Here is a 288,358-nt window from a genome sequence, read left to right on the forward strand (position 1 = left end):
TCTATCCTCCCACTTCCTCTCCCTCTAACATTTGTGGGCGTTTCAGGCATTATACTAGCACTATGGACTCACTTGAGTACACCAGTCATCTTCTCTCTTAATGTTTAGCTAAATTAAGTAACCTTGTTGTAGCCGACATGCCAGCTCAGTCAGCTTGCGCCCAAGACACATACTTGTGATGCAGACTCACGTTAGTTTTATTTACTACTGTCTGCATGCGGGGAAGCTGACTTCTACACAATCATCTTATTTTTCTATTATGGGTGGCACTGGCCATACTCTGTTACATCGAGGGCAACTGCTCAATTCAGTTTCACCCTGCCCTGACTATTATACTACAACAAGGCAGATGATATCCGATCCAAATGATAATTGCTTATATATGGGACGGCATGAGGTACTTTGTTTTGATTGATTGTGTAACCATGCTGGCGATAGGCCACCCATGGCAGGCTGACACAGTCAAAAATAAATTAACATAGGTAGGGAGTGGGCCTCGGAGTCGGAGGGAGGCGCTTGATAACAACATACATACACAATATATATGCTGTGTTTGCAAACTACTGTGAGTTAAAGGAGTATTCTGAAAATACAACTTCTTTTCTCCTTGGCTTTGCTACTCTGGCGCTGTTTCTTTTTCTTTTACATTCTTTTCAAAGACTCTTCATCCAGTGACAGTCTCCACCTATGCTATATATGATGAATACCACACAGGCATCCATCCATTCAAAGTAAACATGTCTATCATTCTTCTTAATCTCTCAACAAACCTTAGTTTGTTTCAACAACAACAACATTTTTTTTTAAACCACCACCCATGTGTCCTTCCTTCCTTGCTTGCCTTTGCGTTTGACCCCCCTGAAACACCCCGGGGGATTCTTGCTATCCACCCATACAGTTTCACCCACCCAGGTAGGCATTTTTTCTTTCACCTTCCACCTATCCTTCAACCACCTATGCATCTGATTCCTATCAGCCACCTATGCATGCATCCCACACATCCTTCTCTGCCAGTTATATATATTACATCTTGCCCGTCCTTCCTCCTTCCATCCTTCTTTCCCTTTTCGTTCAACCCATCCATCAAGGTTATCTGATCTGACTCTTACTCTTCTCCATAAAACTTTCACAGCTGAGTTGAAGTCAGATAGAAGAGGCCATTAGTTACTCAACTACTCCCACCGCTAATGCTATTGCTCTAATGCTTTGTAAAGGGTGTCTTCAATTGTTGTTTACAACAACTTAATCTCTCTCAACTTACACAACACTTCTTGCAGCAAGTGTGTAACTATTGTCAATAAGTAAGGAATATAAGTAAAACTTACCACCGTCCGCCACTGCTGCTGGCTCACCCACCCCTGTGGCACCTACTGCATCCACCGCTCCTTCCTGGCTTGCGTCGCCTGCCCCGCCGCTGGCCCCAGCACTGGTGGTCGTGGTCGGTACGCTTAGAAAAAACATTACACCATTTTTAGATGCCATATACTCCTCCCCCTATTTTCACTAACAAGATTGAAAAAAAAGTTAAAATACATACATATACCACATACATAACTACAAATCGGGTACTAGAGTAGAGTAGACACTGCCAGTAGTTGTATGTCCTATCCTATCAAAAATAGTAAAATATCTGGTTGGGCATTTTGTTGATGGGAATTGTCAAAGCCTCTCTAGATTAAGAAGACTAGAAGAGGCCAACCCAAAGGACTTGACTCGGTAGCTAGAGCCATTGGTGAATCTGAGTTTAAATAAAGAATGGCCAACTGGGCAAGCTTAGCTACAGACAGACTAATAATAGTAGTTTTACAGAGTCATAGCAGAGGCAGTTAGAGGCAGAGATAACAAGAATTTAGAAACAGATAGTCTAGATCGAATACGATTTGGTAAGAGATAGAATTAGGAAACGGAAATAATAGTTCAGAAAAAATAAGGTGCAGTTAAAGTTAGGGAAATATAATTATTAAAATTAACAACAGGGCGACTTACAGGGGCCAGCAGCAGAGCCCTCGGTAGAGGAGCGGTCCAGGTCCTGGCGTTGTCCAGCTGCTCCCACCAACTCCGACCCTGTTTTTTTGCCCCTGGGTGCTGTTCATGTAAGATATAAGAAAGAAAGAGACAAACATTGATGATTGGTGTCAAACAAATAAAATATTTTAAAAAACACTCCAAAAACATTTTTGGAAACAACAATTGCAATAAAATTGCCCTATCTAATCTGATCGACTGGCAGTATCGAGGGATTTGCGGACCGTCTAGTTATTATTTATGAACACTAATCCAGTGTTCCATTCCGATTTCAGAATAATACGCCTAAGTACCACCTGACCTTGCCAGCCTATTCAAACAGGCTAATTGTTTACTAAGTCTGCATTTCCATTTATTTTAGTCCTCAAACATGCATAGATGGAGGACATATGCATACATTTTTGCATACACCAAATTGTTGGTTGGTTACTTGCTGCTGATGTTCTGCTAAGCCTTTTACTCCCTCACTAAACAAACTACAAAAGGTTCTACTAAGGACTGGAGTAAGCAGAACTCAACAGCACGTGATGTGACGGAGGATGTGTCACGCAGACCGCTTAAAAATTACCAACTAATACTAAGTAACTAAACTACCTATCCACCACTATCTTAGTGACAGGAGGACAAAGGAAGGACTAGAGTCTCTCTAGCATTACCTAACTTAAGTTCTCTAAAGTAAACTCTTACATAATCAGCCCAAGCGAGAGCAAAGTTGCAAACAACAAGTAAGATTAATAGCGCCGAGCACCTGTGTCTAGAATAATAACAATCACAGAAGATTTTTTTTTTTAAACAAATTTTATTGTGTCAATTTAGCCATCACCATGCAGAGCTCCATAATCCAGAGACGTCTGCCATATCCTTCATACATTTGCATACTGGCAACAGACATTTGTATACTCAAAAACCCTCAACTACCCTTCCCGAATCCCCCCCCAACACCCTGTGATCGCAATTCCTCTACCTAGTCCTACTCTCCCACTTCCATCCATCACGCTCCCCCCCTGCATTGTTCGCACCCCCGCGGTGCCCCCCCCCCATGGCCACTGACTCCCATGTACAGCTACCCCTAAGGGTTGATCTCCCCCTCTACCGGGGGCTCCAGCCAAATTCTCCGGTAATCTGCCCACCGTTTCCAGATCTTATAATGTTTACGTGGGTACCCCCTGGCCACAAAGACGGGCTGCTCTAGCCCCATACAAAAATCCAAACCGTTCTTCCATCTCGTCATGGAAGGGGCTCGTGACGCCTTCCACTCCCTCGCAATATCCCGCTTGGCCAGGGTGAACCCCAACAACATAAGATGTCGTTTGTATATGTTACCCCCTATGATGTGAAGTATAGCCAGCCGCGGCGACGGGGGGAGCTCCCACCCCAGCACTTCCGAGAGGCACGCCAACACTCCCTTCCAAAACTCATCTAAAGATACGCACTGCCATATAGTGTGGAGGAATGTGCCTTCCTCCCTGCCACACCTCAAACACTCCGGGGATGCAATCAGTCCCGCCCGCCACAACCACATTTAGTGAAATACACCCTGTGGAGGTACTTAAATTGAACCAACCGGAGCCTCATGGCTATTGCTGCACCTCGCGGCGCAGCCAGCGCCTCCCTTCAGTCCTCCTCCTCTAGGGCTCCCAATCCCCCGAAGTTTGCTCAACGTGGGGAACTGTGTATAACCAGGGATTGATATATCCTGGAGATCTTTTTATCCGGTAGATCCCCCATGAAGACTTTCGCCTCCAGTGGGCTAAAATCAGGAAGCGACTCCAGTCCCACCAAGTCGGGCGAGAGGGCGTGCCGGAGCTGAAGATATCTAAAAAATTGCTCTCGCGGCATATGGAACTCCCTCTGTAAATCATGAAAAGATTTAAGTGTCGTCCCATTTGTTACATCACCCAGTGTTGAGATACCAATATCGTCCCATCCCTTGAAGCCCTGTTTTGCCGCCAACTGGGGTAGGCGCCCATTATGCCACAGGGGGGTCTCCCGTGTCAGGGTTTGCCACCATCCCATACGGCGCAAAGCCTGCCTCCAGATTTGAAACACTACCTGTGTGACCAGTGGCAGCGCACCTCTCAACGACGCCGAGTATAGGAGTGTATGCAGCATGTGGCGCCCCATAAGCTGCCGTTCCAGCGCATACACCGGATCACCCCTGTCCCCATACCACCATTCATTAAGAACTAACAGATGCGAAGCTTGGTAATATGATAGGATGTCCGAGGTCGCCAGCCCTCCACAATATGTGGACAGGAAGCATGTTCGTAGGGCCACGCGCACTCTACCCCCTTCCCACAAGAATTGCCCTAGCACCGAGTTCACCTGTCTAAACCAACCGGGCTGGATCTTGTATGGGTGGTTCTGTAGCTGGTATAGGAGCCGAAGGAGCGCCACCATCTTAAATATTGCCGATCTCCCATTCAGAGTCAGGGCCATCACAGAAGATTTTTGAACTTAATTTACCGGCAATGTAAGCAGCAGCATTCTTGCTATTCGGAAAAAAAATTATATTCGTAATAACAGTAACACAGTCTAGAGAACACACAATACTACTAGTATTAGCTACTCACCAAGCGCCACGACCTCGACACCTAGCAGGTCCAACAGGTCCTTCTACCGGTCCAAGATGTCTGACCACCGGTGGGTCAGCTCGTTATTGGTGCGCCGGACCCCAGAGGAGTGAAACACTGCCAGCTCACCCTCGCCCACCGGCGGTGACGCTCCTGGGTAGCGTACCCTGAGCCAGGCCTGCCGTCTGCTGCCAAGGTCAAGGGGAGGTGGCACCGCACAAAAAAACAAGGGCGGCCACCTCCGCCTTGCTGAAAAGGGCCTGGGCCTGCACCCCTGCCGGGAGCACTCTGCCGCAAGGCAGGTGGCTCTTTGGTGCAGGCGCTTTGCCCTTGGAGCCGGTACCCATTCCCTTAGCCATGGTTCTGGGGTTGGTGGGGGCACAAAAAAAAAATTAGCAGGAAAAAATGAAGTTAGGGGAAGAAGTAGGAAAGTAAAGAAGGAAGTAATATAAAACAGTAGAAAAGTAAAAAAAACGCAGTAAAAGTAGAAATGAAACGCAAAATATAGACTTAGGGATAGATAATAAATAAAAAAAGTTCAGAAAAAACAGTGTAAAAAACAAAGGATTGAAAAGATTGGAGAGGGATTCAAAAACAGGCCCCAAAACCATTCAAAAGATAGGAAAACAAGATGCTCGCACCCATTGGCGACCGCGTGGTGAAGTTCGCGCAATATTTCCCCCAAACATGTCATCCGCTTTACCAAACGACAAAAACATCTTGCGAGCATACGCGAGCACACGCGAGCATGTGGAAACAAGCAACTCCGCATGCTCGCGTAGCTACACGTAGCGTAGCAGAATCTTTTTGCAACCTCGTGTAGCAGGGTTGCCCAGGGTTAATCGGAACACAGATTTATGCAGAGGTGTGTTCAGCCGCCCCAGGCCTTGTTGGGTTTATGGATGTTGGTGAAGAATGCACGAATGGGAACTGTCACAGTTGTGTACTGGAGGCAGGGTGGAGGTCACATAGAGCAAAGTTAAGAGCAGAAAAATGCCCCGAAACTGGTCCCAAGATGCTTGTTTCTGGTTCAGGGAGGACCTGGCCTGGCTGTTCGGGCTGGACTGTTCCTATGGGGAGCAAGGTCAATACTGATTTGCATTTGGCTGGGTTTAAACTGTAATGGCATGGCGAGCAAAGAAACACTGGATTTAGGCCCAGATCTTTGTACTGGGGTGAATGTCTGACATTGTTTAGCATTCTGTCCATCAATTGTTTTTTCTTTTTACACTTGTCACCCTGAGAGAGACGGGTATGCCTAGACGTGGGTCCCGTGCTCTCCATGCCACTGGAGTCAAGTTAGCCTGGTTGGTGTGGGGTGATACCCCAAAATGGGTCCCAGGATGCTTGTTTCCAGTCCAGGGAGACCAGGCCTGACAGTTCTGGCTGGACTGTTCCTATTGGGAGCAGGGACAATACTGATTTCCATATGGCTGGTTTAAGGCGGAGTGCCAAGGGGATCAAACAATGATGGATTTAGGCCTAGATTTCTATAGTGGGGTGAATGTTTGACATTTTATTCAGCATTCTGTCCATCAATTGTTATTTTTGAATTTGTCACCCCTAGAAGGCGGGTATACTCAGATGTGGGTCCCGTGCTCTTCATGCCACTGGAGTCAAGCTAACCTGGCTGATGTGGGGTTATACCCTAAAGCCGGTCCCAGGACGCTTGTTTCCAATACAGGGAGGATCTGGTTTGGTAGTTCGGGCTGGACTGTTCCCATGGGGAGCAGGGACAAGACTGATATGCATAGGGCTGGGTTTAAACTGGAATGGCATGGGGAGCAAAACAACGATGGACTTGACCTAGCTCTCTGTACTGGGATGAATGTTTGACATTTTTCAGCATTCTATCCATCACTTTTTGTTTTTTTGCATTTCTGTTTGCACTGTCTGAAAGTGGCATTTCTGCACTAGTAGTGTTAAATCCAACTTTACCAGCAAAGCGCATTTATCACTAATATTCCACCCATACCAAACATGATAAAGTACTCCCCTGGGGTCAGGAATTACCACTTAGAAGTGAAAAACAAAATAGGCTGTTTCACTACCAGGACATGTATTGAATACAAGCCCATGTTCTGTACCTTTGTTTACTTTGCAACATGCCCTCTGGCTTGCCAACGGCAGTCGTTAGGGGTGACTTATATGCAATAAAAGGGGGAGTTCAGGACTTGGCAAGTAGTTCTACTTGACAAGTCACAATGACAGTAAACTGCACTTTCAGGCACTGCCATGGCCAGCCTGAGACATGGTTAGGGGGCTACTTACGTGTGCAATACAATCATTGCTGCAGGCCCAATAGTATCATTTAATTTACAGGCCCTAAAGTGCACAAAGTCCTAGAGCCAGCACAAATGGCAACAGAAAATGGAGGGAGGCAGTCAACAAAGTAGAGGTAAGACTCTCCCAAGGCTGTCAGGTCCAACATATGTTCCCCCCCAGCTAGAAGTGAAGAGACCTACCCAACCCTTGGAAGTGCCCTTAACTAAGGAGTAAAGACCTGGAGAGACTGTCACATTGGCGGGGCATTGCCCAAGGCAATGCTCCACTGTAAAGTCCATTCACTGTAGGTAGATAGACCACCTCAAGAGTTTAGGATTCTACCCCTCATCTGCATGCGCCATCTGAGGTTCCTGTGGTTGGTCTGAACTCGGAAGTGAGTCGCAAACAGGTATGGTCTCAACTTCTTCAGGGCCCATATCACAGCAATAGCTTCTCTTTCAATGGCACTTCACCTTTGTTCCCATGGAAGTAGCCTCCTGCTAAGGCTAAGGAAGGCTACGGGTTGGTCTAGGCTCACCTCATTCACTTGTGCTAAGACTGCCTGTATGCCATGCTCTGAAGTGTCTGTCGGCATGATAAACTTCTTGAAGAAATCAGGGGTCCTGAGCACCAGGGCTGTGCACATGGCTTCCTTGAGGGAATCAAAGGCTTTCTGACAAGCCTCTGTCCAAATCACCAGCCTAGGCTGCTTCTTAGATGTCAGCTCAGTTAAGGGGCCTGCAATGTTGCTAAACCCCTTAACAAATCAGCGGTAATAGCCAGTGAGCCCTAGGAATGCTCCCACTTCTGTTTGGGTTTTAGGTAGTTTCTTGACCATGATGATTTCAATCTTGGCCTCTTGCACCTTGCCCCCACCTAGCAGGTGTCCTAACTACACCTTGGAACTCTGACGAACCTGGCACTTACTGGCCTTGATAGTTAGGCCAACCTGCTGCAGGGCCTAAAGCATTTTCTCAAGGTAGTGCAGGCATTCCTCCCAGCTGGAACTGTAGACCACGATGTCCTCGAAGTAGGCAGCGCAGAACGCCTCTTTGTCAGCAAGGACCCTGTTAACCAACTGCTGGAAGGTAGCAGGGGCATTCTTGAATCCGAAGGGCATCAGCCAGAATTGGAAAATGTCACTCTGGGGTTAAGAATTTGGACTTCTCTTTGGCCCCCTCAGTCAAGGTAACCTGCCAGTACCCTGCTGTCAAATTAAAGGTACTCAGGGAAATGGCAGCACCCAACAGGTCAATGAGCTCATCAGCTTGGGGGATGGGGTGTGCGTCAGTTTTGGTGATGGATTGAGTCCTCTGTAGTTCATACAGAACCAGAGTTCTCGCTCAGCACCTGGCAGGGCCACCTTTGGTACCAACACCACAGGGCTGGACAAAGGACTGTCAAAGTACTCAATCACACCTAAGGCTAACATCTTGGAGACTTCCTCCTTGATGCTCGTTCTCACATGGCATGAAAATCTGTAAAGCTTCTTCTTTACATGGAGGCCGTCTCCAGTGTCAATTTTGTTGACGCTCAGGTATGTGAGTCAAGTGGTAAGTGAGAACAGGTGGGCAAACTGCCCCAGCAACTGGTAACTGTCATCTTACTGCTTGAGGGTCAGGGAGGCATAGAGATTGATACCCTCCACTGACCCATCATATTCCTGTGCACAGAAGAGGTCAGGGACAGGTGGACTCTCCTTTTCCATTCCCTCATCTGTCACTAGGAGCATGCTCACTTCAGACCTCCTGAAGAGAGTTGTAGTAAATCACTTCTCTACTATTCTCCACTGTATAGCTCTGTAGAATGTTTCATGACATCATGGAATGCCTGGGTGTCTCTCTGGGCTTACAGTGGCAGTTGGTCAACTCAGGCTGAGCTGTTGGGAGCCTGCTCCTGGTGGGGTTGTCTTTGTACCATCTATCTACTCTTCTTGTCCTGATCATATATGCTAGAACCAAGCCACTAATAAAGGAACATCCTACATCTACAGATGGACTCTGTATCTTCATTTACAACAATCTTTGGCGACGATTTTGAACCTACGTGTGTAGCAAGGAGTAAGGTCAATCAAGGAACTAAAGGACAAGCAGTTAAACACCTTCAGGACTTTCAAAACGTCAATTGAAACTGAGAGGTAACACCCTGGACAGCCCCACCAGTGTCCTGTACCATCTGGACAGCCTGCAACCTGGGCGTTTGTCTTCTAAGGAGTCTGCTGTCACCTTTAAGACTTTAAGAGCGTACAATCTCTCTGACAACAAGCCTGCGGTATTTGAGTCTTCAGTCTGCCTGGAAGTGTTGTGACTTGTCTGCGCTCTCAGTGAATTGCCACCAAAGGGCTATCGAAGTTCAAAGAAAGTCTTATTGTGAGAGCAGCAGTGTATTTTAAAATGGAAGGGAAACTTCTTGGGACAGTCTGAGCATCCTGCAGTGAGCAACTTTTATTCAACTGGTGTGGAAATCGGCAATTACTGTGTTTGTTTGGTAAAGCTGCATGCAGGACAGGCCATTGGTTCAGTGAATGTGTTGGTTTCTTGTACGTTCTGCTTAATTATTTACTGTTGAATGATCTAGCCGCAAGCAACAACAGGACCAGTCTTACTATGCCTCAGTGTCCCTGTGCAAGCCATCTGATCAGTGACTGTTTTCCTAACGCAAAGCAGACCGTTCTGACTGACACCCGTTAAGTTGTGCGTGTCCCTAATTTTGAGGTACCAGAAATTTAGCCGTTCACCGTGCCGAACCAGAGCGCAGTAAAAAGAGGAGAGAGCAACTCATCGGCGTACCTGAGGCAGTCCCTGGCAGTGGCAGTTACTTCGTGGGGAGGTCCGTCGTCTGTGATTCCTTGCCTTGATCTGGTGACATCATAGAATCTTCTCTGGTGACAGTGGAGCCTCGAGGGTACAGCGTTCTACGTTCTTCCTGTTCCGTGTGTCAGACGTCTAAGCGTTGTCCACGTCCTCACGCACATTACGTTGTCACCGCCATCTTGATGGTCGTTATGGTTACTCTTCCGGCATTGTGCTTCGCTTCATCACCATAACTACGAGTCTCGTGGTTTGTTGGAGTTTGCGAACTTTGTACATTTTTGTCGTGGATCTTGGCGCTGGTGGTCAGCACGCACACAGCGATTCACACGCTTGGAAGTACTCACGTTGGTTCAAGGTGGTAGGTGGGGGGGGGAAATTCGTGCTGATGATGTCGTGGGATCTCCTTATGTTCTAGTGGAGAACCGGCGCACTCACAGTGCTACGTCATCAGTATCCAGAATCTGGCCCGAGAAGGATTTTCAGTGTGTCATGGTGCAATGTCACGCAATGTTGAGCAGCTATTTTGGGTATTTTGTTCCCAAGGTTACCGGAACACGTAGTGTAATTTACAGAAAGATAAACCAGATAGAGCAGTTAAACGTGGGGAAAGGAAACAGTGTGTAGTTGCTGCTCTTTTGTTTGAATGCTGTGCTTCGGTAGAATTTTCTAGTAAATCGGAATCGCAACACATTCAACTTAGTGTCAAGCCTGATGTTTATTGTGTATACGCTGCATTCCACCTATAAGGATGTATAGAGACTGTTACAGCGTCAAATCTCTTACAACACTGCCACCATGTGGAGCTTTTAATTATCACAAGTAAAGGGGAAAAATACATCTAAGAGCTCGTTGAACAGGAAAATACATTGTTATTTATTTTAAAAGTATTTGCTGGGTGGTAGGACAGTGGTAGGACAGACAGTACACTCATAATTCAAGTTTCCACGGGAATATGTCTGGAGAGGTTGAAGTTCACATGACATGACTGTAAGTTCGGAACTAGACAGGTATAATACTGTGGAAAAGAACACAGAGCAAGGACAGAGAGTTTAAAACCAGGAATGTCAAGAACAGGAACAGATATTGTTTTGATGCTTATCTTCAAAAGCACATAAATAAGCAAAGTCACTGAAGAAGACCTAAAAGGAGTATCCTCTTGATCCTCTTGATACCGCCAGAATGTCAAAACGCAGGGGATGAAGTATTGAAAAGGAGACTGTTGTAGTGCTGGTGGTGTATTGCGTTTTCAGTCATATTTATACATTTGATTTGGGTGCTGAACTTGAAGAGATTTCATTCAATTCTGTCCGCATGATGAGATATTTCTCAATCACTGCCATGAGTAACGCAATTACACTGGCGGAATGCATGATGTTAATATCCATCTAAAATATTTTGGATGCTATTTTGGTACATTGAGAGCTGGTAATTAGCAAATTTGCTACTTAAAGGTGATGAAAACAAGGAAATGGTTATTGAGAGCCAAACCAGAACCTGGAGGAGACAAAGGTTTCACAACCAGTATCGTGTGGGGACAAAGGTCCCAGAACCGGCCATGGACTTAGTTAAGAGCATGGCAACCAGGACTAAGTGTTCACTCTTTAAAAAAAAAGAAGAAACTTCAAGCTAGAATGGAGTTGTGTGTAGAGACCTGGGGTAATGCTTATACTGATGATTCATGTTCTGTATTTGTGCATATCTTTCTTTTGTGGGGGCACTCAGTTTATAACATAAACATAGCCTCTTCAGTGGGCAATTAATGCTTAGCTGTTTCTAGGCGGTCAGTGCCTCAACTTGTTTTTAGGCTGACGTTTACTCGCTTACTCTCTGTGTACCCTAATTAGGGGAGGTTGTGTGGTTTTCCAGGGCGAATACCCTGTGGTGTACCCTATTTAGGGGAGGTTGTGAAATGTTTTCCAAGGTTAGTACCCTGTGGTGTACTCTATTGAGGTTGTGTAATTTTCCAAGGTGATGTATCTTATTTAGGAGAGGTTGTAGCTTTAGGGGAGGTTGTATGGTTTTCCAGAGCGAATATCCTGTGGTGTACCCTACTTAGGGGAGAGTGTGGGGGGTGGTCAATGCTTCTAATTTAGTTGCAGTTTTCCAGGGTAAGCACCCTGTGGTGTACCCTATTTAGGGGAGGTTGTGAAATATTTTCCAGGGTTAGTACTCTCTGGTGTACCCTATTTAGGGGAGGTTGTGTAATTTTTCCAAGGTGATGTATCCTATTTAGGAGAGGTTGTAGTTTTAAGTTAGGGGTGCTTTACACTCCATATCGGTGAGCACCCTGTGGTCTACCTGTCTAGGTTTACCCTATTTAGGGGAAACTGTGTTGTTTGTGGGTAGTCAGTTGTTTGTGCTCCATTTCAGTTTTTCTTATGTGTTAGGCAGCGTGTGTTACGTTTAGCTCACAAGTGTAGTGGTTCTTTGGGCGGTGTGTGTCCCGATTTGGTGTAGTGGACCTTTGGGCGGTGTGTGTCCCGATTTGGTCTTCGTATGTAGAGTGTACTCATTTCCGAGTTGTGGGGGTAGTCAACGCCTCTAATTTATTTATTCGCCTCTAATTTATTTATTTATTTATTTATTTTTTTTTTTTTTTGTTTCCAACTTTCCATAGTGTTTTTTGGGATAGTTTTTCCAGGGCACTTCTCCCTGTAGTGTACCCTTATTAGGGGAGGTTTTGTTCTTTTCCAGAGTATTTCTTTGGGAAGGTTGTGGGGGTGCCTCTAGTTTTCCAGGGTTAGTACCCTGTGGTGTATTCTTTTTAGGGGGAGTTGTAGTTTGGTTTTCCAGGAAGAGTACTCTGTGTTGTACTCTGTTTAGAGAAGGTTGTGTTTTTTTTCTCCAGGTGTAGTACGCTGTGTCGGGTTTTTGGTGGAGGTTGTTTGGTTAGTTCCCAGGGTTACTGCCCATGGGGCATCTTTTCATGTTGACACTATGCGGTTGAAGTTCACTTACTTGGAACTCGTGGTCAAGTGTTTCAGGTTTGTGGGACTTTGAGTGAGAAGTATTTAGTTCTCTTTCTTTACTCTTAACAAATTTTTATCAGTGTCAGCATGCCTTCTCCCTGGTGTATTGTTGTTTTTGTGGAGGTTGCACTCTTCTGGACTGTATCTTACCTCAGTTGTACCTTTTACCAGGGTGTTTATTTTGTGGGGTACCCGTGTTTGGGGAAGTTGTGGCTGTGACCACTCTCCATTGCATGGGTTTCATTCATCTAAGCCATGCTTCCCTAAGGGAGGGGGATGGGGTGTGTTGTAGTAATGCAATGTTCTGTTGTCTCTATTCACTATTGGATATGTACATCTCATTGTTGTACTTTCATGTTAATGTGATATTTGAAGTGTCTTACATATCTTTTCTTTATTTCTGCTGTTGTTCCCTAAGGAAGGAAGATGTGTAGTAAATCACTTCTCTACTATTCTCCACTGTATAGCTCTGTAGAATGTTTCATGACATCATGGAATGCCTGGGTGTCTCTCTGGGCTTACAGTGGCAGTTGGTCAACTCAGGCTGAGCTGTTGGGAGCCTGCTCCTGGTGGGGTTGTCTTTGTACCATCTATCTACTCTTCTTGTCCTGATCATATATGCTAGAACCAAGCCACTAATAAAGGAACATCCTACATCTACAGATGGACTCTGTATCTTCATTTACAACAAGAGTCTTCAAACTCTTTACATTGAGTACCCTCAGAGGGGTCCGGAGGTCCACCAGGTAGGTGGCCTACCCTTTCTGCTCCTTGATTTCATATAGGCCAATCCAGTCCTGGAGAGCCCGGGGCTCCACTGGCTCCATGACCCATACCTTTTGGACAGGTTGAAATTTCCCAAGTGTAGCCTTCTGGTCGTACCAGAGTTTCATCACAACTTGGCTAGCCTCGAGGCTACTTTTAGCCTACTTCCAGAAGCGGTGCATCTGGTTCCGGAGGTCCAGCATGTAGCTGGCCACATCCAGGGGGAGGGGTTCCTGGTAGCTTGCTCCCACCCCTCCTTGACAATCCTTAGATGTGCCCTGACAGGGTGTCCATAGAGGAGTTCAAAGAGGCTGAGCCCAACTCCTTTTTGTAGCACCTCCCTGTAGGCAAATAGGAGGCATTGCAGGAGAACATCCCACTTACGCCTCATGGGCTCTGGCAGACTTATAGTCATGTCTTTCAAGGTCTTGTTGAAACTCTCAATCAGATCATTGGTTTGGGGGTGATAAGGGGTGGGGAACTTATAAGTCACACCACACTCCTCCCACAGGTGCTCCATGTACGCAGACATGAAGTTTGTGCCTCTGTGAGACAGAACCTCTTTGGGGAGCCCCACATGGATAAAGACCCCCATCAGAGCTCTGGCCACTGCGGGTGCAGTGAGCATCCTCAGAGAGATAGCCTCTGGCTAGCGGGTGGTATGGTCAACCAAGACCAGGATGAACCTGTTGCCCAGAGTGGTCTTGGGGTCCAGAGGTCCAAGTCAATGCACACCCTCTCAAAGGGGGTGCCGATGATGAGGAGTGGGATCAGGGGAGCCTATTGCTTTCACCCCGATTTCCCAATGGCCTGGCAGGTGGGACATGACTTGCAAAATGCATCTGAGGCTCTCTTCATCCGGGGCCAATAAAAGTGGGAGACAAGCCTGGCAAAGGACTTGTCTTCCCCCAAATGTCTTGCCAGTGGGATGTTGTGAGCCAGTCCCAATAGAAAGGCCTGGTAACACTGGGGGACCATCAGCACACATGCTGCCCCAGCCCCAAGAACCTTAGGCTCACTACAAAGAAGATTGTTCCTCCAGTAGATAAGGTGAATCCCAGAGGCATCGCCTACTGCATGGCCTGAGTCTTGTCTCCTCAGACCCTCAAGAGTGGACTAATCTTTCTGCGCTTGCCAGAATTCCTCCCTGGTGGGCTCACCCTTATCCTACCAGCTGGCAAGCGTAAGTAGTTCACCTAGGGTGGCAATGTTCTCTCTGGTTGGCTTGGGGGCCTCCTCCTTCAGATCCCTATCAACCTCCACTGCTAGAATTCCAGGGCCCAGTTTCCTGCACCCCTTGCCCCTCTCCTTCTCGGCTGCTTTGGTCATTGTTCCAGGGTCCAGACTACCCTGATACTTCTAGGGAAGCAATGGCTTGTGTGGTCTTGCAGACCCACTCAGGCAATCCCATCGTTTTTGAGTGAGACCTGAGCTCTACCTTCCTCCAGGTAGTATGCTCCAGGTTTTTGCCTAACAGACAATCTACAGGCATGGCAGGACTCACAGCTACTTTCAGAGAACCGGAGATCCCCCCACTCAAAGGGATTCAGAGCCATCTGTAGATGGCTCTCTCGATTGTCAGCAACTATTGCATTGTGGATGTGTTCGGTAGGACCTGCTTTGCTGACACCAGATGACACTTGACAGTTGTCATACTGGCTCCTGTGTAATGCAGAGCCGCAACCCATTGCCTGTTAATGGTGACCCACTGCCTATACTTTAAAGTATTGGAAGGCAATCGGCCTCTAGGCCCCATTTCTCTATCTGTTCTCTGTCTGTTCCCCAAAATCTTACTGGGACTAACTCCTCTTCTAGTGCCACACTCACCATCCTGGTGTTTGCCCCCCCGAGGGGGAGCCTGTGCCCTCTTGCAACATTTAGAGTCACCATTTATATGCCTATATTTGTAGCACTCTGTGTATTGGGGTACAAACCTCCCTGTCTTATGGTCAAAGAAGCCTTTCCTTTTGTTTGGATTAGATTGAGACTGCTTAGCACTATCCTCTTGGGAACTCTTCAGGGGGCCTTTTAAGAATTCCTTATTTTTATGTTTCCCTCCCCCTTCTTTCTACTGTTGGTAACCTTACCACCTTTGTGGGTGTCCCTCCAGATACCTTTTGGACACTATGCTGCTAGCCCAGAGGTCCGCCTTATCAGCAAGCTTGCTGCCAAATAGGTGCTGGTGCAACCCTGCAAGCAAATACTAAGCATGTGCTCTCTCATGATCAGATTGTACAACTCGACATAATCAATTGCTTTGCAGCCCTTCACCCAGCCATTCAGTGCCTTACTGGAGTAATCCACAAAATCTACCCAGGACTGGTTGGGGAGCTTCTGTCTGTCCCTGAATCTTTGGCGATACTTTTCGGAGTCAGCCCAAATTTGGCAAGTAACATGCTTTTCACGAGAGTGTACCTAGTTTGGTCCCCAATATCTAAAGTTAGAAGTGTGTCCCTCCCCAGTATAGGCATGTGCTTCCACAGAACATCCCCCCCAGTGCTCCTCAGGAACCCTGTGCACCGTCAGCACAATTCCATAAGCAAAAAAACACTGATCAATGTCATCTCCCACCACATAACTGGGCACCAAGTCTTTGAGTATATGAAACTTATTTTCTCCATCAGGTACTATACGCTTTTTGCCGCCATCACTGCTGGAATCAGACTGCCAGGCCTTCCTCTCCAGCTCCTTTAGACTCAGTTAATGAGCCAACAAAGGTTTCTTCTCTGCTACGGCCCTTTAAGCCTCTGCCTTTCTCTCCTCAGCCTCTATCTTTAACTTCACCATCTGCAGCTTGAATTCCCTCTCCTCCCACCTCTCCCTCAACTCCTCTGGGGATAGGCCACAGGAGGAAACACTGCTTCCTGCTCTCCCAGGAGGTTAAAATCCAGGGGTCTCCCCTCATCTATTGTAGGTAGCTCCTCAGAAGAGCCCATCTCAGGCTCCAATGCATCATTCTCTTGGAAGTGGGAATCTGCCCAGGCCCTCAGGACCATTTGGAACTCCACCTTCTTAGTGGCTCCTGGGGCAGGTACCCCCATCTCCTCGCTGAATCTTTTCAACCGACCCACTGTGTAACTTTCCAGCTTGGCCAGTTCGAAATCTCCGGCCTCACTTGTAGAACCAGCCAGAAAAATGATGTGGAGGAGTGATCAAAATGCAAAGCAGGGGGAAAATGAAGAAAATTCCAAATAGTTTAAGATGTGGAAGAGTAGTGTACCCAGAGCTATTGTATGGTACTGCACAAATACAAGTCCTATCCTCACAGCTGATCACCAATGTTAGAAATTGGGTCTCTAGTTGGCAGAGGTATGCATCTTGTCCAAGTAGGGACCACAATCCTAGTCAGAGTAAGTCACAATACAATCCCAAATGATCATGTGCTCACTTCCTGGTAGCTTGGCACAGAGGAAGCAGGATTAACTTAGGAGGCAATGTGTGAAGTATTTGTGCAATAGCTCATACAACAACACAATACATACACCACAAAAAGACTCCACAACAGTTTAGAAAGAGAGAAAATATTTATCTGAGAAAACACAACCAAAACGATCAAAATCAATCAAGTAGAATTTGAGAATTGAATGTTGAAGAAATAAATGCAATCATGCGCTTTGCAGGGCTTCGTGCTGCGTCACGTAGGATTTGGCAGAAACTCAGATGCAGAATCCACTTCTGAGGCCCAGAACTTGGAGGGGGCCACTCAGGCAAGGGTAGAACTCACAGAAGGCAGAGTCCAGCAAAACTGGCAGAACTGCAGGAAGACTTTGTGTCCCTGAGACTTCAAAAACAGGAGACAAGCTAACAAGCCCAAGGAGATCACTTTGGAGGGAAGGCAGAGTTCAGCTCTCCTCTCAGCAGAGTCAGTGAGCAGCAGGCTTCAAGGCAACAAGCAGGAAATCAGTCCTTCCAAAACAACAGTCCAGTTGAGTCATTTGAGCAGTAACGCAGTTCTTCTGACAGACATTCGGTGTAGGTCAAGAAGTGACTGATCTGAGACTGTCCAGAATACAATACTTGTACCCAAATGTGCCTTTAATGTGGGGTAAACTTAAAATAGTGGTTTTGATGAGCACAAGCACACCTTTCAATCCAGTCCTGTCTGCCAGGTTATCTATAGGGATCACCAGCCATGTGTGTGGGGTCAAGTCATTACACCTTGATGTACTGGTGGGAGCCCCTTTCCTCACATCTGCCCAGACCGGCCATCGAAATGCAGAATTATGCAGAGGTGTGTTCAGCCACCCCTGGCCCTCCTGGGTTTATGGCTCTCATGTAAGAATGTACGAATGGGAACTGTCAATCCATCCAGATGTGTATTGGAGGCAGGTTGGAGGTCGAATAGAGCAAAGTTAAGAGCAGAAAAATGCTGACAATCTGTACTAGTAGTGTTAAATCCAACCTTACACAGCAAAGCACATTTATCAATACTATTCCACCCATACAAAACATGATGAAGCTATTCCCCTAGGATCAGAATTTGCCACTTAGAAGCATGTAAGGGAATTCCCAATGCTAGTGTCTGAGGGGAGTAGGCCTCACTGTGATGAAAAATGAAATAGGCTGTTTTTCACTACCAGGACATTTAAAGCATACAAGCACATGTTCTTTACCTGTGCTTACAAAGCACCCTGCCCTCTGGGTTGCCAAGGGTCGTACGTAGGGGGTGACTTATATGTTAAAAAAAAGGGGGTGTTCAGGATTTGGCAGGTAGTTCTTCCTGCCAAGTCACAGTGACAGCTAACTGCATGCTCAGGCCCTGCCATGGCCAGCCTGAGACAGGGTTAGGGGGCTACTTTCATGAGCAATACAGTCAGTGCTGCCGGCCCACTAGTAGCATTTAATTTGCAGGCTCTGTTCACCTGTAGTGTATATTACTAGTTACTTATAAGTAAATTCTATATGCCAATTGGATATGATCCAATGTTACCATATTTTAGGAACAAGGGCACAAGCACTTTAGCATTGATTAGCAGCGCTAAAGTTCAGTGAGTCCTAGAGCCAGCAAAAAAGGGTACAGAAAATGGAGGAAGGTAGGAGAAAAAGTTGGGGGAAGACACTCCCAGTCTGTCAGGTCTAACAGGACCTCATTAAAACCCAGCAAATAGACATTTACGTTCTCACCAAAACCTAGCTTCACCCTTCTGCCTCCCCCAGCATCTCTACAGCCACTTCTGCAAATTACAGTTTGATAAAACTAGATAGGGAGTCTAAAAAAGGGGACAGAGTTGCTATTGCTTTTCATGACCCGGTTAAAGTCACTTCAGTAGACACCCTTTGTGAGGACTGGGTATATCTCTGAATTTATAACTTGGAAACTCTGCCCCCCCCCAGAGATCATGGAAGGGTGCCTTAGTATATCGCCCCCCCCCCGGTCCAAAAAAAGTCTTCAGCCGTACATGGAATGCCTGGTCCTCGACGTACTTGCTTCCAAGCATTTCCTTCTGGTAGGAGATTTCAACATTCACACTGAACTAGTTTCGGATCCAGAAACACAACAATTGACTTGGAGATGAGGAGCTGGATCAGAAAAATAAGTCGCCCCACACACACTTCTGGGTATACCTTAAATCTTATTTTCATAAATGCCCCGAACCTTTAGGTGTATTCCCCCTCTCCCCTAATCTGGTGAGACCATTCCACTATATGCTTTCAGATCCCTATCAAAGGGAAATAGCCTGGTGGGCAGAACAAATCCCTTAAAAAAACACAAGGCAGTGGAAGAAAATCTCCAATTCCTCATTCTCTTGCATCTTTCCAACCCATTACGTCAATAAATCCTCTGACCTCAATAATGCCCTCACAAACTTCCAGGAGACAATTTCTCAGACACTAGACGCAGTCACTCCCCTTAAGCTTAACTGTTTCAACGCCGCCAAGCCACATTCCCATTGGTTTTTGGAAAGAACCAAAACAAGACAAAATTGCCTGTAGGAAACTGGAGAGAAGGTGGCGCACCTCTAAAGCCCTCTTTGACAAAAACACCCATAAATCAGCACTAAATAGCTGTCATAAAAAGCTCAAAGCAGCACGGAAGTTACACATTATCAATTGAAGTGACAATGCCTGGAATTCAGCAAAATAACTATTTACAGTTATAAATTAGTTCATGAGGCCCACGACCTGTACATCTTCCAATCCCACTTCCCAGGAACTATGCCAGGACGGCAGACCATCAGCAAAACTTTCTTTCACAGCTCCTCGCTAACCAATACCTTATTCCCCACCCCCCACCAATCTCTCCATCTCTCTGGAGGACTTCAAACCCATCACATTGGAAAAAGCTCTGGAAATATCGAACAAAATTAAATCAGATCCCCCATCCGACCTCTACCCCCCCACTTTATAGTGACACTTGCTATCGCATTGCTTCCTCACATCACAGCCCTGTTTAACCTTTCTTTATACACTGCGACCATACCTCTCGCTTGGAAAACAGCAAAAGTTATGCCCGTCTTGAAAAAATCCCATGCAAACTCTCTGAAACCCACAAACTATAAACCCGGATCACTTCTCCCCAGTCTAAGCAGAAGCTTTGAAAGCGTAGTAAACAGTGACGGCCCGTGTAGGGCGTTTTACCGGGGCGGTGACGTGGCGCAGAGGAGGGGCAGGGTGGGGGGTTGCAAAATGCGGCATACAGCCCAGTTCAGGTAAGTTACGAAAAAAATTAATAAAACGAACTTCGTTGCGCGCGCTTACCTTTTAAGTCTCGAGTCATGTCAATAGACTAAGAGATACCACAGGGCTCCTGGCTGTGCCCAATGCTTATTATTAATATATATGTTGCCCCCTAGCTCAGGAGGTAAGATCCTGCAGCCTGGATGTCATCTCATATGCATATAATGCGTAATTAATCATCTCTGGACCAGAGTCACATGGTCCCTAAAGGAGGAGTGGTTGGTGCTGACATGCATGAGTGCTGGGAAATGTAGTACTGCCTCCAAATTTCTCTTGGTTCACTCTGGTCAACTGACTTCCTCCCTGAACATAAAAGACAGCTCAATTCAGGGTCGGCCATTATTGGAGGAGTGCAGGGAGCTGAATAGGTGCAATGGAGGAGCTGTCCCTTGGTGTAGTAAGTGCTGGGGGAAACAGAATAATTGAGTCCTCTCTCTAGGAAACAAAGGGTAAACACTGTGTTTGCTATTCTCTTAAAGAGTGTGAGGGCAGGGATCGCCCCAACCCCAGTACCTCATGGAGCCTGATTTTTTAGGAGTGATGTAGGTGTCATAAACAAGACAACATTTTTTTAAATACACTACCGTGTGCATGCTTAACACTACTGGCTATTATAATTAAATTTGATTTACCTTTATGTGTGTTTTTTTATGTGTTTACATATGTCTTGTCTGACATCTGGGAGCAAATTCATGTGTCTGCATGCCCCTTTTGGCACATGATAGTCTAAGTGTGCACAAGCGTGAGACAATTACATGATCAGCAGTGGCATAACACAGGCCCCGGCGGTGTGGGGGGGGGGGCAAGCTCCAGGGGCCCCCTCTGCACAATGCACTGGCCAGAGAGCTCCTGATTGAGGCCTGAGGGGGCCCCTCCACATAAATTGCAGGGGGGGGCCTCAAGTTTTGTTACACCAATGATGATCAGGGGTGTGATTCACCCCTTAACAAAAATGCTTTTGTGATTTTTTTTTATTTTTATTTCAGAGACCACTAGAGGGAAGAGGTCCTATATGGTCTGTATGACTGCATGCTCCATGTTTAGCATACTGGTTAATCCAGCATTAGGAGGTGATATTTAACACAATCTGTAGAAAATCTATGGATTTAGTTGGTCCACAAAAAAGCCTGCTGACCCTGAGTGGAACTTGTAACAGGCTGAAACATGTCAACCTTACTGAGCTATAGATGTTAGGGGTCATTGCACTCATATAACATCCCACTGTTTTTATCCCAGCTAAAGAACCTTATTAATAAATAAGAATAGGATCCTGAAGGCTTTTTTAACTTGCACTTAGGTTTTAGTAAAAGCTAGTCTTACAAACTGCGTTGCGCCCACCCACTCACACTAGGTGCAGTGAGTGGGGATCTGATGATGAAGCATGCCACTAGTGGTACTAGTGGGTGAGGATCATACTAATATATCCATGTGATGCAAGGGGGCGCACCGATTCACCTGTGTGCACATCCCTTTCCACTTTGATATATATTGAGACCAGTTAATTTGACCTCTTTAAACATTAGGAGTTCATCAGTTGTGAGGCTTTCCCTCTTTTGTGTACTGGTAAAGAATCTAGGCATATTAATAGATGATAACCTCACAATGAGATAGCAGGTAGGCCCTATGTGAGAATCTGTTTTGAAATAATGTGCATGTTTAGAAAAGCATTTCATGGGTTAACTCTTCACACCAGAAGAACTCTTACCCAGGCTCTTGTGGTCAGTCACCTGGACTATGCCCTTCAGGTAGCAGCAAATTAATCACTGCTATCAAAACTTCAGGTGGTTCACAACACTGCTGCACGTGTGGTCTGCAAACTTCCCCTGATCATCCTCTGAACCAACTTTAAAATGTCTTCTTTGACTTCCAATCAGGAGGTGCGCAATCTACAAGCTCCGATGCTTGGTACAAAAATTCCTATCGGGCAAGGGCCTGTGTATCTTCTAAACAAACCTAATCCCTATCCCCCCACTAGAAATCTGAGATCAAAAGAAAAGCTATTTCTCTGCTCCCACTGCAGTCGTATAGCCAAATATGTCAGTCGATCTTTCTCCCATCTTGGCCCACATCAGTGGAACAGATTACCTCTACACATCTGTGCTTGTCCCGTTTTCTTTTGTTTCAAAACGTTTCTCATGACCTGGCTCTCTAAAATTTTCTTTAAATCTCCTTCTCTCTATCTACTTGGATTGTGCTCCAGCACCGAGATACCCCTTTGGGGTGATTTGGTGCACTATATTATGTCTATATAACATAGCATATCGTGATTCAAATACAGAGGTAAAATATCAGCCTGCTTTAATCCTTTAAAATGGGTATTTATGTTTAATTTTCTTTCTCTGACTGGAAACTGAGAAGAGTTTTAAAGTGAATCATATGGCAATGTAGGATGTTGTTATTTCCAATACACAACAAAATGTAAATACGTCTAAACAAACTGTAAGTGGTGCAGATCGGAGCTTCCGAATCCCCTCTACTTCCACGGACGGAGTGATCTCACAGTCACACAAGCACACACACATCACACGCTGGTGGGGCCCATTACACCAACATTCATCCTACCACTCTCATCCGTGCCATGTGTAAGGAGAAACACTTTCTGATACCTATCCAATCTGCATGTACTTTGAGGTCAATGGCATCTACTAGTTGCTTATAAATCTAGCAAAACATTTCACACAATATGCAAATAAATTCAATAATCATGACAAGAAATAACCACCCGACACAGAGATTCAAACAGAATGTTCATTTATCTAAAATTGTAGGAAAAGCCAATTAAATGCAAATTTATTTCTCTCATATTTACCTATTCTGTCTAAATGTCAGATCCTAAGTCAGAACCGGTCCTCTGTAGAAGAATTAGAGTTTCCTGCCGTCATGTAGAGTCACCGTCCTCTCCGTCAGCATAGGGACCTCGGATCATCAGTTCGGGAAGAAGTGGCGCTAGACCTCTTTAGTCTACTAATATTTATACCAAAATTACATCACGAAATGTTACAATCCTCATCCGTTTAGCAGGAAAAGATGTCGTCTTGTTACATTAAGACATTTTCTCATGTATTGTAAACTTCAAATTCTGAATAGAAATTATTAGTCCATAGCTAATTCGTTACTTTTACGGATGTCTCTACTGGATACATTTGTATCCAATTGTGGGATCATTACAAGTTCATAAATTGAGTATTTTCGAGATTGTAACAAACTCCATTTCCAGGGGCACTTGGCAGACTTCCTGGACTTGTCATCATGATCATGGCTTTTCAGTTCATCAGAAGTGCAAGGTCACAGGCAGCACGAAGCCTCTTTGCAAAATTTCCATCTACTCGAATGCAGGCTGCGGGTGGTAGCCATTTTCTGGTAGGCCACATTAGTCAACTTAAGTGAAAATAGACATAAAACAGAATTACTGCACGGAAATGATTATACAGTGTTATTCCCCTGCTAATACCCTTATGTGTGTGTATTTATCTAGCCATTTGCGACATCAGAAGCCATTAATGCATATTAATTATAAGCGCAAAACACAATAACATTACATAAGCAACATCGATTTCTGTCAGTTTGCTCACCAACTTAGTTCACTTATTATTTTAGCCATGCAATAGCATTCCCACGTGTAATTCTCTTGTAAATAAGGTTGGTTAGACAAGACTTTGACAAACCTTTAATAATTAATAATTAATCAGTAGTACTTTTAGTTATAACATACGAAAAAATGAAATAGGTATTCGGGTTTAAAGTAAAACCCTGCTCCATCAATCCCCCCTTTGGTGATATCTAATCACCACAAAAATCAAAACCCCAAAAATCAATTTAGTTTCCCCTTTTGGAAGAATTCAAAATATCTTCTTGTTCATTTTTTTTTAACCATTGTTTCCATCTCATCTTCCTTTTTAGTTTCTATATACATGCTTTGTCTTAGCTCTTCTAATTCTATTTCTTGTGGATCTCTTTCTGGTTTCTTTTGTCTCCTTTTAACATTTTCTTTTGTGATTTTCTTTTTATTTCTTCTATATCTACAACACATACATCCTAATCTAAGGATAAATAATGCAACAATTACACAGGTTAATGGAAATAATATCTTACCAAAAATGGTACTACCTATTTTAGCTATACAATTCTTAATAGCAATCATCTTATTAGCCATTCTAGTCCAGATACTTTCAGCTTCCAGTGGTACTAATTCTTCATGCAAATCAGTTATATTTTTGATATAAACCTTTAGATCTTTACTTTCGTCAGGAATGTAAGTGCAACAATGTTGAACTTTCAGCATTTCACAGACTCCACCCTCTTTTGCCAAAAGAATGTCAAGGGCAAGTCGATTTTGCATCGCCATAGCACGCAAAGCAACCATTTCTGTATTAACCAAAAGAAAGCCTCCAGCGGTGCTTGTTGACAAGCGATCCACCACAGTTGACAGCTTCCGAATGTCAAATGCATTTAAAGAAATTCCCACTGCTGGAATTAAAGCTCCAAAAATATCTCCTACAATTTCTGTCCATGTTTCTCTTCTATAGCGTGTTAATAGATTAGTTTGTTCAGCATCATCTACTCTGTCCATGTGAAAAATCTTTGGAAAGACCAGGCCAACATAACATGTACCAAACCAATGGTCAGGCAAATGGTAATAAGCCTTGTTCCCACAAATATAATACACTCCTGGGAAAACTGGATCTTCTCCTCCTCTAAATCGCCATCCGGTTGCAATAAAGAATGTATCATGGCACTCACTAGTCCCTATGAAATAATAATCATACTGGGATCTCTTCCTGGTAATGCACAGTTTACCTTTCTGTGGGGCATCTATAGCCATAGTTGGACTGGCTCCATTTTTCAACTCCTTTTCTTTCTCAATATCCCACATTGTGTCACTCATTTTATGCCCTTCTGCTTTCTTGTGCATGTTCAATCTTCTTCTCTCAACCATATCTAGAAAATTCTTCTCCTCTCCCTTCAAACTGCAAGTTAAATTATTTCTAAAAACATATTCTAAGGTTAATTCTTTGGTTTCTAGAAAAATCTCTCCTAAAGTGTTAGCTTCTTTTGCAGGATTCAGTGCTTTATTCATAGGCAGTTGCCCAAGAATATTATCTACATTAGACATATTATAATCTAATTTCCCTAACTGGTAAAATATACTAATCAACACACTACAGGAAATTCCATACGTAGCCGGAAGATGATGATAAGTCACTCCTTCCGAAACAGAAGCAGGTAATTGCATGCAAACGTAGCAATCCTTTACTTCCATTGTCTTTACGTACTCATACAACAATTTAGAAAAAACATTGCTAGAAAAATCATTAATTGACCTATCCTTATGTATATGTATATTACTAGTTCTAGTTGGTACTATTTTCTGTGAACTTTTCCCTATATTAGTTTTGTTCTCAGTATGACCTTCTAAAGTGTCTATAGTGACTCTAAACGAAATCAGTAGAGCAAGCACGCTCCAAAGCAGCATTAATAAACCTGTACAGCAGCAGCACATCTTGCACCATCTTTTCAGAAAGGTACATCTACTTTTATTATTCTCAGTGTTAGCCATTTTGTTAATTTGACCGTGTCTTTTGACTTAGCCTCTTCTACTCCACTACTGATCTTTAGGGCAGCAAGTACCCAACAGATTATTACAATTTACTAGTTTTAATTTTACTACTTTTCTTTCTTCTCCAGACTTCTCTTGGATCGATTCAATTTGTATTTTCATCACTTTTCACTGTTTCTTCATCATCATCAAACTGTATCAAGTCCTGAACATCCGTCTCTACTCCAATGTCGGACAAGATAACTCTCAGGATTCCCACAGCTTCTTCTTCAGCAACCTCTTTCAGTAAAGCCTCCTCTGGACTTCCTTGGCTGTCCGCCTCTTCTCCTTGTTCAGGCAGTGCCACATACGTCCATTCCGGTGACTTGTACCTCTGGTTTGGTTTCCTTATTCTTTTAGTTCTCTCAGGTATCTTTGTTTCTTCTTCTTTAGTTGGATTTTGACTTGACACTTCGTTCACTTGTTCAGCTTTCGAAGAGTTAACTCGTGTCAGTCTGTACCTCAGTCTCTTTATCTTATTTGGCCAGAGATCACCTTTAGCATTTCTCTTTTGTTTTCCCTCTTTATTGTTTCTTTCTCCAAGCCAAGTTCTCTTTCTCAGAACTCGTCCTCCATGTATCTCATTGTCACTTTCATCAGACTCTGTCTCAGTTGCCTCTTGTTCATTAACAGTTTTCTTTTCCCCAACAACTTCCTTTTCTCCAACAGTCTCTTTTTCCACCAATTGAGATTTCCCTACTTCTGTCCCTCCTCGGGTCTCCGACACGCAATCTTCTTGCTGTCTACTTGTCCCTTCACCTAGCTTGTTGTTGATGTTCCCTACACCTCCTCTGGGTTTTTCCGCAATCTGTCCCTCACTGTCTTTGTCTGTCCCTTTTTCTTCAATATTTATCTCAGGTGGAACTAGTCCAATTTCCCCATGTGATTCAGGTGTCTCTTCTGTTGGAATGTTCTTTTCTTTTCTTTCTTTCTTTTTGTGTTGGTCACTGTCAATTGGAACCTCAGGTAATTCTTCCGAGTCTGAACTTGCTCCTGCAGTTTGCACTGTTCTCTTCAGAACCTCTTCTGGTGGGATGAAAATTTCCCTTGACTCACTTTCCCCACTTTCAGGATTCTTTTTCCTTCTTACTGTCTCACTGTCTGCATCATCACTGGAATCTGATTCTTCAAAGTATTCTTTTCCAGTACCATCTCTTGGATTTGGAACTCTCAGTGTGTGACTTGCATGTATCCAATTTTTCACTCCAGCACACTTCACAGCAGTCGTTGTGGTCAAGATGACTTGTCTTGGCCTTCCCCACCTTGGAACCAGGCAATTCCTTCTTCTGTGAACTTTTATCCTTACTCAGTCCCCTGGGCTCAGATCATGGGCTGGTTTCTTTTCAAGTGTGGTGGCGTCTTCTCCAACCTGGTGAAACACAGAATGAACTGCGTCAGCCAGGCCTTTACAGTAATCCAAAATCATGTCATCAGTTATTGTCATCAACTTGTTGACTGGTACAAATGCATGTCTCATTGCACGTCCCATGATAATTTCATGTGGACTCAAACCTGTCGTTCTGTCTGGAGTAGACCTAATGGTCATCAGGACTAGAGGCAAGACATCGGGCCATTTCATTCCTGTGGCTAAGCACATTTTGCCAATTCTGTTTTTGATGGTACCATTCATTTGTTCAACCACACCAGAAGTCTCTGGTCGGTAAGCACAATGTAGCTTCTGCTGTACACTCAATGCTTCACAAATTAGACCCATGATTTCATTATAAAAATTTCCTCCTCTGTCTGATTCAATGGTTACTGGGAACCCGTACCTTGGGATGAACCCTCTTAACAGTAATTTGGCCACAGTTATCCCATCATTGCTTCTTGTTGGATATGCCTCCACCCACCTGGAGAACAAACAGACCACCACCAGGACATACCTCAATCTGTTGACTGGGGGCATTTCAATGAAGTCTATCTGCATTCTTGTGAAGGGTCCTCCCTCCCTGCCTATTGTTCCTAGGCTCACCACTGTTTTCTTTCCAGGATTGAATTGCTGACATATCAGACATCTATGGCAGAGACTTTCTGCTATCAGTCTGAACTTTGGACTGTACCAGGTTTGCTTAAAGGCTCTTATCATAGCATCCCTCCCCAGGTGTCCTTGGCCATGATACATCCTTGCCATTGTTGATAGCATGCTATTTGGCATGACTGGTCTTCCATCCCTATAGACCCACACATGATCTTTCTCTCTAGGCGCACAACCTGCTTTCACCCAATCTCTCATTTCTTCATCTCCTGCCTCACCCTGTAGCTGTTTTACTTCCTCCCATGTTCCCACTTCATTAGTAAACATTAAGGAACAAGAAGATATTTCTCTCTCTCTTTACTCCGGTTAATGGAATGATTGTTTCTTGCACAGTATTGTGCTATGTCATTAGCAAATTTATTTCCCACAGTAACAAAATCATCACCATGACCATGAGCAGCACATTTTACAACTCCTAGTTCTTTAGGCAGCTGTATCGCCTCTAGCAGTTTTCCAACCACTTCAGCATTCTTTATGGGAGTTCCACTTGAGGTCAGGAAACCTCTTTGTAGCCACAGCTGGCCAAAATCATGGACAACTCCGAAGCCATACTGGCTATCAGTCATCACAGTCACTCTCACACTCCTCCCAATCTTGCAGGCTTTTGTCAGTGCCACCAATTCTGCCACCTGAGCGGATTTAACTCCTTTCAAGGGTGATGCTTCCACAACTTCCGAGACTTTACACACAGCATATGCAGCACTCAACACTCCTTCATCTGTTCTCAGACAAGATCCATCCACAAACAACACATGATCACTTTCAGGCAGTGGCAGATCTCTTATGTCTGGCCTTGGCTTTGTACAGTAATCAAGTACATCCAGGCAGTCATGATCAATGTCATTTCTCACTCCCACACATTCAGCATCAGGCAACAGTGTCGCTGGATTCACATTCACACATCTCTCCAGGCTTACATTGGTTGCACCAAGAATGACTTTCTCATATTTAGTCAGCCGACTATGAGACATGAACTGTGTCCGGCTCCTTGTTAAAAAGATTGCCACATCATGAGGTACAAATACCCTTACTGGATATCCCATTATGATTCCCTCACTTTGTTCCAAACTTTTACAAGTAGCAGCTACTGCTTTCAGGCAACCTGGTAAACCCACAGCTACTGGGTCAAGAGTTGCTGAAAAATAGGCAATTGGCCTCCTCAGACGTCCATGTTTCTGGATTAACACTGAAAGTGCACATCCATTTCTCTCACTACAATGCAGCTCAAATTCCTTTTCATAATCAGGCATTCCTAGGGCAGGAGCTTCACATAGTCTGTCTTTTAACTCTCTGAATGCAGCCATTTCTTCTGGGTTTAGTTCCAATGGGTCTTACACCTCACTTTTGGTCAATTTAATCAATGGTTTGGCAATCAGGGAAAAGTTACTTATCCACTGACGACAGTAACCCACCATTTCCAGGAACATTCTCACCTCTCTTTGTGTCATTGGGGCTCTCATTCCTCTAATGATTTTGATCCTGTCAATGGTCACTTTTCTCAGGCCTTTCTCAATATTGTGTCCCAGATACTAGACTTCTTTCTTACAGAACTGCAATTTGGCTGGAGATACTTTTAATCTTCCATCTGCCAAATGATTCAGTAATGCAATGGTGTCTACTTCACAAGCTTCACGTGTTTTTGATGCCACAAGTAGGTCATCAATATACTGGACCAAGACTGAATTTTCAGGCATTGTCAGACTTTCCAGAGATTTCTTTAGCAATTGATTAAATATTGAAGGGCTCTCTGTATACCCCTGTGGAATTCGGCACCATGCCAAAATCCGCTCTCCAAATCTAAACGAAAATATTGGCTGGCTGTCATGATGCAATGGGATTGAAAAGAAAGCATGACACAAATCAATTACAGTATACCATTCTGCATCATGGGGAATCCGATACAAAATCACTGATGGATTTGGCACAATAGGACAACATGACACAACAATCTTGTTAATTTTTCTCAAATCCTGTACTATTCTGAACTTTCCATTAGGTTTCTTCAGTCCCATTATTGGTGAATTACATGGGCTGCTCAATATTTCTCTTAACTCCCCCTGCTGAATCATCTTTTCAATTTTGGGTGTTATTCCTTCAATTATTTCAGGTGTCAGTCTGTATTGCGGTATGTTTGGGTAAGCCACTCCCTCTTTTACAGTAATCTTTACTGGATCTACATTTCTCATCAGACCCACATCTTCTCCAGTAAAATCCCAAACTGCTGCTTTCACTGTCTGTTTCAATTCTGGGGGTATTGTATCTGGATTAAATATTGCATATGTTCCCAAAGCCTCACATTCCCTGTTATCCATGGTCATTCTGTATAGAACATCCTCATCAGGTGTCTCAAAGGTTAATCCATCTGGAGTACAGAAAATAGTGCAATTCATCTTGCATAGCAGATCCCTGCCTAGCAAATTCACAGGACTTGTGTCACACACCACAAATCGGTGCATGTCTGAAAATTTCCCTATTCTAACCCTTACTGGTTCAGTAAGTAGAGTTTTAATCTGTGTGTTGGACACACCAACCACTTGGATTGCTTCGTCCGAGAGAGGAAGATTCTTTATATCAGCTGACCTGACAGTTGATCTCGTGGCCCCTGTGTCAACTAGAAAAGTGACACTTTCACCATTAATTTTCCCATCTACAAAAGGCCCTGCCTGGTCTATTTCTAGAGTTGCGGCAAGTACGCACTCCTCTTCCTCTCTTCGGCAACGTCAGAAGTCTCCCTCGGAGTCGCTTCCCTCATTTTTCAGCCAGTACTGAGAAACTGCGCTTGCGCGTTTTGGTTTGATTACCTGCTCTTCATCGTAGAATCCCGACTCTTGGCTGTACTTCTGAGATCCTCTTCTCTGTGGCAAGGGTGGTTTTGGCACCTGATTCTGCTGCATATCAGCCTTCTGCTGTTGCCGATGCTGACCACACCCCTCACTCTGCACCTGTGAATTCAATGATGGATTATCATCATTAGTAGACGGTGGATTTTTACACTCGGATTTCCAGTGCCCCAACTTTCCACAGTTGTGGCATGGGAACTTTTTCTTGGCTTCCTCGATGTTCCCCTTTCCTTTTCCTGGACCAAACCTGGGTTTATTTCCTGGGTTATTTGCCTGTTCAACCAACTGAGCATCCTGTCTTTCTGCAACTTTCACCTGTGCCCACATTGCCTTTTCTTTTAGCTTCCTCTGCTTTGCCTCAATCTCATCACTGAAGTATTTTGCATGTCTCAGAATCTCATCAATCTTCTTGCTCTGCCAGTCTACGGTATGCTGCCTTATCATTTCACTGATTTCCGGCCGCAAACCGTACACAAATCTATATACAAAATGGCTCAGGTCCTTGTCACACAGATGTTCATCTCCACTGAACTGTTTGAAAGCTAATATTAATCTTTCATAATATGCATGGACCGATTCCTTCAATTCTTGATGTGTTCGATCTATTTTAACCCAATCGGTTTCCTTGGGAGGTACCTTATTTTTCAAGAAGGCAATAACCTGCTCATACTTCTTCATTACCTCCGGGTCTGGAGCTCCTGTTTTTGGATCGTCGGGTATTCCTTAGTGGGCCAGTCTATGACTATTTTACATTCTGCCCACAGGTCTGCTGGTACAATTATATCAAACAGACTATTCAGGTCAATCCACAGCACTTTTGACAGCTTTACAAATCTGTCGACCTGTCTGTACCACTCAACGGGCTTTTCCCTTAGTCGAGGGAAATCATTTGTAAATGATAAAATATCCTGTCTGGTCCATGGGACATGTACGTACCCACCTCCTGGAATCTCTCTCATGGGGTAAGCTGTCACTGCCTTCTCTTTTTCTTTCAGGGGGAATGCCGAGTAAGTTCTATCTGCCCCATCCTCTCGCTTTCGGTACCATCTGTCTTTCCATCTTTCTACATCTCCCCATTTCTTCAGCAAAGCAATAATTTCCTTAATCTGTCCTGTTCGGCCTGCATTGTTCAGATTCTCAATGTCCTTATCTGTAAAATCCACTCGGTAAGGCTTTTGTAAAGCTTTTACCTTGTCCATGTCAATTCCCAATTCACTGGCTATTCCTTTTAATCTGTCATGTATGTTCTTTGCTCTCCATGTAATACTTTTGCACAGGAAGTGGATCTCCCCTTCCTGATAATTTTTCAGTGTTTCTGTTGGGATTGTTCCTACTATCATCTCTTCCATTTCCATACGTAGCCTAGCTACATCAATTCCCTGTGATTCCTTTTCTTTTCTTTGTAAAGTTTTCAGCCAATCATTCAAATCTTCAGCAGTTATCACAGATTTGTCTGCACCCCCTGGTTCTGTCACTCTTTGCGGTTCTAAAATTGATCCTCTGTTCCCTTCCACACACCCAGAATTCAAACTTGAGTTAGTCTGCACACTCAATTCTCCTCCACATATGGTATGTCTCCACTGATTTTCTCCTGTTCTCCACTGTGTTTCTCTTGCTCTCATTTCTGCCTGCTCCGGAGGAACAATCAATCTATTGCCCACATATGGTACTGTCAAACCATTCTCACCTGTCCTCTGCTTGTCAAAAATTGGCATAACCGGGCCTATTGTCACAGGCACTGTAACTGCCTCAAGATTTTTAGTCAGTTCTCTGATTTTCTCTGTCAGTTCAAAGGTAGTTCTTGCTAGTTCTCTGGTCTTTTCATCCTCAAGTTCATTCTCCTTTTCTATCTCTCTTTCGCTCTCTCTCTCTCTCTCTCTCTCTCTCTCTCTCTCTTTCTCTCTCTCTCTCTCTCTCTCTCTCTCTCTCTTTCTCTCTATCTATCTCTTTTTCTATCTCTCTCTCTTTCCCTTTCCGCCAGAGAACAACTGCTTTTCAACCCAGGGGTGGTACCCTCTGTCTTAATAATCCGCAGGGCGTCTCTCATCGGGGTCACTGCTGTTCCTACCTCTGGTTCTCGTCTATACGGAGGTGGTCTTTTATAGAGCATGTCCTCCAAGACATCATCATCAGACTCGTTTGCCCCATATCTCCTGGGTTCTACATTATGTTCTTTCTCTGTACACTTTCTCCCTCCTGATTCCTCTGCCGTTCTTACAGGATATAATCCCTCGGTCATACTGGCATCACGCCACATTCTCATCCGGTCATGATGGGTTTCTCGATCATACTTTCGCCCAAACATGTACCTGTAGCTACCCCCACCCCTCTGCTTTTCTCGTTCATGCATTTCATCTTCCCATTCAGTCAATGCCTCAAACTGCGTCGGCCTAGGCCGAGGCTCTAGATTCATCATCCATTCCCGTAAGTTCCTCAGTATGGCCAGATTAAATGAGCCATGTTCCGGGAAAGCTAAAACCCCATCTTCCCTTGTATACTTCACCCAGTTATCCAACCAAATACAGGTATGATACCCATACTTTGCAACCATCAAGGATGCCGGGGTTCTTATCGGGGGCAATAACTGTCCTTCCCTGGTCACTATATCTTTATCCTTGTCGAACCAGTTCTTTACTTTACTAAGTAAAGATTTTTTCTTCTTTTCCTCAGCCTGGTAGTACATTTTTCTTATCTCTCCCAAACTACTTGTCTTTTCTACAGCTGTACGATCTCCCGTCCAATTTCAGCGCGACTCACACTAACGCACCAATCCTGGAGCGTCTACGTCACTGACTCAGTCCGCGAATCCCAGCGCGACTCACACCAACGCACCAATCCTGGAGCATCTACGTCACCCTGTATGTCTCCCAATCCTAGCGCGGCGTACACTAGCACACCAATCACCGTGCTTCCACTGTTCTAACCCACTGTCCAATCACAGCGCGGTCTCCCTGACGTCAGCAGTTGCTGCAGTCGCTTCTGCTCCTGTCTCCTGTCCTTCTCGTCTACCCCTCCTTTACAAGACTACTCGGTAGACTTTGTTTCAACTCCTACGAGTCTGTTAGTTACAACATACATACATCTCCATTGTCTGCTTCGCTAGCCACAGAACAGCAAAAGACCTTTCCCACGAGAATTCTGCCTTTCCCGAGAGCAGCGCTTACCTCTGCCCTACTACAGAATCGTTACTTCCGTTGATAAAGCAGCACATCCCTCTACTTTACCCTTCTAACAAACACCAATTAACTGTTTTCTCCGGAATGCTCCTAAGAGTTTCACAATTAACCAGAATGCCTTCTCATTCACGCACTTTCATACCAGAAAATGTAGTTCATTCACACAGAATTCTGTCTTTCCCGAGAACAGCGAACAGTCTGTCCTACTACAGAATTTTATCACACGTTAACAAAGCAGGGCTTACCTCTGCCCTGTCCTTCTAACAAGCTCCGAGAATACCTATTACCTCTCTAGTGGTAAGCTTTAACGGAATGCCATATGGATCCCTGAGACCTAAGACCAGAGCTTCACAGATAACCTTCGCTATCATACACACCGAAAATACGTTTTTAATGGCAACACACGGTGATGCTACCTCATCGAACCCAGACAATGCGACGCGCAACTTCAATTGTCACACGTTTTCCCCTGTCTGCATACAGGGCCAACAATCCCGCCTTTTTCCGAGAGCAACACTCCCTCTGCTCTACTACGGAACTGTCACCGACTCCCTACGTCCCAGAAGCCATTCACAATACATAAAACTCAACACGACTCCAACATATAGTGTTAGTACAAATATCAATCAATAATCAACAAGCCTATATACACGCAATTTCGCCAGACCAAGACAATAGTAAACCATCATTCTGCTACCAAGAAACTGGTGGCTTCTGAATCCCCTCTACTTCCACGGACGGAGTGATCTCACAGTCACACACGCACACACACATCACATGCTGGTGGGGCCCATTACACCAACATTCATCCTACCACTCTTATCCGTGCCATGTATAAGGAGAAACACTTTCTGATACCTATCCAATCTGCATGTACTTTGAGGTCAATGGCATCTACTAGTTGCTTATAAATCTAGCAAAACATTTCACACAATATGCAAATAAATTCAATAATCATGACAAGAAATAACCACCTGACACAGAGATTAAAATTGTAGGAAAAGCCAATTAAATGCAAATTTATTTCTCTCATATTTACCTATTCTGTCTAAATGTCAGATCCTAAGTCAGAACCGGTCCTCTGTAGAAGAATTAGAGTTTCCTGCCGTCATGTAGAGTCACCGTCCTCTCCGTCAGCATAGGGACCTCGGATCATCAGTTCGGGAAGAAGTGGCGCTAGACCTCTCTAGTCTACTAATATTTATACCAAAATTACATCACGAAATGTTACAATCCTCATCCGTTTAGCAGGAAAAGATGTCATCTTGTTACATTAAGAAATTTTCTCATGTATTGTAAACTTCAAATTCTGAATAGAAATTATTAGTCCATAGCTAATTCGTTACTTTTACGGATGTCTCTACTGGATAAATTTGTATCCAATTGTGGGATCATTACAAGTTCATAAATTGAGTATTTTCGAGATTGTAACAAACTCCATTTCCAGGGGCACTTGGCAGACTTCCTGGACTTGTCATCATGATCATGGCTTTTCAGTTCATCAGAAGTGCAAGGTCACAGGCAGCGCGAAGCCTCTTTGCAAAATTTCCATCTACTCGAATGCAGGCTGCGGGTGGTAGCCATTTTCTGGTAGGCCATATTAGTCAACTTAAGTGAAAATAGACATAAAACAGAATTACTGCACGGAAATGATTATACAGTGTTATTCCCCTGCTAATACCCTTATGTGTGTGTATTTATCTAGCCATTTGCGACATCAGAAGCCATTAATGCATATTAATAATAAGCGCAAAACACAATAACATTACATAAGCAACATCGATTTCTGTCACTTTGCTCACCAACTTAGTTCACTTATTATTTTAGCCATGCAATAGCATTCTCACGTGTAATTCTCTTGTTAATAAGGTTGGTTAGACAAGACTTTGACAAACTTTTAATAATTAATAATTAATCAGTAGTACTTTTAGTTATAACATACGAAAAAATGAAATAGGTATTCGGGTTTAAAGTAAAACCCTGCTCCATCATATGCATCCAGCAGTTAAGAAAGAAGAAATGAAAAACTTTTTTTTGTAATTCTGAAGTGTGTTGGACAGAAATATTTTATTAGGATCAAAACAAATCAAGAAACTTGTTGATGCACAAATGATATTCATGGAAACCCAGTCTCCACACATTGTTATTTATGTGCTGTATTGTGTTATCAGTAAAACAGATGTCTGTGCAAATTTAGGGCCAGATGTACGTCTCATTTGATCAGTTGCATATGGCCCTTTGGCCCGTTTGGGAAGGGTAAAATGCTTTTTGGCATGTACTAACCCTATTTTGCGAGTCAGCAACCTAACACCGACTCGAAAATTAGGGTTTGTGAGTCACTATTAGGAAGAGGTGCATCAAGGGCGCTCCTTCCTAATAGTGAGTCGCCCTGGTATGTAGGAAAGTTTTGCAACCGGGAATGCAGTCAAAAAACATTTGCAGTTACCACAAACTTCAAGTTGGTGGTAACCTATTAGGAAATGGGAAGGGGTCGCCAAGGGACCCCTTCCCCTTTGTTAATATAGGCGGCAACATTTTTTGAGAACAGACAGTGGTCCCACAGACCTCTCCCTACTCTTAAAAAATAAAAAGGCAGCTTTTCATTTTTATTTTTGAAATGCATCCCATTTTCCTTGAACGGACTGCATCACAAAAAAAAAATTTATTTAAAAAACAATAGCAGACACGGTGGTCTGCTGACTTCAGCAGGCCACCATCTAAGTGGGTGCAGGCCATTCCCAATGGGTCGCAAAGCATGACCTACCTCATGAATATTAACAAGGTAGGTCTATATGCAACCAACTGGGAACCGCAAAATATGTCTAAGAGACATTTGTACATAGGTGTTCATGATCTCTTAATTGCGAATTGCAAACATTTGCAATTAGGAAATCGAAAACTGACTTTTTTGTACATCTGGCTCTAAGTGACCATTTAAATGAAAAATGTGCTGTCTGTAAATGACAATGCGCTAACACACGATGCTTTAGTTACATTAACATATCGCGAGCCTCATGTCCATTAAAGCTAGGTGGGTCACAAAAGCGTGTTGTTCTAATGTGTCGTGATTCTAAAATGTTTGGGAACCACTGCAATAGACAATGTGCCAATGTTTGTATTTCACAAAGTTAGCCGTCATAGCCTCAGTTCCTTACTAAAAAGAGGTGAGGGGCGGGATGTATTGGTCTTGAGGGTCTGTGAGCACCCAGAGCTGCGTCAGAGCTGGGCATCTGGCTCAAGCAAAGTTAGAGCTTTCCAGGGCTCGCCCACCTTTGCATGTTTAGGTTGAACCTAGGCAGCACGCTGTAATCACTATACAGAGTGTAATCCCACCTGCTGGTTACTATTGGTTCACTCCTGCTTCGCTCTTCTTTGCTGGCTTCTCATTGGTTGGTGCTCCCGTTACATTGCTTCTGTTTTTTGCTCAGGAGCACCTGCCAACTACAGTTTCCTTACGCTTTAGGTGTTTATGTGATCCTTTGGGGACTACTTCTTTTATTTCCTGCTTGTTATACATAGTTGTTGCAAGCATTGCTGTTTTTAAGGGACTATTGCAGTGTGTATGTTAAGTTCATATTTTCACAAGGAACTAGTCTAGCGGAGCGTGCAAAGCACTGAACTGAGGCTGCGAGTGCAAAGTTTTGCCTGTTGCTGAGGTTCTTACATGACCTACATCTCCTGCAATTCTGTGATGCTTGCTTATATTATGCGCGAGGGCTGCAAGGTGTGTTTATTTGAAATGCTGATATGCAGTTGCGCATAATGTTTAAAAAAAGTTCCAAAATCTGAAACATACATTCTAACCCCTCCCACTTGCACTTGTGCCTGGCGCTGCTGTCCTCTACAGCACAGCCACTGCAGCCACCATTCCGGGACGGATGGGTAACGGCTGACTCTGAGCCCTGTTTCCTTTCACCGGGACGCTGTGCACATCGTCTAGCAGGTACGTGCATTTCCTACGGACAGAGTGAGCCCCGCACACATTAGCACTGCTTTACAGAATTCAACAGTGAAGTGCTACTTTAGTTTTCGCGTCTTTCTTTGAATTACATTGGTTTCCCCTGGTGAGGAAGTTCACCATTCCTGGAGGTACTGTAATACCTGGTTGATGCGCATAGTGGAAAACATTTAGGGGCCTATTACAATGTGAGTTGGAAAGCCTCTGACTCACATCCTAGGTTTCTAAGCAAACAGCCTTATTATGATAAAGGATGTCAGGTTTGAAACCGGCTGGTCAGACTGACTGGTTACCGATGGGCTCAAGGAGCTCGCCAGACAGTCGGCAGGCACTCATAATCCCCTATGTATGGCGTTTATGCCGTGGGGATTATCGATTTCCGACAGACCTTTCATGTCGGTCTTTCTGACATGATAATCCTGTCAGAAAGAGACGTTGGAGGCCACTAGCAGGGCACCCATGTGTCCACAGGCTCTGGTTAGGGGCCTCGGGGGCACCTATGGTGCCCTCCTGTAAATCCCTGCACCAAAAGGTGCCTATCATTGGGTGCAGGGATTTACACAGGCTCCCATTTCTCCCTGAGAGCTTGTGCTATGACCGGTTTACAGCCGCGCACAAGCTCCAATTGGGAAATTGGAGTATCCGACCGCAACATGTGCGGTTGCATGGAAATGGCGGTATCGGGACAGCTGACGGAGGTCGCTTGGTCCTGAGACCGCGGTGATGTCAGGCAGACATAAGTCCGCCCGATGTCATAATCAGGCCCTTAACCCCTTCCATGCTCATGACGGAATGGTTCCATCATGAGCATCGGTGTTCCTGTGCTCATGACGGAACCATTCTGTCATGAGGACAGGGGCAGGAAATCCCTCTGCTGTAAACAGCAGAGGAATTTCCCTTTTTATTGACCTCGGGAGGCTGGGGAAGAGCTTCCCCAACCTCCTGAGGTCAATTTACATTTTCTTGCCCTTGCAGGGCGCACTGAAATCATTGCAATGAAAATGAAACTGAAATGAGCCAAGAGGCTCATTTCAGTTTCACTTTGTACATGCTTAGGGGGCTATCTCAGCCCCCTGAGCACGTAGAAAGTCAGGAGAGGTATCGTTAGAAAGGGGTGAATCCCCAGGAGGGCGATCCCCAAGCAGGGATCCACACACTAGACATCAGGGAGGGGGGAGCGGCCCCTTGGGCAAGGGCCTTTGCTCCCCCCCAAAAAATGGCGCATATTCAGTCTTTCTGCCCCCCGGCGGGGGGGCAGGAAGCCCACTTGACACCAGGGATTTAGTTTAGCATATATAATTAGGGTGGGGGCAGCCCCAAAACGGGCATTCCAATGCCCCCACCCCCGCCACCATTACAGCCTTTCTGCCCCCCCGGGAAGGCAGAAAGCCCACTTGACGCCATGGATTTTTTAGTTGCCATATGTTATTAGGGTGGGGGCTGCCCAATATGGGCATGCCAATGCCCCCACCCCTCCCCCCACAAAATTCCAGTCTTTTTGTCCCCCTGGGGGGTAGATGGGGCAGTAGCCCCCCAATATGGCCCCCGGGGGCAGAAAGCCTACTCGAAACCAGGTATTTATTTTATTATGTAAATTAGGGGTGGGGGCTGGCCATTATGGGCACACCAAAGCCCCCAACCCCCCTGCACGATAACAGTTTTTCTGCCCCCCTGGGTGCAGATGGTGGCGGTAGCCCTCAATCTGACCCCCGGGGGGGGCAGAAAACCCACTAGACGCCAGGGTTTTTTTTTAGGATTAATTTGGGGTTAGGAGCTGCCAAAGATGGGCTTGTAAATGCCCCCACCCCTCCCCCCCACAAAATTCCAGTATTTCTGGGGCAGAAAGCACCCTAGACACCAGGGTTTATTTTATTTATAGGCTCGGGGTGGGCTGCCCAGAATGGGCATGCAAATGCCCCCACCCTACCCCCTCAAAGAAAACTAAAGACTTGCTGCCCCTCCAGGAGGAAGATGGGAGCAAAATCCAGGTGACCCCACCTTGCAAAACCAGGTCGTTTTGTGATAGGCAATTTTGTCAATACGTTTTGGGCCCTTGCCTGTCGCGGGTACTTCCTCCTACACGAGCGAGGCACCATTTTTTTCGGGATGCCTGGGGAAGTGCTGGGTGGTAGAAAATTTGTGTCAGCCCGGTGATGCCACAACTTTCCCACACAAAAAGGAGTTTTTTTCAGCTAAATTTGAGGTTTGCAGGGGATTCTGGGTACGAAAACATTGGGGGATCCACGCAAGCCATGCCTCCCTAGAATCCCCGGGGTGTCTAGTTTTCAGAAATATGCGGGTTTGGTAGGTTTCCCTTGATGGCCGACAAGCACGGGACGAAAACCCAGGTGACCCCCCCTTGCAAAACCAGGTCGTTTTATGATAGGCAATTTTGATGTCGCCTCAATATGTTTTGGGCCCTTGCCTGTTGCTGGTACTTGGGCCTCCCACACGAGTAAGGCACGATTATTATCGGGAGACCCGGGGGCACGCTGGGTGGTAGGAAATTTGTATCAGGCCGGTGATGCCATAACTTTCCCACACAAAAATGTGTGAAAAAAGTGATTTTTCAGCTAAATTTGAGGTTTGCAGGGGATTCTGGGTAAGAAAACGTTGGGGGATCCACGCAAGCTATACCTTCCTACAATCCCCTGGGTGCCTAGTTTTCAAAACTGTATAGGTTTGCTAGGGTTCCTTTGGTGCCAGCAGAGCTAGGGTTCAAAAACTACAGCTAGGCACTTTGCAAAAAAAGGGTCATTTTTCACTGTGAAAATGTGGTGTGTCCACCTTGCGTTTCAGACCGTTTCCTGTCGCGGGCACTAGGCCTACCCACACAAGTGAGGTACCATTTTTCTCGGGAGACTTTGCGGAACGCGGGGTGTGTGGAATTTTGTGGATCCACGCAGATTCCAGAACTTTCCACCACAGAAATATGAGGAAAATTGCTTTTCTTTTTACGTTTTAGGTTTGCAAGGGATTCTGGGTAACAGAACCTGGTGAGAACCAGTCAAGTCACCCCATCCTAGATTTCTCTGAGTGTCTAGTTTTAAAAAATGTATAGGTTTGCCAGGTTTCCCCAGGTGCCAGCAGAGCTAGGGTTCAAAAACTACAGCTAGGCACTTTGCAAAAAAAGGGAAATTTTTCACTATGAAAATGTGGTGTGTCCATGTTGAGTTTTGGGCCGTATCCTGTCGCGGGCACTAGGCCTACCCACACAAGTGAAGTACCATTTTTATCGGGAGACTTTGACGAATTTAGAATTGTAGAGCAACTGTTATTACCTATTGACTTTCAGTGCATTTCTGCCTTCCAAATGAAAGACAATGTGTAAAATAGAAGTCATTTTGAAAAATGACCTAGAATTCTCATGCTAGTATGGGTACTCCCGATTTCGGAAATGTGCACATATCTACTGTTTCTAAAACTCTATATTTTGTTCCCATTTCAGAAATACATATGTGTCTTTCATACCAATTTTTCCATGTATACATTTTCCCAAAATAATTGCTATATACCCGTTACATAATAAAAAAACATTGCAAGACGTTGCTCAGTTATTGGCTCTGGGTTCGTCGGGTTCTTGGTGAACCTACAAGTCCTATATATTCTCACAACCAGAAAGGTCTAGCAAATGTAACGGTATATTCCTTTCATACATCTGTCATAATTAGAAGAAGTTACAGGTTAAAACGTTGACACAAATGGCTGTTTTTTTCAACTAATTTTCAATTTTCCCTATATTTAACTGTTAGTTTCTATGAAGAAACCTTGAAGGATCTACACAAATGACCCCTTGCTGAATTCAGAATTGTGTCTACTTTTTCAAAATGTATAGCTCTCTAGAATCCAGTATTGCTTTTATACCCATTTCTACCATTAACTGGAAGGAGGTTGAAAGCACGAAAGTAGCAAAAATAGGCTATGTCCCAGAAAAATGGCAAAACTGTGTAAAAGAAATTCATTTCCCGACAAACGTCTGTTTGACCCTGAAAGCTGGGAAGATGGTGATTTCAGCACCGCAACCCTTTTTTTGATACCATTTGCAGGTAAAAGAAAAAGACGCTTTCATCTGGTTCCCTTTTTTCCAATTTTTCCCCAAAAAACAAAATTTAGCTGTATTTTGGCTAATTTCTGGGTCCCCTCCAGGGCAATCCACAAACCTTGGGTACCTTTTGAATCCCCATGATGTTGGAAAAAAGGGGCGCAAATTAGGTGTGGATACCTTATGTGGTCAAAATGTTACAGGGGCCTAAGCGCGAACTACCCCAACTAGCCCAAAAAAAGCTTACCACAGGGGGGAAAGCCCTAGCAGCGAAGGGGTTAATGTAATACTTATCAGCTGTTTTTCTTTTGCCGTGAGTTTAAATGTGTGTTACAGCATCCTGCTTGCTTAATGTTCCCCGCTCTTCTGCACATGCTTGAGTCTCTGAACACGCTCTTGCTGCATACATACGGTAATCCCCTTACTTTGAAACACAAAGATGAATTTTAAGCACTGCTTCAACAGTGCTACAAAAATGAGAATGCATACCCTCTGCCACCCTACCCTCACCTTGCCTACAGTGTTTGATTTTTTTTTTGTTAAGGCATTTTCGTGGTAACTAATGAAACAAGTGCTGTATCTGCAGTGTTCACCCATAATGTACATGTTACTAGTTAACAGAAAAAAAAACACAGAATCTCTTATATCCACAAGAATGTTTTCTTTATTTGTATATGTTTGGTCACAATGCATGTCATTGGTCCACTCGCAATAAATCCATCTGATCGCATGGATTTATCCGTCTCACCACGGTGTAGGGGCCACCTTCTGAAGATAATGAACCCCACCTCCCTTCCCCTCACCACATTCATCTCACACCGCCCACCTCCTCACAGTATTCACTTCTGATCTGCCACTGGCAGCTGTTCCAGCACCCCCTTCACTTTTCTTCCTATTATTTCCTCTCTTTCTGTCTCTGTCAACTCCTCCTCACTTGTTGTAAACCATGACTTCAACAAACGGCTCTTACCCTCTCTTTTCACGCCTTTCCTTTATTTGTGAACTTGGGAAATGGGTTCCAAAAAAGAGAGAAACACTTTTGTTGCAAATGTCATCTTTTTCTGACATTTTTCTATTCCAAAGTGTAGCCACGGAGAGGAAACAAAAGGTTAAAAATACAATAAATATCACGTGAGATCCAGAAACAATGCAAACAGTTTGACTCGGTCAAAGATAAGCTGAGGCACATGCAGATCACCTACATGCTCCTCTTCCCGGCCAAGCTTAAGGTGATATATCGGGCCAAAACTTTGTGCTTTACTGCACCCGAGGAGGTCTGGCACTGGATAGAGGAACGCCCTATGCTTGGAACCCCTGAGACTCAGCGCCTGCTCAGCGGAAATGCACCGATCCGATGCAGTAATAGACTCCGGGCACAGAAGATGGAATGAAGAGAAAGAGATACAATATAAAGAGGCCACAACAGGACAACATCGTATGACACAAGAGGAGCTCCAGGCCGGACGCTGAGAGCCTCGGACTCAGAAAGCAATTCACGGAGGGACTCGCCACAGGAGCGACAGATGGAGGCGGGAGCGGCTCGGCGGAAGTCGGTGGATGGCACGGATCAAGATATTACCACAGATTCGGAGGGTCAACATCCCCTGATGCGGAACATTACTCTTCTGGAAAATCCAGGAGAGACAGACTTGACAACCGGCGCAGAAACGCAAACGAGACCTGATGATGTAGCCGAATGTTGAGCAGTGCTGGGCACGGTGAACTGGATGGGCAGTAAGCAGACAGAAGGGCGCCCATGCCTCCCCACATGTGCAGTCTTTCTTTTGGTGTATTTGAGCTTAGTTCACTTTATTTCCTTGTGTGTTTCCCTCTGTCCTCCCTCCTTCCCCCCCCATTGTTGTTTACACCTGTTCTTCCCTTCCCTAGGATTCTTGGTTGATTGGTGATTTTCTTTTGGGATTTTCTTTATTGTTTTGAGCTTGGTTAGGTGGGATGTTGTTCTTATTGCAGTGACCAAGATTTTGGTTGTTTGAGGGCGAGAAAAGGGCGAGCAGTCAGCTCATAGGAGGGGGAGGGGGGAGTTTGCGGGCCTAAAGTTTGAGGGGTGGGCGACAGACCTCTCCTGATCCAGATGACAAAGTTGGTCATGTTGACCCGATGGAGAGTCACTCGGTGAGGGGTTTACACTATAGTTTGTTTTGAAAAAGCAGGAATGTATTGGTTGCAGCCACTCAGAGGGGGGAGGAGGAGGGAGACACGGGGCAGAGGGATGACCACGGCACAATGAGATTTAGCACGGATGACAGCTAATCGGACCCCGTACTCTGATTTATCATGGAATGTCAACGGGATGGGGAGTAAGGTCAAACGTGGATTGGTAGCGTCGTTCTGTAAACGGCTAAAGCCGGATGTGATTCTCCAACAAGAAACGCACCTGAGGGGCACAAGATGTAACTTTCTGGGATGTAGACCGTACACCTCCACGGGGGCAAGGGGGGTTGCCAATAAGGAAAAATCCGCCGTTTAGGATAGAGCGCACTTGGAGTGACCCTAATGGAATATATGTGGCAGTACAAGGGCTTTGGGACAGACGACAGATCACCTTTATTAGTGTCTATGCACCCCCCCGGTTACAGAAGCAAACGATGAACAAACTGGCGGCCATTCTTCTCGAAGCCGGTTCCCACACCCACATTATAGGAGGGGATTTTAATGATGTGATGGATCCCACATGGGATCGAACGACAGCCAAACAGGGGGGCCCCAGGGAAACCCCACTCAAAAGGTTCGCAGATACACTGACTTTTACTGACCTGTGGTGCAGACACCACCCCAGACTAAAGCATATTCCTTTTATTCAGGGGCCCACATGGCCTTCTCCAGATTAGACTACATATTCACCCTGGCAGGGGAAGTAGGGGAAATACAAAGGATTGAATAACTTGCAAGTGATCTCTCAGACCTCTCACCGTTATGGCTGACAGTAGGGGCTCGGACACAACACCAAACTAGGGAATGGAAATTGAATTCTTGGGAGTTACAGGACCCACAGGTGGCCCGCGAGATTAAAGTGGACACGGAACTATATTTCCGGGAGAATGTGGGGTCAGTGGATTCCGCTATTGTTTTGTGGGAGGCTTATAAAACTGTCCTCCGGGACAGAGCCCAGAATATTATTGCACACAAGAAACGCAAGGAGAATGAGGAGGTAGCGAGAATTGAAGCCTAGCTCCTGCAGTCTGAATCGCGAGTCAGTACAGGCGATAACCCTGGCCAGCTGAGAGGGCTAAAGCTCCTGCAACAGGAATACCTGGCACTAGCCAAACAGGATGTGCGACATGCAATACAGGCTATGCATAGAAGACTGTATGACGCAAGTGATAAAATGGGTAGACTGCTCGCGTGGCTCAGCAAGAAAGAGCTCGAAAGCAGATGGGTAGCTCTAATGCAGATGGAGGATGGTACGGTCCACGTAACCCCAGATGCAATAGCGCACGCCTTTGCGGGATATTACGAAGCCTTTTATGTGAAACGCCCCCTTGCGGACACTGAGCAGATTCACACATACCTACAATCTATACAGCTCCCTCGATTAGTGTCTAATGAGTCACAAATGCTGGAGGCAAAACTGTCAAAGGAAGAAATTGTAGAAGCTATAGGTCAGATGAAAACCGGGAAGTCTCTGGGTCCTAATGTGCTCCCACCGGAATTTTTCAAGCAACATGGGGCATTTTATAGCACGCATCTCTTGCAGATGTACCTGAAGGCGCGGGAAATGGGTACACTCCCCGAAGATCTGCGGACGGCCACTATTGTGGTGATACCTAAGGAAGGGTGGCCGCCATAGAGCTGTAGTTTGCATCGTCCCATTTCCCTCATAAATATGGAGACTAAGATTTTGGCCAGAATTTTGGCCTATAGACTAACTCGGGTCATTACTGGACTTGTTTATAGGGACCAGTCAGGCTTTATGCCTTAGAGATCGACGAGACTGAATCTCAGACGAGTCTCTAATTGGTTAGAGATGGTGCAATACAGGACTGACCCACATCTAGTAATGTCCCTTGATGCCGAGAAGGCGTTTGATACGGTCCACTGGCTGTTTCTTATAGCCGTTTTGGATAGGCTGGGATTTGGCCTAGAGTTTCAGAGGTGGATAGCACTTTTGTATGAAGGACCATTAGCAAGGGTCAGAGTCAACGGGGCCGCATCTAGGAAGTTCCCAATAGGAAGGGGCACCAGACAGGGTTGCCCTCTTTCCCCGCTGCTTTTCGCAATAGTTCTGGAGCCCCTTGCATGTGTTATTCGAGCGCATCCACACATATCCGGCTTTCGAGTAAACAACAATAATGATCGTGATGAACGCATTTCTCTGTATGCTGATGACATACTGCTATATGTCATGCACCCAGAAATGACGCTCCCCAATATTATGTCGAGCTGTGAGATTATGGCAAGTATGCAAGGTATAGAATTAATTGGGAAAAATCATGTGTTTATCCGGCAGGGCAGGGTTTTGGAAGTACTATTTATCCTAGCCACCTACAGGTCGCACCCAATGGGATCAGATACCTAGGTATCTACATTACGCTGGATAAGCCGCTGGCATTGGAGCTGAACCTCTATACAGTGCTAGGGGAATTACGTGTAGACGCGGATCGATGGGCCTCACTACCTTTGACACTGCTTGGAAGAGCCGCACTTCTTCAAAATGATAATCTTACCGAAATTGTTATATGTCTTACAAAATACTTATCATTCTATCCCAGAAGAGGTGTTCACCAAAATTGACGATATCCTGAGAAAGTTCCTCTGGGGAGGGAAACCCCCTAGGGTGGCCCTGCGGAAGCTACAATGCAACCAATACAGAGGCGGCATTTCCCTGCCGGACCTCCAGGCATACTACTGGGCATCCCATTTGATAGTGGTCAGCGAATGGGCATTCGGAGATAGGGACCACCCCGCATACGCGCTCAAGCCCATGCAGTTCCTCAAAAGGACGTATTCCCATTATGTTTAAGGAGGCTTTGAAATCGCAAAACTGCTGCAGTTCACTCAAACTGTGATACTGGCGTGGAAGAAGGTAGAGAGGCAAATGAAATGGGATGGCAGGGTGTCCAAGGAAACCCCACACTTGGTGGGAACACGAGTCAAGAAATTTGCCAAACTGAAAGGCTTTCAGAAATGGGATTTGGTTGGCATATCTCAGCTCAAAGACATAATATATCGTAAGGAGCTAATGATGTTTTCGGGCCTCCAGAGTGAGTACGAAATGAACAAGACACAATATTTCAAATATCTGCAATTGAGGCATGCTTGGCGGGCACAACGTATCGACATGGAGGGCCTCCCAGAATATGCCCCGCTAGAAGGAAGGCTCCTGATGGACGAAATTGGGGAGAAGACAGTGTCCTGGACTTACAGGACAATCGTGAATAACACACCAGACCCCTTGTGTAAACTGAGATTGCACTGGGAGGCGGACCTGGGGGACATAGACGACCTGGATTGGGAGATGGCTTTGAAGTAGCTATTAGATCTAGACTGCGATTGATTCAACTCAAGTATTTACACAGGATGTACTATGACAGAGCTCGATTGCATAGGATAGGCAGATCGGAGTCACCCACCTGTCTGAAGTGTAAGACCACGGAAGGGACCTTCTTTCACACTGTCTGGGGTTGCACACAGGTACAGTTGTGTTGGGGCGCGCAGTTAAAGGAGCTGGAACTTATATTGCAAGACTCCATATCCCCAGATCCTAAGTTTATGGTGCTGTAGATCTCCCCATAGTGAAGCTGCTGTTGCTCCAGTTGGGTCTGGTAGTAGCTAAAAGAGACCTGGCAAGGGCATGTGGTGCTGCAACTGACCCAACGATAGAAGAATGGTGGAAGGGTATGGACATGTACATGCTGGGGGAGAAAATGGCTTATAAAGCGAGGGGGTGCCCAAAGAATTTCTGGAAAATATGGAAGCTGTTGCTAACTTATTATGGCCTTGCACTCACGGACTCGCAGTAGGATGGGGGGGTGACATGGGGGGAGGGGGTGTGGGAAGGAAGATCTCATTGACAGTAACTTCTTGATGTCATTGATACCTTATGTGCCACTATTGCCGGACTCTGCTATGCTTGTACTGAAAACAGAAATGAGATGTTTTGAATATCTGATGTGGTTTTATAATGTACCTAAGAAAATGCAAATAAATACATTCCCCCCAAAAAAAATACAATACATAAATTAATAAAGCAAGACAAAGACAGAGTGGTCGTAAACAGGCCAGATTGGTACTATTCACACCCACACACATTAGCACCACTTTAAATAGTTTGCCAGTGTAGTGCTGCTTTTGTTTCTAATCTTTATTTGAACAACATTGCTTTCCCCGGGTGGGAAGGGCACCATACCTGGAGGTACTGCAATATTTGGTAGATGCTCAGAGTGAGAAACGTTTAATGTGATCCTCAGCAGCTGTTTTCCTTATTTTACTTTATAAAATGTTTACCGCGACTTTGTTTTTAAGGATGGGATCTTTTTAAACCATACTGCTTACGTTTTGTTAGGATATAAGCAATGGACATTAAAACAGTTCACTTCCAAGCCATGTAGTCATGTCCCTTACCTTTCAGGCACAAACACTCATTAATTTCTGAATAATAAGTGTAAAAGTTTTAGGTTAACTGTGTTGTTCCTGCTTACATTTCACATGCTTTACTTCATCTTACATTTCCTACGAGAGCTTGCTTTTTTCCAGGAGGTTGTTACTTTTTTAGGTCTCGCCTAGTGTTGCAGCGCGAATGCGCTGGCATCGCTTTGCGAGGCATGGAGTATATACTGTAGTGTGGAAGCTTCGTGGAAGCTCCACTCACTCTATGCCGATTGGCTTTTGTCTTAAATGCTGCCTTCCGATTGGTTTGAGGCTTGTTAGTCCCTCCTCATTCATCATTTGTATCCTTCCATGGCTATTGGCCCCTTTACTCCTAGCACTATTTTCTTTTAGGCCTCGTCTAGCATTGCAGCGTGCATGCGCTGCCATCGCTTTGCAAAGCATGCAGTATATACTGTGGTGTGGAAGCTTTGTGGAAGCTCCTCCCACCCTCTGCCCAATGGCTTTTGTCTTAAATGCTGCCTTCCGATAGGTTTGAGGCTTGTTAGTCCCTCCTCATTCTCCATTTGTATCCTTCTATGGCTAATGGCCCCTTTACTCCTAACACTATTTTCATCCCTGTCTCCCCACCCCATCACCCCCTCCCTCAGTCTGTGACTTTTCAACCTTCCCTGCCCCTCCCCCCACTCTCGTTCGAGTTTTCTTGCCTGTCAGCACTTCCGTTTTCATCTTTATTATTGCCACCTTGAAATATGCGCGTTCAAGATGCGTGCTGTACAAAAACTTCTCTTGTTTAATAACTAGTTTTTTAATGTTACTCTAAATATAATAAGACTCTAGGCAACATTTGGGGTATGCATGGCAACTGACGCCTCTTAGTTCACAAATGGCATTGTTGTCGGGCAAGAGAAGCGGCAGTGTTTTAACACATGCTTAAAGCAAGCACTTTTAATAACTTCCTCTCAATTCAGTGCTATAATCTTGTGTACTGAGGTGACGCGCTAAAGAAATGCACTTTTTTGAATTCTGAAGAGACATTATCGCACATTTACATCATGTTTACTGTATGATTAACATGCCGATCATTTTCACGTCTCGCCCACTGGCTCGTATACGCTTGGCTCTTCTCCGGCTGGCTCTACCTGCTAATTAATGTATTGGCTTGCGCACCTCTAACAAAGAGAGATGAATGGATACATGACAGTGAGCACGGTAGATGGTAGAAAAATAGACTGGTGCAGACAAACAGACAAAGTCAGTCTCCAGTGCCTCACATCAGAATCATCACTTTCAATAACCTGGAAATCTGTCGGCAACTACCGCATGCCCCAACCTCATCCCCCTCACCTATTCTTAGCAGAAGCGGCAGATTCTGAGCTGTGCCCTGCTGGTGCAGAGGAGCACGGCAGAGTCTCTAGAAGCGCTAGGATCCCCAGCCTCTCCGGGCGGGCACCTAAGCCTTCCGGGTGCCTTCACACTCAGGAAAAATTAATACATTTTATTCTATGCTTTAGTCGCCTCTCTGTGAGCACTGTCTGGTAGATGAACCTCTGTGTTAATAAACACATTCAAAGAGGTGGTTGCGTACAAACAAACAACAGCCACAATACTGTACGTTTTGAACGTGTAGTTAAATAACTGCTCATCAAGTACCTCATTGGCTGATCATTCCATGGCACTACCAAAACTACATTTGGACACATTTGTTCAACTGTAAAAGACTCCCTTCTATGGGTCATTTAACAACTCGGGGCTTTGGGGTTAGGTAACCTACTTTGGATGCTGTGTAAAAGAGTAAATACAAAAATTAATGCAATGAAACTAAGCAACCAGTACTGTCTAAAACACTGTGAAAACTGACACGCATTCTGGCATTTTGTTTATTTAATGTCGATTTCCTAATAGATTCGAGTAAATTACTCTTAATATCTTAATGAAATCTGCACTCTCTTAACTAATAGCACCGGGCGACCTTTGACAAATAGGCAATGAATACATTTTCATGTACCCCCAAAGCCCCCCTGGCCCCGCCCCGTTGGCAAACTTCATTGCCTCCCAGTGTTTTGGCGATAACCAAGAAGCAGGATAGTGAGTCAAATAGTCCAGAAAATGAAAGAGAAGTCGGGATTCAGATTCACATGCTCCGATCCCGATCGTGTTGTTTAGTCTGTAAGCACTACTTTTATTAATGAGTTTCGCATTATTAAAGCACCACGGTGTGCATGTGTGGCGACACTTCACCCATGAGATACGTGCCAAGCAATTGTTGACACAATCCACACTGCATAATACACACTATAAGACCTGGAGATATCAAGCACTATATCAAAATACATGGGATTGGAAGAGGGGCAATATAAACAATTATTATACCCTCAGAAGTAGTTCATGTCATGAACTATCAATACCAACCCAAGTGCTTCAAAATTTAACATTTAAAACAGCCCGACATGTGCAAAACATTCCAACAAAAGCATAAACCAGAAAAAATGTGTGGAGAATGAGAAAGCATCTCACGTGCGCAACACCAGAGGAGCTGCTGGCTGGTACTCGCCAGTGTGCTCACGAGTTTCTCATCATCGATGACTTTCTCATGAAAATAATGTGAAAAGGAAATGTGTAAGGAGTTGTATGAAAAAAAAATTTTACACCAAGAGAGGTATATTAGGCAGCCCAAAAACCCATCCGAAAAAGAAAAATTCTTAGAAAAAAGACCCGTGTGGTCTTACAGATAAGATTAGGTATGACCCACGTCTATATTTTGACCCGTTTTATTCCACTCTGTGAGTCACCCCAAGGTTAAAAACACGGTCATGTTCAATAACCACATTTATGAATGGCCAACATGTTTCATTGCCAACTTAACTTTGCGGCAAATTCATCAGGGCGTCATGGGACTGCAATCACCTCCCTGGGATAAATCTGTTGAGAAACAGAAATCGCTCGTGAAAGCCAAGGGCCCATATACCAGCTCTCACGGAGTCAATGTATTAAATGAGCACTGTCCGTTGCTCTATTGGTCCTAATGCCCACACACATCCGTTATTTAGTGGTGCTTAGACCGTCATCGTACGGTTGACGAGCTCACTCCGTAACTCATTCCCATACAACTCCTTACACATTTCCTTTTCACATTATTTTCATGAGAAAGTCATCGATGATGAGAAACTCGTGAGCACACTGGCGAGTACCAGCCAGCAGCTCCTCTGGTGTTGCGCACGTGAGATGCTTTCTCATTCTCCACACATTTTTTCTGGTTTATGCTTTTGTTGGAATGTTTTGCACATGTCGGGCTGTTTTAAATGTTAAATTTTGAAGCACTTGGGTTGGTATTGATAGTTCATGACATGAACTACTTCTGAGGGTATAATAATTGTTTATATTGCCCCTCTTCCAATCCCATGTATTTTGATATAGTGTTTGATATCTCCAGGTCTTATAGTGTGTATTATTGATTGAGTGGAGGGTGGCCTGGTTGATTTGCCCCTCTTAAACTCCTTTTTTGAGTATATACAATCCACACTGCGTCTTTTTCAATATATTTATTACGAAGTGTAGGACCTTTCCAAGGGATTTTGCACACTACATACATTCACTCCAAAAATAAAACGTGTAGGTAAAAAAGAAATTGCCATTTGCAACGTCAATAGCTCTAACTCACAAATGCGAGACCTATTTGCATTGCAAATCCTTGTTTTTCCAGGCAGCATATTATTCACCTCCCCTCCCTCATAACCAATTTCCCATTTTCTGGTTCTCCAACGCTGTGAGGTCAAACGAATGGCAACGGCGCTATACAAACATGATTACTCCACTGCATTTTAAAAAAAAAAGGAATAGTAAAAAACATTGTCATTTGCAACGCTAAAAGCTCTAACTTTTACAAATGCGAGCCTATTTAATTGCTAATGCTTGTTTTTAGGTCTCGCTGAGCCAGCGCTTTAGCGCTGCTCTCGCGAGAGCTTTTGTAAAAGGGGGACCTGGAAGTGCAAACTAGTGCTTTTCAGGCCTCCAAATACAGTGCATGTGCGCCGGGCGCGCGCACCATTTGGCAGCCTGAAAGCACTAGTTTTCACTTTCAAATCCCCCGTTTACAAAAGCTCATTTCGCGGCCGCTTTGATGTTCTCAGTAAGCCGCCGCGAAAGTGCTCACCATTTGCCACCCCCTCCCTTATCCCACTTCCTGCTTGTTGTGACTTGCTGCATAAATGATGACGCCAATAACAACGGAGATAACAACAAATCAGCACACGAAGGGGTGGAGCCGATGCGGAGATGCGAACCCAGTCCCCAGGTCAAAAGTTGGCAGTTTTGTTTCTTCCGTACTCCCTTTCAGTATTTGTATAATATTGGGAGGCGCAAACAAATGCTAAACATAACAATAAATACTTCTGTTGTTTGGGTATGACCGTCCCTTGCAGGGTAAATGCAGTCCAGTGCAAAACTCCTGAATAAACCATGAGATAAGGACATAGTGCAATGGTTTGTGGCGTTTCATAGCATACTTTCAGACTGGTGTTTGGTGAGAGGGTTTGATATGTAAAGATATCTCTCTTGTCTTCGGTCAGCCGCTCCTACGATGCGCAGCACACAGGAGTTTCACTCGCAGGCTGCACTGTTTACTGAGCATGATTACAAGGAGACCTCATTAAATCTCTGTTGAGTGAAGAAAGAGGCGCGCCTGTATGCCCCAGATAAAGCTCTTCTTTTCTTGTGACTGATAGCACCACCAAAGGCCTTTCAGCAAGACTCGGGGGCAGCAGGGCGTCCTTTGCAAAAGCTGTAAAACGGTGCAATGTGCTTGAAAGACTTTCCATTCCGTGTACCAAGCAGGCATGTGTTCCCAAATCACACTGCCTAACCCAGTGACAGGAACTGTAGAGCCATCTACTCAATCCCTGGTGTTGTTTCTTTCCTCTCTTTTCTTTCAACTCGTGCTCCATAATCTCAAGGTAACGCTCGCAAATTATAATATAAATAAGAAAGGAAGACACACTCCTTTCACGTGCTGTAAAGTGAAATGAACCAACAATAGTGCTTGACACATAGATTGACAGCTTGAGTCCTGTGTTGTGCACATCAGCGTGACAATGTGGAAAGAAAACACGCTGGCTGGCTCCATAGTCTGCAGAGATCTTACCATGCACAGGAAATGGGCTCTAAACACTGTCAATTGCCCCAAATGACCATGCTCTGCCCAGAAGAGAAACATTTTCATTTCAAACTGATTGGCCCAATACTGCTCTATTCTCTTTAATTCAAAATTGGAAATCGTGCTTGCTTATAATATTGTATGTGTGCAAACACACGAAATAGATATGTTCCTGAAATGCAGGGCATACATAAATGAAATACATTTAATTTTAAGTCGTTCGTTAAGGATAAAAGCATATTTTGGAATTGATTTGCAAGAGTGCCTGTGTCAAACAGGAAGACTTCATTACAAATGGCGGCATTTTCAGAACTTCGCCGAGTACATGACTTGCTAATGATAAGAATGTATTTTTGATCAGTGCTTGAGTTCATGTTTTGTGTTATGGAGCTAACACACACAAATATAGTCAGGCACAAATGAAATGCAAGCATCAAAGTGTTTGTACCTGAAAGTCCGATCGTTTGACTTCAACAGTGCATGTTATGAGTGTCACTTGGCCGTGTGACAGTTTGTGGTTCATGAATCGCAGCAAACAGCTGCGTTAAGAGATATATTGTTTGCATTAAATATTATATTATGTGCAACTACTGATTACAAATATGCAACCATCCTTATGTTTGGTCTGTGTACATATAGCATATTTAGTTTTAAAAGCCACCATATTTTTTGCATTTTACAGTGGCTGTGAGTTGCACATCAAGTAGGGTTTGCCATTCTGCTAACACTGCCCTAGCCCTTCCAGTCTTTACAACTCATAATCCCAGTCTGCATAATTCCAGTACACTCAAACCAACATAATTAATATCCATATAATTCCACTGCACACCATGCCACATTATTCCACTACACACATCCACTCTACACTACAAAATTCCACAACAAACAATTCCAATCCAACCCACATAATTCCCCTCCTCACCACATACATCCACTCTACTCCATAACACATGGGTAAAAGACATTTTCACTTACAATGCCAATAGCTCTAACTCTCGCAAAAGCATGACCAATTGGCATTGCACAAAATAAATTCAACTTCTCAACATGCCACATAATTCCACACCATAAAATACTACTTCACACCATGCCACATAACACCACTCCAAACCATCCCACATAATTCCACACAATACCAAATAATGAAATGCCACACAATTCTACACCATACATCATTACATTCCACAAAATACCACTCATTGCAGCATAATCAAACTCCACATAATAACACCTTACTCAATACAACATAAATGCACCCCACATCTGGGTGCCTCTCCCACTCATCCCTCTCTCTCTTTCTCTCTCTCTCCTACCCCTCTCTCTCGCTCTCTGACACACTTATCCTTTATCTCTCATGTGGTTAACTTCAGGTGTTCAAGCACAAATTCTTTCCCTTGCCTTTTCAAGGTTTCCGTCCCTCAAACCCACGCTCTCCTACACTTCTTGACGTGTCTTCTGCATACACAGGCTCTTTATGCGTTTGTGGCCTGCTCTCCCTTTCTTTCTCTCACACTCCTTCTACTCCTTGTTTCACTAGCTGTTCAAAATACATTAGGAGGGCGGGCATGGAGTCAGAGCGCAGCTTATAAAACGACCCCAGCCTCTACGCCGAAGTGGTTGCTGTTGGATGCCGTGCTCTGCGAGGGGCAGGGCTTTGAACGCCTAGGCGTTTTTTTTCTTCTATTATTTTTAAGTTACAGACTTGAAGCTCTGTTTGCCGGTGATAAGAGCCTCCCATCTAAATTCGGATACCGCTTTCGTGCGCACATTAACTCTTTCCATGGCAGCGGCAGCGCTCTGAGCCCCCCCCCCCCGAAACTTGTACCCCAGAGAGTCCGGCGCAAATTCCAGTCGGCATTTCATCACTTAAAAGACTACATACATCTTGTTGCCCCATAGTAGATGGTGTAACCAGGCGATGGCTGGGCTTCAGTCCATCTCACATCGACCGCCGACACCTCGAGTGCGCTAACTACGCTTGTGAATAACTTGTGTGAACAGTGAGTCTCTCTCACTGCCCGGTCATGGGTCTCCCAGAAGATCACGCACTCGCTCTAAACCCGGATCTCGTGACCGCGAACGGAGCCTGCAGTGAGGGTGCAAAGCATAAAGTCTTCTCCCGCAGCACTTAAATGCCATCCTCTCACACTCACCCATGCATGCTGCTGCATTACACACTGCTGCACGCCGCACACTGCTGCACGCCGCACACTGCTGCACGCCACATACTGCTGCACGCCGCACACTGCTGCATGCCACACACTGCTGCACACTGCTGCATTACTCACTGCTGCATGCTGCACGACACTGCTGCATGCAGCACACTGCTGCACGCCGCACACTGCTGCATGCCGCTGCACGCCACACAGTGCTGCATGCCTCACACTGCTACACGAAACACTGCTGCACGCCTCACCCTGCTGCACGCCTCACACTGCTGCACGCCACACACTGCTGCATGCCGCACAATTCTACACGAAACACTGCTGCACGCCACACACTGCTACACGAAACACTGCTGCACGCCTCACACTGCTGCACGCCGCACACTGCTACACGAAACACTGCTGCACGCCACACACTGCTGCACGCCGCACACTGCTGCACGGCACACACTGCTGCACGCCGCACACTGCTGCACACTGCTGCATTACTCACTGCGGCGTGCTGCATGACACTGCTGCATGCAGCACACTGCTTTTATGCAAGTTTATGCTACTGACATTGTAAATGACAATGCCTTTTATTTGTTTTAAAACCAAAACATAAATAAAAGGCATTGTAATTTTACAATGCCAATAGCTCAAACTCGTATAAATGCGAGACCTAATGCATTGCAAATGCTTGTTATTACAGTTGACTAGCGAGGTAAAAACTATACTGCAATAAGAAAATTAGAGACATGTTTTAAAAAAAAAAATGGCATGCTTCCAAGTTACACGTAGTATAACAGTGAGAAACAGGCTAAATATCTGGAACGTCCCAGTCCTTTAAAAAAGACGGGAGACTAAATACATCGCATTTCGATCACAGTTCTCTGTGGAAAAGGGAGCTGGGCAGGGGCGTGGAGTGTGGAAAAGGGAAGGGAGCTCGGTAGAGGCATGTGACACTTGGAGGAGGAAGTAAGCTTGGCGGGCGGAGCCGGAGATCCAGGGTGCAGCCTCAGCAGGCTACCCTCCGCCCCTATCAGCTGAGGCAAGAGACAGCCTGTGTAATCCTCCCCGCCCTCCCACGGCGTCCGACAGCTAGGAGAGCTCTCTGTCTGAACTCATGAGATTTCCGGTCAGCTGAGCGTGGGACGTGCCTCCCCAAGTGCCGGTAAGTGCGTTAGACCAGCGCCCCGAGAGAGGGCATCTGCGGGTGCCACCCAAAGACTGAGCACTGGGGCTCCGTGGGCTGCCTGGACAGAGAGCGGCGCTGCCAGCCTCTGTCCTGTGACCCTGCGAGTCCAGTGGCGGCTCAGGGGCAGGAGGTTGGGAGCAGTTCTCTCCTGTACGTGGCTTCCGCCACTTTCTGCTCGTCTTTTCTTGTTTGCCTCAATGTAGCGTCTGGAAGCGGAGCGTTTAATATGTTAGTGCATTACGTACTGTTGCTGGCACTGCCGCAGTTTCAGTACTGAGGTTGCACCTCGGATTTTTCAGTGTCCTTGTTTTTTTGAGCTGTTTGTTTTTTAATGCTTTGGTTCCATTACTTATAAAAGGGGGTTTCCGGCTTGTTAATGGCAACTGTTTATTGTGCAGAATCACTCAAGTACGTAGTTGGCCGCCCTGCTTCTTCCGCACCTGGTGATTCATTAGCAGTGAACTTTCACATTCTGTCACACACAGTCGCTCACTAACCATATGCTTCCTGCGAGAGCAGCACCGGTGCCCGGGAGTGCTTTCAATCTACAGCATGTTTACGCTTAACTGGTTGCTGGAGTCCTGTAACAATCGGTGCTGGGGTTGACAGGCAGTGGCAGGCGCGGCGTGTGTATTCATTCTTCCAGTGACCGATAACACCAGCACTTCTCAGGAAGCTGGCTCTACCTTCGCTGGGATAGTGCCAGCACGACTCATGAAGCTTGCGCCACATTCTTGTCAGCCGTCCTTCTGTTTAAGAACCTCTATAAGGCTTTTCTTTATTACATTGGATATTTCATGCGCTGGCAGCTGCCCTGTTGTACATTGTGGATAGCACCGGCACTTTGCAGCAGGTTGGCTTTACTACTGATAAATACCATAGCATCAGAGGACTGAGGGAAAAGCTGAATGAGGAGTCTTTTGGTGAACGAGTGGAGGCCTGGGCGGGCACGAATCGGATACCCTATGTGCTGGTGATTGTCATTGCAGAGGTCTTAAAGTTCATCTATGTTCAATGCACGGCATGACAAATCATTGAGTGATGCCAGTCAGTCAGTCAAAGCTTTTATTTCGGTAAAATACCATAAAAAGACATAAATAATTATGTACAATAAAACATGATTAAATTGACATTGCATAGAGTATAGTCCATCAAAACATTAAAGTTTTTGTAATAAAAAATTACACGGACAATTAAAAACAAAATGTTTCCACGTAAAAACATATTGTTGGAACTATATCCAAGGCCCAAAGTGTTCTCACTACACCACAAGCTTCTATAATAACAGTAATAACAATACTAGAAGCAAGAGAGTTATGTGGCAAATAGCATTTTTTTTGGACCTGGTGAACCACATAGAAAGAAGATATTTAGCCATCGCAAACACTATCAAATGGGTAGTGTCGTACTTCAGGATTCTAAACACCTCCTGATAGTCCCTGAGACCCCTAGACTTGCAGAGCTGGATGATCCACTTCTTCCTTGCCTTGGTATATAAAGGACAGAAAAGAACAACATGCAGCTCTGTTTCACAGATATCAATACATTCAGGGCACGTGCTTAAGGGATCAGATGCATTAGACCATCTATGTGTAAAGGCCCTCAGTGGTAACGAGCCGTGTCTAAACTGAATGTAAAGTTTCTTTGCCATAGGGGGTTGGATAACATCCAAGAAAACTTCAAACTGGGGACTAATCTTAATATCCAGAAAGGTGTCAGTAAGCCTTCCCAGAGAGGAATGCAGTAAAATTTCCTTCCGGTACAATTGTAAAGCCTCCCGCAGTGATTTCTTAGTTAGTGAGCGGCTTGTCTCTTCCGGTGCGGACCATAGGTCCCCCATCCCTATGAGATAACAAAGGTTCTTTACATATGTTAACCAAGGAATTTTTCCCAATTTCCCCCTTGACAGTATATCGCCGAGATCATGCCTATAACTTGCAAGCTCGGGCGTTGACCAGAGTCGTCTCCAGAACAGGAGAGGGCGATTCAGGGCAATCTCTTCGATAGGAACTAAACCTAGATCCCATCTCAAGGGAATTAAGGGGGTACTCACGGGTAGTTTCAGCAGTCGCCTAATAAAAGAATTCTCAATTGAGGATAAGGAAGCAGGAGTACAATATCCCCAGAGTTCAGCGCCGTAAAGCGCACCCCCTCTTGCTTGGGATTTGTAGATTTCCATGGGGGGGCCCAGAGGTTTAGAAGAAGTGTTATTAAAAACCTTCAGGATACCCCCCACTAATTGCGTTCGCTTCAAATTTGCCTTCGCCATGTGAGACCCCCATTTCATTTTGTCATTAAGGGTTACCCCCAAATAATCAAAAGTAGAAACCCTATCCAGCTCAACATCTCCCATCTTGGGGTGGGGACAGTTGGTTGAATTAGAGCTGAAAACCATAAATTTTGTTTTAGATAGGTTCAGTTCCAGATCCCTTTTTTTACAGAAGGAGCAGAAAGCCTCTAATGTACGCTGGATGCCCATGTAAGATTTAGACAACAGGAGCGTATCATCCGCGAACATTAGGGCCGGTATCTTACGCCCCGCCAGGATTGGGGAATCCAGATTGGCGGCGCTCAAGAGATGCTCAATCAACCCATTAATAAAAAGGGAGAAGAGTGTGGGGGCCAGGACACAACCCTGCCTCACACCCTTTTCAACCGGAAATGGCCCTGAAATTTCCCCGCATCTCCCAAATCTCACCCTTGCGTAAGTGCCTTCATGCAGACGTTTGAATAGATGGCAAAGGTAGGGGGGAGCACCCATCTCTAATAATAAAACCCATAGTTTTTCCCTTTGGACCATATCAAATGCGGACCGAAGGTCCACAAAAATCAAGTAAAGATTGCCTGCACCCATACAGACTGTCTTCCAATAAATCAACTGTAGCCTAAACAATTGATCAATGGTAGAAACCTTTGCTCGAAACCCCGCTTGGAGGGAGGTTAGGATTTCATGGTCCTCCATCCAGGTCTGCAGTCTTGTTAAAAGGACTCGGGCAAACAGCTTCTGTAAGACATCGATCAAACTTATGGGGCGATAATTAGCTGGATCCAAAGGGGAAGATTTTTTATGAACGGGTATAATTTCTGCTCCCAACCAGGTATCCGGGATCTCAAGGCCCTGCAGAATGGCATTAAAGTATACCCGAATGTAGGGGGCCCAAATTTTTAATTCGCTTCTATACAGATCACCAGGGATCCTATCGAGCCCCGGAGCTTTCCCTACTGATAGGGTGCTAAGGGCCAACTCTATTTCTGGAAGGGAAAAGGATCGACTCACTGAATCTTCCTGGTCCATTTGATTCATTACAGTGGCATTAGGCTGGATTACCGGGTCAAATCCACCACTAGTGTTACTGAGAGAATAAAGGGGTTTAAAATGCGCAAGCCAAACCTCCTCACTGAGATTGGGAATAATAGCAGGGCTGCTTGCTGCCGTGCCGGTTCGAACAATGTTCCAAAAAGCCCTCGAATCACGATCTGCTAATGCTTGCTTCATATTTTGCCACCTTAGATCCTCCCACTCAGATTTTGCCTCCTTAATCATATTTTTGTAAAAGGCCCTCGCAGCTTGGATACTAGACTGTGTACCCTTTTTTACCTCTTTAATCAGGGCAGTCTTGGCCAGCCTACAAGAACTATTGTACCAATGCTCAGGCCTTGAAACCCTTGGCCTTGGCACACTAGAACTGTAGAAAAAGCCAACCAGGCCACCGAGGAGTTCCTTATGAATATTCTGGAAATCTAGGAGATGATTCTGCAGGATATCCCCATTGGGGCTCAAAAGGTGGGAAACCACCTCCAGGGAGCGAGTGACACTGCTATATAATGCTGCAAGCTTTGTCTCATTGGTCACGACCCTTGCCCACCTAATCCGTCTACCTCCTGCAGCTAGCACCAAGTTCTCACTATTTGATCGTGTTAGGCCCTGTGGGACTACGCTGCCACCAATATTATTTACCAGTTCCAATGACAATAAGTTGTGGTCACTATCGACCCTAGGTATAACAGAAAAAGCAGCTAAATAGCCCCAAAATTCCACATTCACCAGGATATAGTCGAACAATTCCCGGGTCTATTAAAGGTGTATGAACCGGTACATCGGGAAAAAGTCTACCATTGCAAGCCCTCCAGGAATGCGCGATGGCAAGCTTGTTGATCTCGAGGGCTAGTGGGAGAAGACGTTTGGCAGGATAGATGGTAGGGTCTGGAATTTTATAGTTTTCATCCTCATCACAGGTAGGAGAGGGAATCCCAAGGAGGGGTTCAAAGTGACAGTTAAAATCCGCACCTATTAATTTATGAGACGCAGGGGGAAGGGAACGTAATATATCATCTAGAGCACCCAGAATCGACAGACCCAGCTGTACCGGATAGGGACGCAGGTAGACATTTAGTACTACCAGCGAGTATCCGGCAGGAAAGATGAGTGATGCATAAAAATGTGTGTAGCCCCTCGCTATATCCAAGAAAAACAAAAATAAAATTGAACTAAAAAAAAAAATACTACGACTTCTCACCAAGTTTGCGTGACGTGATGTGGTTTTAGGAGTACTTCAAAGCAAGTTTGCTCGACCTTTAGAAGGACATTATTTTTAGTACAACAGGCCCAATCTACGTTTAATGGGACAGTACCAGCACTTCTCAGCGTGCCTGCTGAGTGTTCATCCACAAAATACTACCACTTTGCGCAAGACTGCTTTACTTTGGTGGAGAGTACTTGTACCTCTCAGTAGAGCTGTTACACTTTTAGTGGCTGAGTAGCATAGCACTACCATTGCTCATGGGCCTTGCAAAGATGTTTCGTGTGTGTGTGTGCGCCTGTATGTGTGTGTGTGTGTGTGTGAGAGAGAGTTGGCTAACCTTGTGCCAGATGGTAATTATCTCATGGCTAACATGCCAAGCTTTTTTGATGAGTAGTCGTGCCTTATTCGTGCCTTATCTCTGAATTAAACTTGAAGTTCTGGGCATAATTCGGGGCACATTTTCTCTAGGTAAATGTTGTCCTTCTGCTTTGTTACTTGTTCTCAGGAGAAAGACCACTTTCTTGCAGAAAAAGATTAGTGATTCACTAAGCTTTCTTTCTGTGAATAGGTTAATTAACAAAAACTAAGACAAAAGCGATCAAAGAAAATCATTTGTGTAGAGGGCCTGGATAGTTGGGTAGAATTCAGATCAAATGCAGGAGTAAGACACATCTACTTATATAAAAACCTGACAGTATGTCATTCATAGATATGTGAACCGAGGAAAACGGTGCAGGAAAACTGTCACTTATGGTCAGTCGAAGCAGTATCCAATCGGGGGTGGGGGGGGGGGGGTAATGCTACACTTTACTCTGTCAGGCCCCATTTATATATTAACAGAGGTTGGTGAGACACCTAGAGCTGTGTCTAGACAAAATCCAACAAGCATTGGCATAGCCAATAGGTCTTGCTTTTGGGACATTGATAAGTATTTAGTTATTCAGCACAATATCCTTAGTGCAACAACAACTGTTGCATAGCTAAGCACTTATAAGGTCCCAAAGGCGAGACCTATTAGCTATGCCAATGCCTGTTATACAAGTACACGAGGGCGCAATGGGCATTTGTACCCACTTTGTTACCCCAGGGCACTTTGGTATTATATAAGGGGCCACAAATGCTTGCACAGCCGTTTATCGAATAGCAATAGCGCCGGCTCACATAAAGCACCAGCACTTTCATCAGAGGGTGTTAATCAATTGCATGGGGGCGCGCCTTATTATAGACAAGCATCTAGTATAATGGGGTAACCCAGTGCCCCTCAGAACCTGGGTGTAGAAGAATGTGGAGAATGTTGGTTCTGTCAGGTATAGAATTGTTTTTTGGTTCAGTCAATAAAAAAGCAACAAATAAAAACGTTACTCAAACCTTTCTGTAGTAATCAATAGAAAGGGAAGATAAGAAAAGAAAACACTCTAAAAATGAATATTGAAATTTGTATTGAGGGATAAATCAATATATTCTTTTACATTTTATGGAATAGAAATACCAATAGAAGGCTGTCACAGTTATTGAACACACAAATTGTTTGAACGGCGCAAGTGACAAAAGTGCAAAAAAAGTGATAAATGTGAACAAAATAAATACAGTGCTGTATGGATGGTTAAAAATGGCAATTCAAAGGTCATCCATTCCTATGTACATTAATCTCCGAGCCGCTTGGAATTTAAATTTCTATTTCACGTAGAGCAGAGAGTAGGGTCAGGATTTAGACCAGCACGTCGACTTTTCGACCCAGAAAGTGCGTGATTGGCTGGTAAGCACAGCAGGTCTTCCTCAGGACAAGGGAACACACGGACAGCCTGCACAATTTAAAAAAGGGATAGAATTGGATTGGTGTTTATCATAAGGAAAGTACCAGCGTGGTATGTTGACTGTGGAACTACCTGAATCAAAGAGAGGAAGGTCTTCAGGGTATAATTCACTGTGTGTTGGATTCATTGAAGAAATGGCTGCAGTGAGCTCCTTTATGGTAATGATTCACATCAATAGGGCAGCAAAGGTCGTTAGCTGGCGGGAAAGGGGAGTAAGTGTCAGTATTTAGAAGAGAGTCCATGTATGAACGTGACCAGTGAGACACTCAATACACATTCCAAGTCAGTGACCTCCCAATTTGTAAGGCGTCACTGGTGGACAGGGAAGGACAGGGCTGCAGTATTGCTCCACTTCCTTGCAGTGACTGTGGTTATTGCAACATTGGTAAAAGATGCACGTGCGCCCCCAACTGTGGCTGCTCGCACTGTCATGTCGGTGGTTGGAGGAGGAGGGAATTTCATGGCGGTCTGAATGTGCTGGTCGGCATTCGAGAGTGAAGTGCTGAACACCTGGCACAGGCAGGACAAGTGGAGGGGCCATCTGTTGCAACTTGTGTGAATAGGCTGAATGTGCACGCTCAGCATGGGAGGTAATGTTAACCTCCGGGCTACCATATAGCATCAGAGACGCGAAGGTGCTATTGAAAGCGGTGAAACTAGGGGCGTCATATCGTTTGGTACAGGTGCAAATGGAGACAGGTGCTTGCAAAAGTGCGCCGAATGGCTAAGTGACTGAACCATCGTATTGAGATCAGCAGTGGTGGCAACGAGTTAGACGTGAAGATGCAAGTGGAAATTATGAAAAGTAATTGATAGAAAAGAATGGCGGACTGGCTCAGGAAATGTTAAGAGTCCCTTGGATATGCTGAGTATTGTAGGAAACTAACAAGAATTTATGGTAGTGTGGGGAAGGGCAGCTGAGAAGTAAACAAGGTGCATGTTGACGGGGATAGTGATTGGGGTGTGGCGATAATTCCGCTAGGCTGGACGGTGATGTTCACCTGTGGGAGCTTCATTGGGAATCATACGGTTCGGCTCGGTCAGCCGGGAAGCGCTGGAAGGGAGGCAGATGGTGGCTGCGTGCATGCACGCTCGCGTGGACGCAAGCGCTAGGCCACCAAAAGCGTGCTGTGGCAGCACTTTGAAAACCATAATACTAAATGTCTAGGTGCAGCGCATGTGCTGGCTCAGCGAGACCTAAAAAGGGTTAGTCCTAAGCATTACATTTCGTAAATTTGCATAATTATTTTGCTTGCAGTTTATGCTGCAAATTATACTGTAGGGCAATTACAACTTATATAGATTCCTGGGCATATGCTTGTCAGCCCGTGACTGCTGATTGTCTGTACAGTGGCCAAACCAATGTTATAGAGTTGGGCTAAACTTACTAGGTCACACACATTTTTTCATGGAACATTCTTTCAACAAGAATAAAGCCCTTCCCCAAGATCATTAGGAGTACTAGAAAGTGTTTTGGCTCTTTTTCACTCTCATTCCATCTTCTAAAACTACTTGAGTCAGCCATTGGCTTACAAGGGCAGCAATTGTTAGTAAAGGCATGTAAGATGTATATGACTATCCACATGTATTGTGGGTGGGTGTTCACCACAATAAACATGTCACCGCCGAAGCAAATACTTATTTTATGGCCACTGATCCACATCTCAACCTGCAGGCTAGCCAGCTGGCACATTTAACCAGTAACGCATGCCACCCGTGCCCAAAGAAAAATCCACACATCTTTATCTATGGCCGCTGAGAAACAGACCCTAGAGAATATCCTAGCTCCTTTAACCTTCAAAACAGTTCTGCTTTTATCTGAGCGGCTGTGCAATAGTTTGTCATTTATGTATCAATTTGAAGAAGTGATGTTCACTGTTTCCTCTTTCGTTCGTTGTTGTCATGCAGCAACAAAGTAGTAGTTTGTCAACTCTTGAGCCCTATCGGATTTGGGGCTTTTACCCTGTAGTGGTTAGTGCTGCAAGACAGTCCTTTATGCTGGTGTAAGAATCTGACTTGCTGATTGAATGCTTCTCATTAGTGATCATTTTTCATTAATGGCTGTTAGTGGGAGAGCCACATGGTTGTTTTATGAACTTAGTTTCCACATTTTCTTATCTTTACTATCACACCTTGCACCTTTGTTATTTATGACCCAAGTGTGCATCTGACGGATATGCCAGTTCATTTTTTCTCTATGGTTAATTAGATTTGCCCTTCTTGGGTCTGTTTATAGGCAGCATATTCTGAGAAATTGAATTTTGCTTACACAAGTTGTTGCTATGCTGTATAGTTTTTCTGGATTTGTGATTGGTAGATGGCAAGACAGGTAATGAAACGCGTCACACTGTAAGGTAAGTGTAATGTCAATTAGATGGCTCAAAAATAGCTATGATGGTGCCTGGCGCTGCTGTAATGGTTTGATGTAATGAAGTGCTTGTACATATACATGTTTGTATTTTTTTATGTGTTAATGGAAAAATAACTTCCAGTACAAAGAAATGAAAGAAGACCCAGTGTACGAATGTTTATTAATTAAGCTGGGCTGCAATCAATAACTTGGAAACGGGGATTTGTAGAAAAAAAATCTTTATAAATTACACCAAAGTAGGAAGAGGTTAACGATAGAACCTGAGTAGGGATAATGTTTTAGATCCTAACTCATTAAATCACAGTAATTTATGCTCGAGGAGGCAATCTATTGTAGAGACAGTTATGGTTTGATGTGCCACCCACAACAGTTCCAGAATCAGGAGTCGGTGCGTGAGGCAGGTGCTGGCTGATCCGGGCCACAGTGAGAACAGACCAGCACTTACTCTTTACGATCAGAATTAAAATCGAAAGCAAGGAGCTTAATTGAGTGTTAGTTCCAGTTAAATCCCAGATACCATCAACAGCTTCTAAAATGTCTCTGGCTACTCTCTAAATAAATGGTAAACATAAATATCACCATTGAAGATGTTTTGCTCATAACCAGTCTTAGACGAAGTCTGGTTTTTTTAAATAGACAATATAAATTAAGGTCTTAAAATATTTTGGATTAAAATATACCTCATGTTTAGAGGAAATGAAAGAGATAACTGACAGTGAAATACTTGCGAAATTTGATGACCAAACCAAAAACTGGTCTCTGAAATACATTTCCAGGTGGAGAGACAAAATGTTATCCCGATAATTAACTTGGAGAAGAAATATATAACCTTTAGTAAAAGAGTCAGGGTTGAAACAAACTGATTTCACAATAATCCATTTAATGGGCCAAGAAAGCGAAAACATTATTTAAAGAAGAGGACACTTCCAAGACGGGTCTGATGGCTCAGTGGACTAATGTGTCAACTGCAGGGGCCGGTGTTCAACCTCATGGTCACAGGTTCAAATCCCGGCGGGTCTACTCAGCCTTTCATCCATCTGAGGTCAATTAAAGGAATAAACATCTGCTATTCAGCAGCAAGATGCCTCCGGATGAATGTGTGCTTTACAAATACCCATGTTATGCTTATGTTCCTTGAAGCTTGATGGCTTTGCTGAAATAAAGCATTGGACTGCTAGTGTAATAACACATATTCACTAATAACCTAACACATGAGCTTGCTGTTCATCAGACCCTCCACATACCCACAGGTTGGTGTGGAAGGGCAGCCTGATGCTTGGATTTCATTGGACCCTCAACTGTGAAGACTGTTTATTACCTGCCTCTCCCAAACGGTGGTGAATGATTGTGCTGGTGATGGAGTTGTACTATAGTTAATATGTAGTCATTCTTCAACTGAGTATTAAACTAATCTATTAGTAGTGGCCTGATTTTTCTCTGGTTATGCAATTAGCTGTGTTGTCTATCCGGTTTAGGATACTTGATTTCTTAATGGGCTCCGAGTATTATTTTGCCTGAACCTATGCGATGCCCGACTCGTAAGAGTGTACCACCCCCAAGACTCAGGGGTGCATGAAACTCGCATAATTTGCTGAAGCGTAATTACGCGAAATTACTGAAAAATAATGCGAAAAGACACATAGTTATGCAAAATACTTCTAGCACTCAAACAGGTAAATATTCAACTCGAAAATGTAATTTCAAGTTGATTTCCAGATACTTGCATTCAAAAGAGTGCCTCCCACATTCGAATTAGTAATTTTGTGCTAAAAAATGACCCGAATGTTCAGCTCTGGTTAAAAATCTACCTCAAATGTTTGTTGATCTCCCCCCACACACATTAAAGCGGCGTGCTTTCAAAACATTGCCGTTCATGTTCGAATTTGTAGTTTTGTTTGCAAAAATTAACAGAACGGTCCGCTTGGGTAGAAAAATCCACGTGAAATTCTGTTTGCCTTCAAAAGTTACCTGAACGATTCATCTTTAATTCAAATTTATCGTCGGTATCACGGGTTGTGGCATAATGGCGTTATTTTGCCTAAATTTTGTTACAGGAAATTACGAAACTATACTAATTACTCAAGCATAATAAAAATGTAACCTAGGGCTACGCATGACCTTTTGATAGAACTGTATTTACCCCTTTTTATCTCGTCAAACGTTCATCATTTCCTGAACCCATCATCGTTTGCCTCACAAAGCCTTGCCTGTCTTTAAGAGAAGCACATAAGTCATGATAACGTATCCTGTTTCTTACTCCATCTCTAACCGCCTTCTTAGACCTCTTCCCTTTGAAATCCCCACCATCTTTCCTATGAAACTTTTCTATACATTGGAGAATAACACTATTTTGGTTTCATTCTCCTTATTCCTTCTAAAGATTTCCAAATATTTGCCTTGGAAAACTCTTCAACTATCTGCAATGGGTAAACTTATTTGTACATTGGAGATTTATGTAATTTATGTAATTTGTGTTATTTTATCCTTATTTTGTAAAATAATTTGTAAATGTTATTTTTTCATTCATGTAAGTTGGCCATATGAAAGTCCTAAAGAGCTAAACTATCTTTTACAAAGTACCCACTTAGGATGTCTCTATTTTGTTTCAGAAAGATTGATACCCTTGAAGCAGACTTTATTTGGGCACACACAGGGGAGATGAAAATTTCACTCAAGAAACTTAGCTTGCCCAAAAAATAACGGGGACTTAATATTTAAAAAGTTTATAACTTTTAGACTGCTTTCCTTGCTGAGCAAGGTGTATACTATTTACTTGGACACCTCCAAATGGATTTTTCATTTCTGACTTTTACTGGTAGAGGCAGCTTAAAAATGTGTCAGCCTGTATAACATTATTGCTTTTCTGTGTTCCTTTTTTCGAGGCAAGTTAAATTCTTAAAGCTATTGCTGATGTTCAGTCATGCTTCTTTAATGTTTTGGTACCATAAAAAAGGAGTTAAAATCGTAGGGCCTTCTCTATACTGGCAAGATTTTCAAAGACGCAGATTAGCTCCGATCTATATAATAGCCCTATAGATGTTTCTGAAGTAGAGCATCTCTTTTAATTTTTTTTTTTTTAATTAGAAATGCTGGGAAACTTCAAATGGGACAAACGCAATTCAGATGGCCTCAAGATGTTCCGAAAGCCTGCCGCATTTTAGTTTAGAAACTCTGGAACAGTGAGTCGGCTGCGGCCTACAGAGGAGGGAATACAAACTAAAGGGGATTCTTCTACCCAGCTTTGGGCTATGGCTGTGTGTCCTGTAGTCTGTAACCCCTTTTAACGTGGAACACTTTGATCTCTTGTAGAAACTCTTATTGAAAAGAGCAAGCTATGGCAGGCATCCACTACATTTTGTTTGTGACTGTGGCCTTCTTGGGGACTTTACATCAGATAGGTGAATTGAGAAGTGATTTGGGTGATCCAGCAGACAAGGCACATCCGAATAATATGAGGGGAGCGTACTTGTGGGGTTAATTGACTTTGAACATGACTTATTTGTCAGTTCCACATTATATCCTGAAGAGGCTTATAGTATAAGAGGCAGCTCAAACGGGGTGCAGAGACTCCCTAACACAAGCTAGAGCACTTGCTTGATAATGTTATTGTCCAAAGCTGTGCACTTTTCACATGTTCTATTCCATCTAACGATGCCAAGTGATAGATTCCTACTGTTAGGAAACTCTGCAAATCGACTAAAAAAGACTGCGCTCTAACAAATCAACTTCTGACAGATTCTTTGGGACTGGCGCTGTAGATCACCTGTGCCTAAGGATACATCTGTATCATTGCAGCCCCTTTGGCTGTACTTTGGCTCCAGGGAGTCGCTTCATAAGACTATCAGAAAATTAATTGTGGAATGTAGTAAACTGTTGATCAGTCAGTGATGTTCTATGCTGAGGACGTCTTATTTATTGTAACACAACCCCATAATTCTAATGCAGTGGTACTGCACACAGTGGGTTTAGGGCCAACTAGCCAAAGGCCAAGATGTTTCAGCTGATGTGAAAGTGCACCTCAGCGGGCATTTGGAGTCAAGATAGAATAGTTTTAATTTATTTACCTATGACGCATTTTGTGAAAGAAATATTTGACGAAACCTCCTAGACAAAATTAAAATGCGCCAAGATTGAACACATTACCGCCTTACTGGTAGGCTTATATTTATTAGAATTGTATTTCTGTTCTTGCACAAATTCACAAATCCCCCTACTGTACTCTAAAGCATTGTTTTTAATGTATAGACATCCGAAACATGGCTGGGAATATAATAAGTTAAATTAACAGCCGCACATCTACCGTAGGAATATGGTAGACCCTCAGTTCACAATACATTTACTACTACTGGCCACACAGTTACACTTGTCAGGATTATTTAAAGGTCTCCATGAGAACCTACGGACCCAGTAGGAACACAAGCCTGTGTTCAAAACAGAGGTGAGCGATCTACCTCTCTTACGGCACATCGATAAGACCATCTGCCCACATCGATGACATCTGTAAGAAGTGTATGGGGAAACTACTGTGTAAAATGGGTCCAGTAATATTGTCTCTGTCACTTCAAGATCTGCTCTACCTTCGCACCATATTCGAGGTGGGGCATGGTATGGTATTGCTTTGCTGTGTGTGGTCTTGCAGAGTTAGCAGCCTTATAAGGAATAAAAAAAACGTCATTTAAGTCTTCGCATACCCTGGTACACATGCAGTTTTAATTTAAAATGCAGCTATAGATTCACTGTACGTGGGCTTCAGTTATGAATATGTTATTGAAAGCCCTAACTGGGGTTGCAGAGAAGATGGGAAGCGTCATAACACTGCACAGGACAGTAAAAGAGTTTACCTCTGCAACTCCTGCTCAAGATTAAAGAAGTACAGATTTGCTTAAAAAAATGACACACTCACAAAGAGGAGGATTCTGTAATGTTAATTAATAGTGTGTTCCACGTGCCAAGGATAATCGATTCACTGAGTGCATCTCAGTAACGTAAACTACATTTGATTAATGTGGCATGCACACCACACTGTCACAATGACCTGAAGCACACCCTCTTCTATCCGCGATTATTTATAAGTCAAGTTCATCAGATTCGGCGTGCATACTCTTGTTAGGCGCTCCATTCCTTTAGTGCCTTATGAAATTTCATCAAAAAAGTGACACGCGCATCTGCGTGTCAAAAGAATTGCACAGCCTGATACACATTTGTAGTCCATTGAAACACGTACTCCGTATTTTTTCAAAATTAATCCCATATATTTTCCATTTTAAATGTGTCACTTTTTTGATGCACACCACACTGTCATAGGTGCCCACGTGCAAAAAGTTTGCTCGTTAACGAAATATGGAAATGCCTTCCATTTGTGTGGTGTAGTGGAATGCTATATGGGGAAAAAAAGTGGCCAGGCTCACCAACCGTGGTTTGGTATTCACAACATTTGTGTGTAAAGTGGGAATTGAACAGCTAGCTTTCCTTTTGGTGAAACAGGCAGTTGCTCTAAAATGGATGCCGAGGCAGACCCCTGTAGTTCCCTGTTTGAGGAAGTCCGAGCAGCAGTGCCCGCCAGACGGGCCCACATTCATTGTACCCTGGTAATAGATTGTCTCAGAGATGTAGGTGATATCTGGCATACACAACCCGAACAGTATGGGAACACAGTCATCCGTAAAATACTCCCGACACTGAATAAGATTGACGTATTTTGTTTTTAGAAGGATGATGACTTTCCATGAATGTTTCCGGTAAATACTAATGCACAAGTAAAAACAAGTCAGAAGAAAGCCGTTCCACGAGGGAACTGCTGCTTCGTCCCAAGAATTCACAAGGTGGATCATGTCGAAAGGTGGTTCCCTAGACCGCTGTAATCTAAAGTATGTACCAGATGTATCGGGAACACTCGGGCTGGTTCAGCCGCTCCCAAGGCTTAGAAAATCGGAATTACCTGCTGCAGATTTACTCATTCCGAGTTCAGTGAGAATAAAATGACTCGTGAAGCAGGTAATTGGCATGGTTGGCTTTTGCAGGGATGGGGTTTAAGGCTGGGCGATGCCTCTGCTAAGGACCTTTATTGCTCACGTTCTGAAAGGTGTTATCCAGGTGTAATTGCCCTGACTGTGCATCTCGCTTGCAGGTCAGTCCCATGATTGATGGTTGGGAAAAACTTAAAATTATGGAAAGTCTTACAAGGGCCTGCATCAAACTTGTTGTGAGAGACGTCATTTGACTTGCCTTAAATAAGGTGTCGATACATTGCCATTAAACTTTGGTGTCCTCTCACAGGACATACCTCTCAAGTATTGTGAAAATGGTACTTCAAAAGCATGCACACCGTGATGTCTTTCACGTACTGGACCTTCTTGAGCAACTTTGAGCAATAAAGGGATAGACCAGTTGTACATCCTTCTTTATTATTCCTTTGGCTATTTCAGTCCAGCAACATTGTTCCATCTTATTTTTTTAGTAGATTTGTGCACGGTGTTTTAGGTCGCCTCAGCTTAACTGCTGGGAAATGCAAATCGCGCCTGCCTATGAATACAACTTCCTCTTTTTTATCACATTTGTCATCAACCCAGTACTATTTTAGATATTCATTGTTTTCTGCTGCAGAGGATTCCCTGGCCTTTCAGAAAAGGAAGATAATGTATTAAGTAGAACAGCGTTTTTTCTCAAACATTCTTTATTAGTTTTGCAGATCAAAAACATTGGTCGCTTATTGTTGCCAGGTCTTGGCTGCATACATCTCAAGTGTCCCTTCAATCATCCGATTGCAAGTTCTATGGTGAAACCCCAAATTACATATCAACACATTATCACGTAATTAGTGAATCAAATAAAAATTTGACAAGATTACAGGAGAACATCCCCCCCCCCCCGCTTAACAGTACCCACACGGTATAACCTCATCATGAATCATAACAATTCTAATCTAACAGCCGCTTCCAATATTATACCTTCCAATCAACAAACATCAGCATTACATAGTTGGTGATAGTCCAGTAGCCTGAGAATGTGAGCATGTGCATTCTGTTATCCCATGATCGCCTATCCTACGTGCACCAGATTTGTCTGTGTTTTTGCTGCTATGTGCTATCATGGCGCTGCTCTAGCTCTGGCATGAGCGGCTCAGTATCCTCTTCGCTGGCCGTGACTGGGTCTTTCAGGAATCCCACCAAGTGCTCACATGCCCTGGCCACCTCCAATGCTCTCTCGCTCCCCGTTCTCTTTGCTAATTGCAGTCGCACTATCCCACCACATTCCGCCCATTTGATGAATTCTTTTTTTCATCTAGCTATACCAGGGGCCCCTCTCGCTTTCCTGTGCATCGTGATTTCCCTTTTGACCAGCAGTAAACCCATGTCTATAAACCTGCTAGTGATCTTAGTTTTAGCCGTATGGGGGAACCAATGTAGGACACATGGCCCCAGTGCCAGTCCCAGATCTCTGTCCGTCACTGTGTTCAACAGGGCAACCACCTCAGTCCAGTAACTAGCTATTAGCAGGCACCCCCAGATCATGTGGGGGAAATCCGCTCCCTCTCCTTGACATCTCGGGCATTCATCTATATCCGTATTAAAATATGTTTTGATTTTCGCAGGGGTGAGGTAAGCTCTATGCAAAATATAGAAGTGCACCAGTTGAAAACGAGCATTCCTGGTGCTCTTCTACGCCCACTCCACTATTTTAGCCCAGGCCCTATCCGTTATCACATCTCCCACATCTACCTCCCACTTGCGCTTAAGAACATCCAAAGGAGCCAGCTTCTCCTGCGTCATACGCTTATAGAGGCACTTGACTGCCTTATATTTCCCTGCAATTTATTGGCACCCCAAAGAAGTCATAGGTTCGGTCAGGCCCTCCTTCCAGTGCGCACGGATGGTGGCAGTGAGTGCCACATGCAGCAAAAAGTTGCCCCCTCGCAAGTCAAACCGCTCCTGCAATATATGGAAGAGCAGCATGTTCCCATCCTCGTACAGATCTCCAATAGTGGTTAACTCCTTCTCGTCCCAATCACTCAATTCCCGCCAGGAGCCCCTGTAGGGAAGTGCCTCACACATAGAGAGTGGAATATCAGAAGCATACGGCTCTGCCATACCTGCTTGTTTAAAACTCTGCCTCCAACATTGTTTTGCTGTCTTACGGTCCTCAGGGAGGTCACCAATCCGCCAGGCAGGTCCAGTAGGATTTGTGAGAGCAGTTTCCATTCCGGGGCTCCCCCTCCGGGCCTCGCAGTCTCAACGCCATTTTCTGTGTCAACCACTACAGCGGTGCTGCTAAATAGTAAGTTTCAGAATCAGGAAACGCCCATCCACCCTCTGATCGTGGGCGCATTAATATAGTCAGGACTACCGGGCGCCTCCCAGTGCCCCATAAAAAACCTGTGATCATGGATGTGAGTTGTTTAAAAACCCGTGCCGGAATCCAAATCGGCAGGGTCGCAAAATAGTACAGTAACCGGTGGAGGGCCACCATTTTAAGTAAGGCCACTCGCCCCGCAACCTACAATGGAAGTGAACCCCAAAACTGCCCACCAGTCCTCTTAAATCTCTAACTACATTGCCCTCTAGTAAATCCGGTCGTGCGTGATAGATCAGAACCCCTAAATATGGGAGGCACCTATTTTCCCACCTCACTCCTGCTATATTCTGCGAACCAACCCTATTTCCATCTGTTGGGAACAGTCATGATTTAGGCCAGACACCGCTCTTAGTTCGCGCAGTAGCGCCTTCGCTCCCAGTAACGCTTGCTTTGTGTCTTCTAAGAACATGAGTAGATCGTCTGCATACAAGGCTATATGGTGGGTCTGCCCTTGTACTTGTAAACCCCGGTAGTACCTCCCAGTCATAGCCTTCGTTGTCAGTGGTTCAATGGCCAGTGCAAATAGGAGCGGGGATAATGGGCATCCCTGCCTCGTGCCCCGGCTCACTTCACAAGCTTCAGATATCACCCCGCCTGTCCTAACTCTCGCCGTGGAGAACCGGTAGAGTAACGCCGTCCATGCTATAAATTGTGTCTCCCAACCCAAAACCGGCCATGACATGGAACAGGTACGGCCATTCCAAACTGTCGAATGCCTTTTCTATATCAACGGCAAATACTGCAGCAGTGACTTTTGAGTAAGAGTCCGCTTCGAGTACCTGTAGCAATCGCCGGATATTTAAGGCTGTATTTCGAGCAGTTATAAAGCCGGCTTGATCCCGATGGATTATGGTCTGCATGTGTGGCAATAACCGAGTGGCCAAGATGCGACTTAGTATCTTATAGTCCGTGTTAAGCATGGAGAGCGGGTGATACGCCGCCCTGTCCCATGCCGGCTTACCAGGCTTAAGAAGAGGGATGATAACCGCCTCTCTCGTGGGGACGGGGAGGTGACCCAAGCGTCTCGCCTCATTATATTGTGACACCAGGTGCGGAGCCAGCTGCGCAGAACAGGTTAAATAAAATTCAATCGGGCGGCTGTCTGTCACCGGCGTTTTATTCCGTGCCATATGTTTAATGTCCCACACTTCCCGTAACTCAATATCTCCACCTAACTCCTCCGCCTGTTCATCATCTAGTTGCGGAAACTGTAGCTCGCGCATGAACTCATAGAGGTCTTCCCCCGTTCGGGCCGTCTTGCTCCTGTATAACTCCTAGTAGAAGTCATAGAACAACTTGTTTATGCCCTCTTGAGTAAAACAAGCGTTTCCCCCCCGGTCACCTCGGATCTCCAATACCGGCATTCCTCTACGCAACGGGTTAGCCAACCAGGCCAGTAGAGCACCCAACTTATCTCCCTCGACATGGGTGTGGGTGATATAAGCCTTGTAGTCAAAGCAGCGCAATCGCTCCACCTGTCCTGCCACTGCTTTCCTTGCCTCCTCCAAGCCCGCTTCTTGTCAGGCCTCCCAGGGTGATCTTTCTGTATATCCCGCAGGCGCTGTTCCGCCTCCCCCACTTCCGCTAATAGCACCCTGCGCACTCCCACCATCTCGGCTATACTACAGCCCTGAATCACAGTCTTAAATGCATCCCATACCACTAAGGGCGTGGAGGCGGTCCCCTCGTTATCCCCAAAGTATTGTGTGATAGACGCACCCACCGCTGCGCGAAACACCTGGTCCTCTAACGCCTCCGGGCGCAGTCGTCAAGTTGGTATCCGGGCCCGCGACCATTGCATCCAGAACAAGACGGGGTTATGATCTGATGGCATTCTAGCAAGGTACTCACTACCCTGCACCCCTGCATGTACGTCTGGAGTGCACAACAATGCATCCAGGTGCATGTGAAGGTCATGTAATGCAGAGAAGTAGTAGTAATCACGTTCCCCCGGGTGTTGGGCCCTCCAAATATCCACCAAGCCCCATCAGGTCTGCCAATTATGCTTGGCCTCTGCAACATTTATGAGTGGGGGCATTAGGGAGCGGGTGGTGCGAGCGATCTAAAACCACATCTGAAATACAGTTAAAGTCCCCTCAAAGTAATACTGAGCATGTAAAATAAGGTGCCAACTTCCCAGACAACTGCGAGAAAAAGGTAGGTTGCTCCGTATTGGGAGCATAAATGCTCCCCAGAGCAATGTCACATCCAGCAAGTTTCCCAAGCACCACTACATATCGACCCTACAGGTCTATAAGCTTTTCTCTGCACTGGAAGGGTACCCCTGCCTGCACCCAAATCAATACCCCACGAGCAAAAGCGGAATAGGTTGTGTAAAACAACTGACCATGCCATCGCTGCTGCAATGCCACTCCTTCCTGCGCCTGTAAATGAGTTTCCTGTAAAAATGCAAAATGAACTTCCCTCCGTACCAGATATGCATGCAACGTTTGTCGGCGCCACATAGAATGCATGCCCGCACATTGCATGATAAACACTTCAGATTATTGGTGGACCCTATCAGCCATGTCAGGAATTCAACTCTGGAAGCTGCTCTAACGACATGCCTGGCCCTATTAAACCCCAAAACTAAGTAAAATCCCCAACTCCCCCCTCCCCAGGACAGCTACTCTGGAACTAGTACCCATCCAAACCATAAGGCACACAAATTCCCCTGTCAGCTACAGAGGAGCTGGGGACCGCGGCTGGCTTGGAACCCTCTTCCCCATGCGCATCAGCCCCCTCATAGGTAGGACATCCCTGGCCCAGCACAAGCAAGACCTCATGATCGGTGAGCTAATTCCCCTTTTGTCATCAAACTAACCCCCCCCCCCCCCCCCCAATCAGATAATGCCATCCGCTGTCTGCGGCGTCACCTCGGGCATCCGACCCCCACTTCCCTGCAATGTGTCCGAGTCATTACCCACTGAGTCCCCTGTAGTTCCAGCTTCTTCAGTCGACTTCACAGTCCGATCCTGCGCCAGCGCCACCACTGCTTGTAGTGCCTCTGCTCTCTCCCGGGCCGTCCGAGAAACTGTGGGCTTCTTCTGAGGTCTATTACGGAGAAGTCTGCGGGAGCTCATCAGCCTGTTCGTGTTTCCTTCCTATGAGCCCCCAGGGTTCCCTCCGCTCGGCGTTTCCTTTCTGTAGGACTCTGGCCATTCCCATGCGTCACTAGGGGAGTCAACATAGTGCGTGGTACCATCCAAAACAATACGCAGCCGCGCTGGAAACATCAGGGAGTAGTGTAGACCCTCGTCCCGCAGCGCATTCTTAACTGCCAGATAGGAGGCCCGCTTCCTTTGTACCTCCAGCGTGTAGTCCGGGAACAGCATGACCCTTGCGTTGTCCACTGCAAAGGGCCCACCCATTCTCGCTTTCTGTAACGGCAAATCCCTATCCCGGAAATGGAGTAGGTGAGCCACTACTGGTCTCAGTGGTCGCCCCGGGGCCAGCGGCTTGGCCGGGACTCTGTGTGCTCTTTCAAGGGTATAAAAGGCAGTGAGGCCCTCCGGGGCCACGACAGTTCTGAACCAATTTTCCAGGAAGGCCACGATGTGGCTCCCTTCCAACCCCTCTGGGAGGCCCACCACCCATACATTGTTCCGGCGGTTGCGCCCTTCCGCATCTTCGGATCTGCGCTCCAGTACACCTACTCTCTCCGTCAGGGCCTTCATCTGCTGCATCACTTCTTTGTGCACCGATGCCATGTCTGCTATGGCGGTTTTATTTCTCTTGACCTTCTCCGACAGCTTCTTGTGCTCATCCCACAGTAGGCCAAGTCCCACTGCTACCGTGCTGATATCCTGATGGAGGGTCGCTTTCGTGTCTGCAATCGCCTCAAGTATCTGCGGGAACTGTTGCTGCATCTGGTCATCTTGGACCTCCCGTGAGTGGGAAGCAGGGTCATCGTCGTGTTCTTGGGTGGCACCGGCCAAGCGACCCTTGGTCTTGCCCATGTTAGCAGAGAGCTGCTCCACTCCTTTCCGCTCTCGCTGAATTCCAGCTCTGATCGCGCCGCTGGGGCGCCTCCGCTCCCTTCCTCTTCGTGCCAGCAAAGGGATGAAGCACCATCCACCCCGGGTTCAAAAGGGCCTCACTCCTACCCGCTCGACCAGCACGGTCGTGAAAAAATGGCACCCTCTGCTCTCCGATCCTCTCTCTGGAGAAGCCAGCTGCGCGGGTCTACCAGCCTTCTCCTCAGTCATGCGTGGGAGCCTCAGTTCTCCCACTGTCGTCTGGGGAGTCAGGGCCCACCTCTGCCCACTGGGCTTATCCTCCACTGGACCAGCCTCAGGCAATCCACGTGCTCAACACGCCGTAGATCATGCAGAATCGACCCACCTTTTGTCCAGAATTATCACCACCAGCCTGGCAACCAGTGCTATCATAGTCCCCGAGGGTCCCAATTGCCGTCGAGGTTCTTTTCATGGGGGTATCTCTCATGTCTCCATCCCCACGCACGCGGCTGCGCCCCAGCCATAGGAACAGAGCCCCACCACAGCCACGGGCCTCGATCACTCAGGCGTCTCCCTCAGGTAATTTAGACGAGGGCCTCCACACAGTTCTGCCAGCGCTCACTCTCCTCTGTGGGCCCTTCAGCGTTGCCTCCACGGTGTGCTCTCTCAGTCCCGGTTCACTTGGTGCGCCGCACTGATCTAGCCACCTCCCTCACGGCATCCAACCAGTACGCTGCGTTGGGGCTCTAGGAGGACCCCACAGCCGGCCGTCCACTTCCAGTCCTGGGTAGCCCCCTCGCACACTGCACGCCTCTCAGTCACCTGCTGCCTCACTGCCGGGTGCGCTCTTCGGGCCGGCTTCGTGCCCCCTGGAGTCCGCCGAATCACCGCTATTCCGGCTGGGTCCTGCCGCAGCTCCAGGCCTCCGTCGGTTGTAGATCGGGGCACACTCGCCTCTGAGTTTGTCAGGCCAGGGTGCGGCCGCCCACTCCAATGCCGATGGCACGGCCCTCCTCCGGTCCTCCGATCCAGTGCCCTTATCACTCAAAGTAGTAGTGGGGTGCCGCCAGCCTCAACGTTGTTCAGACCCTGCACCTCAGGGCGACCTCCGCCCGATTCGGGGATCGGGTCCACCTGCGCATTAGCGCCTCGCTCGCCGCCATTTTTGGCCGCCTCTGCCCCTCGGGAAAATTTCTCGGGTGCGGGCTGTGGGTGCGAACCGGCACAGCCTTCGACTGTCAAAGGAAACGTGAATTCAGGTCTGACTCCTGTGGCTTTTAAACCTGCAGTCGAACCTGTCAAAATAACCCTTTTTTACTGGGAAGAGCCCTAATTTTATATATTAAATAAGCCACTCCTAAGAAGCCCACAAGGTAAGGTGTCTAAAATTTAAAAGTGGTACATGTAATAATTTAATGTTGGCATGTACCTACAGTGATTACCAAAAATATATTTGTATTGGGAAGGGCTGTAGATGTCTTATGATAAAAACTAAAGTTAAGAATAAAATCAAAACTCTTATCTCTGGTTCGGAGCAAACTACTAGAATATTTCAAACAATATGTTTAGTACAAATCCTATTCATTGGTGAAGTCTGATTTTTAATAAATATTTAGGAAAAGCAGTTTTAAAAAAAATGTAGATTTTGTCTGCCTGAACTTCTGGTAGGGTAAGTTGTATTAGTCTGCTGACAGATGGTCCTACCAGTGTTCACCTAATGAGGTTTGAAAACTACTCCCACATTACAAACAATGGTTTAGACATTTTTTTGGGGCGGCCTGGTTGTGAGGCATGGTGCTGGGAAGTATAAAGGGAGAACTGGGGAAGATACACATTTTGTCTCCTGGTCACTCTGTAGTCAGTTTTGCACCAGCCTAGTGGGAGAGGAGTGGTCATTTCCCTAAACACATCCCTTGTTGGCACACAGGCCACTGCAAATGAAAGGCGGGGAAGGAAGGCAAACAGGATTTTCTGCAAAAGTGTGAAGGTCTATCACTGGCAACCTTTTCCTCACTGATTAGGGTTTGTCCAGGTGCCGCCCCTGCCTAGTGAATCCTACAAAAGTAGCCCCTCATACACAGCTCATCAGAACACTTTCTGGAACTGTGGAAGATGAGAAATGGACTTGACCTGCTATTTGAGACCTGTGTGGTGAACTGCTCCTAAAGATACAAAAAGACTTGGCAGTGGACTCTAGGGATCAGTTTGCTGGCCTCTGGTGTGGCTCCAAGGACACAACAAGCTGCAAGAGGCCTTTTCCCTGGACTGCCCACATAACCTGTAGCAACTGGACCCTGTTGGTGGCCTCAGATGTAGTGAGTTCTGCCTCTAAGTGCTGTCCTTGGGAACATGGGGGACTTAGGAGTGACCAATTCGAGCTGCTTTAGAAACTGTGAAAAGATGGGACTTCCAAGACCTCCAGAGCTTCAGCGTGATGAACCTAGTGGCAGGTTTTGAGTGAACTTTATTGGATTCTGCTCCAGGATTGTCCTGCTGGAGGATATTGAGATCCATAAAAAAAAAACATCTGAAGGTATAAATCTTGATCGGGCAAAGGCGTGAAAAGTATCTTCCTGATGCAAGGAATTTAGCGGCAACAAAATTAGAATTTCTCCCACTCTGAGCTTTTCCTGTAAAAACCAATAGCTTCAGCTGGGCCTTATCCAGCTGCCGGCTGGCTTCGAGAAGGCTTTGTCAGATGCAGCCAAACATCTTACCCCATAGTAGGATTTTGACTTCCATTTCAGACACTAAGTCAGAAGTCAAAATCTTTGATGGGACAAACCCACTTGGTGTTTCCAAACATGCATTTTTGTGGTTGGCAAAGAGACCCTTCCAGGGGCCGGTTGGGTACTGCAGCGCCAGCCCCAGGGGTAGCTGTCAGAGATGAAGCATGCCTCTGCTTGAGGTGGGTGACGGCTTTTACTCCCAATTAGAAAACATTCTCACCAACCACTTATATTCCCAGGTGCATATATAGTGTTCCACTGAGTTTTGTAAAGCAACAGCATACTCTGAGTTCTGGCCTTAAATTGTGCCTAGATCCTGGACAACTGCAAAAAGTGACTACTGATTGGCACATGTTTTTTTCTTGACACTTCTTGTCTTTCAATATTACCCCTTTTTTGATTTTTGTCATTTTGGTGTCATTTTAATCATTACATTTTTCTCTATTTTTCTAAATTGGTTGTGGGATTTGTGTTTCGACTCTTGACCTGATTTGTATTTTATAAATTGCTAAATACTTTACACATTTTTCTTAAGTTAAGCATGACTGCTCTGTGTAAAGGTACAAGGGGCTTGAGATCAGTTTTGAATTATTGAAACTGTTTACCTTAACAAGTCTATGGCCTTATTCCTTCTGGTGACTTCCCATTCATCCCAATTAATAATCTGCTTTCTTATTTTTACTTATAGGAGCTCTCAGCCAACCAGCTTTATCTGTTGGTAAATACTCCCCACACCCACCCCCATCTCTCAGAGCCCAAGTTTAGTGTGGTTGAAGAGTCGACTATCTTGAAAATGCCCAATATGGGTAGTTCATGCCTCAGGGACCTTTACCCCATTAATTAGGCATACAAGTGGAACTTCCAGGCAGAAAATTTCCTGGACCTGCAGAAGATCAGAAGATGACTGGACCTGGTGGATTTGGTCTTAAAGAACTAGGTCAGAAGGTAAAATCTATGACCAAACGAACCTGGTTGGTGTATCTTACCCATTTTCTATTACAGTCAGCATCAAATTGTGACTGGGTCCTAGTCCAGTGCGAGCTTTGACTATCATTGGTGCTTTTTAGGTCTCGCCTACGCAGCGCGCATGTGCTGCATAGGAGACCTTTAGCCGTCGTACAGCTCTTTTTCCAAGCACATACTCGTGTTTGTGGCGGCATACATCTTGAGGGAGTGCGCAGCGGCGCGCCACAAACACGAGTGTGTGCTTTGAAAAAGAGCAAATAGCTGCTGCTTAGCACGCGCGTGTGCACTCCCCCCACCACTCCCACTTGTTATTGATGCTTGTTGAGGCTCAGGAACTTGCTTGCGCCCCCGCTTGCTCCCTCTCTCCTCCCTCTTCTCTCTTGTGCTCTTCTGATACTGCTGTTCGCTCTGTCTCTTCGGCTGTTGCTGCATCCTCCCACCTGCTTGTTATTTTAAGGCTGCGTGCCTTTTAATGACACACACACTCCACGGTAGATCAAAATTAAATAAACAGGGAGTGGTGTATCTCCCCTTGGAGCATTTCTGCAATTAGTTTCAGTTTAGGAGAGGAGGTAACTGTGTGCTTTTGGAGTTGGCACAATTATTTTTCCCAGCAGCAAACAGCCCTCACAAGTCACTCCCAGCATCAAACAGCCCTGACAAGGTATTCCCAGTAGCAAACAGCCCTCTCAAGTCATTCCTAGCAGCAAACAGCCCTCACAAGTCATTCCCAGCAGCTAGAAAGTAAAGAATGACTGTCACCTTACGCTACCCAATGACCATGTAAATATCTAATTTAGTAGGTGTGTGTGTTTATCTGATGGTCGTCTTCATTGTTAAATGTATCCTCATCGGTTCTGATTAAAGTTTGGTCTCTTTGTAATAGTTTAATCCACCTTTATCCCCCCTACCATCCATCATCCTTACAGTAATTCTGGCTCAAATGATTCGGATGTTAACAAAGTACATTTTATATACTGTCTGGTTCTTAGGACACTTGTAAAATGAATACTTCGGTCCACGTGTGCAGAAAGTTGAATGGGGTTCTTCCTTTTCAGGACTGGAAGGCTCCTACATTGATAAATGTTTGAGTGGCAGGGAGGTGGAGTGGCGCCTTCATGAGCAGGAGCTGAATGTCCACCATAGATGTCACTCCTTCATCGGTGTGCGTAGGCAAGCTCAAGGATTGTACATCTGATGCTGTGTCACGCATATCCTCCAGATTCGATGTTCATCTCTCTTCCACAAATCCTGCATTAATGAACCTTGAGTCGGTAGAAGGGTTAAACCCACAGGAACATTTAGCACTGCACATGATACTCAATTTGAAACATTGAATCCAGTGTCACCCGAGAGCCTACTAAAACCCTTCAACAGCTAAAACACCTAATTTATTGAATTATTTAATTTTCTAATATACTAAGGACTTAGCAGCAGGGACTCGTAAAACTGGAACAATCCGCACATGAGAGCAGCTTGAAGAGGGTGGAGGACCTGGTTAGGCACAAATGTCGGTTCGGGACAGATGCATTTTGAGTCTTTTCAGAAGAAGTGCAAGTAAGGATTATGTCTTAGATCAGTTCCAGAGCCGCTGCTGTGTTCTGTGAAGTGTATTGTATGCAGAACCATTTTGTTAGTGTTAAATATGGGCATGTTTAATAAATTATTGAAAAAGTCAAGAAGTCTGCGTTACTTTCAGAGCACAGGGATGCGTCATATTTACAACAATATGACGGATCCTTGTGCTCTTCCCTGCGCTGGCACACAATTGGCTGCCATGTGCCAACGCAGGCCCCCTTGCACCATGGTGCAAGGGGGCCTACATTGCGGGGAATATTTGGCTGGTATTTTTCTCTGGCAAAGGTGGCAACCCTATTTGGAAGGGTGTGAAGCTTGCAATTCTACTAACCTACAGTACCGCTCTATGCAGAAGGGAAGCTTGCATTCCTAATGTACTAGTGGTACCTGTCACTTGTGAGATAAGGAAGCTTCAACTATTGTTGCCTTTCAGTACCTAGGGGAGCTACCTGACTCCTTGTCCTTGCAGACACTGTTTCCAGTTCTGGCTATTACCCTACATTTAAATTCCATTAGGTGTGTTGGTCTACTTAGTTCAATTAAGTAAACCAACACTAAAAAAACACAAAATGCATTTGATAGTCTTTTAAACGCACAGGCCTGGAAAAGATGTTCATTATAATATGGAGTGAGGTGTCCCTTTTAACAGTACCAGATCTGAAAAATAATGAAATATAATTCTACTGGCTCCAGCTTAGTCCAGAGTATAAATATCTGGGCATCTACCTTGACAGCCAAGGTTCGTTCAAATCCCATCTGCGCTCTTTGAAAATCAAAGGCACCAGCCTGTTTGCCCTCATGACTATTGCACAGAAATGACTGGGTCCAAGTCTAGATCCCCCTACTCCAGGTGATGAAAGCAAAGGTCATTCCTACACTTTCTTACGGAAGCGAAATCACACTGAGCAGCGAGGCCACCACACTGGACAATAACATCACTCAAATTTATAAAGCTGCCCTTCGTTTGCCAAAGACAGCGTCCCTGGTGCAAATAAGGCTTGAGTTCAATGTAGTAAAATAGCGCTGAGCCAGAAGCAGCTAATTTTTAATCTTTTGTCATAGGCTCAGATCTGCTTTGCAAAATTCAATGCGCGGCCTTATTGAGAGACCAATTTAGTCACCTTCTCTTCGCCACTCTCAACTTGAGATAACACCATCTAAACCACACAAGTTTGCATCTGCTGCCAAAACCATTTTCTTATTGACATCAAACTGTTACACAACCACCACTTATCAGTCGGATAAATCTCTTTTTTTTCAATCCGATGACTTGGAGGGAGAGCTATGCTGGCAAAGCACATGAAGAACGCAGAGTAGTGTTCTACAAGTCCAAGAATGAGCACAGCTTATCTTTGTCTTCAATGACCGGCATTAAGATGGATTCGACCAGATCTAATTTCAGGCTTATTCCTCCTGAGATGGTGTGCACCAGGTATGAAACTGTGCCACCCTAAATTTGAAAAATCTCTCTTTTTACTGTAAGACCACTTTTTTCTTAACTTTTTACAAAACAAAGATCAAAACTTCCTCATGTGCTTCTCTGTCCTTCTTAGACATGAAGATATCATCAGAGAAGAACATTTCCCTGTCTACTCCCAACAACACTTTCCTCGTAGACCTCTGGAAGCATGTTTCTACAGATGCCAGCACTAAAGGCATTCTGAAAATGTGATATGCCTTCAGTGGTGCCACAAATGATGACAGAAATCTTATTCTTTTCCTGTAATAGCACCTGATGGTACACTGATACGTTTATATCACTAAATACCTGTGACTCTCTCAGAATTGCCAGTACATCTGAGATGTTGTATAGTGTCTGTCTATCAACCCAAATGTCAAGTTACGAACGGCAAATCATCAAGGTGTTCTTTTCACCGTCATTTAACTCAGTTGTTACTAGAGCCAACCAATCCATAGGCACCATCTCATTGATTAAATTCAATGCTTTTAAACTGCATACCCCCATCCTGCGTGGTTTGAAACATCAGAATTTGCACCTTCCTCGTTTTGTGACCCACTAGTGTTACCCCTTTCTTGTAAGGTATCCTATTTTCAAAGTTGTTCAGAAGTCCTAAGCCTTACTTCATTGAAATTCAAACTTGCATTAAGATCACGTTGGGGGCCTGCATCCTAACAAAGCACCCCCCCTTTTGCCTGCAGTCTCTCTGCTTGTGGGCACTATCTTCATAGGAGAGAATGTGATGCACTCAATCTTGGGTTTCGACATATCCACTTTGATAGATGTCAGCTTTCTGTAAAGCTGTGCCATCACCTCCAAAACCTTTCTCTGAATCTGCAAAAACGTTTACAGGTTTACCCCACGGTGTGTGCCACACTCCCGCATGACCCCCCTTCTTTCAACGCCATCACATTTAAACAGCCGGAACATTAGTAACACGCTAGACGATTAGTTTGGGCTATCTTGTACTTCTTCCACTTGTTGCCCCATACTTTCTTCCGTGTTAGGTCTCGCCTGCAGGCAACGATCTCTTGTGTCTATTTAAAAAAAAGAAAAAGCTCTTAAAAAGGGCCTTTAGCCCAGTCATTACAACCATTTGTTGACATCCTTATCACTCTTCTTTACTGCTTTCTAATTCGGCAGAATATGCGAGGTGTCACTTCCTTTTTCTTGCGAGTGCATAAACTAAATGCAGATTAACTAGTGTCCCTCCACTGCTAGTGTTGTAATTAAGATTCTTTTTTTTTTGATAGTGCAAACCCTACCCAAAGGTATCGTCACTTATATGAGCACCAATTACATTCCACAGCTTCACATTTTTTTTTTTTTTTTAAAGAAAAGGAGATCATGAGATTTACCCAGAATCACAAGATGTTGAGCAGACACTGAGACTAGACACTGGTTCCTCAGCTCCGAGTACAGCAGCTTTCCTTAGCGCCACGTCCTTCTTCCCCCTCCCTTCCAGTATCCTGCATAGGCGAGACCTACTGGCTTTTCTAATCCTTGCTTGCTAATCACATGCATGCATAATATCCGTGTTTACCACATTTCCTGCTTGTTTAACTGAATACAAAACAATTCCTACTGGTGGAAGCTTAAGTACAACTACCAGATCTGTAACATTAAAACATTCTCTCTCCCACACACTTTTTACATTTATGCATTCCATTCTGTTATTTACTTCTTACATCGCAATGTTGTTTCTTTAATGTTGCTACCTGTGCCGCACTGCTATTGGCACATCTCATTTTTTCACCAATTGCTATGGTCTGTTTTTAGGACAAGATTACTTGGTAGCAGTTTTTTTTTTTTACATTTTCCATTGTTGATGCTTTTTACTGCCTGATCATGGATAAAAGTTCTGTTAATTCACCAAACTCTCGCGTGCTGGCAGTGTTGCTTAAGGGTGCTACAAAATTTCCTATTCTCTCAGTTCCTCATTGTTGTGCAAAAATGTTAGTTTCTGCTACAATATTACTAGTTGCCCAGAAAGCCCTTCTATCGTGACTTTTCATACATGTTCTTGGCGTCGTCCTCTCCTCTGCTCACTTCCACTTCCCAGTGCCTTTCAAATATTTTGCCCTCGGTGCCCGCATTGTGAAACTGCCTTGTTTCCTAGCAGGGGATAAATTGTCATCACAAACAGCAACCCGATATGATTGGAACCATTTTTCCCAGTGTCTCCCTTTAGCAGTGGTCGGTCCTCCTGCTTGTGACAGAAATAATGGTATCTGTGACATCTAGCCATAGCCATGATGCCAGAGTCGCTTAGCAGAAAACAGGAAGCTAAAATAATTGTGTAGTCAGGAGGTCAGTTGAATAGTTCAGAACAACAAGTAGTTAAGTTGTGAAGGAGACCCCCACCAGGAGCAGCCTGTCTGCTGCTCGACCCATGTCCAACTCACTTCACCTCTCTGTGTCCCAACATTCCGAGGCTCATCCAAACTCCAACATTCTATTGAGTTCAGAGCACAGGCACTGGCTGAGAAGGTGGTGCAAAATACATTACAATACATATGCAGGATACTACAAATTGTCTAGCAGAACAAATGAAAATAATAACGTAAAAATAGCAAAAAAACGTTTACAGGGTGAAACGTTGTTTACGACGATTATACAGTTCTATTAGTCTTGTGATCCCCTATGCAATACTGTCAAATGAAGTTCTTTTTATTTTTATTGAATTACTACAATTGACCCTCCATACAGGTCTTGACTTGACAAAGACTCTGTACCAAGCAACAAAGTAGATCAGTGTTTTCTCTTTCTGTGAAACTGGTTTCTTGCCATTCAGATCTGGAAGTCTGTGCGATTGACCATGCAGTCGTATAGTGAGTGATTCGTTCTTATGGCCATTGTCGTTAATTGCTGTTTTTGTTTCTTGGAATTTCGAATGCCTGTCATCTCATGGATGTTGATCAGGCCTCTCTTACTTACCTTAAGCCGAGTCGCCTTGCAGGCCCAAACGAAGAGAGCCGCCTTGCCTACACGACCTCTGTGTGAAATGGTCCCATTGCCTACACAAGGGTGACGCTGCTCCCTGTACCGCTGTGTCTCCTGGAGCATTTTGCAGTTTGGCGGTTGGGTCCACGAGGGGAAGGAGTATGGCGGTGTTGTCATCTTCTGCTGCCATTACTGACTATAGAGCACTTTTTCTGCTATTTTCTGAGAGCAGCACACAGAGGATTAAAATCATGTACTCACAGTACCTTCAAGAGGTTTCCCCTCTCTGGCTGGCAGCCACAGATAGGCTTGCCCTGCTGCAGCAATAAGGCACTGGTAGTCTTAGTTTAGCTTGTACCATGCACATACTTGTCTGTTCTCACTACCTGTTAAGTTTTCTTCCTTCACCGAAGAGATGACCTACAGCATCTCTCACTTCTCCTGGTCACCTCACTTGCAGCTGTACCTTCTTCCTCTCATCTTTCTTCCTTGAACTCTCCCCAACATAACCCAAGTCTGTTCCCCCAACACTTCCTGTGCAATCTTGACTTATCTATTTTAGGCATTTCTTCTCACCTCTCCCTTAGAAGCTACACTTTCTCCCTGTCACCTCTCTTCTTGCAACTTTCTGTTGTACCTGTCATTTCTAAAAACTGCATTGCTCATTTGTGCAGCTTACTTCTCCTGCTGTAGCCCCTTCTCTCTCTCTCTCTCTCTCATATCCTCACACCTGCAGCTTTCAACCTCTTCCCTGTGCTGCTGTAGTCCCCCCCCATCTCTCCTGAAGTTTCCACTCACTGCTGCTTCCCCTTCCTCAGAACCCTGCATCTGCATTTTTCTTTCTCGCTTCCACTTCTCCCTCCCATCACTTCCAGCTCCCCTCTCTTCCTGCACGTTTCTTCTCCTTTTCACCTCTCTCACCTACAGCTTCATGTACCCCTTTCTCATCTCCTCTTGAAGCGTGTCAGTATTTCTTATGCTGACCAGAGTTGCCTCAGACCAGACCATAGATGGTAGGCTGCTCTGAGGATGTGCTGGTCCCAGCTGCATATGGAGACTTTCTTTATTCTTGTTATTGTGAGGCTGGCAGACTGTGTTTAACATTGAGACTGGTGTGTTGCTCTTGTTATTAGTATCAAGGGCTGTGTGTCAGTGTGAAGAAAGCCAGGCACGTGCGAGGTGGCGATGAACATGAAAGTCTTCAGAGACGGCGTGGCATGCAAAAAAAAAAAAAAGGGAGCACATGTTAAAAAAACAAAAAAAAAATAGAATGCAGTGGTTAAAGCGTGCCTAATGCGAACAGAGAACACTCTAGTCGGCTACAAGCAAACTTCCAGTACAGATATTAAGCGGTATTTATTTACTTGAATGGAGTCTCCTTACTACCGCCACGAGCCGAGATTTAAAGGTTAAATGGCCAGGTCTAGCGTGGTTACTGTGAGTGTGAGTTCTTGGTAAAGTTGCATGATTTCTGGCAGATTTTTTTGTTTTTCTTACCATTTCACTTGTCTCAGGAAACTGGGAGTAACTTCTAGGGGCTTTGTAAGCAATTTTTTAAGTGTCACTGGTTAAGCTAGCCAGTTAGTTACGCATTTTCTCCTGAGGTCTGTCATAATCTACAAAATGGAATTCAGGCAGGACCACGCAGCCTTTCATCCAGGCTAATCTATTCAATGCAATGTATTTATTTATATTCTTGTTTTTATAACACATGATAGGGAGCCGCTGGTCTTTACAATCATCTGACGCTTTCACACAGTCACCTGAGAGGGGGTCCCAATAATCGTATACATGCAGGTAGAGAGGCGTTTACCTTTCTATATACAATAAAGAAAACCTGAAACGTGATTACAGCAGGAACTTCTTGCAAAATATAATTGTGGGATGGAATGTGAACCTTAAGCCTGAGGATTTAGCACAACAAAGAGGACTGGTTTCAAATGAGCCCCTCAGAATGCAACATGTTGCGGCAGCTAGTTTAAACTCTCTTATCATTGTGTCAGGGGCAGCCCTTCTGTGTATTGTAAAAAGTGTCCCTGTCTTGAATTTCTGGATGGTAGCAACTAAACTCCTTTTTCTGTAAACGAGGCGTTACTTTTATATTCTGCAACCAATCAGGAAAAGTTGGTACCAACATTTAAGGGCGATCTTTTGGAAGAAGTGAACCAAAGTTTAGTGCTGTGAGTATCGTAAACACAAGCGTAAAAAAAAGCATTTTCCGGAAGAAAATTATGATCTCGCACTGTCTTTTTTTGGAACACTATAGATATTTTGTAAAAAAAAAAAGAAAAGTAATGGTAAATTTTACTACTATTTATTGTGTCCTCAAGAAGTCAAATATTCCATTAACTGAAAATCATTTTAGGCACCATTTTGCTGATTGAAATGAGTGCACGCTCCCAATTATAAATGATAAAACATAAAAACACAGCCATATTGCCGTGATAATTCTCTGGAAGCTGTACTTAGAGTATTATAATACAGTTAGGGGTGGGCCGAACTTTCGTAGTTTCACTCTGTGTAATTCCACGGAGTTATATGAAAACTCATCGGTATCCTTTGGAGTTCTGCGAGTGGACGAAATCGTCACATCACACTACTTATGCTGATTTATAGCACTAGGAGCTGCTTATGCGCTGCTAAATCAGTGGGAACCGCACAACCTGGCGCTCCAGAGGGCGCTGCTTTTTTGCTGCTGCTAGAGTAGATTTTCTACTCTTTTGGCAGCTTTTTCACCCCAAATGGCCGTGACCACCCGCGTTGAGAAAATCTTTCCATGTGCCGCCCCAGCACCCAAAAATCATGTTCGGGGATGCCAGTTCTCGCTCGTGCTCGCCAACTTAGCATTGGTGAGCTGTGTGTGAGAAAAAACTCTGCCAAGAAAAAACTCTGCCACACAATGGTTGGCAAATTTTTGTCAGAACTCCACGTTACAATGTGGAGTGGGCAAAACTCTGTGAACTTCGCTGGCGGAGCATAATTTATCGCCAAACCTGAATTACAATGCCATCGATGCTAAACATCGAATAACAAACTTGAACAGACACAAAGATACTGCATTCAATATCAGGTTATTCAGCATTTGTGCACCGTGTTTTCTTGTGGTAAGACAAGGCCCTAAAATGAAGTGAGTCTCCTAAATCCCATCAGAGCTGTGGCCCATCTGTCTGACTGCTATCCCAGCCAGTGCATTCTCATGAAAAATTAAAATGTTCATGCATATTGCTGGCCAACACACAACCCAAAACCATCCATACCACAGGCTGGAAATCTTCTGGTCTGGCAATGCTTAAGTACCCTATAGGCCCGCTCGAACCTGACTTTGAGAATCATCACATTTGCAGTAAACTGTAATGATCAAAGTGCTATCTGAATAAAGACCTGATTTACGAGTACAACTATAGCTATAAAATATTGCACCATGTCTTTAATGAACACAAAAAAACAATTAAAGAAAATGTTGCTCCTCACCTGGGCATCCAGTATTTGCGTGCAGTACTTGTTTCTTGTATTAAGACAGGGCGACATGGTAGTCTTTTCTATTAGCTTCTCAGCTTTAGATGTCGGTTGCCGAGCTTTACTGTCAACCACACGGGCTAGGGCATATCTCAGATGGGTACATGGTTATAATATATTGAGCTTCTGACTTAGCTTTAAGGATCTCCCATCACATGAAATGGTGCCTATAATATAACATACATGATGTATTTGCTCCAACATTTGGCATACAGTGGTAATTAACATTTTTGACATTTGGGGGCACTCACAGGCTATTTAAAAAAACAAAATAGGGTCATAACCTGGGGAATGTCTGGTTTTATTGGCTTGGCTCACCATGAAAGGATTTGAATGTTTATTGAGTATCCTTTCAGCGCCATTGGTATTTACGAACATTTATGTGAAAATTGTGTTTTAAAATTTACTATTTCATTTATTTTCAAATAATTCTCTGGGGAAGCAAAAGTAACATCACACACTTTGACACACCCCTTATGACTTCACTGGAAGTGAGTCAATGACCCTCAACATCGATTAACTTACCGGTAAATTATATTATTGAACTTGAAAGGCCTACAGTAACAGCAGGTTACCATAATAGCAATGGAAAAGTCACTAAAGTAGATAACACTATTTAGGTTTTCACCTATATATAAAGCAGGATGCTGCAGTGTATGCCTGAGGAGACCGCTTCGGTCAGCAACAGTGCATGACATCATGACGCAACCATGTGATGCTCTAGTACACTCACTGTATTTCCAGACGTAGTCTGTAATGGCCAGATATAGAATCCAATGTTAAGTCGCATCATTATATGCTTAGACAAAACTTTCATATGTTCATCCAGAACCTCAGTTTTTACAGACCCAACCACTCTTTGACAAGGTATAGCCTGAAATGCCCTGGTTCAGCCTCATAGAAGCACATATACAGACTCTTCTTCCTCTCAAAATCTGTTTGCACACAGGCTGCCTGGACCCAAGCCATGGATACTATTATTATCAATATTAATAATAATAATACCAAAGCCATGGTTGAAAAGCCTGTTGACTAGTTATGAATGTTTTCTGGATCAGTTTGTGTTTTCAGTGATTTTTGGACAAGTGTAGGTAGTATATCTCTAAAACTATATTTTTGTTTCCCCAAAGCACTCTAAAAAACAAGTTATTATTAATAATAAAAATGCTAGTACCTTGTTTTTTATACAGCTCTTGGCTCCACATTTCTGCAATTTCTAAGTCCTATAAATTACAGATATTAGTATTATCAACTGATGGTAATTACATTTATGCTCAGTTTCTTTAAAATGCCGACTAGCTGTTCCAAAAACCCACTGTGTAGGTCTTCTAGATATATTTTTCATTGTGGCCCCTTTTCAGTGAATGCTTACCCCTTCATTTCAGTTCGAATTAAATTGCTGATTTACCAATCTAAGGGCACCCGCAGCAGTTGCTCTATATTGCATTGAAAAATAAAAACACAGTGCATTGACTTCCATACTTGAGATCTGATCTTTAGCAGCAGCAGTGCTAGTCTGGCAAAGCCGTTTACCTCTTAAAGCAATTCATGCTGTGGTCGGTTCCGCTCACATGTCAGCATATTCGCCATCTTGGGCTCTCGGCACTGGGCGAATGAGTTCACATTGTTTCCAGGGATGCACGCATACATACACTGAGAGACCTATCTCTGTGGCGCCAGCATTTTGATAACTGTTTCCTTACTGAACCTGTGACCTGTCCGCTCATTGCTTTTTGCAATATCGCATTTATGCACTTAACAGCTGCCTGACAGAAAACCGAAAGCTGTGGTAAACCCGAGTCATCTGCTTTAGCTTTGTTCAATGCTTTTTAGGCAAGCAGGCTGCACTACAGAGGAATTGTTTTTGCAGTTTTATGCATCAGAACACTTTACATGAGCAGCAGTTGCATTACAGACGGACACATTCGTTCTAGGCACTTGGAGATTAATTGATTTGCCCAGAATCATAGGATGTTGGAGCCTCCCACCAGATTCAAACCTGGTTCCCCAGCTCCAAAGTCGGTCACTCTAGCCGCTAAGCCACAACCTCTCCTCCTCCTCTCCTTCTTTTTCAGAAATTAAACATCACATGGGATCCCTATAAGTCGGAGGTCGTGGGATTCTGCTAGGTGTAGTAAAGGGCTATGACGCCCATGTACTCCTTAGAGCCAGAATTATTACCTAATGGGATCGAAGGCTAAGCCTCTCACTTTGCATGAGGGAAAGAAAAAAAAGGTTACTTGAGTGTTTTTTATGACTTGGGCAAACTGTGAATGTATATAGAAGGTTTATTTTTGTTGCCCAACATCAAGGGGGGCGAGTGGATATATAATTACACTAATGGTTACCTTTTATATAGGGAAGAATGCCAACTGAATTATTTTGTCGCTCTTAAATGGTTTATAACCACACCATGCATCCAGTTTTATCAACCCGAGTATAATAAAAAATTGAGTACCTGCAAGAATTAAAAATTATTCTTTGCATGTCACAAGTAGCCGTTTGCAGCATCTGCATATAACACCCTAACCTATTTTACAATGCTTGTTGTTTGAGACCTGTGAGCTACGCAGAATCTCTGCAACAAAATGATTTGCCAACTGGGCAGTGTTACATAAGGCACAAACCTGTGACCTACATATTGAACAGAATTTTCTGTAGGAGGCACATTAACCCTACTAAGTTGATTTACAATAATTTGAGCCTGTAACTAGAGGTTACTTGGCGACCTTTCCTGCAAGTGCATTAATCGTATAAGATTACAATCTTAAACTAACTTAAAATTTCCGTAGGGGCACAGTTTGTAAAAAGAAAAATAACGTGCATGCATTGGTCGACCATATACTGACTTTCATGAACTCTTTTGCTTCTCAAGGCTTGCTTGGCTGGGTTCCTATAGTACGCTCCTTCTCGACCTACTATATGGGCACAGCGAAGCCAAGCAGGCTGAATTCATGCTATATAGTATTGTTCCCATTTTCTGATTCCAGTGATTCACATTGGGTTCTCACATATGCTGCTTAATTCTGGTATATAGTTTCCCCGATTTTATACGTGTGGGAACTTAATTGATGAAGGGGAGCCCGCTTCACAGGGGTCCTCTGCCAGCCTGCTATGAGCAATGTAACGCCTTGACATACTGCTAATTTTCAGTGCATAAGGATTTTAAACAAGTTTTCATATTGAGTTTTTTTTTCTCATCACATTGGTTTATGAATCCAGGCAAACATTGTATCGTCCTGATGATAATCCCTAGATTTAAGTGAATCAAAACGTCATCGACTTAATGACTCTTACCCTTCTGACTATATGCAATTGATTAGTGGGTGCAGCAGTCGTTTGTTTTATGGAATTGCGACTTTAATTCTGTAGTTTTCTCACTCACTTTTTTGCCTCTGTGTGTTTTTTTAACAGTTTAAGTGTGCCCCTTAGGACTAACTACCCTTACACTAGACTTTTTATTTCATGTATTAATAAAATGACATTTTAAAAGTTGATTGGACGGTTCCAGGTCATTGAATACATTCCCAGCGCATTATACAGTGTTTCCAGTTTATTTGTTCGAGTACACTGCAGGTCTGTAGGAATGTCAAAGAGACAGAGCTCACGTTTATTTGCGGTTTTTATAGAGCGCGACACTCATCCCATGGGATATCACGGCGCTTTATACCAAAATAAGGACTGCTGATGGCGTATGCTGAGATGTTTAAGCATTGGGGAAGAGATGGGTTTTCAACTTTCTACGAAACTGGAGATAATTTGTAGTATGTCTTAGGTCAGTGGGGAGCTCATTGAGGTTCCACGTTCACACCTTTTGTGATTCTATAAAAAAGGTATTGGCTTAGTACAGATGGGAGAGAGAGTTTTGAGGCAGGGATGTAGAGTCAAGGGAGTGTATGGGGTACAATCCTAATAATTACTTAGTCCGGTCTTGGCCTGGCAGTATCCATGAAATCAGCCGTCTACTTCAACAATGACATCAAGTCAATATTGCTGCTGACCCGGTAAAGGGGGGCAAGCCAGAGCCAAGACATAACAAGTGAAGGATCTGGCTTCGCTTTAAGAGCCTGTGCACAAGCCGAGCAATGAAAGTAGTTGGCATATATATAATGCAATAAACCTCATGCAAAAACTTGATAAAGTTGTTTCAACATTTTAAGAAAGTGTATTCCTTCAACATGTGGAAGCGTTTTACCTTAGTACTTCAGACTTTTAAACTGCTTTGGGAGGCATTTTTTAAAAGAGATTGTTTTAAAATACAAACTTAGAAATATTCATGCCCTGATGACAATGGCACTAGTGAGATTAGTGGCACGTCCGTCCGTTGTTGTGTGTATCCTGTGTTGGTCACCTAGGGATAACATAAAATTAAAGCATTGCTATCCGAGAGGAAGTAGGTTTACTTGTAGAATACAAATTTATTCTAAGTGTCTGTTGAAATATGGCTGTAGGTTTTCCAAATTTCGGACTAGGCAGGTGCCAAGCATTGAATGAATTAAGCCGGCTAGTGGTATATATTGGGCCTTTGGACAAGTTACCTTGTGACCTAAATATAGTTGTTGAGAACATTTCTCCTGAAGTGGAAATTAGTCGCTCAACATTTATGAATCATTTCCAAGAACCTATGAAAGGTTTGGTGAGCGTTTAATTCAAAGACAAATCAAGTGTCCTGGTATTGGCACTTGCGGCCAATGTCTTCAAATCCGCAGTCATTCCGTCAGTTTTTCTCCTTTTATCATTACTTTAGAAAGCCATTGATGTGTCTGCTCATCCTAGATTATAAATTCCTGGTAAAAACTAAGGGACCTTCACTTACTTTCCTAGAGAGCCAGAGCATGCCATATAATGACCGCAGCACTGAATACACTGAAGAGGTTTGAGGAATGTTGTCCCCTGCTTTTTAGTAGCATTCCTCTCAGATGTTCCCATGAGATATTCCTGCTAGTAGCAGAGCACAAGGTGTGACACTTGAAGGTTCCAACCCAACCATATTATTTTCTTTAGACACTAAACACACTATTTTGTATTGCAGGATTAACTTGTAGAGAGAAGTGACTACACAGAGACTTTGGGGCAAATGTATGACTTAAGTTCTAATCTGAATTTAAGGTATTTCCAAAATTTATCGAAAAGATGCTGCACCGGAGTTGCATTCCATTTAAAGTAGACCGTGCATTGATAAGCATCACTAAGCATTGTCGGACTTTAAAAAAAAAAATTAGCCTTTTCATTTGATTACAGCAAACATGTGTTTAACTTTATTGTCCAGAAACAAAAAAGTCCATGGTAAGGACCTACTGCCCAAGACCTCAGATCTACTGATTTCTGGAAATAAATAAAGCTCTACTTCTGGGATTACAGCAGAAACGGTTGATCTCTCTTCACATTTCATCACATATATTTGGGGGGGAAAGTATTTTGTTTCACAAATACATTTCACAACTTTTTGAGGGAACATTAGTGCACTGATGTTAATTAATCGACATTGTATTGGATTATATATCAAAAAGACTAATAACATTCTAAACATGGTCTGCAAATGTTTTCCACACTTACCTAAAAATGACTTTGTTAATGTGTTAGGCAGAGTCAGAAAGTGTGATAAATTGCATTCCTGACATTGTAAAATTTGAAGACAGTTGGATTGCCCGGAGATACAAAACAGAATGCTTATGAAAATATTGACGTGTAACGAGTATATTTTCTCCTTAAGAAAAGCAGTTGGCAGATATTTGCATATCAAAATGATCTTGTTCAATTTAGTTCTTCTTTTTTTAGACCTTAACTGAGATCACCAAAGCATCCAACAGTCATTTACAGCGTATATACAAAGGTTTGAGATTAATACAAATTCAACAAATCTTTAAAAATGAAAGAATGCTGTAGCTGTTTTGCTAATATTGGGGCGACAGCAGAAAGTTATGAGCAGCAAATGATTTAAGATCAAATGTTAAGAAATGATAGTCATTAAAATATACTATTTTGTACACTTGAAACACGGCAAAAACCACATGATTGAAATCATGGATTCCCCTTGCACAGACAGAGTAGATGCTTTCACCATTATGCATGCCCACCTATGTCCCCATTGTAGCCCTTAGTGGGAGACCAGCAGACCGTAACCCAACGCTGGCGATTGTTCAACACTTACTGGGAAGTGAAAAGTCCACCATCAGCTTTGCAAACCCCTTTGCTTCACTGCTGATGGCATGACTCCATGAACAGCAGAGTAATATGTCAAATTTCTAACCCCTAGATAGGGGGATAAAAATCTAACTTGACTCACAGAGATGCATGAGCCTTTTTATGCAAGTTTGTATCAATGCTGGTTAATATGGGAGCAGGGCAGTGAGCCTGCTGTAATCAGAAGTCCCTGTGACTCTGGTCAGTAGCTCATTTGAGCCAATGTGTGCTGAAGCCTCAAAGAGATGACCCACACTCTAATTTGCATGCAGGGTTGGCAAATACAGCACCTATACATATTTCCTGCCACTCCTCTCACCTGATAGTCTAGTTCAGAATTTGGAATTGAAGGCTCAGAAAACAGAACATTACATTTCCAAGGGGCATTCTGCTCCTCACAGATATTTTGATCTGAGTCAAGAAAACAGAGACACATAACCAAACACTAAGATTGTTCTTCTATCTGAAAAGGAGTAAGGTAAGAATCGAGAACTCTAGTCCTCTTGGAAGCCGGTGGAACCTTAAGACTTGTCCTCTGATGCAGTTACAATTAACAGGAAAGACATCAAGAAGGGCCTGGTTGAAAGGAAATGTAACCTATGAGGTAATGTCTGTAGTGATCAATAAAGGGTGCTCCATCTTGAAACGGCCCACATAGCCCAGGAAATCTTAACTTGGTATAGATCATTGCACATATTGTTAAAACAAGGCTACTTCGGAAGAAGAAAGAGTCTTTATGGCACTGATAAAAGGTTTTCAGGTGGTGGTGCAGTCGTGCACAGACTATTTTTATGGCTGCGACACCTGGGGCTAACCTGTTTGATCATCTAGCTAGGTCTCTGGCGGCAATCCAAAAGTAGACGAGTTCCAGCTACCTTGAATAAATCCAGCAGAAAAGCGGTGGCATTTGTTTACTTTGAAGGACAATCCTGAGTATTCAATAGCAACTTCCCTACTAATAGGACAATAGCTACAGTTTAAAGGGCTTGGGGTTTTTGAAGGATGCTCGTATGCATCTGGAACCCTAAGTGTAAAGGACACTTTTTCAGTGTTTTATCTAAAGTTGGAAAGCACCACTCTTCACCAGGAAGCAAAGCACTGTTGTAGTGGGCACATTTTTTGATTTCAATGGTTGACTACTGTGATGGCATCGAGCACGAAATTACCTGGCAAACCTGTTCGCTAAACTCTAGAAAGCCCAAGAATGTGAATGTTAGCCTGGTATGGGGAATGAAAAAAATGGGGGCATATCTTCCTGACTCTGATGTCTCTCTCCATGGGATTCCAGTTAACCGTGTTAATCGTTTACTTTGCAAGATTCTCCTCTATTCTTGCTTACTTTTTATATCCTTTAATATATTAATCTCCCTGTGTTTTTAACCTTTTTGAATTTTTCTCTTTGGTAGCTCCTAATAGTATTATCAGTAATTGAAAAGTGAAAGACAATGAATGTTGGCTAATGTATTTGAAGATTATTAAGCTATATTAACAGAATTGGTAGTGCTTTTTATGCATAACATTTTCCATGTAGTTCTAAAGCCTTAATACTGTATGAAGCTTAAAAAGGCTTACACAGATTCTCGTCTATTTCATGGTCTAAAAAATATTGAACGGGGACTGAATTCTATCTATTTCTGAGTGCAATCATTTGACTACATCTATGTTTCAATTAAAACTTTAAATTCACAGATGGACGGTCACGTTTTGGTCCTGGTGCCAAGTTGGCGAATGCTTCAGCTATGAAGATGGACTATTTCTAACACATGTAAACACTTGAAATCATAGCTGTCAAGTGATCAGTGGTGGAAGGTCCATGCCTCTTCCTTGAGACAATTCTCATTCCAATGCTCACTGCAGATCTGTTTTCAGTCAGTACACAAGACTTTTTTTATAAACCAAGAGCAGTGCTACGAGGAAGAGTAAATGAAGAGTGCCGTATATTAAGAATGCATGTAATTTAATTAAACCCTTACACATGCTAAAGGGACTTAGTAAAACAGGCCTGATTGAATACAACAAAGAAGTGATTTATTTCTTACTATTATTTCGGAGCTTTTAGGGATTGTGTGATGCAATATAAACTTGGCATACTGCACTGTCCTACTTCAATCGACATTGACACCCTGATCATTTCTCTGTGAACACAAATTCTGATGGAGTACCACAGCATTTGTTGGGTAAGGCGCAGTAAAGATGTTGCAACTCAACTGACACCAAATAGACAATGAGAACAAAGCATGGATTGTCCTTATTGCCACTTGGATTCACGATTTGGAAAACTGCAGGTTATTACTAATTTCTAACCTACCAGTTTTGTGTTCTGTTTTTCTAGATCCCCCCTCTTTCGCACCTCTTTAAAAATATATATTTTTGGAACTACTGTGTTGTCAGAGAAGTAAAAAAAAGTGTGCTGTGGAACCAGTGGGCAGATGAATGCCGACACCCAAGTCCCCAAACCTCCACAGAGACTTGAGGGAGGCGCTGGAATGGCAGCCCAGAGTCCGCCATTTCTCCCGCCTTTCTCCGGTCTGTGCAGACAAAATGGCGGCATGCGCATACCAGGCGACACCTCCTCTGTGAATACGGGTCAGAGCAAAACTGTGCTGACAAGCAATTCCATTTATGCTGGTGAGTGGTTTATACAGACCGACTATCAGCGTGGCGTAGGGAGCTGACTTCAGGTGGGGAAGGTTAGGGAAGCCACAAGGTGTGTGGGAGAGACTGGCTCGAAGCCAGCTATTGGTTTTTTAAATATAAGAGTGGGGTTGGGGTTTTCTTAAGGTTGGCGGGACGCCAGGTATAGTTTTTCTTTTATTTGGGAGAGGGACGAATGGTCGGGTAGGGTAGCCAGTCTGCCTGTTAGAGCACAAGGCGGCAGAACACCAGGTACATTATATTTTTATGTTCCATTTGCTGGCATGGCTTCCACAGAGCTTGTCTTCACCTGCACATTTCATACATAGAATTAGCAGCACAGGGGAAGTGGATTTGATGGAATGTACATAATACTGTTATTATGTGATTGAGAAGTTAAGCTGTGCATAAATACAAAGGCAGGAGAAACACAGCTGCCCATATTACAACACTACTTACTCTCTGGTTACAAAAAAGGACCTGGCTGAAATTAAGAAAATGATCTATTGTTGGTTGAATAGTACAAGAAAAAAAAAGACATGCCAGAAATCCCAGTAAAATCAAAATAGTTCAAATTCATTAGTGGGTGCGGACTGGCATGCATTTGATGAGGCGCTATTGGAAAAAGGGGGGGGGGATGGTAAATATTGGAGTTTTGAGGCTCAGTGGAGGTCCGGAAGAGCAAGAATTCTGAACCTTGGTGCATGTTGTGCAGAAAAACAAGTCACATTATGAAAAACTGTGAGATGTACAACCTAAGGTGGACAGGGCCAGCCCTGGCAAAGGATGCCGCATTACTTCCATTTATGGATTGGATGTTGTGTTGGAGAAAAGTTAAAAAAATTAAAATCAACCACTCGTAGGAGCTCAAGTATATGAATTGCAATCATCAAGTGGAGGCAAGTATATAGACCTTATCGTCGCCATTGTTTGGGACGCATAAGTTAAACACATGGCAAAAATCATGGTAACATTTACAGTGTCACAAGATTGCGAACAACAGATTTAATGGTCTGAGAAAAGCACATCTTAAGTTTGAACAATGCAAACTTCCCTGTAAGTTGTGCTGACCACAATATACGATGAACGCAACAGGCAGTGAAATGAACCAAAAGTTCTAGGTGTTCACATAACGGCCTAAATTGGAGAAAAAAAACTGTAGTTTTTTTTTAGTGTTAAAAAGATGACTGGCACACCCCACTGGTTTTCTTGGTAATGCTATGGTTCCCCACCTATATCATATGAAATGGCTGTGTCCTAAAAGTGGACTTGGTGCCCGAATCAAGAGACATGGCTGGAGGAAAGGGAGAAGGCAGCTTAATTTCGACAGACTCCCACAAAGTCTGACAGGCCAACAAGAAATTTTTGTGCCATATAGGCAGGGCCACTGGAATTATGCGATTGTGCGGCTACTGTGTTTTAAGCATAATTATAGATTTGCCACACAATCCATCATCTGCCTCATAATCTGCAGATTTTAACTAAAAAATAGTTTCTAGCTCCAACGGTTCAAACGTTATTAAAAATGCAGCAACACCTGTTGCTGCGCAGTTAAAGGCCCTTCTTTGCAAAGGTGGACCTGTCGTCTTTCAGTTGCTTATTGGTATATTTGGGTGTTAAACTGGTACTAATGAGGTGCAACCAATGCTCAGACAGTGTCACCAAGTTTAAAAATGATGAAATATTGAAGTAATACTAGTAGAAGATGTGCCGTATTGTGTCATATAATTGCCTTTTCTTGCCGCATAATTTGTCCCTCTCCTGCCACATTATCCACAAATATGTGTATTTTATTCAAATGAGGAGAGGGGTCTAGTCTAACAAATATGATTATATGGCATTGACGGAGGGTTGGGTGGCGTTCATATTGTCTTTAGAATAGGTAATTTAAGTGCTACATTTTGGTTTCTGGTACTTGTACATCATGCACCTGCAACTAGTGTGGCATCGTAGCTATCCGTACCTTCCAGAGTGATTATAGGCAGACTTGTATGTTTGGTTGGAGAGGGCTGCGGTTTGTAATTTGTGAGAAGATTTTGATACGTTATAAACTTCCTGCAAAGTGTACTGTCTCTGAACCAATAAGTAAACTCCGACTGCTCAAAAAGATTATGTGAAACAATTGTCTATTTGGCCAGCTTTAAAGACCTGTGGCTATTTTATCTCCATTATTTGTGTACTGTATGCGCATTTTCACTTTGGAGCATCTTCCCACCTACAAGCTCCCATGCACCTAAAGGAGGTCTAGGTGATGCGTTGGTTTGCGTTTAGGGATCAAGGGTAGCCTTCTTGGCATGTCCCATTACTGAATCTCTATCCTCTCCCCGATAGACTAAGGGCTGCAGAATATAAGCATGGTTGAACTCTTAAGGATATGGACCTGAGTTGGAAAAAAACTCATTTGAAGGAGTTATGGAAAGTGAGGAAAGACTTTGGATACCCATTTCCCCTTTAGGAAACTGGTCTACTGAAGACTGGAATGCTGCGCTACATTAGCAGTGTACAAATGTCAAGGTCGGAGAGTAAGGAAAAAGATTCGGGCTGAAATGCATTTAATTTGGTTATGTCGTCATAATTAAGCATCCTTCTGAACAACCGCGCTCTTCCCTGCCTCAGAACAGGTATTGGTGGTTCAGAAATTCTCATGTGCACAAGGGTGGGTTATCAGTTGTAACTGCGTGCAGGAGGTTGTGAAATGTAATCGTGAAGTTGACTTTGACAAAGCAAATATTTCTTCACGTTGCCTCTTCTGCAGGGTGGAAGGGGTGGTTCTTTTTTTTTGTATCAGTAAGGAGTGGCCCAGCACAGAGTGCCTAGTCGTATTACCATATGTGTACCTTCATGTTTAACTGTAAATGATCTCCAGTGGTCAGAATTAGACTACTAATTCTGGTATATTCACGATAACGTAAATCAGTGATCTGCAGTGGAATAGAAATAATATCTTATCCCGAATGCGCGTTGTATAACTTGGGGAACAATTGACAGAAAGGGGAAGATATATATGTGTATATATATATATATATATATATATATATATATATCTTCATATATCTTCAAAAAGGTTGTCCCCCTGCGAGGCTGCACTTGAAGAAACAGGCAGGTCCTGCACTTTGAGGCAGTTTCCTTTATTTCTCTAAAACCGAACATCACTGTGCTCATTCAATTAAACAGCCCTACGCGTTTCAGAGCTCCTGCTCCTTGCTCACGGGCTCCATGCGATGTCTGTAAGCTGGAAATTAGTGGAAACCGAGTCACTTCATTGGTCTTTTTAAACATCCTTCTGGTAGGTTACGCCCTCTGGTGGGTCTCAATCAATGACAGTGTTCTGGGACTCGTAGTTTTTCCACTAAACAATTAAAATCCTCGAGTGGATTCCGCCGACTAAAACATCAGTTTGCTTTGTCAGATACCTGTTTAGTCCCGCTAGCTCAAACACAAACAATTCGTGTGAAGCGGCCGGGAGGCTTGCACTACCACCAAATTAAATGATGGGCTGCTTCACACGAATTGTTTGTGTTTGAGCTAGCGGGACTAAACAGGTATCTGACAAAGCAAACCGGAATCCTGTGCTTGTGGCTCACCTGAGAGCATGATTTATGCAAAGACTGATGTTTTAGTCGGCGGAATCCACTCGAGGATTTTAATTGTTTAGTGGAAAAACTACGAGTCCCAGAACACTGTCATTGATTGAGACCCACCAGAGGGCGTAACCTACCAGAAGGATGTTTAAAAAGACCAATGAAGTGACTCGGTTTCCACTAATTTCCAGCTTACAGACATCGCATGGAGCCCGTGAGCAAGGAGCAGGAGCTCTGAAACGCGTAGGGCTGTTTAATTGAATGAGCACAGTGATGTTCGGTTTTAGAGAAATAAAGGAAACTGCCTCAAAGTGCAGGACCTGCCTGTTTCTTCAAGTGCAGCCTCGCAGGGGGACAACCTTTTTGAAGATATATATATATATATATATATATATATATATATATATATATATATATATATATATATATATTCACTTAAAAAACCATAGGTTTCACACATGTTATAGTTAGCTGGACATTTCCCTCGTAAAAAACCAATGAAATTCCCCCGTTATAGATAGTGCAGGCAACTATAACTCACGCGACCGCAATCCTCTGCTGATGACGTCCGATATTACATCACTGACATATGTGTCTTTCTGAAAAATAAATATTTGTAATATATGTATAGCTAAAGATTAATGGAAGAAGACATGGGTAAATAGGTGTCTAAATACAGTGATGTAATATCTGACATCATAAGCAGAGGATTGCGGTCGCGTGAGTTATAGTTGCCTGCACTAACTATAACGGGGGAATTTCATTGGTTTTTTACGAGGGAAATGTCCAGCTAGCTATAACATGTGTGAAACCTATGTTTTTTTTAAGTGAATTTGTACGGTTTTTTAAATGCTAATTCCTAACTATAACGTGTGTGAAACCTATGGTTTTTTTAAGTGAATTTGTACGTTTTTTTAAATGCTAAGTTATGTATTTATTATTATTTTTTTTTTTTTCAGGTTTTTCTCCGTGCGCGCACGGTGCGCATCGCACACCGTGCACGCGCTTTGTGCATTCGGTGCGCTTCGCGCACCGAACACACACGATGCGTTGTGCGTGCCGTGCGCGTACGGTGCGCGCACCTCGCGGTTTTTCGAAAAAATAAAAAAGTTTTTTTCGCCCTGGGGGGTCCTTCACTGACCCCCTGACAAAGGCTAGGGGCTCAGGAACTGTCCACCCTGTCCCCTTTTCACGTTCTCCACCTTTGATTTTCACTGCCTCAGACTGCGAGAGACAAAATGGCGGCCGACACTTACTTCCTGATTTCGACCGATTCGAATGTTTTCTGACATCTAAAAACCTATCAGAATTGCGCTCGCGCACGGCAGCGTGCGCGTACGGTATGCTTACAGTACACGCACGGTGCGCGCCTATAGATATATATGTACTTTTAACTGCAATTTTCTCAGGAACTACTGAACAGATTGACTCTAGATATCAAAAAGGCACATCCCTGACTTGAGGACTACCTCTATGCCAAATTTCAAGTAATTCTGTTCAGCCGTTCGGGCTGTACCTTGGACTAAAGGTCCCTATGGAGAAATGCATGTTTTGGGACCCCCCTTTTTTCTCAGCCCCCGCTTGACAAATCCCCCCGAGACTTTCAGGGTAGGAGCGGAGCGGAGCGCCCCACCTATTTTGAAAATTTCACGAGGATACATCAATCGGTGCCAAAGTTATTCCAAATAGAATGTTGCGGATTTCCTATGGAAACACGGTCCTAACTATAACTATCTACTGGCGACCGTATTTGCTGTGTACCTACTCCTGGTTAGAGAGATCTCCGGTTTTCCCATGGTAGGTGCAAGTCATTAGATCAGTCCTGCTTTTATTCCTTTACGTTCTGGGATTGTAGCCTAGTATTTTCAATTACAAAAAACACGAACTGAACATATTAATGCCTAGAGTAAATAAATATGCTGACACAGAGACCCTTATTTGTGGCGCACCATGTGAAATTTTCGCTGAAAGAACTGTTTCCTAACATGGATTAGAGAAATGATTTGACTGTCTGTGCCCTCTATTTGTATACTAGATCGTAAGGAAAGCTAATAATTCAGAACATTAGGAAATAATTCAGAACCTTCGGAAAATTATATACATATTTTTTAAGGCTCTCTCTCCAGGAACAATACATTAAATATATGACGAAATAATACGTTTTTCGGAGAGATTAAATATAAGCACTAGCTCATAGGAGATCCTGGGTAGAATTTACAATATTGTGATTGGCAGATAAAGGCTCATAGGTGTCAAGTTTTCCGGGTCCATTTAGGAGGTTTTTGAATTGATAGTGCACTGTTACTTTACCTTGTGTACATTTGACAGAGGAGAAAAAGCCCTTTCGATGCAATGCCTTTACCATGCAGCCTTAACCAAGCAGGTCTTTTTACCTTTCCCACACGTCTTTACCACGGATGTAAGTATTTTCTTTAAATAATACAACTGTTATGTTAATTTAAAAAAAAGAGAGGTTAGGTGTGGGTAGTGGCAAAGGGAAGTAAGGATCATTTTATGGTTTGGGGTGGACAGTGGCAAAGAGAAGTTAGCGTACATTTAGGGTGTAGGGGTAGGTAGATTTGCAGGGAGGAATGGGTAATTTTAGGGTGTAGGGGTGGATAGTGGTATAGGGAGGTAAGTAATTTTAGTGTGTAGTGGTGTTTACTGGTAAGGTTAGCAGTAAATAAAACATAGGGAGGTTTGGGGGTGTTCCTGTCCCCCCAGATATTGATCTGTCTTATCGATCTGAAAATTATATATACTTACCTTACATGTACTTACCATGCATGGTAAAGGCATTCATGCTAAAGGCTGCATGGAATAGACTTGCAGTATTTGCACGTGCCGTAAAGCCATACATTTCTGAGAGAAGGGCATAGAGTGCACCCGCATGTTGGTGCTCCTGAGTACAAGATTTTATTAGGCTGAAGTTGTGCGCTTCCACTAAGTGCTTGAAAAGCACTTTGTGACTTTTTAACTTGTGACAAAGCTTTTACTCAATACACTATGACTGATTTGGTTATGATGACAAGCCAGTGACCATAGCTACAGGCCTGATCTGTTTATTATGAAATGTTAAGATAAAGGCAGTAGATCTAACATATTTATCGTGCAAAGCGTATGTTAACATCAGTCCATTTAATGGTGGATGGTTATTTCTCTAGATCAAGGGTACTCGCAAACATTTGCGCAGGGGCTGCAAAGTACTGTCTGTAGTGTGATCGAGGGCTGCACTGATGACAGCAGGTTGCTGGTAGATGGTCTGGATGGGCCAGGAATTGTGTAAGGAGGTATAAAAATATGTTAAATAAGTGGGCAAGCATTTATTTGCAGGTCAATAAATGCTTGGCCCTTTTCTGAATATGTTTCCTACGCAACTAAATAGCAGCTTGTTCTGCTGTTCACCAGGCAGGCCACATGTAAAGGTCAAGAGGGCTGCAAGGGGCCCCTGGGACGTACTTTGAGTATCACTGCTCTAGATGAAACCTTTCAGGAAACTATTTTGTTACATGGAATTTCACAGAGTACTGTAATAGGCAAGGGGTTTAGTGTTGGGTGCATCTTGTGACAAAATTGTAGATATATATGATTTTTTCAGTTGGAATCCTTATTACAGCCTTTTAGGAGAGACGTGAAATATGCATACATTTAGAACCTACATTTCTCCAAACCTATTGAATAGATTTACACCAATCACATTTCTGGGTAAAAATCTAGCTTTCCCCCAAATTTGGTGTGTTCCCATTCAGCTGTTGTTTCCAGTATTGTGGTCAATTTCCCTATTGAAAATGTCATGGGTCCCCCCACTTGACTGATCACCCCAAAACTTTCCAGGAAGGAGCGGAGGATGAGACTTGTTTTTGGAAACTTTTGTGAAGATTCGTCAAATGGCACCTGCATTCTTAAGACTGTCCTATTGGAATTGCCAGTGCTTGTCTTTTCAGTGTGTGACTTCTAATTGGGCTGGATTGGAACAACAATATGCCTGGACACCAAAATAAAAGTGGCCCCTATTAAAGAATTAGTCAGCTAAAAAACTGACACACATTTGAAAATCAAGGCAGTTTTGAACTTGTGAAGACATGCTGATTTTTGCAAGGTATGGGAAACTGCATTCATTTGTTACTGCTACAGGCAATTTTTGTGGTAATATCAGAGATATCGACAGTAAAAACTGGCCCACAAAGGCCACTGCACCATTAACCAGGCCCACAAATGGCCAAGAAAATGGTCTAGACTCTGGCTTGTCAGACCACTCTTGGGACTGCATTATTGTCTGGTAGGCCAGTCCGACCATGCTTGTGGTCTTTGATTTTATCAGACTGCAAAGCCTCTAAAATCTGGGCAGGATGTGGTATCTAGGTTACCTGTGCCTAGGTAACTAGATACTACATGGTTCTGGAATGTAGGGATGGAACGGGAGCAAGGTGACAGTTGGTGGAATTTTTTGTTACAGCAGGACGCCATACACTTGCTTTCATCAAGCTGCATACTCGCACATTAGTTGTACGCATCCTCTTGTACAATTTAGCAATGATGAATGGGATGAAACGTCTTCACTGAAGAGCAAGCAGAGCGGATGTGAGGAAATCCCTTGGAGCGTCACCACTAACACCAACGCCCCCTCAGTAAAACCCTCATGGGTGCCTTACCATTCTAGCGAGGACGACGATGACACTGAAATACGGGAATTAACACTACCAGTAAGGAAGGACTTTTTCCTCGTCCCGCAGTCTGTAGAAAGTGACCCGGAAACAGTCTGTCCATGGGCCAGGAGGTTGTTGCTGACACCCGATCCGAAGACGCCGGAGACCCAGAGGTTCCTGACGACCGGACTGAGGACTGGTGGATCCCGGAGGTGGTGCTTGAGCCGCCACAACTCCGGAGAGTTGCGGCAGAGAGCGGTACGTAACCTGGGTAGAGGGAAAAACAGTAGAGAGCGGGATAGAGGGAGGCTCATTCTCGCGGGTATGTTTGATATCCCTTTGCCGTCACAAATTGCTTGCTTTACACCCGACCATCCCCACCTGAGTAGAGTGAGAGGAAGAATGAGGCATTACTGGTCACCCCACTGAGAACCGTTGGTCGCCTGTCCCTCCTTCCTTTTTGGTTATCTTCCCCTATGCTTTCCCCCATCTTTCCCTCACCCTTTTGGCCAGTCCCTCACGTGGTGTGGTGGAAGTTGTAAAGGTCAAGTAGGACCTTTGTACTGACCGCTGCCTTTTGCTTTCTTTTGAGAGAGCACGCTGAAACTTAGGGAACTGACCAGACTTCCTCAGAAGCGATGAGGAGCCCTTTTGAAGTCCAGGACCACAGATCCAGAGTGGAACCCGTCCAGCGTGTGACATACTCCTTTTGTCTGTGCTGACTCAACAGGACTCCTTTTCCTTGTTTCCCTCCATCCTGACGTTGCCCTACTGAACTCTGTTTTGGACTAAGTTCTTAATCCCCTATCTGTGTTTCATACCACCAATAAACACCACAGTATTGATCCCAATTGGCCTCCTCGCTTCAGTTTCCGACCTTCCCTCCGACAGTTGGTGTCAGAAGTGGGATCGGAGGAAATGGAGGCCGTAGTGAAAAAGATGGCAGAAGGGCAGGAGCCACTTGAGAAGATTATGGCTCGGTTTCTGGCGACTGCAGAAACCGAGAGGGAAACCCTACACAAGACCCTTACCGGACAGGGCCAAACCCAAGAGACCACCATGGGGAAGCTCGCTGAGGTGCTTGGACAACCCCGGGGTTACACCGCCCCTCCTTCAGTGGTAGTCCAGAAGTATGTACAGGGTGACGATCCAGATTTCTTTCTCTCCGATTTCGAGAGAATGGCACGAGCTGCCCTGTGGCCAGGGGATAGGTGGGGACAGTTTTAGGGGCCCTTCTTACTGGGTACCTCCAAGCAGCCTAACAGGCTGCCTACCCCCTGGGAACCACCCCCTATCCGGACATCAAACGATGTATACTGGAACATATGGGCTTCTATGACGAGACCGATCAGATTAGGCTCCGTCATATCCGAGAAGGACCACAAGAAAACCCCAGAGCCCTATGCTATCGTATAAAAGATGCAGCTGATAGATGGCTTATACCCCTAACGTCCTCCAAGGAGGTTATATTGGGGAAAATATACCTCAAACAGTTCCTCACCTCACTACACCCTCCCATTCAGAGATGGGTACACCAACATGCAGATCTATCCCTGGACAAAGCCGTAGAGGTTGCAGCAGCATATTTCAGGGCCCAAGAGTTACAGAAAGGCAAAGAAGAGGGAACCTGGAAACAGCCCGGTAATCACCCTTTGAGAGCCCCCAGATCAACCCACTACCCCCGAAAATCAGATACCGTTACTGTGGTGCCTAACCTTATGCCACCAATCCCTGGCCAACTGTTCCCTTTGGGCCCCAATGCTTCCATTGTGGTGCATTCAGACATATTGCACGTGTCTGCCCACAAAAGGACGAACCTATGGAGGTTAGATACACTCGAGCCCTGTATTGTGCCCTAGTGGGAGACTCCCATCCATTTCACCGACAGGTGGCCATCAACCGAGAACCTAGAAATGCCCTGGTAGACAAAGGACGCCGCCAGACCCTTATAAGACCTCAAGTTGTCCCCGGGGGACCACCAGTCACTACAGGGATTGTCAATTTTCAGTGCATCCACAGGGATAGTAAGGCCTATCCCATGACTAATGTGGCTGTACAACACCAACCGACCCAAACCCCGGTGAACATGAAAGTGGGTCTCCTTCCTCACCTACCGGAGCCCGTGGTCTTAGGAACCGACTACCCCCACATACATACCCTGCTGCACGACCCCTGGAAGGAAGGGGCTGAGTGGAGAGAAGAGGCTCAGTTTTCCCAAGACCCAGATCCCTTGTTGGAATAAAAGAAAGGACCGAAAAAGCAAACAACAAAGGAGAAGGGAGAAGAAAAACTGGAGTCCCGCCCTTCTGACCCATACCACTCCCTCTCTTTTGGAACATGACAGGAATTTCCCCTCAGCACTGCAAGAGGATAACACCTTACAAGAAGCCTGGAGGCAAGCGACTGAGCAAGAAGACCCTTTCCAAGTAGGTTCGCAATTCTTTACCTGAAATGGACTGTTGTACAGAAAAGGGGGGGGGGGAATACCCTGCCTATCCAGCTACTGGTACCTCTGCCCTTCCGGCCACTTGTTGGGAGGACATTTCGGGGGAGAAAAGACTGAAAAAGCCATACTAGAATGGTTTTACTGGCCAGGCATCTATCAGCAAGTCAGGAAGTACTGTAGTGAGTGTGCAATCTGTCAGGAAACTAGTCGCTACGTCCCACCCCGAGTGCCCCAGAGACCCCTACCCGTGATTGGCGTTCCCTTCTCTAGGGTTGGAATGGACATTATCAGCCCCCTCTCACCCTCCCATAGCGGTTGTCGCTACGTCTAAGTCCTAGTTGACTATGCTATGCAGTTTCTGGAAGCTGTTGCCCTTATACAACCCAACACTACCCAAGTGGCCAAAGCCATGATCAATATCTTTGTACGCGTAGGATTTCCAAAGGAAATACTTACCGATCAGGGTACGCCCTTCACCTCCAAACTCATGAAACGGGTGTGTCAGCAATTAAATATCAAGCAGATCCGCACTGCTGCCTACAACCCCCAGACTGACCGCAAGGTAGAGCGGTATAACGCCACCTTAAAAAGAACCTTGAGAAAGCTGCTCAAACTAGAGGCCTGTAAGTGGGAAGAGATGCTCCCCTTAGCTTAGTTCGCCATAAGGTGTCTACAACAAAAAAGTCAAGGCTATTCCCCGTTCAAACTGGTGTACGGAAGGCCGCCGCGTACCCTTATGGATATGGCAAGAGAGGAGTGGGAAGAGGAAACAGACCGCACAAAACCTCTGTTGGAAAATGTGGCCGGCCTTAAGACACAGCTTAACCAGGTACGAGACATCATACGGGCCAACCTGGAGCACTCTCAGACCGCTCAAAAGAAGCAATATGATAAAACCACCAAAGAACGGTCCTTAAAAGTAGGCGACCAAGTCCTATTATTACTCCCAACCTCTGAGCATAAACTACTGAGCCAATGGCAAGGTCCCTTTAGAGTGAGTGAAAAAGTAACCCCGGTCACTTACAAGATAGAAATGGATCCCTCTGGTAACCCCATCCAGATCTATCACATTAACCTTTTAAAAAAATAGGAACGTCCTGCACCTGTTCTGTTGACAGAGAAGCTAGAATCTCTGGCCGAACAAAGTATAGACACTGAATTGCCTGAATCCCTCAAACAAGAGCTGGAAAGGTGTTACATCCGGTACGAGAGGTGTTCTCCCTGGTGCCAGGCAAAACCACCCTTATGGAGCATGAGATACACACAAAATCTGGGAAAACGGTTCGCTTACGGCCCTACTGGATCCCCGAAGCAAGGAGAGAAGCTGTTGACCAAGAGGTCCTTTAGATGTTGAAACTAGGAATTATCGAGCCCTCCAGGAGTGAGTGGTGTTCACCCATAGTGTTGGTACCCAAAACCGATGGGTCAATATGCTTCTGTATCGACTTTAGGGTGGTGAATAAGATATCTCAATTTGACGCTTATCCCCTCCCTAGAGTCGATGAAATGATAGAAAGACTCGGGAAAGCCCAGTACATCAGCAGTCTGGATCTTTGCAAGAGCTACTGGCAGGTGCCCCTGAGAGCCCAGGACAAAGAGAAGACAGCCTTTTGTACACCTAAGGGATTGTTCCACTTCAGGGTATTGTCCTTTGGGTTGCACGGGGCACCCGCAAACTTTCAGAGGCTCATTAACAAAATGCTACACCCCCATAAACATTACTCAGAAGCTTACCTAGATGACATAATCATGTATAGTGACACTTGGAGAGATCACCTCCATCACCTGACCCAGGTTATTTAGACCCTAAGAGAGGGCGGGTTAACCATCAACCCAGCCAAGAGTCACCTGGCAGCCAAATCCGTGAAGTATTTGGCATACCTATTGGGAGACGGCTGCATCAAACCCCAAGAAGAGAAAGTGGCAGACATCGCCTAAGTCCCCTTTCCCAAAACCCGGAATGACCTTCGCGCCTTTTTAGGCCTACTTGGTTATTATAGGCAGTTCATCCCCTGTTTTTCCCAGATCGCCACCCCCTTGAATGATCTGTTGAAAAAACCCATACAAACAGAAAAGAGTCTGAGAGACCCCACTCCCTCTGCGTTGCATTCTTTCAAACAACTAAAACAACTCATCCCCTCCAAACCCCTTCTCTTAAATCCTGATTATGAGAAACCTTTCATACTACAGACGGGACACCTCCGACAGTGGCATCGGAGCAGTACTGTCCCAAAAAGAACGTCCCATCCGTTTTATTAGCCGCAAAGTGTTCCCAAGAGAAACCTGATAAGCGGTAATTGAAAAAGAAGCTCTAGCCATCAAATGGGCTGTCGAGGCTGTTCGTTATTACCTTAATGGCAGGGACTTCCTCCTCTACACCGATTACGTCCCCCCCTTGAATGGCTATCCCGGAACAAAGGACAGAATCAGAAAATCCTGCGGTGGTTCCTTGCCCTTCAACCCTTCTGGTATACAGTCGACCACCGAAAACGGAAAGACCAGGCCAACGCAGATTTCCTATCTAGATACCCCATGAGCCCTTTTCTTGTAATCAAGAAAGTTAAGGAAGGAGGATGTGAGGAAATCCCCTGGAACGTCACCACTAACCCCGACGCCACCTCGGTAAAACAGTCATGGATGCCTTACCGTTCTAGCGAGGACGACGATGACCCTGAAATCTGGGAATTAACACCACCACTAACAAAGGACTTTTTCCTCGTCCCGCAGCCTGAAGAAAGTGACCCGGAAACAGTCTGTCCATGGAGAGGCAGGGCGGATCAACAAAGTGGCCAATCAGGGATGCAAGGAAGAGGTCCGGGGTGGCAGAAAAGGCCGGAGGAAGGCTTGTCCGGTGTGTCAGCTGCTGGGAATCAGCCGGAGCAGGAGAATGTAGCAGATGCTGGAGAACCAGAGATGAGCCAGGAGGCTGTTGCTGACACCCGATACGGAGACCCGGAGGTTCCTGACTACTGGACTGACGACTGGTGGATCTCGGAGGAGGCGCTTGAGCTGCTGCAACTCAGGGCGTACATAACCTGGGCAGAGGGAAAAACAGCAGGGAGCGGAATAGAGGGAGGCTCGTTTTCGCGGGTATTTTTGATATCCCTTTTCCATCATGAATTGCATGCTTTACACCTGACCATCCCCACCCGAGTAGAGTGAGAGGAAGAACGGGGGCATTACTGGTCACCCCACTGAGAACCATTGGTTGCCTGACCCGCCTTCCTTTTTGGTTATCTTCCCCTATGATTTCCCCAATCTTTCCCTCACCCTTTTGGCCCGTCCTTCACATGGTGTGGTGGAAGTTGTAAGGGTCAAGTAGGACCTGTGTACTGACCGCTACCTTTTGCTTTCTTTTGAGAGCACGCTGGAACTTCGGGAACTGACCAAACTTCCTCAAGCGACGAGTAGCCCTTTCAACGTCCAGGACCACAGATCCAGGGTGGAACCCGTCCAACGTGTGACATACTCCTTTTGCCTGTGCTGACTTAACAGGACTCCTTTTTCTTGTTTCCCTCCATCCTGACGTTGCCCTACTGATCTCTGTTTTGGACTAAGTTCTTAATCTCCTATCTGTGTTTCATACCACCAATAAATGCCACAGTATTGATCCCATACGGCCTCCTCACTTCTGTTTCTGACCGTCTCTTCGACAGCTGAGTAAGGCGCCTTCCCGACGAATGGGCTGTGGAAGAGTTCCTTGGTGGTAAAGCATGACCATCTACTAAGGCGCACTGAAGGACAGCTTCTACTAGGGCTGTGTTGCCAACTTTTGCCAGTGAGGAGATTCCTGGGGGCCATGACCTCAAAGCAAGCATTGGGTCAGTAATTGCTCATGCGCGGCCTGGTACATTACGAGCCTGCATCTCGTAGGTGAGATTATGCATGCGCATTTTGGTATTGACATTGGTGCAGGCATGCACTGTGCATATGGGAAGGCATGGTTTGACTTACCATTGAAGTTCTTGCACCTACTGAGCATTACGCCAAGCTTGCATGATGCTATATTTGTACTCTTCAATTTCGCATCTGGTCTTTGCACCGATGTTAAGCAAGTTTTTCGAAGACCAGCACCAAGTGACAGGAACACCATATTGCCGAAGGGTGGTAGTGCGTTTCTCAGTGATGCGCACACTGAAACATTAAGTAAGAAACTTGCAGGGCATTACCTATCCACGGTGATGTGTACACCATAATTGATTGAAGTTTAATTGATACGTGTTACGGTGGCATGCACACCTGTAGCAGCAATTTATAGTGCACGTCGGCAGTGATTTGCACACCTTGGGCTAATTTACTCTTTAGCAAAGTTTTTGCAACTTTTTTAGTGTGTCTGCAGAGATTTTAATGGTTATCTAATTCATATGGTATATGTATGTGTTATGTGATACACACCTTGGAACAACTTTGTAGTGTATGTTTTGAAGTTAATCAATACACTATACCTTATGAGTACGTTTTAGCTAAGCACAGAATATTCTTGGTACACATTGACAAGTTGACTGATACATAAATTATAGAAATGAGTCTGCAAAATGTTGGCCTCACCCCACCAGTACCATTTTTTCCATGTGCTTTCGACCCACAGATGAAATGGCCAGACTGAAAGGAATATTTTATTAATTAGATCTCTGCCATCAAGGAAGAAAATGACGAAGAATATACTTCCACTAGGAAGTCGTTTTTACTACACAGTCTTGACACTGAGGGTTTACATGTATATGGACAGTTGGAGAAAAACCCAAGACCTGCTGCAAGCTCAGATGTATTTAAGGATGCTCTTGAGGATTTCGATAACCAATTTCAACCTACGGTGTGTGTAGCCATTAACAGATATACTTTTTTTCAAAGAAGACAGTCAAAAGTGGAGTAAAATGTAGCTGCCCTCAAGAAGTTAGTTATATCATGTAAATTTAGTGACTTGCATGACTGTCCCATAAGAGGTCAAATTGTCATGCATTCTAACCACATGGGCATACAAGACACATTGTGGGTGTGTGGTGAGGTGTCACTTAATGAAATTATAGCCATTGTAAAAAAAAGCAGAAATGTCAAAAAGGTGTGCCAAAGCGGCATTGTAAAATGGGAGTAAGTGAGATTAGTGTGTAAAATAACCAATGCCAAGGAGAATGAAAAGAAGATGGAGAAAGAGTTTGTGAAAAGCCCTGCTTGGAAGCAGAAGGATAAGAGTTAGGCCTATAATGAATGACAAGTGGCCTGAATATTTCAAATGTGGTAACAAGGGTCCTATGGCCAGAGATGAAAATTGCCCTGCCAAGAAATCTTAAATGTGCGTATTGTGGGATTGTTGGCCATTTTGCCAAGAGTTACAGCAAACGGAAAAACAAAGGGAACAAAGATTTAATAAAGTGTGTTAGGGATAATGAGAAGGAGCAACAGGAGGGAGAGAATGAATCGTTGAGGGACAAAGACATCCTCTGTATTGAGGATGCAGTGTTGGATGTAAATGTTGTAACCAGAAAGGAGCCTGTGTGTAACATGACACACAGATACTGGCAGACTCGGGGCCGCCGTATACCATTGTGCAGCGCTTGGTATGGATGGGCAAGTTTGCAAATGTTTTAGGTGACCAGTTGAGTCTTACAGATATACACAGATATACACCCTGTTACTTTTACAGGTGAGATGATCCCCATATTTGGGTTTAGAGCTGTTGCACTTGAATTTAAGGGAATGACATCCCAGGGGAAGCTATACGTAGCAGAAAAGGGCCACTCAGTGCTAGGGTGGATAGACCAGGGGGCATTGGGTATTACCCTTGATCCCAACAGCAGCAGCCAAATTTTGCAACTGGGTTTACCTGTTATTCCCTTGGAAAATGAACTTATGAAACAGTTTCCCAGTGTGTTTTCAGGCAAAGTGGGGGAGTTGAAGGGATTTGTGCACAAGATTGTGTTGAAGGAGAGAGCAGTACCTGTAAGCCATAGAGTCAGGAACATAGCTTTAGAAGGCAAAGGAAGTGTAATGCAGGAGTTAGATGCCTTGGAAAGTTAAGAGATTATTGAACCTGTAGAGCGAGTGGAATGGTTGGCCTCCTTAGTTGTGGCTTGGAAACCAGATGGGCACATGAGATTATGTGTTGATCTAAGAGACTTAAACAAGGATATTGTTGTGGACAAATTCTTCTCCCTAGAATTTACAAACTCTTGTCAGACTAAGAGCATCAAGCGGTTTTCGACAATAGAATTAACCTCGGCCTATCACCAGATTCAATTGCATCCATCCTGCAGTAGTTTAACATAATTTGTCACTCCTTTTGGATGTTACAGGTTCAAACACATGCCAATTGGCCTTGCATCTGTAGCTGTAGTGTTTGAAAGTTGATGTACAAATTATTTCAGGGAATCAATGGAGTGACATTTTTCCAGGATGGTATACTGGTGATGTGCCTAGACACATAAGCCAGCACAGTGTTGTTGTCACTAGTCAACTATAATGTGGTACGACAGAATTATTACATTACAAAGAGCTTTAATGTCACATATGAAAATACATATGCAATGTAGCCTTATGGCCTCATAGAACTATAACTCCTCTCCACATCAGTTGGTAGATTTACCAATGTTATGTAACACAATTAAAAGCATTGGCAGCTTATTATGGCGCAGACAGCTACAAATTCTTGTTTCTAAAAACCATACCAGTTGGTTGTTTTTGTAAAGAAAAACACTCAAATAAATTGGACCTTAGCAAGGGAGAAACACATGAGACTGCCACATTTGTTTTTTCTTGCTACTTATTTGTTTGAGTCATTGGTTATGACAATTGATTTTTCTTTTTTTTTCTATAATGCATCTAAGTTTATCAGATTAAGTTTGTGCTATACATTGACACGTTTTGGTGGATGAATAAAGAGACCTTCCTCCGGTATTTTCATATGTGACATTAAAGCACTTCGTAATCTAATACTTCTGTGGTACCACATTATATTGGACTAGTGACAACAGAAGTTTCCAGAAACCCTCGGAGCTGGATACAAATGACTGACTTGATCTTATGTGGCTCACTCAAAAGAGCTGTGTCTCTGGACAAAAGACTTTGCCAGACCGGAACCATCCATAGTGCATCTTCCCTCAACCGAGCTAGTTGCCATGTCACCGACGGTAGGTCAGGGTTATCACATGAAGGCTTGCTCGGCATTTGGGACGTTAAGGAGCCCCTGGCACTGATGATCTCTTCAAACAACACCCCCCCCCCCCCCAAATCAGACGGCCACTATCCTAACTGAATATAACCCTCCCACAAAGTGTACAAAGGGTTTGCGGATTCTCTCTTGGAATGTGGCAGGGATCCACCAAAAGATTTCCAATAATGATTGGTTGAATTTTGTTGAAACCTTTGACAACATATTTTGTCAGGAAACCTGGCCCTATGAACATATTACAATAAATGGGTTCTGGTCATTTTGTTCACCTGCTGTTCCTTCATCTGCTGGCTGGGGGAGGGGGGTCTCCTATTTCTGGTATAAACTGCAGTGGGGAATGTTCAAGTAAAGGAATTGTTTTTTAACTCTCTTTTTTTCAACTGGTGAAGATCTTGTACCCCAGAGAGTTTGACATAATCTTCATAATTTTTTATTATGATTATTTCGGGGCTCAACTTGGGGATTATTGAGGATTTGGAGCAAATTCTGTAGGAGAAAAATGTATTGCAAAGTCACATCTTTAAATACATAAATGTGTAGATGTGTAAAGGTGTAAGTATATGAGTAGTTCTGGGAATCTGTGAATGCCACAGATTAACAGGTGTACTCCTGTATTTAATCGAGGATTCCATTAAAGTCTAAACTATAAGCAAATATACAGTTTTGAGAATTGGGCCACTTATTTTCAGTGCTTGGATTTTTGTAAACCTGGCTGTATTCTGTACTAGCTTGCATTGTCCTGAAAGCCCAGAACTAGAGCATGTTGTTACTATTGTTTAGAAGTCCTTTTGTAGCTCTACCTCGTGTCAATACCCAGGTTTTCAGATTACTGAGAACAACACCTAAAAACTGCGTATTTAGGTATACCTATAGTACTTTTTAATATTGTTTATTGTGCCATGCAAACTGAATTGTCTGCTGGTGCGTGTTATACTAGATGTTATGTTTCTCAAAGTAATGTCATTCATGCTATCTACCTTTCAAAAATGAAAGGGATTGGCAACTAGGCACGATGTGAACCTCCAAATTTTAATTGCACACATCTGTGTCAACCAAATGGAAACTTTTAATGGTTATAGATTGGAATATATTGCTTTGCTTGACAAATTATAATTTGCGGTTTGATATTATGCTCTGTTTAGGTTGGGCCCAGAGACCACGTTGACCAATCCTTATTATTCTAGTATATTGTTCAACTTTTACCCATGTATGGCTTCCACCCTTTGGAGCAATGGATGAGCCTACATCAGCCAGCCATTATCTCTTTTGCACTGTGAGCGATGCTGTTTAGTCTGGTCAAGATCAGCTTTAAACAACTCCATATAACAAGTGCTCCGAACTATGGGCCAAGAATGTATAAAGCCAATGGTAGCTTGTCTTTTCACCAACAAGGAATGCACTTTTTCTGTGACTTGGGTTAAAACTAAAAACTGTTTCAATATCTGATCTAAGTAAACCTGCATGGTAGGAATCACTCATATTATTTTATTAAAATCATAAGTGATGCTTCATTTATTTTTAAATGTAACATTTTGTTGCACACTTATAGCCACCATATTAAGTGAGATGCATGTTTTCATTGATTACTTTCAGGTTATGTGGTACATACTTTGATCAAAATTGTATAACTTTTTTGATGGGGCAATTCAGTGTTGCTCAATTAAAGGTAATAGTTTGAATCTTAGTTCATATGACATTTCATTCTCAATTGTTCATTTTCTATATATTTTGCTTTTAATTTCAAAAACCTAATTTGAATTTTTGTAAAATATTGATTGAAGGTTATCTTTTTTTTTTTTAATTTATGTACCAACTGTGACCTCACTTTAACTTAGACCCTGCTTGTTACATTGTCCTGCAACTACATTAATTCTGCAGGTTTGCTTTTCTAACTCCACTCTAAAGCATTATGGTCTGAAGAGACAAGCGAAAGTTTAGTAAGGTGTGGTAGTGCCCAAAGGTTGAATTTAAAAAAAACAAATTTTCACAGTAATTTCTTTTTTGTCAAACATATTTTAATTAATTTAGTACAAGCATTTTAACATAAATTCATAGATGCTAGATTATAGAAACTACAAAGCACACTACTGTCCAGTACCCTGTCCATCAGCATTTCCCCAAACAATATATATTAGTAAATGCATGTTCAAAACCACCCCTCCCATTTTCCCACTTCCTAAGACACTACTCTACAAGAGTTGGTTTAGGATGTTGTAGCATGAATTCCACTCATATGTCTAAAGATGAACAGCCCTAGCACTCTTAGACCCAGAATGCACTCGGTGCCCAGGAGACCCCCGCAAAAGATAAACTACCATGTGGCTTCCATGTGCTGCTATAATATTCCATAACCTGTGGTACCATAGCTACAGTTAGGGAAAAGGGAACACCACTGCAAGCCTTGCTGCCTTTAGACATAGCCCCAGGGAAAATAAATGTTTGATTGGGCAATCAGAGGCTTCCAGGAGTCTCAAGGAAATGTAACAAGATGATCTGGTTGAATGAGTAAGAGACCCCTAGTAAGCTTGCCAAGGTACCGGTCACCCCCCCCTCCAGATAAATGCAACACAGAGTTTTCACACCATATATGGATATTATCTCCTGTTATCTCTCGTCCTCTCCACCACTTCTGATTTACAGTTGAGCATGTTTGATGCATCCTCTCTGGCATGCAATACCAATTATACCTTACTTTATAGTGCACCTCTCTATTTTGAATAGAAGTAATTCTTTTGTGCATCTTTCTGTGTAGGAGCTATGTTAGGCATGGTACTTTAGGCGGGGCCACTCCCAGATGTTTGCCTTCCTTTGCTGTACCAGTTTTTATTGCCTTTTAGGATTCTGTGTACTTTCCCCCTTCCTAACCAGTGGTAAAGTGTTTATGCTCGCTCCCTTAAACCTGGTAAAATTGGAATACTCCTAATTGGCACATATAATGCACTTCTAAGAAACTAGTAAATTTTACTACATATACCCACGGCCTGTAAATTTCCCTTGGCTGATCCACATTAGATCATGGTTTTTGGACCTAGGACTGAACAGATATTGGTTGAACCAAAGTCTGTTGACTCCCGAGCCAAAACACGAGATCAAATCCCTATTTTGGGAATTCGTTCGAGATCAGGACATTTCAAGCAGTTCCCATGGCAGACTAGCTGTGCAATTCCTCCAGTTCAAAATGACACTCCATTTTGAGACATTTTTAGATGATAGAACCGTTATTGGCAAAGTGTTTATACCTGAAATTTAGATATGGTTTATTTCAATTAAATAGTTTTGTTGCCAAATGGTCAATATGACAACACAAGGAGGGGGAGAGGCCCTATGCACTTTATGTCGAATGGGGGTTGATGAAGATATTCCACATGTTTTGTTTTTTTGCCCTGCATATAGACTAGCCAGAAGGAAATGATTAAAACCAATAGCCTGGCACCTTAGCGTTAGGAAAATGAACGATATGTTGAGAATACTAAAAACTGACCTTTCTCGCCTAATAGTTACAAGGGAAAAGGGAGGACAAAAATTATAAATTATAACTTTTTATAACTGGCTGTCAATCCAAGGCACCAACCTAGAGGTAATGCTGTACAATCTGGCAAGAATAACCATGTCAAAAATCAAAGGGGATTACAGACCCTGGCTAAGGCCAAACATAATTGAAATAGCTATGCCTCCGTGCAAAACTTGAAGCATTTTTAAACTATCGTGCATTGTATTGGTTTACATGTTTTTAGTATTAACTTCATGATTTTAAGAATTGATAGCTCTAGCTTAACATAGGCACTTTATTTTGAAGATTTAAACTTCCCCCAGCTTGGACATAAATCAATTCAAGTTATTGTTCTAGCATAATGGTAGAGTATAAGATTTTGTACTGCTACGCATTTATTGCACATGCATTTTTTAAGAACTTGATACGAGCACAGAACAAATAGTACTTTGCTCCTATTACATTGCACAGGCACTTTTCCAGCAAACAAGACAATAGGATAACCCCCGGACTGTCAATACCAATTGGTGGAACTCATCTAGATTTAAAATGAATTACAATGTAATGGATGTAGATAGAGTTGACAAAGCGAGCAATGGATGAATGTATTTTAAGAAATTTTTATCTGTATATACTGTATTTTATTGCTCTCCTACTTTTACTTTTATGGCCTTATAGGCCGAAATAAAGTACTTTTGATAGTCAAATTAAATGCTACAAGTAGTCTGCGGCACTCATTGTGCCACCCACTAAAGTAGCCCTGTAAAACATGCCTCAGGCCTGCAACTATAGCCTGTAGTGCAGTTTTAAACTACAAAGTCAATCTGGCAAAATATACCTTTTGCCAGGCTTAAATCCTCCTTTTTAATACTTCTAGGTTGTCCCTAAGGTAGGCCCTAAAGGCTCCTAGGGCAGTGTGATTACTATTTAAAGAGTAGGACATGTATACATAGTTTTTCACATGTACTGACAAACTCACAAAGTCATTTTTCACTGTTGTAAGGCTATCTTTCCCCCAGACTTACATTGACTTATCTTATTACACTTAATATAGCTGTATAACCTGCCGTAGCGGGCTATACCAGCCATTATTGGCCTGATCCAGCGTTAAATGCCCATGCTGAAGGCGAGGGCCTTTAACAAGGGATCAGGCCTTTTATGGCCAGCGTAGCCCAGCTATGCCACATGGAGCTATGGCTGTTAGCTGTTGAACATTCACAACAAGAGCTGTGAAAGGGGGCTGAAGTCAGCCACTGGTTCTCCCCTGCTTTTTGTAGTTCAGCCATACAAGGGTGACTCACAAGCTGAGCTGAATTCCCCCTTCTTTCCTTCTGAATCCCTAGTGAACCTGTGCTACAGTCATAGGGAAGGGTGAAGGCTGTGTCCTTCTGCACAGCCTCTGAATTTCACTTTCCTCTGGTTGAAATTTATATTTTGGGAGGCGGGGAAAGAGAAAGGCAGATGCTGTGTATTAGCACATTGAAATGTTGAGAGAAGCAGGCCTATACCAGTTAACACATTGTCTTCAATGGAGCTCTCAATATTCCAATATTTTATTGAGTAATAACTTCAGGATGGGAACTGATGTGCTTCTTCTACTAAAATCAATTGAAATTTGAAATCTACTTTAATAGTTGAGTCCGATTTTAAGTTACTATTATGTAAATGCCACTTTTAGAAGGCTGGCATTTTCTGCCGAAACTAAATGTGCCTTTCTGCAATTGTCTAGGGTCACATGACTGTGAATGGCTTTCCTGTTATTGGTTGTATATTCCTCCCAGATAAGGGGGCAAAATAGGCTTAGGTGTGAGGCGAGTGAGTCTTTATGACTGGTTTGCTGTGGAGGAGCTGTACCCTGTCCCGATTACACTTCAAATGCCACTCCTGCAGCGCAAACAACTCCAGGCCTGCTCTTGTCCTTGTCACCCTAGACAATGTGGAGCAAAGGCCAGGGGACCAGGAAGAACACACCAGAACCAAGTTTGAGAGCAGGCCAGGGAATTCCCCCCTCACAAAGACTGGTTCCAATTAGGAAAGTGACATCTTCAGAACTTCTCATCAGAACACTCCTGGACCAGTGGAAGAATCAGAAGTAGTACTGCCCTGCTGTCTGAAGAAGGAAGACGAGACCTGCTTGCTTTGAACTCCAGCACCACAGGAGCAACTCCAAGGGTCAGGTGTCCGACTTCCTGTCTGAGCTATAGGGACACAGTAAGCTTCCATAGGTCTCCCTGCAACTTCCCAGCTCCAACTGGACCTGCCGGAGTCTTGCTGCTGGTCTCCGCTGGGGTGTTAATCTCCAAGAGGCCCCCCTCAGGTCCTGAACCGTTGGCTGGAATCTGAATGTACTGCTCCTGAATTCAAGGTGAACATAGCAAAGTTTTTGGCTCCTCACAACAGCAAAGTGACCTCCTTGCGCCAAGAAACAACCAACCTCCTATGATGACCCTCAGTGCAAAGCGCCAGCGAGACCTGCACTTTGTGCGCACAGCAACCTATAATGCGAATTGCCAATGCAAAGCTCCAGTGAGACCAACACTTCACAGCGACAGCCCACATTGACTACTGACACAAAGCTCCAATGACGACTTGTTCTTTTGGCCACAACAGCAACTGTTTGCAATGCAAACAGCAGTCCTCACACAGACTTGAGAAGGTAAACTTTCAGTGTAATGCACTTGGTCCCTTTGTCCGACCCGGACTTCATGGTTGCCGGCCTGAACTTACGACTTTACCCCGGTCCTGCGCAAACAGGTCACCTTGAGTGGTGCTGTTGGATTTTTGTCCTTTTGATGTCATCTTAGTTACTAAAATGTGCTCTATTTTTCTAAAGTGGTTTTGGAAATTTCATGTGTTGTGATCTTACTTTAGTGCCGCATTAATATTATACCCATTGCCCCTAAGTTAAACCTGACTGCTTTTGTGCCAAGCTACCGGATGTTTAAACACATGTTTATTTTGTGAGTTTTGTAGGTCACCCTGATGAGAACTTTGTATTATTTGAATGGGGTTTCCACACATCTCCACTAATAACCCGATTTCTTACAGATTCCTGTGGTGCTTTATTGTGGCTGAAATAGCACACTGATTTTCTGAGGCTTGCCCACCTCACCCCCTGTGGCGATGCAAAGATCGTCTTCAAAGGAAAATAACCCTTTATTCTCTTATGATGAAGCGACAATGTTGTTGAAGGGGATTTTTGGACTAATTGTTGCTTCCTTGTTAAGAGCATTCAGCCACCAAAACACAGCTGAACATAGCTCAGGAAGTCCGCTTCTGTAAAGGTGTTGGTCTTTTAGCAGAGTTATCCCCAAACTTTTTGCTTCTTCCTCCTATTTGTTTCCTGACCTGTTGTTGTTGGCTATAGGACTCTTGGCACTTCACCACTGCTGATCAGTGCTAAAGTCCATATGCTCTCTGTGTAAATTGTTGTTAAAACTGGTGCACCCTGATTGGCATATTTGGTTTACTGGTAAGCTTTTAGTAAAGTTCACTGAACTGTGCCAGAACCTGTAAATCAAATGCTACTGGTGTGTGTGACATCTCGGTGTACATGATGTATTCACAGGCGCTCTATTTTTCTTTTCTTTAAAAACCTTCTAAAGGTTGGTCTCTCTCGGCTTAGCATGGCAACCTGAACTACGGTTTCCAACTCTTTCGGAAGCAAGATCCGATCTGAATCGAAATGAAGCAACAAAGCTGTTCTTTTTACACTCACGGAAGCAGCAGGCCTTTAGAAGGTTTTTAAAGAAAAGAAAAATAGATTGCCCGTGAACACAACATCATGTACACCGAGATTTCACTGTGCCCTTTGGTGCCTTGAAGCCTCAGCATTTGAACAGTAGGATCATCACCCCATTGACCATACAATTCTTGACTAATTCAATGCCAACAATCAGTTTCTCAAGACCCAGTCCTAGTCCTGAGGAGAACCCCCCTGCAAGTTGGGGTTCGAAACGCTTTGACTCCAGAGTATGGGTTAACCAACACGGGGCGTGTCTCGAAGAAATCAGTTTGATTTGTTGTTCCCCCCCCTTTAGACAACACCTGTTGTAATTGTGTAACCCTGCTACTCGCGTCACAGGCAGGACAGTAGGCGTAAGCCTTATTGCTAAACAAGACTATGTCCGCCTCATGCTAGTTTGTAAATAAGGACTGCTCATTTGCACTGTTTATGCATGTTTACCTTTGTTTTGACCTTTTCACACTGTGTCTAATCACAAATGTGTTGTTTTAAATTGTTCATGTGCATTTTGTATGTAAATGTTTCACACTCACAATGTGCATCCAAATGATGTGTTGCCCATCTCATGACATGACGTGAATGGTACAAGTTTGTTCTTGGAAAAGTCACAAGCTTGAGTGAAATAAAGAACTTAAACTTTTGAACTGTGTGTCTAAGGTTCTATTTAACTTGGTAGTAACAGTCTACCTGGTCACTCTGTTCGTTTGATAATAACTTTTAGAAAGTAGGCATTTTTCTTGTTTAACCATTCTGCTTGCCTCTGCCTGTTTGTGTATTGACAGTCAGGCTTTGGAGGGACTGGGGATGCGCATTCTCTCAGACAGCAACCGGGGGGGGTGGGGTGATGTGAGTCCTGACTTTTTTTTTATTAAACCAACTTTATTGACCACCATATTTAATTCACAGAAAAATGATAGCCATTACATTGTGGTATTTTTTGTTTTCTTACTGCTAGTACCTGCCAGTCCATGCATAATTATGTGTGCACGCAGGCACAACCAGAAGTTTCTCAATGAAACAAAAACCGCTAGTATGGTGTAGTGGTAGAAAGGCATTATTTGAATAGGTTATCAATATCCATCCTAACGTTGCCCCTTGAAACCACCCTCCCCCACCTTCGTTCTGGCCCGCCCGGTCTAAATACCCATCCTGAGAACTTGTCGGTGTATATATTGCTAGTCAATTCTCCCTACCGTTGTGCCAGTGCCTGTGCCTGGATACCAACGTACAACCATTTAATAAGGTGTCGCCCCTCACCCATATAGTATAGTGTACGAACTAGTTCATGTGGTGGAGGCTCTTGTCGCTGAGGAGCCCAAGTCTTTTTTGCATAGTGTAACACTGCGGCGTGTGTTAAGGAGTCCTGCCTTTCTTGAATGAGTCAGAGCTGAGCTGAATAGACCGTGGCTGAAGTTAGAGTAATGGGAGGAGAATTTCTTGCACCTGAATAGGGTCTGTCTCCCTTGCACAATGCTGTCTCCACCCCCTGTGGTCATACTGCACCAGTGAGGTCAGAACTGGTTTGGACTGGGCTCAGAGACCCTTGCACAAAGAGAACAAAGACATTTTGGGGTATAAGTAGTAGACCTAAAACCCCAGCGGATTAGATTACTTCTGGACTCAAGAGGAACCTTTGCCTAGGAAAAAGCTGGAGAGTCGTGAGGAGGAGTACTGCCCCTTTGCTGTATGGGATTGGCCTACAGTTGCTGTTTTTGCCAAGGAGAGGGCAAAAGCTGGAACTTTGCTTTGAACCTGCTTGAAGCAGAGCTCCCAGGGCCTGTGTGTGCTGGCCTCCTGTTCTGAAGTCCTAGGGACACAAAGACTTCACCCCCAGCTCCCCGAACTCTCTTGCTGAGAGTTCTGACCTGCCAGGAGGTGCCTTTCCCAGTTTTGGACCTCTGGAGGTTGTTCCTGCTGTTGGGAGCTGGAAGAAATGAATGAGAAGCAAGAAGAACTGTTTCTGATGCCGCAAGCAATGCCGCGACCTGCACCGAGGCCTAGGGCACCGCTCGTGAAGTGAACGACGCACCGCCCAGCCTGCACCGCAGCTCCGATGCCTGCCGACGCCTGCAGTTATCGGCCAATAATTGGCGAGGGTGACTCCGCGAACACGCTGACTACACATAGTCACCGAAACTGACGCCTCACCGCCGATGCAACCATCTTCCCCTGTCCTGGACACGACACATCGCCTCCTCTTGGACAAGATTCCTCACCTCCCCCGTGGCAGCCAGTGATCTGGCCTTGATCTCAGCAATGACCCCTCACTTCCACAACGCCGTGCATGGTCATAGACTTTGTTTCCAAGGTACTGTTTATTTGGGGGTATGTTGACTCAATGCAGACGCCGCGCTCTTCACGGTCTGCGCTGTACTTTGGATTTATTGCTGTCACAATGTCGCAATAGCACCAGGTGGAGCTATTTGTTTTCTAAAAGCTTTATTTTTGCAATAACTGTTCTAAAGTCCTATCTTATTACCTGTATGTTGGATTTTTGTTTTGGTCTTGTTGAGTTTAGATATTTTTTTTCTAAACTGGTATGGTGACAATTTGTGGTGTTATCACTGTATTACTGTGTGTTTTAAGTACAAATACTTTACACATTGCCTTTGGGATAAGTCTGTCTGCTCGTGCCAAGCTACCCAGGGGGTGGGCAGGGGTTATCTAAAGTGTGTATCCTCCTTACCCTGACGAGAAGCAAGCGTCCCTATTTGGACAAAGGTATCTACCTATGCCAACTAGAGACCCCCATTTCTAACAAACAGCAAAGTCCCTTTTGCATGTAGAAAAATATTTTATGCTGGCCTTTGGATAAGATCTGAGATTACAAGACCTCTCTTGTTCGTGCTCTTATGCAGACTTTGATTCAGCACTGAGGATATATAAGAATAATTATGGTGCACCAGTGATAAAGAAAGAGTGTGTATTTGTGTTTAGTGGGAGTGGAAATCTAAACATTTAAAAATAAAAGTATTTCAGGCTGCAAGTTTCAAACTATCTGTTTCTTTCAAATGAATTTATGTTCCTAACAAATGTATCTTTACAGTTTGATTTTGCGTGGAATGCACGTCTGAAAACTATGTATATAATTTACCATATTAAGATCAAGAACTGTCCTGTAAAATGCACTATAGACATTATTTGACTTTTTTTTTAATTACAGGTTGCGTGCAGGGTTTCCATTTTGTGTGTATAGTTGTGTGACTAGCTACAGTGTCTCTTACCCCTTTCTTTTATTCCCGTGGATATCTGGGTCTGTGCAATCAGTTATGTGAAGTCTGATGTTTCGAGCCCACTAACATCAAATCCTGTAGGTGCACCGATGTGTAAATTACATTTTTAAATGTGGTGCATTTAGTAAGGATATCTTGTTTGACAAGTAAAATTGACCTTTGGAAATGCAATTCTGGGTCTCAAGATATTGACGTTGATAGTTCTTTCAAATAAACATTTAATATTCTATGACATCTGAAAAGGAAGATAAATTTTCGTATTTCTGACTGCAGACAGTCCGGTAGAATATGCATTGTGGACTATGAATATGCATGTAAATGTAGGACTTTTATGGATTTCCATTGTATGCACGTCTACTTGAGTTTGACCAGCATCAGTGGTTTCAAAAGTTACATTGATCCTACAGTGTTTTTATAATATAAGGCACTTATTGATTGCAGAACATAATCCCTTTATTCGCTTAGTACTTTCTTTTTTTAAATTTGTGCTGTATGCATTCCATTCTACTTGGATGCCTTATTAAATCTTAGATTTAGAGGATAGTATTTCATTATTTACCTTGAAGAAAGCTACTATTCAAGTTATGATATTGCATTGTCTGCGTTAGAAGAAACTGTCAACACATTTTTTGATACGTGATTAACTTCTTGTAGGAAAATTATTGCATTAATGCATTCAATTATTATGCAGGAATTTCTCATTTTAATGTTTATTTTGTACTACTCTACCTGTATTTCAAAAAAATATCTAATTTGTTTCTATTTCATACACATATTTATGTACATTATTTACTTTCTTATACTGGAGTGAAAGGGTACTTTTTCTTCAATTTTGTGGCCAGATTATGCATTTGAATTTTCTTTTATTCACTCCTTCTGAGCAACAAAACTTAAGCTTGAAGAAACAGAAAGCAGAATCACATTGCAACTAAACTAAATCTTCAAACCTACAAATATTCCTTGTCCTCCCTATTCTTTATCTTTTGTTTTCTGCTTTTGAACAGATGAGTATAATTAGATGAGAGAAGATTTGAGGTGTGTGTGCATAGATGGATATTTATGTAATCAGTGAGAGTGCATTGCCCAGTTTATGGGTAGTAGGCTGCTATTAATAAAAACAGAATGATAGTAAGGTAAAATTTGTAAAATAAGCTTTATTAATTTTACATTTAAAACAATCTGTAGGTATATACATTTTAATATGTGAGTTAACCTGTGTATTTTAGTTGATCAAGAAATATTATTTGGTAAATAGACTAAGGTTTGGACATAGACTTATTCATATTTGAAATATTTAAACTGTAACCAAATGCTGACTCACAGTTCAGTTCAGGCTGCGTAAGTCATTTGTCAGTAGGATCCTCTCAGTCCCAACACACTTGTCGATAGGTTAGGGAAAAGGCACCCACTGGCAGCCATATATAGTGAGGTTTATGTTTAAAATATTCTCCTATTGAGGGGATGGTATCAACTTGCAAAATTGCAGGAGTTTTAGGTGAGAGACTCAAAACTGTTCTCATGCACATTAGCCCGAAATTAGGGGATTTGGCAAAAAAAGAAACCTGAGAAGAAGTCAAAGTTCTGTTATTTGGGAAAGGAATGAATAACATTTTAAGTAAATATGTACAGACTTTTGCTAGTCTGTACAAGATACAGTTTTTAATGCATCAGGTATTTTTAGGAAATTGGTTTTTATGGGAAGGCTGTTACTGGATACCAAGATGGTGTAAATTATACAGTGAATCAGGGAGTTCTTAGCTTCTATCCCTAACAGGGTAGAGAAGGAAGAGGTAGAACATTTAGAGGAAGTGGACACGGTGCCAATCCAGGACAAGTTGAGTATGAAGACTATTACTGTTTTTTTCTTAACAAAGGTGGGAGGAAGATTGAGTTTTTTTTCAGGATCAATGGAGAAAGATAAAGGATTCTTGGGTCTTTACAGAAATAGAAGGTTTACCAAATAAATTTCGATTCCGAGCCTCACAAGTTAAAAGAACCAAACAAATGTGTTTTTCAAAATGAATTGGAGGATGTTGTATTAGAGCAGACAGCACAGATGCTAATGAAAGATGCAATAATAAAGGTGAGAGAAGAAAAGAAGGGATTTGTAAGTACTTTGATTCTAGTGGAAAAGGTAGTCAAAGGCTAGAGGGCAGTGATAAATTTGAGGACTTTAAATCAAGTTGTGACATACAGACATTTCAAAATGTAAGGGATTCATCTTCTGAGGGACATGCTTCAGGATTTGGATTTGATGGTGAAAATGGATCTCAAAGATGCCTATTTCATGATTCCAATAACCTTGGTAAGTCAGTGTTATTTACAATGCAATGCAATGCAATGAAGTTCAGTTCTATTGAAAAGGGACAGTGTAACTGCAATAACATCCGTAAACAAATTGGGATGAAGCAGGTCAAAGAGACTGTCTGATTCAGCAATATAAATTTGGGCATTTTGCTTGGAGCCTAAAAATTGGTTTGAAGGCCAAATATTTACCTGGGCTTTACAATGTGATGGCAGATGGAATTCAAGGAATTTGACAGATTTCAGCGATTGGAAATTAAAGGAGGATTGATTTCAGAAAATTCAAAAAGTTATGGGTCCCCTTGGGGTGGATCTCTTTGCATCCAAGTTGATATTCCAGCTGCTATATTACATCAGTCGGGGACCAGATCCTGGTACCATAGCAGCAGACTCATTCATGCAGGATTGGAGCGGGATGGAAGAATACGCTTTCCCACCTTTTTCTATGATACCGAGGGTGTAATTTCAGGTGAGGAGACCGAAGTGTCAAATAGTATTAGTTACCCCATCTTGCAGAATGCAAGCTTGCTTTCCTACAACTTTGTGGATGGCAGTGGGAATTCCTTATTTAATAAAGTCATGCAAAGGACTTTGAAGAGGAGTGGAGAAGGAAGAGCATCCTTTAGTGGACTCTCATGTACTCAGCCTTCTAGTTTGGAGTATTTCAGGAATAGAGGAGAGGTAGATTCTCAGGTCTTTTGGGAATTGCTACAGAACTGCTCAATGAATCATGGGCTCCAGGCACTAGAATGATATGCAGAGGTGCATAGCAGGTGTGGCTATGTTGTAGCATGGCAAGGAATTTGGATCCCGTGGAAACTATTGAAGTTGAAGTGGCAATTTGTTTGGCAGAAGTGTTTGAAGAAGGATTGGCATACAGAGCAGTTAATTTTTATAGATCAGCTGTTGTGGCAGAACATTATTTAAATAAGGGAATGTCAGTCGGTAGAAGTCAATTGATTTTTTTAAGAGACCGCCTATGCCCAAATATCAGTCATTATGGGATGTTGACTTGGTTTTAATGTTATTTTGAAAACTTGCCAAGCAATCGATATTTAGGAGTAAGAGAATTGAGATGGAAATTAGCAACTTTATTGTGTTTAATGTCTTTCAGAAGGGTATCTGATATAGGAGAATTGGAAGTGTCCAATAGATATTTTCACCTAATGGGGTGGTATTTGGAAGAGAACTAAGATGATGTCTGGTTCAGTGTTTTATTCCTTATTTGACAATTCTCAAAATGTGTGTGTGGTGTAGATCAGTTGTTGATTTATTATGAAAACCATTTACAGGTGTTACGAATGCGACAATTGCAAGGTAGGTGAAGAAGGCTGTAATGAGGGAGTCAGGTATACATTTGTCTAAGTTGACACCACATTCTGTCAGTAGTGCCATGGCGAGTAAAGTTTTTAGGTCAAGAGGACAATTAGAGAAAATTCTAAAGGCAGCAGATTGGTCAAATGCTGACACGTTTAGGGTTTTTTATTTTACAGCTATGCTTCAAGCTAGGATTTGAAAATCTTTGGACATGCATAATGCTAGCCTCCTGTGTTGTCATAACATTGATTCTTAAAGGTTAACTGCATAACGAATTGCAATTTTATTAAAGACAAGGAGGCTAGCATTATCCTGCCCTCCTTTCCCGTATGATTTGAAAAGGAGAAAAGGGGTAGGTAAGCTGGATAAGAATGCCTATTTTATGTTTTGATAAGTAAAACGTTTTATTGGGTTTTATTACCTTTAGACATATGAAGTTGAATCAGGATGAGATCAACAAATGGGTGGCATTCTTTTATTAAGGCATTAACAATTGTAGCAGAATAAGAACAAAAACAGGTAGCAACTTGCAGATGCAATACAATTTCAGTATATGAAAGAAATCCATTCTCAGTACCTGCACAAACAATAGACTAGTAGTAAATTGCACTGGCTATTTATAATTCAAATCTCTATTTAATGTTTTGATATAGTAAATGTAAGAAAATGATGCAGATGTACAAAATAGTTAACGGAAGGACAAGGAGACTTGTTTAAGAAACAATTGGATAATGTTGATTTGTAGATCAAAGTTCAAGAGGAGAAGGAAAGTCCATGTAGAAGAGACAAACAAAAGAAGAAGAATATGAAGGAGAATGACTGTTTATGTGAGTGAAGATCTTATTTCATTGTGATGGGGTTCTGTCTCTTGAAGCTTTTAAATGTTGCTGTTCAGAAGGAGTGCATAAAGATGACGCATAATGCTAGCCTCCATATTCTTAATAAAAGTGTGATTATTTATGCAGTTAACCTTTAGGAATAGCCATTCTCCTATTTTTTAGACTGGCTTGACAGCTTAGCTGTCACCAGACATTTATGTCATGAACCTAAAAAAGGGCTGTAAGAAGCACGAACTACCATGAATGGCCTGCATTTTGGAGGCCAGGCGTTCGTGTTTTGATTGGGCAGAAGTTGTTTTCTTCCACAAAAAAAGTGCGAGCCCTACACTCAGCTGTCATCATTTTGTTTATTTTTCCAGCTAATGATCTGGTACCATCAGTGGTACATATGTGACATTATAATGCTATTAAAGTATCTCTGATAACTTGGATAATTTAGGGTGTTTGTTTTTCTTTGGTAGCAGCATTGACCCAACCTACTTAACGAACATTAAAGAAAATATGCTTTTAAAGATGGATTTTTATTCCACTGAGCTAAAACCTCCAGGCAGGTATTTAGTTAAATGCAATTTCACAAATTACCATAGAAAGCAAGAGTTTGGTGTTGATGATTCTCCTAAACAAACTGTGGGGATATTAAATATGCACTACAATAATCCTGGTTAGCCTGCTCTAGGAGAGATAGTAGTTTCCTTTGTCAACTATAATTGTGTATACAATTTTACTTTTATGACTGTATGCCAGACAGATGCCTTGTGGAAAGTTTATGCTTCTTTCAACGGGCTGGAGTTGGTTATGGTGACAAGCCAATTATAAAGACTACATGCCTGATTGTTTATTATGAAGAGTTATGATAAAGGCAGTATGTCTGACATTGATTATATAAAGCATGTGTTAAAGTCGATAGACATTGAAGGGTGGATTGCTATTACTCTGAATTAAAGCTTGCAGATATTTTTTTTTTAGTTATGTGGAATCTCATAGATTATCTTAATAGGTGTTGGCTACCTCGTCTGACAAACTATAGAAGATTTTCACTATGAGAATCCATGTTAAGCCCTGTAAGGAGAGAAAGTGTTTTACTTTACCACCCATCATTTTGTTTACTTTTGCAATGTTATTACGATCTGCCTGGTGGTTGACTTGTGGTAAAACTTAAACTCAGTAGAAGAACTAATTTGCTTACTGTTACAGGCCAGTGATAACGGATATAGGCCTGATTGATTCACTAGGAAATATTTTTCCTGATGCCATAGCTCTGATCTGTTTATTATGAACAGTTATGATAAACACAGCAGGCCTGACATTCTAATTGTGAAAAACCTATGTTAAAGTCAGTTGGGGCAAATTGCTATTTCCCTGTACTAAAGCATTTTTATAGTTCCCTTTTCATCGCTTTGCTTCTCCTCTTTAGTGCTTAACCCCTTTACCGAGGTGGAAATTTCGCCGCGGTGCAGCGGTTTTGAAGAGTGGGCGGGGCCACGTCGGCCAACGGACGTGCGCAGCAAATGTTGTAAATGTTGTAGACTTGTAAAGCGCACAGCTACCCCAGCAATGGGGCGTCCCGGCGCTGTAGACCGCTGGGGAACCCGTCCTGGCTATCCCTGTGAGATGGTCCCTTTCTGGGTATCTCCAAGGTGAAACCAGGCATCCCCGGCGTCTGTGGGGGGCCGTTGTAGAGATGAGGCAAGCTTAATGCCCAGAGTTGCCGAGTGTGTTCCTGGTTAGAGTAGGTACCGAGGCGAGAATTATCGAGTCCGTTTTGACCCTGGTCCACGACCCTGCCGCGTCGGGAATTGAACCCTGGTCCCTGGCGGATTCTCAGCTTACGGGTCTGCCGCCTCTAACTAGTGAGCCACACCTCTCCACTAGCCAGGTAGTGCTCGCGACGGCCGTTGGCTCACAGAAGCAGCGAACGGGTCGCTTACTTGTCACTCATTTCATCTGCAGTGCTCCGCCTTCCACATAGCCACTTCATCTAAACAGGAAGACCTTTATGGAAAGTTGTTGCCCATAGTGGATCATCGTTTTACCATTTACAGTCCAAGATCGCCAACCCACTGGTTCTAAATGTGGTGGCAATGCTTGAATTTTAAAATAACGATAAACTATTTTCAGTACCTTTGCAAGAGGAACACTCTCTGTAGTTTTGTTATTGTAAAAATATGCCTGACATCTTTAAATGGCACTATGTTTTCTTTTTTTCTACTTGTATTCTTGTAATTTAGCTGGCATATGCTGTTGATCTTTTGTGTGTTTTATTGTGGTTGTCTCAGAGTGCAAATCCAAGAATGAGTCAGTGGATCAATGAATTTATACATGAGTGACTGAGTGCAGTGCCTGATCAATGGCCCGAAAGACACTTTCAGTCATAATACAGACCTATTGGCATTGCCAGTGCTTGTTTAACTTCTGTACAATGCAATGTAGAATGTTCTGTTTTCATAAGCTTTTTCTACTCAGGCAGCAGATAACTCACAAATTGGTGAACATTGTGACGGATCCAATAGTTGAGCTTTGAATCAGATCCTCAAATGGGTTTACAGACTATTTATTTCTCATAGTTATTTTGGCGCATAAAACATGAGGTTTTTGGGGGGTTTCTCTTGTCAAAAATCAGTTCGGTTTGTGTTCGTTAATTGCCAATGACCGTGATAAATAAATCAGGCACATCACTGCCTAGTGTTAAAAATCAAGATTACATCTTCTATCTATGCAAAAAAAGGTTTTTATTATCTGACCTACTTTGGTGACCCACTGCTAGGTTTAGTAGTTTTGTGTTAATTCCTTGAGTGCTTTTAGGATAAATAAAAAGGGAACGATGACACAAACGTGTCTTGCCCCTTTGTGTTGTCAAGTCTTCCAGATGTTTCATCACTTAGGCCACATCACACCTTAAGCTTTGTGACGGTAAATGTGTGTAGAATTATGGAACACGCAATATTTTAAAATCTGATCTCTCATTATAAATCATGCCTGTTTCTATTCCACGGGGTTGCTCATGGAACCATTAAGTTAAAGCTAATTGAACATTCCTGTAATAAGTTTATTTATACATTGTCAAGTTGGGGTTAGGCTCAGTTCAGTGATCCTGTCCTCTTGCCCCTGTGGACACCCAAGATTTGCATTTGACTAAACTCCTTTCTCCTGTGGCGTTTAATTAAGTGTAGTAATATCTTCGCTTGAATCTTTCCAAGGTTATCAGTTGGAGCCAATTTTTTTACCCTCTACCTTGATTAAGCCCCACCCTAACCACCTTCCTTTCTCTTTCTATCATAAATCATGGTTATCAGCTTCCAGATGTTCAGAATTTGTTTATACAACAAAATCTTATTAGCCAGATTATTCAGCTTAAGTACTGAACAACTGTGAAGTGTCTTTAAAACTATAACAGTGTGAGTTGGAGGAAAATACTAAAAGACTTTGGGCAGGCTGCACATTTCTATTAAAAGTGGATAGAGCTCTGAAGACCTAAGACTTTAGTGCTAACGTGGGAAATTTTATATGTTGACCATTTAAATGTATGCATTTTTTTGACAAGGTGTATATATATTGCGCAGACAATCTATAGAGTTTCAGTGCTGTCTAGTAAAGAAGGATACAATATAGGCAAGGAGAGTGCTCTAGGAATAGTTATGAATGAGGAAGGGTGAACGGAGAAAGTACTATACAAAAGGAACGTGTTTTTTCCTCGTTTAGCCGAGAGAGGGGCTCAGAGAATAGTTTTTAGGTAGTGGAGAAGAGACACACGATGTGAGTGAGGGAGCCAATGGGCTGGCAATGAGACTTCATTATATATGCACAATTCAAAGTTATTTGCACTATACTAAGCGTATAGCTCCTGGTTTTAGAAGCCTGGTCAAATTTTGCATATGTAAAGGACATGCTTAAAGTTTCATGAAAAATAGATCCTACTCCTAAGGCGCTACAAGACTTTTTTGTGACTTTGTGAAATAATGGAAGACACAAGTACTTTTATACATTTCTGCCATAAATGTGTTCCTGTTGGACGACATCAATGGAGTACCATTCATTTATTTTACCTTCTAACATTTGAAGAGATGTTTGTTCTACGACAATGCATACCCAAGTTTGAATGAAGAAAAGAATAGAATGCACAGAAACTGAAAATGTCTTCTCTTAAATTACATTAGTGTTTACAGATGCCTTTGTCATATGACATCCTCTCCCACTTCTCCTTGTCGTCTATGATTGATACACAGCCGAAGAATATAAAGTTTGCAGTAGTGGTAGAGTCCATAATGATTACATAAACATATGTCTATGGGCATTTAGTCTAATGGAGCTTGCAGTGTATTCAGAGACAATGAAAAGCATTGTAATCCGAACTGTTCGATCATAATTTCACAGCTTTTTAAATTTTGCTGATGGTATCATCCTTACAACTACTTTCTTGCTGCATTTGTGCCTTTTACCTCCAGTTTTTAATTTATTTTCAATACTTCCTGCAATACTTTTAGGATTCCTATTATTTTTGCAAATGTTTTGAACAAACAATATTAAAACATATTTTTATGCTTATTGTTCTGTATTTTTTCACTGTCATGGTAAGGCTGTGCCTGTTGTATATGGGGACTGTATTCTAGAGTTTGGCCCAGCCGGTTATTTACTGTTGCAGTCGTTGTGGGAGGGAAATGTGGTTGCGATAGCAAGCATCTGGTGACTCTTTCCAATTCGGTACTTGTTCGGCACAAATCCAGCTTTGTAATCATCAACTTGCTTCTATGGCAGTCATGGTTTATTCTGGTCATGCCTAACCATTTTCTCTCCGGGCTGAGCGCCACTGATTTGCTTCTTACCACCAGGCTTTCAATAATGGCAGCCATTGCCGTTTCTCCACACCTTGCTTCCTCATTTAGCCTAGCAAAGGCCCAGCTATGATAACCTCCCCCTAAGCTGGTCACCCACATGAGCCTCAATAATGGACACCACACTTTTTTGTCTGGAAGAGTTAAGGCCCCAGTTTTTTTTTTAGGTTAATGCTGAAATTTATCACCAAAGTATCACCATGACTAACGGTGATCAATCCCACACTGTCCGGTCTCATAGCCCTTGCCATAATTACTGATTCCTTAATTTAATTCATGTATCTGGCATCATTCCTGTTCTTCCCTATTGTTAATGAGTGCATGTCTGCGATACCGTCATTGGTGCCAGCCATTACTGCCCTTGTGCTCCTGTTATTGCTCTATCAGGCAGCAACGGAACAATGCAGCATGGATTAGGACACTCCAGAACATAATTTGTCACGAATGATTAGAGTCGAATGTCTTATGTACATTAAAGGGTTCCAGCACCCTACCATTAGTGGGAACTTGACACTGGAAAAATACACGAATAACCTCAAGTGTCTCTGACCTAGGAAAAATGGTATCTTAGCACTAGAGTGCCACTCTGTGCCATAATAATAAGGCAATTTTCAGGCTTTACCTTGGGGAATTGGTGGATCTGACTTTTGCCATTGGGGACCTGTTCTCTTTTTTCCTGTGTGTCTCTGGTGCTCGTATAAACTGGGTACCATTGTTGCACTGGTTAAATGGGGGTTCTAGATAACCCAGCACCCTTGACAGCTTGGAACTCCAGCACCTATGGGCAAAGTACTATCTCTCCTTTGCACCTCGTCACTCCTGACCACTAATGTGGAAGGGTAATGGACTCTATTGGATTGATGTGATGGATCCTTAGGGGAATCTCCATACGTTTTTTTTTTATTGTATTATGATTACATTATTGGGGTTTCAAATAGTGGATCCGAACTGCAGTGGAGTGCTTTACATTGCACAATAGTTTGTTTAGGCATGTGCAGAATGACTGGCATGAAGTGATGTGTACAAATGAGTATACAAAAGCCAACTGCCTAGAAATGTACATGTGGGACCTAAGGGGTGGACTATAGAAATGGTGGAAGGGGGTGTCTAGCAAAAAACATTACGTTTTGCGATGCTTGATTTTGTTAATTGTTCTAGCAGGCAAATGTGTATCAAGTAACAGTTTGTTTGCAACTGAGTTTAAAGCACAAAGTGCAGTGACAAATCACAACTAAATACAAATGTTTTTGCTTGTATGTTTAGGTTGCTGATCACTGCAACAGTACAGTATCTAGTCTAAAACAGTTGATGAACTGAACTACGAACATATTCCTGTCATGGATTATAAACTAGGAGCCTCTGAGGATTCCAACCAAATTTCCCAAAGTATAACTTCTAACATACAGAAGATAAACAAAAACTGTAAGTATGACTTGTCCCAAAGTAGGCTGCATTGCATATGCTAGCTTTTCAGACCTAGTAGTTTCCTTATGTTGTGAACAGTCTATTCTTTTGTATTGTATTTTTATTGCACATTTAATATTCCTTGCAGTGGCTAAAGCTCAATTGAAATGTTTGCCTAGGCTTGATATTAGGATTTATTTCTTAAATTCATGAAGTACTTTTAAGAATTCTCTGGATCAGATAAAAATCTTGCATGATGCATTTCTATAGTAAATTCGCCACACCACACTTTCTGGAAGTCTTTAAAACCTTAACTTTCCACATCACCACTCCTAGGACAATCTTCTAGCAGTCTTGGTTACCATTGCCTTTATTTGGCCAATAGTGGGCATGTTATAAATGTATCCGACATATAAAAGGGAACTGTAATAAAATGTCTTCCAGCTTAAACAATGCTTAACATTTTGTGATAAACATGTTGGCTGCTTTTTGTCGCAGTTTCTGCAGAATTGAATGGATATTCTGGAAATGTCTCACCAAATGATCGACTTACTTGATTCTTTTCAAGAAGAATATGATCAGGTTTCCTGGTCTGCTGAGAGAATTCTGTTGAACAAGGCTGCATTCTTGATGAGAAGGATCTTTTTAATGTAGCATCCTCCCTAGCTCTATAACATGCAAAGGACCATCCACACATGGAGCTCTGTAGTGCACGTCTTTATTCTTCAGGGTACAACCCTTAATTGCACACACTTAGTCATAAACTTTATTAACCACACCCAGACACATCCAACTGATTTCTACATTCTCGTGCGGAGGCCATCGGGGACCAGAAGAGTCCTGCTGTTCATATTCACAAAACACTACATCTCCCCCTTTGTTAAATAAGAAGAACAAATATTACTTATGTACATTATAGTTCCTCAATGAATCGTCGAGGCATTTAAACCACTCTTCCAGATCTTATATTAGGTTAATGAGGCGTAGGAGAGAGGCCTTGCTTGGGTACAGGTGATGTAGAGGCAGGTGTAGAAGTTGGGCTTGCAGGAAATGACTCGATTTGGGCCACTCGGGTCACGCTCAACCACCTCTCAGCCTTCCATACAAATGAAGAGTCAGTCGGACAGTAGAGAATACAAACCAAAGTGATTTATTGGTCATACACTCGAGCGGAGTCCAGTCTGACCAGCCTCATTGGATTGCTGCAGAGGGGACTGGCCTCAGACAACATGGTAAAACATAAAGTACATTTCCAGTACCCGTAAAGACACGCCCACACTATATTTTTCCAGTTGGGAGCTAATGAGCAAAGGAGATACACAAAGATGAGTTCCAATCCTGGGACCGGGCACACATTATCTTGTATTCAGGGTTACTCTGCCTTCCCTCACCGCTCTGAGCAGTGGGAGCAGGTCTATCTAGTCAGAAAGGTATGCACTAATAAAACATTCTATTCATTAGCACCGCAAACTCAGCCTTAAAGTAATACTCGTACAGAGGACACATTGGCAGCTGCTTTCTAGTGAGGCAGACACAAATTGAGACAGAAGTTAGTTTCGATCATAGCTCAAAATGGCGGCTAATACAAAATGGTGCCTCAAATGCTAACTTAATTCGTACAATGGAAAAGACAAATCGACCAAACATTTTCGTTCCAACAGACCCTCCTTTTATCATTTGCTAACATTTTGTTACTGTCTAGAGCAAACAACTCCCTACTGAACGAAAGGATTACCAATTGCAAGCTAATATATAGGTTATCAATACTCAAAGATAATTTCATCTATTGACATGAGATCATGTATATCCTGCATCATCATGGTGGTTGTCTTGGTATCAGATACTAAACATTTCGGTTTGGGTGCTAGAGTCTTTGTACAATGAGAACAGCACGCAGGCAGACAATGTATGCACAGTTGAAAAGTAGGCCAGCAACAATAGCTAAGACAATGAGAATCTTTCAGCCCCAAGACGCGAACAGACCTCAGAACCATTCAGAGAGAGACCAAGAACCATTCTCTTGGTGGATGTCGGATGCAACTTCTGAATGGCAGAGTATACATTAGGGGCGTGGTCAGGTATGTATACCCAGCAACTACTGCCTATGACGCGGCAGGCTCCTCCCCGATCAGCAAGGATGCCGTCTAACACAATCCAGTTTTGTAAAGCAACGAGTCTCGTAGCCTGGAGCGCAGCTGTAATATTAGTTGGAATCCCTGCTGTTGTATTAATGACCCCCTCTACAACTTTGTGAGCCAACAAATATTAAGGCTATTTGACATTGGGCCCCAAAATGGCACGATACCCTTCATGGCATCTGTAAACTGTTCCAAAGTGGTATCTGTCTGATCTTTATCTTCTGTGTTAATAACCCTCCCAACTCGTGGCAGGTGTGTACTCCTACGTTGTAATCGATGGTCCCCATGGTAAGTAAACGGTGCTATATACACTGGGGGAAGAAGGAAAGACCAAAGGGAAGCCAAACATAAGCTTGAGTCCCGCAGTCAAAATAGACATTATGCTGTGGGAGTAAAGGCGGACTACTGTTTGTGCTCCACATATACGTGTAAGTGCAATTGCTCTCTCCTACTTGTACTTCCCCCTATTCCTTGGATACAAAACCCAACTGTTTTATTGACTATTTGTATTGGCATAGCTCTATCCATAGTAATATTACGCGTCTGAAAACATTTGAAGTATTCGGTAGCATTGAACCCCTGGAAGTCTAACATTTCACTTCGAAGCCATGTTGCATTTTTCTCCCGTTCATTAACATTCATACAAGCTGTCAGGCACTATGCATCAGGGGCCCCTTCCTCTCCTGGAGTAAACCCTTGATGAACACGTATATATTCTAACACTGTATAATAATCAGCAGATGTCATATCCATAGTAGAAGAATGAAAATGTATATATACCATAGTAAACAGTTCAAACCACGGCTCGCAGCTTGCTAGATATGAGAATGGCATCAACAGCAGGACATCACTTCTATGTGTAACTGAGGGGAGTAGACCGCAGATCCAACAATTTGTAACTTTGGACGTACCATGGGCCTGATGCAGCATTTGCAAAAATATATTATCTACATATGTTTTGCGATGTTCCCCTTTTTGAGGGACCAGAGTAACAAACGTGTGTTTAGGGGGAATAGGCGTTGTACCAACCAGAGAATGCACTGGGTATTTCTCTTCCAAGAAACATGCTACTCCAAGTACTGTTTCTAAAAATACCACAATTACTGTGCACTATTTTACTCTTCATTTCCCAATTAAGACCAACTAGACTCATTCCGCTCTGAACACACGGCTGCAAATGGCTGTTCTTCCTGAGTAATGGGTCGGCCAAATCTAGATTTATGTAGCTATAGTTACGAATATCTTAAAATGCCATAGGCAGTCTTTTTGGTACGTTTCACACTCACTTCCTACTGCTGCTCACCAAAAGCTGAATAAATAGCTGTTGAGAAAAACGCATACTTTCCAGTGAAGTATTGGCTTGTGTTAGCGCTGAGAAAAAAAGTTTTAAAACGATATTGTTGAAACCGTAGTTCAGAAATGAAAAAATTAAATGCTGGTGTTCTCCGAGTGGGCACTGCAGGCCCTATTTAGGCCTCCTGCAGAGAGAAGTTCGCCACATACTGCTTATATCCTAAAACCAGTTTGGAGCTGCTTCCAACCAATTTATAAAAGGAGAAAATACAGAAGGGAACAAAATGTATATATGTTTAAGTGTAATGCATTACTGAATGGAAAAACTTAAACCGCAAAATCTTATTCTGCTAAAACCTAGACATTATGACTACCAAAATAATTACCTTACTTAAATCTCTTTATAAAAATATAATGACCTTTACCTGGTCTCGTTATCAAGCACGCCCTCCATGTATGCCTGGACTTCAATTACAATAGCACATCAACACTGTCCTAATGTTATTTTTGAGAAGATGATTTATCTGTCTCTAGGGCTTTAGTATACAGGTCGAAATTTGGTTTAGGGAGATGTTTAGGCAAGGTCGGGACCTTGCCACTCTGTATTTGAAATGTGTTTTCACATTTATATTTTGGCATTCTGTTTTTTACAAATTGAACTTGCCATCTTAGTCCTATGCTGCTAAAGCCCACCCTAGGCCTGAGTCGTTGAGAAGCTGAACAGGATGTCTAGGGGAGACGGATTAACAGGCCATGCAGCTCTGAACTAGCCGTTTCTGGTTCACCCACAAGATTGTCAGTTCCCCTTACAACATAAGTGTGTTTCTCACTTAGGAGTATTTTTTGTATACATTTGATACACTTTACTTATAAGTGGCAAATATGAAAATAGTTACAAAAAATTATACAATTAGTGGTGTAGCCCTAGTATTTAGCTGACAGTTGGAACGCAATGTAATCTATTAATCGTTCTTTTTCCATTGACGACACGTGATGACTGTAATGTCATCAAAAATCCCTTTAATGGTATCGACAGTTTTATTCTATAGGAGCTTTTTAGTTATAGTAGGAACACAGACCCTGCGTTCCGCAGCTCAGTTGGGGAAAAAAGCCCTGAAATCGTACCGTGTTCTGCGAATTCTTAAACCCTTCTATTATTGGCTTCAGTAGGAACCTGGCATCATCTTTAACAATGCCTGCATAATTTGCAACACAGGACTTCCTTCATACTTAAAAGATAAACTCCCCACATCTGTATTTCAACGGGAAACAATAGAAACAAAGATGAATCCTAGAGATTCTTGCAGCTAAAAAAATGCAGACCTGCCATAGTAGACGAAAGTAAAAAAATAATTTAAAAAATCAGAGTACCCGCATAGGAGTCAAAAACCCAAAACTGAATAATTAAAAATAAATCATATTATTTTGTTTGTTACTTCTGTCCATGCTTATTAATTTGTGTGTAACATTAGTGAGCATTAGAAATTCATCAACATGTGTTTTTTTTATTTTTATTGCTTGCCTTTTGTTACAGCATCAGAAATACAACGAACAGTAAACCAACTTGGGACTTCCCTGGACACGCCAGAACTCCGGCATCAGCTGTAAGTAATAAAACATGTATATTGATTGTTTTGCATCTATATTACAGCAGACTGCTTGTACTGTTAATTGTTGATAAAGTAATGCTGGACACCTGAAGGGGTGAGAAATGTGGGTGAGAAAGGTGTGTGTGGTTGTTGTACTAGAATTCAAGTCAGAATTTCTGAGGACCAGTCGTAGTTTGTGGAACACAATGTTTTTCCAGGCTTCCTTTTACCTCACGGTTGCACAATTATTAGGCATGAATCAGGGAAGTGGTGCTTAATCCTTCACTGTGGATTGACCATAACTCCAAATACATCCATATAGTCCTGCTGATTAGGTTCTAGAGTAAGAATGTGCTCAAATGAGCAATACCAAAAGCTTTGATTAATGATAAAGGAGTTGAAAGAAAAGCTACTAGTATCCCCCCCGCCCCGCATTGATCTTAGAACCTAAGATATTCATGCAGTCGATGCTGTAAATGAGATAAAACCGCAAGAACGTGTCCCAAATGGTGTAATACCTGCCAGAATCCTCATTGATGTACTGTTGAGGTAACAGCTGAAATAATGCTGAAACAGCAACTGTACAGGGTCCTACATCCTGACTAACAAGGGGCATCGCAGTCAGCATTTGATTGACATCTTGTGCTGCCCAGAAGAACAGAGCAGTAGGACAAAATGGACGTGAATAATAGAAAATACAGATTACACATCTGTAATAAGTGAAACTCTGGGTCTGTAGCTGTAGTTCAAGGAGGCTGCCCTCGAATTGGGAGAATGCTGGATTAAATCTTGAAAGGTATGGTTTTCTTATTGATTTCTAGAAACTGGTACTTCAAGCTTCTATTTAAACTTCTTTCTCGGGTTGTGAAACCCTCCAGTAAATGAAAGAGGTGCGGCAAAACCTAAAGGTCCAGGAAAGCCCTTAGTTTAGAGGCTAACATGCTGGACTTCAGCTTTTATTTGGCAGCCGGAGCAAACCGGTAACTCTAAAGGATTTCAGCATGGAAATTTGCCTACGTAGAAGCCAGCGAAGTCAGCAGGAGCTTTGGTAATATTATGCTACGTACTCATTCTGTAGTACACTTCTCCATGGAAGGAAAAAAGAGAAAAACAACATTCCACGTTTATGACCGATCAGCATCCCGCTACCCTCCCAGTTCTTTTTGCCTCCCTAGAAGTTTGTCTCAAGCACCTACTGGCTTTTCAGTGGCTTTTGCTTTGCAATAAATTCAACATGTAGCAAAGTGGTGAAAAAAACATTTTATACTCCGTGCTCCCCCTTCTGGAATGTCTGGTCTGTATTCCTCCACATAAAACAGGGCATTGTGAAGTTGTTTTGGGAACTAAATAACCACCTACCCCACTTAGCCTATGGCATAAAATTACATTCTTAAAGATGTTTACTTAGAAGCACTTGGCATGACATGTCCTCCTTAACCTATTGACTTGCAGACCCAGAATGATCTTTCGGAAGTGCTTGAACTACCCTTTCTACGGAGCTGGTCCATAATGTCCACTGTATTATTAACAATTTCTCAGTCCCTCAAAAGTGACTTGATGCAGTCTTGCTCCACTGCAAGCATAACTCAGCCAACCAATACATAAATAAATGCAATATAATACTACTTAAGGGCTTTATTGTTTTGGGTGGCAAGTGTTTTGGGAGATACTTGTCATTTTGAGACCCTATAGCACATATGGTTGTCCCAGATCGGATCTGTATTTTGGCAGCATTCCTGAGTTGGTTATAATTTGTTTCAGTGATCATCATTTTGACATGATTGAGCTTATTGCTCAATTTAGTCTATAAGGGTTGTGATTGTGAACTATATGACAAGGTGGACGAGTTGGCAATTACTGCTGTACCATCTTCACGCAGTAGATTGGGGTTAGCTAGGAATATTTCATGCTTTTCATGAACTGGTGTAACGGATGATTTTATTACGTGAAGGTGAATGAGTAGGAGTTTCTCATTCATCATACTTGCTGCAAATGACTAAGTGAGTGCTTGTAAATGCAAGTTTTTTTTATAAAGAGGCTTTGAGTAAGTGCGTTCAGGGAAGTTTGTACAGGGCTTTCTTCTCTTTGTGTAGAAGGGGGTAGACATGAGTTACTCACCTGGGGTCGCAGATACACTGGGGCAGGGAAAGCAGTTGGTACACAACACTGGCAGGAAATAAAGAAGTACATTTAATCCTGTGGAGTTGGAGTGAGGCCACCACAAACCAACCACAATGAGCATTTATGTTCCAAACAGTGTTGATGTTCGACTATCATTCGTGCTGGAGCGGGCGGCGGGATGAGCAGGCGAACCTGATGCCTCAGAAGCTGGGCTGGCACCTTTCTTGTGTAGGGAGAAATACAAGACAATTGTACTAGCGAGGGGATTTGGTGTTCCCATGCTGAGGTTGTTCTGTAAGAGGAACACCCTTACCTAGGATACCCATGCCATGGAAAGAGTGTGTTGAAAGTTGCAAGGTATATGGACACAAGTGTGTGGCCTTTTTTGGTTCTTATTGGCCAGAATTGTGATGCTAGTGCCGAGTACAGCAGTCTTGTCATTGAATATATCGTGGTTTCTCCTCTCGTGTTTGATGGAATCCAGAATTGTAGCCACATAGGGGAAACTAAGCTTTTTTGGAGTTGTATGTGATAAGGAAAGGTGCTCATAATTACATTTTTGACTAGTTTTGAGCTTGCTGTTTATGTACAGAAAGCTACCTGCTACTGGCACTTTTAGTGTTTTCCATCTTTCTTCAGAACCTTTGCCATTGCATTTCTTTATCAGAAGATCACCAGTAATTCACATAGTGGACTGCTCTTACTGATTAATGCCGAGATGTTGGTTTGCACATAAGATATTTGCAAAGCTGAGGTGATGTCTAAAGCCCCTCCTTGTTCATGGATTTCTCGAGCGGTTAATTCAAAGCCAAGGATGTTCGTATCTTCTGCAAAGTCGACCAATCAAAGTTTTTGAAGGGGTGATATGATTAAATATTTTGGTCATCTAGCAACACGGTTTAGTTACAGATAGTGAGCATGTATTGTAAGAGATCAAGGCAAGAGATAATCCTTTTGTTACTTGAATGATTGTTAAAGCATTCAACGCATTTTAGCTGCTCCATTGAATTCTGCAATGAACTTGGTAGGTGTTTTCAGAGTTTGCACACAATTTGCCTAGTTGTATACTGCTGCAGCCCAAATAAATGAATAGATCTTCATATGGGAAGAATTCAGGTTTGTGGACATGTTTCCCTACATTTTGCCAGGGCTTCCTCACTTTAACCGCAGTTTGTCCGCGGTTGTTAATAATCTGCCATTAGACACTTGCTATGTCCTGTTATGTGCCTATATCTAATGCATTCCAGTCATATGTGTGGTCGTGTAGCGCTTTCAGTATCCGGACACCATGTACAATGCTGGGATTTTCTTTGACGACCGGCAAGTGGTTTGTTTATGAGATACTTGGTTGTGTTTTATATTGTCTCGTATTACTCCGACTTGGATGTTTTGGCTTGTGTTTTGCAAAGTTATTGTGCACTGATACGTTGGTTATTGTTGGTTGGCTAGATCCTTTTATGGATCTGCGTGGAACAATATGTATATGGATGTGTGTGCTAAAGGACATTGCATTTTGTTCCATTCTGCTTAGGTGTACAGTTTTCTGGATTCAGGTGAGTAGGGTACGAGACATTTGGCCCAATATGTTGCTTTGGTTGTATATATGCTTGTGTGGTAAGTTTAAGTTGACTTAATGATGGTTGACATGTAGCTTGCTGAGAAGCTGGAGATGTATCATTATGAAGCACATGCTTAGATTAGCCAACTATAAGGAATGAGGACATGATGGTGCAACATGTTTTGTCTGAGTACTGTTGAAGTAGTGCGTTTTCCGGATCATTTGAATAGAAGTGCCATTGGAGGAGCAAATGCTTAGCCTATTCTAGAATTTGGCACCATGCACATGATGGTGCCCCAGGTTATATTTAATGTTTGCTATTGGATTAGTGTAAGTATAGACAGGGCCACTGGAATTATGTCGCAGGAGAGGGTCAAATTATGCAGTAGCACTCAGCAAATGGGGCAAGAATTGGCAAATTATGCAACCTAATGCTTCACATTTTCGTTTAAAGTATAACTTCATTATTTTGCACTTTTTACACTTGCTATCACTGTCTGGGCATTTGATGCATCTCAGTAGTACCAGTTTAATACCTAAATATAGCAATACACAACAGAAAGGTGACCACTCCACCTTTGCATAAGGCCTTCCACTGTGCGGCAACATGTGTTGCTGTGCTTTCATGATCTTTTGAACCGTTTGAGCTAGAAACAAAATTAATTTTTAGTAAAATCTGAAAATATGCAGCTGATTTTGTGGCAAATACTGCAAGCCTATAATTATGAGAAAATCGAGGCGGCCGCAAAATCACATAATTCCAGTGGCACCGAGTATAGATACATCTGGATGTGCTGTTAAGGTAATAACCCCTTACTCCGCTATGCTCATTGTGTATGTAATGTGATGATGCCAGGAATTGCTTATTGTGTTCTTTTGATGTAGTGTGAAGTAGGAGTTAAAAATAATATAGACTTGTTGTCGAGGATGCAAACACTGAACCAAGTGTATGGCTTAGAACCGTCTTGTGCACACGACAAGATGGTACCAGTATTGTTTGTAATAAGTGTTGTTGGTGTGATAATAGATATTCTGCCCCCGGCTATCTCAATGTATGATTGCCCTCTGATAGAGGAGAAAAAGGAAAGGCAATGCAGGCTCTAAAGTCACAAACCTCATGGATCCCACAGATGTGATTGGTTAAGCTCAAGACATTAACAATAAATTGTTTGTCCTACTTTTGATTGCAGTGCATTCAAGATAAGGAACCCTGGAAGGCCCAAAAACCCTTGCCCTCCAAAAGTACTGATTCTCTATAGCTCCTTGTATCACTTATCTTAAGTATTCCATTGGTAAGCTTCTAGGAAGGCTTGTGGTCAAACAGCCAGCATAAACAATGGAAAGTGACAGATATAGAGGTTCTAGAAGAGCAGGAAATTCTGCTGAGGTAATGCATTGAGAGCTGATCTAGGACCCGCGTATACAGCATGTCTAACCAGTCAGCCTTGCCCAAAAAAACCTGAGCCAATGCACAGAATGATTCTATAATGGGTGCCCATGTTCTCGGACCTGGCCACCAGCACTTGCATCCTGCCTGCTCCTTAACTCCCTTCATTGTAACCCATATTCTTGTCACAAGTATCGTAAATCCCTTGCTCTGAAATGGTTCAAACTGGACCCCTATGTGTCATTGCAAGAAGACCAACCATGTGCCTATGTGCAATCCTCTCTGTCATTTCACCCAAACCAGCTGCTATCCCCATCTTCACGTTCCCCTTACCAGCCAGTACCCTATCCTCACCATAGAGCAAGGTCTGTACAGTTTGATCTATAGCAGCACTGTCATAGCCCCTGACACCTACGAGTTTGCGGGATGCATTGATTATGACACCACATATTACATCACCCATGACACATTCAGTGAACTAATTGCTGACATCAGTGATGACATCTCAAATGACACCATTGACATCACTGACATCATCCAATGAGTGGGGCCGTTTGCTATACGCTTCTGACACTAAATGTTATTTAGTGAGCTACATCTAGAGCACATTTTGGATAGCTTCTCAATTGCTAATTGATGTAAACTTTTGCTCAATCCTTGGCTTCCAAGGGTTCTTTCTTGTGGAGGGTGTGGGCCCCCGGTGAAGATTTCTCCAGAGGACAAAGGCTGTGCGTACTAGATCCTTCACCACCTAATAGTGTTTGAGAGTCTGTAAGTAGTGGGCTGTCAGTGAGAACTTGTTCACAGATCGATGGCTGTGCATAGTAGGGGTGAGGCCACCTAATCAGACTTGAAGAGAATGGGGTCTCTGTGAAGAGCTCTGCTGTGGGGAAAGATTGCACATAGTAGGAGTTTGACCACATAATGGGGCCAAGCCTCTAGAGGCAGTGGACTACAGTGTAATTATTTTAAATAAGAACAAATGTTTATATAATGTATGCCTCAAATGATTCTGTGCCATTTAGCACTTACTTCAAAGGCTTACTGGTTTGTGGAGTAAATTGAACAGCAGTATAGAGGACAATGTCATCAGGGATTTTATTTGGCATGTCATCAGTAATGGCATCAATAGTATTTTGATTGATGTAAAATGGGGGGTCATAAGCCATCCAGAGCAGAGGTGCAATGTATAGTTAACTCAGTAAACTACAACTGATGAATTTCATCATATTTTTGACTGGCATTTTCACTTAACTAGAACTTCACTTTAACATTGTTACTACCCTTAATTATGACATCACTTTAACCTTTATTTTTTCCAGTGAATTTGTTTAACGTAAAGTAAAATACTACTAACTTATCTAACTGTATGCAGCAGGCCCTTTGCTATATAAGGAGTGTTAGACCTGCCACCTTGGCGTGGGTCTCCCTTCCATTTTTTGCTGTTGCCTCATGTGATTTTGCTGGTGTTAGATGCTTTGGGCACTGTGCAACTGCTATCCAGTGCCACAGTGCAAGTGCTCGCTATGGTAAATTGATGTATGGATTAGTGATTACACGATTGGCTGATTTGGATTACCTGTCAGACCCAAGTACAGTGCACCAGTAGTGCCCAGGGCTGGTAATCCAAATGCTGCTAGTGGGCTTGCAACACTGGTTGTGCCACCCACAGAAGCAGCCTGTAAAAGTATGTCTCAGGTCTGCCATTGCAGAGCCTGTGTGCAGTCTGGTACTGCCATGAGGACTGGGCAAGTGCACCCACTTGCCAGTCCCTAAACCTTCCCTTTCCTTCATATCAGACACCCCTATGGTAGGCCCAAGGGCAGGGTGCATTGTAAGTAGAAGGTAGGACATGCCTAATAGGGAATTACAGTCATTTTTGTTTTTCACTATTGCAAGGCTCTCTGTTCCCCATAGGCCAGAATGGGCAGTTTGATTATTACAGCTTATAATCCTAACTGACTCAGGGAACATGGTAGAAATTCGAGTTTAGTACGCCTGAACTCAGAATGATAAAATACATATTTTAGTGAAGTTGATTTTAACCTTCTGTGTTTTAAAACACCACTTTTAGAAAGTAGGTGTTTTCTTGTCCAACAATCCAAACCTGCCTCTGCTAGGTTGTGTATTCCTTGTCTGGAGTTTGAGTGACAGGGGCTGGAGAATTCCAGGAGACGGGGTGAGTCAGCAAAGGGCTGAATAGAGAGATCTGCATCTAGATGGGTGGGAGGAGTTGCACCTGGGACCTGAATAGGGCTGTGCCGTCCCTCCACAATGCTGGCTCCACTTCCTGTGGTGCGTCTGATGTCTCTGCCCTGCACTCTGAAAGGAAAGGAGGAGTCTTGTCAACAAATTGCTCCAGGACTGACCAGAACTGGTTTGGACTAGGTAAAGTCCTATCTGCCTTCAGAGAACAAAGAGAAACGGAGTATAAATATTGGGACCCAAATCCAAGAACTTGAGATCACTTTGGGAAACAAGAAGAAACCTTTGCTGAGGAGCGGAACCAGAGAGACTGAGGAGAGACTATCCCTAAGCTGGAGGGATTGGCCTGCAGTGGTTGACTGACTGCCAAAGAGAGGAGAAAAGGAACTTTGTGTACTTTATTCAACTTGTGAAGGATCTCCAAGGGTTTGAGAAAAGAGCTTGCCTCCTGCTGAAGTCTCAGGGACAACAGACTTCACCCACCAGCTCCCCAAGAGTTCTTTGGAAGTGCCTGCTGTTTTGCGAGGCTTTCCAAGGGACTGCGTGTCGCAAGGAGCTGGAAGCGTGACTCACGAGCAAGAAGCGTGTCGCCGCACTGCCGCTGTCGCTTCACAACGAGAAAGCGCCTCGCATCGCCGGAGAAGAGGGTCGATGTCGCATCAGACGCTGCCGCATCACCGCGAAGCGTGTCGAAGGGCCTGTTGCGGCTCACATCATTGCCGGAGCATCCTGCACCATCGGAGAAGAGGATCGATGTTGCAGCAGACGCCTCCGCATCACTGAGAAGCGTGTCACAGGGCCCTTTGCGGTCCGCATCGTGTTGCATCCAGAAAAGACGCCAACTTTGTTTCATTGCACCAGATCTTCATCGCATCATGGCTTTGCATGCCGCATCACCACGGAAGCGCAGTAAGAAACCGACGCATCGCCTGCCCTCGCAGAGAAGAACCGATGCATCCTCTACGTAGCAGTAGGGACCCGACGCATCACCGTTTTTGCGTATAAGGAACAGACGCATCACCTTCCCTGCAACACTTTCGTTGTATTGCGTTACGCATCGGGCTCTATGCACAGTCTTCAAACTGAGCGCACACTGTGCATAGTAGAGTCTTCCCACCTAACGGGTCTTTGATCTCTGGAAGGGGTGGGCTCTGTCAGTCTACACACTGAGTGCAAACTGCTAATAGGGGCTTCCCCACCTAATGAGACTTGTGTCTCTGGGGGGTGTAGGCTCTATGCAGAGTTTACATACTGAATGCAAACTCTGTGTATAAGGGGATCCCACACCTGATGAGACTTGGGTCTCTGGAGGGAGTGGCCTCTCTGCACATACTCTGTACTGAGCACAGACTGTGTGTAGTAAGATCTTGTCCACCTAATTGGGCTTGGGTCTCTGGAGAAAGTGAGCTCTATGCACAGTTTGCCTACTGAGCGATGACTGTGGCCTACACACCCAATTGGGCCTGCATGTCTGAAGGGTGTGGGTACTACTTACAGCCTGTGCACTGACCTAAGACTATGCTTAGCTGGTGCTTTCCCACCTTATTTAGGCTTGTATCTCTTGAAGGAGTGGGCTCCACGCACAGTCTGCATACTAGGACGATTTTTGCCTTGGGACCCCATCCCCGAGGCTTGGCCATATTTCTCTGGGTGCCCCTAGGGCACACAGCTTGCATTGGGACCACGAGGGGAGCGTCAAGGCCCCTGCGGTCCCTGCTGGCTTCCCGCCTCCTGCGGGAGCTGGCATTGTTTTCAGACAGTGAGCTGCTAAACATGCAGCTCCCTGTGTCTGAAAGGAATTTGTCTGTTTCTCGGTTTCCTTGACAGAGGGCAGGGAAACAGACGAATGCTCGGCTTCCAGCAAGCTAGAGCATTTCTCTGCTCTCGCTTGCTGAAAACTGAGTGTTTGCTGTGGCTTGGCAGGAGCCGTTAAAGCTTCCGCCAAGCCACAGCAAACCGCTATATCCTGGGGGTGGGCACCCCGGGACATAGCAGGAGCTGACCCTGGGAGGTGGCAGTCCCCAGGGCCATTATTGGCTCCATGGGGGTGTGTGTGGCCCTTCTCCTTTCAAGTAGATGGGCCAGCCGCCGGGAAGGTGGTGGCCCACGGGGTTGCGGGGGGAGGGGGTTCGAGAGCCCCCCCTTTAATAACCCATGAGCCAGAGGGAGGTGATGGTCCCTGGGGCTTGAGGGTCTGAGGGGGCCGCCCTTTAAGAACTCCTAAGCCCCAAGGAGTGGTGTAATATGCAAGGTCATCAGCTGTGCATTACGGGGGCATAACTTTGCTCAGGTAAATATAACTGCTGAATTTCTATGGTTTTATAAAGTGAAATCGAAACCTATGTCCCTGTAACCTTTGCTTTTTTCAGTGATATGTATGTATGTATGTATAATATAAATCTACACATACATACACAATGTAAAAAACAAAGTTTATAGTTGGGAATGCGGTATTTAGATTTATTACTACAATACAGTTACACTTAAACCTTTGAAATTCCAAAGTTATAGTTATAACTTTTATTTATCTTAAACCTCCTCCCAGAAATGTCGCACACCTATGTACACAGTGTTTTTTAAAATCAGTAGCCACACATCATTAACTATAACTCGGCACTCTACCATGTTCTTATAAATGATTTAATTATAGTTGCCCTAAGTGGTGTTAGGAATGCTATAAGTTAACATGCTATAAGTGTTGTTATATGAAAGGGTGTTAGCAGTACATGGAGAATGCACTTGTTGATTTTGAAACTAAGTAGTTAATTATCTTACAACAATCCAGTTGTACTAAAGTGGATTTATATATCCCTTATCCACAAATAATCTAAATTTGTGAGGTTTGAGGTTGGGTACTTTGGAAGTGAAAATAAATGTGTTTTCTAATCCCACCTTACACCTAATACACTACTGCATTTGTTGAAAGGTTTTTATATACAGTACTGGAGTTCTATCTGAATGTATGTAATAATCAAAACATCCAGTGAATACATTTATAGTTTTCATTTTGTGTGTTTCTCAGAAATAAGTTCCATAAGTATGTCATAATATAGAACGTTATAGTTCAATATACTATCATTGTAGTCATCCATCATGAAACACTGAGGAAAATCCTTTGGATTGTGAAAATGCCCAGTAGATGTTGTGCGTGCCCAACTGTTCAGAAATCTGTCTAAGTAAGATCTAAGCATGCGAAACCGTAAAAGACACCAATGCTTACAGCAGATTTTGTATTTTTTTTATCAAACATGCCACGCCACATAATAAGATATGTACTGAATTATGTAAGTTTGAACCTAAAGACCCTTTGTAGCTTTACAACAGTGGTAACATTAAAACTTAGAATTTAGGCTGCAAAATAAAAATGTAGGCGTCCTGTAATTTCTTCGGGCATCGTGTGCTTAAAAGTAAGAGTATTATAATCACATTCTGCCCAACCTGTGTTGTGAGCGAGTTGAATAATTTCAACAGGTGATCCTAAAGGGAGGGCAGGAATGCTCTGTAAAAGGAGACCGGGAGTCCATCTGGGCAATGTCTTGCCGATAGGGAGCTCACTCAAGGGTGCTGCAGATCAGCAAGAGTGATGGGAGCTTCTAAGAGTTCAATGTGTTGTGGCCCTAAAGTGTCCCATTTACAGACGCTGAGGTCGGAGTCTGAGATTTCAGGGAGCGTCCTCCGCAGTATATAGAGCTTTTTAATAACTATGGAATGCCTCTTGTATCTCTTGTTCATTAGAACCCATTATTGGGTCCCTGGTTCTGTTTTTGGCTAGGTGGGCTTGTGCCTTTTGCTGTTGCAACTTGCGGGCGAGGTGCGCACCAACCTTGCTACCACCCTCATAGACCCATTGCTTCAGGGAGAGGAGGGTCTCTCGGACGTATTTGTCCTGTGGGTCTGGAGCTGGCCCTGCAGCAAGGCCAGTTGCTGTTTGTTGTGCCAGAAGGCAACAGACTGGTCAGGGTGCTCAAGGTTCTTGATTTTGGCAGTCAATCCGGTCTCTACTAGTCAGGCCTCCCTCGCACATGCTATGATGATGGATGTCATGACCCCACTGATGGTGGCTTTGAAGCCCACCCAGAGCGAATGTACCGAGGGTCCCGGGGGGTCATTTATCTCAAAGTAGTCTGTGATCCCCTTCTGAATATCAGCAGCATCAACTGGGTCCCTTAGCAGATGCTGGGGGAAGCACCAACGTATCTGGGCCTGTCCCAGGCCCCCACCTTGGGTCAATATTATTCCCACATGGGCAGGATCGGAGATGGAGATGTCTGAGATGGTGATGGCTTCCAGATCGCGAAGCAGGAAGTGGGTGAGGAAAAGGTCATTTATGCAGGAGTATGAGTATGAGGTGTGGACATGCAAGTAAAAGGATTGATTGTGTGTGTCAGGGTGTCTATAGCGCCATGCAACTACCAACCCCAAATCAGTAAGGACTTGTTTAATTGCGGCAGACATCTCCCTAGAACCCTGAAAAGAGGCACTACTATGATTACGCTCAGGGTCACAGATTGACTTGAAGTCTCCAGTCCGCTACTAAGTCGCCCTCCTCGTTTATGAGCTGCTCCTGGAGGAGGTTTCTAAGGTATACATTTTGTGCCTGGTTGGGGGCATAAACATTGAAGAGGATAATCAGGTGGGTGCCCTGTTGAAAGGTCAGTTTTAGATTGCAGTCTTCCTTGTCTCGCACCGTGCTCAGTACCTTGGTGCAAACGCGTGCCTTGCACATGATTGGCACTCTCGCTGTTTTGGTGGAAGCATGCGCCCAGAGGTGTGTCGAGTATTTCTGTATTTCAGATGGGACATGTGGAAGGAGTCCTCTCGTAGGAGGTGAGACTCCTCAAGGAAAATTACATTAGGATCCAGCAAGAGAAGGGTGCACCATATTTGTAGTCATTTATTAGGTGAGTTCATGCCCCAGGCATTAATAGAAAGCAGTTTAGTGCGTTGGGTAGTAGCAATAGTGCAGGGGAGTAAGCTTGTCTGCCGTTCAAATAGATATGTACACAGAGTTGGTGCAGACCATGAGCCCCAGGTGACCCAGTTGGGGAGCGCTCTCTATCCACTTGAGGGCCATGTGCTGGAGCAAAAGCTTTGACTAGCTGTGGCCAGAATGGTGGGTGGAACGGGGTGCTGGTAAGGTGGTGTCCAGGTGGAAGGGACTGAGAGGGCACTGGAGAAGCCAAAGGGGTGAGGGGGTATCTCCCCCAAGAGGGTATCCAACCTAGAAAAGATAAAAAGCAAATAAAAAAAACACACAATAGGCCAAGAGGGCCTAGCAGCTCCATTTAAGTCCTGAGGCAAGTGGTGTGGAATCGGGCTGGTCTCATTGGAGATGTCACTATCTTAAGGGTTGAATCGAGGGGGTTAGTCAGTCAGAGGTTCTCGCCTGCCCGCTGGATGAGGGTGCATCTCCACCACTGCATCTGTGGGTAGTTGTGTCATTAAGTCCTTCTGGCCCCCCTGGACCACTGCCGCCAGCAGACAATCGGGTCTAAGCCCTTGTTGGGGTAGGGCTACATCAATCAGATGCCCAGATGCCATTTAGTCAAAGGAGCGGCCAGGGAGAGGAATCATTGTGTTGCAAACAGGGAGTTGTATTGGGTGAGGTCCTTGTGTCGGTCTCTGAATGGGAGGCAGTGTTTCCTAAGGCTTCCTGAAAGGCCATGGCTAGGATGGGCTTGATGCCAAGGTTGAGGGGCAAGAGTGGCTCCATTTGCAAAGCCTCTGCCACTTACTCCGATGCGTAGGTTGACATGTGGAAGAGGCTCAGAGTTGCAAGGAGCTTGCAACAGAGGGCACTGGGAAGGGGCCCCTTTCCATGTTTCGGATGTGCTGGATGATCTCGTTTGGATTCCTGAAAGGCGATGTCTTTACAGTGTTTATCTAGTCAGTGAGGCTGCACCATCGACCAGATGGGTCGTGGTGTCTCCCTCTTGGTCGAGTGACGCGTCATCGGGGCTCCAGGCTGCGGGTCGGTCAAAAGCTCCAGGAGCTGCTGTGCGTCTGTCAAGAATCAGAGTAAGTGACTCCTGCCCTCCCACGTGAAGATGATGGCCAATGGGTAGCCCCACTGATAACGAATGTTGAGTTCTCTTAGTTTGTCAGGGATGGGCTGGAAGTCCCTTCTGCAGCACAGGGTGATAGGAGAGAGGTCCTGGAATAGCTTGGTAGTGTGCCCATGGAATATCAGTTTGGCCTTGCTCCTTGACCCCTTCAAGATGGCTTCCTTGTTTGTGAAGAAATGGACCGGTTTCAAGATGTCTGGGACCGAGTCATATCGTCCCGGGGCAGATGCTACTTGGTCTACCCTGTCCAGCATCGGGGGAAAGAGTCTCGTCCTCTCCACAAATCGTCACAGGAGTTCTTCTATAAAGGCCCCAATATCACTGCCCTCTGTCCATCTAGGCGCCCCCCAGATGTGGATGTTGTTAAGTCGACTTAAGTTGCCAAGGTCCTCCTGCTTTGCTTGGAATTCAGTGTGCTGCTCAATCAATTAATCAAACCGCATTTGTATGGCGCAGCACTGTCACCCCTAGGGGTATCTGGGTGCTCTGGGTGCCAGCTCTCCTTTGAAGAAACAGACCTTGAGTTTCCTTCTGAAGTCCGCCAGGGAGGGTGCTGTTCGAAGATGGAGGAGCAGGTTGTTCCAGGTCTTGGCAGCGATATAGGAGAAGGAGCAGCCATTGTTGCAGCTGTTAGAGATGCTGAGGGTGTGCGCAGGGGTCTTATTAGTAGATGGAATTTGAGTTGGTTGTTGATAATGGCCAGTCCTTGATAATTTAAAGTTTTGTAGGCTTGCATGAGCGTCTTGAACTGGCATGAGGTTTCTGAGGTGGAGATGATGTGGGTCTGTTTGGAGAGTTCCAGGACGAGCCTGGCTACAGCATTCTGTATGGTTTGGAGTCTTCCAAGGAGCTGGGTGGAGATGCTGGCCTAGAGTGCGTTGCCATAGCGAGGCAGCTGTTGACGTGGGACTGGGTAACACTCTTTCTGGTGTTGACTGGGATCCATCTGAAGATTCTGCAGAGGGTGTGGAAGCAGGAGGAAGTAACTGCGTTGACTTGTCATTTCATGGTCAGTTAGCTGTCGAGGAGGATGCCTAGTTTGTGCCCAGTGTTCTGTTGGTGTGGGTGTCGGTCCACATTGCACTGGCCAACAGCTGTGGTCCCAAATGGAGGTGTTCTTCCCGAAGATCAGAACTTCTGTCATGTCAGAGTAGAGTTTAAGGCAGTTGTCTCTCATTAAATTTGCTACATTGGTCATGGCGTCATACAAGTTAGTTCTGGTAGTCTTCGGTGAGCGAGATATTCAGCTGAGTGTTCGTCTACGTAGGAAATTATGTTGAGGACATGGGACCTAACGATGTCTGCGAGGGGAGTCATGTATGTGTTGAACAAGGTGGGGCTGAGGGATGATCCTTGGGTATGCCACATATGATGCCTGTGTGTTCGGAAGTGAAGGGAGGCAGCTGGATGCTCTGTGTGCATCCTGTCAGGAAGGAGGCGATCCACTTGAGGGCGTTTTGCTCTATGCCGATGTTGTACAGTCGGTTGATGAGGGTGTGGTGGGATATGGTGTCGAACACAGCAGAGAGGTTGAGGAGCATCAGGGCTACATTTTCTATGTGGGCGAGGAGTGTTCTGATGTTGTCTGTAGCAGTAATCCGCATGATCTCAGTGTTGTGGTTAACACAGAATCCTGATTGGGAGGCGTCCAGTAGGTGGTTTTGTTCCAGGTATTCAGCGACCCGTTCGCTGATGGTCTTCTCAAATACTTTGGCAGGGTAACGGAGCAGCGAGATGGGCCGATAATTTCGAGTTCGCTAGGGTCGGCGGAGGGTTTCTTTAGGAGGGGTCTGACCTCTGCGTGGTTCCCTCTGTCCGGGAAGGCTGCTGTGGTGATGGAGGTGTTAATGATGCTGGTGCACTCCTTGCTGATATTGTTGGTTCAGAGATTGAAGAGATGGTGGGGGCAGTGGGTGCCCTGGTGTGGATGGATGCCATGATGGCCTTGGTGGCCTGACTGGTGAGTGGAGACCAAGGGGGTGATTGTTCGGCTGGTGTGCGCTGGGAAGGCTGTTGAGATTGATTGCAGTGGGTTGGCGATTGAAGTTGTTGTAGATGGTGGCAATCATGCTCTGGAAGTAGCCTGAGAGGGTGCTGCAGAGTTCTTGGGAGGGGTGTATTGTGTTCTCTGTGGTTGATGGGTTGGAGAACCTCTTGACTATTTTGAAGAGATTTTTTGCTTGGTTGGCCGCTATTTCGATGCGGGCTGTGATGGCTGCTCTCTCAGCTTCCTTGATGCGCAAGTGGTAGTTGCACAAGGATGCTTTTTGAGCGGCTCTGTGGGAGTGTTTTTTTTTATGTGCCATAGTTTCTCGGGTCAGTAACAGTTGCACTTGGTAGTTCTGAGCTCTGGGGTTAACCAGCTGGCTTGTGTTGCAGTTTTTTTTTCTGGTTTAGCTGGAGTTACTCTGTCGGCGCATTTGGTGTTCCTAGCAGAGATGTTCTGGACGGCATGGTCGAGATATGATGAAGCTTCGGGTTGGGTGGTGCTGAGGATGTGTGTCCACTGTGCCTCTGTTTGCCCCAGCTGCAATGAAAGGAGTTGTGATCTTGGTGATGGTGTGCTGAGCGTTCGAGATAGTGAAGTAACCAATGGCATTATCTGTCCAGGTGAGTTCTGTGACTTTGCTGAATTAGATTCTGTCACTGGAGGTGAAATGGGGTTGAGTGTGTGTCCAGCTTTGTGCTTGGGTTAGATGACCCGTTGGATGAGGCCGATGTTGTTCAGATTTTCCAGGAGGGTGGTGGAGTTGGCATTGTCAATGTGGAAATTGAGGTCGCCGAGTAGGAAACAGTGGTAGGAGTCGATGGCTAGGGAGACGGTTGGGTTGAAGATGGTGTTGCAGAAAGCCTGTTGAGTTCCAGGCATCTGTATACGAGAATGCCTCTTATCGTGGTGTTGATGTCGGTCTGTAGTTAGAAGTTGAGGTGTTCCATGAGGGGTGTGGGGTTGCCGTTGATGGCGATGCATGTGATGGTTTCCTTGAAGATGATGGCGATGCCCCAATTGTGTTTGGTGGTGCAGTTTTGGTCTATCAACTTGTATCCATCGGGAGTTATGGTGGCAATGTCAGGGTTTGAGGAGGGGCTGAGCCAAGATTCCTTGATGAAGGTGATGTCAGGGTAGGAGGTGGTGATGGTGTTCCAGATATCCGTGGCATGTTTGCAGAGGGAACGGGCATTGAGCAGGATGCATTGGAGTGGTTCCGAGTTTTTCTAGCCTTCTGAGCGGATGTGGTGCAGGATCAAATATGGACAGGTAGTGCTGTGTTGAAGGAGAAGCGGCAGTGGCAGCATGTGTATGGTCCTTCGGTTGGTTGCAGGCAGGACTGCTGCAAATGTTGTTTCAGTGTCTGGGGTCCTGGGTCAAGCTCCTCGGTGGTGTAGCAGCAGGTGGCGAGAGGGCCAGGGGTCCTGGCACTGGGTGCCCTCAAGGCGCACACAGGATTGCCTTTTGTGCACCTGTGGCATGCATGCTGCGCACATCTGCTGCATGGCCGCTCTGTGGCCTCTATTAAGTAGGTCCTGGAAGAGGAACTGGGGAGGTGGAAGCCGGAAGACAGGAGATTGGTGGGGAAACGGCACAGAGATGGAGAAGGATGAGTGACATTAAGTTCTGGAGCACAGGAACTTCGGGGGCTGAGCCCAGGGCACAGGAACCTAGGTGAGGCCGGCAGCAGAGGAGCAGGCAGGCTGACTTTGGGGAAGATGACTGAGGCAGAATCAGCCTGGCATCAAGGAGAAGACACTGGCAGCAGGGGAGCTGGTGAGGACTGCTCAATGGGGCCACGCTGCGGCCTCTATTAACTAGGTCCTGGGAGGGGTGCTGGGGAGGCAGGAAGTGGAAAGATGGGTAAACTGCAGGAAAAACTATGCAGGAACGGCGAGTGGCACTAAGTCCTGGAGCCAGCGACACAGGAACCTTAGGGGCTGAGCGTAGTGCAGAAGAAACTAGGTGAGGCTCGTAACAGGGGAGCAGGCAGGCAGACTTTAGGGAGGCTGCTTGAGGTTGACTGAGGCAGGAGCAGCCAGGTAGCAAGGAGGAACGACTGGCAACTAGGGAGCTGTGAGACCCCGCTCCTCACCAGCTCCTCATTAGCTGTTCCTCCAACTTCCCCACCCTGCACCAGAGCATTTCTTGGCCTTCTGATTGGGCAGCCATGGTGCATTCTAGGTCATCAACACATCCTCCAATCTCATGAACATTGCGTCAAATGTCTGGAATAAAGTATTTCAAGTCTGTTCTCGGGGAACCAATTTCAGAGCAGATTTATTGCAGGAAGCGGTCCATATAGTCCTGAGATATGGGCATTGACCCATTGCCACCGGCGGCATTGGCAGAGGGAGAGTTGAACAGCTCTGTGTCCAGTAGGGGCACTTTTTTCTAAACTGAGGTGACTGGGTTATCCTTTGTAGAGCCAATGGGCATGTCCTTAGCAGACTTATAGCGAGGCATACTAGTAGTCACCCAAGAGGTGTGCAGGAGGGATAGCGTTGGTGTCCGCTCGAAGCTGCTCCAGAGCTCTCCAGGGGTAAGGCGAAGGCCATTCTAATCCTGTGCTCAGTCAATTTAATGCCTCTATAATCTCTGACCCTTTCAGCCAGTTCAGGAAAGGCTGCACCATGAGTTCCCTGTTCCCTGAAGACCAGCTGCATTGGGTACGCAAGTTTCAGGGGGGCTGAGGCCCTCACACCCCAGACTTCTTACATGGGAACGGTCAGCCTTACACCCACTCCACACAGGCAGGGGCCCCAGCTACCGAGATACTGGACCTGACCCTTTCACAAATAACGTGGCATAGCAGGGAGCAAGGACGTCTCTGGTGCTATCACAAGGGTTTTCACTGACCGAGGCTGAAAAGGCCAGGGGGGTCAAATGTTCCTCCTCCATCCTCACTGTGCCCCCTTCACCTTAGTCCTTGTTGCAGTCAGGGGACCCCCAGGGCATCTGGTTCAGGATGTAGTAAGTCCTCCGCTGCCCATGAGCCAATGTAGGGGTGGCACCAAGGCCCTTCACTTGTGTGTGGAACTGTCACCCCCCTGGGTGTTGGGACTCGGTCACAGCTATCACTCACCAGTAGGCACATTGGAGCGCAGGAAGAGGGGTGCTCAGATGTCTGTTGGCCACCGCGGCCCACCGGGCCCTCCTGGTGGGTGGGTCCCCGGTGCTGTGCCGTGACAACACAGACTTGGGCTCTCTGGCTGTAGTACCTATCACAGCCCAGCTGTAACTGGCGATCTGTGATCTCCCTCAGAGGCCCGGCACAGCAGTCTCTTACAGGATCAGGTTAAGGGGGGGCCATCTCTGCCCCGAGCCCCCTCTCTCCTCCTCCCATCAGGAGACCAGCACAGAGAGGCTTGCCAAAATTCCTCACAAGATAGCGGCCTCTCAGGGATTAAGCCAATTTCGGCCGTCCCAGCTCGCCGTAAGGACAGCCGCTGTACCGGGCTCTTGATGTTGAAGTTTAGAGCACAAGTTTCCAATGCAGGCAGAGTCCAGGTGACTGTTCCATACCATAGTCAGCCCAGCCAGTCGCAGCACCCCTGGCACAAGATGGCAGATTTCGTAGCTTGGGTCAAGCTGCTTGCAGTGCTCCGGGCTCCCAGGCTACAGGACTGATCCAGGCCCAGCTGCCAGTGGTGATCAGCAGTCTGTACCAGAGGCCTGGTACAGCAGTTGCTCACTGGATCAGGTGACTTGGCACATCTCTGCCTGCGGCCCCCCTCTCTCCTTGCTTCCATCAGGAGACCAGCACAAAGCGGCCTGCCAAGATCACTTGCAAGATTGCGGCCTCTCTGGGATCGATTCGATTTCAGCAGTTTGTAATCACCCTCAGGACAGCTGTGGGGCTGGACTCTCAATGAGGGTCCACTACAACAGTTTAGGGCACCACTCTCCATGGCAGGCAGGTTCCGGTCAACCTGTCCCACACTGTCGTCCGCCAAGCCGATCGTGGCACCCCTAGCACAAGATGGCAGGTGTCACAACTCTGGTCAGGCTGCTTGCAGTGCGCTGTTTCTGAGACCGCTGTTATAGGGCTCACTGCCCCTCCCCCCCGGTATGCAGGAGTGTGTTGTGCAAGCACCCTGGCTAGTTTTGAGCTGTTTGGGCATGGTTCAGGTGCTTTGATGGTGCTGGAAAACCGGTGGGGGTTCAGAGCCAAGACAAGATGCATCTTACTCCATTCTCTACTAGGCCACGTCCACCATATTAGTTTTTATTACACGAGTTAGAGCAACATATGACATTCCCTCTTTGAACACTGTAAAGCCAATGTTAACTGGTGCATAATTAAAGCTAAGATCCTTGTTATTTGTGCATTGTTATGGCTTAAGCTAAATAAAGAGCAAACTGTTCTTTATATATGTATCTTTGAGAAGGAAGAATCATGCTGCACATCAATAGATCTGTTTTTGCTGTTTAATGTGGTCAAATTTCACCACAATATATACAATTTCTTAGTTTTTCTCCAGAAGTCACAGTTCGCTACCAATCCCTTTGCTCCATTTACTAGTCCTGCTTCTACATTTAAATGTCCACACATTTTCCCATCTTTTGTAATTTTGTAGCTAACGTTTTGGGTATAGCTATGTTCTTTTTCCAGAGGTAGCATTTCATAGTTTAATTGAACACATTTTTTCAACAGTTGGCATTAAACAAACCACAGGTTGTGATGGTCAAAAAAGATAATGCATTACTTCAGCAGGTGAATGAAGGTTAAGAAACAAATTAGCTGGATGTCGTTCCCTTATCATAATCTTGAATTTTTTTGTAACAAAGCTGTTAGACTTGGCATCTTTTAGCGTGTTTCCCCCGAGTTTTTTGCTTTATGTCCTCCCGGTTCTGACTCTGTTTGTGCTGGCTTAGTGTTTCTGCGCACTTTTCTCACTGCTAATCAGTGGTAAAGTGCAAGTGCTCCTGTGGTAAAATGAGTTATGGATTGGTGTTTCCATGATTGGCCTGTTTGATTTATGTGTCCGTTCCAAGTAAATTGCACTGCGTATGCTAGGGCCTGTGAATCAAATCCCGTTGGTGGGCTGCAGCACGGGATTGTGCCACCCACACGAAAGGCCCATAAAAGGTAACTCAGGCCCGCCATTGCGGAGTCTGCGCGCAGTTTGTAACTGCCATGTCGACTTGGCCAGTGCACACACTTGCCAGTCCCTCACCTTCCATTTTCTTACATGTCAGCCAACCTCAAGGTAGGCCCAAGGTACCCCTGTGGGCCGGGTCCAGGATATGTGAAAAGTAGGACATGCCCTGGTGTGTGTGGCATGTCCTGATAGTGAACTACGGCCAATTTCGTTTTTCGCTATTGCAAGGCTACCTGTTCCCCCATAGGACAGAATGGCGAGTCTGTTTATAACATCTTATAAACGTAACTGGCCCGGGGAATTAGGTGGGAAAATAAAGTTTAGTATGCCTGAACTCCGAATCTAAAGATGCATCTTTTAGTGAAGGAGATTTTTACATTCTGTTTGAAAATACCACTTTTAGAAGTAGGAATTTTCTTGCTCAGTCATCCTGTGTGCCTCTGCTGGAATGTGGATTGCCTGTCTGTGCTTTGGATGACAGAAGGCTGGGAAGCAGGAGTGGCTCCAGATAGCCTAGGTGGGTATGGAAAGGGCTGAATAGACTTGGGCTGCAATTGGGGAAGGGAGGAGGAGATTTCCTTGCACCTCAAAGGGCCTGGTCTGCCTCTGACCATGCTGTCTCCACCTCCTGCCAGGAAGTCACACCAGAGAAGGCAGAACTGGTTCTGGCTGGGCACAGACACACTCTGCCAGAAGAGATCATTGATTATGGGATATAAATATTGGGGTCCAGACCCCTGACTTTTAGAATTCTTTTGGACCAAAAAGACTGCCAAGAAGAAGAGCTGGAGAATCTGTGAGGAGGAACTACCACTTTGCTGTGTGCTTTGCTGTGTTAGCCTGCAGTGGCTGCTTCTGTCTTGGGAAGTGAAATGACTGGACTGAACTTTCTGCAATCTACTTTTGTGAGTTGCTCCAAGGGCTTGAAGTAGAGCTTGCCCCCTGTTCACGAAGTCTCAGGAACAGCAAAGACTTCAAGCTCTTCTATCCTCAGCACTGGGGACTGTGTGTTTTGTGCTGCAACAGAAGCAACCCTACAACGTAGAAGACGACGCTGCCTACTCCGTGTACTGAAGGCACCGCATAGGGCATCCCTGCAGAAGCCGCACCGCGACCCTTGTCTCACCGACGACGCCTGCGGATGCTGCCACCGAGCCGCTGCTCGCACCACGACCTGTGAGCACCGCAATCCGCACCGCCTCACTTCACGACGACGCCTTGGTATCCCCTACGACGCCGCTCCACGCCGACATCTATGCCGCTGCTTGCACCATGGTTCGAGGGCACCGCTCGTAAAGTGACACGACGCACTGCCCTCATCCCGCACCGCAGCCTTGGCCTATCGACGCCGGTGCCATTGACTCCCGTTCGTCATCTGACGACAGCGCTTCAGCAATGACGATGACGCTGCTTGCACCACGACCATCCAGCACCGCGACGAGCACTGCATTCACTTCGCACTGCGACCCTGGTCTCACTGACGACGCCATCTGACGCCACCACCAAGCCGCTGCTCGCACCGAGACCTGAGGGCACCGTACTTCGCACCGCAGCACCCAACATCTACCAACGCCAACGCTCCTGACTTCAACAGAGAGGAGTTTGGCCTGCAACGCGTTTGACTTCAAGGGCCCGATGACTCCTGCACCGACTTCCGGAACGGACGTCGGCGGACGCCGTGCTTTCGAAGCTCAACGAGAGGTCGCTGATGCCCTGCATTTCTAAAAGGTACTGTTTGTGGGTCTTCCCGACAGCGTAGCTGGGCTGCGACGCTGCGGTCAGCCAGAACTGTTTGGATTTGTTTGCTTACGACGCCGTGATAGCCCCGGTTGGAGCTATCGACATCAAGAAACTATTTTTCAAGCATATTTTGATAATTGAAGATTTGTAAGTACTGTATTGTGGATTTTTATCGTTTTTGGTCTTGTCTTAAATATATAAAAATATTGGATATGTTTCTAAACTGCTGTGGTGTCCTTTTGTAGTGCTTACACTGTATTACTGTTGGTTATGTGCAAATGCTTTACACACTGCCTTTAAGATGAGCCTGACTGCTCGTGCCAAGCTACCAAGGGGGTGAGCAGGGGTTATTTAAGAGTGGAACTCCCTTATCCTGACCACAGTGGTGGTTTCTGCCCAACTTTGTCACATGCCTTAGCCGACCAAAAATCCCATTTCTAACAAAAGCAAAGGTGAATAACTTTTTTAAAAAACTTGGCATATTCTTCCTTGTTAGCTTACCTCATATTCTGTGTTCGTTCCCTGTATGTGAACTGCATCCAAATGTTGACATTCCCTATACTACTTCTCAAACAATTCCAACTTTGCTCCTGCAAAGGTTTTTTGAAAATTTTGAAAAATTGGTTCACCTTTTACCAATGTAATAAGTCTCCAAAAATAATCACGTTTTTGTCCAAAGAGCACTTCGTAAGACTTTGAGTTCTTCTTGCTTTCACAAATGAAAAACACCAATATCAAATTTGAGACAATGCTCACTTCATCAATGAGCAAAAGTTTTTTTTTTTTTTTATAACTCGAAGTTCTTGGCATGTATCAGTATTTACTTTTAAGTATTCCAAATTGTTACAATGCTCCACAGGAAGTATGATAGACAATGTAAAGTAATTCCTTTGATGTTATATGCTGCTAGGCCAGTAGGAACAGTAACTACACAAGATAAATTTGAGTTGGTAACTTGGTTGGCATAAGTTGCAATTACTTTAAAAAGATAGCTTTTCCCAGTTCCAACTTTCTCGCTTATATATTGTATTGTAGGTTCAAAATGTGTACATTCACTTAATTCATTTTCATGTTGAAGTCCATGATCTACTGACTGTTTTATATCTTTGTTTAATGGCAGTTGTTCAGAATTTAATTGAGATACTAAGTAATCCAAATTCTCCACTATGCTGCAAGTGACATAACTTCCAATTAAATGTAGAAGACATTTACCAGAGTCATATCCAAACTTAGCTGCACCTCTGATCCAGAGAAGCATATGATTGTGCATTGTACCTCTTGCTTGATCTCTGTTGTCTAAAAGAAATCCAGGACTTCTCCAATATGATTTTTCTTTTAGTTGGTTTAGTAATGAAGCATAGTTTGAAATTTGTGGTTGAAATATCTGCAAACATTTTCAGGATTCATAAAACATAATTCAACTGGTGTTTTGCAACGAGTCTCTGAAATATTAGCATTTGCTTCAAGAAGAAATTGATATAAATCACCCCATTTGTACTCTGCACAGCTTCATGTAATAAATCAAGTAGGTGGTCCTTAATTTTTTAGCATACTTTAAAATTTTCTGGTCTCTGAAACCAACATTAATTTATCCCTTGCTGACATGCCATAATGCTGATCAAGTTTTAGTCTAGATGCGCATGTTTGTCATGCACATTTTCAAAAAGAACCTGCTCAGTTATATTTGCATAACATGTGCCACAGCATATGAAGTAACTGAAATTTCACTTTCATATATTAGTGAGAAAATATACGGAATATCTTTCTGAAAGTGTGGATACTATGAATAGCATCTTGTTGGCCAGTACTCCGATGCAGAAATTTGGACTAGGTGATCCTCGTCCACCTTTTCTAATAGGGCAGCGGTTCCCAAGCTTTTCGACCCTTGGTTACCTTGATCTATTGGCTGTTGGACACGGCTCCCCATTAGGTTACTTTTATTTGGCAGATGAGGGGATGTAAGCCCGGTCTCGGGAGTACTTCCATTTGCCTCCCTGAAAGTAATTGGTATGAAGTTATTATAGTCATAGATGTAATCCTATATTATCTACTGCAGAGCTCCATGCAGTGTCAATGACTGATTGGGGGAACACAGGGTTCCCGGAGAAGTGATCTGTTATTGCTTACTAATATTGTGAAAATACCTACCATCGCTTCTTAGCACCCTGCCAACCGATCGCTGATGAGGTCTTCAGCACAGTCTTCATTACCTTCGTCTCATCACGGTCATCCATGCTCTTCTCCACCCCACGGACAAAGTGTCTGCTGACGCTGTTTCTTTTTGTCCTACAAATTACTCCCAAACCAGACAGCAGAAAGCAGTAATCCGCATTTAGATCCATGATACGCCACAACCACGACTGTTTCGCTGCACATTGCACAGCTACAATTTCAAATTGAACTGCAACTAAAGCAGGTACACCAATGGTCAAATGGCTTAACATTACACTTTTTACACGCACAAACCTCACACTCAGACTTCAGCTCACTACGACGCCTGCATGATGGCTTTTTGACTAATTCAACTGATTAAGGGAGAGTACAAAAGACATGCTGAAGGAGGAACACCTCCCTAGAGGAATTATCACGATCAGCTAGTCACCGCTTACTAATACTTGGGTGAGCAAGAGCTAAGCCTTAAGTGTTGCAATTCCGGAAGAGTAAACGGACCAACCCCAGCCCATGGTTGACCAAGAAACAAGGATATTCATTTCAGTCTCAAAATCTGATGGTAAATTACCAAATACCTAAACATTGGCATGCATGTGGCATGACATAAATAAGAAACACAAATAATTTACACACCACCCAGACAGCAGGTACTTCTTTTCTCTTCTGTTAAATTAGATACATTGGTTACTTGCTTAAAATATCTTTAGCCCTGTAGGACATTTAAAGCAAGAATTGTTTGGGATTTTGTAGGGTGGGAAAGCGCTCTATAAAGGCCACAATGCAGTACGTGGTACAACACAGAATGAGTAGCTATTCCAGTATCTGTATTAAATACAGCCCAAGTCATGTTTATTCATGGAAAGAAGGGGGGGGGCAGGTCCGCTGTGCAATGAAGGGGGAGGAGGTATTTTAACATTGCCAGCGACCTGCTTCAGCTTAATAAGGAGCAGCGTAGTTCATTTCATGATTATATGGAAACATGAAAACGGACATAACCATCCTCATGGAAATGTGGCTCTAGGAATCATCCTCGCCATGTCTTGAACTTCTAGTCCCCCCTGACTACAACATCATTAGACTAGACAGACCTCTTAAAAAGGGTGGAGGACTAGCCTGCATACATCGATCTGACCTCACCATCTCAAAGTTTCACTCCAAACCCATGGACTCCTGTGAATACCTTGGGATCTCTGTCAAATCATCAGATAACCACTTCCGCAAACTTCATATCCTCTACCATCCCCCAGGTAAGACCGCAGGATTTACAGACCAACTTATGGAAATCATTACTACAAACTCTTCCCCTCATTCAAACAACATTTTACTCGGCGACTTCAATCTCCACTGGGAAAACCCCCTAGACAAGCAGGTTAACACCCTCAAATCCTTCCTAGAGGATCACTCTTTGATCCAAGCTATCTCAAAGCCCACTCACTCTAAGGGTGCTGCTCTTGACTGGCTCATCTCTAAACAAAATACGATTGACTCTATCCTGATCACCCCACGTGACTGGTCAGACCATCACATCATCACCTTCCATATTTCTTCCACTTCCAAGAAAACTTTCCTGCAGCCAAACAAGCCTAAACAATGGATAAGAAACACAAAAAACCTTGACTGGAACAACCTAGCATCCCATTGTGAGGAAGTTCTCATCCCCCCCAACATGTCAGACGTCAATGACCTCACCGATCATTACAACTTCACGATGACCAAGGTCTTAGACCAAGTTGCTCCACCAAAACTCAAACGTATTCCAAACTAAGACAAAAACCCATGGTTTAACGGAGACCAGAAAGAAGAAAGGCGCGAACTTAGAGCATCAGAACGGAAATGGAGACAACATCCCTCCCCCCTCCATCTTAAACTACTTTGGAAAGCTAGAAACTCCTACAACAAACGTATTCTACAATCTAAAAAAGACTTCTTTAGATCAGAACTAGTCAATGCCAAAAATAGACCTAAGAAACTCTTTGAAATTCTTAAACAACAATGCGACGAAATTGGCTAACACCTCACTATCGACGCCGAAATCACAGCTTAGCATTGAAGAATTCTCCTCATTCTTCACAGCAAAAACAAACTCCCTCTAACTTGAGCTTAACGCGGCAGCAACCAACTCAGCCACCTCAAATAGCATTCAAACCGAAAACGCTGAACAACCTGAGCTATCTTTGCCAAAAAACAGCTCTCACTGGTCCACTTTCAAACTCTACGATATTAATGACATCACCAAAACCTTAGCAACTACTAAACTCAACAACCACTTCAACAACCCAGTCCCCTGAAACTGCCTTCCCCACATCTACCAAGTCATCTCCCCTCTCTGGACCAAAATCGTCAACACATCGCTAGCACAAGGACACCGACCGAACTGCCTAAAAACGGGCCAAGTCACCCATATATTCAAGAAACCGACAGTAAACTCCACCGACCCCAATAATTTCCGACCCACAACCAACATTCCCATGCTAGCCAAGGTCCTGGAAAAATTTGTTCAGCAACAACTGAACCAACACATCATGGACTTCAACCTTCTGAACATCCACCAATCAGGTTTCAGGCCCGGCCATAGCACAGAAACAGCCATTCTGCACATAGTTGATGACGCCCTCCTAGCTCTTGACCGCAACTAAACCTGTCTACTAGTCCTGCTTGACCTTTCGTCAGCCTTCAACACGGTCAATCACGACAAAATTCTAAGAAGACTGGAAAACAGGATGGGTTTATCTGGCACAGTCCTTCAGTGGTTCAAATCCTTCCTGGAAAACAAAAGACAATCGTTCATGGTGAACAAAAATATCTCTCCCTCCTCGCTGAACCTTCTAGGAGTACCACAAGGCTCCACCCTATTCAACCTATATGTCGAATCACTAACTGAACTACTTCAGCAAGCGAACATTGCCTACCATATGTACGCGGACGACACTCAACTTTACATCAAGATCTCCTCCATTGAAGACATATAAACAATGAACCTGGCACTTGAAAAGACCGTCCACTGGCTAACGACCAACTTCCTCAAGCTAAACTCGCAAAAGACAGAAATTCTTCTAATCTTCCCCCCCCCCCCCCAGCCCCTACCCCCCAATAACTCCCTGGAGACAAATAAAAGGACCAAGTTGATGTCACTGCTCTGAATTGCACGCCAACCTTGGTGGACTACACCAAATCACTCGGGATAACACTAGATAAAAACCTTAACATGCAAGCACACATCAACTTGATAGCTAAAAACGCACGTTTTCAGCTTGGTTACCTTTAAAAAAAAAAAGAAACCGTTCATCGAAAACCCGGACCTCAAAACAGCAGTTCAGTCCTTAGTCATCTCAAGGCTGGAATACGGATGCACCACCATCGCGGGGCTTCCCAAAATCTCAACCGCCCCTCTAAAAGCCTGTCTCAACGCCCCAACAAGACTCTTAACAGGATCTAGAAAGTTTTACCACATATCACCACACCTGAAAGCACTCAACGGGCTACCTTATGAAGCTCGAATCCACCTAAAAATGGCATGCATCACTCACAAAGCGCTTCAGCACAATACGCCTCAGTACCTATCCCAAAAACCTTCCCTATCCGGAGGACTCAGACATTCTAGGAGCATCGATAACCTATTCCTGAAACCCTCACGTTTCAGCAAGAAAAAAACATCGGACGAGCATTCACAGGAGCAGCACCAAGAATATGGAACTCATTCCCTCATTACATCAGAAAAATCTCCTCTACTCTTCTGTTCAAAAGAGAAGCAAAATCATTCCTGATGTGCAAATTCCTCCCGTAAACTCCCACAGGAACCACTCCAGCTCTACATCCTTATACCTGTCTCCTTTCCCCCTCCAAGGACAACCTCGCACCAATTACCCATTGCTCAGATTATCTTTGTCGTCTGTGCCCCTCCGCTCTTTGACAAAACATGTTATTATGTACTGCCTTATCTTGATACTTTTTTTTATTCATTCTGTTTATTCTTTGTAAAGCGCTCTAATACCCTACCCTCGGTCTGGTCCGCGCTATAGAAAACTCTAATAAATAAATAAATAAATAAAATATGGTAGCATTACGGTGTGAGAAATGTGTGATAAACAGCAGCCCTGAGGTAACTCCTAAGTATTCAAAGCTGGGCTAGAATCGTTTTATACTAGCAGCGATTCAAATGCCATTTCAGGCACAATTTTAACCGGACCTGAATCTGCATGACTAAAATTCTGATGCTGTGCAAATAGATTTAAATCAAATAAATACATGACTATTTTTGGCTCCACTTCATTATGGTGGCTTTCAGACAAAAGTGCCAAGTACAAAGCTTGGGCGTGATGTTCTTGTAGTTTGTTTCCTACAATTCCCATCTTGAATGCCACCCAGTGAAATGGGTCCAACTGAGAACTGGTGCTGTACGCTGTACAAATGCTCCCAATTCATTAATATAGTCCAGGTAGCATCCAAACCCTGATTACATGCGGTCTATTAGCTAGCTATCTGTAGCCAGACCTTCAAAAGGTCTCATCGATTCCTTCTAAACATGCGGTCCCAGTAAATATTGCATTCATTTGTTTATGTAAACCGATGTTCAAATATTTCCAAGTAATGTTCTTCGTACACTTTATACACTGTCTGCATTTCATTTTCTAGACCTAATTATTGACAAAAGAAAAAGTAAAACAATGTTGACCCTCACAGCCCCCAGCCATTTTGCCAACAATCAAAGACTGGCAATAATCGGTCTCAAACATGCTTTCTACTTGACCCAGAGGGCCTTCTACTAAAGGGGTTATATATAACGAATTGAAACCACTGAAGTTACAGCGTGAAAGTATGGGAGAGTGCAGCAGCTACACCTTGTCATAGAGCCAGTAGATTGTAATTCCCATGATCGACTCTGTGAAGAGATCCCTAAATCCTAAACGCATGGGCGAGTCCAGCCTTCCAGGCCTCTTGAAACTGCTCCTGTGAAAGGGCGAGCTCCATGGTGCCCTCCTGCAAGCCCATAGACCTGCAGCAGCATCATATGTCACTGTCAGAAGTTTGCTGCAGCATATGCTGCGCTGAAGAGACACTTCCGGGTCGCTCTTCGCTGCTTTGAGACAGAAGCAGCTGAGGGTCTTTGAGCATGCACATTTCTAGACTCTCAAGTCTGAAAGTGATGCCCCTCCGCTGTGGTTATGTACCTATTTTCTCCTCCAGCATGTCAGAAAATGCTGGCAGAGAAAGAGACACATAACCCGAGTGGTAGGTCTGAATAGTGTGTAGCTAGGAAGCAAACCGGTTGAGGATCTTAAATTTAAATATATGGCTCCGATTGCTTTAATTTTCTCATAGTTGATGGGTATTTGTTAAATCTATTGCAATGCAGTTTTTTTTTTAAGAACAGATTTTATTAAGCGATTGCATTACAGTTGCTGAGCCCTGACCTCCAGGTACGTCAGCCAGGCGGGTGTATCACAATAACAACATCACAATCCGTTTTGTTTTACTGTTAAACTAAGAACATGCTACTCCTACTTTCAAACCTATACTATCCCCCCACCCTCCTCTCCCCCCCTAACCCCCTGCCCCCTCCTCCCGGTTCCCGCCCCCCCCCCATCGCATGGTCACTGTTTCGGTCCCCCTTCCTATCGCTCGGCCCCCTTCCGTAACGTGGTGTGTTCCTGGCCTGCCCTGTCTCCTCATAATTCCAGCACTGGGTCCTGGTCCACTGGCGGCTCCAACCAAATGCCTCTGACGTCTGCCCACCGCTTCCAGATTTTAAAATGTTTACGCGGGCATCCCAGAGCCACGAAGATCGGTTGCTCCATGCCCATGCAAAAATCAAGTCCCCTTTTCCAGGCTAGCACCGAAGGGGGCCGCGGGTCCTTCCAGGCCTGAGCAATGTCCCTCTTGGCCAGGGTAAGACCCAGTAGCGTCAAATGTCGCTTATAGACATTACCCCCAATTCCCTCCATGACGTGCAGGAGTCCCAACCTCGGCGTGCGAGGGAGCTCCCACCTCAGGACTTCCGACAGGCTATCCCACACCCCCTTCCAGAAGCGAGATAAGGACCCACAGCTCCACACCGTGTGTATAAGTGTCCCCACTTCCGATCCACATCGAAGACAATCTGGGGAGGCGATCAAACCCGCCCGCCACAGCCGCTGTCTAGTATAGTATGTGCGGTGCAGGTACTTAAATTGAATGAGACGCAGCCGCATCGCTATGGCCGCCACCCTAGGAGCCGCTAACGCTTCCCTCCAGTCATCCTCATCTAGGTCTCCCACATCCCTTACCCACGCATCCCGTAATTTCTGTAGCGAGGGGGAGCAATGAAGAACCAGCGACTGGTAAATGCGTGATATTTTTTTGGTTTCCAGGTCGCCCATGAACACTTTCGCCTCCAAGGGGCTGAACTCCGGCACGGACTCCAGACCCTCCAAATACGGGGCGATGGCGTGACGAAATTGCAGGTATCGGAAAAACTGGGTTTGTGGCATGTCATACTCCCGGCTTAATTCCTGGAACGATTTTAGTGTAACTCCCGACAGTACGTCGCCCAGCGTTGATATTCCAATTTTATCCCAACCCGTGAATCCCCGCAGAGCCGCCAGCTCCGGCAAGCGTCCATTGCCCCAGAGGGGAGTCTCCCCAGTTAGGGTATTCCACCATCCCATACGACGCAGGGCCTGCCTCCAAATCCGGAAGACCGTCTGTGTCCCGGGGGGAAGCTCCCCTCGTATCGGCGCCGCGTAGAGTATCGTATGTAGCGAGTGGGGTTCCATGAGACAGCGCTCCCGGGCATAGGCCGGGTCCCTTCTGTCCCCATACCACCACTCGTTAAGGACCAGAAGGTGAGAGGCCTGATAATAGGATAGTATATCCGAGGTCGCCAAACCGCCGCAGTAGGTGGATAAGAAACATGTACGGAGCGCCACCCGGATTGTACCGTCGGCCTGTGGTAAATAATTTAATTACCGGGACTTAATTTGATACAGAAACATAATAAATTAGCTCAGTAAATAAGAGGCAGAATCCGTGGTATTAGAGGTTCGGAATGGGCTTTATTCCAATGGTCGATTATAATCGGTTGCTCCAGGTTCCATCACCGCGAAGGTTCAGGAAGTGAAGTACATACATTATTGATAATTATTCACTTTTATACAATAGGCATTACAGTGAAGCCAATGCAAGAGGCGTAACAATTGATAGCAAAGATAACATTTTACATGCGTAGCTGAAGGAGGCGTAATTGGGTGTAACAAGGAAACGTCATTGGTTGTGATGTCACATATGGGTGGACCTATGAAATAATTTCGCAATGTCAGCAGAAATACTTGGCAGAGATGCGCGTACAGCAGCATGACGTGTGATTGACGTGCAACTAGGGGGTGAAGGGGACTTGACATTTAGCTCTACATGTGGCGACAGAAGTCTGGAGGGTCAAGTCAACCTAATCCCAAATCATATCTAACATCCTATGTTTAAAGAACTATGTTTATCCAAAAGAGAGGTCTCTTAGAGTAGAATCTTATTCTATACTGACTATACTGACTGTTAGTGTGTGTACAAGCGTCTAAGTGTCTACACTAGATGCGAGGGCAGGAATCTTCCATAGTAACAGGGCTATGAATTACTTGCATGAAGACAGAGAAGCCGGGCCTTTGCTCGGTAGCTGGCAGAATGTTTACTTAAACTATTAGACAGGAATGCATTGGGCAGGGATCGGAGCAGATAATTTCGAAGGTGAAATACAGTTCTTGGCAGGCAGCAAGCTGATGTCAGGCATCGTGAGCCGCGCAGGGAATGAGACAAAGTTCATGGTCACAGATGCAGACTCAGACTGGAGCTTCAGAGGCAGAAAGAAGGAAAAGCTTGATGACCGAATCAGGGCCTACTTGCCTGGACTGAAAAATAGCATAAGTGAACCATATAAAGGCGGTGGCCTTTTGTAGTTAGGAATGGAATATCCGGCCCATTCATGGCGGATCTGAAAGAGGACATGTTGACGGTGGACGCACATGTGTTTGCGTCTTCATAACTGGAACTGGAGGAAACATACATGTACTTGTAACATGCACATAGAACCGTTGGGGTCCAAGATAGGGGACATAACTGACCAGGAAAATCCATATTTCCACATTCCCTCCTTGTCCCCTACTTGCCCGTCAAGAGATATCAATCTTCATTAATCCATTGATCTGTTCATATAGCATCATTTGTTCTTCTTTCTTCTTCCGGGATCTTGAACGAAAATCTTGATGTGGAATACACGATGTGGCACACAGACCACAAATCGCTGGTCCACATTGCAGGCATAAGCAGCAACTGAATAGTATGAGAAGGCCGATACCTAGGAAGGATAGAACTCTCCATCCCCAGGCTGATAACACGCTCCAAAACCACCCGGACCAAGTCCAAGTGCCTGGATTCTGGTGTATCTAGCTCACAATCTTATGAAGGCGGGTTATAGCTTTATATACAGATGGCGAATTTTCTGGTATGAATACGCAGCAGCTTGATCCGATGACCCTACAAGCTCCGCCCCTATCGGCCAGGATGACGTCAAGGACAAGACGATTTTGAAGCACAACAATCCGCATAGCAGACTGCTCTTCTGTTAAGTTGCCTAAGGCGGAAATAGTTTCGTTCACTACTGCTTCAAGGGTTCTGGTTAATCTACGTATCAGCTTACTATTAGTAACTGTACCTATATAGGGAAAGAGACCTTTATTGAAATCTGTGTATTTTTCCCATGCTGTTTCAGTGTAATCGACTATTGGGAGATCTCTCCTTACTCTATTATATACTAAATGAGTATTTCTGTGATAATCAGGAGGAGCTAGGAAAACAGGTGGCAAAAGAAATCCAATGTAGCAGGTACCATCCCAATCTAGAGGCAAACGTACATAGGCCGTCCGACCACATATGAAATAGGAATGGCGGGAAGCTCTAAATGTAGACTTGCCTTGATCACTAAATTCTACTACAGTGGTGCATCTACTATGGCCCATATGTATGGAACCATTCTTTCTTACACATAATTCACCTTTTACTGGAAATATTGACATAGCGGGCAAAATTGGAGTAGCTTCGGATTCGACATTTAGGATCATAAGATTAAGCGTGAAATTACCTAATCCATATACTTCATTTTCTAGATCAGTTCCTGTTCTTTTGGGAAGTCCCTCCTTGTTGGGGTGGCAGACTTTAAGTAAAACTAAGTTCAGATTTCCCCATACCCAGTTGTCTTGATAAACTGCAGAATTTGAATCTAAGGAATTAATTAAGCTAAACCATGCTCCACAGGAGCCGTTGTGTGTGAACGGATATGGAAAGAGAGGTAGAATTCCTTTATAATTCTGATAGGGAGGGAGTCGGCCACATATCCAACAATTTGTAGCATTGCTAACCTGATGGGAATGATGTAACCTACTAATAAACGTGTTATTGCGCAGCGCAAATCTATAAGACAACTCAAGCGGAGGTAATTCACTAAAAGAATGTTCAGCAGTAACATTATAAACGTGTCTGAAAATAGGATAATATATATGCAACAATATACTTGCAGTAATTATTAAAAGACTTAAGGACAACAAAATTAATAACGTCACTGTACAATGACTACGCAGTGATTTACAGTACGCCTGTCGTTTCAGCATTTTTCGGGTTCATTCTCTATTCAGGTCCAAGGGATACATGTCAGAGACAATTCAACCGCTTCACCTCGGAGAGGACTTAAACAATCAAATTGCTTGACTGATTGGACCTGAGTTTTAGTTTATAAAGTTCGGAATTATTCTTTTCAACAAAAGGAAGTTTTGAGTCAATGGGTGAAGACACACGAGGTGTGGTATTCACATCCGCTGGTAGTCCTTGGAATTTCTTGATATGACTTGAATGAATCCAGCCTTTCCTGCCCTCGATCTTCACGGCTGTCCTTGTGGTGAGCAAGACCAATTTCGGTGACTTCCACCTAGGATCCAGCTGAGTCTTTCGATCAAAGTTCCTCACTAAAACGAGATCCCCCGGAATTACGTCATGGGGTTTCACCTCAGTGTTGTCAGGAAAAGCTGCAGCTACCTGTGAACGACAAGATTGTAGTGCAGACATCAAGGAGGCCAAATAATCTGTCAGCATATTACAGTCAATATCAGTTATTTTGCGTGGTATAGGTGTCCCCCACATATTTGGTGGTCTGCCGAAGATCACTTCATACGGGGATAGCCCTGTTCGAGAGTGTGCTACCATTCTTGTGTAAAAGAGTGCAACTGGTAACGCTACTACCCAGTCGACACCTTTCTCTCTGCATATTTTAGACAATCTAATTTTCAGGGTCTGATTATGTCTTTCTACGAGACCTGCTGCTTCGGGGTGTCGGACACAGTGGAATTTCCACTGATAGCCTAACAAAAGTGAAACGTGTTTCATTAATTCGGATGAGAACGGCTGGCCGTTATCTGAGTGAACAACACGTGGTAAACCGTATCGTGGGAAGAATTCTCGAACTAACTGTTTGGCAGTAGTCGGGGCCGTGTAATCTGAAACCGGGTATGCCTCCGTCCAACGGGAAAGAGCACAAACAACTACGAGAACATATTTGAATCCTCGACATCGTTCCATCTGGATATAATCCATCTGGAGGACTTCAAAAGGGTGATCAGGAGGCTGAAATCCACCCTGTTCTACGGGAACGCTTTTTCCTGGGTTGAACTGACAACAGATCATACAGGTACGAACTTTTTGTTTGGCTGCTGCTCGTAAATGTTTATTGAACCAAATGTATTGAATGCTATCTAGCATAGCTTTTTCTCCTAGGTGCGCTGGACTATGTACAGTGTTAATTATAACCTGGACCATTGAATCAGGAAGGAACCACACAGACTTTTCCTTCATCAACCATCCTTGATCCGTTTGGATCCCTCCTAATTCAATCCATTTCTTTATTTCGTCTGGTGTAGCATGTGTCTGTATATCAATTACGTCAAGAGTAGGATCTTTAACCGTCATACAATGTGTTGGCGTCGGGACTATTGTCTTTGTCATGTCGGATGTTTGAGTTTGAGCAGTCTGTTTAGCTGTTCTGTCAGCTAAATCATTGCCTTGAGAAATGATATCAGTAACTTTCGTATGTGCTTTGCATTTCATAATCGATATTGCAATGGGTAAATGTATTGCATCTAATAAGGCATGAATGAGGGGTCCGTGCTGAATGTGGGCACCGTGAGAAGTTAAATAACCTCTCTCTCGCCACAGCACGCCGAAGTCATATACAACTCCGAATGCATAACGTGAATCAGTGTATATGTTGACTTTATTTGTGGCTTGAATACAGGCTTGTGTCAGAGCGACGAGCTCTGCTGCTTGAGCGGACAAGGTATTTATGCAATTTGTTTCAATAATTTCAGTGTCTGTTGTGACTGCGTAAGCGGCTACTAACTCTCCTGTACTTGTTCTCATACATGAGCCATCTACATACAACGTCAGGTCTGGGTCTGACAATGGGACATCTGTCAAGTCTTGTCTGGGTTTCGTCGTGATTGTAATAACATCAATACAGTCATGGGCTAGTGGGTCTGTTCCGATTACAGGTAAAAGTGTGGCAGGATTCAATGTGTTACAACGTCTGATTTCTATATGTGGCTGAAACAATGTTAGTTCATACCCTGTAAGTCGTGCTATAGTCAAGTGTTGTGTTTGCGTTCGATTCACAAGAACCTCTACTGCATGTGGTACTTGAACTGTCAATGGATGTCCTAACACTATAGCATCGCTTTGTCTGATTGCTAAAGCTGTCGCTGCCACTGATTTCAGGCACGCAGGCAGAGCCTGAGCTACGGGATCTAATGTACTAGAAAAATAAGCACACGGTTTGTGTGATCCTGCTTGTTCCTGTGTGAGTACTGACAAGGCAGTACCTTCTCGTTCTGTAACAAAGAGTGTAAAATGTTTTCTGTAACATGGTGTTGCTAAAACCGGTGCTTGACATAAGGCTGTCTTTAAGCTTTCAAAAGCTTGTGTATGTTCCTGAGTCCAAGGGAGAACAGTCGATGTGGCTGCCTCCTGTGTTGTCAACTGAATGAGTGGTTTTGCTAGAAATGCATACTGAGGGATCCACTGTCTACAATATGAAGTGAGGCCTATGAAAGCCCGCACCTCCTTTTGTGTCTTGGGTATTGGCATGTTAGCTATTAACTGAATGCGGTCGGGTGTAAGCTGCCTTCCCTCCTTGGACAGCGAGTGACCAAGGTAAATAACTCGCTGGACACAGAATTGCAGCTTAGAAGGGGACACCTTGTGCCCCTTTTTGGCTAGAAATTGTAAAACTATCAGTGATGCTTTCTCACATTCGGGTTCGCTTCTAGCGGTGATCAGCAGATCATCGACATATTGAAGCAAGGCAGTGTTAACTGGCATGTGGATACTGTCGAGTTCTCGTTTCAGTGCTTGGCTATAGATGCTGGGGCTTTCTGTAAATCCTTGAGGTGCGCGTGAGAATTTGAAGCTACGTCCATTTAAACTAAATCCGAACAAATATTGGCTTTCCGGATCTATTGGGACGCTGAAAAAGGCATTTTTGAGATCAATTACAGTAAAGAATGTTGCTTCGGAATCAATAGCTGTCAGTAATGACGAGATATCTGGGACCACAGGGAATTGTGGCACAATGCATTTGTTCAATTTGCGCAAATCAATAACCAATCGATATACTGGCGGGGCCTTCGGATCTGTTCGTTTAAGAATCGGAATTATCGGTGAATTACATACATTGGAGTCTGTTTCTACAACCACTCCTTGGGCAATGAGCTCGTCAATGATTTGTAGTAAAGCCACTACAGCATCTGGTGGTAACTTGTATTGTCGCATTCGTGGTAGTACCACTCCTGCCTTCAGTGTAACTCGATATGGTGTAATATTCATGCAACCAACATCAGTAGGGCCTTGTGCCCATAGATGTGTAGGTAAAGTCTGCAGTCGGGGATCCATGTCTCGAGACACATAGTGACCTTTGAAATCACGTAAAAACAATCTTACTCCTTCCGGAGAACAACATATTATAGCTCCTAGAGCTTTCAGTGTTTTTATACCTAACAAGTTTTCTGGACATGATTTAGTCAGCAATAAATCTGTAGTTCTGGTCAAGGGTCCTATCGTAAGTGGAAGAGGCTGTGATACTTCATTAACAATAGGTTTTCCTGAAAAACCAAGGGAAATATTCTGTGAGCCTGAGAGGGGTGCCCCTGGAACTTCACTACGTTTTATGGTTGTTCGACTTGCCCCTGTATCGAGTAAAAATTTTCTGTCTTGACCTAATAATTCACTATGTACATAAGGTCCTTCTTGGTCTACAGGGACCTCGATAAGGGGTAAGTCGACTTCCCTCTCTAGGCTGGTTCATGCGTATCGTTGATAATCAGGGTAGTCATACTGTGCGGTCTGGTACAGCTGTCGTGTCGTGGTTTGTGTGGCAGCAGCAGGCAACGCTGGTGCGGCTGGCACAAACTGTATAGATTGTTGTGGAGCTGGCATGGCCTGTGCATGCTGCGGTGCTCCTTGTTCATTCTGATCCTGTCTAAGTGGCCGTGGTCTTTCTTTTGTAATACCTGTGGCGATATTACGCTTCAGAACTGGGCAATCGTGTATGTAATGTCCTGGCTGTTTACAATAGTTGCATGTCCCTTTTACAGGTCCTGCTGAATCACCGGAATGTGTCGTACCCTTTTTATGTCCTTCAGCTGGAACTGTCTGGGAGACTAGCATTTTCATTTTCGTGTCTTTCATGCGTCTTTGTTCATGATCTTGTTCCTCTCTAATTCTATTGTGATGATACTGTAACATTTGTAACATTTGTGATGGGGTGTTACCTTGCCAGGTACTCTCGAATTTTAATACTCTATTCTTCACTTGGGGCAAGGAATTTTCAACTAATTTTGTCACAAACAGATGTGGGTATGATTCGCTACTTGCTTTTATGCCACTATTTATACCAAAACATTTTTCAAATCGTGCATAGAAATCACTAGTGTCTTCATCTTGCTTTTGTTTACAGGCTGAAATTGCACCCCAGTCTTCCTTTTTCGTGGTTAATAAGCGTGGCAGTACCTGTACTAGTAAACCTGGTAGTGCTTTAGTTTTGTCCCCAAGCCCCGAACCTGGACCTCGGGCCTTTTCTTCATTTTCTAATGCTGTCCAATCTATCTTTTGGTCTCCCACCTCCCACTCTTTTTCCTTGAGTTTTTCATAAATGCCAGCAGGCATTAATACCTTTAATATTGTCATAATGTCGGGATAGGTATACTCTCCCATGAGTAACATGTCTTTAATTTCTCGGTGGAAACCCGCTGGGTCTTTGTCATGACTGGGTACCACTTTCTTCATTTCTAACAATTCTATTTTCGATATGGGCGTATATACATATACACGTTTAAACTCATTGTCCTCGCCTTTTATTGGGTGTACTTCTCGTAAGGGATTCTGTCTGTCCATGTAATACGTGGTTCTTTCCTTAATGGGCAGTGAGACATGTTCTGGGCATATAAAAAGAATGTACTGCTTTCTTGATTCTAGTATTTCTTTAATTAGCTTAGTACCTGAACCTCTCCATCTATTCGTGAGTAATTCAGTCAATATGTCAGGTAAGGGACCAGGATCTGAATGTTGGCTTTTATATAGTATAAGAAGTTGTTGAATCATATAAATCCCAGCTAAACGCTGTTCATCTGGGGTGAGATTCAAAAATGTGTGTGCTACTGTATCATCATCATACTTTCCGGGACTGTCAACCCAATGAACGGCTGACCTGGCTAATTCTTGTTCATCCATAGAATCGAGAAAATGATAACCCCTTCGTTCTCGCAGTAATTTGTCAGTGGTTTGGAACGAATGCTCGGGGGACCTTATATTTATTATAGGTGTTTGAAAATTCCTGTTATTTTCTAGACATATCGGACGTATCGGGTCAGTAAGACATCTAGTACTATTACAAGATCTTCCTCTACCTACATAGGCTATGGTTTCTGACTGTCCTGTGGGCAGTCCTGATCCTTCCTCCTCCTCATTTTGTTCAAACTGGTCTACCGCTAATCTTTCTTCGTGTAGACGTTCTATTTCTTTACGGATCTTTCTGCACATGGCTATTATACAGTTTTGCTTATCATGTCTCCCTTCTGATATATTCTGGCTCCATCTGGTAAGAATTTGCATTGCTTCCGGGTCTACCCCCGGTCGGTCTTGATTTCTGATCACACAATTTATAAGGAAACGTAACAGTTCCCCCTGTATCTCCACTTTCTGGTATTCCATAGCTCTGTTAATACATTCAGAATCTCGCCCTGTTTGGACAAAATGATATATATTATCTAGATGCATAGTCATTCCTGGTAACTTCCCTAAATACACCGCGGCTCGTCTGATACGTAATGATGCCAGGATCATTTCGTCCTCTTTGCCGGGCACAGGGTCATATCTACAATCTATAAGAAGTTCCTTAAGTGTGCGGGCATTTATGAGTTTGGGGGTACGTGAATGTGCAGATTCTTGAAAAGTAAGTTTATTTATTCTGGGTGGCGTAGAAAAAATATTGGTAGCACCTCCCGTAGCCCCATCTGGGGTATCGGGCGTGAAAGGATTCGTTGAACGCGATACAGCAACTATAGGTGTAGACACAGCTATAGAAGTAGCTGTAGGAACAGATGTAGAACCAGATGTGCTTGCCGGAACTTGTGTCGGAATTTGTTGCTGTAGAGATACAGATACTGGATCTCGGAGTTGAACCTCTCTGGCAAGTGGTCTATGTGGGGCGGAATTAGCGTACTCGGGAGCTGCGTCATCTAAATATGAGGAAAGAAAAACATCTTCTGCGGTTCTAGGATGCCCCTTAGGATGTACTTTTATTGGAAATAATGGGGGTGGCAAGTCTTTTGGTATCCCCGCAGTAGCCTTAGGTAATCCCTCGGCCAGAAGGGGATACATACCCTTCATAAGGGCATGTCTTTGTCTGTCTACTTGTTCTGATTTCACTCGTGCACCTTCTTCAATTAATAGATTTTCTCGGACTTCATTTGAATTCTCTTTACTCTTCTCTTCCTGTCTACGTGCTTTTTCTGTACGTCTATACGATTCTTTACGCCATAATTCAATGGCGTCTTTCTGTGATTGTCTAGCTTTCTTTTTCCATAATTCTTCCTCTACTTTCATGATGCACTCTGCATCCCAGGTCCCAGCTGCGGGCCACCTCTGACTTTCTGGTAATTCCTTAGTGTAGTCTACCAATAAATCAAGAAATAATATAGCGTCTAAGCCGTGTTTATGATACATGAAGTACCCTGGAGTGTCCCTAGGAGGAATAGGAACAGCTTCTTCGAGTACCCCTTTTCTAGTTGTGATCTGTCTTAATTTCGAAAAGAGCGGCATATTGAGAACTGATCTGATACTTGATCTTGAACAAACTTAATACAGTAATCACAATAATGAACAGTCATTCATACCACAATATGCAGAACGTACTAAAAACATTTAACATTTAACATTCCTGAGCAACAATGATGATACGATCTAAGGAAACTTAATTACTGAACATAATACTCGGCATTAACTGAATTATTCTGAATTTATATACTAGATATACTAGATGTACTGCTAAACAGTACAGATACACTGCTAAAACAGTGCAGACCGGATTTGTGTACCCAAACCCGTCTGGACCGGCACAACTTATGTGCACACCAGAACGCCTCCCCAGTAATGGTACTCACCGGGTAGCTCGGAACGGAAGGCCTCGGAACGGAACTGAACTGAACTTGAACCGGACTGGACTCGACTCGAACACTTCGGAAACTGGACTCGACTCGGGACTTCGGAAACTGGTGGGCCTCTGTATACCTCGGATCTTGCTCTCTCAGCTAGGCTCTGGTCGGGATACTTCGCACTTCTCACCGCCTCGTCTGGGTGTTGATCGCAGCCTCAGTCGCCCCCGCTTGACCGGAGGGAGATACAGGAAATCCTGCTGGTACGCGTTGTTGTCCGTCCAGCTGTGGCAGGAGACCGGGCCTGCAACGCACCACCGGCGCGTGAGATGAGAAAGTGTCCCTATTCGGGCGCCATTCTTGTGGTAAATAATTTAATTACCGGGACTTAATTTGATACAGAAACATAATAAATTAGCTCAGTAAATAAGAGGCAGAATCCGTGGTATTAGAGGTTCGGAATGGGCTTTATTCCAATGGTCGATTATAATCGGTTGCTCCAGGTTCCATCACCGCGAAGGTTCAGGAAGTGAAGTACATACATTATTGATAATTATTCACTTTTATACAATAGGCATTACAGTGAAGCCAATGCAAGAGGCGTAACAATTGATAGCAAAGATAACATTTTACATGCGTAGCTGAAGGAGGCGTAATTGGGTGTAACAAGGAAACGTCATTGGTTGTGATGTCACATATGGGTGGACCTATGAAATAATTTCGCAATGTCAGCAGAAATACTTGGCAGAGATGCGCGTACAGCAGCATGACGTGTGATTGACGTGCAACTAGGGGGTGAAGGGGACTTGACATTTAGCTCTACATGTGGCGACAGAAGTCTGGAGGGTCAAGTCAACCTAATCCCAAATCATATCTAACATCCTATGTTTAAAGAACTATGTTTATCCAAAAGAGAGGTCTCTTAGAGTAGAATCTTATTCTATACTGACTATACTGACTGTTAGTGTGTGTACAAGCGTCTAAGTGTCTACACTAGATGCGAGGGCAGGAATCTTCCATAGTAACAGGGCTATGAATTACTTGCATGAAGACAGAGAAGCCGGGCCTTTGCTCGGTAGCTGGCAGAATGTTTACTTAAACTACTAGACAGGAATGCATTGGGCAGGGATCGGAGCAGATAATTTCGAAGGTGAAATACAGTTCTTGGCAGGCAGCAAGCTGATGTCAGGCATCGTGAGCCGCGCAGGGAATGAGACAAAGTTCATGGTCACAGATGCAGACTCAGACTGGAGCTTCAGAGGCAGAAAGAAGGAAAAGCTTGATGACAGAATCAGGGCCTACTTGCCTGGACTGAAAAATAGCATAAGTGAACCATATAAAGGCGGTGGCCTTTTGTAGTTAGGAATGGAATATCCGGCCCATTCATGGCGGATCTGAAAGAGGACATGTTGACGGTGGACGCACATGTGTTTGCGTCTTCATAACTGGAACTGGAGGAAACATACATGTACTTGTAACATGCACATAGAACCGTTGGGGTCCAAGATAGGGGACATAACTGACCAGGAAAATCCATATTTCCACAGGCCCAAAGGAACCGACCCAATACTGAGTCAACCTGCTGAAACAATACGGGTGGAATTGGATAGGGGTGATTCTGCAGTTGGTACAGCAGTCTGGGTAGAGCCACCATCTTAAAGATGGCGGACCTGCCAAATATTGTCAGCGGCATACGAGTCCACATCTGGACATCCGCCTTGACTCGTCTCCAGACCGGCATCACATTCCGTTCCCACGACAGCTCTGGCGCAATCGACAGGAATACTCCCAGATATTTAATCCCGTCCACCGCTATCTGCAGATCAGACGCCCAGGCTCCAGGCACCCCGCGCCCCCCCAACACCCACAGCGTAGACTTGCGTGGGTTCAGATACAGCCCAGAGGTTTCCCCGAAAATTTGCAAGATCCGCATGAGGCGCGGTCCAGACCTATAGCAATGCAGTTTTGGTTAAATATATCTGCTTGCCTGTGGTATGGATGCAGATCTTTTTGTAGTTAACATGCATTTTAGTCCAGTATGTTTAAAGCACTGTACACCCCCCTTTGGCTCACATTTTGACCCCTTCCCTTGCAGTGGTTCCTCAAACTGTGTGTATGGTGTGCATCGGTTCACGGAGCCCCAGGTAAGTTTTGATGGCACACCGTGGTGCCTCAGCACACAGATTGGGAACCGCTGAAATAAGGAATACATTTGAAAAACATCATGGTTCTAGTGGTGTTTCTTACCATACACTAATTGTCTCTCTCCTAGCGCTCCCCATATGATAGAGTTCTAAAGCATCACCCATCATTCCTCCGGAGTGTAGTGGGTGTAGACTATAATGTGAATATATTAGTTCAGCTTGTTTCTTAGTAATCTGTTCAAATTGTCCAGTTCGATTTTCTTTTCCCAATGAGAAGTATGTAGACTAGATGAAGTTAGCTATGTCCAAATCTTTGTAGTATATGATGTTTTTGTGTATTTCTTTTTTAACTTTTTCTGTACTTAATAATTCTTGCCACACTTTTGTCATTTGTAGGTACTCCATTGACTAAAATAAATTAAGGTTCCTCTGATTTGCGTTCTAATCCAAGAGGGGTTATGTTTTTTGTGAAATAGAATAGAATGAAAACAACTTTTCCTTTCAGTGCATGCACTCATTCTTTTGTTTGAATTTTCCAGATTTTGGTTGCATTCTAACAATGGCTTAAAAGGGATGGACTGTTTAAATTAAAATGTTTTCATATAAATTGAGTTGCAGTAGTTAGGATGATATTAGATACTTTTCCAAATTGTTATGAATACCAAATGAAGGCGTCAAGTTTAGTCTAGTTTTCCAAGGCAGTACATGCAGATTAGGTGATGTTCACAGGCATCATATCTTTCTTTGGCAAATGGAGAGTCAAATTTCTCCATGCCAATTTTTCCTCATTTTCTATTTTGTCAAGAAGATCAATCATATTAACTTGCTTCTTATAATGTGCTCTTCAGCAACAAATCCAAATCTGATTAGGTAGTTCTGAAATTGTTTCTTCAATTCAAAGAATATCCATTTTGTAATTGCCCAGGCCCTTTAATGTTTTTTCTGATTCATTCATTTTGAGTGAAGAAAACCCCTGCACAATTACTATTGTGAGAGAGCGCATCAAAGTATTTAGACTGGATGTAATGTGTATTACTTTTGGCGTATGCTGGATGAAAGTGAAGTAGAGCATAAGTTAGCTGTAATTGCAACAATATCATTTTCACAAAGTAGAATGTCTGCACACTTTTTAAAAAATGTTTGAATGACGTGTGATGAGCATCACTCAAGTGATTTCTGAGACAATACAAAGAATTTCCTTGAAGTTTAGAAATGGTCCAAAATGGGCAGCCATATAAAGTTTGCAGTAGCTACATTTTTTAAGTTGTGATAACTTTTAATGCATTCTCAGAGATGTCCTTAGCTTCAGAATAGATGCATCTTAAATATTTCACATAGAAGTGCAATTCCATTCATGTACGGGTTTTGAGTTGTTTTCCTCTCCAAAATCATAGTCAGTATATATGAATTCTTCTGTCTTTTTTGGTCTTTTCTTTTGCCTACTACTTACTCATGTATGACTTCTTAACACTGGCTTTCATGTGTGACTGAAAGGACACAACTATTCTGTTGATAACTCTCTTCACGAACATATGGTTTGGTGCTTGAGGTATGTCTCCAAGTATCTTGGAAAATGTTGCAGACGTTTTGGTGTCAGTTTCATCTTCCATAATTTATATAGTTTATAGGTTGAAATGAAATAGTTCAGGTTTTTGATGTGATTCATTATGAATATAAAGAGTTTTCTTTTCACAACAAATGCCTTTTCCACAATATGTTGAACATATATCAGCTGTGTCAGTTTGGCCGTCTTTTTCTTAAGTAAGGAATAGTTTGAAGCAGATTTTTTAGGACACTTTTATTATAAGGGCTTGTAGTTCTATTCCCAATCTTTTTTCTTTTTGTGAAAGTGTATTTTTTTTCAAGGGCCAGCAATTGTTTTTCTGGAATGGCTAGGTGGGAATAGTGGTTTGTTTGCCTATTGCTTCCTGATAACCTTTTTACTACTAACAACCAGTGAGACAATACTTAGCTAATTGTATTTTTTATATAATTGTCCAGTGACTTTCATTGTCATGTGACGAGAAATGCGTGTTTCACATGTCTTTGTACTACTTGTGAAAATTCATAGGTGCAGACTAGTTAAATTACTGACATGGTTTTGGTAGTATTGTGCTACATTAGTAGCCCAAAATGAATGTAACCAATCATTGTCCTCCTTTTAAAATTGTCAATGTTAAGTACTTTCATACTGGCCAATCATCTAATCCTGTATACCTTTGTTTCATTGGCTGAGTATTCCTCTTTCTTGCATGTCAGTGCAGGAGCAAGATGGTTGGCGTTTGGCTTGTTGGGTACAGCTTCCTTGTTTGGGCTAGGGAACATGCATATAAAGCAGATTTTGAAGCTAATTTGGGTTTAAAAAAAGTAGACGTTACATGGACTATCACATTGCAGGCTTTTTTCTTGCTGAACAATCACATTTCAAGATATGTGTGAATGCAATAGTTCATTCCAAAACATATTACTGTTAAGTTTACAATACTGCTTCAGTGGGAATGTCAACCTCCGTATAGAGCTAAAATTCATACACAGATTCATTTAATCGATGTAATTTACCATTGATGATCGCAAGATCAGACAGGAAACATATTAAATCGGTTCCATGTTATTTAGCTCCATTTCATAAATATTGTATTGCCTCAGTGTTATGTTAAATGGAATCAATTATGTAAAAGCCCAGTACTATTGATGTTTGTATAATCAAAGTATCACTGAGTATTTATCATTTGAAAAAAGATCTTCTTAGAAGTTGAGCTTTGGGGCCATTTCACATTGAATGCAATACACACATAAGTTGCTCCAGTCTGTCGTAATGTTTTCAAAAAAGATAAAAAATAAAAAACTGATTTCATTTTGTGCATGAAAACTACTCAAAGGCAGCCCAGTTACAAAATAAAGGCATATTTTCATATAGTTTACATTATTCTAATATGGTAAATATGCAATCAGTTTTTCCCTGCTATTTAGTCCATCCAGTTCAAAGGGCTCCAGATCAATAATATAGAGAGATTCCAATTTCCTTATTTTTGCCTCCTGATTGAATTGGTTGAAAATCTTTGTCAAAAAGCTCAGCTTAGTCACAACTGAGTTATGATGCGTGAAGAAATGCGTAGCCGCTGCTCAGTGATCATTGTTTTTTATTGCAGTCATGTGCTCTAGTACTATTCTTTTTCACCCGAACACTCGTGCTCCCTAGGAACATATTATGCAGTACACTGTGTAGTCAGTTACAAGCTACATAATTTGTTAATATTACGTAAATATCTCTTCCTATGATCCCCTATTTCTTTCTATTTCAACTACGTTTGCATGTCTTAATATATTGCATACTTAGAATCTCTTCACATCTCACTTTCCTGTGCTCTCTGTCTGTCTAGATATCGGTCTATCTATATTGGACTTGATCCTCTTTTCAAGGTGAACCTCAAACCTTTTTCCTTCACTTTAGGACTCTGCACCTTACCAATGCTAAAGTGTGTGTTCTCTCTCTTTCAATCATTGTAAAATTAGCTTACATACAATACTCCGTCCCTCTGACAAAATGTGTTCATTTGTTTCATCCTTTGTTTGAGTCTTCCCATCTTGTCTATACCTGGAACCCAACAGTCTACTTCTTTTAGGGCTTGAGCTCAAGCCCAACACCCACAGTTGACTTGGCGCCAGATGTATCGTTCTTGAGACACATTCATTTAGGGGTCCTCTGTTCCCTGCTTTGTTGCTCAACAGTCCAGCACTTCGCTACTCCACTTATGTTATGTTATTTTATTTGTATTTCTAAAGTGCAGCGGTTACCCAAGGGTGTCCTGGTACTAGCTACTGCCTTCTGAACAGAGGTTGGAATATACCACCTTACCACGCATGCAATTAAAACGCATGCAATTAAAAGGCGGTCGTTATACCGATCGCGTTGTAGCAACGACTGCCATTACTCCGCAAGTCGGAATGACTTGTTCGGGGGGTGGGTCGCTGGATGTTGGAATAGTATAATTTACTATTCCAACTCCAGTCTGTGCAACCGTAGGGAAGGTGTTGGATTTTAAATTCAACTTCGACTTGACGAGTAATGGCATGCGTTTTTGCAACGTGGTCGTTGTAATGACCGTGGTGTAATTGCATGCGGTGTAAACGATTCTGGTTAAACGATGTTTACCCAAAGGTTGACATGTGAAACCTATATACTGAAAGGCCAGGTTTTCAATCCTTTACAAAACGCCTTTAGATCTGTGGCAGTTCTAATATGGATAGGAACTTCGTTCCAGGCCCTTGCGGCACAGGTGACGGAACTTCTCCCTCCCCAGTTAGCTTTTTTAAAGGAGGGTACTGACAACCTTTCTGCTCCTAATGAGCGGAGGGCTCTTTTGGGGACATGCCACTGAAATCAACGGTTCAGATATTCTGGCCCGGTTTCTTGAAGGGCTTCAAAAACGGTACACAAGGATTTAAAATGAACCTTTTGTATAACTGAGAGCCAGTGCAGCTTTTTGACATCCTTGGAGACAGATACAAATTTTGGTGTGCCGGTAAGGAGTCTGGCTGCCGCATTTTGCAGCAGTTGAAGTCTGTTTAAATGTCGCTTTTGAATGTTCAGGTAGAGGCTGTTGCAATAATCATCCCTTAATAGAATGAGAGATGTTATAACTACGCGTTGACTGTTCTCTGGCAAGAAAGGCAATTATTTTCTTGATCATTCTAAGGAGGTGGAAGCTGGCAGATGCAACCGCATTTATCTGGTCCCCCCAAGTGAGTTTGTCATCAACTATAACTCCCAGATTTTTTGCTTTCCTAGTAGGGTTTGGGAGTGTGCCTAATTCTTCCAGCCACCAATTTGGGGTCCAGAAATTGGCATTATTTCCAAAGAGAATGTCCTTAGTGTTGCCCGAATTCAACTTCAGGCAGTTCTGGGTCATCCACATCTTGACTGAGTTCATAAATTCATGGACCCTCTTACCCCGACTCCTGCTCCTTCAGCAGAGACACCACAATTTGCGTATCATTTGCATGTGAAGTGAGCTGGAACCCGAAGGAATTAATCCGGTCCACCGGGGGGGGGAGACATAAACGGTAAAAAGGGTGTGACTAAGGGAAGACCCCTGTGGTACTCCACAGGGTAAGGAAAAGGTTTAGAGTAGAATTTGTCTGAGACACAATTTGAGTTCTTTCAGGTTTGTGTTACTAGTTTTCTTTGACCTCCTGTTTTTAACTGTACCATTGGCAGCAGACAGAAAATACTTGGGAAGGGCACTTTAGGTTAAAACTTGCTGGAACTTGGGAAAGCTATCCTAAATCTTGTGCAAAACTAGCAGTCTTTTAATCTATGGTCCGGGTAGAACTGTAGTATATTTTGGAATCCAGGTTTCTGAAGGTTCCCCATTATCAATATCAGAAACAATTTAGTGGTATTATGATTATAGGTCGTTGCTTGATGAGGTATACTGTGAGAAAGAAAATGTATCTGATATAAGAACGTCAGTTTCTGGCTCTGCTCAATCAAATTCCACACGATTTCAGAATGGTCTTCAACTAGCTCTCATAACATGTTCCTAAATATATGTCTCTAGCATCAAATAATGAATGCATGTGTTTTTTTTCAGTCAGCAGAAAATACAATTAACAAACAAGCTTGCCAAAGAAACAGAGCGGTATCTAAAAGAGTTTGCATCTCTACCATCAACAAGTGAGCAGGTAAGGATCTTTTAATATAGTGCACAAAAGTGAATATGTTGTTATTCTCCTATGTGTAGAAGATTGACGTTTAAAAGCGATATGAGAATTTTTAGGAGATTGACTAAAATTCATAAAAATGTCTTTATAGCCTTTTGGGTTTTAATAACTGATGACTAATATTCCATTGTTTCCTGTCAGTAACAAGGAAGCTTCTGGTACGTCAGAATTAACTGAATAGCTTTCAGATATTCCACAAGTTAACACCAAACATTTCTTGGGAGACTTTAATTTTAACGTACGCTTTAAAAAAGAAATAGTGTGGAGGACTAGCAGAGACTAAACAATCAATTGTATTATTTAAAAAAATTGCTTTGATTGTGCTGGTAGCACATTGATACATAAATGTCTGATTGTGTTTACCAAAAGTGAAAAGTCTTCTGCTGCTCTTCGGATTGAGAAACCGAGCTTTACATAATTGAGTGTGGTTGTTCTGTCATATTGCCAGGATGACGCTGCCTGAGCTGATGACATCGTGGTTTTCACTGTGGAAGACAGCTAATCAAATTCTCACAATCTTTTAATTTCATGAACAAGAAAATGGTGAAATAAAAATTCTTACAAAAGGAGAGATCTGTTAGTTATTTTTTACGTTATTAATGTGTAGCAGGTTTATCCACCCTCCAGAATTTTGCGTTTTGCTATAAAATTGCAAAATAAGCAGTTTTGTAAGAAGACCAAGCTTTTTTTTTTTTTTACACAAGTGCCAGCGAAATGAGCAAGATTTTATGAATGAGACTGGAGAAAGACGCAGGGAGTTCGTACATTATTGCCGCGAGGTGGCGCCCTAACACAGTCTTAGTTTGGCAGAAAGAAAGGAAGAACATGTGTGCGGGATCTGGCAAAAATGCTCTAGAGAAAGTATTTGTTAACCAGTTGTTTGAAGCCTCCTCTGTAAGAGTGTCTCCTATGCACACCTCGGAGCAACTCAATCTCGATTACACACTTTTGGCACTGTGTAAGAAAAGCATGCCCCTTTATTAGTTGGACTGTTGTTTACTATTTACCTCTAGTGCACGCATTTCTGGGTAAATGACTGCTTGCAGAAGTGTCAAAACACCAAAGGAATATTGAAGGTATCCTCCGAATACTGAAGTTCGGAGATTTGTCCGTCAATTTCGTGTCCTAGTGAGAACCTCCGAAATCCCAATTTGGATGCTGTGCTGTCAGCGTTACCTAAAGCTACACCAGTCATCAAAATGTTAGTGTTGAATGAATGGATGTTGTTTAACTTCACAATTAAAAGTCCATAACCTAGATCCAAGCACGCATCCTTTAGTGTACATTTTATGAGTGCACTGACTGGGACTATCAAATGACCTGCCCTTTAAACAAACTTCCCAAAAGTAAACTCATGTGAAATAACATATCCAGGCCACATTTCCTGTCACGAGAGCCCCCTTAGCGACCAGGGCCGGCTTTAGCGCTGGTGGCGCCCTGTGCGACAATCATTTGTGGCGCCCCCCACACCCCATTACCACCTCCTCGGATTTGCTCATACCACCAGGCAAAAGTGCCCCCTCCTCTCTCCAATCATAAGTTATTACTCAAAACAGCGCCCCCACTGAGGTCAGTGCCCCCTCCACAGGTCAGCACCCAGTGCGGCTGCACCAGTCGCACTGCCCTAAACCGGCCCTGTTAGCGACTGTTTATTGTAAACCTCACTGAGGCATCTTTTAACTACAGCTCTTTTTGGCGTGCTTTGTTGAAGTGTCCCCAGTATCCATGCGCTTGTGTGTAAACAGGGTGACTGAAATATATGGAGCGAAGCAATGATGCTAACCGTTGAGCACGGAATCCTGGAGTTGAGTCCCAGCTCCACAAAAATCGTGTGATCCATGTCAATCTTTCATCATTTGGTACTGTTAAGCTGCCTGTCTGCCAAATGTTGACAAGTTGAGAGTATATGACCACTCTAAGCAAACTTGCATTGAGACCTTAGGCCTGCTAGAAGTGATTCATTTTAAGGTGGTGTACTGTGCACATCATCTCACCTACCTGTAGATGAAATGGTGCGGCCTGAGTGAGGGTCCCAAAGATGCTAGGAAACACAGTCACACACTTCTGTTTCTTGGCCTCTCTTTGAGTAGATGTCCTTAAAGACTGCTGGCAACTGGAGATCAGTACACAAGCACCACAGTGCTCTGCTGGACAAAATCCACTCTTAGGAGGTGGTTGTGATTGGGAGTAGTGAAAGGTGAAAAGGAAGGTTAGAGAGGAATAGATACAAGAAGAGAGAGAGAGGGTACAAAGAGTGAAAAAGAAAAATTGAATATAGAAGCAGACGGGGAAAAACGGGATGCAGCAGAGAAAAGTGAGCATGAAGGAAGCCATATGTGGAAGAGAATGGAAGGTTGTACAAGAATAAAGATTGGGGGCGGGGTTAAGGAATAAGGAAATGTGGGGAATGAGGGAAGGGTGCATGAAGGAATTCCCATTGTATGCAATGAATTTCCTCTGATTATGTGACGTTTGCAACCAACACGCTAAGTATGGTTGTGTGTTACAATACTGCAATATTTAACATGCTCATATAAACTGTGGCAATGCACCTTAGCCCACTGCGATCCCCCGCCCTAGGGCTCCTGAGGAAGAGATTTGGTGTCCTACTGCAGATTGCTCCGATTTGCAACGGCTAGCCTCAAGCCAGCACAATGCCACCAAAAGCAGGATGACTAGCAACCCTGTGTTATTGTGCTTGGCTTTAACCTATGCTAAAGAATGTTGCCACAAAGGAGAATATAGCAAACAAACAGTCCCCGACACTTTAAACATGCCTATTTCAAAGTGGAGTACACTGCTAAAACAGTTTCAATTGAAATAAGGCTGAAAAGGAATGATTCTGTGTAAAATAAAGTGCTGCAATAATGTCGCAAAACGTCTACTTTTGTGCCCCAAAATTTGCAAGTCAATGCCACAATATCCTGGAGGGTCTGGTTTATGTATAACCAGTCCTCAACTGGATGACAGGATATTATGCATAGGTTCATTCTCCAGATAAAACACAGTTACAAACAGGAATCATCTAATAGTAAAATAAAAACAGTATACATATAGGATGAAACTTGGGGATATAGGAACAAAAATATATTAACAGATTCATGGATATCTGGAGTCTAGTAGTATTTTTGAAGATTCCTGTTTCAGTTCAGAGTCCGAGAGACCATATTACAGAAGGAAGTGCTGTTGTACTTGGAAAGTATTTAGTTCCCTTTTAGGTTTCTCCTATAGCGTGCATGCTCTGTCAGCAAAAGCTATATAAAACCAGCTTTAGGAGAGCCTGTCCATTACTTACCACCACTTACCATTGATTGACATCCACATCATGCTCGTTTCCTTGCTTTTGAATGATCACACACCCTGCTTTCTATCAGCTGCTCACCCCCTGATGCGTTCTTCCTGTGGCTTCTGTCCCTGCCATGGAACCTATCAAAGCTTCCTGTCTGTGGCTAGAGTCCTCCTTCTGGCCACGTGCTCTTGAGGTATTTTTTATTTTTATTTGTTGCAGTCTGTAAGAGTACATGTGTTTCCCTCCTCCCATTGTTGTGGTTTGTTTTGCTCCCTCCTGCCCAACTGTCGGGGCTTGCCCTGTCCCCTTCCCACTCTCTTCCCATTGTCTACTGTTCAGGGGCCCCTGTTCGAGCTCCAGGGGGCCCCCTCAACACTTTATCCTTGCCTGACAGCTCCTGAGGAATTCCAGGGGGCGGCACTCCATGACACAGTTCTACACATCTACATATAAATATATCCATTACCTTTCTTTTACTCGAAGTTTCATTTGCTCCATAAATGAAAGAAACAATGTTCTTTGTGATAAACGTCATAGAATGAAGTAGTGGAATCCAACGGCACAGCGCAACCACTGCTCACGTCAGTCACGCCTAAGGTCACCTACGGAAGGCTGGAGCACGCGCTCAGTCCTTGGGGATTGGGAAACAATGGGACTATTCCCTCGGAACACATCATTGGAAAGTTAAACATGGAACTTGGAGGTAGTAAACAGACAATAACTTATGACTGAATCTCTGATCTCACGGAAGGTAGGTAGACGAATCCACGATTTAGAGGTGAGCAATCCAACAAATTACCAGGGCAAGCCAAGACCGAGCCGAGCCAAGGGTCTGGGTGGTTCTTAGAGCCCGTGCACAAGCCTATACTTCTTGACATTATAAATCACATGGAAACACTGTTTGAGACGTACTTATCAAAAGTGATAGTTTTTAACTTGAATTCATAACCATTTCTGCCCCCGCACCCACCCTGGCAACAGTGCTATTAATGAACTAAGAGGCAAGACAGTTTTCACGTTTTTGAAGGTGCTTTCATATGCAATAGTGAAGAAAAAGCAGGTAAAAAGAAATATCTGCCTAAGATCACACAATTTAGTTACAGGGGAAGGCGCATTGAATCCAAGTGTTCTGGTTGCATGCTCTGTCAGCAAAAGCTATATAAAACCAGCTTTAGGAGAGCCTGTCCATTACTTACCACCACTTACCATTGATTGACATCCACATCATGCTCGTTTCCTTGCTTTTGAATGATCACACACCCTGCTTTCTATCAGCTGCTCACCCCCTGATGCGTTCTTCCTGTGGCTTCTGTCCCTGCCATGGAACCTATCAAAGCTTCCTGTCTGTGGCTAGAGTCCTCCTTCTGGCCACGTGCTCTTGAGGTATTTTTTATTTTTATTTGTTGCACTCTGTAAGAGTACATGTGTTTCCCTCCTCCCATTGTTGTGGTTTGTTTTGCTCCCTCCTGCCCAACTGTCGGGGCTTGCCCTGTCCCCTTCCCACTCTCTTCCCATTGTCTACTGTTCAGGGGCCCCTGTTCGAGCTCCAGGGGGCCCCCTCAACACTTTATCCTTGCCTGACAGCTCCTGAGGAATTCCAGGGGGCGGCACTCCATGACACAGTTCTACACATCTACATATAAATATATCCATTACCTTTCTTTTACTCGAAGTTTCATTTGCTCCATAAATGAAAGAAACAATGTTCTTTGTGATAAACGTCATAGAATGAAGTAGTGGAATCCAACGGCACAGCGCAACCACTGCTCACGTCAGTCACGCCTAAGGTCACCTACGGAAGGCTGGAGCACGCGCTCAGTCCTTGGGGATTGGGAAACAATGGGACTATTCCCTCGGAACACATCATTGGAAAGTTAAACATGGAACTTGGAGGTAGTAAACAGACAATAACTTATGACTGAATCTCTGATCTCACGGAAGGTAGGTAGACGAATCCACGATTTAGAGGTGAGCAATCCAACAAATTACCAGGGCAAGCCAAGACCGAGCCGAGCCAAGGGTCTGGGTGGTTCTTAGAGCCCGTGCACAAGCCTATACTTCTTGACATTATAAATCACATGGAAACACTGTTTGAGACGTACTTATCAAAAGTGATAGTTTTTAACTTGAATTCATAACCATTTCTGCCCCTGCACCCACCCTGGCAACAGTGCTATTAATGAACTAAGAGGCAAGACAGTTTTCACGTTTTTGAAGGTGCTTTCATATGCAATAGTGAAGAAAAAGCAGGTAAAAAGAAATATCTGCCTAAGATCACACAATTTAGTTACAGGGGAAGGCGCATTGAATCCAAGTGTTCTGGTTACATTTTGTACAAATCATTCACTGAATGGGTATCGGTTTGTCTCTTCTTTTTATCTCAAATGTTAAGGTTCTGTTTTCACCTCTTTGTCCATAAAGGTAGAGCGAGGGTGGCAGGCAGAAGGCACATGAAGGCTTGGCTGGTTATGGGCTCAAGGTTCCAGTGGGACCTCGAGTTGAGCCAGATCCAGGTTTCAAGCTCGATGCAGGCTCACCCAACTCTATCTCAGCTCACGACATACCTCAGTCTGCACCACTTTAATACTCCTTTTGATTGAAGTAACATGCAGTTTCACACTGTATCAGGTATTACTGTTTCAGTTGTGAAATGTACATTGCATACATTTCACCTTGTAGCTGTAGGGATAGTTTATTCCGACAGAACCCTTGAAGGACGACGAACAGACAAAACAACTTTCCATACTTCATATGAAAACACATTGGAAAGAGAACAATGAAATGATACATTCCATTTAAAAGCATTCATTTACCAACACTAACACGGTGCAGGCAGAGTAACGGGCAACAGTAATGTACGGATGGCTGCCAATTAGAAACCGAGACAAGAAAAGCGGTCACGGTGATGTGTAAATGTCTTAATGTTTTTTTTAAAGATTTAACTGTGTGACGAAGCTTAGACAATTAAGAAATAAAGCAAAATACATACATCCCACCCTCTAGCTCTCTCCCAAGCTATCAATACCCGGGATACCGGTAACTCTGTGTGCAGAGGTGTTAGGGGGTTACGAGTGACTTAAATGGTCCCTTAGAAACTTGCACTGGTAGAATCAGATGGCTCAAGCCCAGGCTTGAGCTGAATGCTTATGGCAGTAAGTAAAGATCATAGTTCTCTGAAAAGCGTGCATTCAGTCAATATTTCTCAGCGAAGCTGCAAAACTGATCATGCACAAAGCTTTCAGTGATGATTTAAATCCATGCATAAAATAGAATTCGAGGGATGCTACAAATGTGGCCATTCAGTCAACATTTCTAAATGACTGTGAAAACATCAGCATGTACTGATTACTACTGGGCGATGGTGCAAATCTGGGTATGCAGTTAGGATTGCTGAGTGATGATGCAACTCTGAGCTCGCATTAAGGATTATTGAGGGATGTGCATATTCAAACATATACTAATAATTAATGAATAATGGGGAAAATCTAATTATGCATAATGATGGTAAGTCTGAACATTATGTGGGAATACTTGGCACAATGGTGTCCTCCTAATGCTTTCTGTGGCATAATGAAAGCAAATCTTAACATACTGTAAGCACTCGTGGCGCAACGATGCCCACTGGGGAAATGAGCCTGCCACCTACAGTCATTGGTTAGCTGGAAATGTCATTCACATATTTGAACGCCCAAAGGACAGTCAATTGGTGGCTGAATTATCTGTCGCCAAAATTGATGGCATGTCATCAGGTATGGGCAAGCTCCAGGAGGCGTAGTACCTCTCCATCTGTACCACCACTGCCCAAACGCACCAGAGGGGGTCCATCCAACAGTGGCACCAGGACCCAGGGACATAAGGGTTACTGCATTCCGATTAGGGCTCTCGTTTACTATACAAATTAGCATTTTCTAGATAACTCTAAAATACGGAGTTCGGTTTTCTAGAAACCTTAGCAGTAAGCAGTGGGGTAACAATAGCCCCTGCAGCCTCCACGGTGTGGGGGGGGGATAAGCTCTAGGGGGCCTCTCCGGCACTGCAAACGAACGGTGGACACCTGGCCTGCAATCTCCTTACTGGGTCCAGAGAGTGGGGGGCCCCACTCCATCTACTCACGTTTCGTTACGCCACTGCTACTGTTACTTGCTCCCTCCCTCCTCCCACCGTCCGTGGTGTAGCTTGCCCCCTCCTTCCTCCAATGGTTTTGCTTTTCCCATCTTGTCGTCCTCCCGCTGTCCATCATTTTTCACACCCTCATCCAGCCCCCTGCCTACCCTGCACTGCATTACTCCTCCAAGCTCTGTTGAGTATTTTGTCAAAGCCAATGGCTGGCAGTCACACTGTCTCAAAGAGAGTTGGCAGTGAGTACCTCGTATTACTTTTGTGGATGCTTCTGGTGAGAAACTGCACCAAGGCTGACCACTCACAGACCTTGGGGCACAATCGGTGTCTGGTTTGCTTGTACGTAATCCCTGACATCTGAATAATTGGTTAGTGACTTACACTCAAATTCATGCATTCAGACTGCTGCACAGGGAAAAGCCTACCCCACTGCGCACACACTTCTAGTGACTTCTCTCTACATATGCATGTATATACACATACATTCACCCCCACCCTCATTGCACAGACACACATACCTCCAGAAAAGGACACAAGAAGGCCACTCCCCCTTCTGTACTCATACAGACATAAGATGTCCCCAAAATGTGTCTCGCATGTCAGCAAAGAGACGACCAGAACAGCAACATTTTACTGTAAACTTTCCGAAAAGGCAATGTACTAGACCTATTTAAGTATTGCTTTCAGTGTGGGTACTTGGTGTTTGTCATGAGGTATGCCACCCTACTCCTGTACAGACTGTCAAACTACCAACTCCCTTGCTGTAAATACATCAGACCCCCACCCAGTGAAAAGATCAGGTTTTGTTATTTTACTGTATTTTATCTGCAGGCTGCTGAAAAGAGACAGTTCAGTAGTTCCCACCATTTCTTTAAAGAAGATGCCATATTTCTCAAAGTTTTAATGTGGTTTATTTAAAGAAATCAAAACTGAGTGGTTATGTTTTTTTGCAGTTTCCAAACTTTTGGAGGGATTTTGTTTTGCTAGGTGAATCTTCTGTCTTACATATGCCATTTTGGCAGATGTTTTTCCCCCTAATTTATCGACTTTCTAGTTTTTTTAGTGAGGATAGTGATACCATATGTGGTCCACTTTATTAACAAACGTCATCTCCTCATTAAGCTCCATAGGGGACCAGCTTTAGTGTCTATTTATTCAGTTTTTGTGGTGCTGTGTCTCAGTACACTGACATGCGTGTTCATTGTCGCTTTTCTCTAGTGGTAATTATGGTAGGGTAAATAATATTTTATTTACAGAGGATCATAATTGAGATTTTTAAAGTCTCTGATCCATTGGGGATTTTTTCTCAGGTGTTATGGGATCATGATTGTAGAGGGACAGAATTTTAAAGGGATGAATCATGGGTCAGGCTAAAGAACAAGGGTTGTACTTTCTATTCTGTTATGATTACACAATCGGAGGCTGAGCTTGCCAGAGAGATGCTGAAGGATGTTACGAGAAGAAACATGGAGAGTTAAGCAACCGCAAAGTCTTTCTCCTTTTGCCAGTGTATCGGTAAGTCTCAAAGGTAGATACTGTTGTTACAGGAGAGTGATCTTTCAGAGATTTAACTCAATGAGATGTTCAATGAAATATGAGGCCTCCTAAGCGGAACGATGCATCTGGTGTAGTTTGTAATGGTTTGGGTTCGTTATCTCGATTTCCCCAAAAGGCACTGAAAGATGGTGAAATGATTGTTTTCACATATTGTACATTCAGTACTGTCTTTGGATTTTTGTGACGCCTCCAGCAGTTTTTCCATTTCCAGTCATAGTGAAGAATAGAATACTCTGGTGGGGCCAACAAGTTAAGTTGTACTTCTGAGTTTCTGGATTAGGTTCTGGGGCTACTGTCTGAATTCCAGCTGTGTTAGTCAGTAGAGGCATTGTGTAAAGTATTTGTTGCACACAAACAGTAATAAAGCAAAAACTCAAGACAAGAAACTCCAAAACCAATTTGAAAAATATACTAGATTTTATTGAATAAAAAGACACCAAAAACGACATAAACCCAATCAATATAACCAAGGCGATGTATTTTTAAAAATTGAATAAAAACATCGTATGAAAAAGAACACCTACCCTGGTTATCTTGTTGCGCCAGACTGGGTCAAAGTCAAACATTCCGGCAGACGGTGATGGAGCGTCGGTCGGATTCAAGGACCAGGTTGGGTCTGGTCCAAGAGTTCCCTTCAGACTTAAAAGAAATTCTGAGAAGGCAAAAACTTCAGCAAGGCACTAAGTGGTGTCCAAAGATGAGATCAACCAAGGTGAAAAAAGTTCAGAAAAGGAAAAGTCAAAATTTCACGTCTAGGGGGTCGTTGTCATAGTCAATGGGGTGCTGCTCAACGTCTGGCCCGCCGAAGATATCTACCTTCGAACATAGACGTTTTTCAGGGGCTTGGATTTCCCCAGCAGGCTGAGGCTGCAGGCTGAACCCAAAGAGGATTTCAGAAGGCCAGATACAGTTGTCTGGCGATCCCACTAAACAGGATTTGTTGATACTGAAAAGAATATAGTGGGAGCTGAGGTGAAGTCAATCCCACCAGCGATGCACCATCAGAAGGTCAACTTGTAGGTAGACCCTTGTTACATGTCTGTTCTAACATTCGAAATGTGTCCAGAAGTCCCAGCTTTAGTGTTAGGCCAGAGAAATACATTCTAATACTAATCCAAGGTTTCAGGACGTGAGAAGCACCACATGGGGATTAGGACTCCTTCCATCTGAAACCAGCAGCAGGGTTCCAGGGCAGGTTCATTTCGAACTGGTAAGCTGGACAGTTGCAGGAAGAAAGACCTCTGGAAGCTTGTTGTGTCCAAGTAGCTCAAACAGGAGGTGTGTAAGTTGACCCTTGGAGTCCTCAGGTCCTGGGTGCAAGGCAAGCGGGTCCCACGTTCCTTCAGGTTCTTCAGACAGTAGGGCAGTCCATCATTTGATCCACACAGATCCAAGAGCTTTTTGAAAGAGGATCTCAATCTGCCACTATCACAAGCAGTTCCAGCCAGTGGTGGAGGCCACACCTTCCCTTTTGTCCTACCCTCAAGCCAATTCGGGTCAGTTCCTTCCCTCCCTTTGGATGAGGGACAGCCTATCTAAAGAGACAAAGAGCAGGCCAACAAGGTGATCGTTTAATCTGTAGGAGACAGGGTAGGCACTCTCTGAAGTTAAGAAGGTACTGGGTACAGTGCCATGCTATCCTTTGAATCTCAGGCAGGGGTTGGGTATAGACCTGAGCCATCCTGCTCTTAATGGGGACACATCTCTCCACTTCTCAACCTGTAAACCGATTTCTATTTACCGCAGTAAAAAAAGAAAACATACCAATAGTTAAAATTTAAGTGTAGGGGTTCTGATAACAAAAGAGTAATAATAACCAGTGACTCTAACACAAACTAGTTGGTGACTGCTCCCACCATCCAATTAACAGCCTGTATGTTTAACTTACTCTTGATTTTTAGTTTCATGCAGGTCAGTGAAGAGGAGGCGCATCTAAAGTGAGGAGGATCAAAGAAGTATTCTGTTTTGAACACATTTTACTGTTGTAGACCACTTTGCTGATGGATTTATTTATTTTATTTAATATTTTGATTTGTAAAGTTTTATATAGAGTGAACATGACCCAAGAGGGTATTGGAGCATTTACAAGTGGTCAAGAAGGAAAAACAGTAAAAAGAAAGAATCAAACCTAGTTCGAAACAGGATGGTTGGGTCCTGAAAAGAGGCAGGAGGTTAACACAGAGTCTGTGATGCCCATTAAATATACATGTACATGATCATAGCAATCCAATACTTTACATTGGTGTTGCAAATGAGGCCTAATGTGTCCAGCTAATAGAGTACATGAACCATAAAGCAAAAATATGTTCATTAGTAGCACTTGGACTTCATTTTAAATTCTACAGTTCAGGAGATCAGCCTGATTTCAGGGAGAAGATGTGATTCTATCTTTTAGAGCCTGTGAAGAGCCTTGCAGCCGAGTTAAGAGAAGCTTTTAGAGGAGCCAAAGTTGCTCTAGGTAAGATGCATAGGGTTGCACTCCCATAGTCCAACCTGGAAATCACTAGGACTTGACCAACTGATCTGAACTCATGGAGGTGGAGAAAGTGTTTTATTTTCCTTATGATGTTCATCTGGAAGTTGGTGGTTGAGACACAAAAGGGGACCCCCGTGCAAAGCACAATAGGTCCTAGGGCAGGGAAAATACAGATTTGAAACAAAACCTAGGCAATTAACTGGTCATGGAACGACCTACAGCAGGCCCATTGATGTATTTATAGACTACAGTGCACTAAACATTTATATAAAATATTTCCATTTTTATTGATATAAATTCAAGTTAAAAACTGTGTCAATCAAAATTGGTTGGACATACATAATTATAAAACAATCAAAATACAGACAAATGTAACATAATTAATTATATTACAATTCAAACATGAAACACAAGACAAATAAACAACATACAATCAATTATTCTAAATAAAATAGCGTGGCTAGATGTTGGATTAGTTCTCAATTTGTCTACGCATGTTCCGGCTTTGAAATGCTTTCTTCAGGACAGCCACAACATTAACCTAAACAAACAATAAAATCCATATATGTAACATAAATGCATACAGATAAGTGCACCGAGTCTAGAGAGTCTGGGTTATCTAAAAAACAAAGAATAAATAGCAAAACATTTTTAGTGATAAACAAAATGCAATTTCTGCGGAAGGACTAATTTTACAACCCCCCCTGAAGGACAAAGAGATTATATTAATGAAACATATCCAAGAGCTGATAAGAGAAATACAGATGATAAAAAGATTACAAACAGACAAATCATGTGGAAGAAATACAAGCCCTTATTACCAGTGGCTAAAAAAAGATTGAATGAGTGAATAGTTGTATGCCAAGAAAGGGGAGAAAAACTGAATATAGCACAGGACCCAAATTTCCAAAGGCTTGAAGGTTTCCGTATAGAGCTAAATACATAACATAAAGAATGAATAAATAGAGCACAACAAGATAGGCAGAAACCACCAATCACAAGTCATGATGACAGTGTAAATAAACCTACTCGGACAGAACACTTACCTAAATTAGTGTAACAGAAAGGAGAGAAGCCCAAACCAAGGATATTAGGACCTGGGGTAAATCAATTAGCTACTGTAAATAAGAATAGAGCGAGTTAAGATCTTAATTATTATGTAGTTTCCAGAATTGGTAGGTTTAGTTCTGGATAGATCTAGTACATGATAGCATCCAATACTTTACATTGGTGTTGCAAATGAGGCCTAATGTGTCCGGCTAATAGAGTACATGAACCATAAAGCAAATATATGTTCATTAGTAGCACTTGGACTTCATTTTAAATTATTCGGTTCTGGAGAGCAGCCTGATTTCAGGGAGAAGATGTGATTGTATCTTTTAGAGCATGTGATGAGCCTTGCAGCCGAGTTAAGAGAAGCTTTTAGAGGAGCCAAAGTTGCTCTACGTAAGATGCAGAGGGTTTCACTCCCATAGTCCAGCCTGGAAATCACTAGGGCTTGACCAACTGATCTGAACTCGTGGAGGTGGAGAACGTGTTTTATTTTCCTTATGATGTTCATCTGGAAGTTGGTTCCTTTAGTGACTGTAGGAAGGTGGATATCTGACTATGGTTACCCCCAATTTTTTTGCCTAGTGTCTAGCTGGCTTTTCGACTTAGTTGGCCTGGGATCCTGCCATTCAGGATCTCAGCCTGCTGCTCTCTCTTTAAAATGGACTCCATGTACCCTAGGTACATAACCAATTGGAATTGGATCACCCTGTGAGCCCCTGTACCAGTGTACACTAGGTACCCAGGGCATTGGTGTATCTAAGGCCTACCAGGGGCTGAAGCATGTATTATGCCACCCCTGGCCTGGCCTAACAATTTGACACAACTGGCTGATCACTCAGCTGGGGTAAGTTGGTGTAACCACCTCTTACTTAGGTGTAGTATACCTATACCTAACCTTAAATGGGACACATGTTAACCTATAAGTCACTCCTATGGCAGGCCTTGACAATCCTGAAGGCAGAGTGCTTGGTTCCATGTGAGATGGTGCTCTGGCATGAGCTGAGCCTGTCTGCAGTGGTCGGAACAACTTCCTTCTACCGTTTCCAGATATCGTCATACCATATACTCTTAAGTGCATTATGAACCTCGCGGTTAAATGCTATCTTTGGTTTGGCTTTATCAAAACATGTCGAGTAAGGTGTCATACGAATTGGAATACTAACCCCTCGCCAATTCTGGCAACGGGGTTAGCATTCCACCCTTCTAGAGGGACACGACATGTACAGTACCTGAAACCCGGGTAAAATCAGACATAGCCTCAGCTCCACAAAATGGATGCTGCCACCACAGACACAAGTGTGCCCTCCTGCTGCTGGGAGTCCTTCCAGCTTGGGAGATGTGGACAAAGGGTTTCCTGCCAGGGGAGGTGCGTGCACCACCCCAGACAGGATTTTGTGTATTGGTCAGGTAGGGCTTGAATGGAATCAGACATGCCTGAGGCTCACAAGGAGCCTCGGTGCATATGCCAGTTCAAACCGGTCCTGGGGCACACCAGCCCCGGACCTGGGGCGAGCTGGACAAAGGATTGGGGGTGTAACCACCCCCCTTCCTGGTCCCACCCTTAGGGAGGGACCTAGCAGGTAGTCCGGCCCCTAGAATCCGCTTAAAGGTAGGAGCTGTGTCCTAAGACTTCAGACATCCTTGAATCAACTTAACTACAAGAAGAAGACGGGAACTTCGACGCTCTGCTGCACAGAGGACAGAAGGAAATCTCCCCTATGGTCAGGGAGTGACCATCTTGCTAACGCAAGCACCAACCAGCTACTCGACGTCTGCTTTGCCGCCGCCTCCCGCCGGAGCCCGACAAGACCTGGACCTCCAGACCTCTCACAGCCCGATCCACAGTCCCTGCAAAGAAGGAACCCGTGGAGGCACCGAGACACGTGGAGCCAGCCATCTTGAAAGACCGACGACAAGCTGCAAGCGCGACAACAGAGGCTCCCCCCAAGTTGTGCTTTGGGTCCTGAGAAGCCCAACATCCGAGCAGCATCTGCACCAAAGGTGAGCCCTCCAGCCTCTCCACGATTTGCGTGGGGCCCCTCTGCACTTTGCATCTCGACGCGCCTGCCCGGTCCCTGGCCCGTTGGCTAGTGGCCATTTTGGCGACGAACCTTGAAAACTACGACGCTGGTCTGGTTGCTCCAGACTGGCCCCTGCTTCCCTCCAAAGGAGCAGCCCCTCTGACCTTGCCTGTCAGAGTAATCAGCTTTCTTCATTCTTCACGACTTCTGCTTTTGCCAAGGCTTGTTTGCTTCCTTCGAGTCGCCGACACCGCCGACAGCGAGAGCCTGCGTGGGACAGCTCGTGAACCGACTCCTGGACGTCGTCGACCTTCAGGGACCACGTGGCTGCGGAGACGAGCTACACCTCATCACCTGTTTGCACCCGACATCGCCTGGTACCTACCTGGTGCCACGCCGGTCACTGGCTAGTGACTGTGAACACTGTCCCCTCTGCTTTCAGGTCTTCTACAACTCCGATCCACTCTTGGATCCACCGCATCTCTTCTGGACCGGCCGCCTGCATCATCTTTGTCATCAGGCTCCATTGAATCGATAGACGAAACCCGACGCACTTCGAGACCTATGCACCCGCTTCCTGTGGGTGAGGTAAAGCTGGCACTCCGGTGCCCAAGTGTAGAGAAACATCTCTAGTGTCTGTGTTTTAAGTCTTAAGTTCGTAGTCCATCCAGAAGACCCTTCTAGCAGTAACTTTTGAACTTTTACGCACCCATTGAAAACCTATGGGAGCCCGCGTGTAACTTTCCTCACTGCACACGCGACCCGTGGACCACCTGGTCACTAACTGAAGTTAGCTCCTTGTAGGCCCAGCAATTCTAGAGGCCCTAGGCCTTTTCCCTTTCCTGTTCGTGGTACTTATACCACTATTTTAGTATATGGTTTGAGCGGCCACCAGGGCCTATCCATATAAAGTGCAACTTCTGTATATTGTAATACTTTCTTGTTTAACGATTTGTGCTCCTGTGCTCATAAAGAGTCTAGGGGATACTTTGAGAAATAAATACATATATATTTTGAATATATATCTGTGTGGTGTCCTTTCATTGGTATAAAGGGGGGTTACATATGGTAAAACAGCTTGCTTAACACGCTTTAACATGTTTAGCCTCAAAGACTGCTTAGCCTACGCTACCACTAGGGCAGCTAGTCCGAAAAGGTTGACTTACAACCACACCATAAGGGTTGCTTGGCATGGTACAAGGTGGTCACTTTAACTAGTGAACAGCATATACCAGGCCAACTTCTCACAGTGACAGTACTGATGTGCTCCTGCATGTGCACGTTATTGCCAAGGGTTATTCCCAGACATCTTGTGGAATCTATAACGTGTAGAAGGCAATTAAGAGAATGCTTTATCCATTCTCCAATATCAGAAGATTGTTTGAGTTGGACGATTAAGAGGAATTCCATTTTTTTAGCATTTAATTTGAAGTGGTTGCATGATAGCCAGTTTTCAGTTTCTTGAAGTATTGTTTTAATGGATCAGATATCTTCTGGGTGAGAGATTTTCAAGTATAATTGGGTGCCGTTGGCATACATGTGATAGTGGATGTTGGATTGCTTCAGAATTTCTGTTAGTGGCTCCATGAACAGGTTAAAGAGCGTTGATCCCTGTAGGACCTCAAGTGTGACCAGTGAAAAATGTAAAAGACTGGTTAACCTTGATTCATTGGAATCTGTTGTGGAGGAATGAGAAGAACCAATTAAGGACGGACCCAGATAGCCCCATCCTATGTTCCAGTAAGTCTAGGCCACTGTCCTGTTTAACCATGTCACAAGCTGAAGATAGGTCACGGACAATTAGGCAGGATTCATTTTGATACAGCATTTTTAGCGCATCATCTACTATGTGCATTAGAGCCGATTTAGTGCTATGTCCTTGTCGCACGCTACATTGGAATTGGTCTAAAAGTTGGAATTGTCCTATGTGGTTGCCTAGTTGGATGTGAACACATTTCTACAGGACCTTTGCCAGGGTTGGAATGTTAGTGATTGGGCGGAAGTTGTTTAGATCTGCCTGATCTGCCATGGGTTTCTTCAAAAAAAGGAGTTACTGTTCCAGACTTTAAGTAGTCTGGGAGGGTACCTTGACGTAATGAGGCATTTACTTTTATGATAAAAAAAAGAAGGCTACTAAAAAGTAAAGCACAAAGAGTGCATGGGATTCACATGACTGGTTAATACACGCACACGTAGCTCAGTTGAGATAGCCCCAGACAGTGGACCAGCACAGTCTTTAAGAAGCTAAAGCGTTCTGGTACTTAAGTAGTATTAATTACTATTTCATTAATCTGATGCTAGTTTCGGTTTAGGACAGCTCCAGAGTATGCTTGTTAAGTCACTGGTGTCCCACTGACTTCTGGGACAGATTTATGCTCAAGATGGATAGATCACCTTAAGTTTTGCAAGTTTAAGATAATACCGATGTACGAAAGCAATTTATTAATGCCTGTATTATCATTTCTATGGCTTCATGACAGACTACGTTTCAGCAATAGAGAATATAGTTGGATAAATGCTGAACTCGTATTCTTACCTGCATGGATACAATGTGATATTAAGACTGGATTGGTGATTGGCATACTGATCTCTTGACACAGGGTTTTATTTTCTCTACACCAGGCTTTTAAGGCCATACTAGGAATGCAAGGTGAAACTTTAATCAATTAAATGCTCAAGTTTTTATTGTAATAACTGGTTTGGATGACAATGATTTAATATTAATATATTGAAATGAATACAATTTTGGCACAGGAGTGAATTTTATTGTCAAATTCACTTGACACAGTGGTCAGTGCATGAATTCTGACCGTTAAACAGAGTACGCAGAATGGTGCTCATAAATAGTTGGTTCCCAACCCTTTAGCTACCATTATGCAAAATCCTTCAGTACCTTCTGTGGTTTCTATCCTCGTATACAATCTCTATTGATTTCCTTCGGGATCTGACCCACTGATTAGTGGTAACCTTCAGATGTTGAATGCTTCTGGTTGCTTGGCATTTGGAGCAAAACATTGACACTTCATTTCTATCAAAATGCTTAAAAAATTCATGTATATTTTCTGAGCTTGTCAGCTGTTAGTTCTGTCATCATTATTGAGATTGGGTGTTATTTTTTGTTACCTCTGTATTTAGCACTATTGCTGCACGCACACAAGCACTCACTGCTATGCTGGCAGTATATCTTCTTTTTGTTAGACGTCAGAGGTTTTGTATCTGATAATATTTTATTCATTTATTTTATAGTCATTGGATGCATTCCTGATCATCCAACATATTTGCTTATCAGATCATTTATTCATTTGTGTATAGTTATTTTATTGCTACTGATGTCACAACACACTAGCGATTTTTTGTTAGCTTTATCAATTAACAAGTCCATATGAACATTTCTCTTGTTGAAAGTATTTAACATACCTCAAAATTCCAATACAATTTTAACATGAGCATGTGTTGACTAACATGGAATTTTTAACATCTGAATTGAAAGTCAATCAATCAATACTTTATTTGGTTTTTAAGAAGAAAACCATAAAATTCAAACAAACGCAGAAAAAAGAATCTCCATCTGATACATAAGACAACAGTGTTATATAACCATCATTGGCCCATATGTGCAGGGATGTTAATCTAGCGCTATGTCAAAAGTGGAGAGTACAAAATATGTATGGACACCATTAAAATAAAATATTGGTGGTAAATATTTTTTCAAGTGCAATGAAAACATCCATCACAGCCCCCTAAAATACAAGATTATAAACAAGGATCGTTTTAAAACCAAATTCACGTTATCACAGTGACAAGTAATTGTCCATAAACGCTAATCACAGTTAGACCTGAGCCTTGTGGCAATCCTTAAAAAGCTAAGAACATGCAATACTGAATAGCTTTGAACGCTGTTGTAAAAAGATAAAATCGGATCTAACCTGCCTAAAACTTGTTTTTTTAAGAATAGGAATAATTAAAGACTTTCTAAGTGCCTTATAAAAGTCACAAAACATTAAAAAGTGCATCATGTCCTGTGGAGATTTTCCATCGCAACCACAAGGTGGGAGGCACTGCCCTCTATATGCACCAAGAGGTTAGGCCACATGATAGTGAAAGAGGTCCAATCGAAATCATGTCAATATAAAACTGTCATAAATACTTTTAAACCAAACGAGATAGGGTTCCGTTGATGACACAGTTTTCAATAAAAGGTACCTACTACGCACACTAATCTCTACTTCTTTTCTGGCCCACATACTGTTTTTTTTTTTTTTTAATTGCCTTCACCCAGATCAAATCCCTACAGCAAATTTCCTCTGGGGGCTCAAATAGGTCTGCCCTACCCAGACTGATGAAACATTATCTGACGTACTTGAGCCAACAGATGCGGTTAGTATGATAAAGGGAAAGACAGCCTCTTAAAATTTCCTTTCTAAGGGTGTTTCTATCCACAGCGATATGGGATGAAAAGCCACATCAGAGAGAAAGGCCAACCCTAGTTCTTCATGCATTACAAAGGATGGGATGCTCTGCGGTAAGCACCGTATCCGTCTCAGGAGGGTATTTTCGACAAGTTGTAATGCACCCTGCTCGGTATAGCCCCAGATCTCACTCCTATAGGTAACCTTCGAGATGCATTTAGCTTTGTAGATCTGCAGGAGTGCCCCAGTCCATCTTCTTTTCAGTCTAGTTGCAAAGTTAAAAACAGCTGCGGTCGCCCTGGCCAAATCCCCTTTCTTTCAACGATCAAAGGGCCAATTCAGAGCCACATCAGACACTACCCCCAGGTAGGCAAAACAAATGTCTTGGGAATCGGCATGGCCCCCATCATGAAAGAATTGGACTTGGCTGGTTTAGGACCCATCTGCATTACAAATGATTTGCTGTAATTAACCAGCGGATCCAGGTCATCCATAGTCTTATTTTGGACCGATTTATTAACATAAGAAAGAATAGCACTCTGGGTCGCAAGCGGTCTATATGAAAACAAGGTATTTACCTGTGAATGATAGTCTACATGAAGGGGCTCCCTTCAAAAGAAGGTAGCCTATAAAACGAATTTTGAGCCCTTGCCTTCTCAATTGGTTGGGCTGGTTCGTTGACTTAAAATACGTAAGATCACTAAATCTCAGATTAAGTTTTGCGATGTCAAAAGTAAAAGTTCTTTATTTCTACATTTTTATTCTGTTATTCAGTGCATTTAAAAAAAAAAATCTAAGCTTTGTTTTTAATCCAGTTCTTCCAAGGATGCTTTGCATCATTCACTACACAATCTATATATTTATGGGTACAACGTTTACATTGCAATTTCGTAATGACGAAATATTTTTTTTAATGTTTAGACCTTATAGACAATGCAGTTACAAGTTACTACCGTGTTAGGATGTGATACTTTAAGTTCAGTTTTACAAGGTTGAAAACACGTGTTTGTGTTCTCCTTTCTTTGTAGCGCCAGAGGAAATTGCTGAAGGACCGCCTTCTGAATGAGCTAACCACAGCACTGACAAACTTTCAGAAGATCCAAAGGCAAGCAGCTGATAAAGAAAAAGACTTGGTGGCCCGGGCTCGCGCGAGCTCACGGGTATCTGTAAGTATTTATCGTAACTTGCAAAGGAAATGTACAGTAATTTTATTCAGTGCACTGTTACCTCATGGGCATCCAGCTTCCCCTTCAGACTTTGGAAATATACTAGGACTTGTAAGCATTTGATCACTTTTCACTGAGATTATGTCTTGCCCTTTGTCCTGGGGTAGAGCTGTCTACATGGCCATTCCACAAAACTCAAATAGAAATCTGTTCATTAGGGTCGCTGGGGCTCAGTCGGTAGCAGTGATGAAATGGTTGCACATTTCATGGTGGGGCAGCCAGTCTTCACCGCAAGTGTGAGTTCTGCAGCCACTGACTTATTTTGCCCCTAGAAAGATAGCAACTGTTCTACTCATCTCACTGTACTTAACATAAAAACTGAAAGCAGGGGCTTAACGACTCCCCTGCAGTCCCCATGGGCCGGGGGGTGAGACGGGGGGGGGGGCAGACCTCTACTGAAGAGAGTGGTCCCCTCAACCTGTCACCTAGAGGGTATGGGTATTGCCTGGGGCCCCCCCTCACCATCCCTGCAGGAAGGGGTGCCCTAAATATTTCTAACACCATCGACTGAAGTAAGGGCCTACTGATGCTTTGTATAGTTTGTAGAAAGAACCTCACACCCTTGGCAATCATAGACATAAGGAATAAGGAGTACCAGATCTTTGATTTCATACTTGTGAACATAGAAGCCAGCCTACCCCAGATCGTTGTACTACCCCGACTAAAGTAGTGCTTGACACGTCCATTCTGCATCAGTGTTGCTATTGAAGGGTGGATAATGTTTCTACCAAGTTCCTGTACTGGTAAACCATCATGTGGTGGTACATAATTGGATCGGTGTGGTGGTGGCCTCTCTACTAAGCACTACACATCCTTGGGAACTATGGTGCACTCCTCATCACAGGTTGTGCTACTCTCCTGTCTGGAAAGGGAACGGCTGCATGCCTTTGTGTGTTTATTCTACATAGGGAAAATGATGGGTAGAATTATTTTATGCATCAGAGTTTATTTGCTGTTTTTTACAATCCTTTTACCCTTACTTTAAAGTTACAACCATATTGAATTTTATTTTATTTTCCAGACGGGTGTGCCTGACGATAACTCCACAGAAGCAGCTCTAGTGTCCTGGCAATCGTTAGTATACCTATTTTTATTTGATACTTTTTCTTATAATTCAGGCCTCTTAATATGTGCCCCAGAGAATGTCCTTGCAATTTTAGTCGCATGATTTGATCTAGGGATTGGTTTACAACTCATTATTTTTTATTTTTTTTTTTTTAAATGGTTCATTAAATTCATTCACATTTTTTTGCATGGCTACACGTTCATTGTTCTTAAGTGGTATTTTCGTCTGGAACTGTACCTTGAAAGTCGAACTTTAAATTTTTATTATTTCCAGTAAATTAGGTGAGATTACACAAGTGCACTTTTGAAAAAGATAAGGCTATGATAAAAGGCTGCCTATGGATACATATTCGTATTTCTTTTGACAGTATAATAAATGTTTTCCATCGAGAGTTTGCTTTTTGAAGTCATATTGACAGTACTCCTAAATGTCCCCGAAACTGTCTTCCCCCAATTTTGTGTGCGCTTCTCTTTTGGCCATTTTTGTGCAGAAAAAGTTTTATCCTGGCAGTCTTTGCTTCTAAGCTCTCACCACCGCCAACTCCCTGCTGAAACACAATAGATTTTTCCTAAATTTGAAGTGAGGTGTTTTGAGGGAGTTATTGCGTCAATGGAATAGGCACATTTTTCTAGAGTAAATAACATAGCAAATATTTTTGATATTACACAGGCAAGTATACAAAATCACGCATCAGTGGTAGGACAGGTCACGTAACTTAGCTGGACTATTTAACTTAGTTATGTCTAGCGCCTCTCTGAAAATGGCCTCTGCTGCGGCTGTTATCTTTGTTACTCTCTGAGCATTTCTTCCCCGTGTTCTTCCGGATACCAATTGATCTCCGATCCTCCCTACCTATCACAGATCTAACCAGTTGTAGTACTGACACATGGATGCTGAAGTGGTTCTAACTCGTCGATCCTCACTGTAATAATATATCTGTTTCAGAAGACTAAAAAACAATTCACACGTTTGATGGAAGGTAACATTGATAGTGCCAACAGCTCTTGTTGGCTTCTAATATTTAACCCATAAATTATTCCAGTAATAAGATATTCTTTCAAGGTTCAAACCCTTTAGTTGAATCTCTGAAAATGTTTAAAATCATTTTTTGGCGGTCTGATGTTCTCATCCATCAAACTCCCATCGTCCCAGGTGTTAGCATTCCGTCTGATAGTATTCTGCATACTTGATAAAGTGCATTTACTTTGAGAGAATGACCTCCTCGATAGGCCTGTGAATACTTTGAATGTAATCTGCTGGTTGTGCATCAGAACCCACTTTCAAAGTTCTGTCAGTAGTTTGGAACAGTACTTCCGATATGCCGTCTTCCACAAGCTTTGCTTCTTTAACCCTGGAACTGGAGATTCTTATACAGCATTTAGTTGCCTGTCATTGAGTCCACTAGACCCAAAACCCAACATCGTAAGCAAATAGCTGTCAAATTAGCCCTTATGGTTTTAGGTCTATTACAGTCTTTAGTTAAATAATATTGTGAAAGTCTTCCTTTCCTTAAGAAGCCCTTATATATGCAGAGTTCTGTTCTATATTCAACCTCATTTATCCTGCAAATTTCGTGGGAGGGCTGTAGCTTCCTTATCTGTAAGGGTTGCCCTAATGATCCCATTAGGAAAAGAGTCATAGATAGGTTTTGAAGAAAAAGTTCAAAAAGAAAATATTAATTTGATGGTTCTGTAATATCCAAAGTGTTTGCATTTACCAGCACTCTGAGGCCGACATCCTACGTGTTTATAACCCTTAACCATTTCTCGCATCAATGACCATTTCATTTAAACCAAGGGCACAGCTGTTTGAAACTTGTGTTGAAAAATCTGAACCTGCTCATTCAGTCTATTTAGTTTTAACATTTTCATCAAGACAATAGATCTACTGTCGTAATAGTAATCAGTAGCTTGGTTGATCTAAATCTCCTAGCCCTAATATTTGTGCCCGAAACTACATGCGCATCAAAGAGATTTCCTAGTGCGCATGCCCTATCGGGGAGCCAACAACGTCAATGATGTCCTAAATATCTAGGACAACATTTCAAGTGCTTCTAACTTCAGTTTCTTTACCTTTTATTCCAAGTGACACACTTCCTAGGTGGCTAATTTTGCCAGTTCTTCCAAACAATAGATTGGGAGTCCTGCATTATTTTTCCAGGACAGAAGAACTTTTTTTCGATACTCCTAAAAACTCCTTGGCCTTGGGACTTTTCAGACAATCATTAGCTTTGTATACTGTTGGTTTGTTAAAACTAATTACCTTTATATTTGAAATTGCCACCCCACCAACCCATAAAAGTGATGAATTTAATGAAAAGGTGTGAAAAAGTACATGTTGAGGTGTTGTATTTATACAAATACTCAGATTATTATTTACAAGTATTGTATTTTTAAGGTGACCTGTAGAGTCACAAAGTTCATTCTTGCTGTTGGCATGAAGCCGTACCTATACGAACTGTCAAGAACTTAAGCCAATATATTGCTTTGTTTTTGTATGGATATTTTTGTGTACTTTTTGGGAACGAAACCACTCTGCATGTCTTGGAAAAGCTGTGTTGTTATAGCCCGTTTGTTTCCCTGCACTACTGTGATTTCCTCCCTTGCACTACTGTGATTTCCTCCTGTGAAGTCGACATTTATGCAAGTCCACTTTGTGTGTCCCATATTTTACAGTACTTTTTGTCATATCATCAGAGTGAACTCCCTACTCAGTGTTGTGGCCTACAGTCTAGTGCCCTTTAAAGCTTGTCTATGGGTCACTGGTTGTGGTAGCGGTGATTAAAAGCCCACATCATTTATCTGCAGTGCCTTACTTCTGTTATGAATGGGATATTAGGAGAAGCTGTGTATGCCATGGATGAGTCATGGGAATTCTCCTTTAACGTGCCATGTGAGATTAGAGGGCAAAAAAAACACTTCCTTTTTTTCTTTTTAAATAAATGACTCTTGTTACTTCTTGCATATCTCTCAATGATATTTTCATGCTGCAAGGGTTTTAAACCAAAGTTGCATTTGTTTATCTTCAGTGAGAGCCAGCCTCAAGCCCAATCACAGTATGAAGACATTACAGAAGATGATCTTCGCCTCATCGAAGAGAGAGAGACCTCTATCAGACAACTTGAGGTACGCCATGAACCTGTAGAATTCTGCAATCTACAGAACAGAAGGGACAATATAGACTTAATCCACCTGTTTCATACCAAGGATCATGTGGACGAGAAGAAAAGAATGCAGACGTGCAAAGGAACATTTAGTAGGATGCTTACAAGAATTAAATATTTAAAGATTTGGTATAGAAACAAAATAAGAATGTGCCTTAATTACGCCTAGATGCCCGCATATGGCAGAGTAATTGGAAAATACTCTTATTTATAATGTAACCAGGTACAAACCCTATTACAGCTTTAATTACAGTCCTATAAAATAAACTGGAAAAATATTGCTGATTATTCCACTCTTCAGTATCATTACTTTAATCTGCCCTTCAAATGTTGTTTGGCTGGGCATTCATTGTCTTATTATTGGACACTTGATTGCCTTTTTGTTAAATTTGACTACTACACTACTGCCAACTTCCTTTTATTAAAGTCTGCGTGTACAAAAACAATGTTTCACCTCTACTGACAAATGATTTATGTTTCGGGTAGACCTGCCTCAGTTCCCATTTATACAATGAGGGTTTAATTGGCTGAAAAACGGTACTTTATGGTACATTAAGATGTAGATTTCAGGTTTATGTGGGAATTGGTTTGTCACGCAGCCAGTGATACCCAGTAGTGGACACCCGTGCATACTTAAGCTATTGTAATGGTGTGATCAATAACTTGCAATTTCTATTGAAGCTTGTCATCCCACCTCCCTGTGGGCAGCAGGTAAAGTTAAACTGTCTCTGGTGTCTGTCTTTGTAACCACAATGGCGTCCTGAACATTCATTCACCTGCCCCACAAACCGGACAGGACACTTCAACACAGTACTCTCCGAGCCCGCCAAGCACATATTGTACAGCAGTTCTTAAAGGCTATACTGTTTGGCCACTCATTGTGAAAGGCAGAAAGGTGACTTTGAAAAAATGTATGAAATTCAGACATTTTGGTGATGCCAAAAAACACTGCATCTTGTACCCTGACAAGCCCAAATTGAGCATTTCTGTTAACCTTAGCTTATCCAAAAACATGTGTGACTTTTCAAAACTGAATGCAGGTTATGGTCTGCTCCCAAGAGTAGGTAGCTTACAACTGGATTCTAAGTGATAGAAAGCTCAGAGTCCTTGGGTGATCTACCTACCTCAGTCTAGCATGTCGCCTGCTACTCCCCATATTAGCAGAGCTTCATACACTGACACCTCTCTGTGGAAGTGTGGAGGAGGTTGTAAAATGGGTGGCTGTGCAAGTGCATGGGGCAAGCACATTTATTCAGGCAAAAGTAGAATTCCCCCTTGTGCCCACCTGATTACAAGCAGCCTGATCATGTGAATAAGAACACAACCTTAATGTACCCATGGTGCACACATGCCCAGCGTGCATATAAACCTCCCTTTTCGCTATCATATACCAACGACAATGCAAACGCTGCTGATTACATCATCACAGCACATACTAACCTCCCCAAAAGAGGAAGGGTGATGGTTTTTGAGAATGAGAGATGGAAGTGGAATTTTGAAGAGTCCATAAGGTGGGCTCTAGAGTGTCTTCTCTGTTAAATGGGGATACATCTAGGAAAGCAGAAGGTGAAGGAGGGAGAGTCCGATGGTTCTCATCATGCAACAACCAGAAAGCCGTAAGGCACTGTGGTGGCACCGCATCCGTTCCACAGTGTAAAACACAAATGATGGTCAGCTTCTGCTGTGCCACCTAAAACCCAGTTAAGAACTGTGACTAATTTGATGGTGTGGACACAGTTCTAGATATCAACTAGCTTTCACGTTGTGGTAGATTGGGTGTTGATTATTGGTTTTCCGCCTCATGCTCTAATGGAGCAGCTGCCACAGAACAAAAGGGCCTTGCCGTGTACCATGTGATGACGGGAGAATTCTGGTGAGGGAAGACTTTCTAATCAAGGTGTGCAGCTTTACACTGAGAGAGGTTGCATAAGCAAGTGTTAAACTAAATAACTTGCGTCTTCTGTGGTCATTAGCAAATGGTTATACCTACTGCAATGCGTGCAGAATAATAATTTCACGAACTGTGGGAAACGATGCAGAGCCATGAGTGAATTTGGTCCCCGTTGAAACTACATAATGGTGATCTTGGAAGAAGTATAAAAAGAATATTCGCTGGAATGGAGTAAACCTATACTTTTACTCTTTTTCAGAGATTTCTGTTTCTTTTTTAAAAAGGAGCTGATTTATTGAAAGACTGGTGGCTGGTACACCTCTGGAACTGCATTTTCTGGGTGCAAATGTTACAGCCTATCAGTCAGGACAATAGCTTGAACCTACTTGCATGGTGGGATCCCAGTCTGTACTCTCTTTGAGCTCGATGATACAGCCAAAATATATTTTTCATTCTGCAAAGATATTACTTGGGTGTAATTTATATATCTGGCCCCCTGTGGTTAACTTTGAATTTTCCACCTGTCTACTGACATATTTGATGTACTGTGTTTTTTTTTAGCAAATTCGGGACTCATAAGGGACTATCTTTCCCATCCAGTAAGTTGTTTATGAACTCCTCCCAGATGCCGGTTATCGTCAGCCTATCCCATTATTATAGGCGCAGTGTAGAGCTGACTGGATTTAGCAGCATCTGTTTGTTATAGTGTTATGGAACAGCTAATCCGACGGAACCCAAGCAATTTAAGGCACGTCATTAGTCTGTTTTTATAACTTCTGCAGTTATAACGACTACTTGTAATTATTTAAAGATCTTGAAAAGGGAAGCATCAACATGTAGCTTCAGGATTTTCTTCCTCATTTAATGTTCTTCTATTGTATTTTTCATAAATTCCATTAGCAGTGCAATTTTCAAAGAATGATTGTCGATCTCCTCTCCTGGCTCAATTGCACCTCCAGATATCAGTACTACGCATTAGCAACTCTTCATAGGTGCTACATAAATGATGATCCTGGTAATGTACCTTTAAAGCTCATTCCTCCTACTTCGGAAAGATAAAAAGTACACAAAATATTGTTGTAACATGAGAAAAAATGACAAAATACCAATGCATTGGAAAGATCACATTTAGGTGTTGAATAAATGCAGCCAAAGAATACAAATTCGTGAGACTTGAGAAATGTCTAACGTACAATACTATTAAGAGAAAATATAGACTTATTTGATACAGGGTCTTATTTTCAGAAATTGGTCTCATAAAGAGTGTGCTTTAGCATTAGATTCCTACTGGGGTTCCTCTCGGAGGCCTCGGGCTCTCTTCCCCAGCGGGAAGGACTACATTGTTTATTGGACATCACCTCTCACTATGCAGCCCATAAGCCTATTAATAAATTCATCCACTTAGAGGGAGGGAGGGTGTGGTGCAGCAGCCAGGGCGGCTGACTCTGGAGCGAGGGGTTCGCAGTTTGATCCCTGGCGACGGTGGCAGCTCAGCTCAGCATCTTGTGACTCTGGATAATACCTCACTTAATCTGCCTGGTGCCCCCCAGTGCTTTGAAACCCTTAAGGGGGGATATATTCGCGCTTTATAAATACAAATTATTATTATCGACTTAGCTTTGGCTCTGGCTAAATGCAGGATCGCCATGAGCAGGAAATCAGCGCACACTCCCTCCACCTGACTGTGGCTGACGGATCTATGGTCTAGCATATTAGCCGAAGATCAGCCATTGAGTAACCGTAGATATGGAAGTTTGGTGTCGGACCCCGCAAAAGTACTTAGAGAGGCTGGAGGCCAAGTCCAGCGACAGCCACACTGAGCACTTGAAGTGCTACACCGGACTCTGGTACACTGGGCTTTCAAAAGATGGAATTACATGCAATCCAGACTGCAGACCCTGTAATAGTAATGACCTACCGGTATGCCACTCCCGTCAACATCCCCACACCAACAAGCGAATAATCATCCTTTCTCTTCTCTCCCCTCCCCCTCACCTGGATAGTTGATTTATGTATTCAATGTATAGACGGAGTTCTACGACCAATCTACAGTCATCACAATCGTTTATAAATCACTGATTGTAACACTCAATTCTGTTTACCTAAACACCTGAGAGCGCATCTCTGTAAATATTATAGAGGGAACTTAAAGATATACTGCTTGACATTGCTACTGTTCTTATACTCCGAACTGATAAAGAAATATTTAAAACAATTAAATAGAGTATGCTTTAGCCACATTAGTGGGGATGTGATTATTTGACCTACATCACAACATAACCAGGCCTTTCTTTTCCTGTTTCTCGTTCCCACCCATTGAGAGTTTTGGAATTCAACCCCTTTTAAGATGCATGTACGCAGGGTTGCTGTCACGGACTTGCCAAGTGGGAAGCAGACGGATCATTGAACAAAATACTTTCCTCCCCTTCTTTCTCCCACTCCCCACTACAACTCCTCTCGTTCTTCTGATCATCCCCTGCCCCATTATATTTCTTGTTTACTGGCTTATAAATATCCTATCTCTTCACCCCTTCACGTTGCCTTCCTCCTCCTTGTTCGCTAATTTACTGTTACAGTGTAATGCGCATCTATACCTTTGGTGATCGTGTACTTTATAAATCTATGAAATATATAAATAAAGATAATTGAAGGGCTGACACAGGGTGCCCGCGAACAATGGGATATGTATGGACAAAAAGGTAAGCTATCTGTATTCAAAATATTATATGAATTCAGCCAATGGAACACCATATCTCCAGTAACTCTCATTACGAGCTAATAAAGAAATTATTGACCTAACAAATGCACAATTGGATTTGATAATGCCACTCTACCGCCCTTAGTAAATGCTTTATATATTTAAGAAGCCACATTTGAATTAAACGGGTGCACCTGGCTCACTTTAAACAATGGATATATGGGGTAATTCAACACAACTGTGGCTGCATATTTGAGTATAAATTATATTAAATCCAACATAACAAATAATTGTTTTTTTTTTCCAGGCAGATATCCTGAACATAAATGAAATATTTAAGGATTTGGGTGCAATGATCCATGAACAAGGGGATATGATAGGTAAGTGTACTATCCTTTTTCGCTTGTAGGTCTAGTTCTACACCCCCTCTCACTCATTTCCGTTACAAAATATTAAAATATGAATCTAGGTTTCTCTCTGCGTCTGCTTCACAGCTGCCTGTTTTGATGCATCGGAGTCCATGTTATCCTGAATCAAATTGAGGAGTTTCCCTCATCTGTCTTGCACCCATGCACTGTTGCAGAGAGGCTTCCATGCAGCTGCCCCCACCCCACCAGCACCCATATCCCCAAGTTAGCATTACTGGGCTATCCCCCCATGCCTCCCATTTTTCTACACCTGGTTTTTCTCTTCAGCTCAGAGGATACTCCAGTGACCTCTGGTTTCGTATTTCTTCAGCAGTGAACACCTCATTCATTTTCTCCTCCATCCTGTCACTGTAACCAATCATTTTGTTTCATGCTGCTGCAATCAGCATGTACTTTGTGTTTTTTCCCCCTCTTAATTTCTAGTCCATGCTTTGTGTCTTCGCACGTTCCAATACACTTGTCCAATGGTGATTTCATACCCCAGTGCAGGAAGAAGGGCAGTATGTGTTGTGTTGAAACAATGCCTCAAAACAATGGATTTTTATAATAGTCACATTGTCACATAAAAAATAAGAAATGAGGATATCAGCTTAGCTTCGCAGACATTAAGACAGCCATTAAAATTGAATTGCATTTATAAAGAGTGTGACTGCCCAAGCAAAACCTAAAATAGCCAGGTCTTCACCTTCTTTTGAAAAATCTCTAGAGAGGTAGAGGTTCTTACACTGAGAGGCGTTCATTCCACAGTTTGGTGTGAGAAGTTGGCCTGGCATATGCTGGTCACTAGTTATAGTGGCGACTTTGCACCAGTCCAATTCGACTCTTATGGTAGATAGGTTTAAGACAACCTTTTAAAGAAAGCTATCCTAGTGGTAGCTGTGGAGAGCAGCCTTCAGGCTAAGTCTCTGAGGAATGTAAAGCAGCTTGTTTTACCTTATAATCTCTTGAATTACCAAATGAAAGGACACCCCACAGGTATATATATCAAATATATATGTATTTATTTCTAGACACACTCTACTAATCTCTTTATGAGATTAGAAGTCAGGAACACATTCAAATATCAACGTTTCACAATAAATTAAGCACAAATATGGCTGGGGCCCTAGGGGCGTACCAGACCATATACTAAAAAAGAGGTTTAGGAAAGTCGACTTGCATAGGGACAAGGCCTAGGGCCTGTAGAATCGCTGGGGCTTCACTAATCCACCCAAGGCAGGTAAGTAAGAGACCCACGGGAGATGCGTGCAGTGTGAGAACACAGCCGCGGGTTCAATGGAGCAAGTCGCGGTTGGATTTTTAAAGTTTTAGGGTACTTCGAGGAAGTCTACAAGCAAGCCACTTACAAGGTAAGTAATTCTAGGGCCAACACACACTAGGGCACCGAAGTGCACGAGTTACCAGTGGTGGCTGGTGTTAAGGGGCGTAGGGGGCGTTGCCCCACCTACCAGCATCGTAGAAAACTACTGGGAGAGAATGAACGCCAGTGGAGCAGTTTAAAGAAGTGCTCACTGCTTGGTGCTCCCCCGTGAAACTTGAAAGTTAATGTTAAACTATGTAAAATAAATACATATATTTTTACTTACTTATACTTTGTCCCGGACCGGAGTCTTCCTGCGCAATGTGCGCATGTGCAAAAGCTGGGCGAGAACTATTCCTCGCCCTCGAGGCACAAGTGAGGAGCGAGGAGGCGGGTGACATCAGCCTTGTGGGAGTGGCTGAAAGTAGCAGCAGTAAATAGGTTTCAAATGGGGCGATAATGAATTGGCCCAGGGCGCGGTCAGTGGAGCGCCATTCAGAGTAATGGGAAGGGACAGGGCTGGCTCACAGTGCACTGAGTGCAGGGGGTGGTAACAATTACAGCACTCCTTTTGCCTCCTTAAATGAGGCTTTCTCATTGGGTAAGGCCGAGGCGACCGGGAGTGGCTATCCATTTAGTTTCAGTTTGGCAGGCAGCTTGGCTCCTATTTCCGGGACGGGTGTGTTTGTTGCTGGAAAAAGGCGCCTGCAGCCTTGTTTTAAACAACACGACGCATGTGCAGGTAAGCTTTTTCCCTTTTTTTGAACTCCCGGACTGGGCAGACCTGCTGGTAAAGTCGTTGCACAGTGGAAGCCTGTGGAAGCGGCTTGGCCTCCCCGGTGTCCAGGGGCCGCACTCGTCGCCGGGCTGACCTCGGGGCTCCATCATAAGCTTGTTCTGTTGGGAGGTGGTGTTCATACGGTGCAGGCAGCTCACTGTAAACTGCCACTTGAAGTGAGAACCTTGTTGAAAATGCGTTTAGAATGCTACTGGACGTGAACTAATGTAGGTACGTTTGAGGTGTGATGTCTCTTTCCTGTCCTATTTTAAAGGCTTTCGAGGGAGACACATTCTGTTTTACATTCCTGTTTAAATTAGCTCATTGGAGCCGTTTTCCGTGATCCTTTGCTTTCCACCCTCTGATAGCCACTCCACTCGTGATGCTGCTGAACACCTTATCACATTTTTTAAATTACGAAGAGCATGTAATACTGACATCATGTGGTTTTCTTTGGCAACTCATTTTACAGTTTTGTCTGAATCAAACAAAACCATCTATGGTTAAAAGAACGCACGTGTTGCTGGTGGCAGACAGGCCCACAATGAAAGTGCATCGACTTAAGGTCTATTGATCTGGTCTGCGATAACTGAAGGCAGCAGGGGTGCTGGAACAATTTTCAGAGTGGGGGTGCTGCCATAAATGCTGTGACTGAAATCATAGGGATTATGTAAAATCCAAAGGTAGCACAAGACAAGTGTCACAAATGCACTACACTCGTTTATCAGGAATGTGGTGGAAAGGGTGTAGTATTTATCTGGTAAGATAATTAAAAGCTTACATGTTGCACTACTATGTGTACACTACAGTCATAGGGGGATATGTTTAGTGCTGTAAGATATGGGGTATTTTGTAATGTATTTGCATATTTCAAGTCTACACCTTCAGAATTGCTTTAGAAACATTCTTGCCCTCTCAAATTTGCTGTAAACTTTGCAAGTCCCTCTCCCCTCGAGTCCCTCCTATGATAGTCGGCTCACTCGCTATCGACATAACACTTATCCTCAACTTTTCCGCATCACCAATTTCAAATGTCACCAGCCGCCCCTGCGAGTTACCTCACCCAGGGAAGCCGGGTGCATAGGTATCTTTTGGTGTTGGGTCGCGTCGCTGTTTTCCATGGAAGCCAAAGAAGATTTGCTGCTTGCGAAGAAGTGTCCGGTGGAATCCAAGGCTGGATTCAAGATGAAGATGACCTGACGGCAGAAGGGACAGTGTTCACAGTCACTTGCCAGTGACCCGGGGCCAGTAAGATGGATGCCCACGGAAGTCGGGTGATTTCAGGTGATCAAGGGTGTTTTGACTCTTCACTCATGAGGACCAGGAGGCATCGATGATGACCAGCAGCTGGATTCGGAGTGTCCCACGACGTCTGCAGCTTACTGAGGTGTCGGCAACCGGATTGGAGCCAACAAGCTTTGGCAACAGCAAGTATCGTGGAAAGTGAATAGAGTCAGCGGTGCAGACCAGCAAGGACTGAGGGACTCACCCAGTACGGGTGAGTGAGAGCAGGCCTGGAGCAACCAGGAGAGTCCTTTGGTTTGAGAAGAAAGTCTTCAGGGGACCCACAAGCCAACTGGCAAGGGATCGCGAAGACGCCTCGTGAGGAAATGCTTCACAGGAGCCCACGGTCTCTTGGGACGGGGTAGGCCTCTGATTTTCGGTGCACAACCTGCTGGAGGCTTGGGCCACAAATGGTCCAATGCACAAGTTCGTAGAACGTCGTGAAGGGGTTGCACTCGACAATAGTGCACGGTACCCGAGTATTGCTGTTCCTAGTCACTCGTGGGGTCCACTCGCCTCAGCTCTGCTGGGGACTCACAATGGCTGTCGAGAAGTCAGGAAATCCACTTCCGGGGCTGCAGGGACTTAGGACTCCGGCGGGAGCGGGAAAGTTTGCGACCGTTGATGCAAAGTTTTGGTGCCTGCCAAGCAGGGGAGTCACTGCTTGACACCAAGGGAGATTCTTCCATCTTCCAAAGGTAGTGGAACGCCGAAGGACCAGGATTCTTCTTGTAAAGCGTCGTCCAGGGATATCTAGTTTGCAATGGCAAGGGTTCCCTATCCTATACTAAAAGAAAGGGAGGGACTAGCTTTATGACCACTCCTCTTGGAGGGTCAGGGTAGGGGGTGGTTACACCCACTTCCCTTTGTCCAGTTTCACGCCAGAGCAGGGACAGGTAGCCCCGGAACCGGTTTGAGCTGGCATATGCACAGAGGAGCCTACTGCTCCCCCAGTGCAGGACTTCAAAGCACTCTAGGAGTGCACCCACCCAGCCCCAATACACTAAATCCTGTCTGGAAGGTGGTGAAACCTCCCTGTGACAGGATGCCTATTGTTGGGCCTCCTCCACTGCGAGTTTCAGTCTGCAGCAGGAGGGCAGCCCAGTGTCTGTGCTGGTGGCATCCATTTTGTGATGCCAGGGCTCTTTCAGATTTAGACCGTGTTTCCACAGTAGGCACATGTCGTCCCCTCTTGAAGGGTGGGATCATACTCCCACACCAGTTACTGGCGTGGGGGTATGATTCCAAGTTGTTTGACACCAAACACGACATGTTTTGATGCAGTCATTCCAAAGTTAGTATTTACCGGTAGGTTATAATGCACTTAAGAGTATATGGTTTAACCGCATCCACAAACAGCCACAGAGAATAGACTCTGCCAGCTGCAGAGGGGCCCTGCTCATGCAGAGGCACCCCCTCACATTGTAAACCAAGCACCCTGCCCTCAGGATTGATAGTGCCTGCCTTAGGGGTGACTGATAGGTTTATATGTGTGTGTAAGGTGAGATATGGGAACCTTTACCTCAGTGAGGAGTGCTAACACTACCTCATTCAGGCTGCAGTAGCAGGCCTGTGGTGTCAGATTTAGTCTGCTTCCCAGGGGTGACATAATACATGCTTCAGCCCCTGGTAGGCCTGTGAAGTACCTATGCCCTTGGTACCATATACTAGGGGCTCATAAGGTACCACAGTATCCAATCACTAGTACATCTAATATGCACACCAAGTCGTTTAGAGAGAACAGAGAGACTGGGGCCCTGATTAGCAGGGACCCAGCCAGACTATAGCCAGAAACCAGTGTTAACATCAGAAAAAAGTGGGGGCAACATAAGTGCAGATCCTACTCTCCTACATTTGGGTTCTAAGTATTTCAAGGAACGTCCCCACTGCCTCGCCAATTTCACCCAAGGGATGACAGCGAGGCCCAAAATGCGAGAATGTCGGAATGGTTTGGAACACATGGGGTTACAAAGCTATTAAGGTACTTGGGTGCATTCTGAGTCATAGCCCTGTACAAAAAGCACAATGCTTTAAACTTGGCCCACTTCTCGATAGTCAGTCAATGAAGCATACACAGACGTATTGAAACTGCGGTGTGCATAGGAGCATGACATAAGAGTCTGCCGGCAGCATTCTGTACAATCTGTAGTCTATTCAGCAGTGACGTCGAGACTCTCCGGTACAAAACATTTCCATAAGCCAAATGTGATGTAGTAAGCATTTGCACGACACTTCCTTGAGCAGAAGCAGAAATAAGCCCAAGGATTTTACACAAACATTAAAAGAGCCCAAAACAATTAGCAGATTATACACATCACAGAAATATACCAAAATAAGAAGATGCTTCAGAGAGAAAAATAGAATTGAAATGTATTACAGCATAGTAAGATATGAATCTGTTATAAAGCTACATTACCATCATGTAGAGATTATTTACATATATTTAACACAAAGACTTAATGCTTCATCTTTTACAGTTTATCTTTATTCAATAGCAGCGTATCTGTCAGTTACATTAGAAAATGAGAGTAATAATTCTGTGCATATATAAAAGACTTAACCCTTGCTGTTTTATAGGTTTCAGATAATACTATTTAAAAGTAGTGTTTAAACCAATAGGTATGACTGTCATGATTCCAGTCTCTATGCGCAGTAAAAGCAAACCTGACCTCAACCATCTATACACCTAATTAATTGACATGTTTTTTTCAAAATCCGGCACTGGAATTGCTTGTCTTCTAAGGTAGCTACAGACAAAAATGATATTTTTCCTCCAGATTCTTCTCATCTCACTGAACTAATTCTATTATCCCATTGTTGATTAGATATATGCATTCATGCAGACTGCTTATGTTTAAGAAAAAAGAGGGGGCATCTTAAGTTGTTTTGAATTTGTGTATCTGTACAGTGTTATTTGGAACACAACAATTAACGGCTGTATCCTGTCACTAGGTTGCATATTAAATCATGAATCTCCTACATTTTTGTTTTCTAAAGATTATCTTTAGTATGGCTAATAAACAGTTAAGTTCTTTCCTAATTGTTTTTAAATGATATGTGGATTAGAAGATATGTCAGTGAGTTGTGTCCATCCCATTTTATTCATATAGAAATGCACTTTGTGTTTCATCAGAATATTGTTTTGTGTCTAAAATAGGAGTTGGTCTTGAGAAATTCTCAGCTGTCATATAACTATTGACTAAAAGAAATGTGTGATAGGCTGCTGCTCAACCTTGAAAAATAATTTTGAGCATTTCAAAATATCTATTTAAGGGAATGATTATATTTCACCACTTTAATTGAATTGAGGTTTTGTTGTTGCATACTAAATTTAATAATATTCAGGTGTGGGGTTATTTAATTGAGTTTCCTTATAAGTCGGCTGACAGATATTTTTTCTCACGTGAGAAAAGCTTGCTGAATCATAAATCAATAGTATTGCCTTTAAGGAAAAGTTCAGATGATCATTTATTTCATTTAAATCTCAATTACAATGATTTTAGGAATTTTTGTTCGTTCCCTGAGCTCACTTAATTTACAGAAATTGGTCTTTTGATTGAAAGGAATTAATAAACAGACCCAAAAGTCTACAGACCATAACTTGAAAGGAGTCATCATAGAATGATTTTGTTATTGGATCTCAATGAAAAGCTGGAAATTTGTGCTGGAGAGTGTTAATTGCTTGGTTCATAGTGGCTGTATGCATGCGTGTGCTTTCTAAAATGGGAATTATATTGATTATTGAGTTTATAAACTATTGGATTATTAATATAACAAAATAAGTGTAGTTTTGAATTACCTTAGTGAGTATACTGATGATTTATTGTTAACCACCAACTCAATGGCACTCATTTCATCGATCTTTTCAAGAAGAAAGACAGGACTTACCTGGTAGTATTCGATCTTGTGACCATGAGCTGAAATATAGATACCGGTAGTGGTTCCATTGGTCCACTGAGCCGCAACACGCAACTGGGGATTCCCACAAAGGGGCAATATTATTTTTTCTCTGGCCAATGGTGAAAAAAGAATTGGAAGACATTTTGGGTATGGATCTCAGCAGTAGTAAAGAGACCATGCCATTTTAAGTAAAAACAAATTTCCCTTCTCCAGCAAATTATATTTTGACTTTCTGTCCAAGGAAGATGTCTGCTACTGTGTTTCTAGGAGGTTTAATATATTTTATATTCAAGGTCATCAAGGTCATCGTATTTCAACCTCATACCTTCTATGTGATTGGCCATATGATTTACAGAACTGGTTCAACTCTAGACTGTTCAGATGCATAACAAATTATTGATATAAATAAGGATATTTTTGAATACTTCAGACTATCATGCAAAGCAGTCTCTTGGATATCCGCATAAACAACTAGGCAAATTGTTCACGCACAGTTGATTATTATAGCATCTTTTAAGGCTGATCAGTGAACTGTTACATTTTGAATCGGAAAACTTTAAATGCTATGTTTAGTCTGTTAATATTTTCACGTATTTAGTCAAACTTCCTGGAATACCCATTAATTATTTTGTCACAATAAGAGTTTGCTCATGACTTAGCTCAAGTTACTCGCAGGTGTTGGAGGGGCCAAGTCTATAGCACAAATTACTCATCGCAGGCATGTGGAGCTCTGATTTGGGTTAAAGCGGGCGCCCCTCATACAGCAGAGGAGGTGGTAGTAGACCCAGTGGGAAGGTACTTCTTTGTGAAAGGCAAACTAAACGGGCAGGAATTGCTTATAGGCTCCGTGTACGCGCCAAATGTAGATCAAGCTACATTTCTACGCAAACTTACTGGCGTGATGGAGTGGCCTCCCTTGGATCATCAGAGGAGACTTTAACGCAGTCCTAGACGTAAGCCTAGATAGATCATATCCACCCCTAACGTGGACGCAGGCAGTCTCTATTGCGTAAACCTTGCAGGAGTGGCTTATGAGCTGGACCCTAATAGACATTTGGCACACGCTTAACCACTGCTCTTCGCATTAGCAATCAAACCGCTCATGGAGGCAGTGCGTGCTGAGATATCTGATGGGGGAAGACACACACACTATATCATTATATGTAGATGACCTCCTGTTGTACTTTAGGGATATTCACAACATCTCACAGAATTTGGCGACTATACTGGAACACTTTGCCTCCATATCAGGCCTGCGAGTGAATGCCGCCATATCCTGCTTGTACACCTTCAGAAAACAATGCGGAGACCCTGGATATGAGCTGGGAGGCAATCGAGTTCGCTGGCATTAAGATACATTTCTATATCTGGGCATCCGTATATATAGGAACCCCAAAGCTCTACAAGACGTTAACCTGGTCAGAGCACTAGCCGCGATCTGCTCCCAGATTATATTCTGGGACACTCTCCCGCTCTCAATTACTGGTAAAGTGGCCATAGTAAAGATGGTGGTCCTTCCCAGGTTTCTCTACTATTTTTTGAACCTCCAATACTATATTCCCCGTCCTTCTTCTGGCCCCCTGAAAAATTAGTAAAAGGCTTCATATTGGGTATCTCCAGGCATCGAGTGACAATCAACAAACTCTATCTGCCTACCGATCAGGGCGGCCTGGCGATCCTGCACCTGGAGCAGTACTACTTGGCGGCCCAAATAGAATGGGTCACCAGATGGTTCGTGGACCACCATATTGGGGACACGGCAACTACACAACCCCCACTGCAGCTGGCACAACTAGCAGCGATATTCCATCCAATCTCCAAAACTAAGCCACTGAACTTGCTCCTTCTAGACATGGCGTAGATGTGCTTCCGCAGAACACTGCACCTTACCCGAGCGACCACACCATACGCTCTGGCTCTGCCCCTAGATGGAACGCCCAGAGACCCTGCGGTAATCACAGCAACTGAACTTAGCAGCTGGCATGCGGCTGGAGTCCGTTACATGGGGACCTATATCGCAAGAGCACGCTAATCACATATACATCGCTGGTGGAAGAAGACGAGTTGCCCCCAGGTCAATTTCTGCTCAACCGCTCTCTACTGGAATCCATCACAGCCAAATGGTGAGACATATCTACTGAGCCAGAAACCCACCTCACCATCCAATACCTGCACGTTATGGGATAGGGTGGGCACCTCATTAATGGTTTGCAGCGTCACTCAGACCTCATGCAGCGGCAGAACTATCGACTCTTCGCCAATGCTGGCAGACAGACCTAGGACGCCAGCTCATGGACAAGGAATGGGTGTCGGTGCCGGTGAGCCCAACCCAGGTCCCCAGAAATGCGCGCTTACGGCAAATACAATTCTATGTCACCCATCGCGCATATCTCACACCTGCGAAGATCAACCAATATTCCAGGCAGCAAGACACAAAGTGCCCCAGATGCATGCACCTAGATGCAGATTTAATACATATGCTGTGGGGATGCCCCACACTGACAGAATACTGGCTGGCAGTGGCTGATGCGCTAACACAAAGCCCCTTCCATTGGCACATATACTTTTTGCACCTATTCCGCAGAAGTCGCAACAACTAGGTTACGTCTAGATTCTTAGACCTGGGATGACAGTAGCAATGATGCTAATTACAAATAGATGGAAATATTCCAACCAACCACACCTCAGAGCTTGGAGACACTCTATGCTCAATTGGTCTAAAGCAGAAAGTACCGCACTTAAGTGTGAGGACACACTAGGGATCCTGAAGACCCCCATGGCTACCAGTTGGGACGCAATTCTAACCACATTGATCTATAGACAAGAGAACACGTCTCCCACCCACGCTTCAACAGGGGATGCATCCCTGGAGTACTCAACATAGAGCAGTGCTCGCAAGCAGAGGGTGGAGTGCAGTGGTCAGACGTAAGACACCAGCCTACTGTGCAAGCGTAATTATGTGCATGCCCCCAACCTTGCTAACAGCGACCGCCAATGCCTACAACACAGACGTCATCACCAATATTACCGCCACCGTATTCCCAAGCGCCAGCCCCCACAGCCCAGACCCCATTCCTGTTAGAGGGTATTTTGTCACAGTTTTGTTATTAGCCCTCCTTCACAGTTATGGAACAAGCTAGACCCGACACGCCCGCAAAGCGCCTACACGACATGTGCTGCATGAGAAGCAATCCAGGCTCCCACTGCAGACACAGATCCAAAGTGCTCAGTTGGGCCTGGTGTAAACTGTTACAGTTGTTAACGTACGGAAGCGATGCAATTGGTAATTCCAGTGAGCATACTAGACGCAGATAGCTGCAAACGTTGTGAACAAAGTAATGTTTTACATTACCACAGGGAAACACACAGCACTGACACATCACGCACTAACGCGTCTAACACATGTTCAACATGAATAAATAACTCACACTCTGTACAAGCAATTGTCATAAGGTCAAGTGTATTAGTTGTAAACAATTGTACTATGCTTTCCCGTTGAAAATGCTCTCTGATGTTGAATTGTAAAAATGCCCAAGGCACCTGACCTACAAGAGATATGGCATGTAAAGAGTGTAAGGAAGCCTCCAGCTGTTTCCATCCTGCCTGTTTGTTATAAGCCAAAAACTCAATAAAAAGATTTAAACAAAAAACAATTAAAAAATGACTTGGCTCAAGTTACAGAAGACAATTGTACATAAACCATATATAGACAATCTAGAAAGAGAGAAGAGGTGAAAGGGCCATGCTTGTCGAAGTCTGTTCCTAAACAAGTGTTTATATACTCCTATGTGATCTACATATTTTTGTTGAGTAGCAGCACATTAAATGCACATGCAATTTAATTTTTAAAGTAAGGATCACACAATGATTTTAATTGAAAATGGACATATGTTTTCATATCTTAGACAGCATAGAGGCCAATGTGGAGAGTTCTGAAGTGCACGTTCAGCAGGCGAACCAACAGCTTGCAAGAGCATCGGAGTATCAGGTAATACCAGTGTGATGAACCCCAGATTCCAGCATTGTTTAATATTTTGTGTGCCTTCCATGCTTTTTCCAAAGTAATGTTTGTGACATTTCATTATTTTTAGCTAGGGTAACCGATAGGATGAGTTTGTGGATCGAGTTAGTACTATGAATAGGTGAGTGTTTTGTAAGCTTGTGTAAGACAGTGTAAGTTATCGAATGCAGTGTGGGGATAAGGTTAGAGTTAATGTTTAGGGGTAGGGTCAGTGCAAAGTAAAGTGTGCCAGAAATGACAATTAACAGTTGCGACCTTATTCAGGAGTGGCAAATAGCCTACATCTCCCTTTCAAGGCGAGCAAATCTAGAATGTATCAATAAATGAGAGGTTTTTAGATCTCATTGTGGACCTAGTGAAAGGGAGATGCCACCTCCTCAATTGAAAGCTTTTGATAAGGCAGAACTACTAGAACTCAGCATGTGCTGCTTGTTAACACAGCTACAAATGAGGAAATCTCACAGACTAATTGTTTGTTTGAAGCAGAGTTCCTAATAAAAAATAAAAATAATATATTAATTGTTGACTTTGAAGGGCCAGCAATTGTAGATATGAGTTAAGGAAACTGCACTGGTTGCCAGTGAAACCGATAAATACCTTTAGGGCTCTCTGTTATTGTTACACAGCGCTTTCCTGCCACGGCCCTTCCTACTTGCAGGATATGATTACTCTTGCAGGATATGATTACTCCCTGTGCTCCAAGCAGAACTCTGAGTTTGACTGCGGCCTAACTTGCCTCCAGTTTAAAGGTTCAGAAAAGCTAGAGTTGGTAGTTGCGCCTTCAGTTACTTGTTTCCCAAAATTTTGGAATTCACTACCTGTGGAACTTCGCCTGGCTCCCTCTGAATTGGTAATCAGAAAAATAACTGAAAACCTAGCGCTTTGGTTTCTGTTAGGCTCCTACTGTTGTGCTCAATTCTTTTCTGTACTCCTATTTCTAGTGCTGAGACACTCCATGTGAAGTAACCGAGCGCTTTATAAATTAGATTATTATATTTTATTATTACTATAATGAGTTCCCCCACTTATATTCAATATTGCGCACTGTTCACAACCCAGCCTAGCTCTCCATTCTTCTATGTGGCAGGAAGAACTGTGAGCTGTGACATGAGCATAGCCGCTAGGAATTGGAGGTGGTATATTCTGGGGCCATGTTTTAAGACTGCTTGAGTGACAGGTGGCCACATGTCATATAGCACACTACATCAGTCATGAAGGATACACAGCAGTTGCACAGGAGTACTTTGCATTGTTGAACTTGATTTTTCTTCCAACACCTATAGGTCACAATTCTAGAATGCCATGGCTGGTCTTACACTCGCAGAATCGGCCCGTTTCCGAACGGGAAAAAGCCTTTTGGGATGTATCATCCCAAAAGGCCTTTGCAAAATAAGGAATCACAAAATTTGCGATTCCCTATTTTGCGAATGCATTCAAGAAATTGCAATTTGCGATTCCTTAAATGAAATGCAGGAAGCAAACCATATTTGCGACCTGGCTTTAAGGAATCGCAAATAACCACCAACTTCAAGTTGGTGGTAATATGCGAATTACATGAAAAATTAACTTTTTTGCATTTTTCAAGGTGCCATGTGGCGTACATACATGCCCTTAGGGCATGTATGTGCGCCACATGTGCACACATGCATATTTCAGGGGTGCAACAGGGTGTCCATTTGGCACCCTTGAAATTGCATGCGCAATTTGCGAGTACCTATTGAGTACTCACAAATTGTGCATGCAATTCCCATTCATTCCTATGGGCCTCTAGGCCCATAGGAATGAATGGGAAGCCATTCCTTATTTGCGACTCTGCAATTTGCGAGTCGCAAATAAGGAATATGTAGGAAACGCACATTTTTTAAGCGAAATCTACATTCACTGCATTTTGCAATTCTGTAATAGCAAATCTGTAAAATTCACTATTATAGAATCGCAAAAGCAATTCTTGATACAGCTGACCCATAGTACTGAGAGTAAATACATCTGTTTGCACAGTTTAAAGGGATGGAAAGATTTGTTTTAAATGTCCAATGTTTTAATGTATACTTTGGTTAGCTTTTATTTAAAGCTGGCAAAAAATTATATAAACTGTAGTTGTCTGTATAGTTATTAGAATTAACCTATAGCCAGGTCACATAGATTCCTCTTGGTAAGTTGCTGAGATAGCTATGTGACTTAAACACCTAAAAATAGACCTTGATTCTGGCAGAGCTTGATTACCTTACTTATATCAATGTTTATATTTATCTGGTAACATAATTGTATGTTGTTTGTTTGCACACAAAGGTATTGGAAAAACATACTTAACAATTGTGTTTTGGATGAAACTGGTGAATAACAGGAAACAAAGGCATTATAACCAAGGTGCTTAATTTGTCCACTATCTCACCTGCTTAGCGAGATTGATGCCTGACATTATCCATATGCTGGACATATAGACAGTTTACTTTATTTCAGTCTCAAAGGCACTCAAATGAAATATGTTTATCATTACACAATATAATTATAGAGCATATTTCATAAGGATTATTAAATTCAGTGTCAAATTTTATTTTTATTTCCATTGAATCTTCATTTGATTAGTCACCTCATAATTTCCTAACAGCTGACAGTTGTACAGTTCCATATATCACCACCTTCTCAGTGCTAAGATCAGTCTGTGTAGAGGCCTATAATGGATTATTAATTGGGGTGGATGGTAGTCTACTGTGAGAAAATGTCTCACAGTAGATTTATCAGTTCTGTTATGATCAGTTCTGTATTAAGTTGACGTTCAAGGAAATCTTGAGCATAGATGTTCGATACTCCACGTGTTTTGTGTGTAATTCAGACAGTGGGAACATTGCAGACATTTGTAGTTATGTCAGATTAAAAAACTGTAGCTATCCTTGTGCATCCTCCGCAATCCTAAAGACAGAAGAGGTTACTTGCATTTATTTCCACATAGATATAGTTCCTTTCTTAGACGTTTGAGTCACTCCAAAGGATGTCGGCACGTATTGACCAAATGGGTTGGATAAAGACACCTAAAGGTGTGTCCTGTTTCAGTGCCCCAACTTTGACTACTTGGAACTTCTACTGAAAAACTACCATCATTACTTTCTCAATCACTGTGAACTATACATTCTCCTGAGATGAAAATTGATACTGTGTATGGGTGTAAATCAATAAACATATTAAATTGTTTTTAAATGTTCTAGGCCTCAATTTAATAGGGTTTGTCGCACATTTTTAAGAGTTATTGCTGCTTGGTCTCGTGAATTGTTGTTTTTCATGATTAATTTGATACATGTTTATATGCTTAATATATTCGCAAAAACTATATTTAAAATACAAATATGAAACCATAAGTAGTTGTATTGTTTGCACAGAAAAGGTCTAATATATATTTTAAAACATTTATTTTCATTTCTTTCAGAGCAAGTCTCGAAAAAAGATTTGTATCCTCATTGTGGTTCTGGTCGTCGTAGCAGTGGTTATAGGAATTATCATCTGGCAAGCCACAAAATGAAAAACTGGAAAATGCCTTTGTGTTGTATCATTTATGGTGAATGACTTCCACAGTCAATGATTGTATATCCATGAGCGAATAACATTGCCATATCTGGCATTCGTACTCCCTTTTGAAGGGCGAATGCCTTTTTTTGTGTTAGTTTTTATGTATTTTAAATTACACTAATATGATTATATAGTAATATTATGTACTGGAATGAATAATAAGATGAGATTAAAAGTCTTCATATTTCGAGACATAAAATATAACATGAATTCTTTGAGCATTGAGTGGTGAAAGAAAAACAACGAAATGGACCAATCGCCATTGCAATTATTGTAAAAGCACATCATTTTAAGTTGGGTAATTTCGAAGCACCCATTAAATCATGCATCTTCATTTTTGGGTGTTGAAGGGTAAATCACAAGACTGAATGAGGAGTATGATTGTGATTGTACGCACCCCTCATTACCAAGTGTATATATCTATTTTATGTGTGTCACTTGTTTAACGTATTTCTCACTGCTTGAAAATGTGCCAATGTACGGGGTGAGGCCAGGTCCTTGAATTATGGGTTTTCATAACATTGACAAATGTGAAATTAACGCACTAATGATGTTGTGTGTTGGTTGACTATATACATATGTATATCCTTGTATGTGCATTCATCATTAGACCATGTATATGTAGTCATTTACGTCGCTGCAGAATTAATCATGAGCCATGTTTCCCTCGATCATATGGTGGAATACATATTTTGCAGTGCCTTCTGCTGCTAAAAAGCAATTTCTTTAACACACACTGTGTGGAAATATCTGGTCTGTCTTGCATTGTGCATTGTCACTTTGACTTAGGTTATTGGTTTACGTGTATCCAAAAATGGCATTTAACAAACATATCAACATAACAAACATATCAAGATAAAATAATGTAGGGCTGTGGTGACATGTCATAACCTTTCGTGGTTGGTTTTCCGTTGAGAAATCACTTTGCATAAAGTGTGCTGTCATTCCAGGGGTGTGAAACATATATTGATATTTCGTTATATTGGCCATAAATGAGCATTCTTTATTATAAATTACACTTTTAACATTATTTAGATACTAGTCTGAAGCACACGGTTTCCAAATAAAGTAAGATATTATTTTTGATTGTGTGGTATTTTTTGTATTTTTCCAAGTATTGGTATAATGTGATGTAATCAGTCACAGTGGAATAATGTGACCTAAAACTTCATTTTTGTCTGTCAAGAATTGTATTAAGGAGCGTAGCTGTTTGTTGTTGGCATTATGTACATCCTTTCAAAGTTTACAGCATCATTATTCATACAGTTTAGGCAATGGCAACCACACTAGATGTCATCAATGTCCTTCCAAATAATTGAGGAGACTCATCCTGTGTCTTACGCCTTCCCACAAAATCTAAAGACATACAATTGATGGACAGAATGGAGAACAAATCAAAACATTCACCCCCAGTCAAGAGATCTGAGCTAAATCCATCATTCTTTTGCTCACCATACCACCCCAGTTTAGACCTGGCCATATGCAAATCAGTCTTGACCCTGTGCCTCATGGGAACAGTCCAGCCCGAACTGCCAAGCCAGTTCGGGTTGGACTGTTCCCATGAGGCACAGGGTCAAGACTGATTTGCATATGGCTGGGTCCAAACTGGAATGGCATGGTGAGCAAAAAAACTATGGATTTAGGCCCAGATCTCTGTACTGGGGTGAATGTATGACATTGTTCTGCATTCTGTCCATCAACAGTTCTTTTTACATTTGTCACCCCGAGTGGGACGGATATGCTCAGACATGAGTCCCGTGCTCTCCATGCCACTGGAATCCAGCTATCCTGGCTGAAGAGGAGTGAAACCCCGAAACCGGTCCTAGGATGCTTGTTTCCAGTCCAGGGAGGACCTGGTCTAGCAGTTCGGGCTGGATTGTTCCCATTGGGCACAGGGCAAGACTGATTTGCGTATGGCTGGGTCCAAACTGGAATGGCATGTTGAGCAAAAAAACGATGGATTTAGGCCCAGATCTCTGTACTGGGGTGAATCTTTTACATTGTTCTGCATTCTGTCCATCAACAGTTCTTTTTGCATTTCCCACAGAATCTAGCAGTCTGCCCTTGCAGGGGTACATTGAGGATGTACAACTCATCGTTCTTAGTTATGCTTTGATTTTGTTGCATGTGCAGTGTTGCGTCAGCCTCTGACTTAATTACTTCCTTCTTACTTTTATTAAGAGTCCAGTATTTCATTCATTCATAAAACTTTATTTCGGTTGTTTCGACCATAAAAGTGCAAACCCAGTTCCAATATTGGGTCTTAACCAATTCTTTACTGTGCAGTAATCTAGGGTCTTTTGTGTCCCATGAGCTCACCCAGTCCTATTTCTGAGAGCAGTGACCTGACCTTGGTAAACCATGCAGTTTTCTTGAAGCGGTCAAGTGTGCAAACTTCATCAAAAGCAGCTGCATATTGGGAGAGCTCGGGGGTTAATTTCAAGTGCAGCCAGAAGAGCAGGGGACGAAGCCTCGCTTTATCCACAATTGAGGGTCTGCCCGTTTCTAACCTTAATGGATGAAGTGGAGTGCTGTGGAGAAGTGAGCATAGGGTTCTCAAGAATTTGTTCTAGGTGACGAGAAGACCTTTCAAATTTCCAAATCCCCAAGATACAGCCCGTACAGTGCAGAGCCCACTACCTTATGGTCATAAATCTGGAGTGGGGCTGCTACTGGTTTGGTCTGGGAGGTCCTATGCCCTTTAATCAGGGCCCCAGTGGTCTGCTTCTGCTGAAGAATCCGCTTCATAATGTGGTGCTTCCAGGCCATTTCCTTAGAGAGAGTTACACCCAGCTAGTCAAAGGTGGCCACTCTCGCGATCCCCCCCCAATAGCTATTTGCCTTTAAATTATTTGTGGGGATTCAACAGTAGGAGTTTAGTCTTCGAGGTGTTGACCTCCAAGCCTCTCATCCCACAAAAGGCCTCGAAGCGGGAGTAGTTGCAGACTGCTGGGGGTCTTCGAGACTATTAGCGTGTCACCCGCAAATAATAAGATTGTTTGCTTTGACACCTCCTAGAGGGGGGCATCATCGGGGACTTCCCCTAAGTGTTGGACCACTCCATTGATGAAGAGTAAAAAGACAGTAGGCGGCAACACGTAGCCCTGTCAGACCCCCCTGTTGACTCTGATCAAGTCTGTCAGTTGCCCTTGGTGATCCCCAGCAAACCCTTGCATAGTTGTCCTCATGTAGACTAACAACCAATGCAAGAATCTCAGGAGGAAGGCCCAGCTCCTGTAGAACGCGCCCTAATTTATGCCTAGGGATGAGCTCGTATGCCGACTTCAGGTTAATATTTGATTTAACCTGAGTTTTTCAGTTCAGCCTCCTTTGTGTGAAAGTCGTTTGTTCCTTGCTGTCCCTAGTTTTGCACACGTCTGTGAAGAAAAAATTAAATATCTGGTGTGCATTGACAAAGAAGTCTGATCCACATATAACAATGTAGTCTAGTGATCTGACAGAAGTAGTAGTAGTAGTAGTGTGTTGGGCAGATGAACAATAAATATCTACTGTGAACTCCCACACTTAGTATATATTTAGTCTTCTCTCAGTCCATGCACTATCAAAGTGTACATGCTGTGCTGCAAAAAATATAGTTCTGAATTATTGCCGCATGTGATAACTAATCCATAAGGCACCTCAGAACTAGACTCCTGTACTTATGTGGCAATTCGCGTGATCCTTTGGAATCTATATTCAGTCACTTAATTACTTTTTTTTTTTTTTTAAATTTTATTTTGAATTTTTAATTTACAATAATACACAACATGACAAGCATACTATACACAGCACAATAAAGTAAAAAAAAGAGAACAGAGAAGAAAACAGACTAGAAAAACAGATCATCAGCCTTCAAACCAGTCCTTGAAAGGGGCCCAGGTTCTAGCCCCGAACTCCCGCCTTTTCCTCCCCCTTAACAAAAAAACCGATGACTCCAAATTATATAGAGCTAACATCCTAGCTCTCCAATTAAAGAAAGTTGGAGCTTCCGAGCGAATCCACTGTGATGTAATGCATAGCCGAATCATTGCCATTGCAAGAAAAATAAAAGCAGCCGTGTATCTAGAGCCCCCAATGGATCCGTTACCATCACAACCCATTATCACAAGTTCAGGGGAAACTTTAAACTGAATCTTTAACATCACATTAATAAATTGCTCAATCTCATGCATAAATATCCCCAATTTAGGACATAGATAAAACATATGCACTACATCCGCAGCCTGAAATCCACATCTAGCGCATCTATCACCCTTCTGCCCCCCCCCCATTTTGCAATCTTAGCAGGTGTATAGTATAGGTCGAACATCGCCATATAACATTGTGTTTGTAAGCTGCCTGAAACTGAAATCCGACTTACTAACTGTAATGTGAGCCTAGTATCAACCCCTGTCTTACCAAATTTCCCATCCCACTTCAAATCCTGCGAATCCAAGTCATCTGGTAGACAGGATAAGAAATACTGATAGATCAAGCCTATTCTGACTTTCTTACGAGCCATTTCTATTATAGTTATATTGCCAAATTTAATAGTGATCTCATTCCGGGGTTTTTCAAGAAAACTTCTAATCTGAAGATACTTAAAAAAATCATGAGTATATAAATTGAACTTCTCCTTAAGAACAGAAAAAGTAGATATTTCCCCACCCAAGCACAAATCCCCAATCACCTGTAATCCATGTAACTGCCATCTTAAAGTAACTTGATCCTGAAAAATTGATGGCAACGTTCCAGCCGCGGAAAAGGGGGAATATGAATTAATATTTGCAATTCAACACCTACGGCGAATCTTCCGCCAAATCATAAATGCCGCATAGATCACTTTAAATCTTGTCTTTTTGAAGTAACTAGGTTCTAGTATCTTTACTAAGATACCTTTAGCGGCATCCCCCAGACCTATTTCATAGATAGTGGGCCTGTTTGCTAAGGGGACATCTGCCCTACCCCCTACTAGAAGAATTCCAAAATGTTGCAGCATAGCTGACCAATAATACATTAGCAAATTTGGGACCGCCCACCCACCACGGGCTCTTGGAAGGCACATCAATTTAGCTGCTCTCCGTGCCCGACGATAGCCCCAAAGAAATCTTGAGCCAGCCCTCTCGGCGCTACTTAAAGACGCTAAAGAAAATTCTAACGGAATAGTTCTAAACAAATATAATAATTTCGGCAGGACTAACATTTTGAGAATATTGCAGCGACCATATAAGGAGAGATGCAAGTGATCCAATCTACCAAGTTTCATGTTAATAGGTTTGACCACTGGGAGCATATTGATATCAGGGATATCTGATAAGGAAGCAGAGATTTTCACCCCAAGATAGGTTGCTTCCGTAGTAATGGGAATGTCTGAGGGACACATAAAAGCAGAATGGAGAATCTGCGTCTTATCGACATTGTGTTTATAACCTGAGATTAAACCAAATTGATCTGCTAAATTTATGATAGTTGTGAAAGCTATGGAAGCATCTCTAGTTAACATGACAATGTCGTCAGCATATGCCAACGTCTTATAATCTGTACCGTTAACAGTAACTGGCAAGATTGTTGAATCTTCTTGAATTTTCATAAGATACGGATCAATATACAGAGCAAAAAGCAACGGCGAACACGGACAGCCTTGCCTTGTACCCCTCCCGATGTTAAATAAAGAAGTTTACAGCCCGGAGATACGAATCGATGCATGTGGGGAAATATACAAGGCTTGCACTGCCTGTATAAATTCGGAGCAAAACCCCTTCCAACAGAGCACTGCCCAGAGAAACCCCCAGGAGACCCTATCGAACGCCTTCTCGGCGTCCAATAGGATCACCCCGAGGGGAGACTCAGTGGCCTGTGCCCAGTCTAACAGTGCGATAACCCGCTTAACATGGTCAGATGTGTCCCTGCCAGGAATAAAGCCATGTTGCCGCAGAAACACTAAGGGGGTAATTACCGCAGCAAGCCTAGTCGCTATAATTTTTGAGTAGATTTTGCTGTCCGTAATAATTAATGAAATAGGACGATAAGATGGCGGATTCTGGGCCGGTTTATCTTTCTTTTGAAAAAGTACAATAGTTGTTTGCCTCCAAGATGCTGGTATGATGCCCCTCTGAGCTTCCCTTAAAACTATTAATAAGTCCTGTTGTATTACTTGAGCAAAGGTCTTATAGAATTCTAACGGAATAGCATCTGGCCCAGAGGCCTTACCATTAGCCAGTGATTTGATAGCCAATTCGACCTCCTCCCAAGCAATGGGGGCTGAGAGAGTTTCATTCTGAACAGTTGTGATTCTAGTGGTATCCAAATCCTGCAAGAAATCTTCAATCATAGAGTCAGCGGGAGCAATGACCGCGTCCTCCTTATATAGCTGAGAATAAAATTTTGTGAAAACATCCAGAACCCCCTCCTGAGTAGTCTGTAGCTGACCTTGTTGATCCAGAACACTAACTATTCTATTTGCAATACTTCTTTGCTGAAGCCGTTTGGCAAGAACTCTGCCACAGTTCTCACCAAATTCAAACATCGTCGCACGATATTGAATATATTTTGCGGCAAGGTCCTTACCAAAAAATTCCAGTACCTTAGATTTAAGCGTTGCCACCAACTGTTGACTTTGGTCACAATTAAGACCTTCCTTAATGTTCTGTATCAAAGCCATCTCAGCAGCCCGTAATTGCTTTAAGCGATCCTTTATCTGAGCCTGAATAAGCTTCCAACGGTAGGCCGCAAAGCTCTTAGTCACTTAATTACTAATGGGGTTTGTATTTGTAATATACTAAGAATAAGGCTTTTAACCTTTGTTCCTGTGAGAAATCCTTAGTTATATATCAACAAAAACAATGGTTCCAGTAAGTCTTTAAACAATACATGGATACAAGCAAGAGTAATTTCACAGAATAGAAAAATGCTATTATACACCCTTGTTGGTAAATGAAATATTAAAGGAACTATGATGGCTTTAGTTTCTTTTCTAGTGTGGCCAACAAACTACGTTAAACATCAATGCATAGAACATCATCACTGGACAGGGGTACAGAGGTGCACTATGCAAGGCATTGTTTGCAAGGACCTAACAATATGCACTGAGTTGTCTTCCTTCTGTGTCTAGGGCCCACTCTCATTGTAACAATAATGCAACTGTTTACTACTACTGGTAAAAACGTGCCACTATGCCAAAACATAAAATGCAGAATGGTAAGACTGCATAATCACAGGCTTTATATACTATCCTCTTTCTTTTCTTCTGTAGAAGAGGTGTTGTATGACCATGTTCTCTTTATTGACAGTTACTCAGTAGATGTACAGTGACATTTCATTTAGATGAGGAATTTTGTTTACCTATATTTGGTTTATTTCTACTTTTTACTTATTTGTTTTGATTTATACTTATTTGTTTTTCGTATATTTTGTATTAGAGATCTGTTAGCAGCAAAGCAGCTAGTGCCATTAAGATGCTGAACGAGAGAGGTGCCTGACTCAGCACGGACAGGAATGGTGGCCCAACTCACAGGCGACTAAAAGCTTGACATTTCTATTCCTGCGAGAACGCTGATAGTGTGACACAGCTTGCTAACAAAGTGGTTGGATGTTTAGGTGTGTCCTCTGATCTGGTTACTGATTTGTCCTTGCACTTTTGTTTCAGTTTGGGCATTTAATTTCATCCAGCGAAATAAAAGTAAGATTTATTATGGAAGTTGTTCCTGGAGCTAGAGTTTGGAGATTTATAATTGGAGTGGTGCAATAGACAGATGACTAGGCCCTAATGAGACCTGTCAAATCGTATCTGGTCCAAGCATCAACACCTCCACCCATGGGTGTTTTTTAATTTAATTATGTTGGAAAAACTATGTGTTACTTAATTCAGTATCCATACAACACTTATTGGATGTATCATCAACTATGGGTTTTTTCAACAGTGTTTGTGGACAATCCTGTATACATGTATATTCACATTTTTGAACACTGTATCTTCTGTACTTGTCACACTGTATATATTGCACCTGGTGAATATCAGATGGGTTATATGATCAGGACTGCAGAGAAAAGTGTCTTAGATTTGATTTATTTCATTGAGTTATAACATTAAATGCAGGTCATGAATTTGGCAAAATCACACATACCTACTGTCTGTCGTATTATTAGCAATACATGTGGGAACATCCTCAATCTATCCCATAGAGCATTATTTTATTTTCGATCACCTAAAACCAGTAACGTTGAAATTTGAAAGACATACATAACAATTCTACATTCCCAAATTTAACAGCAGAAAAATGTTTAGAACATGGGATGATGGGTAAAGCTAGCATGTGGGGAAGATTAGGCAGGCAGATGAAAGTTATCTTTTGCTGTAACTAAGGTTTGAAGAATGATACATGATCCAGAATCGGCATGGTGGTCTCCCCAGCTTGGGCTTTCCATTTTGGGCCTTTAAGGCAGGGGGGGTGGTCACTCTTCCAAACAGTAAGGTAAAGAATTGTAAGGCAGGTTTGCAAGACTGATTGGTGAAGGATTTAGAAAAAAGTAGGACTGTTAAACAGAAAGCTTCTAGGACACACTGTTACCCCCAAACAGTTTCCTGGCAGTTAGTGACTAGTGTCTGAGAAAAGGAGGTTTTTGAATGATAATGAAAAATGAGATGTTCAACAGTGAAGCATAAGGAGTGGTGTGGGGTGTTCCGGTGTCTAGTGGCTATATAGAAGGAATGCCCACATGTGTACAAGCTTTAGAGATGGGTATACACTGGATTACAAGAGAAAGGTTGGAGCATAATGGCCGATTGGCTGTGTATGGAATACGTTTATCCTGCAATTAGGAAGGACCTACCCTGTGTAGAGTGCAGTGACAGATACAGAAAGTCTTGAAAAGAATGCATTTCTGAATTGGCAGCCAGTGAAGAGTATTCAATTGATCAGAGGTGAAAGATCTGGTAGAGGGATTTTACTCTAGACCTGCTGCTGAGTTTTGGACCAGTAGGAGATCCTTCCCGACAGTAGTGGGTTCACCTAGGAGAAAAGAGTTCGAGGAGACTAGTCTCTGGTGATGAGCAACTTGACAACTTGTTGGTGTTGATTGCTTTGAAATAGTGGTAGGACTTTCCTGAAAACTTTGATGAAAAACAGACTAAAAAGACCTGATTTTTCAAAAGCTGGTGAGCCAGTCAAGTAAGACCCCTAAGTTGTGGGCCGAGGAAGTAGGGTTAGGAGTGTGCACAGCTCAGCTGGTCAGCAAGGAGGGTTCCAGATGTTATGGTCATTGTTAAGAATAAGAACCTGCTTTTTTCTCCATTAAACATTAAAGAGTTGACCTTCATCCAAGAGGATACAACAGAATTGCATTCATCCATGGGTGATCTCGCAAACTCCTTCTTGTCTCGTAGTTAGAAGGCGAGAACCACAGCTGCAACTTGCTTCTTTCAGTTTTTCTTTCTGTGCAGTTGGCGTTCAGCAACCATGTCAGTTCAATGACATGAACAATATCTCAGAAGTGTCACACTAATGCTGGTGACGAGTGAGGCAGCTGGCCAAAGTACCATGAAACTCACTCAAGTCATTTCAAAGACTCTTTTAAAGTAAATAATCCTGGGCTTTCTATGGAGTATTCCAGCATGAATCCCCCTTTGGCCATTTTTAACTAATCCCGTCTCAGTGACTGTTTCTGACAATCACGTTCCAGGCTGAAATGGTGAACACTTTATTTAAGGCTGGTAATTCTGAACTGTATCTTGAAATAATTGAAAGTGTCTGCCTCTTCACTGACTATCCTGTTATCTTGTATTTGTAAGTTAACACTTGGCCCATCTTTCAGGGTTTTCCTTCATAAAAGGAGGGTCCAGTGCAATTCAATGTTCAAGCAAGCAAATAAGGAGCTTGTAATGATACCCTTTGGTTAATAGGAAACCAATTACATTTTGGAAGTTGTCCAGACTTATTCTCATGCAATGTGATGCCAAGAGCATATCTGACAGCAGTGTTTCAAAATGCAAGGCCTAAAAAAGGTTTAATTTTTCAACTGTGAGTAAATGGTAGAAGTAAATATATAACCAAACCTAAAATTAGATAGGTTCCACAAATACATCAGAATTTCAATACTTTGGTTCTGGTACGTCCACCATACTCTCTATTGAAAATTAGGCTGGCCTCTCAACATCACAAAAATGGTCATGTAACTGGCCTCTCAAACTTAACAAGAAGCATCACGCATTTTGTCTTTGTCTCTTCTCTTAATGCTTAAACGGTTTTTAGATTTTTCATTTATAGTGTTATGGAATGGAAAGGTAAGCAAACAAAAAGGGAAATAGAAATATTAGCAAGGAACTGAATCTGTTCTTCTTCAGTAAAGCAAATGTTTTCCTTCAAGGTATTAAGTTTTGTATCATATCTTCCATCTTAGCGTATAAAGACGGTTTAGGTAATTTCTGAAAAACAGTAGCGGTACTGACTGTTGATCAGTTTCTTTAATGTATGCTTGGAACTGTGTCCGGTAATAACCATTTTATATGTTGGTATACCATTATTTTTTTCACATTATATAATATTTCTGACGTGTCCACTGGAAATGTCTTTGTTGGGATTTCCCTTTCTTATACTCCTGCCTCACCTTCTTATTCTTTCTTCATCCCACAATCACAACCATCCACACTTTACGGTCACAACAAGGCCAAGTGGGGTAGGATGTCCGATTGTTGGGGAAACCCATCTAGGATGAAATCCTATGTATTTAGATCAAGGCATTTATTTGTTGATTTCATTATTTTCTACAAAAATGCCTTTTCTGTGGCTGACCACTGACTTACATCTGTACTGAAGATATTAATAGATGGTGCATGTAAAGTTTTTCAACTCTTTGCTAGTAGGTTTGCAAATCTGCTTTCATGTGTTTTTTGTTACCACTATTGATACCTTCCCCGCACGCAGACTTCAGGTGAACCAGGCAGACTTCAGGTGAACCAGGCAGCTTTGTTGGGGGTCAATACTTTTTCCAGTATGTACGCTGTATGGGATTGCACCATACTTTGTGAATATAGTGTGGAGACAGAACCCTGAACTCCGAATTTTAATGCACCCCAAAATTTACCTTTAGGTAGCCTGCTTCAGCACCCTTGATTTTGCAATAAGATACATCACCCTCTTTAATATTAACCAACATCAGTTTAGCAAAGTAGAAATAAGTAATCAGGACCACTCAATAACTTAGTTATAGATTAGAGAAAGTTTTATTACAAAATCTCAAACATTAGACAGTACCGAATAAAAGTATGGAGACATAAAAGCAAAGTATATAATCAAAAATCAGAATTGTTCTATGTCCCAGTTAAACAACAAATCATAAAAGAAATAGATACCATCTTTGATGGAAAAGTTAAAGTCTGTGAACAAATGGACGGTGTCAGGAAGCAAAGGAAAGTCTCTCGTCCTCATCCCCAAAACCATGGGGTGTTGTACACAGTTTGAGAATATAGAATAATACAAAACAGTGGTTTCAGCATGACATGATCATAGATAACACTACATTAACAAATTACAAAATCTCAATTTCTAAGGTGATGCATCTAACCCCTTTCTTCGTAAGACTGCAGCATATTCTGCGGTGTTGATGGCTGGAGATGCAGAACATTATGAAATATTTTAAACTATTGAAAAATACACTAATAGTTTGGTGCACGGTGAAACTACATCAGAAGTGTCCTTAGACACTCTGCAACATTTAGGACATTGAAGAAAACTCTATATAATTGTAGGAAAATAACCAGCTACATCAGTGTCCGGTGCTCTGCGAAGACTGCAAAGGCCTTGGGGAGATGACATTCCGACACATTGATTGGGAGGGTAATGAGCAGAAGCAAGATGTACAGTACATCAGAACAGCAGCATTATTCATTAAAATGGAGACTTCATGAAAATATCGGGGAGAGTGGGCAACCCTGCCTGCTAACTCTCTCCGCTCACTATTGTGATTAATACTGATATCCTGTTTTGTCTCCGATTAATACAGAAGTTCTAGCTGTTGTATTATTTGCGGACCAAACTTCATATTTCTCAGGACTGTGGACATATGTGTCCATTCCAGTGGCAGTGAATCGAGAGCTTTTTTGATGTCCCATTCAACAATGGCTGGCATAGTGTCACCCATTGAAATGCTAGGTATAACAAAAAATAGACGTCTTAGGTTGGATGGTAGAGCTATGACCTGGAACTAACTCTTTCTGATCTGGACAACTAATGAAGTTAATACTCGTAATATTGTATTTGAGATAATTTTACCTAAAATCTTATAGTCCAATTTTAAGAGTTAAAGTGATTGTTATGAAGCTGCTTCAAGTGGATCCTTCCCTTGTTGGGGATCATCACTGTAATTTACTCATTTGAGGATGGTTGAATCATTCTATACAGTTAGCAAGATAGACCATAGTTTGGGTGTGATTTTATTATACTATTCTAGTAGTAATTTGTTTGTTTATTTCTACCCATTTCTTTAATAGCATTTTTAATTTCCTGGGCAGAAACAGGTTGTTACAGTTTTTCTTCCTGTTCTTCCAGCAGAGCCTTGATGTGTACTGTTTTAGATAGGTCTCTTCTAAATAAGATGCTGGTTGTGATGACTGATTTTGGGGTATTTTATAATATGTTTTTGATATGCTATTTATTTCTGTGTGGGGATTAAATGTTAATTAACTCTCCTTTGTTGCTTTTCAGTGTTGTTAATTCATGCCTGATTTGTTTTGAAAACAATAGAGATGCTAATCTAATTTATTTATTTGCAGCATATAATATAAACCAGCCCCCTTGGGGTAACCGAGCACTTTACATCAAACCGGTTGGTATAACAAGAGGGGACATATGAGGACAATATACACATCGTCTTACTGGGCAAGAGTTTCATAATACACTGCTTAGAGCTGTACAGAACAGCCTGGCAGGAGTCACAGAATACACAGTTCGTAAATGCAAAATAGGTGTGGGACAATTCTTACAAGGAGGGGTTCTATAGACTATGTCACACAGTTAGGTGTGCTAGATGGGTGGGGTAGCAATGTATACAATATTTTTCTACCTTCACCAAATTTAGAAATGACTTTAATTTTGTGTCCATTTGTTAAGCCAGAGAGCGAGTTGGACATTACCTTTTGCACAGGATTTTCTGAAGGCTGGCTTTAGTATTATTAGAATAGCAACACTGCAAGTTCTTTCTTGAAGGTGACATAAGTAGTTATTTCTTAAGGAATGGGAGCGGAGTTCCAAACTTTGGGCGCACATCAAGAGAAGTATTAGTGGAGGGTGCGTGCATTTTAAAAGAATGGGTTTCGATGCTTAGGGGGCTAGTCCCTTGGGGTGTTGTGGGTCCACCAGATATGACGAGTTTTTGAGAAAAGCAATTAGGAGAGTTTCCATGAAGGGGCTTCTGTACGGTGTAGGCCAGCTTGGTAAAGCATCTGGTTTATCTACCTTTATTTCTATTGGAATGTATTTTATGTTTACATTTCTTTATTGATTTTCAACAAAAAAAAGTTTAGAACCGTACTGTGCGTGTGCATTATTCTATTGTCATTCTTGGAGGCAAAGATGACTCATGAATAAAATACCAAGAACAAAACCAAATAAACTGAATACAATCCAAAAGATCCACCCCCCCGTCTCGGTCCTTATATAGAGCCCGTACGTTAGTCCAATATGAGTATGTAAATATCGATTGTTCTAGAAGCTGTTGGCGCGGGTTCAGCGAGTCATAATAGGCGCAAATGTTTAGGGCAAGTAAGCTCCATGAATTCAGAAGTGAGAAATGTTAGGAAGGGTTTCCAAAGTTCTTGGAATGATGTTCTCTGATGAGCAAGGGACAGGTATCTTCTCCATCCCTAACATGTACCAGAGGCGATGAAGCCAAACAATGTGGGTTGGGATTGTGTTTTCCACCCAGTGTGCTAAGATGTTCTGTAAGACGGCCCTTAATGCCAGGGCAATCTGTCGACCTTTGTGCGATTTAAACGGAAATGTAAGGGCATTGGGCAGCCCTAGTAAGGTGTGTGCCAGAAAGCAAGGGAGCTGAGTGTCAAAGTGGGCGTCAATATCATCTAATACGTGTGTCCAGTATCCATACATTTTAGGGCACTCCCATAAAAGATGAACACGTGTGCCTGGTGAGCCACAGGCTCTCCAGCACATGGGGCTTCGGACAGGGTTGCCGCTATGGAGTCTTTGCGGGATCAGATACCAATAGGTAGTGATTTTTTGGGCGGTCTCTATGCTAGCTACATTGAGCGCTGTGTGGTGAGCCCTGTAACCTATGTCTTCCCACTCTTTGGCCTATAACACTCATCCAAGTTCCTTTTCCAACATCCGTTGGCCCGGAGATTTATCTGCCCTAGGGGGATGCCTGAGCAAGCAGTAAAGCTCCAAAATTAAGCGAGAGTCTGTGTGCTTGATTTGGTGGTAGCCAAAGCGCTCTGGCTCAGGGAGATTCTGTTATGTGTGGAAATCTTCAAATGTCAAATGGCCATTTTTGTCGAAGCAGTGGCCAATGGACCTACGCCCCTCACATGCCCACTGGTTATAAATCTGCGTGGCCATCCCTGGTGTGAATCCTGGATTGTTGACTATGGGGGTTAGCGGCGAGGGGAATGTCTTTAGTGCTCTCGTAGTAGACACCCTATCCCAAGCTCTCAGTGGGGTTTGTGTGATCATCGAAAGATAGAGTTTGGAGGGGCTCATTCCCTTGCGGAGGAAAGGGATCCCCCACAAGGGTTGGCTAGCTATGGCTCTGTCCATGAAAAGCCAGTGCTGGTTGTGACCATTAAACCAAGGCTCTCAAATGCACTGCCAGTAGTACACCTGCAGATTTGGGACTGCCAGGACACCCTCCCTCAGTGTCCTATAGCACAGTTCCCTGTGTAGTCTGGGCCTCTTATCTCGCCATATGACATGCTCGAGGTCCTGCTGCATGGAGCGGATCAGTCCTGGGGGCGGTTCCAACGGGAGAGTCTGAAAAAGGAAGAGAATCTTCGTTAGTATAGTCATGTTAAGCGGCCTGGCCATGATAATGTGTGTGGCCTCCTTCATCGCAAGCATTCTCGTATGTGCTGAAGTAATGCTGTCTAGTTCAGTGAGGTAGTGAGTTGTATGCTTGCGGTGATTTGGATACCTAAGTATGGTATGGCTTCTTGCGACCACTGTAATTGGTAGACTCGCTGCAGTGCTACTACCGTGACTTTAGTAAGAGACAGGTTAAGGGCCTGACCTTTGTGAACGTTGATTTTGAATCCCGCCGCTTGTGAAAAGTGCTCCAGCTCTGCCTTAAAGGGAGGTAGAGAGACCTTGGGGTTTTCCAGGGTTGCCACTACATCATCTGTGTATTAGCTAATCTTGTGCTCTTTCCCTCCAAAAGTCACCCCAGTTATCAGGGGTTTGCTACGGACTTTGTGGGCCATAGGCTCCATGTAAAGAGCAAAGAGAAGCGGGGAAAGGGGGCATCCCTGCCTCGTGCTCGGGGGGGAGTGGGGGGTAGGTGTATAGCCATTCAGTCGGACTGTCACTGTTGTTTTAGTGTAGCTGCTTAGCACCCAACCCAGGAACCTCTCTGGGACACCAAAGTGTCTCAACGTTGCCTGTAAATAGGGCCAGTGTACTCTGCTCCTGCCCTTGTGGGTTAACCACTGATGAGATGCTGGAGGTCTGCCTCTTTGCCCTAAGTCTTTTGGCTAGCAATCTCCCACATCTGTCCGACCCTGAGTAGAAGGTGTGCCTCAGACGCAGCATGGCGTACTCTGCCTTATCTATATCTAGTCCTGCCAGCTGAGCCTGAGCCACCTCAAGCTGTCTCCAGATCCTAGGGGCGCCCGTTTTCTGGTGTATTCGCTCTAGCTCCTGTACTTCTCGTGTTAGTTGGCCTCTTTTTTCTCTACGGTGTTTGTTGTCTGATGTAGCGATAGTGATCAGTTCGTCCCTAATAACTGCCTTCAGGGTGTCCCAAAGGATTGCCATTGGTATTTCTGGGGTGGGGTTCACTACTAGATAGTTTATTGCTCTTATGATTAGCATTGTTTCTCTCTGGTGCCAGGTATGGGGTAGGGGATCAGTATCAGCAAGGGCCAGCGTCCGGCTAATTGCTGAGTGGTCTGATAGTGAGCGAGCTAATATGTCCGCTTGATGCACCAGAGTCATAACTGTTGCAGAGGCAAGAAAGTAATTATCCTGGTGTAGGTTAGGTCTTGTGGGAGTGGGAGTAAAACGTGTGTTCTCTGTCCGTAGGGTGAAAGGTCCTCCAGACATCTGTTAATCCTGCTTCTGCCAGTGTCCGCTTTCCCTCTGTTGCTAGAACCCCTGACTGTCCCTGTCGTTGAGCTGATCTATCCGCGTCATTGTCAAAGGCGAGATTAAGGTCCACCCCCCCATAAGCAGCATCCTGTCTGTTGATTTAGACATCTCGGATATCGCCCTATTTAAAAAACCCTCTTGCCCCTCATTCGGCGCATACACCGAGCCTATGGTAAAAGCATGGGAACCTAGCTGGAAAGTGTAGGCAGTAATCTTCCCTTAATTTCTGTGTGTTTGGGTCCGATCCATCCTGTGAATTTGAGAAAATGAGAATGGCTACCCCCGTTGTTTTTGTGGTATGAGACGAGAAAAGCTGGTGAGGAAATGCCTTTGAACGCCGCCTATGTGTGTCTCCAGGAAGGAGTAGTCACTTGAAGGAGGCATATATGTGCTGCTGTGTTTTCAAGATAGAACAGAATGGCGCATCTTTTAACTGGATTATTAAGGCCTTTTACATTCATGGAGACTTCTTTCAAATGCAGGATCATCTGGTCAATTTACCCGGATAGCAGTGTAGGCCTGGGCCGTGGAGTTAAAGCACTGGAGGTGTTTGTTGTATGATTGGGAGGCTGCCTGAAGCTAGTGTTACTTCTATGGGGGGCTGCATGCCGGAAGTATCATATATGTCTGAGTTGGGAGGAGGATTGTGTAACCCCATAACTACACAACTAACAAATAACAATAACTCGCGATGTCTCTGAAGGTCCTGGGTGTCTCGACCCATGAGCAGGGACGTGAGATGTCCGCAGGACTCATCCCGCCGCCCGTCCCGCCCGGGCCCCGATTGCTGGCAGGGCAGGGGGTCAGGCAAGCAAATCTGGGTCGTCAGTCGAGTCCCCCATGAAGTGCTTCGAAAGTGATGCTCTGTCTCTGTTCCAGGAAGTTGGTATCTTCTTCCAGTGTGGCTAGTACTGCTCTTCTTTCTTTGGCTATTGTTTCCGGGTCTCGGTGAAGGTGAGTTGGTAAACAGCCTGCTTTTTGCCATTTCTGGCTCCTTAGAGATCTATCTTTGTTGTCGGCCGATATGATAGCTTCCTGATTGTCCTCTGTGATATTCAGTCGCTGTCGAGCCTCCTCTTAGGGTGCAAATCTGGTTAATTCCTCTGATCCCAGCGGAATATCAGCCAGAAGGGATGACCCCAGGAATATGGGACTTCGATGGACCGCAGTTGTGCTGTTATCGGTCGTAACCCTCTCTTTTTTTGCAAAGTGGATGCCGCAAGATCGTGATATAAGGTAGGGCAGAAGCCTCAGAATTGGATGGGGTGGTTGTCTCTCGCCTGGAGGAGAGAAGCCTTTCTTTAAGCGGAAAGTCGTGGACTCGTAAGGATGTGTGCTGATGGGGCCGGAGGAGGTCTCTTCAGGCTCGTTCGGTGTGTGCGGTCTAGCTTGACTTTTTGGTCTGGTGGGGCCCCTAGGATTCAGCGAAAGAGTTCTTGCACGAATGAAGCAATATCTTGTCCATCCGCTCCCTGTGGAATACCTCGGATTCGAATGTTGTTCCGTCGGGAGTGGTTTTCCAAATCTTTGGCGTGAGCTTGAAGTTCTATATGCTGATCTCGTAATCGAATGATCTCTCATCGAAGTAGCTCTATCTCTTCATCCTGGAGGAGCCCTGCACCTCCAATGTGTCCACTCTGTCACCCATTGTGTCCAGATCCTTGCGGACATCTCTAATTTCTTGTATGATCTCTTTTTTCATAGTTTGCAGGTCCACTTTTAAGGAGGCAAATAGATTCTCTAGGAAAGAACACGACGGGGGCCTCCGTGTCCCCAGAGTCAGTGTCTGGTAAGGTCTCCGGAGGAGGAGGCTGAGTCTCTGTGCTAGAGGAGGCATCTTGAGGAGGAGATCCTTGACTGAGCGCTCTTTTTTTCCCCTTTGACAGACGCCATCTTTTAAAACGTAGAATTCGTCCCATATGCTGTTTTTTTTTTACCTCTTAACTGCTACTATGTGCGGAGAGAGTTTGCTCGTTGCTTGCGGCACTTTGGGCCCGCCACTCACTGGGAGCCCCTGTACTTGATTCAGTTCGTAGAGACCCGCAGGAAGGAGCCACCCCAGAAGGTTAAGTGTTTTAGGCTCGTCTCTGCTCTTGCCTCTCAGGTTTGTGGTTCAGTGGGGGGACGTCCACGCAAGATTTTGTGTTTTTCAACTCAATAGTGGGGGTAAGGAGCGTGTCTTCTGGTTGCTTCGAAGGGGTCTGGGCCTCGAGGAATGCGAGTAAAAGCCCACTTGTTCTCTGCTTTAGTTGCTGAGTATGTGGCCAGAATCCTCCTGTTGAAGGGGCTAAAATTTGTCTCTTTTACAAAAAGGGTGCAATTGTCTATGGAGAGTACTTGGCTTCAATCAGGTAGGGGCCTCGCTTCTGTCGGCTCCTAGAAGCTCCCGGTCGTGTTTCAGCCCGTCTTCCTTGCGTGTCTCTAAAGGCTGCTCCTCCCGCCGGCCCCACCTCGGGTTTCTCTCGCTTCTCTGGCAGTGCGCAGGGTCCTGCTACTTCCACCCGCTTTTCGCCCAGGGCGCGTGACTAACCTTTTCCCTGCAGCTCCGCGTCAGGCAGGGAGCATCCCTGGGGGTCGATCGCTCCTCGACAGCTGGGCCTTCATTGTGGGTGCCAGTCCGGGTCTCGCTACACCCCAGCTGGCGCTGCCTCTTCGTTTTCTTGCCAGTGCCTCTTAGCTGATAGAAGGGGGGTGGATGCTGCTGCTACTTTCGGCCGCATCTTCCATCCGGTCAGGCCTGCCGGGGGCCCCTTCCCCTGTAGGCCTCGCATCCTGGGACTGGGGTAATGCTACACGCCGGCTCTCGCATACAGGCGAGGAGCCAGGCGCCGGAGTCTGTCCCTGTGCTTGTGACTCACAGCTCTCCGCTTTGGGGGTTACCTGGGGCGTTGATAGTGGGAGCAGGAGTCCAGTTGACCCCGTGCCCACTATAGTGTGCTTAATTAAAGGGGCCATGGCGACAGGACGTAGCGAAGAGCAGGTACGTCCTACTCGGTCGTCATCTTGACCATGCCTCTTGGAATATATTTTGTTGATGTAAGTTGTATAATCGAATTTCCTAAGCTGTGTTAAAGTCAAGGGGTGATCTTGCAGCATTCTGCTAAGATTGTATTCAAGATCGCTACCATGAGGTTCATCAGACTAGTTTTCTAATATCATCTTCAAATTTTCGTAGCTTCAGCGAGAGACTTTCTATGAACCTCTGCATGTTTTATGCTCACTTCACTAATAACCATTAAATGCTTTCCATTTTATGTTGTTATCTTGTACTGTTACTTCGTTTTCTGTAAACTAATGTCCCATGGACTCCTGGATTGTTCTGCATAATGCACCTTTTTTGAGTGTTGCTGTTTGCAACGTCCAAATTGGGATTGCTGCGATGGGTTTGCCCCAGTGCAACATCAGTGAGTGTTTGTGATCAGGCATTGTTCTTCATTGATACTCTACAGTGTTGGAATTTAATAAAAGTCTTGCATTGACCAGTAATGGATTGATTCAAATGTTAAGTTTATGTACAGGAAGGTAATATACATTTTCAGAGAAGTCTGGGTATTGAACCCTCCTATTTTGAACTGGGATAGCCACACGTACATTGCTACTGTATTCAGCACATGCATAGTCATGGGTAATGATGAGAATGACATAGTTGAATTTCCCATCACAGATGATGTTTTATCCTCCAATTTCAGTAAATTGTTACATCACTTTCTGTAATAGTTACAGTAGTAACACATTAGGTGCATATACATTGAACAACAACCAAGTGGACCTATCTTGCATGTCATTCACAATTACATAATACCTTTCTGTGTCTGGTATTATTTAAATGAGTGTCCCTCGAGCATCAGAGGAGAAACATACTGTGTAAATTCTCCCTTTCCATTTTCTTTGCAAATTGGACATTTTCTTTGCAATTTGGATGATTCTGCTTTAGTAACATGTATTTCTTCCTAAAAAGTTAGGAGTGGACCCATCCTCTTTGAGTATGGTAATACATTATAGTGTTTTGTGTGTTCTCTTATTGTTAACATACAAGGTCCTTAGTGTAGGGTTGTGGTTGGTGTATGTGTCTTCAGTAATCCGAGAAACATCATATACCGCCTGTAAAATCTCTAGCATCAGTATCTTGCAAGTAATTACTGTGGCAATGAGGACCTTGAACAGCCCAATCCCTTTTATTATCATGGGGCTTTTGAGGCTATTATGTAGTCATCACCAGGTACAACCCTTATTGTGAGAAGCTGTCCTGGTATATGATGTCCACCAATGTAAGTGGGCACCTTGCACCAGTCCAGACAACCCTTATGGTGATTTAAGAGTTCTCAGGCAACCTTAGAAATCTATCCAAGTGGTAGCTGTTGAGAGCAGCCTTCAGGCTTAGTGTTGAAGGAGTGTAAAGCAGCTTGTTTTACCAGAATGCAATCTTATAGTATAGATTAAATGAAAGGAGAACCACACAGTAGTTATAATAAATAGGCATTTATTATATAACTCTAACTAGTACGTTAGTGTCTCCGACATGGAGAGAGACACAACGCACACAATACTTTAGCAAAGAGATCACAGTAAATAGCACTAATACAGAGTGGGCCCCAGGGGGGGACCAAACCATATACTAAGAAAATGTTATAAGAACCATGACTCGAGTCAGGACAATGTCGAGAGTATGTAGAATTGCTGGAGACCCACAGAACCACCCAAGGTGAGTAGATACGGACCTCACGGATAGCGTGTGCAGTGTGTGAGCACGCCTGCAGGCTCCATACAAGTCTATGTGCAAGTCGCGGTTGGAATTTTAAAGTTTAGAGACCCTTCCTAGTGGACCCTGAAGAAACCCAGTGGAAGACAAAAGGTTGGAGAGCCATCCCTCCCGTGGATACTGAAGTACCCAAGTTACCTATCCCAGGGAAGCCAGGTGCATGGGGTAAAGTGTTGTCAGAAAACGCAGTAAAACCCAATGGAGGGCTTCAGGAAACTGCTGGAAGAGGAGAAAGTGTCCGTGGGAATCCAAACATGGATTCTTGATGAGGAGTACCTGAACACAGGGGGACAGGGTCTGTCACTCAATAGTGACTAGGAAACTTTGAAGACCAATGCCCTCCGATGTCGGGTGCTTCAGGATAGTTGACAGTGACCATAACTCTGCAGCTGTGAGGACCAGGCGACGCTGAGGAAGACCATGACATGGATTCGAGCAGTCCCACAAAGGATGTCGAGAGCTGAGGGGTCGGTGTCCGGCTGGAGAATCAACAAACCTTGGCAAATGTAACACACACAGTAAGTCAAGAAGATGCACGGTTCGGACCAGCAAGGTCCAGAAGACTCACCACAAGAAAGGGAGTCAGGGCCATCCCCGAACAATCAGGGGAGCCCCAGGAAAACAAAGATGACCCTCAACTGGACCCACAGGCCGGAGGCACAGGAGTCGCAAGAGGACCTCGAGCAGCTCACCAAAAGGAGCAGGCCACGGTGCTCACAAGGAGATGTGGCTGAAGATCTTTGTGCAAGAAGTTGCCGGAGGTTGGGGCTACTTGAAGCCCTATGCACTTGATGCTGAGTCACCAACAAGCATATGCACTTGCAAAGGTGCTGGAGCAGGATTTTCTAATGAAAATCTATAGGGTTTTGAAGCTCTGGTTTGTCTATTTGTCATAAGTTAACATTATTAATTATTAATTACTAATTATTTGTTTTGTGTAAGTGTTTTTACTTATCAACATGTATGTATTAACAAGAGAGAACTACACGTGGGAACGCGTATGTGTTGCCTATTAACAATGTGCAGGTTTTATTAAATAAACGTTGCTGAGTGCTGTTTATTTTAAGCACGAAACGCTTTTGAATTAATGCTTTTCTGTGTTGCTAAAGCTAGATAATTATATACACAAGGGTATTAGTGGGGTTAACACTGATTAATCACTATGCTGTGGTAACGTTGTTTTTTGTCTCTTTTAATTAAGATGGTCCATTTTGGCCTAACCAAACATGTCCGCCGTTTGCAGCCTGGCCTCGAGTGAGAATTTGTGATGAGAAGGCCTTGCTGAATATGATCACGAGACGTTTGATCACAGTCCTTGCCTGGTTAAAACTTTCCGTGAGGACAGCAGCAGTTCTGGGCAGGTTTCCAGATGTATTGGACAACCTTGGAGGACAAAGGAGCTGTTAAGAAAGAACTCTGAGCATTGTGTCATCGCTGAGGAAATGTGGTTGCTAAAGGATACTTTTTATTTTTGGTTCCTGTTCTGTCTTTTTATTTTTGTGATTTCCTGAGTGGAGATTTTCCAAATGTAGCGATGCTACATCCTTTCCTGCTCGCTCTGCTCAGCGGTTCGGCGGACGTGTAGAACATTTAATGTTTCTTTAATATTGCAAGTTTCATTATAAGTATACTAGACTAGAGAGGGTCCGTGTCATTGCATTCGAGATTTTGCTTCCTAAACCTTTGTTGGTGAAGATCGATGCTGAGAGGACGGTGACTTGGGAGATTTCTACTGAGAGACTTGTCCTGATGACCCATTCTGACATTTAGCTAGAATAGGTAATTATGAGAAAATGATTTATTCTGATTAATTTCTTTTGACTAATTTTAGAGAAAGAATCATAATTTTAAATACGGTGTTGGTGATTATTTCTTGTCAATTATTGAGTACTCTATTTGATTATTGATGTATAGAATATTTAGATTATGACAATTGCAATAGCTAGGTCTTATCGACCTCGGTGTAGATGTGGGGTTTAGGAGTTTTCTTTCCACAGGTTCAGTGCTGGTGGAGTATTTGAGTGTATGTTAGTGAAATGGGCCCTAGTGTATGGTGAGTGTATGTGCGTGTAACTGTGAAATTACTCTATCCGTGGAAGTAGGGAGATTTTATACACCCCAATCTGCATCAAAGGTACGTGGTGCACAGGGTTTCGGTTAATGCAGTCCCCACAAGGGATTCTGACCTCAAACTTGGTTAGAGGGCAGCTCGGGCCTTGGGAGCCATAGATAACCACCACCTGTATTGTTGAACACTTTGGAGTCCTCAGTGTTGCGGTGCCTATGAATGTAGGGGAGTGACGATTACTTCAGGTGTCCTTGATGCTTCACAGGCCTTGGAAGGTTCCTGTATGATGCACACACACAGACATTGCAGCAGGCTGAGCGGGAGAAGAAGTCAGGCCCAAACGATTCAGCGAAGTCCAGAGTGCCCGGATGATAAAAGTGCAGTGGTTTCATTTCTGAATCTTATCCCATGACAAATCTAGGGACCTACACCCAGGTAAGCCCTTAAGTACCCTCGGGAAAGGGTTGGAACGATTCAGGGGACCCTCCCAGTGTGGGGTTCTGGACAGGGGGGAGGTTACTCCCATGTCCTTTGTCCAGTTTCGTGCAAGAGCGGGAGCCAACGGCTTCAAGGACTGGTTTGAACTAGACCATGCACAGGGACACCAAAGGTGCCCCTCATGCGGACTTTCAGGTGCTAGCAAGCGCAACCACCCAGCCCTAATACACTAAATCGTGTCTGGGAGATGGCCACACCTCCTTGTGACAGGATACCTATTGTTCTGCCTTCCCCTGCTCGAGCTTGGCTCAGCAGCAGGAGGGCAGAAATCTGTCTCTGGTCGGCAGCAACCATTTTGTGCTGTTTGGGACTATAAGGCTGGTAGCGGGAACACAGAGAGCCTAACGGAGGGCCCTTCCAGTGCTTGGAATCATGCCCCCCACGCCGCTTACGGTGTGGGGTATGATTCCAACATGTTTGATACCAAACATGATAGGATTCTCTCATGGGTGGCATAATACATGCTTCAGCCCATGGGAGACCTCTGGGGTACCTACGCCCTGGGTACCTGGATACCATATACTAGGGACTGATAAGTGTACCCCAGTATCCAATCTGGAGTGTACCCAAGTACATAACATAACAGTTTAGGGAGAAAGCAGATAGACGGGGGTCCTGATTAGCAGGATCCCAGTCAGACTAGTCAAAAACAGCATCACTTCAAGCAAAAAGTGGGGGTAACCATAAGAAGCAGATCCTACTTTCCTACACTTATTAATGAGCTGTTTCGTTTTTATAAACTCTGCCTATCACATTATTAAGTTGATATGCAAGCATGGGTTGCCCCACCCATCCTATATTTACAATCCTTTTCTACTACGCTTTTACAAGCCCGTAACAGACATAAAGGTAAAGTGAGAGGGATGGATACAAATTGCAGTAGAATAGGCTTGATTAGCAAATCATTGTTCGTATTTGAGTTAATCACACCATCCAGAAGATAAAACCATGCTATATACATCTTTCATCTATAATTATGTTCAGCATATTTTAGCCTATCTTCAATCTCCCCGTTTTCTTTTGGGTGACAGCGTTAATGTTTACCTTCTTCAATGTCACCTGGACGCACATAATGGAGAACTAATTAATGAATGCTCTTTATACTCTGGTCTATGGTCTATCTTGGTTTATCTTTGCATCCAGGCAGAGAGGTTGAGCATTTTACCTGGTATATTTAAACTGTAATGAGTGACATTTAGAACAATTTAAACCAACACACCAACTTGTAATCTGAAAAATAAACAGCCTCCACAACTCTTTTTTTACTAATGGAATTTATGATTTTTAATGAGATGTCTTTACTGTATACAGAGACGTTTAAAGGCATAGGCCAAGTGAGCAGTAGCCTAGGGCCCCCACATTACAAGGACCCCCCGAAAATGAGAACTTTCTCTCTAGTTCACCTCTGTATATTCTATTTCGTTAACTAATCTTGTTTGCCTACCTTTACTTCTGACTCTCTCTCTACCAGTGTCATCTTGAAGATTTTGGGTACCAGCAAAGACATATTTCAACAAAATCTAACATATAATTTAGTATTATTGGTATCATGTTGGTGTAATTAGCAAGAAGTTGGTAAACAAATGCAAACTTTTTCCAAATGGGGTCCCCCAAAGTAGGTCTTGCCCCGGGCCACCAAAATCCTTAAGATTGCACTGTCCGTATAATTTCAATTGAGTAATACATTATCCCCCAATTGAAAATGCACAAGTATTACATACAAGCATTAAGTTGTATTTATCATATTGGTTAGGTGATATATGCTCTTACACAAATGCCAGCACAAGAATACTGCAGGAAATGCACCAATAACTTCTGTGTAGGTCTCTTCTCTGTTCCAATCACACTAATTCTGCTTTTTTCCACATATTGAATTAGAGCTTCAGGACATTTAAAACAGAAATAATTTCGCATCACCTATGTGAAATACTAGAAGAGACTTACCACCAGTCACAAACTGCTAAAGACATAGACTTATTTTGAATGTGGTACATGCCCTTCCTTGGTGCACCGCTGTTCCTCTGCCTCCTTGGGGACAAGGGAATCCATGAGTTTCTGATGATGGAGTCTCAGCAGGCTGTGCCTTATGAACCTTCTTGGTGGTAGCCAATCTGCTACAGGACTGCTGCAAGGTGTCAGAAGTCCTATCCTTTTTGGAGATGCTTTCCAAAGCTATTTCTTGTTTTTGGTACCGTTATGCAAAGGATGCTAGTCATGAACAGGTTCAACCTGCAGTGAATCCTAAGTTCTGGGAGAAAACTTCCAGCAGGACCCTGTTATTGTATTTCTGTGTTGAAGTGAAAAACATTATTTTGTGATTGTTGCTTCAAAAGAAAAAAAAATGTTGGCCACCCAGCATTACATTTGTTTTTGCTGAAAATTTTCCTGCAATATCAATCCATTAATCCACTTATTTAGGTTCAATGAACCAACAAAGTACACAGTGCAAGACCATATATATACTTTAAACAATATAAATACAGTCTCTGCTCATGACAATATAAATATGTAAAACAATCCTACTATATCAATTGTCAAAAAGCTGCCACAGTGTTCAGACAAAAGCCAAAGGAACAAACACCTTGAAAAAGTCCTTCGGAGTGGGCTTGTTCGGGGTCCGCTAAGTCACCAGGATTATCTGAGTTAAATATCAAATTTATTTAAAAAAATCAATGCATAGATAAAAGGTACAGCAATCAATATACAAAAACCCATTGAATATCCAACTAAAATTCCTAAAACATCACATAAAAACAGTAGCCCTCTGCTTAATGGCAAATTCAATATATATAGCAGAGGAAAAAACATATCTTAATAGTGGGCAAAGTTAGCAGGTAAATGAAAGCAGCTCTTCAGTAGAGAGTGTTGGCCGCCCTGAGGATGGGCAGCAAGTAGCGTTTCCTCAACAACTAGGACAATTTACAGAACAGCATAAAATGTAGGGTAGTTTGGGGGCGATTGATCGTCACAATTACACAAGGGAAGTTGTGAAAAATACGGGCCTTGTAATGTAAAGGCTGCAAGAAAATGCACTGTGCATAACCTAAGTCTAATCAATAAGAATTTGTGATGCATATTTCCCGCCCATACTAAGTATGGCGCAGGACTAACAATCGGACAAATCCCCATATAGGCCTGCACTGTTGGTTTATCTACAGCCCTCCACATTCTATCCTCCAAGCATCCCTCTGAAAACAATTTCTCCAGACTCCTAATAGAGCTGGCAAATGCATTGCTGGCAGAGGAAAACAAGTCCTCCCGTCCCATACTACGACAAATATTCTGAATATACTTCATCCAAAGAATACTCAGACGTGATCGAGTTTTAAGCAGTCCGCAAGCACAGCCCTGTTAAAGGAAGTATGGTTTTTGGTCCAAATTCTGAGCCACAGAAGGATGGGTTGGATTTTGATGAGATTGCTTAATCGCTTATGCAGTCAACCCCTGCCTCAGTGTGGCAGACGAAGGAGCTAGTGCTTTGGGGGGCAGCTAACAATCACTTGATGAAGCCCTTCTCAATTTTTTCGAGCCCGGCATGATCTTTAATGCCCCACACCCCTGCCCCATACGAGGCAATATAACAGCATTTGGCTTTATAGATAGTTGAGAGTTCTTTTATGGGTTTCTGACCATGTTTGTTGGCAAAATTGAGAACGGCCTCCACTGATTTGGAGAAGGCAGCAGCTCTGATGGTCTTAAAGGGTCTTTAGGAGAGACGTGTGTCAAAGGGGATGCCTAGGTAGGAAAAAGTAGGAACAGAGACAACTTTCTTGCTGTTCACTACAAAAGATGCATTGTCCTCCTTCCTTCCCCCAAAAATCATTATGTGAGTCTTATTTTGGTTGACCATAAGATCTAGACTGGCCATAAACTCACAGAAACAGTCCAACAGGCGTTGCAAGCCATTTGCAGTCCTAGCAATTAGGACAGTGTTGGCTGTATAAATGAATGTGGGAATCCTATGATCACTTACACGAGGACAATCTGCTCTGAGGTTTACCAGCTTATCCTCCAGGCTGTTTATATAAATGGAAACGAGGAAAGGAGCCAAGACACAACCCTGGCGTACGCCCTTTGCCCGGCTGTAATCTGGTGTAGTTTCCCCCCAGAGCCATATCTTACACTGGCAGTAACATCATTGTGCATATCTCTAAGGAAATTAAAAATATAAAGATCAACCCCCATGTCAGTCATGATACCCCACAATTTAGACCTATTGACAGAGTCGACGGCAGAACTCCAATTCATAAAAGTCAAATACAACTTGCCACAGTGTATTTGGCAATTAACAGATCTAGATTTAAGGACTGCTCGACTGTGCCTAGACCGGAGCGGAAACCAAATTGAAGATCCAAGAGAATGTTACGCTCCTCGGCCCATAGCTGCAAACAGCCCAACAAAATTCGCCCATAATCGTTGTCGTGGAATTAATTAGTGAAATGAGGCAATAACAGTGGGGATAATTTTTGTAACCCTTTTTAAAAATAGGAACGATAGTCGCATGGGACCAGTTCTTGAGGGGACAGGGGGGCAGCAACTAAGGCGGCATTAAGGACATTTGTCAATAAAAGATCCCACAGTGGGGCATTAGCTTTAAACATATCAGAGGGATGCTTCTCTGGACCAGGAGCACGCCCAACATGGACAGCGCCTGCCATGTTAATGAGGGCACTATCAGTAAAAAGATCCTTTCAAGCTTGTGAGGCTATGTAAAGATGGCTGGTAGTTTGTTTTGTTGGGCTGCTGGATCACTCTGGCATTGGGGCAGACAGCCCATGAAAGGGCTAACTGTCACCATATAGTACTTATTTACTGTCTATTTGTAGTGTGTCATAATGTCATCGTGTGTCATGAGCTCTAATTATTCTTGACCACAGATATCAAAACAATCTTCATGCATAGATTTAGCTTTTCTTCTGCACATTTTTCAAACATACCCACTAATGCTATTCCTTGCAGAGCTCTGAAAAATGAATGTCATTCTCAACATATATATTTTTGTTGCCACTAAAATTGCATAGCTCATCTTCATTAAAGTAAGCACTATAGGATATCTGGATCAACTGATAGCAGTAGCAATATCATCATGATGTTGTGTTCAGTGCTTAAATAGTGTCAAACAATAAAATTAAATGCCAGGGTCCTTGACAGAAGGCCGTTGCAGCTTACACCACCATTTGCCCCTGCCAGCGCTGGCAATGACAGTACCAACACAAGTGCTAACCTCACACCCCTACAGGTGTGACAAAGCAGACAATTCCTGGCCATCCAAAGCTATAAGAATGGCTTTGGCGGTAGGTATTAGACATTTTTTATGTATATTGAAATATAAAGCAACTGTTGTGCTCATCTCAAAATTAGACAAACAGTGCCACCATGTGTTGTACTGTCAGAAGTGCTGGTGTCATTAATTAAGTGCCGTGCTGAGCACTTGAACCTACTGACTCAAATCAAGCACTGACTGTGTCCCACTACCTGAGGTTAGTATGACAAATTATATAGGTATTCAGGCATTTCTAAAACCTAATCTGTGCCAATTAATTTCTTGATAGCATTATTTTATAAGTCCATAATTTAAAAATCAATTTCTGTTATTTCAGGTGAAGGAACCTTTTCAGGTCATATACCCTCAGAATCCCGAAGGGAATTTCAGTAATTGTCTAATAAACTGCGTCAATGTCACATTGAAACCATTTACAATGGCATAACAGTTTCGTTTTAAGTTTACATACTTTTATTGTATTCTGCTGTTCCTTAATTCTTATACTAATTGTTAAAGATTTCATTACAAAATATGTTTACCAAAGTGATAATACATGGTATGCATTATTGTTGGAGTGCTTGCTTAGTCTACATGGGCTAAATAGCTCCATATTCAAATCCGTCCACACCTCTCTCCCAGCATGACATATGAAACCAATGTTCAGTGGAGGCACAGATCAGCCCACCAACAGTTGAAGCAAAATACCAGTTCCTGTGACAGTGTTGAGTTAAATACACAAAATATGATCTGTTGTTTTAAGAGCAAATTATATCCTGAGCTCAGGGACCAGATTTAAAAGGCTAACGCTACATAGATTGTTGAATAGAACTTCTACAGCCTGCTAATCTTTTGATAGCAGAGCCACACAGCACTCTATAAATCAACTATGGTATGGCTTTCACATAGTGATATCCATAGCCATGCAAATTTTGTAAAGCTTTCAAACATTCATTCTTTAGGGAAGCCCACTGTATTTAGCATTCATTTCCAGATGCACTAAAGAGGGTCTTCAATTTCACAACACCTAAAGACCCACTTGTTCAAAATCTAACTAGAATTATCTACTTAGTTCTCCTCCAGTTTTACTCACCTATACCTAAGTTGCCCCTTTTCCTATGCCCCCATGATCTTTCCATTAACTTGCAATTTTTATTTGCATTTGTTACTATCCTATACTCAATATCTTCTTCTATTCCAAACAGCTGCACACTCTTCTAATGCTCTCCACCAATCCTTTCACTTCCATTACTATTGATTCCCTCCCTGTAACCCTTTCCTTCCACATTAACTCCTAAGTTTTGACTCGCCCCTTCTACTTCTGCTAAAGTCAGAAACTTAGTCTACTTTCCCTATCTTCCACCGCACACTCTCTTCTGGATAGAACGTTGTTTTTGTTTACATATTTTTGTCTTCAGTTGCTTCTTGTTTCCTTGAAGGGGTTGCCTAGCGACTGAACATTTGTTTTAATGTAGAGCTCATTGACACTGCCTCAGTATAGTGGCAGTCTAAAAAAACATGATCTAAATGGAAATAAATGTGCGTACGCATATTTGCAAAATAATTATGTCTATTTGTTAGAGAATAATGCTAGACTGTCTGATGATCAAGTTCCTATGCACTGCTCGGTGGAGATTGGTAATTCAGGACCCAAAAGGAACCATATAACCTTCTGGTAGCTTGGCACAAAAACTGTCCGTTTTAACTTAAGACAATGTGTAAAGTACTCACGCAGCAATAAAAAAGTAATAAAGTGAAAATACAACACAATAAAAATCTGAAACTAATTTCGAATAATATGGTACATTTCAATAAATAACATACCATAATTAGAAATATCTAATCAGTAGAACCAGAAAAAACAGTTTTTAAAGTTTTAGGTGACAATAGCTCCAATAAGCACAAATACCCACTCTTAGGTATCTGGTAGTGTTAGATGGGTTAAAGTCACAAGTTCAAACCAACCGTGATGGAGTGAGTGTCGCATACAGAGACCAGGTTAGTCCCACTTAGGAGTTACCTTCTCAAGTTCAATGCAAAGAGTGTTGTGCGCGTTGCCGGGGGCCTCAAAGAGGAAGCTGCTGGTGAAAGGAGTAGGTCAGGCATTGCAGACGGTCCCTGCTGTTGCAAAAGAGTCAGTCGTCGTTGAAGATTCATGCTGGCTGTTGACACAGACTGTCACTGTCAAACTGAATAGCAGATGTCTTTGGAGGCTTGCATTGGCGGTGCCCGTGGTCAGTTGCTGTTGGCACAAAGAGCAGGTTCTGCTTGGATCTTTACATTGACGGTCCTTTGTGGGCCATCAATTCTTGGCGGAAGAGGTCAATTCACGGTCGCAAGGAGCCCAAAACGTCTGTATCTTCACCTTTTCTTCAGAAGGACTTAACTCGGATGCCAGCTAAGGGTCCAGGATGTGAGGGAGGGTGTACCTCTTGGCGACAAGGACTGAGTCCAGCAGAGGCCATCAGCAGGGCACAGGAAGGTTCTGTTGGTGCTGGTCAGGTGAGCAGTTGCAAGGAGGCCTCTCAAAGCTTCCTGTATCCCTATAGCTCAAACAGGAGGTCAGCCAACTGTCCAGTGCAGTCACTCTGGGTATCCTCAATTTCAAGGCAAGCAGGTTCCATGTTCATTCATTGGACAACAGAGCAGTCCTCCTTCAGTTCCAGGAGTGTTCTAATGAGAGGATCTGATGGATTTTCTTAACCTGGTGTCAGCCTTTGTGTGCTGGAATTCCCTAGCCTACCCTTAAAACTGGTTATGGTTAGTTCTTCCCCTTTCCTTGGTCCTGGCTCCAAACTGTGAAGTTTGACCAAGGCAAGCCTGGTGTTGAGTTCCTTTGTGTGTTTCAGGCTGGGCACTTTGAAGAGCAATCAGGGCACAACTCCTCCCCAGCCATCCAGTGAGAAAGACCCCCTCCCCTCACTCTGAGGCCTTCTTTGTTTCCATGTCTGAAAGCAATACACAGCCCACAACCGGAGAGCCATTCACATTCATGTTACCCAGAACACTGACAGAAAGACACAGTTGGTTTGGACAGAAAAATGTAAACTTTCTAAAAGTGACATTTTCAAATTTGTAATTTAAAATCCAATTTCACTATTAAAGGGACTTAAAATAGAATGCATTTGTGTGGGGAAAACATTGCTCTATGTGCTCCCAAATTGAATTTAGCACTTAATAAGTGTAATAAGGCAAACCAGTGTTAGTCAACGGGAGAGATCCCCTTAGAGCAAAGAAAAACAACTTTAGGAGTTTTTCGCTGCCGTTACATGTAAAACCTAAACCCACATTCCCTACTCTTTAACTATCAAGCACCCTGCCTTAGTGGAGCTTAGGACCTAACGGAGGGGTGACTTATACGCATTAAAAAGGAAGGTGTATGCCTGACAGAAGGTTTATTTTGCCAGGTCAAAATGGCAGTGTAAAACTGCAATAATGGCAGCAGTGGCATGCCCAAGACAGGTTTTACAGGGCTACTTTAGTGGATGGGCACAATGTGTGCTGCATCCTACCTGAAGCATTTAGTTTACAGGCCCTGGGTACATTTAGAACCAATAAAGTTTACTAGGGACCTATATGTAAATTAAACATGCCAATTGGGTGTATGCCAATTTTACCATGTTTAGAGGAGTGGGCATGATCACTTTGCCACTGGTTAGCAGGGAGAAAGTGCTAATGCCAACAAATATGAGTTCAGCAAATGTCTTGAGAGAATACCACCCCAAGGATATCCGGTCTAACGTGTGCCCCCCCCGATGAAAGCAGGGAGTACTACCTATCTTCATGGTAATTCTCATTGCTAAGGCTGTAAACCTGGAAAGACCATCAGCATTGGTGTGATTAGTTCTAGTGTGTTGTTCCACTATAAAGTCCATTCCCTGTAGTGTGATGGACTACATCAACATTTTGATATTTTCACCCCTCAAATGCATCATCCATCTGAGGAGACTGAACCCAGAAGTTCCCAAGCCAGGGACCCCAGGTCAGGGTGATCTGTATCTTCAGCTGGAGGGACTTTCCATTGCACCCACCGACTTGGTGACCCAAGTACACAACAGAACCTTTTCCCAGGAACTGACTGGCCTTGATAGTCAGGCCTGCATTTTGCAGGACCTGTAGCACTGCCTGGAGGTGGTGCAGGTTATTGATCCAGCTAGAACTGATGATTGCAATGTCGTCCAAGTAGAGGGCATTGAAATCCTCAAACTCTGCTGTGACCTGGTTGACCATCCTCCGGAAGATGGCAGGGGCATTCCCAAATGGCTTCACTTGAAACTGAAAGCGTCCCTCTTAGGTGGAGAACGCAGACCTCCCCTTAGCCCCTCGATCAAGCCATTGTACAAGTACCCCGATGTTAAGTCAATGGAACTCAGGAACTTGGCAGCCCCCTACGATAAATGAGCTCCTCAGAATGGGGTATGGGCTGAGCATAAGTCTTCATGACTGAGATGAGGCCTCTGTAATCCACACAGAGCCGAAGCTCTGGTGTGGTGTCCAGTGGGACCGCTTTGGGTTCCTGAACCACTTGACTGGACCAAGGGCTTTTGGAATGCTCAATCACCCCTAACTCAAACATCGTGGAACTTTCTTCTTGATTCGAGGTCTCACTTTGCATGTCGGCATGTACATTTTGTTTTTAACAGGTATGCTGTCCCTGATACCAATATCATGGGTACACCAAGTGGTGAGCCCTGGGGACACTAACAGAAGTAAACTGACCCAGCAAGTAGCAGCCGTCTCTCTGTTGCTCTGGGGTCAAGGTAGGGAAGAAGATAGCTTCTTTTACAGTCCTATTGTAGATAGGAGGTCAGGGAAAGGCTCACTCTCTTTCTCCTTACCATCATCTGTCACCAGGAGCATGCTTCTTTCAGACCTATCAAAGTGGGGTTTGAGGTGGTTCACATGTAGGACCCTTAAGAAGTTCCTGGATGTCTTAAGGTTCAAGTTGGTGACCTCCCTCTTCCACTCTTTGACCTCATAGGGCCCGGACCACCAGCCCTTTAAGGCTCATGCTCCACAGGCTCCCTAATCTGCACCTTTTGGCGAGATTGGTACTCCACCAGGGTGGCTTTCTGGTTGTATCAGGCCTTTATCATTTCCTGGCTTGCTTCCAAGGTCTCAGTGGCTTCTTTCCAGAAGCTTTATCTGGGACCTGAGGGCCAACATGTACCATCCTGTGGAGGTTTCCTAGGAGCTTACTCCCATCCCTCCTTGACAAGATTTAGCTATGGAAGCACAGGGTGGCCAAACAAACGTTCAAAGGGAATAAACCTCCCTTTCTTCTGAGGCACCTCCATGTATGCAAAAAGGTGGGGCAAAAGGATGTCCCACTTATGCCTCATAGGATCCTGGCAGGTGCATAATCATGCATTTCATGGTCTTGTTAAACCTTTCCCATTGATCTGGGGGTGGCATGGTGTGGAGAACTTGTAGATTACTCCACAGTCATCCCACATTAACTTCATGTAGGCAGACATGAAGTTGGTACCCCGGTCGGACATGGCCTCCTTTTGGGAAACTCACTCGGATAAAAATTCCCATCAGTGCTCTGGCCACTGCAGATGCAGTAACTGTTCTGAGAGGAATGGCCTCTGGGTACAGGGTGGCATGGTCCACGAAGATCAGGATGAACCTATTGCCTAGGGCAGTCTTGGGGTCCAGGGGCCAAACAATATCTATATCCACCCTCTCACAGGGCAATCCTACTACAGGGAGTGGGAGTAGGGGGGGCTTTTTGCTTTGCCTCTGACTTCCCACAGTCCTGGCAGGTAGGACAGGCCATGCAGAATGCATCTGATGTCATTCTCATCCAGGGCCAATAAAAGTGGGTAACCAACCCTGCAAAGGGTTTGGCACACCTCAGATGTCCTGCCAGGGAAAAGTCATGAGCCAATACTAGTAGGAAGTCCCTGTATCACTGGGGGATGACCAATGAGTAGCTTTTATCATGCTCGGGAACCTTAGGGTTACTATACAGGAAATCATTCTCCCAGTAGTTCAGGTGATCACTAGAGATGTCACCAGCTGCCGGTACCTTGCACTGCTGCTGTAGGCCCTTGAAAGCAGGACACTCCCTCTGCACTTTACAGAAATCTGCCCGTGATGGCTGGCCTTCAGCTTGCCATCTGGCCAACTCAGATAGGTCCCCCAGGGCAGCAATGTCTTCCCCTGCAGGTTCTGGGTTTCACCCTCAGGCTCAGCCTTTTCCCATACAGTTGGAATCTCGGGGGCAGATTTCCCACATCCCCTGTACTTACTCTTTCTGGCAGGTACCTGGGCCATTTTCACAGGTCCTTTTGACTTCCCTTCCGGGTTTGCCATGGACTGTGTGGACAGGCACACCCACTAAGGCGACCTTAACATCTCCAAGCGGGACCTCTTTTGAGATGATGCGATCCATGTCATTCCCAAGCAGGCAATCCACAGTCATGGTTGGACTCGCAGCTACCCTTAAGGAAACTGAGACCCCACCATTAAAAGCGAACTAGAGCCAAGTGATAGTGACTGTCATGGTTATCAGCTGTCCCAACCTGGTGGAATACCTTAGGGATTACCTGCTCTGAGGACACCAGCTAAAATTTAACAGTAGCCATACTGGCTCCTGCAGCTCTCAGATCCTCCACACTACCCATTGATAGTGACCCATTGCTTAAACGTGTTAGTATTGCAAGGCATTTGAGCCTTTGGTACCATCCCTCTGTCACCCAGAGACACTAGGGTAAACTCTGCACTCCCCCGCCCTACACTAACTGGGGCAACCTCCTCCCCAAGCACCACACTTGCAATCCCCAAGGCCTGCCCACAAATTGGAGGCTGCTTCCTTCTCTCACAGATGGAGTCTCCCTTAAAGTGCCCACTACTGTAGCACTCGTGGCACATGGGTGTGAAGTGGCCTAAGGGCTTCTTCACATGAAAACCTTTCTTTTGTTCAGCGGGAATACTTTCCCTTTAAACTATTGTAGGGGCCTTAATAGAAATTGTTATCCCTGTCTCCCTTCTCTTTCTTCCAGTAAGGTCTGTGCACACCCTTTCAGTGATTTCTTTGGTGATTCACCCCTGTACTTTCTTGGATACTCTGTTGAAGATCCAAAGGTCTGCCTCCCTTGCAAGCTCCTTGGTTACAAAGGGCTTAGTATCTATCAGGTGTTGGCACAACTCCATAAAGCAAATACTGCACATCTGCTAGCTTACAATCTGCTTAAACGACCCACCAACATCACTCACATTGCAGCCTCTCACTCAACTATTCAATGCCTTACCAGAGTATTCCACAAAATCAATCTCATACTGTTTAGACATTTTGTGACTGTCTCTGAACCTCAATCTTTACTTCTCTGGTGAGACCACACTTGGTCATAAAGGCTGCTTTTATGGGGGCATAGATCATCTGGTCTGCTACATCTGGGGTTAGCTGGGTATCCCTCCTCAGAGGCATGTGTTTCCATAGACTAGCTCCCCAATCCTCCCCTGGGACTCTATGTATCCAGAGGGCTACTTCTTAGGCTGCAAACCACTTACCAATATCATTCCCCACCACATAACTACTCATTAGGTCTGTATAAATTGTGTCTCCATTGGGCACTGCATTGTACCTTGAGAATTCTTTAGCTATTAGGTCTAGCCCTCAGACTCATGAACCAGAAAGACTTTCTTCTTCTCCAAGGCACTCTTAGCCTTCTTTTTCTCTGCCAAGGCCATCTCTACCTTTTCAGATCCAATTTCCATTCCTCCAAGGCCCCCGTTTGCAGCCACCTGATCTCTGGCGGTTTCTAATTTCACTTTTGCTAGTTACAGCTTGAGCTCACTCTCACCTCTCCTGCCCTCCAGTTCCTCAGGGGACAGGTTGCTGGAAGACACACTGCTCAAGGCAGGGGACCTTGCTCCTGTAGACAGGTTTCCACCTCATCCTGATGCAGTACTGGGCCTGTGACCATGCCATCTCCTTCCTCATCCTCCACATTCACCTCCTCCTCCTCAGGGTCATTACCCTCCCTTATCCTGTTGCAGCATGCTTCCTCCGTACCTCCTTATAGGCACTCAAGGCTATTTGAAATTCTGTGTTTTGGGCCTCGTTCGTCAAGGTTAGCCATCTCCGCTTGCAGAGCTTCCTCAAATCTGCCATCTTGAGGTTATCAATGCTGCCAAGCTCCAACTCCATTTTCTCGAACAGGTATTACAGTTGGGACAAATGGGAGGGGAGGCAGCAATTCAATTTAGAAAAAAAACCAATATAGGTCACTTAATGCTGTACTTTGGTGGCTAGCAGTTGGTCACTGGAGGTTGGAGTGTTGTGCTGTTCTTGCTGTGAGATGGTCTGCTGTGCTGACTGAGGAACAGTTACCCCATTCCCCAGTGCAAGAAACTAGCCCTGCCAGATGTCTTGGGTTCAAAGGCATGTTTGTGCCTTCTTGCTTCACGTATGAGCAAAGACTCTATCACTTCATGTTGCTATATGCTATAAACCGAATTCCTTCTATTGAAGGCTGTGGTCAATTCTCAAGAGGTGCCTGACTAGGGGTGAGCTAGTGTTAAATGAAGCAAAAGACCAGCCAGATCAGATTATAGCACTGTGATATACATGTAGTAAATGTAGTATCTTAAGAACAACCTAATCATTAACTATGTTGTATTGTGGACGAAAGCCAGCTACACATTCTTGTCATGGCGAATAAGAAGCCAGGTGTAAAGCTTTAAGCTTGATAAATACATTACCTTTATAAATAGTGATATGGTGGAAGAAAAATTAAGCACCCATTTGTGACCTTGATGGTATCAATTAGAGAGTTTTTAATATTGTAATTCTTCCCACTCGGGAAGAAAAACTAATGTGGTTTTAGAAAACCCCCCCAGATGTTAGTGTAATTGAAGAAGCTCCACATAATCGATGCAATCAGAGAATGTACCTGGAGGATGCAGCAGATCCTATCCTGAAGCTGACTGTTGTTCTTTTCCTCTCGGATCCATATACTTTAATTATATTTATTTATGGAGTTTTATAAAACATGAACATGACCCATCTGGGTATCCGAGTGCTGTACATATAGCAGACAATTCATACATACAAAACAGTCTAGTGCAGGGAGCAATGCAGACACAAAAACAGATACAGTTAACCACAGCGACTTGGTGGGACCATGTTCCTAAAGGAGTCCACATGTAAATGATCCAGCATGGGGATTAAGTGCATCTAGTGTAGCATACTATTCAACAGAAGCATTTGCATTTCGCTTTTGAAGAATGTAGAGGAGGGATTGCTCTAGTTACTGGAGGAAGTGCATTCCATATTCTTGGGGTAAGACAGGAGAAGGAGCGCTTTTAAGTCTTCTCTTTGTTCAACTTCTGTGGCATCAGCAGTAGGGAGTTAAAGCATGTTGAGGAGTGACTACCCCCAGATAGTTCAAGTTTTTTTGCCAGGTAGACAGGTGTGTTGTAGTGAAGGGCATTATGAGTCATACAAGCTATCTTCAGCTGTATTCTAGCTTCAAATGGGAGCCAATTTTAAATGTTTGAGGTCTGGGGTAAAGTGTTAGAATCTCCTGGATCCAGTGATGAGTCTAGCAGCTGAGTTCAAAGTAGGCTTTGCCCGAAGTGGAATTTTTTCTGTCTCCCGGTTTGCCAATGTGGAAAATCCAATGCTAGACCACATCCCAGCGAGTATTCTCAATGCGGGCATTCGCAGCATGTTGCTACCACTCTCGCTGAGAAACCTATCGCTTTCGTTGAGGAAGCTGCCACTCGAGTAGAACATCTACTTGAGAGGCAGAAAGAAGCTGCGTCCTCTTGCGCTGCACGTGGTACCATTCATGCTGGTTTTAGAGCGTGGGACAAACGCCCAGCGCTAAAAATCAATGCAAGCAGCGCTACTTACCTCACAGACCTCTGCGAAGTCTGCCCAGGCCTAGTTCAATGTGGTACATAGAGGGGCCAGCCTTACTTTCTGACTATCGTCGTGAACTTGATTGATGTATTATTTTCTTTGCAAACTTCATTTTGTGTGTTACCTCTCCATTACAAAAAAAATCTGTGTATGTCGGGTCATTTGGTAGATGACCTATAGAGGTGAGCATCTAGCAAAAATATTTAGTGGAAACTACAAGTGGTGCATATTAGTATCATGTAAGTGCAAAGGGTTGCAGAGCAGTTAACTTGATTCAATGCCCCCAAAATAAAAACACTAGAAATGGTGAATTCTCTGTCCTTTTATTATGCTATTTTGCTATGTATAGCTGATTCCGTTCCATATTTAGAACACATTCTAAGGGGATTTAAAATCCATCAGGTTTGTTGAGGATAAATTAGGCAATGAATTTTCACAAATATGTTTTTACTTTCCTGTAGTGAGACATACTGCATTAGCAGCTGAAGAAGAGTTGTGACTTGCAGGAGTTCAGACGTCTACTAGCATATGGTATAAACCCAATTATGTTACAAAATAAGGATTTATGAGGAAGTAAATAGATTACGCACTTAATTATTTGAAATATATGCTGGTCACAGGACTGAGTGGCTAAGAACTAGCCTAGATAAAAAATTAAAATAGTGGTTACCCAGCGCGCGATTAGGAACATATGTAATCCGGGTAAAAAGAGGTTATTTGGAAGCCATTCAGATCGATTTAGTGTATTACCTGACCGTGTAAAGGAAGATTGCTTGTCATGTTCCTAAAGAATCTGGTATGCATGGGAGGTTGTAAGTGTCTGCTAGGATATTTTGGATGTGAAAGGATTGGATATGGTTTTTGTAGAGCGCGATAGCTACCCACAGGCATCCTAGCGCTTAGCCAAGTACAGGTGTGTGGGCGGGTCAATTTTATCTAGATTGGGTTTTTTCAGGAGGGCTTTGAGTGTTGTCTGCTTCCATTTTAGGGGGACGAGTCCTGAGGAAAAGTGAATTATTGATTAAGTTCAGAATGGTGGGCAGCATGGTAGGGGTGATTGTTCTGAGAAAGTGAGCTGGGGCTGGGTCGCTGGGAGATCCGGACTTTACCTGGAGTAATATGGTTTCCAGGCTGGTGAACTCCAGTGGTGGAAAGTTTTCTAGGGTGGTAACTGGAGGTGGACTGATATCCTTCTGTTCTATTTTGGGATGAGGGGGTGGGGGGAAAGATGAGTAGATTGTGGCAATTTTATTGAAGAAGTAGTCTGCCTGTTCATTGCAGCGAGTTTGAGCAGTGAGTGGATCTGGTGGTTTATCGGGAAGTTTGAGCAGGCTCTTCGCGATTTGATATATTTCCTTGGGTTTGGATGCTGCTTCGTTAATTTTGTTTTCGTAGAAGGTAGCTTGAGCTTTTTTTATGTAATTTTTATAGATTTTTATGGAGGCCCGATAATCATTTTTGCTGATTTGTGAGTAATCAATGCGCCATTTCCGTTCCAATCTTTTGCATTCTTTTGTGCGCAGGTCCTGTGAGTACCAAGGAGCGTTTTTTGGTCTCTGTTTGGGTTTGATATCCTTAAATGGGATAGTAAGATCTAAGGAGGTGGTGATCCAGTTGTTGAAGTTGTCATTATTAATATTCAGATCGGGGTTGTTTACTGGGACAGTAGTGGTTGTCCACAGGTTGGTGTTAAGTTGGGACCATTTGCGGTCCCTGCAAGAGGCGGTGGAAGGTTTAGGACGTGGTCCGGACGGCGCCCAGATAAATGGGATCAGAAAATGGTCCGTCCATGGGAGGGGAATGGATGGACTAACTGTGAGATGGGTACAGTTAGTAAAGATGGGGTCCAGGAGGTGACCTTTATCGTGGGTGGGTTGCAGCACTCGCTGGGAGAGTTCTAGTGCCTCCAGATTGTTGCGTAGTTCGGTGGCAGCCAAATCTAGGGGGTCATCTAGATGCACATTCAGGTCACCTAATAAGGTGTAGTTAGGTGAGGAGCAGACACAATTGGCTACCTCCGGTGCGAGTTGGTTTATAAAGTTAGTCGAAGTGCCCGGTGGCCGATAGATAAGAGTCCCTGAGAAAGTGCATGTGGGGAGAAGTCCAGCGAGAAAGTAAGATGTTCGCAGCTGGATAAGGTAGTTGGAGAAGCGCGGCAGGTATAGCAATTCTTGTAAATAATGGCTATGCCGCCGCCTTTCCCCGATAGACGGTCGACCCGGAGTATTTGGTATCCTGCGGGAAGAGCTTGAATGACATCGGAGTCAGATTCAGGTTGTAGCCAAGTTTCCGTGAGGAAAATGGCATCGGGTTCTTTGTCGGAGATTAACAGAGATATTTCTGCAGCATGTTTGGAGAGAGACCTGCAGTTCAGCAGGAACATAAGGTAAGAGGGAGGGGGTGTTTTTGGGCCACTTTGATACGTGCACTGTGGGCAGCAGAAAAGTTTTGAGGTGGGATTCCAGGACGCAAGGCATTGGTCGTGGATGGGGGCCTCGTAGTTGATGTAGAGTGCTGGACGAGTATTGGAAGGATTTATTTTGGCCAGCGGTCGTGGCCCCTGGTCCCGGTCGGTCGCGGACAGGCGCAGACGGGCTTGCCTTTGGCGCGCCTTCGGCGCCCCGCCGGCGCCGCCGCTGCGCCCGTCCGCTGCGCCTCCCGGGTAGAGTGATCATTTTATAGTGGCGAGGGCGTGAGGGTGGGAGGGGCCTAGCCCTGGTCAATTATCTGGTATTCCTCACCCAAGATGGCGGGCCCGGAAATACTAGTTCGGCAGGTGAGCCGAGACTCAATCAAGTTCTCGAGGGGGGCAGGATCCGCTCTCACTTCAGCGGTAACTGATAGTAAGTGGCGATTTGATTTTAGTATTTTTTAAAAAATTCAGTTTTCTCCAAATAAGCAATCTTTTGGAGCGAGTTTAAAAACCATAGTAGGCTTTTTGATTCAAGCGGCAAAGTTTAAAAACAATGTCCCGGCTTCCGCCTTAGGACCAAAACAACACACCACACTCACTCGTAGTCAGTCTTCGACTTCGAAAACTATATTATTGTGATAGCAACTTGTTCTATTCTGATGTTGCAGGACTCCAGGACCTGCTCTATTTAAATCCATTTCACTTTTTTTATGTGGAGGCCGTGTCTAGTACTAAGGGGTGAGCAGTTGGTGGATAGGCTGTATTGGTAACTTTTGAATAACATTGTGTCTGCTTGGGACTGAATTTAGAATTGCAGTATCGGATGGCGTTAAACTACATTTTAATAATTTGCAAAAGGACCAGAGCATTATTGTCATGAATCTGTATTTAGAACCAGAAAAGCATTTAGAATGGCTTAATCATAAGATTATTTTTACAAGAACGAGATCATTAGCCAAGGTAGTGTTAAACCCGGCAATGCTGTTTGTCATACTTTATAAAATTCAGTTGAGCAAGTGAGAATATGAATGTGGGGAACAGGCTGGAATATGGAATGTGGGCCATAATGGTTCTAGGTAGACTGGTTTGGATTTGGCAGGTGCATAGTTGAAGACAGAAGCATGAAAGATCTAGATGTTACCTTTGTCTGTTCAGAATAAATCTAGTGTATTATGTCTCTGAGGATCTTACCAGCAAAAGCATGTCTTGACACTGGTAATTTTGGGTGGCATCTTTAAAACTAGACTGGTCAACAAATGCGGAAGAGTGTTTAATGATAAGGAGGTCCGATTTAGGAGGGATATATGTTGCATTTTAGAAGCCACGCACGCAGTTGATAGTTTGTGCCGGAGAGGTCAAATGTGTAAAATGGCTCATTGAAATGGGTTAGTTATTAACACGTACATTCCCTAATTTGCAGCACTTCCTGTGTGCTTTACTGTAATCTATCCAACAGTACCCCGGTCTACCTAAATCTAACATGACAGAACGCTTCATCTCCTGGCCATAGCTCTCTGTGCCCACCTGGAAGTGTGGCTATGATAATGGGCAAACCCTCCCTTTTGTCATTCAAAACCAACTCTTACCTACCTCTCGCTGGACACAGGCTGCAAGTGGGTGGCAGCATTCATCGTGCAACCCACAAAAATAGCACTGTGAAACATAGGTGACACAATGAGTACTGCAGCCCACTTGTAGGATTTAATTTACAGGCGCTGGGTACATACTTTGCCATATTCCAGGGACAAGTAAATTGATTATGCCAATTAGGTATATGCGAATTGTACCATGTTTACAAGGGAGAGCACAAGCACTTTACCACTGGTTAGCAAGGGTAAAGTGCGCATAGTCCTTTCACCAACAAAAATAGGTTCCGCAACAGAAGGCATAAAAATCTTGGCCCACCCGGCTGGAAGGGCAAATTTCCAACAATGTGTGGTTAAATGAAGAGAGCTGGACTAACTTCCTTATGCATAGAAATTGACTTCATGAGCACTGGCCTTGTAACGATGAAAGGAAATTGGTTAAACCCCAAAACAGGTGGATAAAATTATGGCATTTATATATATAAATAAATGGTTTACAAACATAATGCTTGGCATAGTATCATAGGCTATGATTGAGATGCTTGGCATAGTATCATAGGCTATGATTGAGAAAAAGGTCCCAAAAGTTTTTTGAATTTTGTGGTAAAGGGGGAGACGGGTGTAAGATATTTTGCACATGTAGGTTTCAGAAAGTGGATGTAGTAAAATAGATAGAATATACGCTATTGAAACAGCCTCTGCTGCTCCCAGTGATGAACATATTTTTATTCCTGGTTTAAAAAATATGTTGGCTAAATTGGTTAGTGTTATTAATTGAATTAAATCTAGTTGTGTAAAAGGGCCTGCTGTGCTGCTAAAAATTGATACTTTGCAGGACACCACAATATGAACACGGGTATCTCCCAATATTTAGGTACATTCCACCTGCGAGTATGAAAGATGCATAAACTGATCTTTAGTCATATCCAGGATCTCACCAACTTATTTGTCTTTGGCCAAAATATGCGGGCTAGTAATTCTGCAGTAACTGCAAGACTTCAAATTGATCCCTATAGATCAGGCAGAGGTTAAACCAGGGTTGAGGACACTCCATGGGAAACACACACTCAGTCACACTCATACACTGAGTCAGTCACACACGCACACGCACGCACGCACGCACACATACACACATACACAAACACTCATGAGTCTCTCACACTCGCACACTCTCACAGTCTCTCTCATACAAACACACATATTAACACACACAATCTCTTTCTCTCTATCACCTACACAGGTTCTTTCAATCATTGCTGTGTCTGCCATGTTGTTTATTGTTATTTATTCTGAACTTGTATGACGGTGCATCATGAAGTTTTCCCCAAAATGTAAGTGGGTAGCATATTAACATCCTTTCAACTGCCAATGGCTTATTTATTTTACACAGCGCCCTAGTGGTCTGCAGGCCGTTAGATACACTGATTGATAATGTGACAGACAGGTTTAGGATGAGCAGAAATAAAACGCAAATGATGAAGTTCGATAGACGGAGTGTACATTTTGCTTGGCCTCTAGGTGTTGTAAAACTCACCAGGTTAGAAGTTTGTACATTTTCAAGGTCTCTTTTTTACAGGCAAGTTGAACTTGAAATCCGATAAAGACAAGCATTAGCAAAGCCAATAGGTCTCGCCTATGCAAGAGCTTTTGGCTTTGCTAATGTGTTTTAGATATGTTGTACACCAGCGAGGCTGCTGTCCAGCATGGCTAAAAGATAGTGGTGTAGAGTAGAGTAGTGTGGAGTGTCATAGAGTGAATGAAATGGCGAAAAGTGGAGTAAAGTGTCGTAGAGTGGAGTGGCATAGTGTGTCATGTATTAGTGGCATAGGGTGGAGTCGAGTAGAGTAGCTACAGTGGATTGGCGTAGAGTGGACTGATGTAGAGTGCATTGGTGTAGAGTGTTGCAGAGTATAGTGGCGTAGAGTGCAGTGGCATAGAATTCAGCGGTGTACAATGCAGCATTGTAGATTGCAGTGGCGTAGATTAGAGTGTTGTTTATTAGAGTGCAGTTACGTAGAGTGCAGTGGTGCGGAGTGGAGCAGAGTAGAGTGGCATATAGTACAGTGGCATCGAGTTCAGTGATGTAGATTACAATGGCATAGAGTGCAGTGGTGTGGAGGGATGGATGGAGAATAGAGTGGTGCAGTGTAGAGTGGTGTAGAGTAGTGCAGAGTAGTGTTTAGTGCCATAGAGTGCAGTGGTGTAGAGTGCAGTATTACAGAGTAGAATGTTGTAGAGTGCAGTGGCACAGAGTGGCATAGAGGGCAGTAGTGTTGAGTACACTGGTGCAGAGTAGAATGCAGTGGTGTAGAGTCGAGTGACATAGAATAAAGTGGACTGGTGTAGAGTGCATTGGAGTAGAGTGTTGCAGAGCATAGTGGTGTAGAGTGCAGTGGCATAGACTTCAGTGGTGTCCAATGTAATGGCATACAATGCAGTGGCGTAGATTAGAGGGGTGCATAATAGAGTGCAGTGGCATAGAGTGCGGTGGTGCAGAGTGGAGTGGTGCAGAATAGAGTGTCCTAGAGTGCACTGGCATATAATAGAGTGGCATAGAGTACAGTGGTGTAGAGTGGATCAGAGTAGAATATAGTGGCGTAGAGTGGATTGGTGTACAGTGCAGCAGCGTAGAGTGGAGTGCTGCCAAATTCAGTGACGTAGAGTGCAGATTAGAGTGGCATGGAGTTCAGTGGCGGAGAGTGCAGGGTTGCAGCATAGAGTGTCATAGAGAGAAGTGGTGTAGAGTGGCATAGAGAGAAGCGGAGTAGACTGCAATGGAGCAGAGTGCAGTGGCAAACAGTGCAATGGTTTAGAGTAGAGTGCCATAGTATAGATTGTTTCACTGTAGAGTGAAGTGTTGTAGAGTGAAGTGGTGCAGAGTAGAGTGCAGTGGTGTAGAGTAGAGTGGCGTAGAGTAATAGCGTAAAGTGGCTGTGCATTGACTCAAAGTAGAGTGGTGCAAAGTAGAGAAGAGAGGTGTACAGTGAACTGGCGTACAGGGGAGTAGAGTACATTGGTGCCGAGTGTTGTGGCATGGTGTAAAATGGAGTGGCACAAAGTAGAGTGCAGTGACGCAGAGTACAGTGGCATGGTGTAAAGTGGAGAGGTGCAGATTAGAGTGCAGTGGCGAGGAGTGATGTAGAGTGGAGTATGCATGGTGTGGTAGCGCACTGCCCCTTTTACTAATAATCTATATTATATATATGTTTGCCAGGACCAAAGAAGAATCACCGCCGCAGCCCAGGAGTTGCGAAAACGTTGCTGGGCCGCTGCCGTCGCGACCCGGAAGCCAGGCGGCCCTGCCTGGTTGTGGGCGGGGCCGCGTGACGAAGAGGAAGTTGCCGGTGAGGAAAGGGAGGACGGGAGCCTACCCCGCCTCCCAGGACATCCCGCTGCCAGAGGAAGAGCCCCGCATGGTGTGGAGCTGGAAGAAAAATCCAGGCGTGAGCCCACCCCGTGCTGGATGTGGCCAGGAAACCGGGAACTGTGAGGCACCGTGAAGGCAGGGCTCCCGCAGCCGCAGTGCAAGCTCTGCGTGTGGTGTCTGCCGAAGCGGGACTCCCAGAGGTGCGAGAGAGCCCCGTGGTGCCGGAGTAGAAGACTTGGAAAAGCCCGCCACAGGAGACGAGGAGAGTCCCCAGCAGCTCCGGTGAGTGGGGGCTGAACTGCAGGGATATCGTGGGTGCCGGTCAAGGCACATTGCAGGTTTTCTTTTTGATTCCCTGAGCGGACCCGCCGTAGCGGGCCGCTCCAACGTGGGGGCCAAGTTTTCCTCAGAGGCGTCGCTGTAGCGGGCCACTGCTACGTGGGGGCAGATTTTGTTAAGAAGCCCCAGTGTGGGCCCAAGAAGCACCAGGAGTGCCTGGCTTCATTTGTGCATTTCGCCAGCTGCCCTGCGAGAGTGCAGACAGCTGCGACCTTGGGGGACAGTGTCCTTTAGATTCCCAGAGAGGGGCCCGTGCTCATTTCTACAGCTGCGCAGCACTTAGTGCCAGCTGCCACGTTTAGGCCTGAACATTTGCGCACTCTACTTTTGCTGCATGCGCAGCCAGCCCATACTTTCTGGACATTGGGCATTTGAGCCCCTGTGAGAGGCCAGTTGGCCTGGGGCCAGGTTCAGTGTGTTGTGCCCCCGATTGGGGCACACTGTTTTTATGCTGATCTGTTACCTAAGGTGGTTACGCTAAGGGATGCCTAATGTGATGCTATGGTGCTTATGCATAATGTATTTATGCCCCTGAGGTTTATGCAGGATATGTTTTATACCCAATGCTAATGTGATAATGCTGAGGTCATTATTATACCAGTAGTTACTGGTTGTGTTTTATATTTGCATCTACTGACCTGTTCTGATGGGTCTGACCAGGGCCCGATTGGCCTGGTCCTGTATATAATTCCCCTGTGAATATTGCCTAGTGCCAGTTGGCACAGTGTATATTATGTGATTATTTTTCTAATGTATTTATGATAATACAAAGGCTATTTTTATATATAACCTTTTGTGGAGTTCCCTTTGTGGTGTACCTGGGGTGTTGTTGCTGTGCGTGTGCGCAAACGCTTTACACATTGTCTCCAGGATAAGCCTAACTACTCGTGCCAAGCTACCAAGGGGGTGAGCAGGGGTTATCTTTGGCGTGTAACTTCCTTGCCCTGACTAGAGTGGTGGTTTCTGCCTGGCTTTGGCGCACGCCTTAGCCAGCCAGAAATCCCGTTTCTAACATTGGTGATCAGCGGTGGGATTAGGACTTGTGTTTGTGCAGTACCACAGCGACAACTGGCTGCACTACAAGCTCTGCATTTAGATAATCACATGTTGGGGATTATTTTTTCAGATTTTATTTTTTTCCTGAAAGTGTCATTTTCAAATTGTGTACTCTTGCTTCAGATCTTAAGCCTAGGAGTCTTACATTATACCTGTGTGGGTTTTAGTACCTTGCCAAGAATGGAACCTACCTTTAATGCATATAATCTGTTGGAATACAGTATGTTGGAGTTAAGGGGGTTGTGTGATGAGAGAAGCTTAGCAGTGGGTGAGGAAGACACTCAGCTATCCCTTAGGACAGCCCTGCTACACTGGCAACAGGATAGATGGAGACAGATAGGCAGGGACCAGGCCGCACTCCAAGAGGGTGGTGGGTCTGAGGGTGGCCCGGAAGAGTCTGAAGAGGAAGAGGAAAATGACAGGACAGGGACACCAGTAGATAGTGAGGACCCCATAGATAGGGAGTCCCTTGCTTGGTCCAGTGTCGGGAGCAGCTCCCCATCCCTTTCCCTGTCCCCAGAGGAGTGGGTAGATAGGAGGGAAGAAAGGGAGCATCAGCTGGCTTTGGAGATGCTCAGGTTAGAACATGCCAAGGAGATAGCGCAGCTGGGGGTGGAGGAGAAAAAGTTTGAGACCGAGAGGGTCTTAGCACAGGAGAGGATGGCGGAACTGAGAGGGCCTTCACCAGAGAGAAATTAGCTCTGGAGGGTAGATTATCGCCTGAACACAGTTGTAGTTTTCTGGATCCCCCAGTGAGGGCGGAGTCCAGTGGTGGCAGCAGTATGGAGTCCAGTGCAGAAAGTCCCATTCCCAGTTCCCCGAGTATGGTACCTTGTTCCAAAGAAGAGGAGTACAGGTTGAAGTTCAGGGGCAGTAAGAAACAGTCTCACCAATCTTGGGAGGAGTTTGTGGATGAATGTGATGATGCATTGACTAATTGGGTGACAGTTAACACGGAACCTGATTATCACGAACGGTTTGATCTGGTTCTCAAAGAGCACCTGCTCAGTTGTTGTTTGCCGGGGTTGCGCCAACACCTGTTGGGGTGTGGGTTCTCTGATTTATTGGAGCTTGTGCTGGAAGCAGACCGCTGGGAAAGTGCCCGAGGTTCTGAAGAGTCATTGGGGAGTGATCCCAAAAGTAGTGGCTCGGGTATCTTCCAGCCCAGAGTGGTGGAAGAGGTTCAGAGTAGCCCAGCTAGGTCCCAGTGTAGCGAAAGGGGTGTAGGGGCTCACGTCCTGTCTCAGGGGAGTAGGAGTGAGTGTGGGACTGAGTGTTCCCAGGTGCCCGAAACCCAGTCTCAGAACCTGGATGGTTTCTTCTGGGAACACCAGATTGGGGGCCTAGGCTGTCCTGTTAGTCCATTTGAGGAGGATCTCCTAGTGTCTGGAGAACCTGGAGCGTCTGTAAATAGAGCTCCAGTGGTTCTAGAGTCTGGCAGTGCCGCTCCAGTTGGGAGGGTACAGAAGTCCGAATTGAGGGGTGACATGGGGATGTGTTCCCCAGTGGAAAAACCAGTGGGTCAGGGACCAGCCAGTAGGGCTGGGTTCCCTTGGAGTGACCATGGTAACACCACTTCTGTTCTGGGGGGTCTTCGCGCCCTGTCAGGTGGACAGGAGACGGGAGATCTGCGCCAGGCAGACTATTACATGACACATGAGTCATGTGTTACCCTCGGCGGGGATACTGTATGAGTCCCCAGAAGTCCTGGAGTGCCAGGCAAGTACTCAGCCAAAAGGTTTAGACCCAAGGTTGGGAGGCCAGCTTCAGGATCTGCCTGACCTGGAGGGAAGGACGTTTGTAACCAGTGTCCTGACCAGTTAATCTTCCAGGGGTACCGCTCCAGTTGGGGGGGGTGCAGAACTCTGGAAGGGGGTGCAGAGGGAGGGAGTCCTCGCCTCTGACCCTGGTGCAACCGGAGGGGTTAAATCCTAGGTTGGGGGACCAGGTCTTGGAAAGAGGTCCTGAACTGGTGGGAGAGTTGTGTTATAAGGGTGCCTCTCAGAGGAGGAGAAGGCGGAACCGTAGAAGAAGAGGTAGGGAGAGGAGAGCCTCGCCCGTGACTTCTGGTCAGCCTGAGGGTACGGACCCTAGGCTGGAGGATTGGTGGCAGTCTAGCACTGCCCTGATGAGGGGTAGAGTGGAAAATGGTCACTATGTGCCAGGGGTTACTGCCCCCCACTCTGTGAGATGGCAGGGAACAGATACATCTGGATGGCCTAGGGCCTGGTCCTGGCCACGGACAGCTAGGGAGTACCAGTGGGGTAGCCCAGTTGCTCCGGACAGCTTTTACGGAAGGAACCACATGGGTTCACCGTGGCGTAGAACAGGCGGGTGTCCCTGCAGTTGCGGGCCCGCGTCCGTGTTCTATCGCCCCAAGCAGGGAAGCCCATCACAGTGGCGATTGGTCTGCCCTGCGCTTTGGCTGGAAGGGGGTTGTGTTGGACTTGGCCCTTTTGGCAGGTTCACCCCTAAACTTTTTGCCTTTCCTGTGACCTGGTATTGGTGGTCCGGTGTAAAGTGCGTGCGCTCTCTGAGTGCGTGTGGTGAGATTGGCCTGCCCTCCCATAGGAATGCAGGTTGCTTTCCCCGGTCCACCGCGGGTCCTAATCCCGATCGTGTGGAGGGAAGTCGCTTCCGATTGGTGGGTTGCAGTCCAGTCTCCTCCCCTCTCCCCACATAAGCCGATGCAGAGCAGAACGCGCAGCGGACACGCTTGAGGTAGTGGCTTGGCGCTAGCTGTTGACGCTGCTATCTCGCTTACTGTGTTTTTAAAACCCTTTACTGTCACTTTATTCTTGTTGCACTGTATATTTTTAAAACAAAAGAGCAAAACCTCGACCCCAAGAGAATACCTGACTCACGAGGGCTTCTCTCGCTGCCACACCCCCAGGTTGCTTTCCCCGGTCCACCGCGGGTCCTAATCCCGATCGTGTGGAGGGAAGTCGCTTCGGATTGGTGGGTTGCAGTCCAGTCTCCTCCCCTCTCCCCACATAAGCCGATGCAGAGCAGAATGCGCAGCGGACGCGCGCAGCGGGCGCGCCAAAGGCAAGCCCGTCTGCGGCCGGCCGGGGCCAGGGGCCACGAACCCTGCTTGCCTCCCATCACACAGAACGGCCTATAGCTCCTCTTTCCTCCTCAAATTCAGCGGAATAACCCCCGCCAACTACCACCTCTCCTGGAACCCTGCCGACCCGTATACACCATGCCCTCACTGCGATTTCCATCCCTATCCTGTTCCACCCACTGTGAAGACCAAAATAACCATGTTCCTTCTAAACTGCAGGTCACTGCCAAAACACTCGACGGAAATCTCCCTACTGCTAGAAGAACTTCATCCTGATGTTCTTTACCTCACAGAGACCTGGCTCAATTCGGAGTCTGAGCCTGACCTTGTCCAGTCTCTCCCCCCGGAATACTTAATTTCACGAGAAGACCGGAAAACAGGGAAAGGAGGCGGCCTAGCAATCATCTTCAGAGACTGCTACAAGTGCCGCAGCACCCCAACATCTTACCTGACTGCGAAAGTCTGTCTTTCGCCTTGGATTTCTCCCCTACTAATGCATTCTCCGGCATACTCATATACCGTCCACCCGGCATGCTAGGACAATTCGCCAGCAACCTCCCCCCTATCATCGCCAGCCTAGCATGTAATTCACCCAACTTTACACTTCTAGGCGATCTTAACATCCATTTCGACAACCCTCTGGACCACACTGCCTTAGAAGTTTCCTCAAGTTTATCAGCTCTAGAAATGACACAATTAGTTCCCAAACCCACCCACATCAAGGGCCATCTACTGGACCCTGTGTTCAGCAACAGTGCGAATCTCTCTGTCGGA

At 43.8% G+C, this 288,358-nt stretch overlaps 1 protein-coding gene across 1 annotated transcript; it reads left to right on the forward strand.

Annotated features, from left to right (window-relative positions):
* Window positions 1-56,493: 56,493 nt before the first annotated feature.
* STX7 (syntaxin 7) lies at window positions 56,494-238,091 on the forward strand. Its single transcript, XM_085611566.1, has 10 exons — window positions 56,494-56,772; window positions 138,682-138,840; window positions 143,788-143,857; window positions 192,636-192,726; window positions 212,718-212,855; window positions 213,937-213,989; window positions 217,010-217,106; window positions 222,041-222,113; window positions 233,329-233,411; window positions 236,866-238,091. Exons 2-10 carry the CDS (start codon window positions 138,756-138,758, stop codon window positions 236,956-236,958), a joined length of 783 nt encoding a protein of 260 aa, XP_085467692.1. The 5' UTR covers window positions 56,494-56,772; window positions 138,682-138,755; the 3' UTR covers window positions 236,959-238,091.
* The last annotated feature ends 50,267 nt before the right edge of the window (window positions 238,092-288,358 follow it).

The sequence above is a fragment of the Triturus cristatus genome, chromosome 6 (genome assembly GCF_964204655.1).
Source record: "Triturus cristatus chromosome 6, aTriCri1.1, whole genome shotgun sequence".
Lineage (NCBI taxonomy): Eukaryota > Metazoa > Chordata > Amphibia > Caudata > Salamandridae > Triturus > Triturus cristatus.

Coding starts and splice junctions, on each gene's coding strand:
- STX7 (XM_085611566.1), top strand. CDS start 138,756: ATGGATTATAAACTAGGAGCCTCTGAGGATTCCAACCAAATTTCCCAA. Junction 138,841..143,787: donor ACAGAAGATAAACAAAAACT/GTAAGTATGACT, acceptor CTTTTGTTACAG/CATCAGAAATACAACGAACA. Junction 143,858..192,635: donor CCAGAACTCCGGCATCAGCT/GTAAGTAATAAA, acceptor GTTTTTTTTCAG/TCAGCAGAAAATACAATTAA.